Source organism: Callospermophilus lateralis, chromosome 16 (genome assembly GCF_048772815.1).
Source record: "Callospermophilus lateralis isolate mCalLat2 chromosome 16, mCalLat2.hap1, whole genome shotgun sequence".
In the NCBI taxonomy this organism is placed as follows: Eukaryota; Metazoa; Chordata; class Mammalia; order Rodentia; family Sciuridae; genus Callospermophilus; species Callospermophilus lateralis.
Window position 1 is genome coordinate 78,939,698 of NC_135320.1, and position 285,993 is coordinate 79,225,690.

The 285,993-nt window shown below is 49.7% G+C and overlaps 1 protein-coding gene and 1 long non-coding RNA gene across 2 annotated transcripts; both read left to right on the forward strand.

The window, feature by feature from the left end:
- Positions 1 to 477: 477 nt before the first annotated feature.
- On the forward strand, positions 478 to 5,318 carry Myc (MYC proto-oncogene, bHLH transcription factor). The gene is made up of 3 exons (XM_076835737.2): positions 478 to 1,009; positions 2,641 to 3,409; positions 4,482 to 5,318. The coding sequence occupies exons 2-3, from the start codon at positions 2,653 to 2,655 to the stop codon at positions 5,042 to 5,044; spliced, it is 1,320 nt and encodes a 439-aa protein (XP_076691852.1). The 5' UTR covers positions 478 to 1,009; positions 2,641 to 2,652; the 3' UTR covers positions 5,045 to 5,318.
- A 43,249-nt stretch (positions 5,319 to 48,567) lies between these two features.
- LOC143382296 (uncharacterized) lies at positions 48,568 to 180,264 on the forward strand. The gene is made up of 3 exons (XR_013088955.2): positions 48,568 to 48,654; positions 107,545 to 107,858; positions 180,172 to 180,264. It is a non-coding gene; the product is annotated as an uncharacterized LOC143382296 (long non-coding RNA).
- The last annotated feature ends 105,729 nt before the right edge of the window (positions 180,265 to 285,993 follow it).

Below are 285,993 nucleotides of genomic sequence, written 5' to 3' on the forward strand. Positions count from 1 at the left end.
TAAGACTTATTTTCAAAATGCTGCTCTTTCCCCAGCCTTAGGGAGGCGCCCGGCCGCCCAAGACGTGCGTGGCGCGGCCGTGGGTACATGGTGTATTCTCAGTGTTGAGGGCAGCTGTTCCACCTGTGTTAATTGGAACACTCAGGACGAGAATGCAGTTTGTCAGAGTACTGCGCCAGAGGAGCAGCAGAGAAAGGGAAAGGATTTAAACAGGAGCAAAAGAAAATGGTAGGCGCGCGCAGTTAATTCATGCTGCGCCCTTATACTGTTTACATCCGATAGCTGGAGTGCTGGGCTGCGGGGCTGAGTCTCCTCCCCTTCCCTCACTCGACAGTGCCCCTCCCAGGTTCCCAAAGCCGAGGGCGGGGGAGAAAGAAAAAAAAAGATTCCGTCGAATCCCCGCCCACCAGCCCTTTATAATACGAGGGTCTGCGCGCCCGAGGACCCCTGAGCTGTTCTTCTCCCGGCCGCCAACATCGCCGCGCCCCGGCGGCCGCCTCTTGGCTCCCCTCCTGCCTAGAGAAGGGCAGGGCTTCTCAGAGGCTTGGCGGGAAAAAGAAGCGAGGGGGAGGGATCGCGCGTAACAGCAGTATAAAAGTCGTTTTCGGGGCTTTATCTCACTCGCTGTAGTAATTCCAGCGAGAGACAGAGGGAGTGAGCGGGCGAACCCGTGAGGGTGGAAGAACCGAGCAGAGCCGCGCTCCGGGCGTCCTGGGAAGGGAAACCCGGAGTGAAAGGAGGCTTCGTCTTCTGACCAGCCGCCCCCACCCCAGCCCTCCCGCGGAGCCCCACCAGGGGTCCGCAACCGCGAAACTTTGCCCTTTGCTGCGGGCGGACACTTTGCACTGGAACTTAAAATACCCGATCGAGGACGCGACTCTCCGGAGCGGGGAGGCTATACTGCCTATTTGGGGACACTTTTCCCCGCCTTTACCCAGGACCCGCTCCTCTGAAAGCGCTCCTGGCTGCCGTTTGAAGGCTGGATTTCCTTCGGGTAGTTGAAAACCCGGTAAGCACCAGATCTATTTGTCTTTTAATTTATTTTCTATACAGCTTTGGGGTTGCGATGAGTACGATTGCCCAAGTCTGGGTGTCTTTTCTCCCATTCCTGTGCTACTGACACTTTTCTTCGAGTAGTTGGGGTAGGTCAGGGTGGGGTGGGGGTTAATGAGGATCGGGGTACAGTGACTTGTCGAGATGTGAGGGGAAAGGAAAAGGGAAAACGGTGCATTTTGAAACTATGCTTTGGAGATTTTTTTTTTACTATGTATGTTGACGCTAACCCCTGCCGGTTGGATATTCTATTCCTGTCTTATTGCATTAATTGCTGCTTGGGGTTTGCTTTGGGGTTTTTTTCTTTGGAGTGCCCCGGTTCGTGTTAGTCGAAACGCCTTTATATCCTGAGCTCTTTGGAGTATGTATCATAGATTGCGTGTTAAAGAGAGAGCTCCGCAACCACTGACTTTTCCCAGTCTCGGAGAGGACATTTAAATTTCGGCTTACAGCATTTTTGACAGGCGAAGCCGACTCTGTGCTGCATTGGGACTGCCGGTGGATCCCCACGGCGATTCCAACTCGCCCCCGCTCTTTTTAAGAAGTTGGCGTTTGGCTTTGAAAAATAATAATAATTGTGAAATTTAAAACCTGATCAAATACCTGGTCTCCAGAGGTGTTAGGACTCAGTATTGGGGAGGCGCCGGGTGGGAAAAGGGAGTCTGGGTCAGGGATGTGCCCAGTTCGTTGGTGGGGGTAGGGGACACCAGGGAGAATTTGCGCACTCAGCCTTGACTCCCCCACCGCCGTCCGCGGGTGTCCTGGCGTCCCTGAGATGCGAAGGGAAGACTAGGAGCCGGGCTCTGGGCTGATCCAAGAACAGCTGCTATCCTCGGTGGGGTGGGGTGGGGTAAGACGCCGGCTCCGGGCGCGGAATCGCTGCGGGGTCTCTGGCGCAGTTGCGTCGCCTTACTGAGTGTTGAAGGGAGGCGCCCCTGTTATTATTTAACACCCCCTCTTATTTACGAGGGGGTGGGGAAATGTTGTTAAAGCCCGAGGCTGAGCTCGCTACTCCAGCCGGAGAGAGAAAAGAAAGCCGGCAGAGGAAGGAAGGGGGGCGCGCTGGGGGCGGGTTGGAGGCGGCGGAGAGGGCGGCGGCGCCGGCGGGGTAGGAACGCGGCAAGGCGCGAGTGGGGCCGAGCGGGCGGCGCGGACTGGCCCGGCGCAGGAGGGGGCCGCTCCAGTCAAGGCGCCTCTCGCCTTCTCCTTCAGGTGGCGCAAAACTTTGCGCCTTCGCTTTTGGCAGATTGTATTCCCCACCGCCACCTCCCGCTGCCTCTTTAAGGAGGCCAAGGCCGATTTCGATTCCTTGGGCGGCTGCGGAGCCCATTCCCGGGCTTCGCCCTCCCGACTTCAATGAGGCGGGGACTCGGAGGGCGCTATGCAGCGGGGTCGCCGGGGGCGAGTACAGATAGTAGGGGATCGCCCGAAGGCAGTAAAAGGTTGTCTGATCCCCTCTGGCCCCTTCTGAGGATTGCGCTCTAGAGGGGAGTGGTTCGGCACCGTGGTGCGTGCTGCGCGGGTTTTCAGCACCAACACCAGCCCCTCGACTCAAGACTGCCCCCCTTTGTGTCCCCCTTTCAACAGGCTGCTGCGACGATGCCCCTCAACGTCAGCTTTGCCAACAGGAACTATGACCTCGACTACGACTCGGTGCAGCCGTATTTCTACTGCGACGAAGAGGAGAACTTCTACCAGCAGCAGCAGCAGAGCGAGCTGCAGCCACCGGCGCCCAGCGAAGATATCTGGAAGAAATTCGAGCTGCTGCCCACCCCACCCCTGTCCCCGAGCCGCCGCTCCGGGCTCTGCTCGCCTCCGTATGTTACGGTCGCGTCTTTCTCCCCCCCGGGAGACGACGATGGTGGCGGCGGCAGCTTCTCCACAGCCGACCAGCTGGAGATGGTGACCGAGCTGTTGGGAGGAGATATGGTGAACCAGAGCTTCATCTGCGACCCGGACGACGAGACCTTCATTAAAAACATCATCATCCAGGACTGTATGTGGAGCGGCTTCTCAGCTGCTGCTAAGCTGGTCTCGGAGAAGCTGGCCTCCTACCAGGCTGCGCGCAAAGACAGCGGCTGCCCGAGCCCCGCCCGCGGGCACAGCGGCTGCTCCTCCTCCAGCCTCTACCTACAGGACCTGAGTGCCGCCGCGTCCGAGTGCATCGACCCCTCGGTGGTCTTCCCCTACCCTCTCAACGACAGCAGCTCGCCCAAGCCCTGCGCCTCGCCCGACTCCACCGCCTTCTCTCCATCCTCGGACTCTCTGCTCTCCTCCACGGAGTCCTCCCCGCGGGCCAGCCCCGAGCCCCTAGTGCTCCACGAGGAGACACCGCCTACCACTAGCAGCGACTCTGGTAAGCTGGACCCCTCCAGGCCAGTTTAAGGGAGACAGGGTGTGACCTGGCATCTTTTCCTGGTCTCATGGGCAGCTAACTAAACTAGCCACTTTGTCAGCCCTGCCTTTCTTTTTTTTTTTTTTTTATTTATTTTTTTTCTTATTTTGGGAAGGAGATATGGTAGATCTTGGAGCTGCAGTCTCTGTTTCCCTCCCATCCCATCCCCCTGGACCGCCCTTCGCCTTCCTCTCCCACCCCTCAGGAATTTCATTTGAGTTTTTAAACCTTCTGGCTTATCTTGCAACTCAATCCACTCCCTCTTACCACTCTTAAGCATTTTAATTGCCCTAAGGGGGGTGTGAATGAGGATAAGAGAGAGTTGATCTCTGGGAAGGTGAATGAATTGCCTCCCTCTTCTCTTCCCCTAACTTCCGAGAAATGGTTGGAATTTAATGGGCTAGGCATCTACAAAACTGCAGAGAGGCAGTGACAGGCAGGACAGCCTCCTGCCTGAGCGCCAGGAGCTAGTGAAAGTGCCTTAAGAGTAGATGGGCTAAGGAGCTGGCCTTATTCCAGCCTGTTTTGAACACTTGAAAGCAAATCCTTGCCAAAATTGGACTTCTTTTTTTCCTTTCCCCACCCACAGGACTTTTGGCAAAGCTAAAAGATTTTTTTTTTCTTTTTGCACTTCCAGTAAAATAGGGAGTTGCTAAAATCATACCAAGAGATTTGCAGCTATCATTCGCAACACCTGAAGGGTTCTTAGTAAAGTCCCCAAAAAAGAGGAGGTGCTTGGGAATGCAGTTGAATTGGGTGTGCCCAAAGCCTCATTAAGTCTTAGGTAAGAATTGGCATCAATGCCATATCCTGGTGAATTGTAATTTTCTTGCCTGTGCCATAACCCCAGCTGTGCTCCTCCCTTTGAAACTCCTCCTTTCTGGGAGGAGGAGAGGAGATAGCTAGGAGATAAGAGTCCTTTCTAATCTATGAATGCTTTGTATTTATATGACACTATTTTAATCTTTATCATTAATTGGTTCAAGGAAACATTGCTAACCCAGTGATAATCTATTTCCTTTCTTTCTTAAAGAGGAAGAACAAGAGGATGAGGAAGAAATTGATGTCGTCTCTGTGGAAAAGAGACAGCCTTCTGCCAGAAGGTCAGAATCGGTGTCACCCCCAGCAGGAAGCCACAGCAAACCTCCTCACAGCCCACTGGTCCTGAAGAGGTGCCACGTCTCCACACACCAGCACAATTACGCAGCACCCCCCTCCACTAGGAAGGACTGTCCTGCTGCCAAGAGGGCTAAGTTGGACAGTGGCAGAGTCCTGAAACAGATCAGCAACAACCGCAAATGTGCCAGCCCCAGGTCCTCAGACACGGAGGAGAATGACAAGAGGCGGACACACAACGTCTTGGAACGCCAGAGGAGAAATGAGCTGAAACGGAGCTTTTTTGCCCTGCGTGACCAGATCCCAGAGTTGGAAAACAACGAAAAGGCCCCCAAGGTAATAATCCTTAAAAAAGCCACAGCATACATCCTGTCTGTCCAAGCAGAAGAGCAAAAGCTGATTTCAGAAAAGGACTTGTTGAGGAAGCGGCGAGAACAGTTAAAACAGAAACTTGAACAGCTGCGGAACTCTTGTGCATAAGTTGACCTGTTGGAGGGAGGAACTGGAATCTCCTAAATTCTCACTCCTTACTAAGGGAAAGCAAGAAAAAGGTTCCTTCTGACTGAACTGCAGCAACCCATTACCATAAAATATGAACTTACTTCAAATGCATGTTCAAAGTGCAACCTCACAACCTTGGCTGGGTCTTAGGACTGTAAGGTTTAGCCATAAACTGCCTCAAATAGGACTTTGGGCATAAAAGAACTTTTTTTATGCTTGCTATCTTGTTTTTTTGTTGTTGTTGTTGTTTTTTTTCTTTAAACAGATTTGTATTTAAGAATTGTTTTTAAAAAAAAATCTTAAAAGTTTACCCAATTTTCATGTGTAAATATGGTATCAAATGTAAATAACTTTAATAAAACGTTTATAGCAGTTACACAAGATTTCAAGCATCGTATTATAAACCATAATTTTTTTTATTTAAGTACATTTTCCTTTTTAAAGTTGATTTTTTTCTATTGTTTTTAGAAAAAAAATAAAATAACTGGCAAATATATAAGTTGTGCCAAATGTTAAGTTGTGTTTTGTTTCTTTTCTCCCCTCCCACCCCCACTTATTTTCATCAATTACAAATTAACAGAATCTTACCTTAAAAGGGCAGGCTTACCAGCAATTTGGAGGCTGAGACAGGAGGATCCCAAGTTTGCAGCCAGCCTCAGCAACTTTAGCAAGAACTGTCTCAAAAAAATAAAAAGAACTGGGGATGCAGCTCAGCAGTTAAGTGCTTCCCCCCCCCCCCAAGTTAAATTCCCAGTACCCTTTTTCTCCAAAGATGAGAAAAGTCACTCTAAGGAAAGCAAGGGTTTTATTTTGGGGCTGGGAGCCTTAAGGGCTTCTTCTCAGGGTTATGAGATGCTGCCTGGAGACAATGGATAGTTAGGAAAGGGCAAAAGGCAGGTCAGAAGGTTAGGGGTAGGGAAAGGGGATGCAGGGTGTTCAAGGTAACACTTAAGTGTTAAGTATACAGAGAGGGAGGACTGGGGGTTGGGAGGACCATAAAGGAACTTCCTTCGGTTTGGTTAACTCTAGCCATTTCCCTGGTCACTTAGCCAGGGACTCTACCCAAGGAGGAAGGGCAGGAGCCATCTTTTGCACCTTACCTACTGCTCCAGGTGCCAGCCCCTCCTTAACATGGGCTATTTATGCCTCTGGAGTTCTGGAAGGAATGTTAGTATTAATATTAAAAATAGGGAAATATAAGAGCTTGAGGGTTATGTAAATTGTCTGTGACAAAAAGCAGAATGGAGTCCATTAAACTTTTGGCTTATCACCATGCCTTGGCTCATCTTAACATCTGAAGTCCTCAGCTCAAGAATGCTGCTGTTTGGGGGCCTGACAGACTGACACAGTGATGTCAGTCAGTGCTAGACTCTTTTGTGCTAGGTACTCTCAAGCATTCAGCTTAGAACTCCACAGCAACCCCACCAAGGAGGGACTTGGGTTTTTTTCCAGTTTCAGAGTGGGAAACAGGCACAGGACTCAATCATGTGCCCAAGAGATTGAAACCAGGCCAACTACTAAACCTGCCCTAGATGGTCTCTGAACTGGCCTGTCGGTCAACAAACTAGCCATTCATGAGAATGGGTATTAGTCCAGCGGAATACCCATGTTAAGTTTCAATATTTAGATTTGGACAGGACAGCAGTTTCCTTGTTTATTTATCTTGCTTTGCTTTTTTTTTTTTTTTAATCTGTTTAATTTCTCTTTTCACATGGAAAAGCCTACAGCTTGCTCACCCCTACCTTAGGCATTTGTTACATCAGTTTCACTGCTTGCTTCTGGGAGGAAGCCAGTTTGGAAACGCTACTGTTCTGATCATAAAATAAAACATACTTAGCCTCTGTCATGTGAGTCATTATTTTAGAAACTGCAAGCTCTCCTTCCTTCCAGCCGCTTTCACACACTCATGACACATGCTCATCATTACTCCATAAGAAGGCACTTCTGAATAGATGTCTTATTAATTATAAGCTTCTGAAAACCCACGGCCCAAACCAGAAACTAGAACAGTGACTATAGAGAAAGGAAGTGCCTTCGCTGTTCTAATTACCTCATTGTCTCAGACCCAGAGAAGGTCTTCAGCTCCCTGGACTATCTTTGGAATTTTAATCCATTACCATCCGTAAATCAATAAATAATTACTGTCTTTGACCCCTAGAATAAACTGTTCAAGCCCTTAATGTCTTGTTCTTGATCTTTCCTTTGGGTACTTAGTCCCAACCTCAGCTTCAAACTGCCACACCCTATATCCTAAATTCAAAGGAAAATACAATCCACAGACGTTGAAGAGTTCAAAGTGTTAAAAAAGCGGGGGCGCTCTTAAACGGTTCTCTCTCTGCCTCTCTCTCTGCCCTTTTGTGGCCCAGGGCTGGAGTGCAGTCCTGCTGTGACTCACCTGGGAACTGGGAAGGTGTTAGGTTGAATCACTAAGTCCAGGCAAGCCAAAGGAATAGGAGAGTGCTCCTCATTAGGAAAACAACTCCCCATTCCAAATGATCAGGAAACAACTTAAGGATGCCGAACTTGGCTGTGGGAATGGATGGGAACGATTCCAACCTCCCTCCCATTAGGCCACCTCTCAGCTTTACCATTGTCGGTCCCAGAATGGTCTGAAAACAGGACAGATGCCAACTTCTTTCCAGAAAATCAGGCAGATCTTGACCACAACACTTATTGTCCCTCTGAGCTAATCCAGAGAGTCCCAGGAGCCTAAGGCCATTGTGCAATCTGTTTTGTAGATAATGATCTCAATGATCAGATTTGGGATGGAAGGGAGGAGCTTGTAGTTTGTTCAGGAATATACAAGATATAAGCTAGCCAGGCGCTGTGGCACACATCTGTGATCTCAGAGGCTCCAGAGGCTGGGACAGGAGAGTCGCAAGTTCAAAGGCAGCCTCAGCAGTTTAGCAAAGCTCTAAGCAATCTGTGAGACCCTGTCTCTAAATAAAATCTAAAAAAAGAAAGGGGCTGGGAATATGGCTCAGTGGTTAAGCGTGCCTCCACCCCCCAATTCAATCTCTGGTATTAAAAAAAAGAAGGAGGAGGAGGAATAAATCAATACTGATTGTCTTTTACCCAAGACACTTTGGAAACAAGGGCTCCCCTAGGGAATTCCTGGGATGATTTTGTTTAAAAAGGAAGGAAGTGTTATTCTATGCTGCCATTTGGAAACAACAAAGGAATCAACATTATAAAAACAATCAATCAAACTTTATAATGAACAAAAGTTTTCACAATCCCAGAGTAATACTTAGACTGCTCAAAGCTTGGACATGTTAAGTAAAGTTTTCTGCTGATGTTTAAAACAAAGAAACTCTGGCACAAAACTTGGGAAAGGGGACCAAAAAATGTCACATTAAGAGTTTTTCTGTGGTTTGTTTGCTATAACCTGTGATTAGCTCAATTATTTTTTAGCATACATGCTGAGGACCCACTGAAGCATTTCCTCCCAACAATAATCTTTAGGCTGGAAGTGCTGGAGGAAGTCCCTAAGTCCTAACTAGGAATTCACCACACAGTACAAAAACCTTTTCCTGCCAGGCTTGGTGGCACATGCCTGTAATCCTAGTCACTCAGGATCCTGGGGCAGGAAGATCACAAGTTCAAAACCAGTCTCCGCAATTTAGTGAAACCCTGTCTCAAAATAAAAAGGGCTAGAGATGTAGCTCAGTGGTTAAACACCCCTGGGTTCAATCCCCAGTACCAAAAGAAAAAAGAAAAGAAAAGAAAAACTCCTCCTTTTTAAAAAATAAAACCAGGGCCAAAAATGTAGCTTAATCGTAGAGCATTTACTTGGCATGTTTGAGGCCCTGGATTCTGTCTTCTATACTACAAATAAATAAATTAAATACAACTAAAAAGACTATCACTCACCACCATAGCCATAGCATTAGCCCTGGGTTGTTCTGTCTCCTGGTGGGAGTTTTGAAAAACTGAAAATTTAAAGAAAACACCCAGGGATTCAGGCTTTGCCAAACCGGCTAGAGGTGACTCTAAACAACTGTGAGTGGATTTCACTTTTAATTTTATCTCATTCAATATTAGTATATGCTGAGCACTCCAGGAAGAAGAGTGGAGGGAACAAGTGTTAATGGCATGTAAATATTTCCAGGCTGAAAGGAATGTTCTTTGTTTTTAAACAATGCCTGGGAGCTGGGCCATCACCCCAACACTTTCTTCCAATTATCGCCTCATCACCCCATTACCAGGCAAACTCTGGAGTGCACTGGGGTCTGTAGGTGGGGGAGGGGAGAGTACAGAGGACACACATACTTTCTGCCTTACCCTCCTTCTCCCAGACCCCCAGAGCAGCCTAGCTCCCCCTAGCTAGTAATAGTTGATTGGGACAATACCTAACATTTAGACAACCAAATAACTGGCCTAAAGTCACAACCATAATAGTAGTTAATGTTTACTGTATGCTAAACACTTTAAGTGCATAATTTTATTTCTTCCCCAACACAACTCTTAGAAGGGAAATTCTTTTTTATTTTTTTAGCCCAAGAATGCTTTACCACTGAGCTACATCCTCAGATATAGATATAGATATATAGATATAGATATAGATATAGATATAGTGTGTGTGTATGTGTACCAGGAATTGAATCCAAGGGTAATTAACCACTGAACCACATCCCTACACTTTTCATTTGTTTATTTATTTGTTTTCATTCAAGCCTGATCCCGTTAAGTTGCTGAAGCTAGCTTTGAACTTTCCGTTTTCCCACCTCGGCTTCCTGAGCCATGTGATTACAGATGCGCATGACAGTGCCATTATAGAAAATTCTATTTCTAAAGTTCATTTTACAAATGAGAAGCCTGAAACTTTGAGAGGTTAAGTAATTTGCCTGAGTCACTGAACTGACAAATAGGAAAAGTAGGAGTTATTCCTTTAGTTGTAAATATGTATTAAGCTCCTACTGTGTGCTCACACTGTCCTAGGAGTAGGAACAGATATTGAGATAAACAAGATAGAAAAGATTCTGAGCCAGGCACTTATGGACTAGCGGAGAACAAAGATAACAGGTATTTGAATATTCTCTCTCTCTCTCTCTCTCTCTCTCTCTCTCTCTCTCTTCCTTTGTAGCACTAGGAATCAAACCCAAGTCTTCATGCATGCTGGGTGCATGTTCTACCACTGAGCTCCATCACCAGCCCAAGACTGAGTCATTTTACCAACACTAGACAATTGCTATTTAGCAGCGGGGGTTGGGGGTTAAAGCACTGGGAGCTGGAGCCCCCACTTCCTGAGAAATGAATCAAGAACAGAGTCTAGGAAGTACTAAAAGAGGAGCCACAGGAGAAGATATCCTCAGCAGGATGGAGGGAAGCTAGAGAGGATGGAACCCACCTGGGGAGGAAGCTCCTCTGCTAGAGCCATGTCAAAGGTGGCGAGTGTGCAGTAGGACAGCCAGGAGCTCCACTGGGCTTGGCAAGACCCAGGCTCTCCTGGGACCCACCTGTTCCCCCTACCCACAAAACAAGGTCAAGGAGGGTCTCTTACATTCCCTTATCTAATCCACCACCTGTAACAGCTGCCCAGCATACCCCAACACCCTGCCCTCTTGCAACACTTTCTCCTGGAGCTCCCAAAAATGCAGACATATAATCTAAATTAGAATCTCAAGAGATGGAAACTGTGCTTCAATAAACCCTGGAGAGCTTGGTGAAGCTTCAGAACCTCTGTCTCCTCCACCACTGAAACCCCAGCCAACTTTCCAGATTACAGATTCTGCTCAAAACCCTTCAGAGGGCTCCAGCTGTTCCTCCCGTCCAAAGCCATCCTCCAATCCCCTGTGCCCAAGGCACTCTTCCCTGCTACTGGCCCATCCACCAACCAGGCTCCCATAGCTGACCATATTCACTTTCTACTGTTTTTCGACCAATCCCAGAGTTTCCAAGGAGGACCAACATTGCCTATGATAACATTCCTTGCTCTTTATTTAACATTTTTTTGGGGGGGGTACCAACGGTTGAACTCAAGGGCACTCAACCACTGAGCCACATCCCCAGCTTTATTTTGTATTTCATTTAGAGACAGGATCTCACTGAGTTGCTTAGCGCCTCACTTTTTGCTGAGGCTGGCTTTGAACTCATGATCCTCCTGTCTCAGCCTCCCAAGCCACTGGGATAACAGGTGTGTGACACCAGCCGGGCACTCCTTGCTCTTTATGACAATCAACTCTTGGAAAAATAAAAACTTCATCGTCTTGTTCAACAATGGATTGTCAGTGCCCACATCAAAGTCCGGCATCTAATAGTGACTTAGGAATGCTTTGGTGAATAGCTCAGTGAAGAGCCATTTGGTGATGTGATGGCATGAAATGTCAGCAGGAGGGGAAGTGGAAGCCAAGTTTCCATGCCACCTTTTCAAGAAGCTTAACCAGAGCCCAGTGGCTTGGCATCCTGGGGGGTGGAGGAGGAAGAAGCTTAGCCGAGAAGGTAAGAAGGAGATGGATGCGTCAAGTGCAGGCAAAAATCAAGAAATTTAATTTGTTTTGCTTAAATAGATTTTTATTTATTTATTGGGATTATACTGGGGATTGATGCCAGGGGTGCTGTACCTCTGAACTGCACCTTAGTCCTTTCACTGTTTTGTAGAGACAGAGCTTGCTAAATTGCTAGGGCTGGACTTGAACCTGCTGTCTTCCTGCTCAGCCTCTTGGAATTCCAGGTGTGCGCCACATCTGGGCAGATTTTCTTTTTTTTTTTTATTTTACTTTATTAGGCAGAAAAGATAATTCATTTCCACACAGTGGGACAGAACTGAAAAAGGAAGAACTGAAGACCCAAGTGAAAGAGAGATGCAGCCAGATGTAGCCTGATCTGATGTAGCAGCCAGATATGGGCATCTCCCGGGCAGCTTCTATCTCCTTCCTCAGGGGTTCTGTGCCCGGCTCTGTGTCTGATGGAGGTGGGAAGGAATGTGTTCAGCACTCCAGGGAAGGGACCTTGTAGGTGGTGCCTTCCCAGGCCAGGCTGCCCTCTTGCCCTCTCCTGGACCTTGTTCACAGGGCATGTTGATCTAGGAGGGAAAATCACCTGTTTACTTCTCTTTCTCCCTGCTAGACCCCTCAAGGACAAGGTGCGGATCTTTTCTTTCATCATTGTGCCCTGAAAACCATGCACAATGTTGAACATACACAATTCTGTGGAAGAAGTGAAAGAAGCATAAGCAAATGAATAAATGTATACTTAAGATTCTGCCTCCTGCTGGACATGCACACCTATCATCCCAGTTACTCTAGAGGCTGAAGCAGAAGGATCATAAGATGGAGGACAGCCCCAGCAATTTAGCAAGACCTTATCTCAATGTAAAATTTTTAAAAAGGACTGGCGAATGTAGCTCAGTGGTAGAGCACCCCTAGCATGCCAGGGCCTTGAGTTCAATCTCTAGTACTGTGCCACAGTCTGGCTGGGCACAAATCACAAGCCACTCAAGCAGGAACAAACTTTATTTCCGAACTCCACCAGCACACTCCACACACGCTCCCCGGGAACTCTCCCAGCTCTACACCAGGCTCTCGCCTACCCTCTCCCCCGTAAGAACTCAACCAGAACTCCAAAGAACCCAACCAAAACTCCAAAGAACCAGGCGCGGAGCCGCCCTATTGCTGGACAGTAAAGGTTTATATACAATTGAATATACCGCTTAACATAACCATCATCATCTCAATGGCTTGCTGGTGTCACCTCTCAACCACTCCCTTCTGGCAAAATGCCATGCATCATCCCAACTCAGCTGTGGCCCTCAACAGTACTGAAAAAAAAAATCTATCCTAAGCTGTCAATCTTTTTTTTTTTAACCTCATTTAATCCTTTGCTCTGCACTCAGCTCTTGCCAAATCTCTTCTCTCTTTGGTGTCTACCTAATTTATTCCTGGCATCAGAAGCCTCAACAACAATTTTAATCAGGGACTCTAGGTTTCAAGGGGCAGAAACTCAGCTCAAACTGGCAAAATCAAAAGGAAGGAAGGAAGGAAGGAAGGAAGGAAGGAAGGAAGGAAGGAAGGAAGGAAGGAAGGAATTATGTAACTGAAAAAGCAGGGGTGAGTCAATCCAGGGGTTTAAATAAGAACTGCAGCATTCTCTCTATAGCTTCATCTCAGACAGCGTCTTCCCACCTGGGGCCAAGAAGGGCCCTAAAAGTTCCTCTAAAATGAAATCCTCTCCTTCCCTCCCTATGCAAAAGCTCAGAAAGGATTCTCACTGGTCTCCTGGAGTCACGTGTCCACCCTAAGACCCCACTGATCAGCCTGATTTCCAGCTCCACTTCTGTGCTTGAGTTAGGACCATGTGATTGACAACCCATCAGGTAGGGAGACCTTTTCCAAAGGGAAAAGGTGTGCACTCAAAAAGAACAGATGTTGGTGGGGAGTGATGTTGCAGGCTTGTAAACACAGTCACCAGGGAGGCTGAGACAGGAGGACAGAAAGTTGGAGGTCAGCCAGGGTAACTTAGACCCTGTCTCAAAAACTTTTAAAGGATGGGGCCTGGGTAGCTCAGTGAGGTGATATACAGTACCCTTGGTTTCAGTTCCCAGTAGCACAAACATAAAAGAAAGAAAGGGAAAAGGAAGAACAGATGTTCACTATTTTGTATTCTTTGGGTAATTGAGGCTCTAAGCTCCTGAGAGCCACATGGAAGAGCCCGGATGTTTTAAAAAATTTCTCCAGAATCATCTGAAAACAATTTTTTTGTTGTTGTTTTGTTTTGTTTTAGAATTGAACCCAGGGACGCTTCACCACTGAGCCACATCCCCAGCTCTTTTTAATTTTTATTTTGAGACAGGGTCTCACTAAGTTGCTTAGGGCCTCACTAAATTGCTGAGGCTGGATTTGAACCTGTGATTCTCCTGCCTCAGCCTCCCAAGTGGCGGAGATTACAGGCGAGTGCCACTGCGTCCAGCTTGTCAGACCTTTTTGTAAAACACAGATTCCAAGTCCAGCTTAGAGTTATTCAATCAGAGTATGCAGAGAGGTGAGGCCTGGGATCCTGTACTTTGTGAAGTTTCAGGAGTGGGACAAACAAATAGGTTCGGAAACAAATGAAGGCATGCGGCTTCTGAAGGTCTGCATTGCGTACTGGCTGTGCCCCCAACTCGCTGCACAATCCAGAGCAAACTTGATGCTCTGAGCCTGACTCTGCTGATCTGCAGGGAGAACGCAGTGTGCAGGAGAGCCAGAGGAATGCAGACGCCATATCTCTGCTGGGCTTTGGAGAGCATTAAATGAGATAAGAACTGGTCCAGCAGAGGTTCAGTAAATGAGAGAATTGTCCCTCTTCTCTCCCCTCCTCCTCCATTTTTGTGCATCATCCAGGCCTCTACATACTGCTCCTAAAGGCCTCTCTGCTCCATCCCCATGTCTCCCTGCCCACTGTCAACACCCTCTTTCCACCCACAGATACCACAGATACCTTTTTCCTGGGGATTTATAGGCTTCCTGCTTCTCTCATCTGGTTGCCTCAAAGGCCCAGGAATGGTCTTAAAAAGATAACTCATCAGACCCCTCCCTGATTATTTAGAGAATTTAGTGGCCATCCTTGATCTGACTGTAAAACACAAATATCTTCCTACTTGGGGGTGGGATGCCCTGACTCATCTCCTGCCACATCAGCCCCTCTGATCTTGGTTACCAACTCATTGAGGCGATTTCTGATTTTCCTGAAACACTAGGCATGCTCTGCCCTTGGATCTGGTTCTTGCTCTTCCCTCGGCCTGAGTGCCGTTCGTTCGTGGCCCTCCACCCCAACTCCTGACCCTCCAGGTCTCATTTTGAATGTGACCTCTTCGTGGAAGCCCTCCCTGATCCCTGCTTGCCTGCTTCCCCTTTCAAAACAGCTGGGGAGCAGTGGCCCCCAGGGAAGCCTTCTCATTTACCAGTCCTTTACCTGTTGTATTTTATTTCACAAGGCCCTGTAAGATGACCACACTCACTTCCTTGTTGTCACACTGCAGAATGCTGAGATTTGGTCAGCAGATGCCTTTCTCAAGGTCAGATAGCCAGGCAGAGTCAGCAGGAATTGGCTCTTTCTCATTCCTCGTCACCGGCTCCTCTACTTCCTGTGGCTTCTTGGCTACCACACCATATTGAAATTGACCGCTTCCTCCTCTTGCCTCGGCATTGGAATTGGGCTACTTGCTTCCGTGTGGGGACATCCCCGGCGCTTAGCACACACTGGGCACATAGAAGGGGCTCGAGTATTGTTGAATAAATGCAGTCAGTGTGTTCTCATACCGAGATCCATGGCATGGAAGGCTGCTAATGAGTGTGTGTCCAAAGGAGTGTGCACCTACGGTGTTGCTCCAGGGTTAAACTGCAGAACATGTGACACACACAGGAACAATCATAGCCTTAGTGTTTTAAGTGACTCCCTGGAGAAGATACAGTCTTCCTGAACTTTCTCCGTTGTTTCAAGACCTCAGATCTTCTGAGACAGGATTTGTTTCCTTGTCATCCTGGAACGCAGAATGATCTCCTAAAACTAGGGGCAATTTGCCTGGCAAATTAGGCTAGTTCCCAGTTCCACACCAATTCTTGTCCCCACACACAGACTGCCCCAGTCAGCAAATATCTATTGGGTACTTCCTACAAACAAAGGAGGCACCAGTGTGGAAGAACCAGATTCAACCATGTGGTTGAGAAAAGGGACATTGAACAAGTGTTTCCTCAAATATTTAACTGAATAAATTCAAGGGAATAAATTAGAATAAAGAAGTACAGTGCTGTTGGGGAGTCAGTCTGGGGGTTCCGGGAAAATTTTCCACCCAGATCTGGAGGATGAGTGTGGGTTAGACAACCACCTATTCTGAGACCTAGTTCTCGGAGAAAGGGCGACCTACTCAGGGAACCCAGAGCCAACTAGAAGAGAAGGAAAAGAAAGTACAAAGGAATCTTCACCTCTGGGTGAGGCCCATGGGTAGGCCCCTAGCCAGATCACCCAGGGCATGATACAGGGATTTGGACTATCACCTAAAGCCAGCCACAGAGTGGGGAGGTCCACATCACTCCACCATGATTGTCTGGGTCTGTGGCCATGGCAGCGCCATCCCCTAGCTGTGTGCCATGAACAAGGGTGAAGTCACGGTGCTTAGGCCAGGACCCTGGACTTTCTGCTCTAATGAGTACTTGTCTGTAAACCGGGTCAGTAACACACCAGGTAATCTTAAATACTAAGGTCATTTAACTGGAAACGTAACAACAATAATAAAAATAATAGCACTTTGATCCAGTGTTTTCTACGTGCCTAGTACTAGGCAAAGCACTTTAATACTTTTTCTCATTGACTCTTCATGACAACCTATGAACAAGGAGCTAGGATTTTGCCCATTTGGGGTTTCCTCTTGGTTTTGTTTTGTGGTACCAAGGTTTGAACCCAGGGTCCCTCTACCACTGAGACACATCCGCACCCCTTTTTTAGTTTTTATTTTGAGACAGGGTTTTTCCAAGTTGCTTCAGGCCTCGCTAAACTGCTGAGGCTGGCCTTGAACTTTCTGTCCTCCCACCTTAGCCTCCAGAGTTGCTGAAATGACAGGAGTGCCCCATCTCGCCCAGCCAGCCTAATATTTTTTAGAGCCGCCTGAAGTGCCTTGAATTTTTCACAAGGCACCCTGTGTGACACTGGGAGGCTGCCGGAGGAGAGGGAGCAAACACCTTCCTTGAGCCAGGGCCTAAGGGCACCTCAGTGTGGGAAAGGCAGAGCCGGTAGACAAACACCAGGTCTCTGTGCCTCAACCCTCAGCTATCACCCCATTGCCCAGTCCGCTGGGGATCCTGAGGTGGCTTCTCCAGGAGCCTGGCAGACCCCTCTCTGTGTTCAACAGCCCAGACTGTCACTTCCCTTACCTCACAGATTTCCCTGCAGAAGCACAGTCCCGTCAGGAATGCCTCTGCCCGGCCCCTCACCAGCATCTGCCATTCAGAAGCCAGTGTGTTTACTTCCCCCTTCTTCTCCACAGGGATGGGAGGTTTGGGAGGCTAACCCCCCCACACCCCGGGAAATGGGCCATCCGAGCAGTGGGAACAGTCATGGGCTGGAGCCCACTCTGACTGGAGAGACCTCTAATGTCACACAGAGGAACCCATTTTACAGATAAAAGGGCGGAGGTCCCCACAGGCCACACAGGGAGCACACAGGCCTCTGGCAGCAGGCTGGGACCGTCCCTCGTGCCACTTTCAAGGGTACCTAGGGTCCTCTTCTTTGATAACGCCCCACCTCCTTTTGGCGTTCCCTCTTGCTCTATGTGGGTGGGCTTTGCAGGTTCACGGGTACCTTGGCCTCCTCTTGCCAAGGAGATGGCCACAGCAGACCACCTAGATTCTCAGTCTCAGGATTTTGAATCCTAATCTCCCAAAGAGAGTGCAGTGGGGCCAGCACATCCCTTCTGGTGTCCTTTGACATAGTTGGTGTCGGGTAATTTCAAATTTGATAAGTTAAAGATAAAAGCCAAGTCCCAACATTTTAAAAATACTTTTAGTTGTAGATGGGCACAACACCTTTATTTTATTTCTGTATTTTTATGTGGTGCTGAGGATCAAACCCAGTGCCTCCCACATGCTAGGCAAGTGCTCTGCCACTGAGCCCCAGCCCCAGCGCAGTCCCGATGTTTTAAAAATACAAAGCAGTCCAGCCATGAGAACAAAATGCTGTGAGCAGGTCTGCATTTGCCTGGGCAAACAGGGGCATCTGATCTCACAGGGGAGGAAACTTAGGCTCAGGCAGATGAAGACCAAAGAGCAAAAAAAAATGTTGTATGATAGGTATTAGAACCCTGAAGGAAATAGCGGAGATACCCAATAGTGTCATATGACTCTTCCGACAGCCCCTGGTCTTCCAATCTTTCAAATCCCTGATCAAAATTCAGCTCTTCCCGATTAATCTCAGTCAACTCTGCACCCTTGAAGCCTCTGATAGAAGACTTGTGCTGCTCTGTATTAGTTTTCTCTTGATTCTAAAGTGTGTGTGTGTGTGTGTGTGTGAGTTGTGTGTGTTGTGTGTGTGTGTGTGAGTTGTGTGTGTTGTGTGTGTGTGTGTGTGTGTGTGTGTGTACGTGCACGTATACAGTCTGTTTTGCATGGGTCTGTGTTGCTATGATTTGGATCTGAAATGTCACCCAAAAGCTCTATGTTGAAGGCTTGGTCTCCAGGGCAGCAGAGTTCAGAGGCAGGACTGGATCGTGAGGCCTCTGAACACATGAATAGCTTCCCCCATTGATGAACATTGGGAGGTGGTGGAAACTTCAGGTGATGGGACCTGGTTGGAGGAAGTAGACCACTGAGGGGAGGTAAGCCGGGGTATATTTGGTCCCTGGTCCCTTCTCCTCTTGCTCTGCCTTTGCTCCCCAGCTGCCTTGAGGTGAGCAGCTTGGCTCCATCACAAGTTTCTCTTCGTGATGTTCTGCCTCAGCACAGGCTTAGGACAACACAGCCAAGTCACTGTGGACTACGACTTCTGAAACCATGAGCCAAAATAAATGTCTCCTTCTTTAAGTTGATTTTCTTGGGTATTCTGTCACAATGATGGAAAACTAACTGACACATGTCTTAACTGAGACTTAGCCTCAAGTACCACAGAACTCTGCAAAGCAAGGGCCCGTACCCAATCTTCTGTGAATACAGTGCCTTACCAAGTGAGGAGTGTCTCTGTTCTGTTTTTCTCTTACTCTGGTATATTGGTTTTCCAGGGATGTTATAAAAAAATTACCCCCAACTGGGTGGCTTATAACAACAGAAGTTCGTTCCCACAGTTCTGGAGACTAGAAGTCTGAAATCAAGATGTCACCAGGGCTGGGTATGGTGGTGCATGCCTGTAATCCCCGCAGCTTGGGAGGCTGAGGCAGGAGGATCATGAGTTCAAAGCCAGCCTCAACAAAACCAAGGTGCTAAGCAACTCAGTGAGACCCTGTCTCTAAGTAAAATATAAAACAGGGCTGGGGCTGGGGCTCAGTGGTTGAGTGCCCCTGAGTCCAATTCCCAATACTCAAAAAAAAAAAAAAAGATGTTCCCCTGAAGGCTCCAGAGGAGGGTCCTTCCCTGCCTCTTCTGGCTTCTGGTAGGTGCTGGCAACTCTTGGCCTTCCTTGGTTTCTAGCAGCATTTACTTGAATCTCTGCCTCTGCCTGCACATGGCCTCTTTCTTAGGTCCCTTCCTTTTGTTATAAGGACACCAGACACTGGACTCAGGATCCACTCAGATCTTGTGCGACCTCCTTTGAATTAATTATATCGGCAAAGACCCTCTTTTCAAACCCAGTCCCATTCTGAGGTTCCCGAGGGAGGAGACCTGGGGAGGACACCATCCAGTCCTGTCCAGGTACGTAAGAGCCCCAGACTTCGTAGCTCAGGTCAACTCCGTCCAAGAGGCTAACCGGGGAATACCCCCAGGAGACACGCAACAATCCAGGTTGGACCTGCTCACAAGGGTAGCTTGGGAGGGGGAGGTCCATCCCTGGAAGCCATTTTTCTTCTGCCACAGCCTCTGAGCAGCCAACCACGCCCAAGCCCCCTCAGTCCTTTTTTCTGACGAGTCTTTGTCTTCGAACTCCCCGGCCACCTTCTCCTCCTTCCTCCCTCCTGGCAGCCACACGCGGCTGGGCTGCAGGCCCTTCAGGAGGCTGGGAGTGTGCAGACTCTAACACCCCACAGGTGCGTAATGTCCTCCTCTCTTTAGATTTCCTACCCCCATCCAAAGGTTTCTGTGCTCTGTTTCTAAGGCACCAGGTCATCAGGATCCCCTCAAAAGCCGAACTGTGTTCTCAGCTTTCACTCCAACATCTCAACACGCACCCATCGGAGTCGTCTCAAGTCCCGAGTGAGAACTTCCTCATGGTCAGCCCAGCCACGGCCTTCCTCTTTTTTTTTTTTTTTTTTTTTAGTTTCTGGATGCAAGGTCACTTTTTCTGATGAAAAAGTGAAAACATGTTGTCACTTAAAGAGTTTCGCTCTGTGCCACTGTGTCAAAGGCACACATTACACCATTCATTCTTTACATGATCCTCTTAGTGCAGATGACAAGACCAAGATCTTGAGCAACTGCATAGTTTGTTCAAGGCCATGTGTCTACTTTAAGACGGACTTGGAATTTGAACCTAGGTCCATCGTAGATCCCAGCGTGCATTCCTGTCATGATGAGATGGGGTTATGAGAGCGACCTTGAGAGTATTATTCCTTCAAAGAACTTCCCAGACAAGCATGCCCAGAACATGCAAGATCACCGGAGCCAAACTTGGTGGCGCACTCCTGTCATCCCAGCAACTTGGGAGAGTGAGGCAGGAGGATCCCAAGTTTGAGGTCAGAACTGAGCAGCTTAATGAGACCCTGTCTCAAAATAGAAACTACAAAGGACTAGAGAGGTAGCTCAGTGGTACAGCATCCCTGGTTTCAATCTCCACTGCTGGGGGTGGGGTGGGGCATTTTGTTTATGTGAACTCGCATCTTCTTTAAGGAGCTAAGCCCAATAGATTCTTCACATTTCCCTTCTCTCTGGAGTCAGTTAAGTGGAATTGGGACTGCTGCTCCCTAAAAACATCTCCTTGGAATGGGTCTTTCTCACAGCAGCTGCTTTGGGCTTAAGGGAGCAATAATCTAAGCCCTAAAACAAAAACTGCTCCAAATTGCAAAATGTTCCTTGTTGGCAGATTTCCATTAAGCTTGATTCAGCAAGTTTGGTGCAGAGACAATTACAATCCATCCTGAAGTCAGGATGCACAGCCTGTCTTAGGGACACCCCAATCGCGGTAAACGTCTGCAGTTCCATGAATAAGCCCATTCTCGGCTGCTGCCTCTTCACACCTGCAGCTCCCTCAGCCCAACCCCTCTCCCCAAACCCAACCATTGGACGGTTTCTTCAAGGTGCCACAGTACTGAGGAAGACGTCAGACCATCCTTCTCGCCCCTAGAGGAGTCCTGATCTGGGCCCGGGATGGTTCACCATCAGAGAAGTGGAGGTGAGAGCAGGAGGTTGGTAAACCTGGGCCTTGCCCCAATTCTTCTAGTTCAAATTCTCCAGGGTGGAGCCTCAGAAAACCGGATGTTAACATGTTCTCCAGGTACTTGGGAAGATCCCAGGCTGAGCTTCCCAGAATTGAGGCATTGCTTCATTTTCACAATTTTTGAAATTAACAAACAACTTTGTGGTGCTTATCACGTCCTAGGCACTGTATACATGACACCTGCTCAGCTCATGCAGTGCTCCCACAAAACCCTAGTGAGAGCTGGGGATATAGCTCAGTTGGTAGAGTGCTTGCCTTGCATGCATAAGGCCCTGGGTTCAATCCTCAGCACCACAAAAAAAAAAAAAAAAAAAAAAAAAAAAAAAAATCCTAGTGAGGTAGAAACTATTATCCCTATTTCAGATGAAGAAAATGAGGCACAGAGAAGATACGAATTTATCTGAGATCACCTATCAAGTAAGAGGCAGAGCTGGCTCCAAATGGCCCCCTACATTCTCCTATTCTTTACATGTGGGAATTTCTTCCTTTAAATCATCTCACCTTCAACACTTGTACATATGTATTTTAATTTAATGCAAAAACGTATGAGGGCAGAGACTTTTAGCTGTTTGCTGACTGAGGAATAACCAGGGGCTAGAATAATGCCAGGCAGAGTTGTGGCCTCTAAGTATATGTCAAATGAATGAATCAATGAAAGAAACCTTTAACGTGGAGCTGAGGTACTGTTATATTTTCCCCCAATCATCACTAAAAATACAAGGACAAGCCAGGTGCAGTGGTGCACACCTGTAATCCCAGCAATGCAGGAGGCTGAGGCAGGAGGATTGAAAGTTCAAGGCCCTAAGCAACTTAGTGGCACCTTGTCTCAAAAAATAGAAAATACTGAGGATGTAGCTCAGTGGTAGAAAGCCCCTGGGTTCAATCCCCAGCGCACGCGCACAATTATCACTATTAAAAAGTCTGTATTGGAGGGATGGGGTTGTGGCTCAGCAGTAGAGCACTCTAGCATGTGTGAGGGCCTGGGTTCAATCTTCAGCACCACACAAAAATAAATAAATACAATAAAGGTATTGTGTCCAACTACAATTTAAAAAAATAAATAAAAATAAGTATTTTTTAAAAAATGGGACTGGGGCTGTGGCTCAGTGGTAGAGCGCTTGCCTTGCCTGTGCGAGGCACTGGGTTTAATTCTCAGCACCACATACAAATAAATAAATAAAGGTCCATCAACAACTAATGAAATATTTAAATAAAAGAAAAAAAAAAAGTCTGTGTAGAGCTGGGGATGGAGCCCAGTAGTAAAAGGTCTGTATAGCACCCAAAATTGTTGTGTCTTACTCCCTCCTCATCTACACCCCAGCTTGGGATGCCCTGGGCTAGAATTTAACGCTGTCATTGCACTGACCATAGTTCATATGACTTCCTTACCAAGACTGCAAGTTCCCAAGAATAGGAATTGTATTTATTCTTCTCTTCCTGTGCTGAGGACAAAGACCCTGTATGCCTTTCTTCATTCTTGCCACAGTAAACTGGTCTTAGGTTGGATTGTTCCTTTAAGTCTTTCTGAACGGAGGTGATAGGATTTAATGGATGGCAGAGAATAATGAGGCTCAATTGGCCTGGACTGGAGTCTCCCCAGAGGAGAACTTTCAGGTTTGAGCTGTTGGGCATCAGGGCTCTTGAACTCTCCGCCCAGCTCATGCTTCATGACCCTTGGTTTGAACTGATGGCTGTTCTGAAGCGGTAAATGTCTCGCAGAGAAAGACCATGTCCTTCTCATTGCCCACCAATGGATCTTCAAACCTGGCACATAAAAGATGTTCAATAAAAATAAATGAAGGGGGGACTGCGGCTGTGGCTCAGCGGTAGAGCGCTTGCCTAGCACGTGCCAGGCGCTGGGTTCCATCCTCAGCACCACATAAAAATAAATAAATACATAAAATAAAGGTATTGTGTCCAACTGTAACTAAAAAATACACAAAATAAATAAACTAATAAATGTGGGTTGCCGGTTACGGTGGTGTGGGTCTGCAGTCCCACTTACTTGGGAGACTGAGAAAGGAGGATTGCCTGAGCCCAGGAGTTCAAACCCAGTCTGCGCGACTTAGGGAGACCCTATCTGGAAAAAAAAAAAAAAAAATGACTTTTTTTTCAAATGTAGGTTAAATGAATAAATAAGGACACTAAATGTGTTCTACTGAGAAAAGTACAACATGCCTTCTCACTCATTTTTTTCTCTTACTAGTTTCTTGTAGCTAAGATATGTCCATAAATATGTCTTGGTGGAGGCCATTTATTTGGAAAAGTTGACATGGAGTTGTAGGAGAAAAGCATTTTACCTAGCTGGAAAAATGATAATTAGCTACACAAAAGAAGACAGATAATGGGTACTGCCAAGGGAAAGATTATGTGTCCATCCCAAACACATACCCAAACACATACCAGGAACTTCACTGGGGGTCCCTAGTATGTTGCAGACTCTGGGACCCGTAAAACAGTCTCAGCAGCAGGCATAAACTCCAGCTAATTATTCAGAACACTGGTTGGCCTTGGAAGGAGATGCCCATGAGAGTTTCACAAGCTAACAGCAGGGAGGCAGGCAGGAAGGAAATCAGGGGTAATTAAACCTTGTTTCCTGGGTACACAGCAGCCAACCCCAAAGCACACAGGAAAGATACAGGGCAGAAGCTGCCAAGAGCTGGGCAGCAGAAAGCACAGAGGAGTGGAGTCCAGAGGCACCCAGGGCCCATCTCTGTTTGCCTAGAAAACCTGCTTCCAGAGAATGTCCTGGTTAATTGATAGGAGAGAGAGGCTCCTGGGTAAAATAAAAAAGAAGGGTGAGAGTCACACATTGGTTCAGTAGATGGAGTAAATGATATGTCTCAACCTGAGACTCTCAAAAGAGTGGCAAGTATGTCCAACAGCATTTATCCAACAGCTTTGCCAGTTTCATTATATTAAAAAAGAGTCAACAGTGGCTCCTGCCTGTAATCCCAGTGACTTGGGAGGGGGAGATAGAAGGATTGCACGTTCAAGGCCACCCTCAGCAACTTAGCAAGGCTCTGTCTCAAAATAAAAATTAGAAAGGACTGGGTGTGCTAATGTAAAATAAATAAATAAACACATTTAATAAAAAAAATACATAAGAAGAAAAAAAAAAGAAAGAAAGAAAAGACTGGGTATGTTGTTCAGTGGTAAAGCACTCCTGGGTTTAAGACCAAAGGAAAAAATACCTCTGTATCTCCATAGCTCTATCTCTATCTTTGTCTCTGTCTCTATCTCTATCACTACCTCTGGCCTGCACAGAATCACAGAGGGTCAAGAGAGAGGAAGGAAGAGGGGAAAGACATAGAAGAAGAAATGAGCTGGATGTAGTGGCACCCATCTCCAGTCCCAGCAATTTAGAAGGCTAAGACAGGAGGATTGAAAGTCAGAGGCCAACCTCAGCAACTGAGTGAGGGCCTGTCTCAAAACAAAATAATAAAATGGGCTGGTGGCAAACTCTGGGACCTGTAAAGCAGGTGATGTAGCTCAGTGAGAGAATGCCTCTGCTTTTCAATCACCATTATCAAAACAACAACAATGAAGGTGTTGTGACTGTTTATTACCAGCCAGGCCAGACACGGTCATGTGTATTATTAAATACTAAATGAAATGCACCCAGTGGGTTAGCTTTACTACTGTCTGGTTACCAGGTGCTATTACATACGAGAACACACAGGCAGGTGGCCCAAGTGAAAATGGACTGTGTCCATCATGGTAAGCAGTTTCAACAATAGGCCCCATGGTCCTTACTTCCTGCAGTGCACACTCTGTGAAAGCCCTGCCCCGGAGTGTGGAGTAGACCTGGTGATTCACCAACAGATTACAAAAGGTGAAAGTGATGGATGTTCCTTCTGGGGCTGGATTACAAATACTGAGGCTGCCATCTTACTTTCCTACATTGTCCATGTAGCACTCACCCTGGGGAGATCTAGGGGCGCACGCAGTTTACATAGGATGCTTCTAAGACATGACTCATCTCGGGGCCTAGCTGACATATCGGGGGTTACATTGTAAAGTGATCCATGTGGCAAGGAACCGACATTCCCTCCAATATCAGCAAGGACCTGAGGCCCTATCAGAAGACATGTAAGTGTCCCTGAGAGGGATTCCCTTCCTGCTCAGCCCTGAGATATCTCAGCTTTGACCCGTACCTTGATTGTAGCTTTTAGAGAGCCCATGAACAAGAGGACCAGCTAAGATGATCCCAGGTTTCTTGCCCACAGATACAGAGATGATAAATGATCCTTGTTTCTGCAGTGTGGCTGGGGTGGGGAATTGTTACAAAGCAATCGATAACCAATATGCTCATTTTAAAAATCACTCCACAGGGGCTGGGGTGGAGCTCAGTGGTAGAGCGCTTAAGTGAGGCCCTGGGTTCCTTCCCCAGCACCACACACACCCCCCACCACGCACACACAAAACAACTCCATAGAGACAATCACTAGTTCTGGTCACTGAATATCTCCAGTTCTTACTCCTAGGAACACGGTACAGTTAACTTCCTGGCACCTTTAATTAGGCATGGCCTTCTCACTTCCTTTGACCAGTGAATGTGAGTATGGTAGTGAGATTTGACCCAGAGGTTTTCAGATCTAATATACAGGTCACTTTGGACATGTCCCTTTTTTCCTGTCGGCCCTCCTGGAAGCATGGAGCTGGACCCTCCTCATCTGGATGGAAAGACTCAGCTAACCAAGAGGGGCACCCACTCAGTACGGACTAAACTTTTGCTCCGGGCCGTTGCTGAGGTTGCTGAGGTTCCGGGGTTTTGGGTGCAGCATCACCTCCCCCACCTTCAGTGATAGAAACCGCAGTGTCTGATAATTATAATTTACCTCAAACTTCAGTTAATCAACAGACCACGGTGTCATTTGTCCTCCTGTGTTATTAACAATTTTTGCACCTAAACCAAAATTATCCTTTGGTCACATGTTTGCACCTGGTAGGGATATCTGTCAGTATCACCAATTCAGCATGATCACTTTTATAAGAATTCCTGAGAGAAACTTTTCTTCTTAGTGTCAAGACTGGGTATCTTTTTGGACTCAGAGCTTGAAAACATTGTTTATTTACGAAATACTTTTTTGGAGGGAGGGAGGGGGGACTGGGGATTGAACCATTCAGCCATATCCCCAGCTTTTTTTTTTTTTTTTTTTTTTTTGAGACAGGGTCTCACTAAGTGGCTTAGGGCCTTGCTAAGTTACTGAAGCTCACCTTGAACTTGTGATCCTTCTGCCTCAGACTCCTGAGCCACTGGGATTACAGATGGCCCTCATATCCATTTTTATATGAAGGAAGAAAATTAAAATAGAAGCAGACCAATGGATAGAACAAGGTCAAGCTCTAAAACATTTAGAAAACATTTGGGTTTCAATCGCAGTTTGACTACTTTCTAGCTGTGTGACCTTGCAATAATTATGGGGTCTCAGTTTCTACCTTTTTAGAAGTGGGGGTAGCTTTACTAATAACTCCCTTTGAAACTTTGTGTCAAGGGTTATCATGGGGAAAGTGCTTAGCCCTTAATAAGAGTTCTTACCAAATTTTAGTTCCTTCCTTCCTTAACCCCAAATCCCTTGAGCAGCTCTTTGCTCTTGAACTTGCTCAATCATGTTCCTGGGTAAACTCAGAAATATCGCCTGCTGAGGAAATGGATTTCAGCTGCATCAGGAGAAATGCATGCAGAAGGAAGGCAGCAATAGGGGCTGGAGGAGGGGGAATCACGGCTTCTTGGTGCTCACTATGGAGTCAACACCCTGAAGCTCCTGCTTGATGGGAGGAGAGGGGAGGGATTGGGGCGGTGGGCGCTGCAATGTGCTGCTGGCTTCCTGGAGAAACACCTGGTTAGTGAGGTCCTGGGAAGCAGACCAAGGATTACACCAAGTGACTATCGATCCCTTTTTAACTTTGTGACAGGGACTTGGTAAGTTACTGAGTCTGGCCTGGAACTTGATCTGTTCCTACTTCAGCCTTTCCAGTGGTTGGGATCACAGGTATGTGCCACCGCACCCCACTGCCAGTTACTTTTAAAAAACATCCATATGTGCAAGAAGTAGAGCAGAGCTTTTCACCCTGAGCACCACAAACAGGGGGACCCGAGGCTGTTTGGTTGTGGGGGCGGATCTGTGTATGTTAGGATGTTTCCATCCATCTCTGCCCGCTGCCCACCAGATGCCTCAACCCTACCTCCACCTCAGGTCATGACAATCAGAACTGCCTCCAGATATTGTTTATACTCCATGGAAGACAAATCCCCCCACCTCATCACCCTCTGTGAAAGCCACCTGTGCAGAGCAACACAGCATCCTGACATCCGGGTTTATTAAGTACCCACAAAGAGCCCAGGAAGACAAAAGTGCTTATCACACAGACTCACCCCTCCAGTTACTCATGGTTCCTGCTGCACATAATTGTCCTGAAGTGTGGCTGGCACAATAACAGAGATGCCAGCCAGGAGCCAGGTGCCCCTGGTCCCATACCTTGGGGGAGTGTCCAGCTCTGCTGAGAGGAGAGAGTGAGGGGATCACTTGGGGGATGATTCAGCGAAGCCTTGGCCCCAAACCACTGACCGCCCTCCCTGAAGAGGCTCCATACCAACTTTCCACCAGCTCCTCTTTGCAGCACTCGGTGTCCCTCATAGCAATGCCTGTAACTTATAAATGGTTGTTTTTATCCTCTTATGATTTGGTGTGTCTGCCTCCTTCTCTAGATGGTCAGCTAGGGACAAGGGCTGTTTTTGTCTTGTCAACCCTAGAATTCCTGGGTCCTATTCCTGGGTCCTGGCAGGAGGTAGAGCCTAAATCACAGATTCAATAACTGTTCTGAGAAGGAAGGAAACTAGGAAGAAGGGAGGGATGGAGAGAGAGGGGGGAGGAAGGAAGAAAAGAAGGAAGGAGAGAAAACTAGAGATTCCCCAGGCAGCTGTGACGGGAAGAGCATTATGGGCCAGGAATAGTGTGCGCCAAGGCCCAGAGAGGTCAAGACGACTGGCTTTATAATTTGCAGGGCTCCTTGTTCATATACATTATTAAGAATTTCAAGACCGCTATGTCAGAGCTTTAAACGGAATGTAGGCCTTTTGAGTGGGCAGTCCTGTGTCACTGCGCAGGCACAGCGGGGGACGCCCTCCCTGGAGACAGGTGCCCCCCGGCCTGCAGCCCCGGAGCTTGCCTCTCAGTCTGCACGTTGGGTCCCCTGGACCTCAGGCAACCACACCATGTTCTCACACAGCAGAAACCAGTCTCCCAGGAGCAGAGAGTCCATCGGAGTGTGTTCTTCCAAATTCCATGTTGACATTAAGAAATAGTGCAGGACGAGGTCGGTGGGCACAGGTCCTACCCAGCGTTGTTCGGTGAGATCTCAGGATGCTCACCAGCCCCGAACAAAGCCGCGGGTGTGCAGCGCTCTGGATCAGTGCCCGCTAGCTGCAGGCCGAGTGGACCGCGCTGCTCCTAATGAGGCTCCTTCCCAGTCCAGTCAGCCCTCCTCTACGGTGTGTGCCTGGGGAACTGGACAATTTGTTATCAGCCCACACTATGAGTGAATGCTCTCGAGGCTGGCCCTGGTCAGACCTATCATTTATAGGCTTTCTTGGGGAATAACCTTAATTAGGACTTAGATGATCTGTTTGACTTGCCGTTGTGATTACCTCAGTCTTTTGCTTAAATGCATCTAAAAGACACCTGTACTTGGGCAGTTTATGAAGGAAAATTCTGGCTTGCAATAAATAACCTTGCATGGGACTGGAGGGCATGTGAGCGTGTGTGTATGTGAGTGCATGTGTGTGTTGGTGCACATAAACATCCCCTCTCAGGAGATTTTCACCTACATGAATATGAAAAGAACAATCTCTTCAACCTAGAAAAATCTGATAATCTAAGAACCATTGGGAATGACCTTTTCCTATATCCTGGTTTCTAGGACTTTCTTCAGAAATGGAAAGGAAAAGGGGCCGGGGGCAGCTCATTTTCTGGGCATTTTCCATCAGGTTAGTTTCTTTCATGTACATGAGGTCATAAATTTCACGGAGAACCTGGGAGATGGACACCCTGATAGTGCATTGATGAGTCAACTTTCTTGGACTACAGGATGCGCAGAGAGCTGATTAAACATTATTTCTGGGTGTGTCGCTGAGGGTGTTTCTGGAGAAGATTAGCATTTGAATTGGTAGACTGAGCTAAGCAGATCCCTCTCTGATGTGGGTGGACAGCCTCTGGCCCGTTCAGAGCCTGGTGAACAGGAAGGTGGGTTCTCTCCCTCCTCTGATCACTGGCTCAGTGCCCCTGATCCTCAGGCCTTCATTCTGGGACTGGAACCTATACAATAGCTCTCAGGCTCCCAGGATTTGGGCTCACCATCTACTTTCCTAGGTCTCTGGCTTGTAGGAAGCAGCTCCTGGAACTCCTCAGCCTGCACACTCTCCCAAGCCCATCCCTCCGTCTCTAGCAGTCAGACTCTTGCTTCTGTTTCTCTGGAAAACTCTAATATAGATGCTAATGCACTAACTTTACACACTAGGAAACTGGGACTTTGCGGTTTTGATGATACCCTCAACTCTAACACCACATCAGGATTATAATCTTGGACTCTGAACTAAACCCATGAATTTTCTATGAACCCACCCTGCTTCTCAAAGGGAGTAAAAGGATGATGGAAGAGAAATGGAGGGTTATTTTCCTTTCCTTGGGGATTAAAAAGCTCATTTACAGCTGCCCTAGGGACTGTTAGAGTAAGGAAGAGGATTATAGGGAGGGAGAAGGGAGGGCAAGAGAGAGGGAGGGTGGGTATGATCAAAGCATTATATATGCATGTATGGAAATGTCAGTAAAACCCACTAATCCATATAATTAATATGGGTTAATAATATATATATATATATATATATATATATATATTTTTTTTTTTTTTTTTTTTTTTTTTTTTTTTTTTTTTTAATTATCCCATGGCTTGGGAACTGGCTTAGACTCAATACCCTACTTGCTGGCACTTAATCCTAACTTCCTCCACCTGTTGGACCTCTGAGAGTCAGAAGGGCATCAGGTAGGCATTGAGGCTACTATATTCCATGGTAATACAAAATCTGAAAGTCCGAACTCACACGGACGCCACCCACACGGCTCCTCCAGGAACACCAAAAACACCAACCGGAACTCCCTCCACCAGAACTTCACCAACCAACTCCAACTCTCCAGGAATCCCCGGGAGAGCTCAATGGAACTCAAAGGGAACTCCGAGAGTATCCAGAGTATCAGGTGCCTAGGCAGCAGGAGCCGCCCTATTGCCGGACAGCTGGGGTCTATATACAACTGAATACACAGCCTGTTTCAATCCAGCATCATCCAGTCACAGACTGGTCCCCACAGACTGGTCCCCACCTCTTGCAGCAGTCTATGGATTGAGTCTACATGATCCTCCAGTTCTGGACACACTAATCACTCTGTCTACTTTTGCTCTTTGATTTTCAAATGACAAGAAGCAAAGTCAGCTATCTCCCCTCCCCACCTCCAGCTCAGAGGAAGGAATAAGAAGACAGGGGTCTGGCCGGAGCCAGTGAGAGTCATTTGCTCTTCCCTGCCCCCCTTCTTCTGGGTGTCTTGCAACATGCCTTAGGACTTGCTATAGCTGAACAGCAACTAGACAGCAAGTCCCAAAATGGGGGTTGGAGTGCCAGCTCTCTCATGTATCTGCTGTGGGACAGAGAAGTCACTTAAGTTCTCTAAATCTCAGCTAGGCATGGGGGCACACACCTGCAATCTCAGCCGCTCCAGAGTCTGAGGCGGGAGAATCACAAGTTCAAAGAGAGCCTCAGGGAATTAGCAAGGCCCTAAGCAATTTAGCAAGATCCTGTCTCAAAATTAAAATTTAAAAGGACTGAGGATGTGGCACAGTGGTTAAATGCTCAGTGGTTAATCCCCCCCCCCCACCACCAATAAATAAATAAATAAATAAACAAATACATACAAAGTTCTTTAAGTCTCACTTTTCTCATCCATAAAATGAAAAATAATATTCAAACCTTTTTCATGCTTTTGATGAAGAAATTCTGGAATAGTTGGATACATCTGTATCCTAACCTACCCAGGATCTTGAGATAGAAGGGTTGCAAGTTTGAGGCCAGTCTGGGCAACTTAGTGAGAGCTGTCTCAAAATTAAAAAAAAAAAAAAAAAAAAAAAAAAAGAGCTGGGATGAAGCTCAGTGGTAGAGTGCCTATCATGCAGGGGACCAAGGTTCAATCCCCTGCATCCTGACCACACTCACAAAAAAGGCCAGAGATATAGCAGTGGTAGAGCTCCTGGGTTCAATCCCTGGTACCTAAACTGGTACCTAAAACAACAATAGAATAATACATGTGATACTAGAGACTAGGGGAACATTGAAAAATATGATGCTCTCTCTGCTCTTTGTGTTGTTTTGAGCTTAGTGCATGTTGTATTTCATTGTGAACTTTTGTCACTTATTATAAATTTGCAATAATTTTTACATGTTGTCACCTGGTTTTCAAAGATTTTTTTTTTTTTTTGTAGCGGCAATTGAACTCAAGGGCACTTGACCACTGAGCCACATCCCCAGCCCTGTTTTGTATTTTATTTAGAGACAGAATTGCCGCAGTCTGGCTGGGCACAAATCAGGACCCACTCAAGCAGGAACAAACTTTATTTCCGAACTCACACGGATGCCACCCACGTGGCCCTTCCAGGAACACCAAAAACACCAACCGGAACTCCCTCCACCAGAACTTCACCAACCAACTCGAACTCTCCAGGAATCCCCGGAGAGCTCAATGGAACTCAAAGGGAACTCCGAGAGTATCCAGAGAGTATCAGGTGCCTAGGCAGCAGGAGCCGCCCTATTGCCGGACAGCTGGGGTCTAATATACAACTGAATACACAGCCTGTTTCAATCCAGCATCATCCAGTCACAGCAATTATACACAGTTTAACTTAATTATCATCATCTTAATGGCTCCCTGGTGTCACCTCTCAACCATTACTTCTGGCAAAATGCCAGGGGCCATTCCAACTGTGGCTCTCAACTCAGAATCTCACTGAGTTGCTTAGAACCTTGATTTTGCTGAGGCTGGCTTTGAACTCACGATCTTCTTGCCTCAGCCTCCCTAGCCACTGGGATTATAGGTGTGCACCACCATGCCTGGTTCATAGGAACATTTTCAATGTCAGCATAATATTTACCCAGCCATTTCCATTTCAAAGAAAGATTTTTAAGGTCTTTCACAATTTTTAATGTTATATATCACATATGATACTGGATTTTTCCATAAGATTAGTACTCAGGATTGATGTTATCAGTCCATGGACACCATGAGTTCAGGATTCTTTTTATTGATGCGTAAAGTTTAGGTCTCTTTTCCCCTCCTGTGAGGTTTATACTTTTTAATATCAGGGATCATGTGTTATTCTCAGTAGGCAGTGGTGTGTGACAGTAAAGGCCATAGATTTTAGAACCAGACAAGGCTGAATTTGGATTCTGCCTTTGATATTGGGAAATCCACCATTCTCTACAATAGCATAGGAATATCTACATGTATACATTGAGATTCACATCGGCTATGTATTGCTGCATTACAAATCATCCTAAAATCAAATGCCTTAAAACAACAAAAATCATCTATTTGACTTACGTATTGGCAATGTGGACAGCACTCCACAGGGACAGCTCATCTCTGCTCCAGTGCAGAGTGTGTACTTAGGCAGATTGGGGGGTCCACTTTCAAGATGGTGCACTCACGTGGTTGCTGAGTGGGGTGGAACCAGCTGTCGGTTGGGAACTCTGATGGGATTGTGTGCGGGAGGCTTCCATCTTCTCCACATGAGTTTTGCCATGAGTTCCTGGGTTTCCTCAAGCATGGTGGCTTAGTTCCAAGGGTGAGTATCCCAAGAGCTCCAGGTAGCAGATGTGCTGCCTTTAATGATCTGGCCCCCAAAGTCACACAGTATACCACCTCCATTGCAGTCATATGCCCACCTAGAGTCAAGGAGAGTCCACTTCTTGATGGAAGAAATGCCAAACCATACTACAAAAAGAGTTGATTGTATGGGGGATTTCCTTGTGGCCATTTTGAGTAAGTACAAATTTGCCACACAGAGTTGTAAGAATTTAAAAAGGAAACGGATCATATGTGTCTATATGCCCAACAGAGTAAATACCTCCCAGTAGGTACTTAATCCACAGGCATGGGCATGGAACCAAGGAGGTTAAAATCCCAGGAGAAGCCTTCAACAGGTGTTCAGAGGTTAAGTGGTTTGCTGATGGCTCATTTTTCTTTCTTTCTTTCTTTCTTTCTTTCTTTCTTTCTTTCTTTCTTTCTTTCTTTCTTTCTTTCTTTCCTTTTGTGATGCTGGGGATTGAACTCAGGGCCTTGTGCATGCAAGGCAGGCACTCTACCAACTACGATATATCCCCAGCCCTCTAATGGCTCATTTTGATGCTATCTGAATCATCCCTTTGCTCTCCACACAAGAATAATGAAGAATGTGTCTGTGCTGACATTTTGCTTTCTCAATTGCTCTCCTCTTACACCGGTTTGTAACCCACGTATTTGGTCAATCGTGAAAACTGCCAGAGACCAGCAACACTGTGTGGCATTGTTTAGTCACATCCCATTTGTCCCATGGGTGGGTCTTTCAAATCCACCCTGCACGGCTTGGCCCTAACACAGTGGATCTGCAGTATGTGAAAGAGCATGGCCATGATAAGACAGGATGTGAACCTGACCTGTTGTCATTTGAATGGGAAGTTTTGGCATGGAATGTTCCTGAACCACTCTGAATCAACTGCAGAGAAGCCAATCATGAAATAGAACTTGCTTCTGCCCTACTAGGTTGAAGCTGGAAAGAATCATCAAAAGGAGCCCAGGGACAAGATGGCACTTTTCCAAGGTCATTGAGCAAGTTGATGTCAGAGTCATGGATTAGAGAAGGTTTCTCAACCTCAGCACTGCTGATGTTTTGTGCCAAACATTTCTTTACAATGGAGAGCTGTCCTGTGCACTGCAGTTCCAAAGCACCTGTGGCCTCTGCCCACCAAATGCCAATAGCATCACCCTCTGATTTGTGAAAACCAAAAATACCTCCAGACACTGCCAAATGTTCCCTGGGAGATAATCACCCAGAAAGAGTCACTAGGCTAAAATTCAGATCTTCCAGTTGCCTGTGAAATCTATTTAGCTAAAACATCATTTCAAAAGATGTCAAGGTGATATGTAAAGACTAAATTTAGGGGCTGAATTAGTAGGTATTTTACTATGGAAAAAACCCACAACAAGAATAAATCTGGGTTTCAGAACATTTTACAAGAAGCCAGGCTTGGTGGCACACACCTGTAATCTCAGTTACTCCATAGGATGAGGCAGGAAGATTGCAAGTTCAAGGTCAGCCTGTGCAGTTTAGTGAGACCCTGTCTCAAAAAAAAGTAGATAATAGGCCTGATTTCTTCATAAAGTCACAATATAAAAGGAAGGAAATAGAGAAGGTAGAGATAATCCTTACAGATCAAAAGAGACTCATGGCCTTATCTTCGATTGGGTCTAGTTCTAGAAAAACAAAACTATAAAAGATATTTGAGGGAAAGTTGAAAAAATGTGAATATGCCATGATTGCTTAAATTTGTAAATGTGCACATGGTATTGTGGTTAAGAGAAAGTCTTTGTTTTGGGTAGATGCATGGGGTAAAGAGAATTACATGTGTAACTTACTGTGGGATACTCAGCCATAAAAAGTAAGCAAAAATGGCAAAATGTTACATATTTATGAACCTACATGACAGATGTATACATGACAGATTCTTAATTATTTTCTTCTATATATACATATATATTTTAATTGGAGACAGGATCTCTTTAAATAGCTCAGGCTGGTCTTAAACTTGTCATCCTCCTGCCTCAGTCTCCCAAGGCACTGGGATTATAAATATGTGCCACCAAGCCTTAAATTCTCAAGTTCCTGTTGAATTCAGGGGCACTCAACCACTGAGCTACATCCTCAGCCCTATTTTGTATTTTATTTAGAGACAGGGGCTCACTGAGTTGCCTAGCGCCTCGCTTTTGCTGAGGCTGCCTTTGGACTCACAATTCTCCTGCCTCAGCCTCCTAAACCATAGGGATTATAGGTGTGCACCACTGTACTTGCCTCTTCTGTGTCTTTGAAAATGCTATTAAAATGATTTGAAAAATAAAGGGAAAAAATTGATGTTTCCTGAAAGCACAAAGATGTTCCTTGCAGCATTGTGTCTAATTAAAAAAAAAAAAATTAAAAATCAGAGGCAGCCTAATTATTCATCCCTAGTAACTACATATGACAGTCTAGATGATATGGCATATTATGCAATATTTGCCAAAAGGAAGGCTCAACTTGCTGACATCCCCACCCTGCTCACAAAAGTGAAAACACCCTGGATCAACAATGACTGTCAGAGCCTCCCTTTCTCAGGGACGTCCATGGCTCATTGACTGCATCTCACAATGGTAACCAGCACCTTGCAGGTTCTGAGCAATCCAGCATGAAAGCCTAAAAGATGGAGATCTAAGTCCAGGAATGGAAATGCAGCTGGACATGCAGCCTCCTTCATTTTCTTAAAACTTACTCTGTACTTTCAGCTCCCATTTCACTGGGATGATAGGAATTCCACCTCAGACAAGTTGGCATTTCCCCTTTCTCAGTAATTGTGGCTAATTCCTGCAGGGGGATTGGGGTGGAACCATCTGAAATGGTCAGTATTTTTCACCTTCAGAACTGTTAGCTTGTGCCTGGCATGGTGGCACATGCCCTTAATCCTAGCAGCTCAGGAGGCTGAGGCAGGAAAACCACAAGTATGAGGCCTACCTCAATAACTTAGCCAGACCCTGTCTCAAAATTAAAAAAAATAAAAATAAAAAAGAAATGTGGATATGGCTCAGTGGACAAGCACTGAGTTCAGTCCCCAATACCAACCACCCAAAACGTCAATTTCATGTAGTCACCCTAAAGCATTGGATCATGTTCATTTGAATGGATTTGGAGAGAAGAATGGGGAGAGGGAAAAATGAGATGGATCTAAGGGTCCTATATGAATGGCTTCCCAAACTGTGTATGTGTATGTGCACAGACAAGCTGCCAGCTTGTAAAAAGGACTTTATAATAATATGATAAAATCAAACATATGGAACAAGGCTGTACATACATTTTCCTGTTTTTGTACCTGTGTGTGTGTATTTTTTATGTCAGGAAAATATAATTCAAATGGATACAATGGCTGCTTTTGGAGAGCAGGGATCTGTAGTGGGTGAAGGGCATGCTGCTTACATTAGCCCTTTGTTTTCTTTCTTTCTTTTCTTTTTTCTTTTTTTTTTTTTTTTGGTACTAGAGATTGAACCCATGAGTGCTTTACCACTGAGCCACATCCCCAACCCTTTTCAATATTTTATTTAGAGTCAGGGTCTCAGTAGGTTGCTTAGGACCTCACTAAATTGCTGAGGCTGACTTTGAACTCCCAGTTCTTCGGCCTCAGCCTCCTGAGCCACTGGGATTGCATGTATTAATACACAGGTATGTGTATATTAATACATACGTGCCTGGATTATTGCTTCATTCTTAATGTCCAGAACCATACCTGGCACAGGGTACATGCTCAATACATATTTTCTGAACAACTACAAAGAAGGAAAGAAGTCAATTTCTCACCTTTGTTCTCACTGTTTTGACATCTTGCTGAGTCTCAGTGCTAAATAAGCCCACAGACTTTGAGGCTATTAGAACTTTTAAAAGGATTTGAGTCAACTTGTGCAGTTCTCCCATTTCACTGATGAGAAACTGAGATACAAAGGGACAAGTGTCTAATTCAGCAACACAGGAGGAGTAGAAAGCAGAAGTCCCCCTTCCTGGTACATTTAAGCACAGCGGCTGTCTTTAGAATATGTCATTTTCTCAGGAGCCAGGAAATTCCATGTCAATTTAAAAGCAATCAACTTCTTTGTGTTTGGCCAATGACAGATGGGCACATGGTTCTGTTTGCTGTAGATAAACTGAACTAATCGAGACATCAAAGACTTAGTACCTGATAGGCCAGTCCAACCAGCTTAGGATGCTCAAGGTTAATGTCAATGCATTAAAACAGTGATAAACTAACCCCATTAATCTTGGCCATTTGTAAGGAAATACTTTGGTTTGGGCAAACCTGTGCTTCTGGTTCAGAACTGACAATTGCTCAATCTGGTCCATACCAGGGGAAAGAGCTCAGAAAATCTTTTATACCCCTGGGTGAACTGTAAGGCTGCGTGAAACGGGACTTCATCCTCTGGTTACAGCTGGAAATAGCTAACATTATACGTGGTACATAGTAGACTCTCAAAATATGTCAGCGTCTTTTCAATTAAAAAAAAAAAAAACTTTTAAAAAATGCTTTGCCCCATTTTCCTTACAATGTGGTGGTTATAATTCTAGGAAAGGAGCTAAGTGACCCTGAGCTAACCACTGAAGCTTTTGGTGCCTCAGTTTCCTCTGCTATTAAGTGGGGTTAATAATAGTGTCCATCTCACCCGTTGTTATGAGAATTCACTGGGGTAACCCACAGAAAGCCCTTAGAAAAGTGCCTGCACATCACAAGCTCTGCATAAGCTTTGCTCTCCTTTCTTCCTCGGTTGGCCTGTTCCTTTTCTCAACCGAGGACCTACTTTGAGTTCTAAGCTCTGTGTCAGTCTGGGTAACCTAGTGAGACCCTGTCTCAAAGTAAAAAATAACAAGGGGCTGGGGATGTAGCTCAGTGGTAGAGTGCCCCTTGATTTAATCCCTAGTAATGAAAACAAACAAACAGAAACAAAAAATGATAAGTAAAATTGGACATTAGTTAAAGTAGTGAAAATGAATGTCATTCAGTAACTACTGACAGTAGAGAAAGAGCTGGGGTGACCAGGTATTTTTAAGTGAGAAAGGGAAGTAGGAAGGAGAAATAAGTACAGGGGAGGGAAAATAACAAAAGCAGAAACTGGAGAGGGGTTGGCCCATGTACCTGAGACAGGGACGGGGACGCAGGGGCCCTGTCTTCAAGTCCTGGCTGGAATAACAGCAAATTCTTTTGATAGCCCTGAGTTTTCTCAGTAGGTTCCTAAGGTGTCCAGGGTCATGCTGGGCATGTGGGGTTGTCCTGGGATTGTGCTGCTAGAAACTATGTTAGTGTTATGGTTTGGTTCTGGAATGTCCCCCAAAAGCTTGTGTGTTAAAGGCTTGGTCCCCAGCACAGTGATATTCAGAGGTGGGGCTTTGGGGAAGTGAGTGGGTCACAGGACTGAGCACTGTGACCTCATCAGGGCATCAATTAATTTGATGGATTAAAATTTGAATGAATGCTGGGAGGAGGTGAAAACCGTAAGCAGGTGAAGCCTGGTTAGAGGAAGTAGATCATTAGGGGAGTGCCCTTGGGGACTGTATCTTGTCTCTGGTCCCTTCCCCCTCCTCCTCCCCCCACCCATTCCTGCCTGTCAGGAGCTGAACTACTCTCCTCTGCCCACCCTTTTGCCATGTTGTTCTGCTCCATCTCAGGACAATGGAGCCAGACCAGCATGGACTGAATCTCTGAAACTGTGAACCAAAATCAATCTTTCCTCCTCTAAGTTGGAACCCTCTTATTATATAGATACATTGCTCTTGTCAGGTATTTTGGTCACAGCAATGAAAAGTGGACTATGCTTGTTTGAGTTTTTGGAGGCTAAAACTGAGGTCCAGTGAGAGGACTCAGAAGAGCCTTGCTAGAGATGGGTCAAGGACAGATTCTGTGTCATTTCCTCTATCAGGTTTGTTCCATTAGTTTACAAATAAAACCCAGGAAACACTAACACAGATGGGTATAAGCCAAGAGGTTAAGTACTGACAACTCTTAACCAATGTTTATTAGGCGCTTCCTGTGTACCAAATGCTTATCACACACATACAACCACAAAACGTCATTCAGTCTTCTGTACCACCCTGTGAATTAGATGCTGCTTTTACCACTTTTAACATATGTAAATACAAGCAAATCAAGGATCTGCCTGGTTAATAACTGATTTATGGTCATGTGTCTGGAAGGACAAAAGAAGCAGATCGAAACCAGATTATTTTGGCTCCAAATTCAGTGTTGTGACCACACGGCATTGATCTCCTGTGTTCAGCAAATTTGAAAAGACAGCATGGTGCCAGGAAACCTGGTTTGACCTAAAAGCCAAGTACAGAGCCCTAGAACACGGGAAAAGATCCTACTTCTCCAGGGACCCTGCCTTAGAGACCACTGAGCCTTGACATATGGGTGCATAAAGTGTAGAGGAAAGGTAGGTAGGCGGTGACCCCCATAATCAGGACCAGGCAAGCAGTCAGAGAAACTTGATGGGAACTGGAACCTGTGCGTAAAAGGGTCTGGTTAATATTTAACCATGAGTAAGTATAGATTCCCACAAGATCATTCATCAACTTTTCTTAACTGTGCTCATTGGAATGCCCCTAATTTTTCCAAAAGCAGAAGAGCAATGCCTGTGCATTGAGATGGGCTGAGACCCAGCGGACAGGTAAGGGACAGGAGCACAAGCAGAAAGTGATCTAGTGCCCTGGAGATGTGCACAGTGTGGGAAGGAGACACTGGGGGGACAGAAACTAATTTTAGTCTTGACTGAGACTATAACTAGCTGTGTGGCGTTGGGCAGGCTAATTTCACTCCCAACAGCCTATGTGCAGGCAGAGGGCTGGGCTGGGGACTTCCTGATGTCTTTTTTAGCTCTGGCAGCCTGGTCATTGGCAGTAGTTCATTTAGGCCAGGTTTCAAGGAGGCAGATCTCTATTAGGTGCTCTGTCTCCTCTGGCAGTGAAAGCAATTATAATGTGTAGCCTTTCTTATGCAAAAGTGCTGCGACTCACCCAGAATCCCTGCAGTGAGAGCTAGCAATGATCTTCACCTTGGGATCCTCCTATTACATACATAAAGAAACAGGACAGAGGCACAAAGAGGGGAAGTCATTTTATTAGAGACCCACAATTCTGCATCAAGAATGCTATTTTCGGTGTCTGTTTATTTTGGTACTGGAGATTGAACCCAAGGGCACTTTACCACTTAAATCCAACCCCAACTCTTTTTATTTTATTTTTTTGTTGTGAGACAGGGTCTTATTAAGTTGCTTAGGGTCTTCCTAAGTTTCTGAGGCTGGCCTCAAAGCTCCCAAATTGCTGGGATTATAGGTATGCGCCACCACATCTGGCAAAAGTCATTTTTGATAATGAGCAGGGAACTTATTCCATCAGCCTGCTGCCTAGGTACTGGAGGAGGAGTAGAAGGACAGTTAATAGACACTTGCAATGGGTGTCAGATCCCACCTTAGGTTCTATATTTTCTTTACGAATTTTTAGCAAGTTTTATTAAGTTCCTGCTAGAACATGGATGTTGGCTGCATCTTCACATTACAGCTGCAATGAAAAGGCCTAGAATGAGCTGTTCTGATGATATCAAGCCTCTGAATGAATGTTCCTGGCCTCCAGACCACTAGTTAAAGAGAAATATATTCCATGTTTTTTAAGACCACATTTAGGAGATTTTTGTTGTTGTTGTTGTTACCTACAGCCAAAAGGGTAATCACCATCTCAAGCAACATAAAAAATATTGTTTGTTTGTTTCATAAAAAGTATAGAAATGATCTTTTCCTTTTTCTTGCATTCAGGCTCATTTCAGTAGTCCCAGCAGCTCTCCTATAGTCTTCCTCTTACATGATACTGGCTAGAATTGGATCAGTCAGTCCACACCTGAGCTGATCGCTAGCAAGTGAAATGGAATTACAGACTAGGCTGAGCCTGATTCCCAGGAGGAACAGATTTGGGGAAACAGAAGTGATCATAAGATAGATACTGATATTTTGAATATTTAAAAAGGAATAAATCACAAATTGCAGAATGGGTAGGAAAGAGCTTATTGAAATTAAAGCCTATTTATTAAACCCCTCGATATAAACAAAAGGAAAATATAAGTAAGACACCAGGGAGAAATACTCACAATTTATAACAATTATATGGCAAGTGAAGTGTTAATATTCCACAAATCACTTCTGAGAATTTGCCCTAAGGACATAGGCAAAGATCTAGTCACAAAGATGTTTGTAGTAGTCCTATGTTTAATAATGAAAATTTGCAAACAAGATGAATTTCACTAATAAGGTCCTGCTTAAGTAAAATAAGATACAGACTCAAAGTGGCATGCCACAGGCCCATTAAAAACTAATGTTGCAAGAATATATGTGCTGTCATGGGGAGATGATTGTGATGTATTATTAAGTGACAAAAGCAGAATATAAATAATGTATATGGTTTGGTTCTATTTGCCTAAAGGAAAATGGTGTGTGTGTGTGTGTGTGTGTGTGTGTGTGTGTGTGTATATAAGTATCCAGAAGGGATTAGCTAGAAGAGTAGATATTCCAGAATAAACAATGTCTATTTCTGGTGGGTGGTATATTTTTTATTTTTCATTTTCACTGCTTTCAAGCAAAAATAATAAATAAAGGAATTTTAGTGTGGGAACAAATACCAAAAAGTGAAAGAACACCTCAACAGATGGACTTAAGAAAAATATGTTCATAAAAAATGAACAATGAGGGGCTTGGGATGTTGCTCAAGTGGTAGCACGCTGGCCTGGCATGCGTGAAGCACTGGGTTCGATCCTCAGTACCACATAAAAATAAAATAAAGGCATTGTGTCCATCTTAGAAAAACTAAAAAAAAAAAAAAAAAAAAAAAAAGAGCAAAAAGCCCCAAACAAATGTATGGGTATTCGTTCTTGTTAATAAACCAACATGCAATTGAAACAGGGAGAGGGCTGGGCACATAGCTCAGTGGTAGAGTGTTGCCTAGCATGCACAAGGTCCAGAGTTCCATGTCCAGCACTGCAAAAAAAGAAAGAAAACTGAAACACTTCTTTTCTTTTTCCTCCTCTATCATTGTACTGGACTAGTTTCCCCTTATGAAAGGAGCGTACCTTGATTGGGAGTGAAGGGGACTATGTAAGCTCACAGATAACCTTTCTGAAAAAGAATGTGAGGCCCTGGGCTTGATCCCTAGCAACACACACACACACACACACACACACACACACACACACACATACACACGCTCATTTTCTCAGGAGGCTGAAGCAGGAGGATGACAAGTTCAAGGCAGCCTGGGCAGTGTAGTGAAATCCTGTCTCAAAACTACAACCAGAAACCAACCAACCAAAACTTGAACACTTTGGAGGGTTCCTCAACAAATAAAATATTGAATTGCTATCCATTCCAGCAATGCCACTGCTGAGTAAATACCCAAAAGACTGAAAGCAAGGTCTTGAGGAGGTATACGTATGCTCACGTTCACAGCAGCATTGTTCGTAATAGCCAGAGGTGGAGGCAGCCTGAATGTCCACGGATGGGTGAATGGATAAACAAACATAGTATATATGCACAAAGGAGTCTCATGCAAATTGAAATAAGAAAGAAATTCTGACACATGTAGCAATATGGATAAACCTTATGTTAAGTGCAATTAACCAGTCACAGAAAACCAAATACTAAACAATTCCACTCATGTAAGCTACATAGAGCAGTCAAATTCAGAGATAGAAAGGCGGGCTGGGGATGGAGCTCAGATGGTAGAGTGTTTGCCTCTCATGCACGAGGCCCTGGGTTCAGTCTCCAGCAACACACACACACACAAAGAAAGATAGAATGGTGTCTGTCCAGGGCTGGGTGGAGGAGGGGAGAATAGGGACTTTTGATGGGTACAAAGTTTCAGTTTTTCAAGATAAAAAGAGAATTCTGTTTGTTTTTTTTTTTCCTAGAAATTGAACCCACGGGTGTTCTACCATGAAGCTACATCTCCAGCACTTTTTATTTTTTTGTTTTGAGAAAAGATCTTGCCACATTGCTGATGCTGGCCTCAAGCTTACAATCCTCCTGCCTCAGCCTCCCAAGTCACTGGAATTACAGGTGTAAGAGTTTTGTAGATGAAAAGAGTTTTGTAGATGGAGTGATGATGGTTTTCACATCAATGTGAATGCAGTAAATATCACTGAGTTTAAATGGCATTTAAATTTGCAAATTTTATGTTGTGTATATTTTAATATAATTAAACAAATAAATGGGGGAAAAATCTGAGATTTAAGTTCCCCATCCAGGGTTACATGGTGGCAACTGGATTCAAAAGAAGGTCCATCTGACATCAAACTGGACCTCTTTCAGAAACCCTGCATTGGGAGGTTAAAGATGATTGGGGGGTTCAGAAAGTGTTAATTCATTGAGAGCTGCCTGTCTTGTCCCCACTGCCTGAACTTCAGCGAGGCCTGGCTTCATTTCATCTCTGGGGACAGCTCTGCTCTGGAGCACACAGTGGACTGGCTATCAAGTGCTGGTTCTGCTACTTGCTGTTGTTCGACCTTAGTCAAGACTTCTCAGGGCCTCAGCTTGCCTGTGTGATGTGATACCTGGGGGTTATGACAGTCTTTGCTTGAGGGCTGTTCAGAGAAGGCTGGGAAGGTGGAGGAGGGCAGGGCTGGAGGAAGGAGATGCTGCCTGGAGAGCATTTGATGTGCTCTTGGAAGAAGAGACTGGGGCTCAGCCACTGAAGACAGAGCCCCAAAGAAGGATATTCTAAGAGTAAAGAAAAACTCAATGAAATAGGACAGTTAGATTCCAAGTGGTTAGGTTGGGAAGAGAGAGAAACCTGCCTCTTCCTAGGGTAAACCTAGGGAGACTATTGAGAGACCTTCAATGGGATGAGAACTGAATTCAGAGGAAGTAGCTCGCTTGTTGCGGAATCCAGAGGGAAGAGATGAAGTTTATGTCAAGTAATGCCTGTGAGCAGAAAGAAAATGGGTGGGTGAATCATGGACCTGGTCACTGGATAGACATTGAGAGGAGGGGGGATCTGTCATGACGACTCCTAGGGCATGTGAGGTCAGCCAGAAAGGACAGGGTAAACTTCATAGATGTCATGCAGACATTGGAATACAGGCAATGCCTTCCTCTTTCTGCTGGGTAAATGTTCACTCCTCGGGGTTTGGTCCTTGTCTCACTGCAGATACACTCCCTCCCTACAGCAATGCCACTGCTGAGTAAATACCCAAAAGACTGAAAGCAAGGTGCATCTACCAGGATTTTACATGTTGATGGCTGCTAAATGTTACTGTCTTCAACTGAAACTCCTTCCATGAGACAGGACACCTATAGCTTGCTAGCTCCTTAACCTCAACTAGTCCACCATCAAGGACATCCTAGACCCTGCCTATATCAGCACTTTCTCCTTCTGTTTCCCATCCACATGACCAGTATCCCCAACCCTCAGTTGCTTAAACCTGAAACCCAGCCATCAGCCTTGATCTGTCCCTCTCTTCCTCTGGTGGGTTTACATAGTGGGTCTGTTCTCCTGAATGTTCTTTGTGTCCAACCCTTCTCTACCTCACCCAGGTGAGCCCTACTCCAGACTATGGCCACCTCCTGACTGGACTTAGCTTCCTGTCGTGTCCTATTGAAATCCACTCCCTGCATGATAACCAGTGTGCTCTTTCTAAGGAGCAGGGCAACTCCGTCTCAGCCTGTTCATAGGTCTTCTGTGGCTGCCTCCTTTCTTCTGGATAAAGGGGCCAAAAGCATGGAATTCAAGGCCTCTCAGGAGTCTTGCTTGACCTCTTCTGTGCTGTCTAACCTTTTCCAATAGTGATTTTGTGTTCCCATCATCCCTAGCTGTCAAGCTCCACATGGACACATACTGTCGCCTTTGGTCAGCTGTTCCCACTCCTTCTGTCAAAGTAGTAAACTCCAATCTAATTTTCTAAGTTTCAGCTCAGATCCTACCTCTCCTGGGGAACCTTTTCAGCCTTTGCCAAGTGCTTCTCTGAGTCCCTACCACTGAGGACACTAGCCCTCTCCTCCTGCTCTCATGAGATCCAGGATGTCCACTGATTGACTGATTCACTCACTCCCACACTCACTCGTGGGCTCTGTATGTGTGGGAGCTGATGCTGGAAATACAATGGCTAGCTCAAAACTGTGGTTCCTGACCCCAGAGAAGATGATGACTGTGACTGTTGGCCTGACTGACCCAATGAGCCTTTGTTGAATGACTGATGACCTTGTTCTGCTGGGCCTCCCAGGCCTTTGCTCTTGCTGTTCCTTCTTCCTGGAACTCTCTCTCTAGTCTCCTTTTCTGGGTCGGATTATCTAGAATCTGATGGCTTCTGGCTCATCCTTCTCTAGTTCTTCCCCTGAATTTACTGTCTCACTAGCATTGATCACTATGGAAATGGTCTTGCCCATTCACTTACAAGTCTGTGCTTCTCACTAGAATGCAGTCTCCCAGGAGCAGGGACCTTGCTTGTTTTACAGCGCACAGAGTCCTGGGGACTAGCCCAAAGCCTGTCCCAAATAAGGAGTTCAATCATGTTTGATAAAGGAATGGATAGAGTTTTTAGAAGAGGAAGCAGATAAAGAGAAGAGAGGGACTGGTACTGAGCTTGAAAGTATTGAATTATAGACCCAATAACAACAACCGAGGGAATTACAGTTAATGGGATGCAGAGTAGAAGTTGAAGGACAATAACACAACAAATAGAGGAGATAAAATAAAGGGAGGGGGGAAAGTGTGCTAAAGTTACAGCCAGAGTTGCCTGCTCTCTAAAATGGCAAGCCAACACATGAAGCACCACTCCTGCAGTTTTTTTTTTTTTTAATTTATATTTTGGTTGTAGTTGGACAACTTATTTTATTTAATTATTTTTATGTGGTGCTGAGGATTGAACCCAGGGCCTCCCACGTACTAGGTGAGCATTCTACAGCTGAGCCACAATCCCAGCCCTAAAGACTATTTCTACTTTTTTTTTTTTGTGGTGCTGGGGATTGAACCCAGGGTCTTGTGCATGCAAGGCAAGCACTCTACCAACTGAGCTAGATCCCCAGCCCTCCTGCAGTCATTTTTTGCTTTTTCATCTTTACTTTTCAGAACCTTTGTAGGATTATTTAGGGAAGAAAAGTATATATCATCTGGGTAAAGATGTTTAAAATTTAACAATTGTTTGGCTTCATGTTGGTCGACTTTTCTTCTATTAAGAAAAATTAAGTGGTAGAGTGCTTGCCTAGCATGTGTGACCCACACCCCTCCCCCACCTTAGGGGAGATCCCCAGCAACAACAACAACAACAACAACAAAAAACGAAAACAAAAACAAACATACCAAAACCCCAGAAAATTAAAGACTTTAAATTAAAAATAGCAACTATGGGTAAATGACATTGCAAAATAATTTTATTACATTGTAAAATACATTTATTTTTTTCTATTGATCTGTCAACCCTACATCCATTCATGTATCAATGTCTATATCTACCTCTGTCTAGAAAGATGTCTAGGATTTATTAACATTCATGAGTTATTTCTGACTAGTAAAATTTATTTTTTATGTATTTTTCCCTATTGTTTAATTTTTTTCCTTTTTTTTTTTTAAATACAATGCACATATGTATTGCATCCCTTTGGCAAGAAGAAAAATGACTTAAAATTGGAAGCAGATATAGCAAAATATTTGTTCTGGGTGTAGGGATATTAAAATATTTTCTTCTGTGAATTTTTTACTGGAGGGCTGGGGATGTGGCTCAGCAGTAGAGTGCTGGCCTAGCATTGTTCGAGGCCCTGGGTTCCATCCTCAGCACCACATAAAAATAAATAAATAAAATAAAAAGGTATTGTGTGCAACTACAACTAAAAAATAAATATTAAAAAATATTTTTTTTTACTGAAAAAAAATATTTATATTTTTTAAAAAGGAACTTTTAAAAAGAAGAAGAAGAAGAAGAAAAGAATATACAATTAATGTAACAAAGACCCAGACAAAGCAGTCAAGGTCAAGGTCAAAGTTGAATGAGTCTCCGAGAAGACGTGTTTTTGAGTCAAGAGGGCTTTTCTGCGCAATGATCCAGAAGTACCAAGGGCTTAGCGTCTGCGGACATCCATCGGGGAGCCTAGTTGAGTCTGTCATTGGAAACTGGACCTCTCAGGAGGAGGTTAGTTCCCTAAGGTCTTGGTTCCTAGAAAAAGTTTAAGCTGTGAAAGCAATCCGTTCTGTTTCTCCAGACTCAGAGGTTTGTGATCATCTTCTCTCACTATGTTGGAAGGTAGAGGCCAACTGTAATTCTGAGACCTGTCCAGCCCCTTTGCAAGGAGCTGAAACAAAGCAGGTGCTCCGTGATTCTACATAAAGATGAGAAACAGGCGGTACAGGGCCCTCAGCTGAAGGCTGCTCTTCTCCTTTAAGAGAGAAGTATTCGCTTCGCAAAGATGCTGTTGGAAGAGGAGCAACTGAATCCGGCACCGAGGGACGGTGGAGACAAGACCCGATGGGGCGCTCAAAATGACAGTGGATGTAGTGTACTGGGCGGAGAAGAGAGGGGCCACCTTCTTTTTCATAATCCTGAGAGCATCTGTGGCCCGTGTCTTCTTTCTATAGGGTCTGTGTCGGTCTCATCTTTCACACCTCCGCGCATCTCAGCAGGCGGCCTGGCTCCGCGTCAGTGCGCATAAAGGTCGAACCAAACGGAGGTAGCTTCTCGCGTGTGTCTAGTATTGCATTTTTATGGAGAAAACGAGACACTCGCCTCCCAGGTGGGAGGCCACTGCCCTTCCTTTGGAGGATTATTGGGCATTCAAGGAGCTAGTTTAATACAGTGTGGGTCTGCCTGGAGTGGAGGGGGAGTCACGGAGACAGCTGGACTTTTGCACAGATTTGCAATTTAGGCCCCCGGGAGAGTGGCAGACGTCTGAGGAGGCGGGAAGATGTGTGTGTCCCTCTCACCAGGTCCACAGATGCTGGGTGGTACCCATTCAGACCACTGGAGATGGAGCTGACCCGGGGGTCTTCTGTGGGAACTGCATCATTTCAGAGCATCTTGATCCTTGTAATTCACTGAACTCTATTTCCCCATCTGCAAAGTGGGAGGACTCCTTGCCTCCAGAACGCTGGGGGAGGGGGGTGGTGGGGAGGCGGGCATAGAGGAACTGCGGGAAGCTCAACACGCACGCTAGCTGGCATCACCGCTGCGTGCTTGTGGGCTGCGGGGAGGGTGGTGAGACTGCGCCAGCGCCGCCAGGACCCCCAACATAGAGCGGAGCTCGCTCTCCCCCGCGCCATCTGGGCCCTCGGCAATCGCGGTGTCCCAGGCCCGCCCCGCCTCGTGCGCGGCCCTCCCTGGCTTGGTGCCCAGCACTGCCCAGGCAGCGGACAGAGGGGCGCATGGGACAGCGGCCTGGGGCGGGGGATTGCCGGGCACGCGGGGATCCGGGACGCACGCGGAGGACCCGGAGGCGCGCTCTTCCCCCTCCCCCGCGGCCGGGAGCTCGAGCCGCCGTGACGTCACGGGCCACCCGCCAGCCCCTAGCTCCGCCGGGCAGAGCGCGTGCGGCCGCCGAGCACATGGGCCCACGGGCCGGGCGGGCTGGGGGCGACCGGGAAGAGGAGGAGCAGTCAGGAGCCGCGAGCAAGGATGGACACCCGTACCTCCCGGAGCCCCCCAGTGGATTTTCACGCGGAAAGGATGTTGGCGGTCCTGGTGACCCGTGGGACAAGGCTGGATCCACCCTCCAGTAAGTTCCAATTTGTCCTTTGCGTTTCTGGAAACTCGAGCCTTGCTTGGCATTGCGGGTAGGGATGCGCAGTGAGTAGTTGAATGGAGGAAAGGGGCTTTCGGATTCCTGTGTGTGTGTATTAACCGTGCACTTTCCTCATCCCGGGACCCAAGACTGGCAGCGAGTTTGGGCGTGGGGAGGGGGAGGGGAGACGTGACACCGAGTGGCTCGTGCCTAGAGGTAATTCTGGATTTATGCACTTGATCAAAGGCGTATTACCTAATCTCTAAAAATAGACCCCTCTCCAGCAGCACAGATTTGGGGCCGCTGATGTGGTTTGGAGGCCCCATTTGCAAAACTAGAGGTCTGTGAACTGTATGATGCTCCCTCCATCCTTTGACCGGTCCTCCCTCCCACTCCCAGACACCCCCTCAGGGCTGAGTGAAGGTGATTTCGAAAACTCAGTAACTGTGTTTTGAAACTTTCTCTGCATTTGCACTGGCCTTCCTGGGTGTGCTGGGTGCCCTGGCACTCTCCTCATGGTCATTCTTTATGGATGGGTTGTTGATTTGATTAGGTTTGCCTTCCCTTGGCTCCTGTGCTCTTGTTTGTGTCAGTGTTTGTGGTCTGCTGTAGACTTTCAGGAAGAGCAGCCATGAAGCTGCATGTGCCTGGCCTGTGGATATGTATTTGCAGGAGTGGAATATTCTGTTAAGAGTTCTGACTTCAGGACATTCTACATTCACTTGTGAGGAGTAGGGACAGGATAGTGTTTTTTTTTTTTTTTTGTGTGTGTGTGTTTCTTTTCCAAGCTTGTATTCTCCAAGTCCCCTCTCACCGACTCCGACACTGTCAATCCCACTAGGGGAGACCCTGGAGAAGCTTGTTTGTGTGGTGGGTGGGTGGGGGCCCTGAGGACGCAGGGACTGTATCTGCTGAACCATGTTATAGGATGTTGCAGGCCTATTTTGCATATGGGCAGTGGCAAGTCGAGGCTTGTTCAGTTGCCACAGTCCTGTGGTCACAGTTAGTCTTTCTGAAGCTCTAATCAGCCGAGAAGGAGTTGCATCGATCCTCCAACCCGACTGGGACTTACTGAAAGATTTATCAGGGGAAAAGCCTTCGTGAAAGCTGAAGAAGGACCAACAGAATCCATTCCTAGGGAAAACCTAGCTCTCTCCACTATTTGAAATGAGTTACATCTTGGAGGTGAGAATGTGCCTCGTGGTGTGGGGTGCTGGCAGGAGGACCCAAAGAATTCCACTTATGGGTCTGGTGACAGAAAGGCTGGGTGGGACCATGGTGGGCTGTAGTGCTGGATCAGCTGACCTGGAGGTGACTTGTTATGTGATTGCATTGATTTTTGTCTTTTTTTTTTTTTTTTCTTGGTTAAGAGTGGATTCTTGTTGCTTTACCTGCCTTAAGTGCAGAATTTTACGTAAGCTGGCTCTCTTGAAAAGTAGAAGTAATCATCTTTTTTTGATTGATTTTCCTCTCTCACCTCCCCATCCCCCCCCCACCCCATTTCTATAGCTGTAGCTTTGCAGGGCAGGAAAGAGGGAGTTTTTTTCTAGGTTCTCAAGTATCTGGTTTGTATGATTGCTGGACTAAAAACCTGGTGAACTGTCACCGTCTGCATCAAATCATTCCTTGGTTCTTGAGTTTAGTTTTTTCTTCTCCCTGCATGGCAGGCCGGCAGGCAGGCAGCCATACTAGCTGAGTTCGGCAGTGTTGTGTTTACCATGCCCAGGGCCTCTGCCTGCCCAAGAAGGACACTGTCCTTGGACAGCTCAGCAAAGGAATCTCCTGGACCATAGACACCCTCCTTTCTTCCTCTGTGACAGTAGCCCTGAGTTTGCTCAGACCAAGGGCAGATGGTGATGGTTTTCCTGGGGAAGCCGAGAACCTGTACTGGGTGCTGGTTCTTTGGAGGTGGTGCGGGCCTGCTAATGGTTGTACTTCCCTGTGCTGTAGATGCTATGGGGCTTTTTCTTTTGTATTTCCAGTCCTCGTGGTTATGAACATGATATTCTTTTTTTTTTTTTAATATTTATTTTTTATTTTTTTTTAAGTGGACACAATATCTTTATTTCATTTTTATGTGGTGCTGAGAATCGAACCCAGTGCCTCATTTTATTTCATTTTTATGTGGTGCTGAGAATCGAACCCAGTGCACTTGAGCCACATTCCCCAGCCCAACATGATATTCTCTATGTCTTTTCCCTGATGCCAGTTTGTGATCTCATTAAGAGGCTCGACCTTCCCTGTCTATACCCTATGTCTGTCATGGGACCCTGACCCGAAGAGGGAGCCAAGCAACAATCTGAAATAAGATTAGCTACTGAAGAGTCCCGTTGACAGTCACATCTACATATTTTCTAGGAAAAAAATCTCAGAAATTCCAGGCCTTATGCACACTGCTGAGTGAGCTCTTTAGTTGGAGCCTCCTCTGTTTCTTTTGTTTTTCTGGCACCAAATAATCGAAATAACTACAAAGAGTAATAAGAAGAATTAATAATAACAACAATAGTAGCACAGGTGGTGACTGAAATCGTTGATCATGTGTAGCCCTCTCTTCACATTTACTTTCCCCATAACCTCACAAGGCACTTATAAATAAAATAAAATGTCCAGCAATGACCGAGTTCTTTTGGTAGGCCAGACTTGAATCTAAATGCTTTACAAATATTCTCACTTAATCTCCCAGTAATCCTGTAAGATATTATTATTATTATTTTAAATATTTTTAGTTGTAGATGGACACAACACCTTTTATTTATTTATTTGGTGCTGAGATTCAAACCCAGGGCCTCACACGTGCTAGGCAAGCACTGTACCACTGAGCCACAACCCCAGCCCAAGATAGGATGATTATTATTTCGAATGGCTCAGGGGTTGAGTGTTGCCCCAGGCCACATGGCCAGGTATCTATGGAGCTGATTTGAACAGGACCACGTGACTCCCAGGCCCATTCTCAGAAGCCAGAGGATGGTGAATTTTTAAAAAAAAATATCTTTATTTTGTTTACTTATTTTTATATGGTGCTGAGGATTGAATCCAGTGCCTCATATGTGCGAGGCAGGCGCTCTCCCACTGAGCCACAATCCTAGTTCGAGGATGGTGAATTTAAGAACAGAGGATGTTAATTGGCCTTGAGCAGGGTGTCAGAACCTGTCCACCTGGATTGGGCATAGGTGGAAACCTTAGCCCCTTGCATGAAGAAGATACCATTTGCTCGTTCTTACTGTCAGTTTGTGGAGCAGGCTGAGCTGAGACAGAGGGGCCAAGAGGTCTTGAGTGATCTACAGTGCTGGGAGAGTCCTGTGCTGTGGTGTAGAAGGGGCCCTTTGGGGCCTGGGCAGGAGCCTTGTGTGGATAGAGGTCAGAAGCCTCAGTCTTAGTGCAAAATCTATGATCATTTGCAAAAGACTACATCCAGACGTTCTGCTTGGCTTCATGACCAAAACCCTTCAAGGACTGTTTTCAGAATTTAATTACTATCATCTCTCACAGCAGATGGGAGATAGAGCTCTTTTGCCGTGATTACTACTCCCATTTGCAAACTGTTCTGAGCATCCACCTGTAAACTGGGGGTGTTTATGTCCTATAGAGAGACCCTTGGTGGCCCTCCCCAAGCCCTGTCATTAAGAACAAAAAGAGTAGCAAGGTGTGGTGGCGCCCTCCTGAAGTCTCAGCTACTCCTGAGAATGAGGTGGGAGGATCCTTTGAGCCCAGGAGTCAAGATCAACCTGGGGGGGCTGGGGATGTGGCTCAAGCGGTAGCACACTCGTCCGGCATGCGTGCGGCCCAGGTTCGATCCTCAGCACCACATACAAACAAAGATGCTGTGTCCGCCGAGAACTAAAAAATAAAAATATTAAAATTCTCTCTCTCTCTCTCTCTCTCTCTCTCTCTTAAAAAAAAAAAAAAAAAAAGATCAACCTGGGAACATAGTGGTACCCTGTCTCAAAAACAAAAAATAGAACGACAAGAATGGTTCATAAGGCAAGACTTAAATATATGATGCCAAAATGGTCTCATTCTTTTTTGTGTGTGTGTGAGTGCACACGTGCACACGTGCACACGGGCTCTGGGGATCAAACCCAGGGTATGGTAAGTGGTCTACCCCTGAGCCACACCTGTAAGCCATGATGTCATTCATCTTTTTTTTTTTGGCTCCCGGGATTGAACCCAGAGGTGCTTAATCACTGAGCCATATTCCCAGCCCTTTATTAATATCTTATTTAGAGTCTCCCTGATTTGCTTAGGGCCTCTCTAAGTTGCCGAGGCTGGCTCTGAACTCCTGATTCTCCTGCCTCAGCCTCCCGAGCTGCTAGGATTACAGGCGTGTGCCACCGCACCTGGCTCATTTTTTAATTATAGGATTCTGAGTTGTTCTTTTTGCCTCTCATTTATTTATTTATTTTGAGGTTGGGGTGGGGTTGAAGTGTTGATTTTTGTTTACCTGCCTCTTTTTGGTCACTGACCCTGAACTTGAGGACAGGGGCACCTGGTGCCTCCATAGCTGTGGTGTCTGTTGAATCAGGTAGCTGCCAAGATCTGCTTCACCTTCAAAGAAACAAACAGCCCGTGTGTCCACTGTCATTGTCTTTTTAGGTGTGAAACAGCTGACATGGTGGGAAGTTGGGGCTTGCCGGCAGGGAAAGAAAAAGAAAGAGGAAAGCCGAGGGACTGAGTATGGACCCAGGTTACTTATGAGCAAACTTCCCCTGGGTCTCCTGGCTGTAAAATGGGGCTGATAAAGCAGCCACTTCACAGGCTGCTCTGAGGAGGAAATCAGTGGTAAGCAGAAGGCAATCAGCAGAGGGCCTGGGGCGTACCCAGCACTCAGTAAAAGTGAGCAAATATTATTACTGCCACAATTATTGAGTTTCATTGCTTCCTGTGGCTTCATAAAGCAATGGTTTCTGAACCAGTCTTAATGTACAAAGGTAATGTTCTGGACATAAAACATAGATCATGAGATGGCAGTGACTTCCCCAGAATTCTTTGCATGTATCAGAAAGAAGCCCTGGCCGATAGAAGCTAGGAAGGGAAGAAGGCCAGTCCGCTGCAGGAGTGGGTCTCAGGAAGCACAGGAATCAGAGGGCACATCCAGCTGCCCTTGCACATCGCCCACACTCCCCGTCCCTCCATTTCCTCAGCTGCTGAACAGGGAGGACAGTAGTTACCCTTTCCCAGGGATGGTGTCCAGCACTTAGCACAGAGGCGGCTAGCCCCCGAGGAAGGCATAAAACCAATTGCTATTGATTATTATTTTTTAGGGCTCTCATTTTCCTGGTGAATTAGCCCAGACATTTGCTGCTCCATTCATGATGGATCCATCCATTCATTCATTTACTGAGCACTTGCCGTCTGGGAAGCCCTGTTCTAGCTGATGGAGATGCAGCAGGAGCAAAGAGACAAAATTCTCTGCTCTTCTGTAGCTTCCGCTGTCATGGAGGGTACAGAGCGGGTACAGACAGTGTGGTCTTCTGAGTCAAGGACAGATGGAATGAGTGTGGGCAAAACTAGACCAGCGTCAGTGCAAGATCAGCCTGGCCCTGCTGTGCTACTGGTGCCTGGCACAGAACACGGCCCGTGGTGGTTACCGTGGTAGTGGTAGTTACTAAGCTCATCGTCATTATTAGTTTTCTTTGGTGGCTGCCTTGTGAAATGACAACCTTCCTTTCTCCCATTTCTCAAGTTTTATGTTTCTCCACAGCTTTTACCTTCCTGGAGAGACCCTACATATTGTTTGTCTTTTCCCTCTACATGGCAAGTTCTGACAGGTGGAGGACCACCAGCCTCTTATTCATCCTTTCTCATGATTTCAACTTATAGATTTTGTGTGTCTGTCCTGTACCAGCATCATTCTAGGTGCTGCGGATGCAGAAAGGAAGGTCGAAGGACAGACTTCAATGTTAGTAGAACTTAACGTCGTAGCTGGGTCAGGTGGGTGAGGAATAGTAGACATAATAAATACAGACATCCACGGTGTATTGGAGGGCCGTGAGTTCTATGGGGACAAGCAGAGCCAGGTGACATCTGGAGGGCTGGCGTGGGGTGCAGGCTTAGGTTAGCTAGTCAGGGTCAGCAACATTGAGAAGCTGACGCTGGAGCTGTCCGGGAGGAGTTAGTCTGCAGTAGGGTGTTTTGGGCCCCAAGACAGAGGCCCAGGGCAGGAGTGGGCCTGTGAGATGCAGGAACAGCACAAAGAGTGAGTGAGAGGGGTGTGGGGGGAGCAGGTGGGCAGTCTTAGGAGCACTGCATGCTGAGAGCGACCTCAGAGAAAGGTTGTAAAGCTTTTGTCTTTCACTGGGTTACATGGAGATCCACTGGAGGGGTTTAAGCAGAAAAGTGAGGTGATCTGATTTAGCGTTTAAAATCATCAGTCTGGCTGCTGTGTCGAGAGGAAACTGAATCAGGGTTTGAAGTCAGTGCACCCCGGATCCAGTGTGCTGCAGGTGCTTGGTCCAGGCTGGAGGCAGGAGGTGTGGCCATGCCATGGGCTTCTGGACCCCTCACTCCAGTGTCCTCAGCACCTGTCCAGTGCTGTCCAGCATGGTAGCCACTAGCCTTATGTAGCCGTGGAATACTTGAAATGAACTCGAGATGTGCTGTAGGTGTTAAATATACATCAGATTTTGAAGTCGTCGTACAAAAAAAAAAAAGAAAGAAAGAAACATTTCATTAATCCTTTCTATTATTATTTTCATTAATCCTTTAAAACGCTGGTTATATATTGAAGTGACAATGTTTTGGATAAATTGGGATAAATATAGTATATTAGGAAAGTTAATTCCTCCTATACCTTTAACCCTATTTATTATGGCTGATAGGAAATCTCAGTATCATCCAAATCATGTGCTTGGATGATATTTCCACTGGTCAGCACTGCTCTGGTGTCACTCCTGGGGCCTAGTGGGTGCTTGGTGAGTTGCATGAGTGAGAACCAGGCAAAGGGGATTCTGCAGTAAGACACCATCTCTGTCTTCAGGAAGCTTCCAGGATGAGAGAGGGCAGATGGCTGATGCCTGCTGGAAAGCGGAAGGTGGGTTGGAGGGACCATGGCCAGTTGTGTCTGCTGTTGCTGGAAGCCTCGCCTAGGGCAGGGTGGATGACAGACCTCTTGTCTCAGCAGGGTGTTGGTGACAGTATGCAGCTCCCAGGCCCCAGTGTCCTGGAGAGGAAGGCAGGGTGGGCTGGGGCAGGCTGCCCTTGGAGCAATAACTGACTGGGTCCAGTCAGCTGAGTACTTTTCAAGGATTCTGAGCAAGGAGAGTGGGGAAAGGTGTCTTAGGCTTGTGGAAGGTGGATTTCAGGAAGATAACCTGAGTTGGGGATTCCCGTCCCATGGTGGACACAACTGTAAGTAGGGAAATAAATAAATAGATTTATTCATATACAGAAGAACATACATACATATATATATATTTCTATTTTAAATTGGTGCATTATAATTATATATAATACTGGGATACACTGATATTTGTACGTGACTAGGGAAATTTAAATGATATTTCCTCAAATGAAATCTGAACCTTAAGAATCCAAAGGAATAACCTATTAAAAAATGTTATTTCTGGAGTGGGTCTGTGGATCCGTGGTAAGTGCTTGCCTAACATTTGTGAGGCTCTGAATTGAATACCAAGTTTTTTTTTTTTTTTTTTTGCGGGGCCGGGGACAGTACTGGGAATTAAACCCAAGGGTACTTTACCACTAAGCTAGATCCCAGCCTTTTCAAATCTTATTTTAAGAGAGGGTCTGGCTAAGTTGCTGAAGCTGACCTCATTCTTGTGATCCTCCTGCCTCAGTCTTCCTAGTAGGTGGGATTACAGGTGTGCACCACCATGTCTAGTTTTTTTTTTTTAAACAGTATCATGATGTGCATGTTGGTGTCTTGATTTTTTCCATTGCTGTACTGCTAGGTCATACCTATTTCTGAGTATTATAAATGAACAAAACATTTATAATATTATAATATCACAATAAATGTTATAGTATTATAAATATTATAAATGGCCCCTAGTAATATTATAATATTATAAATGTTACATATAATATTATAAATATTATGTATTATAAATATATATTATAATATTATGATAAATATGTCATATGATAAATGTTTTGTCCATGCCATTTTTATTGAGCAAATAATATTTCTATTCTGTGACTGTTTTCTTGTTGACGTCATTCCTTTGATTTGGATGCCTAGCTCCCCAATAGATTGTTTACCTAGACCAAGTTTTCTATTTTTTATTTTTTCCTAAATCTCCAATCTTAGGATTTTCAAATCATAGCATCTTAATATTTGTAAGGTTTCAGGTAGGTATGTGGTCACGAGGTTTGCACAGCCACATTTGCTGTTCTCTGGTGAGATGCAGAGCTTGTTGCTGTCTGTGACCCGCTGATGTCCCCTTTGCATGCCCTACGGTACATGCTAGCCACATGTTGGCATCTATTGCAAGCCCTTATTCAGCAGAGGTTTGTGGACCACCTGTCCGGGGTCAAGCGTTGTGCTGGGCCTGGGCTGTTCAGTGGTGAGAGTAGATGTAGAGCCGCTACTTGAGGGACTTACTGGTGGGGAGACAAGCGAGCAAATCCATTTACAAAAAGAGCCTCATTGTAGAGAATATTGAATTGACAGAGAGAGATGGTTCACATGGGAGAGGGCCTTATCACTGAAATCCTGGGTGAGGACCTGGTGTTTGTGTGACACGTAAAGACCAGGAGGGGTTAACCAGGGCAGAACCAACAGGAAGGGCAAGATTGAATAGGTCTATATGCTCAAGAAAAAAGCTCATCTAAGCAACAAAAACCAGAATGGCAGGAAATCCAAATAAAAGACTCACATTTGCAACATATGTAACATTATAAAGCGCTGACATCCACAGTGAGTGAAGAGTTCCCCAATGTCAGTGACAAAGCGACAGACAGCCTCCTAGCAAAGAGGGCAAAAGATATGAAAGAGCAGCTCCCAGAAGAAGAACGCAAAATGGAAACTAAATGTGAAAAGGTTCCGGATTTTGCTAGTTAAGTAGCTTTACTGAGGTAGGATCTAAGATGAAAATTTAGTCTTTTTTTGTGTACGGTGCTGTTTTGATAAAATGCAGAGAGCTGTGTCACGTCATCACCACCCTGAGATATAGAACTCTTCCATCACCCCCAGATTCCCTCCTGTCCTGTGGCTTGCGGGCCCCTTGCCTTCTTATGAAGGCGTTGGCTTTTCAAATGTGCAGGCCTCTGAGTTGATCTCCTCCCTTGGCACATGCATTTGAGATTCTTTCACGTGGTTGTTTCCATCAGGGGTGTGGCATGGTGTGTTGGAGAAGTGGAATTTTGTGATCTGCATGTACCATGTGTCTATCCTCCCTTTGAAGGGTCTTTGGGTTGTCTTCAGAGCTACATGCTTCAGGTTTTAAAATGTGCCAGAATTAGGAAGTGCTGGTGGTCACCTGAGCAGTCAGGATTCTCCAGCTCAGCTAGGAAACAAGTTGGCAGCATGTCATAAAATTGGAAGCGCATGTGCAGCCTCACGCCCTGATAAATTTGCAGAGCCCTTGTTCATGCTATGTGTTATTTAATGATGTGAGCCTTTTTTTGAGGAGCAGGGCAGGGGTACTGGGGATTGAATACATGGTGTTTTACCACCGACTGAGCTACATCCCCAGACCTATTTATTTATTTATTTTTTGAGACAGGGTCTCATTAAGTTGCAGAGTCTTTCTGCTAAATTGCTTGGGCTGGCCTTGAACTTGCAGTCCTCCTGCCTCAGCTTCTCAAGTGGCTGGGATCACAGGCATGCATATATATAAAATTGACAAATATTTTACTTACTTTTGGGGTACATGTGGTATTTCAACACATGTGTACATGTAATGTTCAAATCAGAGTAAGCATATCTGTTTCTTCAAACATTTATCATTTCTTTGGGGGTGAAATAATTTATCTAGCTTTTTTGAAACACGTAGCACATTATTGTTGTCTGTAGTCATACCTACTATGCAATATAATACCAGAAATTATTCCCCCTCTCTAATTGTAACTCAGGCACATGCCCTCCTCATCTCTTAGTGCTTTTTAAAAGGTTAATATAGACACCTATACACATCGCTTAAACATTTGTCAAATATGTAGAAAGGGAGCCGGGCGTGGTGGTACATGGTATAATCCCAGCTATTTGAGAGGCTGAGGCAGGAAAATCACAAGCTTGAGGCTAGTGGTAGAGACCCCTGGGTTTAGTCCACCCCTGAAAAACAAAAATAAAAATAAAATCAGTTTGAGGAGGGCTCCATCAGCCTGTGTGAAGGCCCTGGGGGCAGGAAAAACTGGGCAGTATTCCGTGGCAAGAGGCTGGTGTAGCAGGAGTAGCGTGGCCTGGGACCTGGTCTTAGAAGGCCTTATAGGCTCTTCTGAGTCTTTGGGGGCTGCTCAGGGGTGTGGGCCTGATTTGATTGGTCAGTTTGATGGGTAGATAATGAATTAGACAGTCAAAGGGGGCTGCCCCCTGTTAGAAGCAATTTGGGGAGAGAGCAGAAGCCTGCTCTTGAATTGGAGACGGAGGGAAGAGGATGAATTCAATATTCCTTTTGGAGGTAGGAAGGATTTTTGCATCGTGGGCCTGCTGAGGTAGCCAGGAGCCTTCCAAACCTGCAGGGGCACTTGGACTTTATCCCACAGGCTTTATCCTATCCATAAAAACCCCTGCTAAGGCAGGGTTTGAGCCAGGGCAGGGGAGAGATGGGAGTGGGTCACATCTCTCTCCCTGTGATGTAACCAGCCTGGCGCTCAACAGTCTAGTTAATGTGGCTGAGAGTAGTTGCCCTCTTGCTGGCTACTTGATTTTTCACATTTTCAAAAGGAAATAGGAAAAGGAAGAGGTCCTCGGTGTGGAAAGTCCCTTGGAATTTATGGGAGAGAGACTTGGAAGGCAGAGGTCCCTTCCGGCATTCATTTATAGTGACAGGGTTTGTTCCATAGCTCCAGTCCCCTGAAGTCATGACTCATGCAACTGGGGCAGGCAACAGCTTTGGGATCTGGATCTCCAAGCCAGTCCTCTCAGTTCCAGATTTTAAAAGAAAAAGATCATCTCTGCATGTGACACATCACTTTTTACAAAACAGATGACAGCATCGGGTCCATAAAACGCCAGCGGAAGGCCAGACTGTCTGAGCTGGACAGACTGGTTTATGGCCAGAGGATGCAGCTGGTGAGGACAGACCTCTCACAGGACTGCCTTCCCCTCAGAGCACCTGGAGGTGATGGCCTCTCATAAGCCTGCCCTCCCAGGGGTCTCCAGCTGGACCTGGTTGAGGGCTGTCACCGCCTGTGCTCTGTGCAAAGTCCCCGGCTGGCCTGAGTCCTCTTCTGTTTTCGTCTGGTGCCTGGAGGTTCCAAGGCAGTATCTCTTCCCTATTGTGACTCTGGACATTCCACACATGCTTTCCCCATTAGAAACACATTTCCTGCACATTCATTCCCTTTAAAAGCAAAAGCAAAGGGTTTTAAAAAAATAGGAGTGGAGATGGAAAGGGAGACAGTATTTCAGTAATGGTGCCATATAGACACTGGCCCGGCAGCCACCACTTAAGTGAGGTTTTCGGTTATCTCTGAGAGACTCCTGCCACCCTTGGCCATGACTGTGCACCCAGGGCACATCCAGTCCAGTAGTGGGAGATGCCCCACTGACGCCAGAGCCCCCCCTTCTGAGCACCAGCTCCTTTGTGTGGCAGGTCCTGGCAGGAACATCCTCCTGTCCCGGAGGAGCCTCACAGGAGTGTGAGCTTTCCAACTGGCAGACAGGATCCTGAAGCTCAGGCACTTAAAAGCTTTGAGCGACTTCCCATCATTAGTCCAGAGCCTGCTGCTTGGGGCCCGTGCACAGAGCACTGAATGGTGCTGTCAGTAGTGGGGCTGGGATAGGAATCCAGTCCTCGCCGGCCTTGGAGACTGAGCGCCTTGGCCCTGTGGGCAAGTAAGGCTGTCAGGTAGAGCCTGCTGGCCAGTGTGGGCATGATTAATTTAGAAGGTTTGGAACAATGTGGTTCTTCCAGAGGATTCGTGTCTGCAAATTCTTTTCCAAGATTCTCTTCGGACAACGTCAGAGAATCAGCCAGCCAGGCCAATGGAATCAATCCCTTCCTCCACTTCCTCTCCTAAGGAGCTTCTGCTTACACTTTATGACTCCACTGAGGGCTCACCTCCTCCAGGAAGGACTCCCAGGGGGCTTCTGAGAGCAGCCGCTTCAGGTGTCCTGCCTAAGTTATTGTACGTCATACCTATAATATCAGGTTGCTGCAGTGGGTTCCTGGCAGGGGCTGCAAACTCAGCTGTTTAGAGGGAGGAGTAGATTATATATAAATACATCAGGTGTGCTCCAAGCATCCTGTGCAGTAGGAAATGTGTAAGAACAGCTGGCTGCTAATTACAGCTCCCTCCTCCCAGCCTCCCCAAGCCAAAAAGCAGATCCAATGTTGCCAGAATGTCCTTTTTTTTTTTTTTTTTGGTACTGGGGATTGAACTCCGGGGTACTCAACCACCAAGCCATATATATCCTCAGCCCTATTTTGTATTTTATTTAGAGACAGGTTCTCACTGAGATGCTTTGAGTTTCGCTTTTGCTGAGGCTGGTTTTGAACTCGCAATCCTCCTGCCTCAGCCTCCCAAGCCACTGGGATTACAGGCGTGTACCACCACTTGGCCAGAGTGTCCATTTTTAAAAGAGAAGTCCAGGTTACCCTGGTTTCAGTCCTGAACATGGTGTGGGGGAGTGATTAAAAAGTTGGGGGAAGGGACCTTTTTAAATATAAAATTTCTTGATTTCAGGAGTTTTCAATTCATATTTTTAAGGAACCCTCCTATGCCAAAGGAAACACTTGTGGGCCAGATGGGGGCCAGCAGTTTACAACCCCTGGTTGTTATCTGTCTCCCTCTTTCATGAGCAGCTCCCAACATGACAGCCCCTCCTGCCTGAACCTAGGCTCCTGGCAGCAAGCCACCCAAATGGTGGCTTCTCCCCCCTGAAGTGGCCCTGAGAGAGCACCCCCACGGTGTGAATGTATTTCCCTTACAACTCTTTTCTATCATGTCACTCTGTGTTGCTCTTCAGTTTCTTCTGTGCTTTAGCAATAGGCTCTGTGTTTCTGGATAAGTCCACATCTTTAAGGTTCTAGATAACGCTATTCTTCTCCATTCCCTCTACATGTTGACTCTTTTTTTGGGGGGTGATGAAGGTGGGAAGAGGAAGCATATCCTGCTGGTTAGCATGGGTCTCCATAATATGTGGGTCTGTGTTACTAAGCAGCCATGGTTTCCGGCCAACCCACTGACTTTTGCCCTCTGAACTGGGTTGCCATTCATCAGGGGAACAGGCATGATTTTCTGATTTCTCTTCATCTGCTGTGAGGGATCACAGCAAAATTTAAGAAACAAACCAGTCAGCTACTATGCCAAGAAGAGCCCTATCTCATTTCATTTGGCTTCTCCCATCTTGTGCTCTTTCCCAGGGTGCGGGTGAGGTCGGAATTCCATCAGGCCTTGGCTGGGGACATAGGCTCCACGTGGGTGCGTGCCAGAAGTCAGGGGAAGACAAAGAGGAACTGTAGATTGCATAAGTGGAAGTCTTTGGCTTTGGGAGAGGCAGAGGAAGCGAAGAGCAGAAGGTGGTAATGCATGAACGCAGCCACCATCCAGGGCCACGCTTTTTACTATTGAAGGTTTGGAACGATGTGATTCTTCTAGAGGGGTATTGCTAAGAAACTCTTGGCAAGTTTGAAGAACTTTTCCTGTTTCAATTCATGTGAATATGAATTCCAGATTGAGTATCACTATCTGAAGTGCCTGGGGCCAGAATTGTTTCGGATTTCAGATTTTGGATTATTACATGTATGCAATAAGAAGTTTTGGGCACAGGAACCAAGTCTGAACATGAAATTGATTTTGTCTCACATACATCTCATATTCACAGCCCAAAGGTAGTTTGATACACAATTCTTGAGTAATTTTGTGCATGAAACATTGTTTCCTGGTATGGAATTTCTTTACTGTGGTGTCATGTTGCTGCTCCAAGGGTCTGAGTTTGGAGCATTTTTGGTTTTAGATTTTGGGATTGCAGTTGATCAACACGTATTATCCAGTTACACATGGAAACTATGGGTGAACCAGCTCAATTCGGTCACCCGCTGTTTACTGAGTTCCTCGCAAGTTCCTCGCAAGCAGAATGAACAGGCCTGCAGCTGCCCCCTTGAGAACTCAAAGGTCCCTCTGAGCCCCTCCCCACCAGGTTACTGCATTTCCCTCTGGTCTGTAAATGGCCACAAGAGCAGAGTGACATAGGGGTCCTCAGAGGTGGACAGGGCAGTACCAGGGCACAGGAAGGAAGCAGCTCATGACAAGGGAAGGCTTTAGAGAGGTGGGGACTTAAGAAGGTATTCTGTATAATAGAATGGCTGAGATCGGTGGTCTGGTGGCTGCTAGGGGAGGTGTCTTGAGACAGGGTCTGTAGACAGGGCTGGTGGGGCAGGATGCAGGAGGAGATGAGGGGCAGGGGTCCCTGATTCTTCTCTGCATGCATGCGTGTCCTGCATCTGGTTGTGAGGACTGGCCCGGTGCTTCACCTGCACTGCTTTGGTTACTGCTCGCACTGTAGGCAGAACTGCTCTTAATCCCATTTTGCAGATGGGACATACTGAGGCTTAGAGAGGTTAACTGACTTGCCCGAGTTCACACAGTCCTGAAAGGGTATAGCTGAACCCAGGTCACAGTGCAAAGACTGAGTTTGGAACTGATTTGTTGAATCCGAGTCCGGAGCCTCAGTTATCCAGGTATATGGTCCTTTGCCCTAGGTCAGGGTTTCTTGATTTGCTCCCCTATTTCCCTTTCTTACCCACTGCCACACCCCAAAAAAGGCAATGCAGTTTTGACTTTGGCTTGAAATGTTGATATCATTATCCCAAGTCTCTAGTTCTAAATCTCTGGATAGATTGAGAAAAAAATTCAATTTATAGTTATGCTAAGTGCTGTGAATTACAGCACAGGACTTAGAAGTTCTTTGTCTTTGTTTTGATGTTCCATACTCCTTTTTAAATTCATAAATAGAAATCCAAACTCTGGCTCTAAGACTGGGGCAACGGGGATGAGCAGACTCACGGGAAGTCTGTGGTGGACAGACTTCCCAGGTCTCTGGCCTGTTCCTCCTGCCTTCCTCCTTGCTGCCTGTGCTTTCTGAGCAGGAGAAACAGTGCACATTTCACTCGGGGTCCAGGTCACACTGTCCGTGGCCCCCCATGCCCAGCTCTGATTGGGCAGTGTGGCTGAAGGTGAGGAGGGCCTTGGCCTTCTTGCATGGTCCCTGCCCCGGCTGCTTCTGCTCCTCAGACTGTAATGACAGACCTGGTTTGAACCTCAGCTCTGTGGACCTTCAGATCCCTGTGCCTCAGTTTCTCCCGTGCCATGGGAATAAGGCTTCCTGCTCTGGGGACACAGAAATAAGTGAGTAAATACCGAAAGCCATGTCTTCAGAGCCATGGTCCTGACCAGGTCATGGTGTGCTCCTAACTGCCCCTTTCCCTGCGGTGTCAGCCTGGACATTCCTGGAGACTCAGATGGTGACAGGGTCACAATGGACCCCTTATCCTTCATTAAGTTCTCACAGCAGTAGAACATCTTGGTAAACTCTAGTCCCATTGAGTCACCCCTGCCCAGAATCACCCTGTGGCTCCTCAGGACAAGGCTGCACCTGCACCATGAGCTTCGTGACCCTCTAGCCATGCCCCTTGTCCCTCTGCTCCAGCCACATCACTCTGCTGCCAGGCCCAGCTCGCCCCACATCTGCCTGCCCCGCTCCCCTGGAGCCTCTTCATGGCTTTGCCTCCCTGCTGAACAGGGCTGCAGTCTGATATTCTGTTGAGTTACTTATCTGGCCTAGGATCTGCCCCCCAGGAGATTATAAGCCCTTGGGCAGAGGCTTTTGTCTACCCTGCTGCCTGCTGGATGCCTGGTGCCAACCCAGGGTTCATTTGCCCCTCAAGTGGGTGGAAAGAGCCTTTGCATTCCAGTCAGTAGCAGACTTGGGGATTAGGGGTCACTCTCCAGGGTTGCTGCCCACAAAAATCAATGGCTCCTGCTGTGTTTGAAGGTTCCCCCTAAACTCATGGTGAAATTTAACCCCCACCCTGAGAGGATAAGAGGGTGGAAACTTAATCCACCATGGCCTCAGGAGGTGGGCCTTCTGAAGATAAAGTTAAATGAAGCCTGGAGGGTGGGTCTCTCTGTGGGGCTGTGGCTTTATAAGGGTGGGGGAGAGCTGGGCGTGGTGGCCCACCCTGTAATTCCAGCAACCTGAGAAGTTCAGGGCCAGCCTCAGCAATTTAGCAAGGCACCATCTCAAAATAAATGATTAAAAAAAGAAGAGCTGGAGATGGAGCTCAGTGATGGGTTCAATTCCCAGTTAAAAAAAAAAAAAAAAAAAGGGAGAGACCTAAGCCAACTGCTCAGTTTCTCTCACCATGTGACACGCCCTCTGCCACCTCAGGATTTTGCAAAGTCCCCACCAGCAAGAAGGACCTTACCAGATGCAGCCACCTGATCTTGAATTTTCAGCTTTCATAACCATGAGGAGAAAACATCCTTTTTCCTTATAAATTGACTCAGTTGGAGGTGTTCAGTTAGAACCACATGTCACCTCTAAGGTAGCTGGCAAACATCTTCAGTGTGACGGAATTGGGCAGTGCATTTTGTGTAGCTTCACAGCGTGCATGTTACATATATTTTTGATACTTACAGGAGAATAGATGCCATGAGGCATGCTCATAAATACCTGGAACCTTCCATCCTACTGAGAACAGGTTGCAACTGCCGAGGGTCCCCTAGAACCACTTCTCTTTCCAGGGCCCAGAGACAGACCCTGAGAGTGCTCCTGCTGGAGCCCTGGAGCCCTGGGTGTGTAAGGATCCCTTAGCTCTGAGCTAGAGCTGAGACAGAGAGGGGCAGTGAGTCCCAGAAGGTCAGCCAGTGGTAGCAGTCCAGTGACTTTCTCCTCAAGGTGGGCCCAGGAGGCCAGGCGGGCTCCCGGTGCAGCGAGACAACTCTCTTCCTAGGTGAGCTTTCCCCACCGCCACTCCTCCAGCTTCCCATTTTATCCAAGTAACTAAGCCTGCAGGGCCTCTCCTTCAGGGGAGCTGTGTTTGCCTGATACCCCCAGCCAGGATAAGCCTTTCAGGAACTGATAACCTAATTGCAGCTGAATAGAAGGGGCTCAATAGGGGCCCCACCCGCCTCCCCAGACCTTCCTGAGTACTTACATAGTTGCTTAGTTCCTGTGTAGGCTGCCTGACATTCCACACTTGAGGCCCAAATTAGGGGAGGAGGGATCAGGCAAGTCTCTCTTCCAGAAGAGAGACGTACGTGACTCATCAGCAAATAAGGTTTTTTCTTTTCAGTACTGAAGATTGAAGCCAGGGCCTCATGCATGCTGTGCAAATGCTCTAGCGCTAAGCTGTACCCCCAGACCTTTTTCTTATTTTTTATTTTGAGATAGGGTATCACTGAATTGCTTAGGATCTCAGTAAGTTGCTGAGGTGGCCTAAACTTGCTCTCCTCCTGCCTCAGCCGCCCAGATGGCTGGGATTACAGGTTCCTGGCCACCAGCAAGATTTATTCACTTCTTTATTGCATCACACCTAGAGTCTGAGCTTTTTAAAACCTGGGCCTCTGTCCGGGAAACTGAATCATCCTGATGGCGAGAGAAACAACAAAACTACTTGTTGTCCACAGGCAAGGGGCTGTGTGTGGACCTGGAGCATCATGGGTGAAGTGCTGGCTTGTAGCTACCCTGTGGATTTGAGTTCTCCTTTTGTGCTGCAAAGCTCTGAGATTTTCTTGGGCAAGTTATTTACCCATCTGTGTTTCAGTTCCTTTATTTAAAAACTACTAGATACTTGAACAGAGGGGACAGAGTGAGATTCAGAGCTGTGAGCACCTCCCTCGCAGCCCCGGGCTCCACAAGCGCTGGTTGCTAAGGTCCAGCCTACCCCTGTGCCCTTGGACCTGCCCACTGGGTCTGTATCAGGCACAGTGGGGCTTGGTTAATCTGTGCTGACCAGGGGCATTTAGTGCCCCACAGTTTGCAAAGCCCATGCATGGTGCTTCCCTTTTGCCCTTCCCAGCAGTGGAGTTGGGGACAAGGGCTTGAGCCCATTCTGCAGAATGTTGCCCATGGCTTCCCTCCTCCTGGACCTTGACTTCTCACCTGTGAACTCATGTTACCACACACATAAGGGACAGGGTTGTTCCCTGGCTCTGTTCTAGCACACTGCGTCTGTACTTAATCTGTATGTTTCATCCTTCCGCCAATCTGGGCAGTTGATATTGATTTCCCCGCTTTACAGATGGGGACTAGAGGCAGAGAGGGGTGACTTTCCAAGATGAAGAGGTGCAGCAGGGCCAGAGCCAGCATTTGAAGCCAGGCAGCCTAACTCAGGCCTGTGTGTCTTCCTGGTGTGCTCCACTGCCTGGAGGCCATCTCTAGGTTCCAGGTGGCTGGACTGGGGTAGCACTGTGGAAGTGCCCAGGACATCAGATAAGTTTTTTGGTGGTCTTTGCTGGGGGGTTCAGAAGCTTAGTGCAGCCAGGGAAGAATCCCAAGGTGAGATGAAGTGCGGACATGGGACTGGAAGGTGGGTGGCCCTTGTTCTTACACATAGGTCATATTGGGTCCCCTCTGGCAGCTCCAAGGATCATCTACATTCTTTCATCCTCTGAAATGTCACTGGATTGAGTATGGGTCTAAGGGTGGGGCTGATATTTAGGCCTTGAAACTCTTTGCCTTTTATAGAGATGTTCCTGGTGTGGGTCGCTTGCGTGGGCTCTGCACTGTGACCCCAGCTTGGTCTACTTGGGGCCGAGTCTGAGTTTGGAAGGTAAGTTCACGACCCGTTGTCCATGCTCCATCACCTCCAACCCCTCATGGGGAAGGGGTACCTCTGGGCTGGTTGGGGCTTTGGTCCTTTGGTGTGGGGGAGCAGACTGGCAAGGAGGCTCATTCCATTTCCCTTAGTAGGCCATGGGCCACGGCAAACACACCCTCCCAGTCCAGAACCCGAGATCCGTGGAGCTGCACACTCCTTTGGCAGCATCGACAGTGGTTTTTCTTTGCTGCAGTAATAAATTATGCTTTTTAAGGATGAGGATGTCACCCAGCTGTTGAGTGGTTTCAACTTCCAGATGTTCCTCTGGAAACAGAGGGGTGCATGATGGAATCACTTTAAAAGTTGAGGCACAAGAAGATTTCATTAACTTTTTGAACCAGGAGTGCTTAACCACGGAGCCACATCCCCAGTTCTTTTTATATTTCTTATTTAGAGACAGGGTCTTGCTAAGTTACTTAGCAAGAGTCAGGGCCTTGGTAAGTTGCTGAGGCTGCCTTGAACTTGCAATCCTCCTGCCTCAGCCTCCTGAGCCACTGGGATTACAGGTGTGTGCCACCGTGTCTAGGAGCTTTCAGTGACTTTACTGCCATCCCCAGGGGAGGAAGCCCATGCATTTTTCATTGTTCCTGTTGAATCTTCACCTTCCAAGTGCCATGTGCCCTGTGCCCACTCTGCAGCCCCTCCCAGCTTCTCTGCACAGGCCCTACAATGGGAACAGCCCACACCTCAAGCTGGCCTCCATCTGGCCGGCCTCAGGCTCTTGTGCCAGCCCCTGGCCGTGGTGGCCTGCCAGCCCCCTGCCAGTGACTTTGCATCAACGGGGACTTCCTAAACATGAGGTATGAGAGAGGGCGGTGAGCGGGCCGTAGGGAGCTCCTTCTGCTCTTGGTGTGTTAATTCTGGTTCTAATTCCTTTAAAAGAAAATTAGGTTTCTAGTGAAAATAATACCTGCACTACGTCCCCACCTTTTTTTGTTTGCTTTAGGTTTTGTGTTGGGACTGGATCTTGCTGACTTCTGAGGCTGGCCTCAACCTCAGTCCTGCCTCAGCTTCTCATGGCCCTGGGATCACAGGGTGTAGCACCACGCCTGGCTGCTAGGTTAATTCTGGAAGTTGGAGAAGTCTCTGTGGCCTCTCCACGGCGGTCACTGCACATCTACGCAGTGGACTCTTGGCCACGTGCCCGTTCTCTCCAGCCTTCCCTTTGTTCTGGCTTTTCTAACCGCCCGCACCTTCCTTGAAGTCCTATAATTTCTTGAGTATGACAGTCCCCTCTTTTCCAAGGTTTTGCTTTCTGTGGTTTCAGTTATCCATGGTCAGCTGTGGCCCGACAGTCTTAAAGGGGAAACTCCAGAAGTCATCAATTCCTAAGTTTTCAGTTGCTTGCTCTTCTGAGTAGTGCAGTGAAACCTTGCCCGTCTCTTCCTCGGGCTCCTGGGACGTGAATCCTTCCTCTGTGCAGCATATCCTTGCTGTATGTGCTTCCCGCCCTTTAGTTGCTTCCCCGTGTGGGTTTATCAGATTGACTGCCCTTCGTTTACTTAATGATAGCCTTGAAGTTCAAGAGCAGTGGAGCTGGCCATTTAGGGCATTCCGAAGAGTAGCCATAAAGTGCTTCCTTTAGATGAAAAGGCAAAAATTATTGGCTTAAAAAGAAAAGAAAAAGCTGGGCACATCTTGGGAGGCCGAGGCAGGAGGATCACAAGTTCAGAGCCAGCCTCACCAAAATCAAAACTAAAAGGGGCTGGGGATGTGGCTCAGTGGTTCATTGCCCTTTAGCTCAGTGGTGGAGCACTTGCCCAGCGCGTGCAAGGCCCTGGGTTCAGTTGCCAGCACCAGAAAAACAAAAAACCAAACAAGTTTGCACGCTGACATCGCGGAGATCCCGGGGTGAGTTTTTGTTGTTAATTTCCTACTGTTTCTAATTTTTAAATTAAACAGGATCACGGGTATGTATGGAAACACGTGTGCATAGGGTTCGGTGCTCTTCAAGGTTTCAGGCATCCACTGCAGGTTTTGGAATGAGTCCCCCAGGACGACTCTAGGTGGTCTTGAGCTCTCGGTTCCCTCAAGGCCCTCTGCCCAGCCCCTCAGGTAACCCGGGGGCCTCTAGACCCTGCTCCCCTGCTCTGATGGCTGTCGTCCGGCTCAGTGTAGACGGATTCTAGGACTGGTTTCTGGTCCTCACTGCTCTTCTGGGCTGGAGCCCCTTCCTGCCGGGTCTTCTATCAGTCTTTTTCTAGGTTTGCTCTCTGATTTTGCTGGATCGTGCACTTTGTTAGGATCATCATCTGAAAATGACAAGAAAGCTAAGTGGACGCTTCCCCTGGTCTCAGATGTTACTTGTTGCTCATTTCATCCAGTGGCACAGGTCATCATTTTTATTTCTTTTTCAAATAATACTTAAATGTCTCAGGATGTGTGTGTGTGTGTGTGTGTGTGTGTGTGTGTATCCTCACGAGGGTGTGTGTGTGTGTGCGTGCACACTTTCCATCTTTCAGATTTTCTTTTTTTTAGGATAGGTTGCTACAGCTGGAATTACCAGGGTGACAGTTCTAGAGATCTTCAGGCCCTTAATGCATGTGGTTTAGTTATGTTCCCATTTAGTTGTGTCAAGTTCAGTGACAAGGCATCTCCAGCATTCTTCTTCCGTGGAGTTGCTTTCTGGTGAACTTGAGCCTCTGAGTCCAGGGAGAAGTGGCATTGCTGAGGTGAAGGAGACGACTCTTCAGGGTTTGTCACTGCTTCTCAGTATGCTTTTGGCTTTGGGAGCAGTTTCACAGGAGCCTAGAAAGATTTTACCTTGAGGTTTGCTGTGGCTGAGTGGAAGGAATCCTGTCCCGAGGCAGTCTCACCCGGGAAAACTTCGGAAAGTTGCTTGGCTTCTGTTTGCCTTGTGCTCTCAGGTGTGAAAGAGTGGATGACAGTGGCCACTTTAGGGTGGGTGGAGGGTGAAGTGAAATCATGTAAATCTGACTGCTAAGGGTGATATTCCATTTCAGGATGTGTTAATGGAAGTCAGAAGTATGGGTCTTGGATATAGAATCAAAGGGCTTGGCTTCTGCCTCTGATGCTTTTTCTAACTGGATATTTGCACTGGTAAGCTTTCCGTCACTGAAACAGAATGCCAGAGATAGGAACTTGAAAAGAGAAAAGGTTGATTTTGGTTCATGGTTTTAGAGATTTCATTCCATGACTGATGAACCTTGTTGGTTTTGAGCCCGTGGGGAGGTAGCACATCATGGAGAGAGTATGGAGGAAAGCTGCTCACCTCATAGTGGCCAGGAAGCTGGAGAGACAGAAAGAAAGGAAGAGCCCAGGGGCCCTTTAAGGGCACATCCACAAGGACCTAAAACCTCCCAGTAGGCCGCCTGTTAAGGTTCCCCCACCTTCCAGGAGGGCCATGCTGATGACCAAGCCTTTGACGCCTGGACCCTGGGGACCACACACTACAGCGGTGTTCCTGGCAGAGTCCCAGAGACCTAGGTGATATGGCTTGCAGCGCTTCCCAGCCACGTTCCTGTTCCCTAACATGATGAGCAGGAGAAGAGTGCGTCTATATCCTGTTTCTCAACCCTTTACCAGCGATATGATTTTGGGTAAATTGCTTTGTCCCGTCCGGCAGGACACATCAATGTCCGGCAGGACACATCAACGTGGGCAGAGAACTTAGATGGGGAGGAATGAAGGGACAAGAGACAGAGAGATGACAGCAAGACAGGAGTCTGATCAAGCTGCAAACTTTTATTGTTCACACAGGGGTATTTATATGCTGGGGATGGGGAAGCTCTCTAATCAGCAATTGCTGGATGTGGGTGGTAAAACTGCCAGGTGCAAGATGTCTGATGATCCTGATAAAGATGTCTGATGATCCTGATAACCATGGGATGTTCCAGGGAGGTAGGTAGCTGCAGGATGCCTCCTGGGCAGGATGTCTCCCAGGGGGATGTCAGGCTAACCTTTGAAGGAGAATTTCCTTCTAGTCTCCGACATTGCTTCTCCTCTTGTCCTGATTTTTGTTTTCTGCAAAGTGGGAATAATAGGGATTGCCCCTAATTCCTAAGAATGAATAGCCCCTAATTCCTAAGAGAACTGTGCAGGTTACACAAGGCGGTGCCTGGAACTTGCTTGGCCTGGTGCCAGACCCTGGCTGGTTCTCAGCAAAGGCCAGTTATCCCTGTTGGACACAGCAGACCCAGTGATTCCCTCCACTACATCCTGGCAACCTGCGCTTTTGCTTCATCAGCTGCTGGCTTCTGGCCTCTGGCTGGGCGGGTTCATAGTTTGGAATCTTTACAGACAGGGGGGACCCGTCCAAGCCTGTCATTCGATGGATGACAAAGTTAGTCTCCAGATGGCAAGTGACTATTTTGGAGTCTCCTAACCATTCCCATTTGTGAATATGTATGTGCAAGCACACGCGCACACGTGCACACACACACACACACAAGCATACATGCACAGGCTGGCTCTGGGGGGGTTCACCAAGAGAGTGCTTGCTTCTGAGGACAGGGGCCTCTGGGGGGCCGGAAGCTGACCTTCCCCGGGTGTCTCTGCATCCAGTTGTGGCCCTGACCCTGTGTACCTTTGAGTTCTTCAGTTATAAGAATCAAGTTCTCAGAAGTCCACCAGGTAGTGAAAAGCCTTGGAGTGCCCTCCTGCTTCTTAATGCAGGCACAGAAACCCTAAGAGGATTCCAAACCTGGTGGTTTTATAGCTGTCCATCTGAGCCCCCTGATGTGCAGCCAGAGTCCTGGACATCCATCCTTGGCTCCTGGGCAGCTGACCACCCACTGTTCTGTTCTGGGGTGGCCTGGGTGGGGGAACTGTGGGCCTGACCCAGAGTCCTGAGGCTGGAGGCCTGGGCCACCCCCTGACTGCTCCTTTCCGGCCAGGGACTCCTCATGCACAAGGCAGTGTCTGGGCAGCTCCCTGTCCTCCTGTGAACCAGGGCCTCTCCCAGGAATTTCAGGGCCGCCCTGCAGCCGGGGCTGAGCTGCTCCCCCAGGCTCTATGTGCCGAGTTGGCAGCTCCCTAGAAACATTTCCTCCCCCTTCTTTCTGACACATGGGGTGGATTCCCTGTTCCATCCCTGCCCATGAGTGTCAGGGGTCATGTGAGTTGAGTCCTGCAAGAGCATTGTGCTTGGTGACCCTGACGGGACAGGGAAGAAAGGCTGAAATCCATCTTTCTCTCAAAGCTTTTGATCTTGATTCTGGTGCAAAGCCCCATCCCTCATTTCTCCCAGCCCATTGTCACATCTGGCGACTGGGCTGTTAGGGCCCAGTTACTGCCTTTTGGAGGCCATCTAGTTCAATTGTAAGTTGTTTTTTTTTTTTTTTTAGCTCAGTGACCACTTCAGGAAACATAAAAGTGTTTATGGGACCCCCTTTTGTTTCTCCATTCAAAATGGAAAGAGGCATGTTGAGCCACCGCGGGGGCCGGTGGGGGTGTATCTTCTTACCCCTGGGATGTCCAGCCTTTTGGACCGAAGGCTGTGGGTGTTCTGAAGCCGGCTTCCGCCTCTTCATGCTCATCAAGAGCTTCTTACTATTCATCGAACTCCTTGTTCCCAGGTGAGGGAAGCTGAGGCCCGGAGTGGACATGGAACACATGTGGGAGAGGCTCTGTGAAGTGGGCTTCGGGTGAGTGAGACACTGTTACCCCAAAACAACAACAACAACAACAACAGTCATCATGACGAGAGGGTGGCTGCTGCCAAGTGTGGGTCTGTGTCCCGGCTGCCTTGGGAAGGCCCAGTGGCCTCTCCTCTCTTCCTGAGGGCAGCACAGGCCCTGTGGCCTTTGTCTTCCTCCTTGGCTCCAGATGTTTTAGAAATTTAAATGATAAAGCAAACAAGCCCTTTAGAAGCTTTAGAAGACTTGCGTGAAACCTCTCCAGGGTGGTTTTGGGAACCAGTGGAGGCCGGGGTTCCTTTTAAGCACTGGCAGAGAGGGACATTGAGGAGACTGCGTCGCAGAGTGAATGGCTGCATTCATCCCATGAAGCTCAGCGGATGAGCCGGAAGATGATGCCCGTCCTCCCGGGCTCACCCTTTTATGTATGTGCTTGTGACCAATTTGTCTTCCCTCAAAATGGAGAGCTGACAAGATGGGCTATTTTTTTCCTGTTAAAAATAATCACACGCCATTCCAAGTTCCGCGCCTCAACCAGTTAAAGCTTTTTGGATCTTTTGCCCAGAATGTCTTCACAAGGTAAGCTTGTTTGTGTAGGAGCCCAGTGTCATAATGATGACTCAGGCCAGGGACTACAAAGGACTCTGTGATGAGCAAAAAAATAATTATTGCATGTATTGTATATAATAAAACCTTTAATATGTATATTAAAAACATGTCTCTGTATATTAGATGGGTGGTCCCAGCAACAAAAATGTACAATGCAGCTGCAGAAGGAAGCCTTCCTCCATTGCTTTAAAGTGTGCTCTTAAAGCGATTGGTAGCTGGTTCCTTTCTCCTTGGTAACCAGAGCTTCCCAGAAACCCTTTCCAACAGAAGAGCTGCCAACGCCTTGTAAGCAGGAAGAGCTTCCAGGTGTTGCTTCTCAGGCCTTGCTTTAAAATTTTTATTTTTATTTTTATTGAACATCAGTTCTATTAAAAAAAAATAGTGGCTGCTTAGTTCTTATCAAGAACTTGCTTTTTGGAGTCCAGTGAGGTTTGAATCTCTGCTGTGGGCCACGTATCAGCTTTGTGAACTTGAGCAGGGGACATCTCTTCTCTGAGGCTTAGTGTCCCATCTGTAAAGTTAGAACAAGCATTCTGTCTTTGTGGGGTGTGGGCATGGACTGGGGAGAGTGTTTATAAAACGTGTGATAGTGTCCTAGGGCTGCCATTGTAAATAGCTACAAAGTGGGTGGCTTTCAATAGTGGACGTTTAGCAGGGCATGACGGCACACACCTGTAATCCCAGGGACTCCAGAGGCTGAGGCAGGAGGATCACAAGTTCCAGGCTAGCCTGGACGGCTTGGTGAGATGTTCAGCAACTTAGTGAGACTCATTTTCTCCCTGTCCTAAAGATTTATTCTCTCACAGTTCTAGAGCTAGAAGTCCAAACTCAGGGTGTCATGAGGGCCACGTTCTGAGGGCTCTCCTTGCTCTGGTGGTGGCTGGCCACCTTTTGTGCTCCTGGGCCGGAAGCTGCATGGCTGTAGTTTCTGCCTCCATCATGGTCTGACCTCTCCCCATGGGTGGGAGTCTCATCTCTTCTTCCTATAAGGGTGCTAGTTGTTGGATCAGGGCCCACCCTGATCTAGCGTAACCTCATCGGAACTGTTTATCTCTGTGAGGAACCTATTTCCAAATATGGTCACCTTCTGAGGTTCTGGTTAGACATGAATTTTGCAGAGAGTTCATTTGACCCCAGTGTCGAGGCCTAATGGATAACATCCTAGCCCATGCCAGCATTTGACATTTTTATAATTGTCACTTGCTAGAGGCATGGATAGACATTTCTCAGGTAGGATGGGAGCAAGCCACTTATTTGGGGAACAGAAGGAGGGCCAGATGGAGAAGTGGAGTTGTAGGTTGTGGTGGGGCAGTGGTTGGAGAGGAGCTTGCTGTGTGGAGGGTGACAGTGGAGGGGGGCAGCATGCTGGTTGTTACTAGGGAGAGGGGTGGTAACCTGGCAAGTGGAGAGACAATGGTAGATTTAAGTGTTTTGGGGTGGGGTGCCTGGAAGGCCTTGCTCATGAGCTGGATTTGGAGAGTGAGAAGAGTGAATCAAAGATGACCCCATGCTTGGCTTCAAAGACTGGGTGACTTGAATGGAGGTGGAAGGATGGGGAATAGAAAGTTCTGCTGGAAAATGGTAGGCAATCAGCAAGAGGCTTTTGGAATGACGTATGAGCATTCATTCTCTGAAAATGGCCGTGAAGGAGTCTGTTGCAAGAAGAGGTGGGGGTCACACACACTGTTGGATGAGGTGAGAGAATTCACATACCGCGTTGACTCGGTCCAAGATGGTTTGACATCCATGGAGTTATTTAATGAATCATGGTGTCCGCTGACATTCTGGAACACAAATACAAACCATCTTGAGCAGAACCTGCCCCTCTGCTCTCTCTGTAGGAGGGCCATGGGCAACAGGATCGTGTTTGCTTGTTGGCTCACTTGGCTGCTTTGGGCCCTGGTCTTTCCTGGTCACTGTACTTGATGGGGGTTCCTCCGGTTGAGGAGAGGTGGCATGCTCTGGGGTCTGGGAGGGCAAGTCTGACCCCAGGCTTGTGAAGTGAATTGGGCTTTTATGGCCTTTGCACAGGAAGTTCTGGCTCAATTACCTGCTGTGTGCACACAATCCCTTGGGGGAATAATAAATGGGATGGTACTCCCAATGGCTGCTGAAGGATTCAGCTGGATTCCGCAGGTCAGCTTTGGTCAACAAGCAGGCATTCCGTAATCCTCTCTGCCTTGCACAGTCCTGCCTGGGGACTCTGAGGCATTGTCTGCGTTCCTGTCATGGAATTGCTAATGAGGCTGGTTGGACAGTGACTGTAGGGACGCACCACTCCCTCTGCTGTCCACTCCAGCTCCACCTTTGGGGTAACACCATCCTCTCTCCTTTTCGTATGGTGCTGGAGAGAGGACCCAGAGCCCTGTGCAAGCACTCTACCTTGGAGCTGCATCCCCAGGCCTGTGTCCCTCCTGCTCAGCCCAGTCCCCTCCTGTCTGTGCTAGCCCGGCCTGAGCTAGCCCAGCTGGGCAAAAGGATTTTGACCAAATGGACAAGTTATTTTCCAGAAACCACCTTGTGCATCTCAGGATCTTGGCTTTGGGCTTTGGCTCTGCCTGGCCCTAGAGGTATATGAAGCTGAGCCCTGAGGGCCAACACGTGTATCCAACTCATTTATCAGCCTCTAGTCCAGTGATTCTGAAATTTTAACTGACAGCAGCATCACCTAGAGATCCTGTTGAAACCCCCCACCCCTACCCCCAGGGGTGAGGGTGAGGCCTGAGGATTGGATCTCTAATAGCTCACAGTGACTCTGGAGTTAAGGACCTTGAAATAAAAGGTTGGAATTTGAATGCAGATAATGAGACAGGCCAAGATGCACAAGAAGACCCCAGATCAGTCCTGAGGTAGTGGAGTCCCTCACCGAGGCTCAGCTGAGGAGGGTCTAGAGGAGGGACCATGGACAGAGGTGGGGAGGTGAAGGGGCCAACATGGGAGCCGGTGGGGGCAGGCAGTGTGGCTGGAGCTAGGGAGGATGGTCCTCCCGTCAGGGCGGAAGTGTGGAAGGAGCTGGCCCTGCCGCAGGGAAGGTGCCCCCAAGTCCTACTTTTGAACTCTTCCTCATCGGCCCTCTGACCTCCTGGTGTCTCCCATGGACTGCACTCTCCCATGGACAGCAGCCAGTTCTGGGGCCTGCAGGCTTCTGCTCTCTGGGTACTGAGTGGACAGTGGGCTGAAGGTGGGGCACAGGGTAGCTGGAGAGTAACCCAGAGTTAGGAGAGGAGTGAGCCAGGGAGGGGAGGCTGGGAGGGGAGGCCACACCACACAGGGCCTTCTGCTTTATTAGGAGGGAGTGTGCAGCCAGTGGGAGGCTAGAACAGGCCTGTTTAAATAGGGCTCTGCTATCCGGAGAACCTGCCTCCATGGTGGGTGTGGGCAGGTCCCCTTCTCTCCCCTCCTCCAGGCCCCAGAGCCTGACTTGGGGAGGAAAAGGCCCTTTCCAGCCCCTCCCCGAGCCTCCATGAGCTGTCTGCCTGATCACACGGAGGACCGGCCAGCCCTGAAAGACAGGGAGGGAAAGGAGCATCTGCCTCCAGAGAGGAGAGTCTAGAAGACTTGAGAACCATGTTTTGATCAGAGCATTTAGCTCTTGACCCCGTGGAGAGCTTCTGCGGGCTGTCCCCAGAGACTGGCCAGTCCCATTAGGATCTCTGAAAGCTGTGATGTTGTGTGGGATGCTGGGAGACAGGCTCAGGGGGGCCAAGGGTGTGGTCTAGTCATGCTGGCCATCTTGGTGGACTTGCCACTGTCATGGCTGTGCTCCTGCAGAACAGGATGCCCAGATGCTCTCTTGTCTGGTTGGGTTCTCTGGGGAGGGGGCACCCAACTGGCTTTGCCCATGCAGGAAGCTGGTCCAGCCCAGCCAGGGAATGAAAGGTGGGTGGTGGAGTGTGTGCTCAGGGCAAGCTGTGGCCGAGTCTCTTGGTGAACTGGTCCCCGTGGTGTGCCCAGGAGAGGCCCACATGCCCACCGTTTGTTAGGCAGGGGTGGGCTCAAATGTTGTACAGTCCCAGCAGGTTCTGCTGCTGGGTCCCAGGTGACCGAGTCACCCAGAAACCCCTTGCAGACAGAAGTCCTTTGTCACTTTTTTTTTTTTTTTTTTTACCCCTGAGCTGGGTCTGGGATGGATGATTTGGGACACAGGGCCTGACATCTTTGAACCTCAGTCTCTATACTTGTCACATGAGGACAATGTACAGAAAGTCATGGATTTATGATCTTTAACATTTTAAGAGCTTCGGAATTTAAGATGGTGCAAAACCCATGCACACTCAGTGGAAACCATATCTGAGCTGTGAGCCCTTTCCTGGGCCAGCGATAAGCAACACAGTCCTCTGGTTGGGGCTGGGCGTCCATCAGGAGCTGAACTCTGGTGGTCCATAGGTGGGGGGTTGGATGCACTTTGACTTTTTTCAGCTTGTGAGGGTTACTGGATGGAAGCCCATTGTTAATGGAGATGGATCTGTACATCAAAGGGCCCTTGGGAGCAAGGGGGAGAGGTTCTGGGCCCGGGCCTGACACAGTCCTGCTCAGTAAATTCTCCTCCAGCTCAGGACCGGGTCTTCATGTACCTGTCATGGCAGGAAGGAAGGGGCGGCAGGTGCTACTGTCCTCATCCCATAGGAAGGCAGATTAGACCTGGAGACGCTAAGGAAACACTGAGACTGAGGTGGGTCCCCTGGTGGAGTCCAGGTCTTGGCTCGGGCCTCCTGATCCCAGAGGTTGTATACCTGTATTTCTAATTTCAAAGGCACATTAGTGCATTTTAAGTTGTTATCATTTTTAAATTGTTCTATCACTTATTTATATTTGTTATTTATTCATTTTTGATTTATCTTTTGCCAAGTTTTGATTATTTACCTATTTAGTTAAGGTGTGTGGCCCTCTAAACTATTATGAAAGCGGTGTATTATCAATTCCTGTTATTTTATGCTTTCCCCAATTACCTTTGTGTGTGTGTGTGTGTGTGTGTGTGTGTGTGTGTGGGTGGTGCTGGGGATTGAACCCAGGGCCCGTGCAAGGCAAGCACTCTACCAGCTGAGCGGTATCCCCAGCTCCCCGGATTACCTTTCTATTGATTTTGAATTTCCAAGACAAAACTAAAGATCTGTTTTGCTCTTTGATGGGAGCCTAGTCTGCAGAAGGGACAGGCAGGGCCCTGCCTACCACCCGGGGTCGGCCTAGGGGGAAATCAGGTTTGTCCCAGCAGAGATGTGCCACGGGCCAGGTCTTCATAAGCCAGGCAGCTCTCAGGAGGTCCTCACCGTTTTCTGTGAGGTCCTTTGCTGTTCTGGGCAGATATGGTATGAGGTGCTGAGGTGGAATTTGGGACAGATTCCCTAAGAGAAGCCCCTGTCTTTTCAGACAGTGGCTGCCGGACCTGTGCCCTGGGAAGCTGCTGCCCACCTGCCTAGCAGGGGCTCTGGGTATTCTTCGCGGTTCCTTGGGGACCCTCCTGACCTCTGGAATAAGGACATCTAGGGTTATGAAAGGACCCCACTGGCACTGCTTAGCTGTGAATGGGAGAGCCACCCAGGGAAGGCAGGCCCTGTGTCCCCTCCTGATGCTGTGGCGGAGGACTTGTGGAGGGGCAGAGCTGAGGCTCTGGGCAGCAGCAGGCTCTGAGCACCTGTGCTTGTGGTTGTGCGTCTGCTCACCTGGCTCGCTTCCCTCCTCCGCCTTGCCCAGGGGCCTCCAGTGCCTCCACAGCCCGCACAACTCTCTTGCAACCTTCTGATCCTCAGCTTCTCAGTGATACCTCCAGGAAGGCCTCCCGACCTCCAGCTTCTCTGAACGGGGCCTTTCTCATGGCCTTGCATCTGGTTATATGTCTTATCCACGGACTTAACTTCTTGGGGATGAACCTGGGTGTTCTGTGCTTGTCGCGGGCTGGGACAGTACCTGGAACCCAGCAGGTGCTTCTGCTGGGGGGTCACCTAAGTAATAAGACCCAGAGCTCTTCTGGAAACTGGCAGGAGCATAATTAATGCATCACGTCAGCTATGCAGATGAACTGGTGTTTTGGGGGAGAGTCTCAGTAGACTTGATATATGTAGAGTGGGGTGTTCTGCCTGCCCCCAACCACAAGGCCTCCTGAGGATTTGTGTGTGAAAAGGTTTCAAAGTAGACGTCTCTCTGGCTCCGCGGTTTTCTCTCTGAGCAGAACTCCTAGGAGTGGTCCCTCCTGTTTGTCGCAGTGTCCCCTTCCCATCCAGCCTGCATTTTGAAAAGCCAGGTCCCCAGTGGGGCTGCGGGGCTCCAGTCAGTCTTGGGACGCAGGGTGGTCCTTTATCAGCCTTTCCAGGTGCACATTCCCCATCCACGCAGGGTCGCACAGGGAGCTCTTCAGAGCAGTGACGAACAAGTGGTCATAAGAGCAAACACAGCAACTGGTCTCCCAGTGTCAGTGGCTACAGAGAACGGACACAGAGGGGCATTTCCTCTCTGCTTGCACCATGGACCCGGGTCCTTGGCTGGGCTTCAAGGCTGTGGCGGGCAACTGTGCTGCCCTTGGCTTCCCTCTGCTGTGCGGGGCTCCTTCCCTCTCGGAGGCTCTGGTTGTGTCTAAAACTTTCCTTCAACACTGTAGCACAGCTGGGCTTTCCTTTCCCTTTTTCTTACCCTTGCATCCCTACTGTGTGCTCCCTCAGGCTCCCCTTTCACACGGGCTTTCTCCTGGATGGTCAGCTCTGTGAGGACTGGAGCCCGAGTCATGTGTGCCCAGGTAGCAACATGCAAAAGCACTTGTGTGTGTGCGTAGAGGGAGGGATGCCCAAGAAACCAGTGCAAGCGGCGACTCGTGCACATGGGTGAGGGACAGCAGGAGGGGGGAGACAGTGGGCATAGGAGGGGCAAGGAGCCTGGAGAGGAAGGCCACAGAGGTGAAAGGCCAGTTCTCATCCCATCACACCAAGGGTGCATGCTGTCAGCACACCACGAACAAATCCCAGTTAAGTATCCCCGTGAGATACTTGAGCAGTGAGGAGGTGAGGAGGCAAAGTGATTCCCCTGGTTCCAGCCTGCTTGGGTTTGAATCCTGCTGTGTGATCTGGAGGGTGACATTGATCTCTCTGGGCCTCAGCTCTCTCATCTGTAAAACAGGGAATCTTAACCTACTTCATAAGGTCGAGGTTTTAAGTGAGTTACCGTAAGTCAGGTGAATAGTGCGATTTGGGGCCTATGCTGTCAGGATTAAGGGGGTAAAGCCCTCTTATCTGCTATGGCTGATCACTGAGCCAATGCTCTCTCTTCCCTCTCCTCATCCACGCGGCAGCCCAGCACCCGGGTTCTGGCCACTTGTAACCATGTCTTCGGATGACTTGGCTGACCCTTTAGGTGGTGGAATCTATGAGGGGCTTGGTCCTCTGTGCCTGTGGAGGGAGGGTGGGTCTTGTGGGACCTGGGCTGCAGGTGAGGAGGCAAGGTGTGACTCCTCAAAGAACTCACAGCAGCACTGGAGAGGAAAGCCCTGCCCAGTGGGAGGCCCGGGAAAGGGAGGCCCTCAGGGTTTCCGGAAGGCTGCCTGGAGGAGGTGGACTGTGGGGGCCAACGGGGCTCTGGGCTCTGCTGGTCGGAGGGCAGAGAGTTCCACAGGGGGTTAGCTTGACACTGAGTGCAGGGACCGGGTGTGACTGACCTCTAAGCTGGTGGGGTGTCACCGAAAGCTCAGTGATGACAATCCAATAATGAGGGCACGATTTTGAGAAAAAAAGGAAAAAGAAGTTTTATTGCTTTCCTAGCCAAGGAGGAAAACACAGAGGGCTCCTCTCCCAGAGGCCGTGATTCCGGCCATCAGGGGAACAGGGGGTTTTAAAGGGGGGAATCAAAGGCTGCCCTCCCTGTGTTCTGTGTCCAGAGTTGTGATCCACCTGTTAATTTAGGAGGTGGTCACTTCTGAGATCTTCTGGTGCCATCCCCAAATCTGAATAACCCTGTTCCTGTGGTGGGCGTGTGCTCAGGGACCGAGGACCCTGCCTAGGATGGGGAAGAAAGGTGAGATTAGGAAGGGGAGGGAGACAGAGAAAGAAGAGAAAGAAGCGTCTGTTTCAAAAATAAGACGCGGTGGCCGAGCAGCAAGGGCTAAAGTGGACCTCTGTTGGGGGCGGGGGTTGGGAAGAGCAGCAGGATGCTATTTAGGTCTGTGAACATCACACAGAGCACTTTACGCCACAGTCCCCATTGTCCCCCAGGGCTGTGCCCGGCCCTGCCCTTGGCCGTCCTGCACTTTTCTTCCTGGGTTCCCTCTCTTCCTCCCCAGAAGCCAGTGCGCAGCAGCCTGGCAGGGAGGCCGGCTGGTATCCAGGCCATTTCCTGCCCCCAGGGGCCGCCCACCCTGTCCGATCCTGCTGCCTTCCTTGCCCTCCACCCTCGCAGGCATGACCTCACCCACAGCCGGGAAGCCGGGCTCGGTTTCCCGCCTGCTGTTTACCCTGGCGCAGCAACAGGTCCCTCACTTGGCACTACTGGAATGCCAGGCGCGTGAGTCGCCCTCAGTGGGCACAGGCGGGCGGGCGGGGGGGGGCATTCCTCCTGACTGAGTCTCCTGGCACCGGACCCCCTGCTTCTGGAGGCAGGCAGGCGCTTGGCACAGGGGTGCTGAGTCATCTCCCGGTAGTCCAGCTGGCCTCTGAGTCACTGTGCAACCCTGGCCTCAACAGTGAGCCCTTTGTGGGACCCTGGTGGGCTTTCTTGCTTCTAGAAGCATTTAAAGGGGATACACTGGCATTTGAACCTCTTTGCTGCCAGCCACCCTTGAGGTGTCTTGCTCCCTGATCCCTCTCCAGGTCTGTGCCTGGGCTCCAGGATTCACCCCCATCTACCTTTTGAATAAAAAGTTCAGTTCAGGGAGGAAGCCAGGGTGGTGACCGAGCCTGCAGAGGCAGGAGCGAACTGGGCAAGATCTCTGCTGTCACAGGAGCTGCCGGCAAATCTCTTTCCTATTTTGTGAGCATCTTGAGAACCCAGCCCTGTTCCCAGAGGAGCAGGTGCAAGAATAACCTCTGTATATGGCATCCTGCAACCCCCCTGAGCAGGCACTGATGCATTCATTCCTTCCTGACCCAAAGACTTCACACCATCTTCTACCCAATTCATGGTTGAAGAAACTGAGGATCTAGTAGAAGATACTGACTCGGAGTCACAGAGCTGGACAGCAGCTTTCTGGAATTTGACTGTGATCCCTCTGACTCAGTTTACTATTTTAACCTTCCCCCAATTCAAGTTTGTCTCCCCCCCCCTCTTTTTTTTTGAGTGGCTGCTGAAATCTTCCCTGAGGACAGCAGCTGTCCTACAGGAAGATGGCTATTAAGGGAAGACAAAAGTGTCATTAGGAGACTGCTGGCATTGTGGATTGAGCTGCCTCCTGAGCCCCGAGGCCTTCTGTGGTGAGGGACCTCAGTGCAGGGTTGCAGAGAGAGCTGCTGGGGGCCTTGGCAGTGAGAACCGGAGGCTTTGTCTTGGGTGGGGGTTGGGTAGGTGGGATTAAGGCCATTCTTTGTCCCTGAGGGGGAAGCTGTGTTGGATTTGTTTCTACTGTCCTTGGTGGTCTCACATATCAGAGGAGCTTGGGCTAGATCAGTGTTTCTAAAGCCCAGTCCCTTCCCTTCCTCCCTTCCGGGGAGGGGCATCTGCTTAAGGCTTAGAGCTGGTACCTGCCTCTGTAATGACCTCCCCAGGCCAGCTTTCCTGGTCAAGCCCTGAGAAGCTGTGAGGCCTTCTGGGCTTTTCAGTGCGTGTGGAGGGGAGAGGAGTCAGGAGGAGGGGCTACTGCTCAGAGCTGAATGGACGGGAGGACAGGGATTTGTTGGACCTGTGTTCAAAGAAAACAGTTGTCCTTTGAATTAACCTCTAACCTGAAGCTGGTCACTAAGTAAGTGCCAACGAGACCTCAGGTTACCTTCTGTGGAGGTTGCACCCATGAGATGGAGAGAGGTCATAGAAATGGACACTTTTCGAGGTTGGGCATTTTGAATATTAGTGAAAATTTGACCGGTGTGGGAATAGTTTGATTTTGATGGATGCTTTGGAGTCTGTTTTTTGGTAAAGGAATGATGGTGATACCAGGGTTTCTGGGACTGTGGTTGGCATATGGAAGGTGGCCAATACGATAGTTTTGAATGAAGTCTAATGTAGAGCAAGTCTATGTCCTTGAGCTTTACCTGGCTCCTTTCTCTAGTGACTTCACCCCAAAATTCTTTTTTTGGGGGATACCGGGGATTGATTCAGGGTCACTTGACCACTGAGCCACATCCCCAGCCCTATTTCATATTTTACTTAGAGACAGGGACCCACTGAGTTGCTCAGCACCTTGCCATTGCTGAGGCTGGCTTTAAACTTGCGATGCTCCTGTCTCAGCCTCCCGAGCCACGGGGATGACAGGCGTGTGCTACTGCATCCAGCCTGAAAATTCGTTTTTAATGGCACTTTTAAATGAGAGAAAAACTTGAGCTTGTTGGTAGCTGACTGCCTCATCTGGGGCCATCTCCGAGGAGGGCTTGGCTGCTCCAGCCTGACTGTACCCTGTGTCACTGGAACACAGCGAACCAGGAGCTTCTCACCTTGTTAGGCAGGAGAAGAAAAAACAGGAGCAACCCACCTGGTGCCCACCTGCTGCCAGGCATGATGGTACCCAGTCTGGATTAAGGAGCAGTGTGTCACGAGCACCTTGCTTGTGGTCACCCAGTGGCCCAGGCAGAAGGTGTCTTTTGAGTTTGTTGTCTCCCTTCTCCCTTGGACTGCAGTATAGGAGAAGCTGTGAGGCTGGGATAGAAATATCCATTGCCAGTTCCCAGACTCTTGGTGCAGATGTGAGTCCCAATGAGATCTTGGCTGCCCTGGTTCTGTTGAAGTCCGTGTGGGCTCTCTCCGAATGAGCCAATCGTTATGAAGAGTCAGAGGTGGGCTTTTGAGTCCCCTGGAGTTGCCTCTTGGGCCTGCTGATGAGTTAACCTTCCCTGGCTCAGTTTTCTTGCCTGTAAAATGCAGACAACACCTTGTAGGTCAAAGTTGGTGAGATTCTCATGCACGCAGCAGTCTGGTACCCTGGAGGCCGTTGGCAATCATTTGTTCCTTTGTCTCTACAAGTAGAGAGGCTGAGTCACAAGTCCTGAGGGAGATTGCTTTCTCTGTCCTCCTTAAAAGTGTCATCTGGCCCTCCATAAGCTTGTATTATCTGGGTGTGGTACGCCCCAGGAGTAATGCCGCTGTACAAGCTGATTGGTGACATAAACCCCTGGGAACACCTCCGTTCACACTGGGAACACACCTGGCTCGGAGCTGCCCTTGGTGCCCAGAACTGGGGATGCTCCAGGGCTGCAGGGAAGGGCATGCGAATCTGGGCGGGGCCACTTCCTGGAACCGCAAGGTTGCTCTGGGAAGGGACTTGGCCCTGGGCAGCCTCAGCAAGACAGGAGCTGGTTTGGCGCTGGATGCCAGGCTGTAGGACTGCCTTCCAGCTGTGGGCGCCGGGGTGCCGTATGGGAACGGAACGGGCGACTCTCCTGCCCACCGCTACCAGAACAAAAATCTCCCTGAAGGAACCTTCAGAACCAGGGAGAGGGCTGTGAACTCCAGACCAGCACCTTTAGGGAAAAGGACCGAGGGAGTTTAGGAGCGGGGCAAGCACTGCCACCTCAGCGGACCCACAGGGCGTCACACAAAGAGCTGGACAACACACATGATGAGCTCTCTGTCCTGTCCAGCTGACCGCTTTCCCAGACGGCCGTTTCCCTCCTCCTGTGTGACCTTCTCACCCGCAGGGAAGCTTCTTGCATGGTGTCCTTCACCTTGAAACACACACACCAGTGCCCTTGGGTGCCCCACAGGCAGGATGTGACACCTTGGGATGTCACTGTGGATGTGCCACCCAGCCTTCCTTCTCGTCCCTCAGCTGCTGTTGTGTTCTTGGGAAGCTCTTCCTTCTTCCCAGTGATTTCCCTTTAAGATTTCATGGTCACCATCCTACCGCTGTCCTGGGGCACTCTGCTGGAGATGTGGCTGTCCTGGGGCACTCTGCTGGAGATGTGGCTGTCGGGAGCCAGCTGGTCCCCTCTGACAGCTCCTTTTCTGGTATGAAGCCAGGCATAAAATTGAGTCACTTTAGCGCAGTCTGGTGGGTGCTGGAATCGACATACCGACGGGCACACGGGCCCACGTGGAGGGCAGCAAGGGGTCAGCTTGGGTGGCCTGGGGACAGTTTTTTAGGGAAATTGCCTGAACTGAGTCCAGAGGCTGAATTGGTTTCTTGGAGCCAGAGCAAGGAGACAGAGGCTCCCAAGAGGATCTTGGGACGTGTTCATAAAGCAGAGAGGCTGGTGGGCCTGGCGGGAGGCCCCACCTGCAGATGCTGGTTAAATCATCGTCACCTTGTCAACTCAGTGGCCCGTACTTAGTGTGGTCGTCTTTGGCTGTCCTTCCAGGAGTGCTTCCTTTGAACCTGTGCCCTTGTCCAGGGTCCTAGTCTGATGGGGTCAGCAGTCAGGGCTCAGGACGTGTAGAGGGTCACCCCTTGGTTGGGAGTTCTGGCTGTTTCCCTTCAGCCTTAGGCCCATCGTTGTTCAGGTCACTCACAAAATTAAGGGGGATCTTAACAGGGAGATGAATTTTTTTTTTTTTTTTTTGGCAGAAACAGAAAACACAGGCAAGTGGAAATTCAGCAGTGCGCAGCCCCGTGCTGGTGGTAGCAGCCGAGTGCTTTGCTCTCTTGCTTCCCGGGGCTTTTGAGTTGATTTTTTTAACTTAATGTTCTATCGTGACCTTCTCCTGGTGTCATTGGAAGCTTAAACACTTGTTTTGAGTGTCTTTACCATATTCTGTTGTGTACCCGCCCAGGAAAGTGCTGCAGAGCTGGTTTTTGCTCCTCTGTGAAATGGGGTAAGAACCTCTCCTGGGGGGCTGCTGTGAGGGGAGGGCAGGGAGGCCCTGCCTGGAGCCTCCTAGGATGGCCAGGTGCAGGGTGATGGCCAGCTGCTGCTGGTCACTGTTGTCATCTTCCTTGCAGTGGCTACAGCAGGATCCTTTTCTTGGCAGAGTGCCCCCCCCCCCCCAAACAGGAACTTGATGGTCTGCTTTATTCAGTCAGATTTATTTTGAGGCTATTTCACCAGTAGCCACTTTAGACAGTGCGGGGGTGGGGGGGGGTGGGGGGGTAGGTGCGGACCTGGGAGCCACCTCCTGAAGTTGGAGATTCTAATTAAAGCAAAATTCTTAAGGCAGGAAGGGACCCAATCATTGGCAGACCCAGCACAAGAGACACCCGCAGGCAAACAGCCACAGCTAAGACTTGAAGAAGCACAACCCAACCAGTATCTGGTTATAAACTTAGGGTGACTTTTCTGCCATTCAAGGTGTGGCTGGCCAGCTCTTCCTGTTTATCACCTGTTTGTGTTTTGTAACACAACCCGGGGGTCATTTCCTATGGAGCTCTTAACAACTTTTTCCCCCTCATTGATTTGTAAGATCCTGATTAACTTTGGAATTTTGCGGATGTTGGGGAGAGGGCAGCCCAGGAGTCCTCTTTGTTAGGCGTGCTGTTGCAGGATTGAGGTTCCATTTCCATGGGGGACATTTTTTTTTTTTTTTTTTAACAATTCTGGATCTGTGGGAGCAAAACCATGTTTTGCAAGTGAATGCCAGGACCTGCCCCATCCCCTGGGAAGCTGTCACTTTTAAATGTTTCTCTGGTGAGTCGCATTTGCACAGTTGCTCTCTTCCTCATAAACACACACACACACACACACACACACACACACACACACGCATAATCCCGCAAACTTCCAGTCAGTGTAAATATCACCTGAATAGTCAGGCAGTCAGATCCCTAAATTAGCTTTGGAGGAGCCCCCTTCTTCAGTATTCCGACTTGGAGAAGTGATTTGAGAGCAGATCACGCTGCGTTTATAGTGTGGAATGGATCAACATCCAGCGATGTTTAGCAGCTGAAACCCAGAGTGGTGCAGTGTCCTGCCTGTGGTCACTCTGATTGAATGTGGCGGATCCCACACTTGACCTGATGTTGGGCCTGGGCTCTGGTGGTGGGGGAGGGGAAGGTGCGGGGCTGGTACCCTTAGCACCTGGGTCAGGGCTTTGCTTTAGCGTCTAGGTGAGTAGACACCGGCCACCTTACTGGGTGGCAGGGCCTTGCTCCTGTGGCCTTGGCCATTGGTCATTTTGAGTTAATGAGAATGGGGTGATATCCAGGGGGAGGTTGGGACTGTCTTCCAGGTGGGGGCCCAGTGACTGCTGCTGCATTCTCTGATGGGGCATACCTGGGCAGCATGGCTTCCCTGGGCCTGCCTTTGCCAAGCCAAGGGACGACATCAGCAAAAAGCTCTGGTTCACCAGCTCCAGGTCCTGCCCTGCTGGCAGGAGGAGCACAGGTATCTGGTGGCTGGAGAGAAAGTCCACAGTGCTGGTCAGGTAACATCAGTGTGGGTTGGAATGCTTGGTTCCTGGGTGGACGAGGGCAGAGGAGGCCTCCTGGTGGATAGGAGAGGCCTGCTGGCTAGAATCCACGTGCCACCAGTCCCCTGCTGTGTGAGTTTGGACATGCTATTCACTTCTGGGAGCTGTAGATTCTTTTTTTTTTTTTTTTTTAATTTTTCAACATTTATTTTTTAGTTGTAGTTTGACATAATACCTTTATTTTATTTATTTATATGTGGTGCTAAGGAACCCAGAGCCTCGCACGTGCTAGGCGAGCATTTTACAGCTTTACAGCTGAGCCACAACCCAGCACGCCCCCGACCCTGCCTTAGCTTCTTGACTGTCAAATGGAACTCATGAAGCCTGCTCTCCGAGTTTGTGGGCAGAGTCCTGGGACTGACTGCCTCTTCCTGGCCTGGCAAGGTGTCAGGGGATATTGGTTTCTTTCACAGCTGACCTAGGCTGGATGCAGCAGAAGATTTCTAATATTGGGAAGTCCTCGTGGAGGCAGTAAGATCTGAGATGCAGATCCTCCTGTCCACCAGAGCACCAGATATGGGTCCCAGAGGCACCCCTGGGCTGGGAGGGACCCCCCAGAGACTTAGTACACAAGCCCAGAACCACACTGAGTACTCGGTCCATGTGGGGCAGTGGAGCCTGCTGACTTGAAGACCAGGTTTGTGTCCATTCTATAGGGATTGGTGACCCAGGCTTCATCCTGACGTGGGCATCTGGTCACTGTACCCCAGTTTGGGTGAGAATCCTTAGGATTAGGAGGGAGTTAGAACCCTCTGGAGTGACTGGATCAGGGTGAGTACCAGTCCGGCAGGGTAGGTTCCAGTCTGGGGGCTGTGCAGATACTAAACAGCAGTTCATAGACATTGGACTGTATGTGGGTGTCATTGGCAGAATATTCCTTGGCAGGCCCTCTTCCTGGGCCTGGCAAGGTGCTAGTGAATGCAACCTTCCTGGAGGAGCCCCTGAAGGTCGCTCCTGAACACCTCTGTGTGGGTACAGATGACACTGGCCACTCAGGCTACACAGGCACTACGCTCTGTGCTGCTGACTGCACCATCCCGGCGCCCTGGGCCATTTTAAAATAGGAGGCACATAGTGACTGTGCAAATACAATGTGCATATGTGTGGCCTTGGAGTCACGGTAGGGTGACATTAAACATCTCTTTCAACCCAAGCCAGTCAGCTCACCCATTTTCATCCCCTGGCCCCGGGTGTGTGGGCTGCTCACCTGATGGTGACTGAGGATCAACACCCTTGATCCTGCTCACAGATGCCTGCAGCCTTCCTCAGTCTTGTTCACCTACAGTGCTAGGACTGACTGGCCTGGTCGCTGCCTGGGCTTGTTTTTGTCCTTGGCCAAGGTCAAGTTGTGCAGAAGGAGGAAGGGGTCTCAGGTAGCCAGCCTGCCTGCTGACCTTTTTTTTTTTTTGTGCAAACTGGACTCACCCACTCCTCTACTTGGAAATTCCTCCCCAGGAAGAGGAGGGAGGTGCCAGGAATTTTGTGGGGGGCCTTGTCTGTGATGTGATGTGCACATTCCTCTGCGGTAGCCTGGGGTCTGCCAGCATGTGACACCTGGCTGGAATGACAATGAGGGAGGATGCTCTGCAGGCCCGCCCCCTCCCCTCCCAGGATGCTCTGCTGATCCTGCACTTGCTTCCTGCATTTCCATCCTGTCTCCCTTCCTCTCCCACAAAGCTGGGCTATTGGGATGGTAATGCCCTCTGGTTAGCCCTGGCCCCACAAGAAAAATGGACCTCTGGGACTGTCCTTGAGGATGTGCAGACTCATTTTTTATGCAGATATGTTGGAGGCTGCTGTAGAGACTTGATGAGCTGGGGAGAGAGAGACCTGGAAACTAAGGTCCTCTGACATGTCACCCTTTATGGTCCACCCATCCCCTCTCCCCCTAACAAAATCACCCTGTGCTGGATCTCTGGAGGCATTATGTTTATGCCTCTCTGGTCCCCTCTGTTCTGTTCCCCCAATTTTTTCCTTGGCTTTTACAATGACTTTTTTTTCTCATTCTAAAGTAATACATTTTGTTTAATAAAGAATTATATAGCACTAATATCAACGAGGCAACTGTTCTAAACCCTTTGCAAATATTAACTCATTAATTCCAAGCAGCCCAGTATGCCTGCTGGTACTGAGACAGAGAGGTCAGGATGCTTTTCCAGAGGTCACACAGCAGATTCCTGGTAAAGCCCATGCTGCCCAGCTTAGAGTCTCTGGCAGGCTGTCCTCCCGGAAGAGAAGACAGAAAGTTTGCTCTAGCACCCAGACACTAAAGCTCTGCGTATTTACAGTATCTGATGTGTAGTTATGTAGCTATATGGACAGCGTTTCGTCTTACAGCTGTATGATAGTTTATTTTATCAATGCCTTATCATCTGAATGAGTAATGCATTTTTCATGGTCCTGAATATATGATTTTGTATCATTTCTTCTCTGAGCATATTTATCTTTACTTTTGAATGTTAAAGAAACTTTAAGAATGACTTCAAATTTCTAAAGCATGCCCACAGGCCCACTGCGCTCTTCATGCACACTTTGGTACACAGGAGTTGCTTCTGCGGGACTGAAGTCAGTAATCTACAGCTCAGCACTGTGTTGATGGCAAGATGGTATTGACCAGGGACTGGGGGCTGGTTCAGTTATTGAGTCCACAGGATTATAATTGCATATTCCTTTTTTTTTCCCTTGGTACTGGGGATTGAACTCAGGGATGTATTATTATTATTATTATTATTATTATTATTGAGACAGGATCTCACTAACTTGCAGAGTGACTTCAAACTTCCAATCTTCCTGCCTCAGCCTCTCAAACTGTTGGGATTACAGGGATGCGCCCTGACACCCAGCTTTATATTATCATGCATTAAGCAGTCATAAGGAAATCATGACTCAGCATTTTTATTTCCTATTATTCAATGGCAAAATGATAATAATACTATCAGGTAGTATTATTTATGGTACTGGGGATTAAACCCAGGCCTTGTGCATATCACCAAGAACTCCACCACAAAGCTGCATCCCCAGCTCGGGTATTACTTACTTACATCTCATTATTCAACATTAAGCTCTGTAGTATTTGGCTGATAAAACAGATGGACAAATAAGATGCTAGACAACACCAACCATTTTCCATTGGGCTCTTTCCTTCTGGTTTTCCTGAGAGCTTCAGGACCCGGCTGGTTTTACCATGACCTGTGACTTCATGACCTGCGAGTTGAATTCCTCCCAGTTCCTGTCTGTGGAACCTCAGAAGATGGCATGGCTTGGACTCAGGGCTTTTGCAGATGGACTTACTTAAGATGAAGTCCTGCTGGATTAGGGTGGGTCCTGAGGCCAGGTGACTGGTGTCATACAGAGACCCAGGGAAGAGGCCAGGTGACTGTGGGGACAGAGCTGGGCACCACGTAGTGACAAACCAAGAAACTCCAAGGATTGTGAGGAGCCACTGGAGGCTGGGGAGAGGCAGGGAAGGCTCTTCCTTAGAGAAGGCACTTTGAATTTGGACTTCTGGGCTCCAGAGTTGGGGGGAATACTCTTCGGCCGTTGTAAGGCGCCCACCTTGTAGCAGTTAGTTATGATGGCCCTAGGAACTAAGCCGTCAATGCAGGAGGAAACTCCTTTTGCAGGGGTGGAGGTGGGAGGGGGTAGATGAGGGAGTAGGGGGCGCCTGCCCTTTACGCATGGGCACTCAGTAAATATTTCCGAATGAGGGAGGGTTGACATGTGCTGTGGAACTGGGCATTTCAGTTTGCATTCCCTGCCGCACCGCTGGTCCTCCTCCTCCCCCTCCTCCCCCTCCTCTCCTCCTCCCCTTCCTCCCCCTCCTCTCCCTCCTCCCCCTCCTCCCCCTCCTCCCCCTCCTCCCCCTCCTCCCCCTCCTCCCCCTCCTCCCCCTCCTCTCCCTCCTCCCCCTCCTCCCCCTCCTCCCCCTCCTCCCCCTCCTCCCCCTCCTCTCCCTCCTCCCCCTCCTCTCCCTCCTCCCCCTCCTCTCCCTCCTCCCCCTCCTCCCCCTCTTCCCCTCCCCCTCCCCCTCCTCCTAATTCAAAATGCCAAATTGCTTCGTGGTGGCCGTTACACCTTCATGGCCTCATCTAATTCTGATTATTTCCCAGAGGTCCCACCTCCAAGTGGCACTGACGTGTGTACTTGGAGATTGAGTTTTCAGCACGTGAACTTTTGGGGACACATTGAAATCATAGCAATATGAAAACCTTGATGATGAAATAGTACATACACTGCCGTCTTGCCACTCCTGTTCCAGGTCTTATTTGCTGGTCTAGGCCCTCAGGTGGGAGAATTGTGGGGGAGCTGAATATAGCTGAACAGGATTCCTGTGTCACAGGTTAGGAAATCTGGTCTCAGAGAGATCCTTTTGGTTCTGTGGCCATTCTCAAAGGATGGAGGTGGAGGGGTGGAGGTGGAGGGGTGGAGGGTCAGGGGACCGGAGGAACTGTACTCCCTCCCTTGCTGCATGCTTATCTCTTCCCTTCCTGGCTCCTAAGTCAGGTTGGTGGGGGTAGGGCCAGGTATATTCAGGTGAGGTCAGGCACCTGGATGTAGCTGGCTAAAGCTGTGTTTGCTATTCTGGGTGCTGGGGGCTGGACTCTAGGTGCAGCTTGGCTGCCCTCAGCATGGGGTGGGACCTCTGTTGTGAAGGGGAATGCTGAGAATACACCTCTTTGGTGCTTTTTGACTTACAACGGGAACTGACAACATCTGCTGCCCCAGAGAATATCTGCAAATTTTAGCACCAGGTACTGATTGAAAAACAAAAATCCAAAGTGTGTGAAGTTTCTTTTCTGATGTTATTAAAAATATATGCTCATTAAAAATAACTTGAAACCCTACAGAAATGTAGAAAGATAAAGGTGACCTTTCCATATGCCATCCCTATCTGTTGGCAAGGAATTTTAAGAGAAGGGGTCAGAAGACTGGCTTGGAAACTTAGCCTGACCACAGCTGTTTTTTTCAGGTCTCTGGGACAAGGTTGGGATCCTGCCACCATCCAGGATGTCACAGGGTTACCAGAGCTTTGATGAAACTATGTCCTTTGTGGACTCTACACATTCTTTGTCCTCACTCTTACCCTTTGCTTTCAATCTTCTAGGAATCTAGATGCAGGAGAGCAGAGGGGCTGGGGAAGCCTGGCCCTGACCCCCCACTTCTTCTCTGTCCTGGAGTCCTGCCTGAGTTAGGGGAGGACACTGAGCAGCAACGCATCAGGCCTGGGGTGCCTGAGGCTTGTCCCAGGTCCTGCCTCCAGCGGGAGGTCGTATGTCCTCTGGAGGGTTTCAGAGAAAGTCTGGGCAGGCTCAGACTGTCTGTGAGCAAGGGTTCCTGCGACAGAGGCCTGGCCTACTTCACCGGGCTCACCGTTCAGCACACACTGGGCTGGCATCTTGGGGTAAAACGATGCATTTCTCATCCTTCTCTTATTTGGAACATGAATGGAAAGAAGCCTCCATGAGTGCAGGGAATAGCTTTCTCCTTCAGGCGCGAGAAATCCCAGTGGTTAGCATTCACGTTCCCTGGAGGGGCTTGGGCTGGTGGTAATAGAGCTAAAGCCTACTGAGCATGATCTGTGTGGGAGGGACCCACTGCTCACTTAAGCAGACCATCCTCCCTGCAGCCCTTATCTGCAGGGGACTCCATCCAAGCCCCTCAGCTGATTCCTGAAATTCTGGCTTTATTAAACCTTTATTAAACATCTGATGAGGTTTAATTTATTAAGTACAATAAGAGATTAACAGAAATAACTAATAATGAAATAGAACAACCATGACAGCATAGTATAAAAAGGTTGTTTGAAGTTTATGAAATTTTCAATTTTTAATTTTTCTGTAGTAGTAGGGACTCAGCCTCCTACATGCTAGGCCAGCACTCTACCACTGATCTACACCCCGAGGCTATTAATTGTTTATTTCTGGAATTTTCTATTCCATATTTTTAGATTGTGGTTGACCAGGGGTCACTAAGATCCTGGAAAGTGAGATGATGGATGACTCAGGGTAATTGCAGATTTCTCAGGAGAGTGTGAAATGTAGAAATGGCGAACAGCCTTCCTGGTATACACAGTAGTGGAGAAGGATGCAGATCTGCTCCCGAGGGTCCTGAGCCGGGCCCCACGGGGGTGGGGGGGGGCCCTGTGCCTGCAGAATCTTCTGCAGGGCTCTGCTTCACTCCCTCCCGGATCACTGACAGAGCTCAGTCTGCCTTTCCTCTGGGATATTTTGCCATCTTTTCACTAGACACGGTCTCCATCCTCCTGGCCCCGCACAAAGGCGACCACATGGTGGGTTTGCAGCTGTGTCCAGTGGATGGACGCCAGCTGTTAACATTCTCTGAGCACAAGGGGCTGCCTCGAGCTGCACATCTGGGAGATGGGGCATCTAAGGCGTGGTGGCTGACCACTTAGCTTCAAAATGGAGGGAGCTGTGGCCAGGGCCCTTCCCACCTTGGCATGTGCTGCGGGTCCTGCCCCCTCTGAGTCTGCTCTGGGGCCTGAGTGCTCACAGTGGAGGAAGGAGGTCCTGAGAAGCGTCTGGTCACTGTGCCCAGCTGTCTGTGGAGGGTGGAGAGAACGCTGCGTGCTGAGTTGGAGCTCCCTCTCTCACCACCCCACCCAGGACAGTGGAAGTCTTCGTCCCTCCTTCACCAGCTCGGATCTGTGAGGCCGCCTGCTCCGTGGGCCCAGCCGGGGGGAGACATGGGAATCCTGTCCCTCCCTCCTTCTCTTTGCCCCACACTTTTGACTTCTGATTACAGAAGCAGTGCTGTATCCGTTGGACACCTTCCCAAGCTGGCCTCCGTGTCTGCACCTGTGCAGTGGTCATCCTCAAAGACAGAGGACTGAGACGTGGCCAAATTAGCAAGTAGCATGCGCTCAGTCATTTCTTTGCCGTTTCTTTTTCCCATTTCCTTCCTCTCCTTTAAGCCGCTCTGCATTTCCACAGTTTATGGCATGTTCTTATCCTTCGGGACAAACAGGCATCCCTGCTGCTTCCAAAGGTGGGTGGGGACCAAGGGAGGCCCTAATGTCAGGAGGCAGCCCTGGCCCTGGGCGGAATGGTGCTCAGTGGGACAGCTGTGGCCCCTGGTGCTCACCCTCAGGTCTGTGTACAGAGGCATCTGCTCCCTGAGCAGTTAACCCTCCCAGGGCTTTGCCCGTGAGCTGTGTGCCTCCCCCTCAGGGTGGGGGAGGGCCTGCAGAGCAGATACCCAGGTCCACTGCTGCGCTGGCCCTCAGGGGTCAGCTTTGCAGCAAGGCCACAGGGATTCTTGGGGACGCTCAGGTTTGAGCCCCACTGGCCCCAGGATAAGACTGGGAGAAGCTGTTTATGAAGAGTGCTGACCCTTCCATCCAAAGGTCCCTGGGAAGTAGGGAGTGATTTGCACACACCCCTGTGGGGTGTGTGAGCACGCATGCACACACGCTGTCACAGTTGGCTTGCCATGAATGCTGCAGTGCCACCAGTTCCCACGGAGCTCTGGGGAGCTCCAGTTCCCCACAGTGGGGCCTGTTTTCTGGAGTGCTTTTCTGGCAGTGAGTTTAATGCAGTGAATTTGAATTTCTCCTGCCTATTTTAGTTTTTTGGTACTGGGGATTGAACCCAGGGGCACTTTACCCTCAGCTCTTTTTAATTTTGTCTTTTCTTTTTTTTTAGTTTGAGACAGAGTCTCACTAAGTTGCTTAGGGCCTCACTAAATTGCTGAGGCTGGACTCGAACGTGTGATCCTCCTGCCTCAGCCGCCTGAGCCACTGGTATTGCAGGCGTGCATCATATGCCCAGCTATCCTGTGTATTTAAAAAAAAATTTGATTTCCCCCTTGTCTTCCCTTCCCCCAGATCAGGTTAGTGTTGCGGGCTCTCTTCCCTGTCTCACCAAGTTGACGTGGGCCACTGAGGGCAGGCGGGGGAGAGGGAGCACTGGGCTCCCCAGATTGCTGGCTGGAAGCTTTAAACAGCCCCCTGCCTCATGGGGGACGGGTGCCAGCAAAGCAGCTGCCTGTCATTTGGGGGTTTGTGCCAGCCTTCCTCCTGCCCCAGGCCACTGGGAGTCTGTGGGCAAGGTTGATTGTTGCTAAAGTTTACTTGGTGAAATGTGCCTATGTGACTTCAGGTAAAAGGGCCTGTTTCCGTGACAGTGCCCTCCAGAGTCAGCATTGTGACCTCCCCGGAAGCTAGCTGATCCAAGTTTTAAAGAAGAGGGGGGACAAAGGTGGTGACTGTGGAATGTATGGAGCTCAGATTCAGCAAGGCGCCGCTGCCTGCTGAGGAAGGCCAGCTCCCAGCCCCTGAGCAGGATACTCAGGAAGAGCCCTGCATTCTAGAGAGGCTGGGGGAGGGGGCTGGTGGTCAGTGGTTCTGCTTCAGGTCCAGGGGCAAGGGTCCCATCCTCCCCATGCCGCCAGTTCTATAATTTGGGGATCTGAGACCTGTCTGTGAAATTGTGAGCCTTCCCAGGATGAAAGGGGGAATTTAAGGGACCTCTTCTGAGACTGGTGTTTCAGGAATGCCGTTTCCGTTTCCTTCTGTCCCCCTTATTTTGAGCACTAGTTCCTCCCTTTGCCCTCACCCCTACCTGGAAAGTCTTTCACCTCTTTCCCACTTACCTGTCTCTCTGACTATGTGGCCTGTCCAAGAAAACAACTCCAAACGGGGTACAGAGCTTCTCGGAAGCCAGTGTGGCTATCTCTCATAAGCCTGTTTCTTTTTTCTTCTTTTATTTTGAGACGGGGTCTTGCTAAGTTGCTGAGGCTGGCTTCCAATTTGTGACCCTTCTGCCTCAGCCTTCTGCTGAGTAGCTGGGATTATAGGCACATGCCGCCGTGTCCTATTTGGGCCTATTTTTTTAAAATGAGATTTTACATTCTTGGCAGGTAGAGAGACCAGTGTGAGCGCTTGGGTCTCCACCAAGATTGCTTTCTGGAACAAAATGCATACCTTAGACTGTGTTTTGGATCTTCCAGGGTAGATCCTGCTGTGAGGCACTGTCTCCCTAAGCCATGGTCTGTTAGTTCAGTGTCTTGACACCTTGTCCCTTTGTGCCTGGGGAGTTGGCCTTTGCCGACCTTTCCCTGAGGGATGTCATGGGCGAAGGCAAACCCCACTTAAAAAAGCTCTGAAGGTTTGAATTGCGGAAGAAAAGTATTCCCAGCTTTTCTCAGCCATTTCAGTATCTTAATCACCTTCAAAGTTAATGCTAGAGGAAAGTGAAAGCCCACTGGCTGGATGGACCCCCTTATGGAGGACCTACTGTGTGCAAGGGCTTTATGGAGCTTACCTCTGTTCTTCCCCCTCACTCAGATCCATTCTGCAGACAGGGCTGTGGAGTCAGAGCCTTTGTGAGCCTCAGGGCTGACAGTCTGGCCCTGGTGTGTCGGCCCCTAAAGTGCTGTTCCTTATCGGAAGTGACATCCCTTCTTTAGCCTTTTCTCCTCTGTCCCTTCCCTTCTCTCCTGGCCCCCTCAGGGGCCTCAGTCCTGCTGGATCTGTAGGTGAGCTTGAGAGGAGAGCCCGGATCCTACCTGGATGCTGCCCACAGGTGTCTCTGAGAAGGATGCACGTCTGTGTTGTGGGGGCTGAGGTGGGAGGAGTGGTCAAGGGTCAACTTCCTGGAGATTCCAGTCCCCAAGCCTGCTGGGAATGATGTCGTGGTCCAGGCCACAGCTGGGTACACTGTGCACTCTGATGAGGAGCCAGTCTGGGTGATATGAGGGGACGATGGGGGAAAGAGCAGGACTCCTTACCTGTTGGTGGCCTGTTGGGCCATTCAGGTCAGTTCTGGCATTGACGTGGCCAATACCTCTATCGCCTCTGTTCCTGCTTTTCCAGCAGCTAAGCTCCTGCCCCCTCTTCTCTTTCTTCCAGAAGCTTCTTAACCTATCTTTTACCACCAGTCTTTCCCACCACATAATCCGTCTAAGGCAAGGCTGACGAGTGGCGAAGCCCACAGTTTCCAGAGGCAGAGTGCCTGGCTGCTACCCCGCTGTCTCTTACTACCTGATGACTTGGTCCGCTGGCTGGCTGGCTGTGCCCCAGCATTCTCGAAGGTCCGTGAGGTTCCACCTTGCACCTAGGGGTGGTTCCCGGAATCAGCACACCCACACTGCTTTTGGGCTGAGCACTCTGGAGATGTGGTCACTGCCTCCTCTGCTGGGCTCCGGGTCACACCACCTCTGGCTGACAGTGCCCCGGCCCCTGCCGGGTTAAGGAGCCACTCCTCCCTAGGCATTGTGTGCCGACCCACCTGTCTCAGTTTGCTTCTTCCTGCACATCTGCGGGTCTCACCTGGTGACAGTAAGCACGTCACTGCTTTTCTGCACCTTGCTTCAGCTCTTCACCGAGGAAATTGAGCTTGACTGTCGCCAAGCTTCAGTGCATGCTGATGTGCTGGGGCCTCTCTTCTCCTCCTCTCTTCAGCTCCCTCCCACCTGCCTTGGCAACTGGATGTCGCCACTTATACTTTTTTTTTGCAGGCACGCATTGTCTTCATGTTTGCTCTCTGGGTTTCTCAGAACAGCCTGCAAGTCCCACGGTGGTCAGGACCATGGTTTTCTTGTCGACATTCTTCCCAGCCCCCATCAGGGAGCCAGTCTGGATGATATGAGGGGACGATGGGGGGAAAGAGCAGGATGTTCATCAGGGGTGGATATCACCACTTCTCAACATGCAGCTGTGATCAATGGCTCACCACCCAGCATCACCTGCTGGGCACTTGTTGAGCCTGAGCCCTGTACAGGAGGTGCCCAGGCTCCTGGGAGCTGGCAGACTGGATGCCAGTGCTTTCAAAGAACGGCTCGGAGCCGTGGACTTTGCAGTTGTAAACAGATTCCCTTACGTAAGGCAGGGGAAGGTGCTGGCAGTAGAAGGCTGGTCACCCTCAGTGTAGGGTGCAGTGTGGGGACCTCACGCCTTTAGTCATATGAGGGAGTGGGACTGGGTTTGGCTTACATGTCTCAGGGGACTGAGCTGCCGAGGGTGACATTGGCACTGCTAATTTTGAGCCACCCTGGGGTGGGGGCACTCTCTTGCACAGATAACCCCAGATGACACAGGGTTTCCCTCCCCCTCCCCCTCCCCCTCCTTCTCCTTCTCCTTCTCCTTCTCATTCTTCTTCTTCGATTGAACCCAGGGCCTTGTGCATGCTAGGCAAGCACTCTTGCAACTGAGATACACCTCTTCTTCTTTTTTATTGAATGATTTCAAGGAGAATAAAAGATGTGCCTGAGGCCACACAGCTTGACCCAGCCTGGGGATTCACACCTTGGTTTATTGGTGCCCAAGCCCGGCCTCATCCCCAGCCCTGAACAGGTGGGAGTGAGGGGAGCCAGGGCTGGAAGGGCTGGGGACTCTGGAGCTGGTCAGCATCCGAGCACATGTTAGGAGGGGAATGGAAAGCAGCTAAGGTGGGGACTGGCATCAGGGAACAGCTGCTGCTTTCTCTGGGAACACAGAAAGTTCCTTCATTTATCTTCCCAGGTGAGTGCCCGCTTTCGGGGTACCAGCAACTAAAGTGACCATGGCCTCTGCCCTACTTGGAGAGGGTGGAGGAAACACCTTTGTGGTGCCAGTTACAAAGAATTCTCACCTCACTGACAGAGAGAGAGAGAGAGAGAGAGAGAGAGAGAGAGAGAGAGACTGAATTTCTGTGTTCCTCTCAAATTCATGTTTTGGATTCTAATCCATGAATTGATATTATTTTCAGGTAGGGCCTTTGGGAGGAGATAAGGTCATAAGAAGAGATTCCTCATGAATGGGATTAGTGCCCTTGGAAGAGGCCCAGAGAGCTCCCTTGCTCATTCTGCAACCTGAGGATGCAGAGAGAAGACGGAAGCGGCACTCTCCAGTCACCCTGCCTGTGGTCTGTGTGATAGTCAGCTTTTCATTGCTGTGACCAAAACAACTTACAAAGACAACTTAAAGGGAGAAAATTTATTTTGACTCATGAGTTCATGGGTTTTAGTCCATGATCATTTGACCCCATTGCTCTGGGCCCAAGGTGAGGCAGAACATCATGGTGGAAGGATTTGGTGAAGGAAAGCATAGCAACCAGGAAGAGAGAGAGAGAGAGAGAGAGAGAGAGGGAGGGAGGGAGAGAGAGCGCACGCCAGCACTGTGAGCCCTTACGGACTCCATTGCTTACCTCCCAGAACTGCTTTCCTCCTGGGGCTGCCATGGACACCCTGCGGCTGCATCTTGGAGGTGTTACTATCAACATCTGCAGACCCAGGCTGGAAATTAAAAGCATCAAGACAGATGTTTGTGCAAGAGAGGGAAAGAGCAACACACACACACACACACACACACACACACACACACACACACGGGATGACACAAAGCCACACAACACACACTGACCTGGCCTGTGGCTCCCACCGCAAGCCGTGTTCCCCTCCCGACCTTGGTGCCGGCGCTGTGTCCCCTGCCTTTCTGCAGGCCGCACCTTGCCCACACACCATTTGCTGGCCTGTGCCAACCCTGGAGACTTGCAGTATTTAGTTCCTAAAGCATCCATTCGTCTCCCCCGTATTTAGGGGGAGTCGACGGACAAAGAAGCTCTGTTGGCATCGGGTAGGAAAGAGAAGCCGTCTGTTTTTCATTTTTCTTCCAGATGGCCACTCCAAGGGGTCAGCTGGGGGAAATACTGGTAGGGAGGGTCAAGAAGGAAGTGACAAATTTGGGTCTGACAGTCTAGGAGGCAGAGGAGAGAGGCTTAGGCTGGAGAATGGGTCTGGGGGCCACGTTTTCTTGTGGGGAAATTCTGTGTCAGAAGCCAGAGTCTTCCCCTCTGGTCCTCCAGGCAGGGGCAGCTGGGGACAGTGGGGTGTGAGAAGCCCGTGCAGCAGGGAATCCTGGACGCTGCAGATTTCCCAGCTGGAGGGCATTTCTCAATGTCTTTCTACTTCCACAAACACCCTTTCATAGGAGGAACTTTAAAAAAAAAAAATGTGAACTACCTTTTTATAGAAGTAAAGTGCACACACAAAGGTGGCCAAGTCATATGTCACAGATAGCTTGATAAATGTCCACCTCCTGAACTTGCACGGGAAGCCAGCGCTTGGATGAACACGTGACCCAGCATTTCCGAAGCCCCTCCTGAGTCTTGCAGACATTCAGGATGACCTTGTTCTGACACCTAACGCCAGATAGTATATACACAGATAGTTGTATATACCTAATATAAATAACACCCTCACACACTCCTTGGTGTCTGCCTTCTTTCACCCAAAATGACATTTGTGACATGTATCCATAGGTTAAGTGCACTGGCCGGTCTTTTTTTTTTTTTTTTCTTTTTATATCAGGGATTGAACCCAGGGGGGCTCTCAACCACTGAGCTACATCTCAGCCCTTTTTTAAAAAATATCATACTGGCCAGGCACAAAGTGGTGCATGCTTGTAACCCCAGCAGCTTGGGAGGCTGAGGCAGGAGGATTGTGAGTTCAAAGCCAGCCTCAGCAATTTAGTGAGACCCTAAGAAACTCAGCAAGACCCTGTCTATAAATAAAATATAAAAGGGGCTGGGGATGTGGCTCTGTGGGTAAGCGTCCCTGGGTTCAACTCCTGTATGCCTTCTCCCCCCCCCAAAAAAAATTTTATTTAGAGACAGGGTCTCTCTGAGTTGCTTAGGACCTCACTGAATTGCTGAGGGCTGCGGCTGGCTTTGAACTCGCCATCCTCCTGGCTTCAGCCTCCCAAGATGCTGGGATTACACACTGAGCCACCGCGCCTGGCTGGCCAGTCATTCTGTTGCTCATTAGGTGGTACCGTCTTCTGTCCACAGAAAGAGTCCCTCCTGTTTGGCGGTTGGGAATGGCACTCTGAGCACCTCCGTCTTGTCTTTTGGGTGTCACATGCACATGTTTGTGTGTTTGTCCCGAGGACTGGGGCCGTTGGGTCACAGGGATGCATACATTTCATGTTTGGGGGTCCCAGTGTGGTTTTGTCCTTCCTCAGATTGTCTGTCCACCAGCAGGTATGACTTCCTGCTCCAGATGGCCTCGTCTGTCTTTCCTGCTTTAGGCAGTCCCTTCTAGAAAGAATAAATGACTGGAAAGGAATCCCGTAGCCGGTGAGCAGAAGAGAGGAGGAAATGCTCCCTGTGAGAACAGCGGTGGTTCAGAGGGTCTCACAAATCCAGGTGAACCAGACCTGGGAGGGCACATTCTTGCAGGTGGAGAGTGTGTGCTGCGGCTGCTCATGTGAGCCTCTGTGCCGCCCCTGCCCTTGGCCAGGGACCACCACTTGGCTGCAGTAATACCCAACAGACCATGTAATAACTCTTCCTCAGGTGACAGAGCTTTAATGGACCCGACCCCAACAAAATAAACCTGGCTTCAGACTTGCCTGGGGGCCTCCATAAATATTTAACAGTGTCCCCCGTTACCTCCCCTGCCGCAGCCAAGGCCGGCACCATATATCACAGCTCTCCTTCCTGCTGGACGGGGCCCCTCCCAGCTGATTGGCCTCCAGTCCTGACCTTCACAGGACTCCTGGCCTCTCCTGACTGCTTTGCTGTGCTGCTGGTTCTCAGTGGAGCTTGTAGGGACTGAGAAGTGGGAGAGGAGCCACTATGATGGTTCTGGGGGACTGCCTTGGACTTGGGGGTAGCTTTTTCCATTTGATGCATGGATGATAGCCAGAATTGAGCGCTTTTTGGGGGGGGGCGGTCGTGTACTGGGGATTGAACTCAGGGGCACTCAACCACACCCCCAGCCCTATTTTGTATTTTATTTAGAGACAGGGTCTCACTGAATTGCTTAGCACCTTGCCATTGCTGAGGCTGGCTTTGAACTCACGATCCTCCTGCCTCATACTTCTGAGCTGCTGGGATTACAGATGTCCACCATTGTGCCCAGCTTAGAATTGAGCTCTTAATGTGTGCTCAGCAATCCGTTAAATGCTTGATGCTGATTATTTGAGGCCAACCTGCCTTAGTCCGTCTGGACTGCCATCACAAAATACCTTTGACTGGAAGCTTTAAACAACAGAAATGTATTTCTCCTGGTGCTGGAGACTGGGAAGTCTGAGATCAAGGCTCAGGCAGATTTGGTGTCTGGTTAGGGCCTGTTTCCTGGTTCATAGGTGGTACCTTCTTGCTTGTCTTCACATGGTAGAAGGGGCAAGGAGGCCCCTTGGGCCCCTCCTGGATGAACACTTAGTCCATCCTAAGGCCTCCACCCCCAAGACCTGATCACCTCTGAAAGACCCTGTGCCCAATACCTACCTTGGGAGATGGGATTTCAGTATATGAGTTCTGGATGGACACCATTCAGATCATAGAACAGCCTCACAGGAGGACTCTAGGTGCATGTTTTTACTGCTATTTGCAGAGAAGGAAAATCTAAGGTCAAAGACATTTTCCCAGAACCCGGGCACAGTGGTGCATGCCCGAAATCCCAGATGCTTGGGAGGCTGAAGGAGGAGGATCGCAAGTTCCTCAGCAAAATAACAGGACCCTGCGTCAAACTAAAAATAATAATAACAAAAAAAAGGGGGGGGGCTGGGGAAGGGCTGGGGATAAGACTCAGTGTCAGAGTGCTTGCCTAGCATGTGTGAGGCCCTGGGTTCAAACTCAAGTAGTGGCGGAGAAGAAAAAAAGAAAGAAAAAGAAAAAAGTGTTCCTCAGAGTAACTTAGCCAGTGCATTTGGCAGTCTAACTTCAAACCATGATATTTTACTGCTGTGCTTTACTTTCTCTTCTTTTATAGGGGTTTTTACTTAGACACCTGAGCTTCCTTTTGTATCCATTTTTCCCTGGGCTCTCATGCTGCCAGGTGGATTGAGGATGTCCCTGAAGAGTGCGTGTTGGGTGCAGGTGTGACTCTTAGCTCTTTGTCCGTCTCTTCCCAAGACTTTTCAGTCACTGGTTTCCTGCAGCTTGTCCCCGGCACCTTCACGGGGTCTGTCTGTGTTTCTTGTGTGGGATTCACGGAGACCCTGGCATCTGTAAATCCATGTCTTTTATTGAGATGGTGCCTGCCATTTTTTCCCTTCAGCTATCAATCCTGCTCCTTCTCTTTCATCTTTTCTTTTGGACTAAAGTTACCCGTCTGTGAGGCCTTCTGATGTTGGGCAAAGGCCCTCTCCAGTTTCTTCATAATGTTTCTTCTGTTTTCTAGACTGAACAATTTCTGTTGATCTCTTTTCAAATTCATTAGCGCCCCACCCCCGAATCTGCTGTTGAATGAATTTAGGGAATTGATTTTGGGTTTTTTTTTCCCCCAATTCCCATTTTTTTTTTTTTAAGTTTTCCTGTTGAGACTTCCTGTTATTTCATTCACTAAGAATATATTTTCCTTTAAGTTCTTCAGCATAGTTATAATAGTTACTAACTCCAGCAACTGGGCACCTTGAGGACGTGACCACAATCATCTGTTTTTCCTGAATGGGTCAGATTTCCTCTTTGGTCATTTGTTGTACTGAGCTCTTTTAATCGTGGTGGACCCTGTGGATGAGAGGCTGTAGGGTTGAGTTCCACTCTGTTCCTCTGAAGAGCACTGCGTTTTTGTTTCTGTGAGCAGTAAACTTAGTGGCTTCAAACTGTGCCTCTTACATGGGCAACAGTGAAAATCTCTGTTCAGTTCTTTGGGCTCAGGGGTCACTCAGTGGTACTGGGAACATGTATACACTCTTAATTGGGGCTATCCTCTTCTGGATTTTTCTTTTCCAGGATTTCACCTCTCATTTTCAGCTATTGTGAAAATGAAAAAAAATCTTGGTCTCTCTCTCTGTCCTGATTCTTAAATTCAGCAAAACTAAGTTTTAGCTCCCAGTATGGACTGACCTGGGCCTGACCTCAGGCTAAAAATGACCAAAAGGAGGACATCAAGGAAGTGCTGATCCATATAGTGGGCCTCCTGCTGCATTTGGTCATCTGGTGCCTTTAGTGAGGTTTCTTTGTGTTCCTGCCCTCCCATCTCTCCTCCCTCCCTCACTTCTCTTCCCCTCTCTGTCTCTGATCTCTGCCTATCTCTTTACTCCGTCTCTCTCTCTCTCCTCCCGGTTTTCTTTTCTTTTTTTTTTTTTTTGCAAAAAATATTTTGTACAGAGTTTATAGTTATTATCCACAGGAGCGCTTGTCCAACAGGAGTTACTTGACCACTGCCAAATGCAGAACTTTCTAGAAACGGTGCCTCATTTAATAAGAGAGGGTATAGCTCAGAATGGAGAAAACACACTTAGGAGTCAGAGCCAACTAGGATGCAGAACCCGACTCTGCCTCTTAAAGCCTGAGGCTTGGGAGTGTGGTCTGTTCCGCAGGTGAACACATGGGCCCCCACACGCCATGGCAGTTGACATGAATAAAATAACGTGTGCTGAGCACCTAGTCCTGGGCGTCTCCCAGAATGTCCTCGTTAATTGGTGGCCACTGCTGACCCTGAGGAGACCCACAACCCTGGTGTAACCCTGTGTGGTAGGTGCTTTTTTCACCTGCACAGGTGAGGGTATCAGGGTACCCAGGTGTTGTGAGGGGTGGTGGGTATGTGGAAGAGAACCTTCCTTGCTGTTTCCTTGGTGCTTGCTTTATTGACTGAGCAAGTGTGTGTGGTGGTGGGGGGTCAGGTCGGTGGATCTGAGGTAGCTGGCTTGATTTCCATTTGGAGAATGGGCGGCTTTTCATCTTCCAAGGATGCTTAAAACGGGATGAGTGCCCTTCTGGTGCAGGTGCTGCGGGAGGCAGAGAAACAGCCCCCCAGATGTCCTAATCTCTTTAATCTGTGAGTACATTACATTACATGGCAAAAAGGACTTTGCAGATGCCATCAAGGCTGGGGACCTTGAGATAGAGGGGTTATCTTGGATCATCTGAGTGAGCCCAGCATAGTCACATGGGTCCTGAAATGTGGAAGAGGGAGGCAGGAAAAGAGCCTGACAGCAGAGCAGGGGCAGAGAGGGGCCCGGGCTGGATTTGCAGATGTAGACGGAAGCTGTGAGCCCAGACATACCTGCAACCTCTGGGAACTAGAAAAAGCGAGGGAACAGATCCGCTCAGAGCCCCAGAAAGGAACAGCGCCTTGTTCTGCCTGGGTTTTTGCTCAGTTGAGACCCATGCCAGACGGCTGACCTCCAGAACTGAAAGAGAACACAGCTGGGCTGTTCTGAACTGCTAAGTTTATGAAGATTTGTTTTGGTGGCCGTGGTTGCTGTTGATTGAGGTGGAGTCATGGTCAGGTTCATGGGCCTTTGAGCAGACGCCTGGCTTCTAACCTGTGTGACCTTGGGGAAGCTGCTCAACTTCTGGGCTTCAAATTTCTCATGTCAAAAACTGAAAAATAAGGGTCTATAACGCATAGCTGCTGTGGTTCTGAGATGAAAAGAGGATTCGTTACATGTGAAATGCCTGGAAGTGAGTTTGGGTTGTAGCCTCTCGGGGGGTGGCAACCCTCAAGACACCTTGGATCCGTGGATCAGAGCTCAGACTTGGGAGGCAGTCTGGCTCCAGAGTCAGGCCCCCTCTTACCAGTGTGAAGTAGTCCTTGTGCTCCAAAATTCAGGAGTTGAGGGGATCTTACAGGATGTGGGACCAGCTCTTCTTGCAGGGTGGCTAATAGATGCTCTGTGAGGGGCAGTGAGTGCTTCGTTGGTGGCGGGGGAATACTGAGCCTTAGGGCTGGGCATTGTGGACCCCCTTTTTCTGCCTGTGGGGTAGTTTGAGGATGCTGGTGTACGGCCTCACCTAGAGCTGGAACAGTACTTGGAACCTCACAGGTGCTGCAGGATTGCTGAGTGAATGAGCAAGAAAGGAACAGGCCTCAGGCCCTGCCCTGAAGAAGCTCACAGTGCAGGACAAGGTCTGGAGCCACGCCAGGGTTTTGTGGTTGTCTTTCAAGAGAAACAAAACAACTACTTCCCACCAGCTGACCCTCAGCCTCTCAGCTCACTGCTGGGACCTTGCAGCCCTGCAGGGAGCCCAGGCCTGGTGCCAGGCCTGGCTTTGCTGTGGCTCTAAGCCAGACACCTAACTCTCTCTGCTTTTATGCAAAATAGATGCACCTCAGCTCCACCCTCCTCCCAGGGCAATTCTGAGGACCCCCCAGCAGTTGGAAGGCCCCTATTGGAGGGGGTCCTCGGTGCATTTTGGGAAGCAACACTCAACCACCAGCCCCAGGTACTCCTGACCTCCCTGGGCTTGGGTGCCAGAGTTATGGGAAGTTGTTTTTTGTGAGTTCCTCTCTGAGAATGTCAGGGTCAATCATGAGGAGGGAGGGGTGCCGTTCTGGATCGGTGAGTGTGACAAGATTGTTGTTCCTTCCTCCTGTCCCAGGCCTGATCTTCGGACCAGAAGGAGGTTAAAAAACATGCTGCTCAACACAGCTGTGCTGCCAGTTGCAAGGAGCCTCATTCTAGATCTTTCCTGAGCCTGATGGATTTACAGTGATGTCCAAATCTCCTGGGGAATAAGGAGACCACTGGTGGAAGCTCGCCCTGGAATTACACACACCTGGCACATTTTAGGATGGTACAAGGGATTTTAAGGAAGACCCTGGCGGAGGGCTCCGCGGTTTCTTCCAGCCTGAATGCCTTCAGGGGATGCACAGAGGACCCCAGCTGCCAGCTCCCTCTGGCTCCCTCTGAAACGTAAGTCCCCATCTCCTCCCTGTGAAGCATCTCTTGCATATTCTGTCCAGTGCGCTTGGGGCTTTAGGCGCGGCTGTCCTAGCTAGTGGTGGCTGTCCTAGGTCTGACGTGCCTGGTCCTCAGAAGGAGCTGGTATTTCATGAGCTCATCATCTATGAGTCTGGCATGGTGCTGGGAGCCTGGGACAGACAGATGCAAATTGAAAGGTCCTTCCTGGGAGCTGCCCCTGTGCCTTGTGCTGACGTGTGCTGTCCTGCCTGTCACCCTTCACTGATCTTCCTGGTTCTTGTATCAAAGTCTTCCGGGGTGTATGTGCCTTGAAGGCCAGGGTCTCTGGAGCATGTCCGTGTCTTTAAAACATCGTCACACGCCGGTCACACCGTCCTAAATTCTGTAGAAAGGATGAAGGAAGACATGATGGTTAGTGAATTAGGACACCTGAGGTTCAGTGGGGAAGATGTGCCTGGGGGGATGGTTGTCTAGCTCCAAGCAGACAGCTGGAAACAACGTAAGTCCGCGTGGCTGATGCTGAGAGAGTCGGATGTCCGCAGGCGCCTGTCCTGAGTGTCAGCCTCCAGCATGTGCATCCTGTGTAATTCGGGGCAAGTGGCTGCTGGGTTCCTTTCCCTGTTCTCTTCAGTGGGGGCGAAAGATCATCCTGCTTGACAGGGTCAGTGTTGAGGATCACAAAATAGACAGTGGTGTCAGGGACACGTTGGACCCTCTGCACAGGGTCTGGACAGTGCTGAGGCTTGGGGATGGTAGGTGTCACTTGGTCCTTGAAGGTCACTCTGAGCAGAGCCAGGTAGGCAGTGTTAGACTTTGAACTGAGCACTACCAGTTGGCATGGACAGCTGATGACAGGTCACAGTTCCTGGAACCTGTGAGTAGGTCAAGTGGCAGGTCATTGGTAGGCAAGGGAAGAGAGCCTCATGCCAGCTGGAGGGAGTGGACAGCCGCACTGGCCAGCATAGGCCTACTTGTGCCTCTGCAGCTGACAGGCAGGATTGGCCTCTCAGGTCTGTTGGTGGCTTAGGACGTTGGTAGCTCCAATATGTGTTGGCCTTAGTGCTGGGCTTCCTGAAGGACAGGTCAGTTCCCATAAGCACTCAGGTCACCTGGGGCCACCAGGGATTTGACTACCCGGAAGGCACTTGGGTAGGGCTTGGGGTCTGGTAGCGGTAGGCTTCCTGATTGCGTCCTGCCAGTGGACCTTCCTAGACAGGCTGTCCTCACCTCCTCGTGTGGTAGAGTCCTGGCTCTCACATGCTGCTCCTACCCACGGCTCCTGGATGCACAACATCTGTGCAAGTGACTGGATTCGATACATACAGCTAGTGCTCTCTGAGGCAAGGAACCAGGCTCTGGCTCCATCTGGGACACAGGAGACTGCTTGCATTAGCAAGATGGCAGCCCTGCTGCGGGTTGCTTTCAGCTTTCCTGAGAAGGACTGAGGGAAGGACGTCCTCCTTTGCAGCATCTGCATAGTTTAGCCCCACAGTCCAACCAGGCGGGCTGACTGGGAGCCTACCTTGTGGTCGGGAGCCTTGAGGCTGTTCGGCTCCTTGCTTAAGGGTATTTTTTCAGGAGAAGGCAGAGCAGGAGACCAAGGACTCCCTGGTGTTTTATCCAAACCTTCAGCCACTCCAGCTGAAGGGCTAGGACTTCTCCAGAAGAGTGTGTAGAGCCAGCACTTCCTGCTGTGGAATGCTTGCTGGGTCCTTAGAACTGGGTGTCTTTCTTGTCCCTCAGGAGGCATGGACGAGTGCTGGTCCCCAGGAGATATCAGAGTCAGGATGTAGGACGTGCCCTTGGGGACACCAGGGCTTACCACCTAATGTGATGGGTGTTGTGCTGCTGTGGCTGGCCAGGGAGGGGGCTGCCGAGGATCTGGGGAGACTTTCAAGGCTGGGAGATTCCGCTGGGTCAGCAGTGGTGAGCAGAGCTATCCTGGATGGGGGGATCTCTGCCAGGAAGGTGAGCGTGGGAGTGGAGGTGCCTCATGGACCATCTCCTGCTTTCTGCCTTCCCGGGCCTTCTCTCCCCAACCCTTCCATGGCGGCCCTGTGGTCGCTGTGCCTTGCTTATCACATGGCCCATGGCTCTGTTTTTCTCCTTTTATCAGTTACTTCCTAGAACAACACCACCGTGGTGGTCTGGGTTATCGCCTGCTCCCCACGGTAGGGTGAGTGTGGGCTCGGGGACCAGAAGGCACACAACGGTTATAGACAAGACTCCCCCGGTGTCTGTGAGGAGGCTGCTCCCCGTGGATGTGAGTCTGGCAGCAAGTCACATTTGTTAAGCCAGGATCTGTGCAGGGGTCATGGCAAACATGGTTCCATGCAGACCTCAAAACAGAGCTGCTGGTTAGGTGGTGTCTTTGTGATCTGTTTACTGCTGGAGTCACTGGGCACACAGAGTCAAGGCCAGAGAGTGTCCCCAGGGACGACGGGAAGCATTTGAACACAGTTCTGTCTGACTACAAAGCCATGGGACCTGGACCTGAGAGGCACAACCTCTTATTGCTTGTTGGGGGGCCTCCCATCCCACCCTGTGACTGTGACCTTGGATAGATGACCTCTCTTCTCTGACCCTTGGTACCCTCATTGGAAGGGAACTGAATAGTTTCTCTTCTAAGTTGGGACCCTTGGGGTTGTCAAAGGGGCCTTATCACACTTACGGTGGGTGACAGGTGTGACACGGGGAAACCAGACATGGCCATCAGGACAGCACCACGTTTAGTGGCCGCAGGACTCACCAGTTAGATGGCAGGTCCTGCAGCTGGTGTTCCCATGGCTGCTGGGTCTGGTGTTGATGCTGCCTGTGCCCAAAGCAGCTCCCGCGGTTCTCCATTCACGCTTGCGCAGTTCGCATCTCTGCTCGGAGCCCACGAGCTTGTTGGCTGGTCCCATCTGAGCTGCTTGACAGGATGTCTGTCTTGCTGAGCCCCGATATCTCAGACTGTGCTTTTCCTCAATGGGTCCCCGTGGTGATTGACAGCCCATGCTCTAGTCCTTAGGGCTGCCCTCCTGCCCATGTGGACCCTCAGCTGCTGTTGTCACAGATGGCTCAGTGCCCTCCTGTTTTCCCACAGCGTCCACTCTTCTGGGGTTTCAGTGACCAGCTTAGGGCCGATTCAGAGCTGCTGTATGAACACCTGGAAGGAGCCTGCTTGACCTCCCAATCTGGTGAGGTGGATGAGACCCTTCTGCTTACCTTTGAAGAAACCCAGGTTCAGAGACATTCAAAGCTGTCATGGTCGTCCCCAGAGAGCTCAGAAGCTGTGCGTGCACATGGACACGTCAGCCTTCTGCCCCTGCTTGGCCAGAGTTTCTTGGTGGGCTGATGAGGTGTGAAGGTGCTTTTAGTGGACAGGTAAGCTTCTGTTAAACAAAATAATTGTTTTATATTGTTTTGATAAGTTCAGGAAAAAAATCCCACAAATGCCTCTGATTTTGCAGATATCACTGCTTAGGATGAAGATATTTAAGAAAGAATATCTTCATCTTTGTAAAAATGCTACGTAACAAAAGTGGCCTCCGCCTTCCTGAAGAGGACTCAATTTGAAGCCCAGGTCCTTGATTGGATTCTGCTCTGTTGGCCAGGTGACCCCTGCCATGTCATGGGGGCAGGGTCTGTGAGTCTGTGACATGGGTAACTCTATGTCCTGCTCAGGTCAGCTGAGACTTTAGTTCATTGTGATTTTGCCTAAATCTGGAAGATTTGTGATGAAGTGACTGTACGTACCCCTTGGTCTAAAGCTAAATTAAGGACCACAAGAATCCCAGAGCATTAGTGCTTTATAATCCCCTAATTCTGTTGGCTGCAGCTACTGATCTTGGCCCTGCCTAGTCTACATAATGATCAAGCACCCATATTTCCCCATCAACCTCTGTCATGTTCTCTGAGGTTGAATTATGACAGTAAATATCACCCCTGTGCAGTCAGTGGGTGACATTGTCAATACTTTTCTTTCATTCATTTCTCCTTAATACATAGAGGATGATTTTACCTCTGCCATGAGTTTATTGTGAGAGTTAGAGAAGGGTATACGTGCAAGGACTCAATTCAGTGTCTGACGTATAATATGCACTGAAGAAATATTAGCTATTTTTAAGTAAAAAGCTAAAGTGCAATTAGAAGATCAAAACAGACAGGCACAGAGAAACAAAAAATAGTGGAGATGATTGAGGCACTAAAATTTAATGTTAAGTTTTTTATCTCTGAACTTGCTAGTTGGCATGTGCTGAGTAGGTGATATTTATGTCTAAATTAAGGATTGGCAAACAATTCCTATGGGGCTGGGGAGTAAATGTCTTTGGCTTTCAGAACCTAGGTGATATGTAAATTAGTGGGTGTGGCCTCGGTAAGCTGTGGGTGGTCCTTGGTCTAAAGGAAGGGGCCTGTTTGCTTTTGAGAGACAGGAAGTTCTTCTGGATCATAAACATTGAAAAAAAGTTTATTGCAAGTTGTGAATTTACATGAGACTGGTCAAGCAGATTATGGACAGCGCTTTCTCGAGGTTTTATAGGAAATTTAGCAGAAGGCCTTCCCATGGCGCGTTCACTGAGCACACGTTTATTGAAGGTGTCCTACGCTCTGACATTGACAGATAATAAAATCTACAGGCGTTGCATTTTAGCAGGAGGTGCAACAATGGCAAGGGGTGATCTCAGTGATGCCATCGGGGACTGTTTTCAGTGCTGGGCGAACTGTCTCCTTCCAGAATTACACTCTGGTCTCAGTGGTCATTTGGGATTTGGGTCCTACAGACCTGGATCAGGCATGGTCATTTAGCAACCTGCCATTGGAGGGGCTGTGTCAAAGAGGTCCTTGCCCTCTTGGACATCCACCTGTAACTGTTGGAGGATAGAGCCAAATCACTCAGGATTTGGAACTTGGCTGTTTTATAGCTGTGTGGCCTTACTAAGTTCCTTCACCTCTCTGACCTTCATTTGGTTCATCTGTAGATGGGACACCTTCAGATCTCTCTCTAGTTCATACCCAGCACTGGCCAACCAGCATTTGCTCTGTGTTAGCTCTTTCTCCAGGGGCCCAGGGGGCTGCTGGCCTCACCATGGGAGCCACCTCCTGGCTTTCTCCTTGAAGGCAGGTGGGGGGTGAGAATCACAGCCCCCTCCTCCTGATTCTTCAGTGTAAGAAAGCTTGAGAAAACAGAGGCCTGTGGAATTCCAGAGTTAATGGCGGGAGCCACTGCAGTGGGGTCTCTGTTTGACCTCCCTGGTCACCCCCCAGAGAGTTTGGAGGCAGTGGAAGGTCTGTAATCACTGCAGGAAAGCAGTCTCACACTCTGAAGCCAGACCCTGACCTTGACCCCTGGAAGTCTCAGGAGGGTGGGTGTGTTGGGCCTCTGCCCTACAGGCTGCCTACAGGCTAACCTGAGCTGCGCTGGGCAGGACGTTTTGGGAGAAGAAAAGCGCGTTTGCTGGAGTCTGAACATGGTTCTCAGCTGCGCCTGGGAGGGGCAGAGTGAGGGGCTATGAGAAGTTGAAGGGTGACCTAGTTACCCTAAAAGACAGGAGAAAACATTTTGTTATTCTGATGTGAAGACCCCCGTGAAGTGTTCAGCCAGGAGCACTGGGGAGGGAACAGAGGCAGAATTGTCTGCTGACACTGTCTCAGGACACATCCTCTGACGGTGGCTCATGGCATCTTCAGGGACAAGGCGTTTGCAGGCTACAGCTGGGCAGCGGAGCACCCTGTTATGATGTTGGGGACCAGACTGGGGCTGTCATCCGTGGGCCACATGGGGTTGGGCTCATGTCAGACAGGTGAGCCAAGTGTGGCCCTTTCCTGCCGCAGTGGGACTCGGAGTGGCTGTGGTGAGCCTGTGAGGAGCTTGGTGGCCCTGGCTGGGCGTGGGTGTGCCTGTCAACCTGCTGGCTGTCTCACCTCCTGCCCTGCCAGAAAGTGGATTATTTCCAGTGGTGGAGGGTGAGGGGTGGGCTGGGGGCTTCTTCCCCCTCTTTTGTCCGACTGTTGGCTGCTTGCTGGGGCCGGGTGTCTTTCCCTCCGTCTCTCCACCTGCCACTGTCCGGCACTGCTGGGGGTTCTTCCTTCCAGGACGTGTTGTGACCAGCGCTGGGGACGCTGAGGTGCTCCGTCCCAGCCCTGTGTTCTCTCCGTCTGTCTTCCACTGTCTTTCAGAAAGCCTTTTTGTGTTCCGGAATCTGCTGTAGATTTGGGACAGTTTCTCTGCCTAATGTGAATTGTCTAGCTCTGAAACACAAGTGTCACTGAACCAATGCCCTGTCCCCACCCCCAGGATTGGCACCTGCTTGGGATGTGGCTTGCTTGCTTTGAATGGGGAAAAAAAAAGAGAAATGGCATTGTCTTAGACATAGGGACACTTACAGTTGGGTGAGCAGGACTTTTCTGGCCTTGGCAGTGGAAGTCCTGTATTCTGGGAGCCCCTCAGTCCTAGGCGTCAGGGTGGTGGCTCACCCTACCTGTGCTGAGGTGGCACCCTGAGCTCCCGCCTTTGGACAGCTCGCGGGCCCTCCTGTATTTACTTGGCGGCTTCAGACTGTGCGTGGCCTTGATCAGTGGGGGCCACTCCAAGCCCAGGTCCTGTGTCCTGTTGAAGCCAGATTTAAAGTCAGGTAGTCAGTGTAGTTAGGTAAATCAGGTCTAATATGGAGTGAAATCTAAAATGGAGGCCATGCTGAGAATGATTCCAGGAAACGCAGGACAACTCATGGAAGTCCGGAAAAGGCCCTAGGCCAAAGTCCACCCCAAAGGAATGTTAATGAACAGCCCCAGCAGATTTGAAGATAGCCCATCCCAAAGAAGTGTTAATGAAGTCCTTCCTGCTCAGACTACTTCTTTGGCCCACCTGGGTCCCACCCCTCGGGCCTCCAACCTACATTCCATCACCAAAACTATAAAAAGGGGAAACAACCGCACTTCCACGGATTCCACCTCTTGGGTCCCCTTCTTCCTCCGGGAGAAGTCTTTTCTACTGTCCTTTAATAAACTTCTAATTTCTACTCTGACCTTGCCTCGGCGTGCTTCTCTGGTGTTATTCTTCCACATTGGGGAAGCAAGAACTCGTCACCGGTCAACAGCCGTATCACTGTCCTCCGGGAGTTGACAGCTCGGCTTGGTGTGAGTGGGGCATGTCAGTTCTCACCTTTCCACGGTGTGTGTCTGTCTCTGGTCTTTTTGGCCCCTTAAAGGACCCCCTTGGTAGACAGTTCCTGAGTTGGCACCCCAGTCGCCAGGTGGCAAGCTTAGGATCTCATCAGTTAGGAGGACGCAGCTCACACTGGCCAAGGGCTGGTGCGCAGGGCCTGGCCAGCTTTGGCAGTTCTGGGGTAGGTGTGTGCCCCCATTTCACTGCTGAGAGACTGAGGCCAGGAAGGGAGGTGGCCCTTTTGGTTCATCCAGGGTAGGTAGGATGGCGATCTATGTCAACAGGATCTATTTTCAACAGGGTCCCTCTATTTTGACTTGCATAGTCCCACTATGCAAGTATGTGGGACTATGCAAATCAAAACACAGGGCCCCTTGTTGAAAAATGACTTAAGATTTCTATACAGCGTCTATGCTAGCTGGGGCCCTTCTGAGCCAGGGCCCTGTGTGCCAGGACTGGGGAGCAGGCCTCGCATCCCTTCCCTGGCCCCATCCTTCTGGGCTTATGCTATGTTGCGTGTATCTGCAGAACCCAGGCACTTCTCATGGGTGCCTGGCTTCCTGTCCTTCCCCAGAGTCACACATAGGCGCTTGGGCATATGTTTAGGGGTCTGACTGGGCCAACTTCATTAGGTGGTTTAAGGAACTCATGCTGTTATGGGAGGTAGAGGGCTAGGGTGGTGCTTAAGTATGTCGCCTCCTCCTGCTTTATCCTCTTTTTTTTTTTGTGTGTGTGTGTGGTACTAGGGATTGAACCCAGGACCTTGTGCATTCAAGGCAAGCACTCTACCCACTGAGCTAGATCCCCAGCCCATCTCCTCCTGCTTTATCACCCTGGCAGATGACAACAGCTTGGGCCCTTTCACCTGCTCTTTGGTGTGCTGAGCTTCACTATCTTTGCTGGGGGCTGATTGGTTTTAGAGATGTGGACCACCTGTGTGTTATCCAGGGGTGACATCCATGGAGCCCCACCTGGAGAAGAGACTTGTCCCCTAGTGCCTGTCTTTGGGGTTCTGGAGTGCCGACAGTTCTTTTTTTGTACACCTTTTATTCCTTCCGACACACCTGTAAGGTTTGCACATTCATCGGTCATCTCTCCATTCAACCAGTGTCCACTGAGCACCTGTTAAGGGCAGGGCTGAGACATCGAGGACCCTTGGGCTCCGTTAAGTTCACGTATTTGCTGTCTTCTGACATTTCGCATGGCTTCATCTCATTTAATTGCGGTTGCAGTCCTGCCAGGTTGCTTCTGTTACCCATGGAGGTCCAGTCTCCCACTGTAGATTTACCCAACCTAGTCTGAGTCTTCTCTGTCACATGCAGCCAGGTACAGTGGTTTCAGGGGATCTAATTGGGCCCACCTGATTTGAATCCTGGCTCTACCATTGGTGAATGTGGCTTCAGGCACGTTGTCTGACTCGTCTTGACCTCTCGTTTCCCTTTCTGTAACATAAGGTTCTAATCTTTCCTCCGTGTGGGAAGGTTTTGAGGTTTAAATGAGATACATTTAGCACTGCACCGAACACGTACCAAGGGTGCCCTGAAGCCTGGTCGTCGTTCTGACCACCACTTCACAGGGGACCCTACAGCTGTTGAGAGAGGATCAGGACCTTGCTGACTGTCATGCGGTTGGTTTTCAGCAGCTCTTGGGAACACCTGGGCCAGTCTTCCTCCAGACGGAGCAGCTTTCCCCACTCTGCTTTCATGACCAGCCCCTGATGGCTCCCTGGGTTACATTCTTGTTCCTGTAGGTTCCTTTGTCCTTGTTGGTAATCTGAGGGAATCTTGAGAGCCCAAGCAAGACAAGAGACCGGGGGGGAGGGGGGGGGGAGGGGATCTTGGTTGCCATTTGCAGACTTAATTATAGCATTCCTGGGGTTTCATCTGCTCTCTAGTTAGCACCAGAATAAATCCTCCAAATGGCTGGGAAGGTTCCAGTTGACACTGCATTTTGAGTTGGATGGCACCAGCATTCTGCATCTTCCTGAGGATGATAAATGTTTAGAGAGCAACATTGTGGTAGAGGGGCAAATTGGGAGGAAGTCTGGCGTAGGCCCAGCAGATTGTGCCCCTTTGGTGTGACGAGTGGGTGAGAAATGGCTTTCAGGACACCTCTGATGTCCTTGGAGGGGGTGGGCTCTGTTCTGGGGACTAGAGAGGCCTGTCACCTCTGCGGTCTGATGTTTGAGCCTGGTTTTGATCAATTCTGTCAAATGTCAGGATCTTGAACTTAGTAATGGCTGGGGATGTTGAAAGGCAGGCATCAATAGCTGGGTTCTTATGTGAGTTTTTCCTACTCACATTTTTTTTTTTTTGTCTTGGGGACTGAATCCAGGGGAGCTTTACCACTGAGATACATCCCCAACCCTTTTCATTTTTTATTTTGAGATGGCGGGGGGGTCTCAGTAAATGGCCCAGGTTGGCCTCAAACTTGTGATTGTCCTTCCTCAGCCTCCCCAGTCACTGGGATTATAGGTACACCACCACATCTGGTTAGATTCCAAACCCCCCCCCCCTTTTTTTTGCATCCCTGGGGATCAAACCTAAGGTCTCATGCATTCTAGGCAGGCGTTCTACCATTGAGCTACATCTCCCGCGAGTCTTTGGCTTTACTGCATACCCATTATGTGCTCGGATCTAAGTGATTCTTCCAGCAACCCCAAGGGGTGAATGCCTCGTGGTCTTCATGTGGCAGGGTTTGACAGGCTGAGAGAGGGTCAGGACTCAGCTGGCATCCCACCCTCCCCTGGGCCTCCTGGACACAGGCTTCCCACCCCAGAAGTCTCAATGTTCAGTGACCTCAGTGTGGGGCCTCTGGCTCCATAAGGACAGCGGGAGCCCTTGACCTGCAGGAGGCTCTTGTGCCTGAAGGATGTTCCAGGAACCTGCTGTTTACAGTCCCGGTTCTCCTGCAGGGTCTCCGGAAGCCATAGCCAGCCGCCGGCCAGCACTCTGGAGGATGACAGGAAGTTATACCGCAGCTCTATTGGCCTGCAGGGTGGACACTGAAAGGGGGTGTGGCAGGCAGTGGGGTGGAAAGGAAGAACCTACTCCAAACAGCTCAGAGGATTATGGATGGACTCCTGGCGTTTTACTCGGTGCTTTACAGGAGCAGATTGGACCAGGAAGCCCGGGCTGCGGTGATCATGGGACATATTCGTATTTTCCATCGGGTCACCACCATCTTAAAGGACCCTGTTTTCTAGGTGTCACCTGGTGATTGTGGATTCGGGTTTTCTGAGCCAAGTATTTCATGGGCAGTGGGAGGAGGGAGCGGCTGGGCTGAGGGAGGGGACAGAGCGGGTGTTGTCTGACCAAAAGGAAAAGTGCTCCTTACCCACCAGCTTCCTCCCCCATCTGTGCGCAGGGCCCCTCTGGGGACCTTCCTTGTCTGGTGTTGAGGTCCCTCGCCTTGCAGTGACTAAGGAGGAAATTCCTTTAGGGTTATACCGCGGCTGTTCTTCCTCCGCAGCCTCCTCTGTCTCGGTTTTGTGACTGCTGCCTCATCTTTTTGGAATCTTCCTTTCCTTTTCTTCATTTGGTGCTAGATCAAGGCCGAGCTGTGCTGCGACTCCACCATAGAAACCGCAGTTCTGCTCCACGGGCAGTCACGTTGGGCGTCCTGATTGGAAGATGCTCGGCTGCTGGGACGTGGACCCCCGTTGCTTGTTCCCGCATTGGCACCATCTGCCCTTGCACATTGGATTCGTAATGCCCAGCGGGACTCGTGGTTAAATGTTCCCATCGTCTGGGACCCTGAGGTGGGACCTGTTAGGACTGTTGGAGACGCTCCTTGCTGTGGCTGGAGTGGGGCAGGGGGCCACTGTCACAGCCGCCAGGCAGCTGCTGATGTTGGCAGAGGCAGGAGCTGAGGCCCCCCTCTCCTGTGAAGCTTTCTGACTCCGTTTCCCTCTCCCTGTCTTCCGTCCGTCTTGACCTTGAACCAGCTGCAGGGTCTGCAGAGCCCCCTCTGACTTCCCTCACAGTTAGTTGCTCTGTCCTCTCAGCTCAGGGACACTTTGACCTTTTTTGATCCAGGTGGCTCCTGCCATTCTGTGTCTCCTTGGGGAGCCCCTGAGCATTTCTGGCCAAAGCACCCTGTTCGGGTCCACCTTGTATTTCAGATCCCTTAATTGGAGGTCGGTTCATGTTTGCTGATGGACCAAGAGACCTGGTTGAGGCTTTTAAAAATTAAAGGGGCCGGGGTCAGGCAGACCACTGTCTTGCTGTTGCCTGCTGGTTGCCTTGGGAGCCTCCGAGGTGTGAAGGGCTGGCCGCCTGCTGTGTTCTGGGCAGTTACTGGAAAGCAGGGCCTGCCTCTCCTCCAGTCGGTGGAAGGAGAGGAAGACCGTCTGAAAGTGTTTCACGGGCTCCTCTCAGAGACAGCAGCCTGGGTTTGAATCCGTGGCTTCATGTGACCCCAGAAGGGCTACCTCTAAGTGGCAGTTTTCCCAGCTGCAGAACGGCAGAAGCAGGGTGCTGCAGGACCACAGAGGGAGAGGAAGACCGTTTTCTGATGGAGGGCGGGTCCCAAGGCGCTGGGCCTGGGGTGCTGGGGAGGGTCTCTGCACGTCTCCTCTCTTACCTGCTGGGCTGTGGCTGGAAGAGCCCTTAGTAGCGTCCCCTGCAGTGGGTCAATAGGAGGACGAGGAGTGATGGTGGGAGCAGCCGGCTGTTACGGGATGGGGTCGTGGGGAAGTGATGCTTTGGAAGCCTGTTTCTGTCCCTGAACTGATGGACTAGCTTTGGAGAGCAGTGTGTCACCTTGGCCCCTCTGAGCTCTGATGACCTCATCTGCAGACTGGGGGACAGAATCTCTGCTTTGAGGGGGGCACTGTGAAATCCTGACCGGAATGATTGCTCCTCTAGGAAGCTGACAAAGAAGGCTGGTTTCCTTCCTGCTTTTCTTAATGGTCTTTTGCCGGTAAATCTCTGTCCAATGTGACAATACATGAAGCTCTCACCAGTCAGATCTGCTAAATTAAATGGCTTCCTGATCATGATAATTAGATTAGTAAGTAATAATCACAGCTGACATTTATCTAGTGCTTATTAACTCTTGGGCCATTCAAATTAGGCCTCATCTGTTATGTGATTTAATTCCTGTAACAATCCTAGGAGGAATAGAGCTATAATTAGCCCCATTTTATAAATGAGAAAAAAAAAATGGAGGCTCAGAGAGGTTAACTATAGTCTCTGAGGTCGCACAGCTAACACTGAGCTGGCATTCCAGTTATAACAGGTTGGCTCGAGAGCTTGTGCTGCCGTTAACCACTGTGCTGGCCTGCCAGTCTTGGTGATCCTGTGTGGTAAAGGAAAATAGAAATCATTGCTAGGCAGTCCCTGCACTGGAATGTTGGTGGGCCGAGCCTCTATGATGGTAGGAGCTTGGGAAAGGGAGGGAGAAGGGCTTGGCTTCAGTTCTCCAGAGTCTCTCAGTTCCAGAGCCTGTGCTCAAAGTCTGGACTGGGCTGGACCCACAGACACCCTCTCCTCTCCCTGCTCTGGACCCTGCAGAGGTGCAGAGGAAGCCGGGGAGTTCAGACTCCCAGAACTGGGTGCCCTGCTGCCTGCGTCTTTGAGTAACTTCTCGTTCACAGCCAGTCTCTGTTCTGCACCTTGGATTCCTGGACCGGGTCAGTTGAGTGGATTCAGGTGGGTCTGTTGGCACTTGCCTGGAGTCACCAGGGGTAAGCATGCTCCTGAGCACTGTGTCTCTGACCTGCAGAACACAAGGGGCCGCTGGTCCCCAGCTCCCATCCGCTAACCTGACTGACTTTGCAAAGGGCCACCCTGGGACCTGGGACCCTGCATAACTGAAGCTGAGTGGTTTGGCCCTGCAGGGTGGACTGGGGTGCCTGGTCTCTCTGCCAGCCCTGTTTTCATGAGCTCAGGAGGTCAAGGAGCTTTTTCAAAACCCAACCGTTGAGCTGGAGCTCAGCCCCCCATGTGTGTAACAGTGTGCCCTCCTTACATGCCACTGAACCCCCCTCTGCTTTTTGGGGTGCTGCTTAGGAATGTTGGGGGTTTCTGTCACGGGCTTGGGTTGGTGCTGTGTGTGACATCCTGGCTCCTTTTGGCCTCAGACTCTTTATCTTGGTTGTTGGTGGGGGATCGACAGAAAGAGCTCCTTGTGTCCCATAAACTGTTTTAACGAACCTCACCGCAGGTCCTTGGGTGGGGCTGGTTGGTCCTGGATAAAGAATGGGTGCGGTTCAAAGTGGGGGAGTTGGTGCATGGGGCTGGGGGCCGCAGGCTTTTGGTGGAGCCCTGGGTCTGAGTGGCCTTAGTGAGGTGAGCCTTTGGGTCCATCTCTCCACGTCTTGGCAGGCACAGTGGACCCCTGTTAGAAATAACGAGGAGTTGCAAGACACCAAACACGTGCTGGAAGTGGGTGGGCAAGGCAGACCTTTGCTTCTGCCAGAAGTGTGGGCTGTGGAACCCCGCTAGCCAGCGCACCTGGGCCGGCAGTCCACCTGTGTATCTACCTACCTGACGCAGCACTCCCATGGCCTTGATTGGAGGACTCAGGGGTACCATCTATGCGATTGGGTCATTTTAAAATTGGGGCCAGCAAAGGGGAAGGTCTACAATTAAAAATGGCTACAATTGGTTCCAACTAAGGCTGAAAACTATATTCTGCAAATGGACCCCCAGATCTTCTATTTCTCACCGCCCCCCTGCCCCCAGCCCATGCATTCTGGAGCATGCCTCCCTAGCACTTGGTTCACAGTGCTGAAATCTGTACCAACAGAGCACTTAGAAGAGAGACATTTCTTGGAAAGTTCCAGAACACCAGCTGGGTGAATTTTTGAGCACTTCCCAAGTATCTCCTCCGTGGTCTGCGTGTTCATTCATGCAGTGCACACAACAGCCCTCCATGATCTCTGCTGTTATCACCTCTCCATTTTGCAGTGGAGGAAACTGAGGCTCAGAGAAGGAACCTGCTGGAGGTCCCTCAGCAAGTGAGTGGCTGCACACTGGGCTTGCACAGGGCAGAGCTGCAGATGTGAGCCGTGAAGCACGCTGTGCAGCCCCGCCTGGAAGTCCTTTCCTCTCTTGCTGCTTTGAGAATCAATTATTCTCTGTACCCTGGAGCCTTGTCTTCTGCTGGTTTGGCATGACTGGTTTCCTAGTGACCTTGTCAGTTGTGAACCCCTCAGGGTCGGGGACAGCATCCTCCCAGGGTCTGCTCCCAGCACCTGGCAATCACACTAGGGTCCCCTCTTCACCTGGCCCAATCCAGGGAGTCAGGCAAGATTGCTTGGAGTGTCCTGCTGATGCTGTCCATGTGCGACCGCAAGTGTGTAGTGAAGGGGTTTTGATGGGGAAGGGGCAGCTAAGCGGAGGCCTGGGGGAATGCTGCAGGTTGGGCAGGCCCAGGCTGCCCATGGGTGGTCTGCAGGCCCTGCAGGTGTTGGCAGACCCTGCCAGGTAAAGCCTCCAGCTCAGAGCGCTTCCTCTGGCCCAGCCTGCTCCCTGCTGTGCCCATTTCCTCCTCACTGTCTGCTGGGGAAAATGGAAAACAGCTGGCCAGAGTCCTTGACACCACCTAGCAGGCACTCTAAGAAGGGCTCAGTGGAATTAAGTCCACAACAGTCTTTCCTCCGCTCCACATGCTGTGTCCCTGGCGACCTCCAGTGTCTCCAGAGGCTTCTATGAGGGATGGCTGGGGTGCACAGGGGCTGTCATCCACTGTGTGCAGTTCCCTGCAGTCCAGGGGTCTTTAGGTGACCCTGCCTCTCTGTGGCTCCTGTTAACACCAGATGAACAGACTTGAGACAGCATTTGGGTCTGTGATACCGTGGCTCAAAATGATAGTGGCAAACAGCAAACAGACAGGATTTAAAAGTAGGCAAACAACTTGAGTACACACTTCTTCAGAGAAGGTAAATCTGCCCAGTATCATTGGTCATAGGGAGATGTGAATTAAACCATGAGACAGACGTGTGTTCTGTATATGCATTTGGATGGCTGTTATTAAAAAAACAAACAAACAAACAAACAAACAAAAAAAACAACCAGCAGTGACAAGCAAGTATTGGTGAGGATGTGGAGAAATTGGAGTCCTTCTCATGGTTGGTGGGAATGCAAGATGGCGCAGCCTTCATGGAATGCAGTTTGCTGGTTCCTCAGAGAGTAAATAGAAAATCATCTTCTGACCCAGCGATTCTGCTTCTAGGTGTGCATTGAAAATGTATGTCCAGACAGAAGCTTGGGCACGGTGTCCAGAGCACTATTCCCCACAGCCTGGAGGTGGGAACAGCCCCACTGCCCTTTATGGGTGGAATATTAGAAATAATGAGGAGCTGCAAGAAACCAAACACGGGCTGGGAAGTGGGTGGGCAGGCAGACCTTTGCCTCTGCAGAAGGGGGTGCTGGGGAGCTGGGCTAGCGAGTGCACCTGTGCGGGCAGTCCCAGGGTCTGTACACCTAACAGTGCTGCTTCACCCTGATTGGAGGACTCAGGGGTACATTCTACGTGGTTGGCTAACTTTAAAATGGGGATGGGCAAAGGGGAAGGGCTGCAATTAAAAATTAAATTCATTAAATTAACAGGCTGAATACTATATTCTGAAGATGGACCACCTTCATTCTCCCTGGAGGAATGGGTAAACATTGTTCAGCCATAAAAGAGAGAGAGGTGCTGACACAGGCTGCAGCATGGATGAACCTCAAACACTGTGCCGGGTGAGAGAAGCCAGACCCGGTTCACATGCGTGATTCCATTTCCATGAGACTTCCAGAATTGGCAGATCTGCAGAGATGAAAAGCAGATTGGTGGTTGCCGGGGAGGGGAGAAGTGCATGCTCCACGGCTACAGGTTTTATTTTGGGTGGTGAAGGTGTTCAGGAGTAGCAGAGGTGTTGCTTGCACCACATTGAAGATGTGCTAGATGCTGCTGAATCACATACTTTAAAATGGTCAAGTTTGCATCACTTGAATTTCAGCTCAATCAAAGCAACCAGCGGTGGCATCAGAGGTGAAAGGGGAAGTGTGGAGCATTTGCTTCACACGGGACTGTCTGGCACTTAATCCTGCCGGATGTTACAGAGATGGAATGGGTACCCCTTGAGCCACATTTTATGGAGGAGGAAGTCAAGGCTGGGGCAGCCCACAGTGGGGAGGCTCAGGTGGGTCTGCTGCTCTGCCAACTGCTCTCCAGCTCTCAGCACACATGTCCTGGGCTTGGTTTTGCTTTGCTTTGGGTTCCTGACTTGTGCTGGGGGCTGTGCTGGGCACCATGGGTGCATCCCCTGGTCCCCCAAGCTCCATTCTACAAACTTTTGTGCAACTTCCACATTTCTAAGTCCTCTGCAATCTGGCCCACCCAGGCCACTGGGTCGGTAGACCCTCATGTCCTGTTCACAGGAGGAAAAGATTTGTAGCTGAGAGAGAAGAGGGTTTTTGTTACTGTCCTGCCACTGGAGAAGAGATGTCTCCCACGCAGGGCCCAAAGGTGGAAAGGAATTTCAACATCCAATAGTCAGTGACACAGTCAGAGGTTTATTTAGGGAAGTAGGTACACATTAGAGGGAGAATGGGGCAATCAGGGGATACACCTTTGGGATAGGGCAAGGAATATGCTGGGGGCCATCTCCAGAGTGGGAGGCAGCAGCCCACTGGTGTGGGGCATTAATACTTTTAGAGGGGTGGATGGTGTTGGACTAGAGGTGGAGCCAGGGTGGAGCTGCATAAGGTTGCCAGTTTGTCCTGTGCTTGCAAATTGCCCTGGGGGAGTGTGGGTGGGTCTCTGTTACAAGGGTATGGATCAAGAGCATGGGCCAAGGGCATGTTGCTCAGGAGTTGGAATTTTCATGGGTGCTTTTTGCATTTCAGTTGTTTATGGGCACTTCCTTCATCACTCAGTGTTTCTCTCTTTATTCCCACATTCCTATCTCAGGTGTAGGGTGTGCTCATGGGTGAATCTCCCCAAACCACAGTACCTTAGTTTTCTCAAATGTATGGTGGGTGAGCATGAGAACACTCATCTGGGGTCTTCCCTGGGGTGGTTGTAAAGTTTAAATGTATCAGCATCTGGGAGAATGTGTGGACACTGGAGAAGCACCACACAGATGTGACTGATGGGCACGGTCACCACAATCGGATGTTCCTTCCTGGAATCAAGTTCAAGCTTCTTGCATACTCTGCAGAGAGCAGATCCCCACACAGGCCTAGCCCATGGCCTGTGTCTGTGGTCAGTAATGATGTGCTGCGTGAACCGGTGGGCAAGTGAGTAGTAGAGTGTGCAAGTGTGTAGGAGCTGACTGTGGGCTCTGGCAGGGATTTAGACTTAGTTGGTTATCAGGAAACAGCTGTGGACTGATTTGTCTGTCTTCTCCATCACCAAGCAGGAGATGGGCAGTTTCATTCAGGTCTCTGGATATCCAGTGCTTTTCTGCTGCTAGAAGGAGTCATTGCAGGAAGCTAGAGAAGACCTGATGCTCAGCGTGGTTCCCTGGGTGAGGTGTGTGATCCAGGGCCAAAGCAGGGTACTGGCTTTCCTGGTGGGAAGCTGTGGGTTGCAGTAAGTTGGGCCTATAAAGACAGGAGATAGGCATTCCTTCTCCCTGGGCCTGGCTTCCTCTGGCTGCCATGGAAATCTTAGGAGGGCTTAGTAGCAGCCTCAGGGTTGCAGGTCAGAGCAGGCTGTCTGTGCACAGCTGGGGGAGTGCGGCTCTCTGATTTTGCTAGTGGAGGGTGTTGTCACAAGGCTGTGCGAAGGCCTTGGTGTTACTGTGGGTTCTCTCACCTTCAGTCCTGTGACAGTGGACAGGGCAGCTTGTGCTGGAGTCCTAGTTAATCTCAATCTACAAAATAAAGGCTGGGGTGAGACTTACAGGCTCTCTCGTGCTCCTTTTGGCCCCAGAGTCCCCTGCTTCTGGCATGTTTGACAGCCCTTAATTGCCATCCTGCTCAGTCTCTTTTTTCCCTTTTCAGCCTGAATCTACATTCATTTGTCTACCTGTCTATTCACACATACACCCATACATTCACCTGTCCATCCATCTGCCCACCCAGCCACCCACCTACCCACTTATCTGTCCATCCATCCATCCATCCATCCATCCTTCCATCCTTCCATCCTTCCATCCTTCCATCCTTCCACCCGTCCACTCGTCCACCCCCTCATCCCTCCATCCACCCGCATGCCCACTCATCCACCTATTCTTCCACTCCCTCTCATTTACTAACTAGCAGACTGGGCCTCATGCTCCATCCTAGAGACACAGAGAAGATGAAAACAGACCCTGGTCTAAAGAGCTCACAGCCATGAGTGGGATATAGATATTGGAATTACACAAGAAGGACAATCCGATGTGACAAGTACTGTCATTCAGAAAGGTGCAGGCTGCAACCTCTTGGGACCTCTTGAGGACACAGCCTAGCTTCTGCGAGGACTCTAGGACAGGCATGTCTTCATGCAGGGGAACAGTGTCATGACCTCAGGAGACGCCTTTGAGCCACAGGAATCTGGAATGTGGAGCTCTCAATTATCAGTTTTGCCGGAGAAAGAGAGAGAAAGAAGGAAGAAATAGAGCAGCCGGTCGGCCCTCCTGCACATTTAGTTTGCGGTCCCAACCCTCTGTTTCCTGGAGCTGCAGACTATGTGTGGGAGGTGAGTGGCTTGACAGTCCTGTGCTCCTGCAGTTGGCACTGGGAATGGCATCCACTGGCAGAGCCTGCCATGTGCATGGTGACTGCCGGCCTAGACAGACCCCTTCTCTGTCCTGTTAGCCAGTGTCCGGTGGCCAAGGGCAGAGTGAAGCCTGTATCTCTGCCAGCCCAGAGCACTGGAGTGAGCACCATGATTCTCAGGGTAAGGCTGGCATGAGCCCCTCAACTCCATCCCCCACAAGGGAGAGACAGACAAACCACCATTTCTAATAAGCAGCCTCTGCTTGCCCTGTAGCAGATAAAGGCTGTGTGCAGGAGTGGGTCTTTTGGGGTTTTCCTGACGCAAGCACTGACATCTGTGGGGAGATGGGTGCCCTCCACAGCAGTGTTGCCCACCGATGCTCTAAGAGCCTGGCGGCCTTTGGCATGGTGACTGGTACCCCTGCAATCGACTTGTACCCATGGCAGAGTTGAGAGGAAATGGTGGAGGCTGTGGATGGAGGGATGGAGACAGAGGAGGCCAGTCTGGCTTTCCTGGTGGAGGGGTGTCCCGCGGGCCATAGAGAGGTGACAGCGGAGCTCGTGCCAGCTGCCTGCAGGTGCTGGCTTCCCCAGGAACTCGCTGAGCGAGCGTAGGGGGTCACCTATCCCTCCTCATCCTCACGTCACTGTCGTCACTTCGGTGGGAATAATGGATAACATCACCACCCACAGCTCTGCCTTTCAGCTTGTCTTGTGTGCTGCCTGGAGCAGATGGGTCCTCAGGAATGTTCTTTGGCTTCTACTGTAATTGATGATCTTGACCTCTTGTGTCACAGATACTAGGGGACAGGGGTGGGGGACTTGTGTTATTCACCTGAATGTGCCTGTGTGTAGTTGGCCTTCCTGGCAGATGGCTTGGTGAAGAAGGTCGGGCCAGCCAGGCGGCCCCTCCGGGAATGTGGAGCGCGGTGTAAAGGAACCGGGTCAGGTTGGGTTCCTGCAGTGGCTGACTCTCCCGTGGGCATGCGTGACGCAGTGAGCCAATGCTGAAGACGCCGCTGGTTCTGGGAGTCCCTGCTGCAGTCTCTTTCAACCACCTCCAGGTAATTCTCAGCCCGTTTGTAAGAGGCAGCAGCTCAGGAGGCCCTGGAACACTTCTGCTACTGGTCCTAGCTCCCCGGGAAGGTGGTGTGGTGCTCCCGGTGTTCTTGGTTCTCCTGAGTCCAAGGCGCTTTCTTGCAGCCATGGGTTTGGAGCCTTGGGGCCTCTTGGCAACCACGACAGCTCTCAGACTGGCAAGTTCAGTGTGTCCGTCTCCCTCTCTTGTGATGGGATTGCGTGTGAGGTACTGGACTCTAGGCAGCCCCTACCTTGAAAGCACAGGGCGGAGAAGCCAGAGCTGGCTTGTTTGTTTGTTTTATTTGTTGGTTCTGGGGATTGGACCTGGGGTGCTCTACCACTGAGCCACATCCCCAGCTCTTTTTATTTTTTTATTTTGAGCTGGTGCCTCTGTAAGTTGCTGAGGCTGACTTTGAACTCGTGATCCTCCTACCTCCATGTCATAAGTTGCTGGGAGTACAGGCATGTGCCACTGGGCCAGACTTTGTGTAGTTTTTAACGTCACCTGCCATCACCCTTCAGGTGGCATCCGGGCTGCGGGGGAGCTCATGGGTCCTAGTTGGTATCTGTCACAGGCAGAGGAGCCTTGAGTTCCCCGGATTCCTGTTTGGTATTGACTTTCGGGAGGCAAGATGATTTCCGCCAGCACAGGGAGGGGATGCAGGGAACAGCCACCTCCTGCTCTTCACCCTCCGAGTCTTCTGCTCAGGGACGCGGTGCCGCTTTGTCTGGGCTTCAGGAGGGGGGCTTTGCAGACTGAGCGCTTCTCCCTCCTTTGGGGGAGTGTGTCCCCCCCCCCGTCACACATGTCCTCTCCTGCGAGTAGGGTCTGCCGGAGCGCTCGTGCCCGCGGCTCCGGTGGCCGCTATGGCATGGGGCAGCAGAAAGGATGCTGTACCCTGAGCCGGGAGACAGTTCCGTCTCATTTCTGTGCTGCCTGGAAGAGCCGCTGACTTCTCAGCAGGGCTCCCCCTTCTCACGTCCTCGCCTCTGGTCCACCGTCCAACAACGTGGGCATCCTGGGGTCCTCGGGATGGTTGGGAGCCCTCCCCTGTGGGCCCACTGTCCCACGTTCAGCCTTCCTCCCCTGTCTGCCAGCAGGTTGGGGACTCCCTGAATCTCAGCCCATTTGTAGGGGGCAGCAGCACGCAGGCCACCTTGCTGGCCAGTCACTGAATAGGAAGACACCTCCACGGCCACCCCAGGCCCTCAGCAGCAGTCCATGTTCCTACTACCCAGAAACTGTGGGGTCCTTTATATGTGTGTTCCTGCAGACAGCGGCTGGCTGCCCAGGGAAGCCCAGTTCACCACCTGGTGGAAACACACACTCATAAACTCAGTGCTCAGGTCAACCCACCCACCCCTGAGATGCTCATTTGCTGATTGCCAGAAATTGTAAATATCCATCATTTCACAGCAAGAATAACACAGACTCGTAAATGACCTCCATTTGGCTCACTTGCTGGATTAACCCATGCTGCAAATTAAGGGAACAAGCTCACCAAAGACTCTGGGCTGGTGGGCTACTCAGAAACCCAACTTTCTAGATTCAAAGCTTTGTTCTGCTTCTTACTATGTGAGTGACCTTATACCAGTTAATTAACCTCTCTGTGCCTCTATGCTTCATTTATAGAATCCAACTAATACTAACAGCTGATTTCTAAGGTGATTAAGAGCCACTAAACAAATTAATACACGTGGATGCTTTGAACAGCGTTTCGCGAGACACAGTAGGCGCTTGTTAAATGTTAACTACTGATATCGGTGTGCCTGGAAAACTTTTTTTTCCCATCAGTTAATTTGTGTGCTTGCCAAAAGTTAGTTGTATTTGCAATTAAATATTATGGAAATTGATGAAAATTGAGTTTACTTAGAGTCATTCCATGAAAACTAAGTTTAGTGCTTTAGGAAGAACAGATAATGTTAATTTGTACAAAAAAGTTTTCACTAAATTACTTAGAGGCAGAACAGCAGTAAAAAAAAAAAAAAAAAAAAAAAAAGTATAACATTGTAAAACTCTAAAGAGTCTGTATTCCAGATGCTTTTCAGGCAGCTCAGTTTCGCACTATTACAAAGAAGTAGAGATCAGAAACTAGATGTCAACGTGTTTTTGTTTGTTTGTTTGCTTTTGTTTTTTGCAAGAAAGGCAATTTGCAGCCTCAATAAATGGACCCAAGAAGATTGGTTGATACCTGTGCAGCCATAATAAAGTGTTTTGGTATTGACGCTTTTTATGGTTGTCTGCTATTTAAATGAAATGACGGTGGTGAATTGGGTGTCCTCTGCAGGACAGGTCATCTGTTAGAAGATGCACATATGATGCCTTCTGCAGGGTTCCTGGGGTAGGCAGAGGGCTGGGAGTGGCTGCCTGCTCCCCAGGAACCTGCCTCCTGCATGCCTGCACTGATCTGGACACAGCCCGTGGGGCTGGGGGCAAAGCTGACACTTATGATGCCCTGAGGGGGCCTTGTGTCCTAGTTGGGGGAAGTATACTGTAAATAGGCTACAGGACTCCAATGTCCAGAGTGATGTGCTCACCCTCTAGGGAGAGAGAAGTAGAAGAGACCCCAGAGACAGAACCAGACCAGTTAACAGCAGAGGAGCAGGGAAGATGGTGGATCGTGGCAAGTCAGAAGAAAATGATTTAAAAGTCACAGATACATACAGCCAGGTGTGGTGGTGCACGCCTCTAATCCCAGCTACTTGACAGGCTGAGGCAGGAGGATCACAAGTTCAAGGTCACCCTAGGGAATTTAGTGAGACCCTGTCTCAAAATAAAAAAAAAAAAAAAAAAAAAGGGCTGAGGGTAGAGCTTAGTGGTGGAGCTCTTGCTTCACGCACATATGGCCCTGGGTCAATAAAGGAAAGGAATAATACAGGCACAGAAACCAAGAGTGGTCTTGGGGACAAGTAGTGAAGCCTTGAAATGTGTCTTGCAGAATGAGCCTTTTTAAATGATGGAGAAGGGAGGCAAAGACGAGTTCTATCTTTTGAGAAAAATGGGTGCTAAGAAAACTTTAGGGGGTAAGAGTCATCCTTGCAAAAACGGTGCTGAAAATGTAGTCTAAAATCATGACTTCAAACTTAAGCTGTAATTTTATGGCTTACATGTATTTTACGCTATAGGTACTTCTATTGTTACTTTGTAAGTCTAAAGACACCATCTTTATAATTCTCTGTTTCTGTTTTCAGGATGGAGGCACCCTAAGGAGGGCTTGGGTACAGTGGGGTCACTGGGGTTGGCCGTTTGTTTTTTCTAGACAAAGTGTCCACCCCCATGACACAAAGACCCACTGCTTACCCTGAGTATCTGGACCTTATTTTCCGTGGCTTCAGGTCTGGTGGCGTAGCTCCTGGAGTGACACCTGTTTTCTGTCCCTGCCACACAGCTTCTGTCCTGCTGTTCCATCTGCCTAGGTTTCTCTTTCCCCCTTATCTGTACCTCTCTATGCCCCACCCTGACCTGTCACTGCACTTGTAGGGACTGTGGGGAGGGGGTATGCAGATCTGGGAAAACTACTACCTGACCCAGGTGGTGATAAGATCCTGGTGTCCCAGAGGGGTCATGGAGGTCACAGAGCTCCGGGAAGCAGTATTGACCAAGTCCCCACCAGGCCCTTTGCCAGCCGCGTGGAGAACCCTGACCCGTTTTTGGGGCTGTCCTTTATCGGGAGTCAGAAGAGCACTTGCCCACGCTGTCTGGCCTGATCCTATTACGTACCTCCTTTTTGTCTCAGGCTATCTTAATCTCACTTGGTGATTAGGCCATGAAGAGGACAGAGTGACCATAATTGTCCAGGGTGACAGCCCAGTGAGGTTTAGAGCTGAGAGTCCCCTCTGGGTCTTCGTCATAAGAGTGACATCATGCTCCATGCCTGAAAGTACCCTCTAGTTTGAATCTTGAGCAACTGTGAATGGCAGGTGGGCCACTTGGGGGGAAATTGAGTCCAAGCAGGTCAATGTCACAGTTGTTAAGTGACAAAGCTGGGATGTGAGGCCACAATCAGGGTTCCAACAGTGAGTATCCTCACGTCCTGGCATGGCCTATGCTCAGACATGGACCAGGCCAGTTCTGGGGGTGTCTCTGGTCTCTGTGTACCCCTTGCTGTCCTGTATGGGCCCCCCCTTTCTGGGTGGGATCCCTTTGGCACCCCCATGAAGGATGCCACCACCAGGACCTTCCCTATCTTTGGAACTGCTCTTGGCACATTCGGAGCCAGCAGCCCCTGTGGGTTTAGTGTCCAGGGCTATTTAGCCTCAAACCATGGGAGGTGGGGAGAGGCTATTAAGCACAGGAGCCTCTCCCCGCCTGGGCACGTGGAGAAGGAGGACAGCCCCCCAGAAGACAAGGAGAGGGACAGGCGAGAGGGCAAGGGCCTGTCCTGGGAACCCTAGGCCTCCCGGTGTGCTCCTCCATGCTGTGTGATCAGCTGTCACTTAAGCTGTCCCTGCACCGGGCTTCCCAAGTGCAGATTGAACATTAAACAAACAGTGACTGCTCTATAAATATTTAACTCCCACTGTTTAGGAATCGCTCTGAGCAGGAGACAGAATAGGAGTTGCTGGCTGCCAGCCCCGTGGCCCCTCTGTTCGGGCGTTGGGTATTGCAAGTCCGGGTTTTGGGGGGGTGGTGGGCAGTAGCACTTCTCTTCCCCTTTCTGGGGAAACATGTGTTGGGGCCGCTCAGGCTGTCCTGGAACCACCTCACCTGGCCGGGTGCTGTGTTGTCACTCGTTGGCAAGATTGCCAGCCTGTTTCTGACTCTTTCTTCTGAAGGTAGCTGCTCTATTGAGACGCGGTTCACATACCCTGCGACTCACCCATCTAAAGTGTACTGTGCGACATTTTTAACGTCTTCATGGAGCTGTGAAACCACCACAATCAATTTTGGAACATTTTTATCACCTCAAAAGAAAAATGCTGATCTGTTAGCATCACCTCGTCTTCCGCCCAGTTCCCAAGGAAGGTCATTAGTCTACTTCCTGTCCCTGGGGACGTATCTATGCTGGACGTGGCGTGTAAAAGGAATCACGTCCTGTGGACTTTTGTGACTGGCTTCTTTGGGTTAGCATGGCACTTTTCAAGTTTGTCGTGTAGTGTCTCTCGCTCCTTAATTCCTGTGACTGACTGACGTCCTGTTATACGGAAATATCACATTCTGTTCATCTGTCCGTCTCCCGATGGACCTTTGGGGACCACAGAACTCTCATTGAGAAATCAAGATGTGGCTGGTTGAGTATGATCACGCGATTAAGGTACAACTCGACTTCATGAAGGAAAGCCTTTGATATTTGGGAAGAGATCTAGAAAGTTATATGTAAGCACATGTTGGATGTTGTGTTCAGTGGACAGACCATTAATTTCATTTACACTAATTGTATGCTGGGCACTGCAGTAAGCCTTCTGCTAGTTCAACAGCATGTGATGCTATGATCTCATGAGAAGATTTATCATGGATATTTCTGTGGCTTTGGCAGGTGAGGGAATAAGAGGGTGTTCTTAAGCCACTTTGGTTTCAGATGTTGACTGTCCCTGGCAGAGAGGAGAGGGAAGAGGTGGGCTCTCCCAAGTACCACTCTTCTCTCCACCTTCCACGGGCTGCTGGCCTCCTCCTGGCTGTCTTCTCCTGGGTTGTGCTAGTCCAGACCTGCACGTCCCTCCAGGTCCAGGTGTCCCCAGAACTCAGGGGAGATGCTGATGGCTCCAGGCGGGTTTTGGCTTGGGGGGCAGAGTCAGCAGGAGAGGTTAAGAACTCAGCTGGTATCGCATCTCATAGTTGTTTAATGTGACTCATGGTAGGGGATACTGCCTGAGGCCTGCGCTACCCCTCTGCCTGACCCGCATGGTCACCTCCAGCTGCCCTAAGTTCCCCTTCTCTGGAGAGAAGCCTCACTCAGGAGGTTGCTAACCACGGTCCAAGCCCCCGCTGCCCCCCCACTTCAAAGTGGGACCAGCTCCTCATTGCCCTCCCTGGGCTGGTTCCGTGGCAGTCCCTTCCTTTCTCCAGAGGACACTCCCCAGCACATCCCCTTCTTAGACGTCTCCAGGCTGCCCCACCTCAGACCCTTCCTGGGTCCCCTTGGATGCTCTCTCTGTCTCAGAGACCGCCACCCGCTTGCTCTTTCTCTACTCCTGTCCTGGAGCCTAGGAGCTTCCTGGGTTGGCCTTCTGGGCATTTTGTCCCATTGGTTTTGATCTCCACGTCTTCCAGGGTGAGGCCCACCAGGGGGTCTGCAGCCTGGGAAAACCACTGGCCTTGGTGCTAAATGACCTGGGTTCAAGTACGGCTCTGCCCCTCAGAAGCCAGGAGGTGACTAGCAATGGCTTCTATCTAGGACTTGTCTCCTAAAAAGTGACCCGTGGCTTCTCTGCCTCTGCACTGCACCGTCGTGAGCATCAGGAATAGCTCGGGTTGTTGATGCAGCCCGAGGACCAGCACAAGTCCATGCCTTGCGCACACAGGGGCCGGCGAGACCCCCAAAAGGACTCCTGGACACCCTCTCCCACTCAGGCCCTCAGCCACAGCAGCCAGTGACTGTCCTCTGTCCAGGCCCTTTCTGGGCTCTGCTCTCATTGTCTTTCTGCAGTATGGGGGATGAAACTGTACAGGCACTCTACCCCTGAGCTGTACCCCCAGCCTCTCTTTAAAAAAATTGCTAAGTTGCAGAGTCTGGCCTAGAACTTGGGCTCTTCCTACCTCAGTTTCTGGAGTCTTCTGGGTTGCAGGACTGCCCCCCACCCCACCCCCACCCCCGCTCATTATTTTCTTTTATGTCGTACCTTTCTCTCTGACCTGTCAAAAGTGGCCTTCAGGCCACGTTCAAATGCCTCTTCCTCTGTGAAGCCCTCCGGGAGCCACTTGGGTGGGATTGATGCTGTCAGGATTCACCCTGTAGAGGCTCTGGGGCCTGCCTTTACTGCTCTGCGGACGCCACACATGTGGGCAAGTGTGCAGCGTGTGATGCAGCGGACAGTGTGTCCTAGGCCTGTGTGGCCCTCCCTCGCTGGCTGAGCGAGGGGTGAGCGAATGCCAGCACACGCATTCAGTAGGCACACACGTCAGCCCCTGGCTATGGTTAGGCACCGTGGTTGATGGGTGGGGGATGCTGTCACCACTCTGGCTGCTTTGTAAGGGGGTGTAGGGACCATCCCCTGCTCACAACTGACGGATTCCTTACTTGAGCAAATCTTAGGTTCTGGAAGCTTCTCCCAGCCCATCTGTGTATTTTCTTAGGAAATCCAGTAGCAAAAAGCCGCTGCTGAGTCAGTTTGGCAAAGACACCCTCTGCCCTGATAGCAGATCACCCTCAGTATCTGATGGGGTTCCTTGTCCTCTGCCTGTCCCCAGTGATCTCCGATCTCCACCTTCCTCCGGTGATGTCTGATCGGCTATCTTAAGGAAGAATCCCATTAGGTCAGTTTAGCCAGAATTCTTCTGATGTTTCCTCTTTGGAATTTTCTTCTCTCTCTCTCTCTCTCTCTCTCTCTCTCTTTTTTTTTTTTTTTTTTTTTGGTCCTGGGGTTTGAACCCAGGGACATTTTACCACTGAGCTATATCCCCAGCTCCTTTGTACTTTTTGTTTTGAGAGCCTTGCTGCATTGCCCATGCTGGCCTTGAACTTGCGATCCTCCTGCTGCAACCTCCCTATAGCTGGGATTACAGGCGCGCGCCACCACACCTGGCTGTCGGGAGCTTTGTGTGCTCGGCCTGCTCCCTGGCTGTCAGTCTCCCTGGCCTGCTGTGTACAGGGTTGAGGCCAGGTTCTCCCCCTTGGCAAAATCCCATTGCGGGGGCTCCCCACCTATCACAGGGTCCTGAATACCATCTTCACTGGGCTTCGGTGACTTCACTGCCTCCATCTCCTCCTGACGGAGCTTGCATCCAGGGAGATGAATTGAAAGGGGGACAAAAAGGACGATTGTTGTCCCCCCCACCAATTGGGACCTAGGCTCAATTTGGAGGTTGGATCAAGCAGCAGTTGACTCTGTTAACCACCAGGGTCCCACCCCATCAGGAGGGACAAGCCAGTTACTTCACCCTTCATCTCTCCCCAGCCTTGCCTCTGCGTCTGGCCCGCCTTCTCCTCCCTTTGAAGGGACACAGAGCTGCTCACAGCCTGGCCGGCTGCGGTGGCCGTGGAGAGGGGCCGAGAATAAGCTTGTGTCCAAGGCAGCCCTCCAAATGCAGCAGGGCTGGGCTGACCTTTAAATAGACGGGCTCTGGGCCACTCAGTTCCTGGAAGTTTGAAGAAAGTCGGCCTTTCAAGGGAGGCGACGTCCAGCCTCAGGAGAGATCCCTGAGTCTGCGAAGGCCATAATTTACTGCTGCCTTTGCGCTGGGCGATATGTGGCCGTGCGGCTGGTGGAGCCAGCGTGCCAGGGTTAGGAGGGGAAAATCCTCAAGCATTTTAATAGACCCCTACTTAGAAGCAAGATAAACATGTGTATTGTACTTTGGGACACGGGCAGGGGTGGGGGAGTGGGAGCGACCTGGCATCGCATGAAAGGCCTTTTTAAGCCCGACTCTGAGGGTTTTCTTTTTCTTTTTTATTTGTAAGCAGAGCTGGCGAGAGCCGCTGATGCCAGGCTCCACTCTGCTGCCGTGGCTCCCCAGACGGCAGACGGCTCGGTCCCTCCCAAAGCCATAAACGACCCTCCACCAGCCTCCATGGCCTGGCCCAGTAAGGCAGACAGCTCAGGTTGTCCCCAGGTTGACTGAGATGGCTTACTTTCTTCCAGGAAGCCTTCCCCCTGACTGAAAGGGCCTGTGGTAGGGTGGAGCGGGGAGAGGGGACTGTTTGTGGAGAGGCACAATGTGAATATAGTCGGGAGGAAATAGCAGGCAAACTCCAATGCAGGGACCACTCTGTAACACCCAGAAGTGTCAAGGTCAAGAGAGCTGAAGGAAGACCGGGGGACGCTCCAGACAGGAGGCTGAAGGGACGTGACTGCTGGGTGCAGGCTGAAGTCCGGATGTTGTCAAAACTTGGATGGGGAGGAAGAGTTTGATGTGAGCTATCTACTAAGGTCAGTGCCCTGATTTCACTGTGGAACGTGGTCCCAAGCGGCAATGTCCTTGCTTTAGGAAGTGCACACACGGTATTCTGAGGCAGTGGGGCATGGTGGCACATGTGTGAAATCCCAGCAACTCAGGAGGCTAAGGCAGGAGGATGGTAAGTTGGAGGCCAGCCTCAGCAACTTAGCAAGATGCTGTCATAAAAATAAACTAACAAATAAATGAATAGGTCTGGAATCGTACCTCAGTGGTAGAGCACCCCTGGGTTCAGTCCCTAGTATCCCCACTGCCCCCCCCCCCCAAATAAGTATTCTGGGCTAAGGAGCTATCTGGTCAGCCAGTTTCTCCTACGTGGCATCGGGACAAGGATTTGCCTGTACTCCCTCTTCTACAAGCCTGAATTTCACAGATAAAGCCATAATAATGAAAGCTCAGCTAACTAACAGAGGGAGAAAACCCCTTCGTGAAGGGAAGCCCTTTAAGTTCACTCAGAGTCTGACTTTGGCTGGAGAACTTAGTCCTCTGTGCCTCAGTCTCGGCGCCCTCACCTTTTCCTTTGGTGGTGCTGGGATTGCGGAGCAGTGCGGACTCCACAGAGACCCCCTGGCAGCACGTCCCTGTGCCTTAACTGTGCCATTCGAGGCTGTGACTGAAAGAGTCGGTCAGGATGAGTGAGTTTCAAGATTCTGTTACGTGGCTCGTGTCTTTCCCGCAGGAACCTAGCCTGGCTGATGTCCACACCGTCGTCTTCTAGCTGCTTCTGGGGAGGGTCCTTGGCTGTTTTCGTGCCCAGGATGCTGGGGAAGGAGCTGCCCCGCCTCTCCTTGCACAGCCACTAGTGGACTCCCCGTGTTTTACTTTCCACTTTGTGGAGACTCTGTTGAAGGCTGTCTTGTGTAAGGTGATCTGAGCACTTGGTGTCAAGGACCCCAGAACATCCCAGGTAACCCTGGGACCGGGGAGCAGGGGCCACCCTGCTTTGTGGAGAGGGCAGCTAAGGCACAGAGCAGGTGAACGTCTTGCCCAAATTACACACCTGGAATATGGTGGGCTCTGCTGACAGCCTGTCCCCGGGGCTAGGGCCTAACCACTGAGCAGCACTGCCACCCAACGGATAGGAGCTGAAGGAACAGGGCACCGAGCCAAATGGAACCTCCCTCCGCCACCCTAATAAAGCCAGTGTTTACGCAGACTGGAGGTGCTCATCCGATGTGTGTGCCAATCCCCAAATACGGCCATGGCAGAAAGTGAGAGGGTGCCTGTTATGTAAGGCCCTGCATGGTCCCCAGACAATGCCACTTCCTCGCCTGGCCATGTGTAACTGCACAACACCAGTGACTCATTTCCTCTGGAAAACTTTGGCAGGGCTGCTTTGCCCGTTTCCTGCTCCCGCCACACAGATTCCCGGGAACACCGTCTCGGAAGGACTGGCCTTGGGCTGTGGTCCGTCTGGGGCTGTGGGTGGGCAGGGATGCTACGAACAGGGCCTGCATCTCACTAGAGTGGCACACACTCTCAGCCCACCTGCCCGGTGCCAGCACTCAGGTATGGTGTAGGAGATCCTGGTGGGGGAATCCTGAACCGGCAGCTTGCGTTTCTGCCTCTCCCCATCCTAATGCACGTGCGTGAGCTATAGGTATGCTTCAGGCTTTACTTCTTTCCTCTCCTCCTTGCTCCTGGCAGAGGGGAAACAGCAGCCCTGGGACATCTGAGATGCATTATCTTGAAAGGATGTGAACCATGTAGGTTACTTCAAACATTTTGTGCTACTATAACAGAATACCTGAGACTAGGTTGTTTATAAAGAACAGAAATTCATTTCTGGAGGTTAGCAAGTTGAAAGGCCAGGGCCAGCATCTGGTGAGGGCCTTCTTGCTGCATCATAACATGGTGGAAGGCAACCCAATACAAGAGAGGGAGAGGGGAGAGAGGAGAGAGGGCCCAGCTCACTTTTATAAGAGACCACTTCTGAGAACGAACATAGTCCCAGATAGTGACTTGCTTTCTTGTCACTCATTCACCTCTTAAAGGTGCTACCTCTCAACATGTTTCTTAGAATTCAGTTTTAACACAGGGACCTTGGGGAGCAGAATGCATGCAAGAACTACTGCCTTTCTTCCCTGCCAGTCTTAGAAGATGAACGTTTAAGAGAATCAACCCTGTTTGCTCCTTTCTCTGGAAGGAGAGCCAGGCATCCCTGGTCTCCTGATTCATTCTATGCAACTTAGCTGTTTGTGGGCATAGCCACTTCCGACGGAGAGCAAGCTTAGCTTTGCCATACACACCCAAGGCACCTTTTCTCATTGCCAATTTTAAAAAAATCAGGCATTCATATTTTTATCTCAGGAAATAGACATGGAGGTAGATAGTCACATATCTGCATACACACTCAAACTTGTAGGCGGAGCTGCGCCGGTACCCGTACCCCCAGTGCGTGTGGAGTGTTGTGCCAGGTCCTCTCTATGTTTAATTTTTCTCTTCATTAGCCATAATGGTTGTCAGGAATTGGGGATTTTTCTATCATGATTTGCACCTTAATTAGCCATTTTCTTCATGGGTTATTTTAACTTATCCTTCCAGCAACCCTGGAGAGTGGCAGCATTGTTCCCCGTCTATCGATGGGGTGTCGCTACTAGGTTTAAAGTGCCTTCATGGGTGTGCGCAGCACTGTCCCGGGTTTAGCCAGAGGCCCGTTCCTGGGGTGTGACCACCCGCCAAGCCAACAGAGAGTGGCTTTCATGTTTGCAAAGGACAGAGAAGCTTCACTCTCTGGTTAGGCACTTCTTCAATAGGGATGACTCCATTCCATTCTTCTTTTTTTTTTTTTTTTTCCTATGCATGTTCAGTTATTTAACAAAAATTTGTTGGCACTGAGGGTGTCGCTCAGTGGTAGAGCATTTTCCTAGCGGACACGGGGTTCTGGGTTTGATCTCAGCATTGTGGGAAAAAATCTGAGCACCTCCTTTGCCCCAGCCACCTGTTTTGGCAAAGGGGAAACAGGGCAGCCTCATCCGGGTCTTTATGAAGTCCGTGGTGGTGGCTGCCGCGGAGACTGGGCCACTTGAGGCCTTCTTCCCAGGGAGGGTCTGGGCCGTGGATGGAAGGAAGCTGATCTCTAGTTCTTGGACCGAGCCTGGCGAAAGATGGAGGGAGCAGAGATGGCCACCTTTTATTCAGAGTAACCCAGAGTGGTGTCAGAGGAAGACACCCAAGATGGACATGTTTCTCCTGGCTCTGGGCTGGGAATTCCGGCCTGACACCCCCATTCCGTATGCACCGTTTACAAGCACCCCCAAAGATATTCAGTGGGACTGTGACTTGTTTCTTGGGGTAAGGGTCTGCCTTGGGTGATTTGGGAAGGATGAGGAGCCGCTCAGTTCCTGATGGTGACTGGTCAGCTGTTGATTGGAGACCCTGGGGCTGGGGTGGAGTTGAGAATTATTGATAATGGCCTATACATTCTCCACTTGAGTTCTTTCCGGGATCAGACAAGGTTGGGATAAATACAACTGGAGACTGCTGTTTAACAGCTCCACCAGGAAGCTCTAGTATCCAGCCAGGCCCTCTTTAGTTTTTCCTTCTTGTATACTTCTCTTCTCCTGGAAGCGAGAGTGCAGCATTATCCACAGACTGGCTGGCTCCATGCAGCTGTGGGACCTGAGGTCTTTCTCGTCTGCCTTTCCTTCTGAAGGTTCACCTGTTCCTCTTTGGAAAGGTCAGCTCCGACGGTCTCTGTGCATGTGTCCCTCTCCAAGTGCCCTCCCAGCAGACGACATTCCTAGGGTCTGCCATGTGCCAGATGCTGAGGTGGGCGGTTCCGTTCACCAACTTGAAGTCAACACGGAGCAGATGGTGTTCTGATCACGCCTGGCGTGGAAGAGGAAGTGAAGTTTCAGAGATGAAGTGCTTTGTCCCAGGTGGCACAGCTGGTAAATATCAGATTCACACACAGACCCAAGAATCTGGCTCTCAGCACAGGGGCAGGCGAGGGTGCATGTCCCAGGGACACAAAGTGTGGACTGGCGGGGGGCGGGGGTGCAGCCAGGGGCGGTGCTGTGCCTTGCTCAGCTGGTTTATTACCTGTAAAATGGGACAGTGATCGTATCACCCCGAGAGCCCCTGTGAACACAGCAGAGGCAGGGTGCAGGCTGGAGTGTGGAGCGGTGTCTGTTCGGTGTGAGTGCTTGCTCCCACAGTCCTGGCCACTGCGCCTGTCCTGGTTTGGGTGGTTTTGACCAAGTGCTGGGTGACTAACTGGTAGCTTAATGCTTCTGAAAGGTATTGATGGGACTGGTGGGCCCAGGGTGCCCGTGGCTGCCAGGGTGGTAGGGGTGTGTGTGGGGGAGTGGCCTTGCCCAGGTGCCCAGGAGCAAAGTCCCCTTTCTGAGCCCGAGCACCACGCCCTGTCAGCTGCCCTTGTTTTGTGTTGACAGTTTCTTTCTCAGAAAGGAGGAAGGTGATGCTGGCTGTGGCTTCTGGCTTCCTATGGCTGCCCTGATGCTGGCCCGCCACGCTCTGAGCCTGACTTGTTGGATCCATGCAGCCTGGCCTTGGAGGCGCTGCTCCGTTCCCCCAGCGTCCCTCCCCCAGGGCAGAACTGCAGCCCACAGGACAGTCTTCTTCCTGTCCTGCACCCAGCCAGTGGCCTGCTTGCTCATGAGCACCTGTGGGAGGGAACCTCACCCTGAATGCGGGCTGAGGACAAGACCTGAAGGACTAGGCTGGGCCCCACTTCTGCAGGCCCAACAGCTTCCTTCTGGACGCCCTCATGCCTGTGGGTGGGTTCTCCAGGAGAGGTGGACCCGGATAGCTCCTCATGCATTTGTTTACGCTCAGTCCCTGGGAGAACTTTGCACAGATGGGGATCAGGAAAACGTACCCTTGTCCAGCTCGCTGCCCCCAGGTTAGGTTCAGACTCAGCCACCACCTACCCAGTCCTGCGTCATCCATGTGGGGATTATGCTGAGTCACCGGGCTCAGCTCCTTTGCGCCCACTTTTCTTCCACAAGTAAACTGCACCCACTTGGAGAGCAGGGACCAAGTCTTAAGTTCAAGTCACGAGGCCCTTGACTGCGCTGTTCAAGTCAATCTTTGTGATCTCTGGGCAAGGTCATCAGTACCCTGGGTTCACAGAGGTCAAACTCAAGCCTCTGAGAGGAAAGACACCTTTTAGTCTCAGGGCGAAAGGGGTAGAGCTGGGATGTGAACTCTGGGGTCTCCATCACACCAAATCATGACCTTTCCCATGTCCTGTCGCGTTTGTAGCCCGGGTGAGCACAGCACAGCATCCTCTCCCCTGGGTCTTTTAAAGCAGTGTCTCTTTCCCCAGACCGAAGCCAACTGTAAATGCCTGGCCAGTGACCTTGTCGCTTAGCCTCCCTGGCCTGTGATCCAGAAGCAGAGCTGTGGAGAAAGGCTGTGTATTTGCACAGGGTGGTTCGGGGTGGAGTCCAGTTTTCTGCCTTGGTCCTTCACATGGGTCATTTACCAGGGGTGGGGAGAAGATGATGATTCCGTCACCTGGGAGGGACATTGGAAATCTCAGTGCTCTCCCGGGAAATCTGTGGCCATGTAGATGCCAGGCCACTAAGAAGCTTCTGTCCTGAGAAGGAGAGAGCCAAATCACACTGTGTTTCCGTTTAGCCAAAGACGAAAACAGCATCCCTGGCACATCCCCTGAGGGAGCTGCTCAAAAACGATAACGGGAGGCTCGGAGGAGCTGGGGTCTGAATGAGAGCCGTGCCTGGGTGATGTCCTGTGGCTCTACAAATACATATATTCGAAAGCTCCCAGCAAGAGCTCACTCAGAAGGTCCCTTTGGGGTTCTGACATTTTGTTCTTCAGAGTGTGTAGAGAAGAATGACACCTTTAAAAAGGAGTGCCGTTTGTTTGCAGAGCTGCGAAACCAGGATACATAGAAGAGAAAGATTTAAGTTTCCCTGGACACAAGGGAAATTTCCAGACTCTTTTTGCAAATGTCCAAGATTGCGCTTATCGCACTTTTGTTGCTTTGCCCCAGGATCCACAGGTGGTCGGTCGCAGGTGTATGGTCTTTTTTTTTGTTTTGAATCCAGGGGTGCTCTACCACTGAACTATATCCACAGCCTTTTTTTTTTTTTTTTTTTTTTTTTTAAGTTGTAGACAGACACAATACATTTATTTATATATTTGTTTATTTATTTATTTCTATGTGGTGCCAGGTATTGAACGCAGTGCCTCATGCATGCTAGGCAAGTGCTCTACCACTGAACCACGACCCTGGCCCCCACAGTCCTTTTTATTATTTTTGTTTTGAGATAAGGTCTTGCTAGTTGCAGAGGCTGGCCTCAAACTTGCCAACCTTCTGCCTCAGCCTCCTGAGTCGCTGGGATCACAGGCATGCACCACCATGCAGCCGACACATGGGTTCCGTTAGGAGGTGGTGTTGGTGTGCGGTTGACGGCACCTCAGTCCCCCCAGAGTGTGCTTCTCTTGGGGATCCCCATGGATCAGCGCCTCTGGGAGGTGGACAGGCAGGCATGGTGCCCATTTCAGAGACTGGGGAAACTGAGGTGGGAGGGGCTGAGCAATGTGGGACTGCGATGCCAGGGAGCCCCTCTCCCTTTGTGGTGCTTTCTCTGTCTGTGAAGTCAGGTGGGTGCTGTGGCTCAGGGTCTCACCTCATCTCTCCAGAACAAGCCTTTATTAATTACCGAGGGGGAAAGATGGGCGTCTTTTCCAGCTGCTCGGTGATTCTCCTCCCTCCTCACTTAGCCGCCGTTCACCCAGGGTCCCCATGCCCAGGGCTAGGCTGGGGCTCCACACCCCCATATGGGGTGGGTGAGGCACATGTGCTTCATGGATGGAGGCCTGAGACTGCAGAAGGAGCCCAGGTTGACAGGATGTGGCCTTGTGGGCAGAGGCCTTGATAAAGGCCCTATTAGGAGGAGTCAAAGCCAGGCGTGGTCCCCCGGACCTGGGGCCCCGGGACGCGCTGTGCCCTCTGAGGCCCGTCTTGGATTCCCAGAGCACCTGCACTCCTGGCTGTTGCTCCCACTGGCGACCACCCTTCAGGAGCTGTCCCTGTGCTGCCTGGGTGTCCTTGGCACATAGTCATCCTTGTGGTCCAGGTCAGTTAGTGGGGCTGAGATTTGGAGGGAACTGGCGGGGCCCCGGGCCATGTGTTAATAGGAGACTGTGGAGCGGCTGGAGGCCGGGTCTGGGGTCTGCGTGCTCTCCACACACTTCCCGGGTCCTCAGGGGTCCAGCAGAGGCTTCCTTCTCCTAAGCCGGGGTTACCTGCCTGCTGGGCCCCTGTGCTTCAGTTTCTGGTCCTGCCATTGCATACTACTCTTCTTTTTAGCAATTTTAATTGTTTGCAACAGTAGCCATGTGGACAGTTCCCCTCCTAGGATGGTTTGGCTCACAATTTTTTGACTTGACTTTGGTGTGAAGGCGGTGGGTGTCCAGTAGACACTGTACTTTGACTTTCGGTATTTCCTGGGGCTGGTGACATGTGGTACCACTCTTTTGCAGTGCCTAATGGTGGGGTCAAGGTAAGTGGGCTGGGCACGGTGACGGCAGGCCAGGCTAAGCTATAGTGCTCGGTAGTTTAGGTGTGTCACATACACTTTAGGGTGCTGCAGTCTGTGTTTGGGGTATCTGGACGTAAACCCTCTGTAGGCCAAGGGCCATCGGGGTTTAAAAACAAGTCCTGCTGTGGTGGAGGTGCTCCGGAGCTCAGCCTCTGTGTTCCAGGGACCTTTATTTGGAATTGCTCCACGATAGCATGGAACAGTATCAGGCCTAGGAGCCACCAGGTCCTGGCTGTGCATCTGTGGGCTGTGCGATCTCAGTGTCATCCTCCATCTCCTTGTCTGTGTCACAGGTGTGGGATGAATGCTTTTTATCCAGTGTATTAGTTTTCCCTGGTCCCATAGCACATTACTGCAGGTTAACCCATACACAACCCAAATAGATCATCCTACAGTCTGTAGAGCAGTGTCCCTGCATGGGTCTCACTGGGCAGAAGTTGAGGTGTCTGTAGGCTCGTGATGATTTGGATATGAGGAGTCCCCCCAAAGCTCCTGTGTGAATGCAGGGATATTCAGAGGTGCAAGGACTGAGTTGTGAGAGCTGTGACCTAGTCTGTCCGTCCTACTTTGAATGGACTGGCTGGGTGCTGAGTGTGGTCAGGTGGTGTGTGACTGGGGGAGATGGGTCACTGGGGTGTGCCCTACAAGGGAGCATCTTCCCTGTGGCCCTGTCCCCCTTCTCTCCCTCTGCTTCCTGACCCCACCATGAGGCCAGCAGCTTGTCCTTGCTGGGTATTCCCCTGTGATGCTCTGCCTCACCTCTGGCCAGAGCAGTGGACATGGCTGCCTGTGGACCGAGACCTCTGAAACCACGAGTCACAGCAGTGCATAGGCGACCGACTCAGGTCCTGTCCCTCCTGGAGACTCTGGTGATGGCCTGTTTCCTTCCCTGGTCTCGGCACCTCTGCAGAGAAGGTTCACTGACATTGTTCTAGGGGTGGAAACGTGCTGGATTTAGCTAGCTTGTTGTTCTGCTTGGTCCTTGTGGGTGTGCCTTTGCAAGTCATCGTCACTGTCTTGGTATTACATTATTTATGTGGCATCCTCACATCTTGTCTCTCACCAGTCCTGGCTTCTGGTTTTGAGATGCACGGTCTTGCCCACCATTCTCAGGCTATAAGCTGCCCTCTGGCCTGGAAGAATGCCCCACCCCAGTGTCAAGTCCCAAGTCTAGTCCCAGTCCAGAACAGCCTGACCCTGGAACAAGGGTACGAGTAGGACATTTCCCCTCTGAGAAGCGGACTGTCCTCTAGGGACTGTCCTGCCTTGACTTCATCGGGGCCTTTTGCCCTTTGAATCAGGCCTGCAGGGGAAGGCCCAGCAAGGACATGTTTAAAGTCAGGGACGTGACTCCCTTCCCAAGGACATCCTGAGGCTCAGACCCTCTGGCCCAGAGATTTTTGGGGGCCTGAATAGATGATCCTACAGTGTGTGTGTGTGTGTGTGTGTGTGTGTGTGTGTGTGTGTGTGTGTGAGTGTGTGGTCCAGTGTCCCCAGCTCTGTAGGTTTCTACTCCTGGCTGTGTTTGGGCTGGAAAGTGACACTTTGACCTGACAGATGCCCCTTCCAGATGGGAGGTGTCATCTCCACCCGGAGTGTAGAGGGGATGTGAGACTCTTCATGGCTTGCCTCAAGTGTCAGAGCTGGCATGTGGACCGCTGGGTTTGTGTGCCCCTTGCACTAAGGGAAGGAGGTCAGTGCAGTTCTGTGCTCGGCTCACACCACCTCCTCTCAGCACTTTGTCCTCTCCTGCTGGGAGGGACTGCACAGCCGTGTGAGGGGCAGTTCACATTTTTGTACATTGAAGCTGATGTCACTCATCTTCTCCCCTGTGACCCATAATGGCCCCTGAGGCTGCCATGGGGGCGAGCTGACCCATTGTACAGTGGCTGAAACGGAGGCCCAGGATTGCACAGGTCCGCATCCTAGTGACCAGAATGATTCTGGGGTCCCCAGGTGACTGAATCGAAGGTGGCTGGCCAGTAGAGCTGGGTTCAAATTCGGACTCATCCTGAGTGGTGCCTTATGTCACTCCAGGTATTGGAGCCTCCAGTGCCAGCATCTTTCAGCAGAGAAGACAGGACTAAAGCCTGCCACAAAGCTAGGTAGCTGCTCTTCCCCTCTGGGTACCCTCTAGGTGGTGGCTGTTCTGGGGTGACCCTGACGGAGTCCAACAGTGAGAGGTGCAAGCTGCCCGTTTAACGGGGGTATCATTCCCTAGGATCGGTGGATAAGACACCAGCTGAGTGCCACCTCTGCCAAGGGCCTCATTTCCAAGTTCAGTGACCACCTTTCCAGGTGTCCTTCTTCCTCGAGCCTCCGTCCTCGTGTTCTGAAACGACGGAAAGGACTCTGTGGGGCTTTGGGCCTTGGGGACCTGGGAATATCACCTGGACCATCTGGTGACTGGCTCCGTGATGTGCCCGCTGGGGAGAAGACACTCCACTCTTGGGTTCACAGTGGCCCTGTCTCCGGCACCAGCCCCTCATCTAGCGTGAGGTCTGACACCTGGGAGGTGAGTTTTGTGAGAGGACATGTTTCTCCAGCAGCCCTGCCTTCATTTCATGGTGCGATCTCAACCCAGCCCTCGTTTCTGGTGAAGCTCTTGTAAGACTGTGGGTCTGTTAGCTACGAAAACGAGTTAAGCCTAATGAAGATTGATTGGATCCTAGGCATCAGGATGAGGTCTGCGGAGACGTGCAGGGTCCCTAGTAGAGCTTCTCAGTCTTGCACTCTTTGACATTTTGGACCAGATCATTTGCTGTTGGTGCCGTTCTGTGCCCTGGACTTCTACCCCCGGCAGCTGTCTGTAGCTCCGCCAGCATCAACCTGCACTGCCCAGTTATGGCGCCCAGAGATCCCAGCATTGATGGCTGTTCCCTGGTTGGAGGTGCAGGGTGCAAATCCTCCCTTCTGGGGGGCCATTGTTGCACATGTCCACGTGTGCCTCCCCTTCCTGGTGGGGTTGGCCCAAGCTCTTCCGCAGAGCTTTCTTCCTGAAGGCAGCCTGATGGGTCATTGGCTTAGGGGAAAGAAGAGGGGGTCAGGTGTTGAAAGTGGACTTTGTGTTACCAGCTTATGATGACCCTTCTTCTGTCTTGGGCTGTGGGACCTTGAGCATGTTACTTGACACCCAAACAAAAATTAACCCATGTCCTCCAGGATGTGCACGTGGCGAACAAGGTGGTCCAGTGCTTCCCTGTCCATCAGCCCCAGTATGCCGATGGCGTGGCACCTCTGACTGGTAGCACACAGCACCCTGAGGAAGGCCATTCTGGGCTCTTGTGAAGCTTCCTCTGACCGCTGTTGTGTTTAACTGTGTGAGGGGATCTGAGCTGGGGAGGCCCTCACCCCTCCTACAGCCAGTGTGGCCTAGAGACTGACCATGAGTTGTGCTCTGTGTCTGCCACCCTGAGCCTTGCTGGGTTTTGTAATCTCATATGTTTGTCTGTAGCATGGGGACCACAGAGCACTGGCTTCATAGGGATCTGGGCTAGGGACTGTCCTCCCTTGACTGTGCTAGGGGCTGGGAGGGGGCCGTGGGTCTCCGGGGCTGAGCCCCCTGCCGGGGTCCTCCTTAGTTTGAGTCTCTCTGTCATAGTTGTCCCGAGTGGGATGACCTGAGCTCCATTCTGGAGGTTCAGGTACAAAGGCAGGCAGGCAGCTCATCCCTCAGCCGCTGAGCCTGGGAGGCGGGAGTCCTGGCCATATGGCCGGCAGGAGGCCTCTCTGGTAACAGCCAGCCAGGCTCCTTTGAAGTGGTTTTAGACCAATTTGGTAACTTGATTTGGAAAGTGGTATTGATGACTCTGAGGGCACAGGCCTCTCATTAGCTGCTGTCTGGCTCGGCAAATTGGTTTAAGTGGGATGAAATCGGCTCCTCCCTCCGTGGGCTCTGGCTGAGGGCCAGGCCCTTTGTCAGGGAACCTCTCTGGGCAAAGGACCTTGAACAGCTTTCTGGGGAGCCTGGCGCTCTTCCTCCTGTGAGTTCTCTTTCCCCCAGGGGCCAGCAGTTGGCTGATAAAACGTCTACAGGAACTGGAGTGGCTGAGTGTGTGTTGGGGCCAGTGGGTCAGGAGAGATGGATGGTGACATGATTCCGGCCGGGCTGTCTGTCCTGTTAGAGATTCTGTGCATGGTGTCCTCCTGTCCTCCTTCTTTTGCTCACAACTTGAGCTCTGCTGGAGACCTTCCCTGGACGTGTGTGTGTGGGGTTCTTCGGGGTGTAAACCCCGAGGTGGGTGACATTGCTGTCTCTGTGGCTCTGGACATCCTCCCCTTGACAATCTGCTTTCTAGAGCAGCTGAGCTAGCTTACGCGGCCACTCACTGTGCCCAAGAGCCCCTCTCTCCCGTGTCCCCACCCACGTCGGACACATCATGGCCAGTCCAGTGGGTGACATGGGCAGCCTTCCTGGTTGCCAAGGGCTGGGCCTCCTGTCACCTATACTCAAGTGCCAATGCAGTACCTCACTGGCAGCTTGTTAGGGCTTGGATCTGGAGAGTCCCCGCAAAGCTCCTGTGCTGGAGGCTTGGTCCCCAGTGCAGCTACCTCCAGGGTGGGCCTAGGGGAGGTGACTGGGTCACGCTGGCTGTATGGCTTACCTCTGTTGGGCTGCTGGCGGGTGGTGGGAGCTGTAGGCAGGAGTTGGAGGAAGTAGGTCACTGGGGCTGTGTCCCCCGCACCTTCCTCACTCTCTGACTCTTTGCTGCCTGACTGACTTGAGGTGAGTGGCTTTCCTCCTCCATATGTCTCTGCCATGATGTGCTGCTGTCTTGCTGCAGGCCTAAAAGCAACTGAGTAAAGTGACCCCTGACTGAACCTGACTCAGAAATTTGGGAGCCAAAATAAACCTTTCTTCCCTTCAGTTAATTTTCTCAGGCACTTTGTCACAGTGAAGGACAGCAGACCAGCACATAGCTTGAATCCTCATAGCCCTCTGACTGCCGGGGAAAATAGATATGCAGGCCTTGCCCGTTGAGTATCTGAGCTGCTTCCTTTTTCCAGGTCACTGTTGCTGCCAATGAGTGTCACTATGGGACCCGCCACTAGGCTCTTTTCTCGATACTTAGGACAGAGTTCTCTGGGGAATATTATACCTTTGTTCCCATTTGTTCCCATTTGGCTTCAGCAGACCAACGTTTTCTTATATTCAGTTCAGGATGGAGAGCAAAAGGCCTGGGTTTCTTGTGCTGTCCCTTGTCAGTTATGTGGTTCAGGGAGACGCCCAGAGCTTTCTGGGATGCATTCTGCTTGTCTATGGTAAGAAACCAGAGCTTACCACTGCCACAGGGGACTGGAACAGAGAGAGGCCGTAGTGCCTGTGGGTGTCTAAGGAAGCACTGGATTCTGGCAGGGCATTACTTGGGGCAGGGCTGGCTGGGATGCTGTTACATACCAAATTGCTGCCTGTCTGTCTGGTACAAGTGACACGTGCGTAGGGGAGAACTCTCAGGGATTGGCCTCTGTTCTCTGTTATTCACCCAAACTAGTCACGTAATTGTTATGCATCAGTCATTCAAAATAATTGTACTGGGAACCTCACATCGCAGACACTGTGCAAGGTGCCAGGGATGTAGTACCAGCAAAACCAACCTGGCTCTGCCCTTGTGGGGTGCAGAGTCGAGTGGGAGGTGGGGGAGAGGGGTCAAGCACTTGTAGGAAGGTGATCCCAGCGAATGCTGAGAAGGCATCTTCAGTCTCGTGGGTGTTTCTGGGTAACTTGTCACCCGCTATAGAAAGGAAAGGTGGTCCTCTTTGTTGCTTTTGTAATTGTCCTCTGCCTATGAGAAAGTGCTTGATCTCCATGAAGAGGAGAGAGACCAGGAAGGGAGGATGGCAGTGCTGTGGAACAGGAATACAGAGAGAAGCTCCCCTTTATGGAGCGTTTACTGTGGGCTGGATCCTCTGATAAGAGCTTGGTACAAACCCGGAGGGAATGTTGTTACTGCCATGTTCCCAACAAGGAAACTGGGTACAGAGTCATGATCTGTCTTCAGGGCCTGTGCCCAGGCACCACGGTCTGGGAACAGTGCCTTCCTTTAATCTTAAGACACCTGTTGTGGCTCCCACATTGCAGGACTTTCTAGGATCCCAGAAAGTCGGTCCCAGTTCTTCTCTACCAGTACTGGGCAGCTGGCCTTGAACCTAAGGTCCTGTCTCCCTTCTTCCTGCTATCTTGACTTTCTTTTTGATTCCTTTCCCCCATTTTCCTCTCTGAGGCAGGTCCTGGTGATGATTCTGTTCCTCCGTACAATGCTTGTTAACATTTATCGGAGACTTAGTTTCCACGGTGTCCTTATAGACGGAGGCCCGCAGTCCCTTTTCCATGACGTGCCTCTTCTCCATGATCAGAGGTGGTTCTCATTGAACCATTTAACCCTGGAGCTCCTGCAGCAGGTTCTGGAGCTGAGCATCCCCAGGTGTGTCTTGATGAAATCATGCACGTCTGGCTCTCGGTGTCTCTCCTCTTATTCTGTAGCACGTAGGGAAAGTATTGGGTAAGGTGGCCAACGGAGCTGGTGAGAGCAGGGAGGTCATTATGGCTCCCCAGAGGTTGACCAGGGCAGTTGGGGCAGTGGTGCGCTGCGCAGTCCCTTGTCCTGGGACGCTCGCGTCTAACCTGCCCTTTCTGACTGTCCTGCAGCTCTTTTTTCCTGTCCTTCCCTGCTCAGCTCAGAGCCGGGCACACAGGGAGCCTGCAGGTGTCTACAGGGCCTCCGTTCCCTTGGGTCTACGGTGCGTGTAGCAGTCGCTGCTGGGCTGGGTAGTGAGCACAGTGGGGCGGGCACAGCCTCGCCCAGGCCTGCTTCTGATGAGCTCGGATCTCCGCAGCAGGCTTCTTCTTGACTCTCTACCATGGCAGAGGCTGTTGGTAGAAATACTGACAAAGGGAACGGGCACGGTCTGGTGACCCATTTCCCAAGCCCCTATGTTCTCTTATCCCTATGGAACCCGGGCCTTGTGCAGGCTGTGGGACATCCTCCATGTCACTTTCATTCTCTTGGGAAGCTGTCACTAAGTGATGGACACAGGGTTGGTGTGTCATCTTCCTGCAGGGGAGGTGTCTCGAGCTCTGGCTCGGGCCCAGCAGTGTTCTGCCTCGGATGTGGGGGTGGACCCAGACTCGGGGGTCCTGTCTGGTTTCTTGGAGAAGGCCTGCATTCGCCACCAGTTGTAGCTCAGGGTGGGTAGAACGGCAGAGCCTAGGTCTCCTTCAGACTTGAGTTCTGATCTTCATTCTCTCTGCTATGTCCACTCCAGACCAGGAGAGCTCAGGAGGGCATAGTGACGGCCGTGGGTTGAATTGTGTCCCCCCAAAAGCGTACGTTAAAGTCCTATCCCCCATGCCTCAGCGCGTGACTGGATTACAAACGGGGTCTTTAAAGAGCTGATCATTGAGGTCACCAGGATGGCCCCTGCCCCATCTGACTGGTGTCCTTACAAGGAGATAATAGTGGGACACACACGCTCCGCGGGAGGGCCACTTGAAGACCTGGGAAGACGGCCATTGCCAGGGCGAGGAGAAGACCTCAGAAGCCAGCCTGCCTCACGCTGGCTGCCACCATCCAGCTCCAGAACAGAGCATACAGATCTCTGTGGCGGAAACCACCTGGTTTGTGGTGATTGGTCATGGCAGCCCCTCCAGAGGAACCCAGTGCCCCTGAGCAGGTCACTCCCCCTTCCTGTGAGCCTCCCCTCCTCTGCGGTGATAAGGGCACTGGACTGTGTGCTTCTGGCCGTGGGAAGAGCTGGCGGAGCAGCCTGCACTGCTGAGGCTCCCTGGGCGCACTCTACGCCCTCTCCGGGTCTGAGGACGCGGCATCCCCTTAGGGACCCTGGGGCCTGGGCAGCAGGCATTATTGTTCTCATTTCATAGAAGAGGGAAATGGGGCACAGAGCTGTTGGTTGACTTGCTTGCTATTACTCAGCAAAGAATGGTCAGTCGGTACCTGGACCTTGGTGTTTGGTCCCTGCAGGTGACTACTGCAGATGCTCCCAGCCTCGCCCAGGGACACCCTGAAGGGAGGGGCCCTGGGACCCGATCTTCCTACTTCTGCGTTGAATGTGTGGAATGTCTGGGCACCAGGAGCAGGTGTGTGTGTGTGTGTGTGTGTGTGTGTGTGTGTGTGTGTGTCTGTCTGTCTGTCTGTCTTGTATCTCCTCTCTTCTCCCTTCTGTTTTGGTTTGTCTCAGCCACTCCTGCACTGTTACTGGCCACCAAGCTCCTCTTCCTCTTGTCCTCTCCCGACTCTTCCCTGGTCTTCATTGACTCTGGCTCCTGTCCCACAACAGCCTGGCACCCGGGCTTGCCGTGTGAGCCCAGCACCTCACACGGCGGAAGCAGCCGATGGTGGACGGTGGTAAATGCCACGCACCTGCGGCCCTTCTCTGCTCCCCAGCTGTCCCGTCCTTCTCCCTGTTTGCAGTTTCCAGGGCCCTGGAGTCTCGGCCTCTTTTACGAAGCATCTCTCATGGTTGACTGGTGAGTGTCAGGCCCCAGGGACAGAGAGGCCCTGCGGCACTGGCTCTGCAGTTACGCAGACCTTACAGTAAAAACGCATCGCTCTGAACTGGGGCCAGCTGAGGCATCGGCCCAAGCCAGTCCCTCCTGGGCGTCAGGATCCCACCGCCTTAGTCACTGGCTAGAGAGCCTCCTGTTCTGAGCCGAGGCTGTTCCGCCTCCCTGGTGGCCCAGGTTCCTGGATTCCCCTCCCACCTAAGTAATTAGATCTCTCACTGACGGAGCGCTCCCTCAGTGTCAGGGGCTGTGCTGAGCCCCTCACAGGCATCTTTTCATTGAATCTTGGTAAAGCTGTGGAGCAGGTCATCTTCTACTCTGTCTCTACTAATGAGGACGCCGGCTTAGCAGCCCGGGTGCTACAGTGCCAAGCAGCTCACCTTTCTGGGTGCCACATGCGCCAAGCCCCTGGGTTAACTACTCATAACCCTGGGGTCACATGCTGTTCTTTTTGACCCTTTTCGCATGTGGGGAGCCTGAGACCTGGGCGTTCCTGGGTTGCTGGGCTTGAGTGTGCCATCTGCCTGTCGAACTCTTAGCCACAAAGCTGTAGTGTCACATGGGAACGCATGACCACTGCTCCACACTGTCTACCCATGAAGCTAGGGGTGGCAATTTCCTATTTTCTCAAATGGTCACCAGGGCAGGGGCTGGGATCGCCAGGCACAGACAGCAGATTGACTTAATGGGCCTTTGGGAGAACTGACCTCAGGGTGGGAGGAGATACTCGTCGTCCCTTAGGGTGAGGGACAGATCATGAGAACTAGAGATGGATCTGGGAGGAGCTGACCTTTACTCAAGAGACCCCGGGTCTGGGTATCCCTTTTCACACACCCAAGACTCGGGCTGCAATCAGGTCTCCTGGCCAAGTCCCCTGCGGTGGGCTCCCTGGTATCACAGTCCTTCCTCTCCCCTGTCCTCCACACTGACCCAGGAAGCAGCCTGCCCAGGAGGCTGGGGAGAGGACGGCTGAGCCCCGCCTGCTCAGCACTTCTGCACAGCATCACGGACATTAGCTCAGTCCATTGAGCAATCACGTGGGAATCCAAGCCCCTGCTGCACTCAGGGGGAACTGGGGCTTCCTGAGAGAGGGGAGGAACTGGCCCGGTACTTCCACCCGACTCCTCTGCCAGTAATCCCAGAGCAAAGGACAGAAATGCCCACGAGAGTGTCCCTGTTACCCCAGCCTGGCAGGTGGAGTTGGTGCAGCCTTAGAATAATCCAAAGGGAGCCTCTCTGCAGAGTGGGCTGACATCTAAGGGACACAGGCAGATCACAGTCTTAAGAGGAGAGCTGAAGGAGCCCCTAGGAGGAAGAACCAAGAGGCTCGTGACAAAGGGGGAGGCCACAATGACACAGCCCCCGGCCCTCCACGGCACGCGTCCAGTCTGTGCGGGAACCTCAGCTGTCCTTGCGTTGGTCCTGGTGTGGCCCTTCCACGAAGAGCTGTTGGTCCATCTCCAGACCTGGATGCACACGTGGAAGCAGCAAGGATATGGATTCCCCTCCCAGCTAAATGATTAGAGCTCTCACTGACTGAGCATGCCCTCAGCGTGCTCAGCACCTACAGGCTTCTTCTCATTGAATCTTGATAAAGGTGCATCTGGGAGGAGCTGAGGAATAAGCACAGGCAGACCCTGAAACCTTCACACTATCACTTGGTACCTTAGGAAAACAAAACCTGAATTCCTTTAATGTTCTTGTAGAAGACATATTTCTTTTAAAAACTAATTTCCTTCTGCGACGCCTGGCTCGTGATGGATCAGATGAAGACACAGACCATGGTCTTGGCCGCTCAAAGCTCAGAGAGGCTGCCCTGGCCTCAGCCCATCCAGGGCAGCGGGGAGCCTGCAGTTTCGCGGTCTCAGCAGAGTTGCAGGAACCTGTTAACCTGTCTTAGAAGCTAATAAAAAAGTCTCAGTGAGATCATGTCTGTTAAAGCCCTTTGAGCTCCCAGAGTATTAACAGTGCCATCATTGCTTACTCAGCAGAATTGTCCCCAGGGATGTGCAGCCCTATCCTTCCTTCCTTCTGGCCCCCCCTGGTTTCCTTAGGCGATTTATTTGGCACTTCCTTTGTAGCCTGAAGACCTGCTTTTCTTCTTCTTCTTCTTCTTTCTTTTCAACACTCTCCAAGAATGAATCGGCACATTTTTTTACACTTACTTTGTGCTGGCTTTGTTTCTATATGAACTCCTTCAAGACTTAGAGTCATTCTGTGAAGCAAAAGACGATGTGCATCCCCGTTGTCAGATGAAGCAACTGAGGCTCAGATGGAGGAGCTCGGGAGGTCACAGGGTCGGAGCACACGCTGTGCTTGCTCCTGCATCGGATTCTTTGCTGCAATTCCACCTGCGTTTTCTAGACTTTTCTCTTCAGTGAGCAGTAGCTTCTCTGCGCTTCCTCCATGGGAGGAGGAGAAGGCCTGCCTGGAATATGGCCATGAACTAATGGTGATGGCATGTTATTAATTTTTGCTGTGAAGGCTGGGCCAGACCAATTCTGTCCTTTTTGAGTCATTGTGGAGAATCTTGGCCTTGATGGGCTGGGAGTCTCCCCACCACAGTCCTTGTGGGGAGGAGGGGACTTTGGACACTGTGCATGGCATGAGTGAATAGATGGGCCTGAAATCGGAGACACCGGGCTGTCTTTGCCCCAGAACCTGACCCAACCCCAGCTCTCCTCTATCAGCAGCTATCAAGCTGTTCAGATTCCTTGGCTTTAGAGATGGGTGGAAGAAGAGATGATAATCTCCAACATTTTTTTTGAGTATTTAGTATGTGCCAACCATTTCCAGAAGCTACTCTAATGTCTGATATGGCAGCAACAGCCTTGCCTGAATTTCTTCCAAATTCACCATGAGGTCAGCAAAACAGGTAATTTGCTCTACTTTTAAAGCTCAAGCTCAAAATGGCAGAATTGAGGCGGCAACCCACAACTCCTGAGACCAAAGGCAGAGAGATATCACTTTCTTCCTGCTCGAAAGAAATCTGTTGTGAGTTCGTCTTATGTGGACTTTCTAGATGATTGGCACTTGTTTTTTTTTTTTTTTGCTACAGCCCTAAGCGCCCCGGCATGTCGTTTCTCCTTCCCCAACAACACTTCAGCGTAGAAAATGCTGGTGGCAGGTGGGCTGTAGGATTTAGAGAAAATACTTGCAAAACTTCAAATATTAATAATTTTGACTAACTCTTAGTTACTAGGGCACACCACAAACACATGCAAAACAGAACAACAGAAAACATGGTATTTTGTCATTTCTTGGCAAGGACTTGCCTCTAGGGGTCAAGCTGACCCTCGGTTGCTCTTAGCCCTCTTTGTGGACCTCAGGATATTTCCTGAGAATCGCTCTTGAAAGTGAGAGAGGCCTGGCCTGCCAATGCCTATATCTTAACTAGTCCAGATGATTTTGATGAAATGAAGTCTGGGTGTGGTTATGAGCTGGCTGTAACTAGGCTCAGGCCCACAGTCCCCCTCCAAAATAGGAGCACCCTGCCTTGTACAGTGGAGCGAGTGCGCCCAGGGAGCTGCAGTAGGGCACACGAGGTAACCAGTTTTGGGATAAGGACTCCAACCTCTGTCTGAGTCCCCTGATTCCTTCATTGGGCCCACCGTTGCTGAGCTGCTGCTCTGTGGTTGGCATTTGGCTTGGTCCTGGGTGCCAAGGGCTGAGTCTGCACCCCAGGCCAGGGAATTCTCCTCCGGGCCCTCCATCCCTTATCAAAATGTTTGGACGAACCGTGCTGGGGACTTAGGAAGTTCTGATTTTAGCAGGACAACTGAGTGAGTGGACCTGTCATACCTGTGCTCTGGTGGAACCGTATCCTTCCAGGCCCAGATGTCTTGTATTGAAGCCCTAACCCTTGCTACCTCAAAATGCCTCTGGATTTGGAGAGGCGATGAAGTTAACCAGGAGCCACTGGAGTAGGCCCTAGTTCAGCTGGACTGGTGTCTTTGTCAGGAGAGGAGATGTGGCCTCAGAGACACCAAGGAGGCGTGTGCACAGAGGCAATACCTTGCGAGGACACAGCGAGAAGGTGGCCCTGGGCATGCCACGGAGAGAGGCCCCTGAAGCAACCTGCAACACCTTGATCTTGGACTTCCAGCCTCCAGCAGGATAAGGCAGTAAATTCCTATAGTTCAGGCCACCCCACCTCTGGAACTCTATAAGTGACATAAATGAAACCCATAAACAGCCACCAGCTAATTCAAGCCAAAGCTCCAATTTACTGAAAACTCTGGCCCCGAGAGCTTAGATTTGGAAGTTATGCACCGGAGTCCTAGCATTTTTTTCTGTTTTGTAGATAAAATGCCGAACTCATAAAGAGGTGGAGAAACTTGCCCCCAGGTGCCCAGTCTGTTGTGCAAGTGCTGGGTTTGAACTTGGTTATCAGGCTCCCAGGCTGTGAATGGACCCATCCTTGACCGAGGTGGTTGGGTGTGTGTCCTCCCAGCCCATGGCATGTCACAGTGGTGCACGAGAAGAGTGCCTGGGACCCTGGAGTGGGGCAGAGCCCTGGCTTTGACCCCAACAGGCAACTGCCCCAGGCTGATCCCTCTTGCTTGTCCCCGAGAAGGATGGTGTGAGCCAAGCTGGTGGGACCGTGGCCGTGGGGGGCCCTCCCTGCTTCCACCCAGCACCTTCAAAGGTCATCCCTGGGCTGGCCCGGAGGGAGCATGAGCCACGTGTTCGCTCAGGACAGCGCTTACCCTGTCTCCACACTGTGCAGGGGGCTGTGGCAGGGAAGGGTTGGCCTCTGCTCTTCTGTGGTCTCTGGTAGAGGAAGCCACACGCCTTCAGCTTTAATTGCTGAGTAAGTCCCCCTTTCTCAGTAAAGATGGAAAACAGCCTGCTGCAAATCTGAGCCAGAGCCCCCTTTACTAGAAGCTTGTTTTTGTTTATTCATTTGGCTTTTTTTTTTTGTCTTTGCTTTTAATCAGTAGGTTTTTTTTTTTTTTTTTATTTGTTTTTGTTTTGTCGCAGTGTTAGGGATTCAGCCTGCAAGGCAGGTGCTCTACCCCTGAGCTTCATCCCCAGCAGCTATTGGGTTTTGGAGTGGCCACTCCATGGCCTCGCTCTCTTGATGGGCATGATTTTTATGGTAGTCCTCACCAACGTTATTGCTTTTATGCTTCTCCATAGAAATGACCTGTCACCACTTGCCTAGCTTTTATGGGGTTTTCATATTTCCCAAGGAAGTTTCCAAGCTCTGGGGTCCTTGGCCTCTGCTATTATTGCCAACCCTGTTCTGTAAATGTGGACACTGAGGGTCAGAGATGCCAAGTAACTTCCCCAAGGTTACACAGCTCGTGACATGAACTCCTCTTCACGCCCAGATTTCAGGGTGGTTTAAACGTGTTTTCTGCAGGCTGCGGATCGTGCTCTCCATTCTGTAGGTGAAGAGGCTGAGGCTTGGAGCAGTGACTTGCTTTGAGCCACACAGCCTGGTCCTTCCTGTGGCTTGCCTGGAGGCTGGCGGCAGGCATTGTGTGACCCTGAGGTGACATGCACAGGTGTGTACGGGCAGCCCGCTTTGCAGGCAGGATGTGGGCTGTTGTTCCCAGGTGCCTGTTCCTGTTCCATGGGATGAGGCCCCAGGGCAGGGGACAGACTGTGTGATTTGGGGACAGTTGTATTTTCAGGTCTTGGCCCTGGTGTGTAATTCCCTGGCATCAAAATCCAGCCGAGTCTTCGAAGCTGAGTACCCTCCAGGAAGGGGTGGGGGCAGGCAAATGGGAGACAGGGGGGTGGATGGCGGCGGAGAGTGAGGTGTTCAACAGGCACATGGGGAAGGGCTGGACCAGCCAGGTTGGTCGGTCTAAGGGTCAGGGAGGTGTTAATTCATTCATTTAAATAATGTAATTATTGAGCACCTATAACAGCAGCCTTAGAAAGCTTTATGCTTTCTGTTTCATTTGATCCATCTTTTGAGGAGACAGAACAGGTTAAAGATGGGTTTTCCAAATGAGGCTCAGAATGGGAAAGTGAGGTGCCAGAGGCCACACAGATGGGAGGCAGAATTTGACCTCAGGATTTAGGATTCCCAGTCTCAAGTTCAAAGGGTGTCATGGCACCTGCCATCCAGGGTCATGGCGGTGTGCCTTCTGTTGTTCACGAGTGCATTCTGCTGCCCCGAACGCCACTGTGGCTGTGACAACCACATCCCTGTGGTCCTGGGACCTTCGTGCCAGGCCCAGTTCTGAGTCACATTATGTCCTTTATGGCATGGAATCCTCATGAGGCCGCAGGAGGTGGGTTCTGTGGAGACAGGGAATTTCTCCAGTCAGTTGTCCATGGTGCAGAACCTCACAGGTGTCTGGATCCTCATCTTCTGTTGTTTTCAAGGCTGGAATTCAGTGGGGTAAGCCCAGGCCAGGGGCCACCTGTGTGCCCTTCAGAGTGGAAGGGTGGGAGGGGGACCCGGGGCATGTCCCCCGTGCTTAGCCACACAGTGTATCTCACCAGGTTAATCGATGGCTGTTTATCAGTCCCGATTGCTTCCTTTCCCCACATCTGTGCATTCAGTGGGCTTTACAAGGCCACTCCTGTTTTCCAGAGAGTGTCAGAGGGTGGGCAGGAAGGAAGAGACCCTGGGCACCCTCGGGAGCTCTCACTGCAGACTCCTTCAGGACGGGGCAAGACGCAGGCATGTTCTGGACGCTGCTCAGGCTGTCCCATGGTTGGCTGTTGGTGGCTCAGTGCCTGGGGTTCAAGGAGGCCAAGAAGTAGCTGGAAGGGCAGAGGGTGAGGGCCTAGAACTGCAGCCCCCCAGGGTTTCATGCCAGGCCCTGGCAGCCACCAGCCCAGCACGCAGAGACCCCTGCAGAATTCTCCTTGGGCTGATCTCCACCCTGGGATCAGGGACCTGCATTCACTAATTGTCCCCCGACTTAAGGGTATCAGCCCTGGCCCCTGTCCTCCCCCACATGCACTGAGTGGTTCTCGGAAGGTCTGTCATCTGCAGAGCAAACCAGGATAAGGCAATTCCTGGAAATGTCCCCGATTTCTTTCTGATTAAGTCTCACCCTCTTGCTAGAATGGATCAACCAAGGCAGATAGGGTGGCCATTTGGTAGGCCCAGCCCACCTCCTATTACTCAGGTTCCAAGGTGGAGGGCCGAGAGCCCCTGCAGGTAGACTGGAGCCAGCTCTTGGGCCTTGGAGGCCCAGCACTGTCTCCCATTGGCCTCCCTGAGTCTGGCCTCCTGGAGGGCTGGAGATAGGAGACACCCTTCCTGGAAAGAGCAGCTGGGGGACATTGCTGATAAGGCCGTGTGGGCGTGCCCAGAGCCAAAAGGGCTTGCCAAAGAGGTCATTTAGGAATCTAGGAATCCACCTTCCTTGAGGTGGGTGCTGCAGATAACAATGCTTTTGAAGTTCCGTTGTGGGAGATAGGATCTTTGTGGCAGAGCCTGTCACCAGGGAGCCATCTGGATGGACGACCCTGATAGGAAGATGGACAGGCTGAAGATAGGGACAGCACTTATCACTGAATGCCTCTGCAGGGCTGGCTCTGAGGCACTTCCTTCCTGTTAGCCCTTTTCTGGAGTCTGTCTCCACTTTGCAGATGCAGAAACTGAGGCCTAGGTCACCATTTTGTAAGTTTTATTTTTAAAAAAATGTCCCCGAAGAGGACACTGTTTTAACTTACAGGAGTTTAACCGAGCACATGCCGTAGGCTGGCTCAGTGTTGCATCCCGGGAGGACAGAAATGAGTAGGATGCTCCTTTTTTCTTCCCCGTAGGGAATTTGGGTCTCTTGCTTGGGGGAGGGAATTTAGAAGAATCAGGTAATCAGTTTAGCCAAGGTCCGAGTGCTGTGGTGGGGATGGGGAACACTGTCCGCATACATTGGGCCCTACTGCGTGGACTTGGGTTGCTCAGGGGAGGAAGGAGTTGGATCAGGGAAGAGGCAGGGGGAGGCAGGAGAGGTGAGCAGAGACCAGATGCTGGACACTGAACACAGGACAGCTGCTCCTGTTCCATCCTGCACCAGATCCTTGGGGTGGGTGCCGCACTCACGGTGCGTTTCTAGCGTCAGCGACATGGAGGACTGAGGAGCTGGAGAAGGCTGGGTATGTTTGTTTAGGTACTGGGGATTGGACCCAAGAGGTGCTTTACTACTGAGTCACATCCCCAGCACTTTTTTGGTTTTGAGACAGAGTCCAAGCTGGCCTCAAACTTGTAATCCTCCTGTCTCAGCCTCCTGAGTTGCTGGCATTACAGGTGGGCACCACCACGCCTGGCCTGTGCTTATGTTCTTAGGGAGCAGGACTGAGAAGTCCAGCCTTCTTAGGGCTGGGCCTGCGTCTTCTCACTCCCAGGTTGAGCTTTCTTCCTGTCTAATGGGAACACCCCTCCATTTTAGCATCCCCGTTTTTCAGAGGAGCGGGTGGGGATTTTGAGATGGGTAGTTTTGCCTCATCCCCCTGGGGTGCTTGGGAAGGGCAGTGGAGGTGTTTGGGACAGGACCCTGAAGGGCTGTGTGCTTCATGTGGGCAGGAGTAGGGTATGCACGTTGGGTCCCCAGTGTCCAGTATCTGGGTGACATGTGGCAATTGCTTGGTGTGTGAGTGAGGGCCATATTGGACAGCATTTGATATTTAATTCCTGCTCCTCTCACCTCTTCCTGTCTTTTCTATGGAAAACTGGGGCATAGAAGTTTCTAGAAGTATGAGCCCAAGGGGATTTAGTACCCTTAGATTATTTTATTTTCACACAAGACAGTTGCCACCTGTTTAAAGCAGCTTAAGTTGCAAATATTAAAACCAGCATTGCACCCTCTGCCCTGAGTTCTGGACACCCTTGGCAAAGTTTGCTCAGCACATATCAAGCTCTGTGCTGGGCACTATTTTCAGCCCGTGAGACAATAGGGAATGATCTGTGGAGGGGGGAGCTGGCTCAGGGAGGCATGGGGTCCTCTGTCCTGCCGGGCCTCTGGTCTGGGCACCTTGGAACACCATCCTGACAATTCCCTGCTCTGCTCTTGACCCCCAGTTCGTTCATGTCAACTGATCAGTTGGATTAAAAATATCTTCAGAGTCTATTTCCAGTTCTGGGTTAGTTCTCACCTGGTGACTCTGGCTGGGGGCTGGGTGTCCTGTAGGGATGTCCCTCCCTTGGGGGACTCATCGCAGAGGAGGAGCGAGCCCAGCCTGCTAAGGTGCACTGAGATGCAAGGAGCCCTGTGACAAGAATGAGCTCAGAAGGCCACAAGGATGAGCAGGGGGTGGGACAAACAGAGGCATCTCAGCTGGTCCTGAGGTGGCAGCACCTGCCCACAGCCCTGTCCTCCAGACTTGAGGTGGCCCATCCCCCACAACAGAATGCCAGTGGCTCATTCCTTCATGTGTTGGAGATGGTGCCTGTTGTGGGGCAGGCGCCTTCTTGGCCCTGAGGTTACAGTAGCTTGTAACCCCAGCCATTAATGGGACCAGAGCTGGTGACCTCTGTCCCCAGAGAGGCACCTGTTCAGCACCAGGCTTCCTCCTGGGGCCGCAGGCGAAGGCTCCCTGTTATTTTACTGGAGCTGCTGTAAAAAATGACGCCCCACGTGGCTTCCAACAGCAGAAGTGTGTCCTCGTCCAGCCTGGAGGATGGCGAGGCCCTGCCTCCCCTGAGGGCAGCAGGGTAAGAAACTCCCTCACCTCCTGCAGCCCCTGGAGCCTCTGGTGCTCCTAGCTTCTGGCTGCCCCGCTGAGGCCTGCCTCCTCCTCCACTGCCTTCTCTGGGCCTGTCCCTCCTTCTCCTCTCTTACGAGGGCTCCTGTCATTGGACTTAGGACGTCTAATCCAGGGCCACTCGTCTTGAGTTCTTTAACTCAGTCACATCTGCAAAAACTCTTTTCTCAAAAAAGGCCACTGCATTCGTTCCATGGAGTGTCGTTGGGGTGGACACCCTTCAGCCCGCAGCAGGGCCGGCATTCCTGGGGAAGGTCGGGCTCCCTGGCCTCTTCTCCGGTTTTCCAATTTGTTCTTTTTTTTTTTTTTTTTTCTTTTCCTTTTTTTAAACCTAGACAATTAAATATAATTTTTTGGATATGATTTCACTTTCACATGAGTGTAAGTCACAAAAATAGCACCAGGGTTCTCCCACAGGATTTTACCCAAGTTCACCAGTTCCAACCTTTTGCCCCTAAGTAGGTGAAAGGCGCCCGTGTCCTTCAGGCTGAGAGGTGGGTACGCTGTGAAGCCCTGCCCTCCCCCAGCCCAGCGGCCCACGGGTTACTCCTGGGGCTGGACACTTGTTTCGTCCCTAAGGCAGCTGGTCTGCCCAGGTTCAGTGGTGGCATTGGTGTTACCCCATTGGATAGTAAGAAGAGCGTCTGTTCCTGAGAAGGTGACACTGACCTGGCAAAGTCACAGCAAGGGTGAAGTCGCAGTGTGCTCACCCCACTCTGAGCCAGGAGCCACCCTGGGCCCTGTCCACTTCTCCCTTCTCTCTGATGTTCCAGCTGCAGGCTCCTGTCACCCAGTGAAGGTGGCTTGGAGAAGGTGGCTCCCTGCCCGCTGCACTTTGGTCCGTTTCTGCCCCACCCCCAGGCGCTGGCCCAGAAGCCTTTGGCTGCTGCATCTGTTTCTGCCCCATTCATCTTCCTGGGCGTCCTGTTGAGGGCTTCCCAGCACCAGGCCTTCAGTGTGGCGAAGGGCCTCATGCGGTCACCTGGAACTTGCAGAGAGGGGTCACCAAGGAGAGGGATGATGAATCTGGGGTGCTTCCCCAAAGAAGTGACAGCTGCTGTGGGTTAGAAGGCCACCTTGGGGACATCACTCAGGTGAAACAGGTAGGGAAAACGTGTGAGCCGCACCTGGAGTGGGTACAGAGCAGGGCCAGGCAGGTGAGCCGACTGCTCGGGTGACCCGGGACGGTGGTGCTTCAAGCTCTGAAGAACTTCTGTTGTACCCTCCTGAGGTTGCGGACCTACTGTGAGGGGAAGAGGCAGGGGTTACTGGATTGCCATCCAGAAAGCTCACGCTGAGTTCAGGCAGAGTCACAAGGGGAAACCAGGGAGAGAGAGTGTCATATGGCGGAGACTGTGTTCAGGGCACAGGTGGGGACGGTAGGTGGGACAGGTGGGGAGGGTAGGTGGCTGGGTCTGAGTTAAGTTGCATTTTATTATTAGGAGTCCCACTAAGTGCCAGTAGGTCAGCGTAGCTGCTGCTGTCATGATGAGAGGGAAGGGTGGTGACGACGTGTAAGAGAAAACCAAGTGACAGGCCTGTGTGGCATCCCTTCATAGTCCTAAAGGCTGTGGGAAGGGGCAGGGACAGTACCCTACCTCGATGACATGGAGGGGGATGCAGAGGTGCTCAGAGGTGACGTGAAGCGCATGGAGTTAACACGCCGGGGAAGTGGCAGAGCTGCTCTGGGGCCCGAGTCTGGGGGCTCCATGCCAGGGTCCCGCTCTTAACTTCTGAGCACCGGCCTGTTTCTCTCCTGTGCAGGAGTTTTCCACGTCAGTCTAGGAAGTAAGCATTTGTCGAGGCCCAGGTTGGCCGCGGGGATCGTCCCTCTTCTCGGCAGCCGGGGCAGGCCTTGGGAGCAGCGTGGAGCTTGCTGTGGTGTGGCAGTTTTCTCTAACCTGCCCTGCTGGACGTCACCCCCCGGCCGTGTGGGGCTGGTGAACACCAGAAGTGGGGCTGTCGTGACTGAGGGATTGCAGTTTTACTGGGAATTAATTTTAATGGGTGGAAATTTCAACAGCCCCTTGGCCAGTGGCTGCCCCACATAGTTCTGGAGTTCTGGGGCCACCTGATATACTTGGCTTTCCATGTTGTCCCACTAGAGAGCCTGGTTCTGAGCCCAGTTAAGGGCCAACTGGGCTTCTGCTGGCTTCTGGGTGGAGCTCAAGACGGTCTCTGCTCATTATCCTTTCTGGCTCTGGGTTCTGTTGCAGGTGGACGTGCATCAGCTTCAGGCGCTTGTGGAATGTTCGAAGGACCTTTGTGGATGTCCCTTGCTTGCTGGGTTGCCCTCCCATCCTGCAGGTATGCAGAGGGAGCACCTGCTGGTGGGATATCTTTACTCTCCCTGGGGTTTGTTCAGACCCCGTCCCTCTGTTACAGTGGAAAGAGCTGTGGCTGGGGTGCCCGCTGCTGAGCTAGGCCCTGAGCTGCAGACCCCTTACTCCTAGAAGGGAAGCCCCCCAGGAGTCCCTGATGCTCAGCTCTGAGAGATCTTGATGGCAGAGCGGCCTTTTGGATAATGAATGTTTGTTTCTGGAGATTCCTGGGACACATACCCAGGCTGATTGCAGGTTGGGTGTGTTTTACAGGAACGAGTGTCCACCCGCTGATCACAAGTGGTCAGGTCAGAAGGTCAGGGCCTCTGCTTGAACTGAAAGCCAGACCTAGAACCTCCTGTTGAAACAGGAATGAGGTAGGCGATGAACTGGGGAGAAGGGGAGGTTGGCTCTGGAGAGCTTGGAGAAGCGGGTAGAGGGAGGGCATAACCTGGATGGGGTCACTGAAGTCCGAGTCCTCATCTGCCGAGTGCCCCAGATCCCCACCCCAGCCCCAGGAGTGGGTACAAGTAGGCTTGTGAAATGCTGTTGGCCGAAGGAAACAAAAATGGCAGAGGCCAGTGTCAGGCAGCCCTGAGGACACTGGGGTGCGGATTCTGGGCGGGACTGCGAGGTCTGTAAGCACTCCTGCCCAGCAGTGGCTCAAGGCTTGGGCCAGCTGTGAGGCCACTTTAGGAAGGCTCACCCTGTGTCCCTGGTAGCTCTTCAGCAAGGGACAGCTTAATGGGCAGTGCTTCCCCCGGTCATAAAGAGGGAAGGGTAAAGTATTTCAGGTATTTGAAGACTCTTTAATCTTGGCTTCATTCATGCAGATAAGGAGAGGTGCTCATGGTGGTTCTAGAACTTGCCCAAGGCAGATTTGTTGAAAAGTATTCCATCACACACAAGCTTCATATGTACATGGGAAAGTCCCTCTGGTCAGTTTACCTCTTTTGACATTTATTGAGTGCTTGTAGTATGCACGGGGCTGCTTGGAGCGTGCACTTTGGATCTGAAATTCCTGGAATCCCGTGGCTTGGGTGTTGCTTCCTCTTGGGTCCCTGTTCTTGGTTCATGGTGGTGCCCAGCTGCCAGCGGCATGCAGGAGGAGTGGAGTTCAAGGATGGCTCTGGAAGGACCGCTGGCTCGTTCCACAAGCGCATTGCGCTGAGTTTTCCAAATGGCAGCCTGGGGAAGTTCTGGATCTGTCAGAGACGAGTGGGAGATCTTGCAAACACCTGGGGTTACACAGATGTCTTTTCTCAGGGACACGTGCCTGCCTGACCTTTTAGGAACAGGGTGTGTACTCACTAACAGTTGCATGGTTGGGATCTCTGTCATCAAGATGACGCTGGCCTGGGGTTGTAGCCTAGTGGCAGAGCGCTTTCCTAGCATGCACAGGCCCCTCATCTGCTCAGACCACCAGAGAGTCACTGTGCCTTTTCTGCACTAGAGCTGGGAAAGGCAGGGCATCTGGCCTCAACCTCCCTGGACGCCTGCTGCTTGGGGCTCTGCAGATTGCTCAGCAGTCGCTGCTGCACTCCATCCTGTAGGGGCTGTGGCAAGACCTGGAAACTGTGCATTGCACCAGGCTTTGCCTGTCATTGTCACTGCCATGTTGGTCAGTGCTTCCCACTGGCCTCTGTGGTAGGTCGCTCCAGGTGGCCCACTTGACTGCTTTGCAGGAAGTTGCTGGACTGAGCAGCAGGGCAGGATTTGGGGAGCCAATCACCACTGGCCAGATTCTCCAAGATTGCTGAATTGTTCCAAAAAGAGCTCTTGAACCGTAGCCTCCGTCCATTAGGGAAGACCTCTGCCCCGTGCTGTCTTGGGAACATGAAGGAGAAATTGCTGGTTGCTTTGCCCAATGTACTCCAGCCCAGTGGCGCAGTGGGGTCAGCTATAAGGAGGAGCCATGCCAGGGGCCCAGAGAACCAGCTGATTGTGGGAAGGACAGGAGCATCGGAGCCTCTGGAAGCTTCCAGATGACCCTGATGCCAGCCAGGGTTGAACCTTACTTGGCCATTTGATTGGGCACCCTCCCTGGCCACCTGTGTACATGTGGTTCATGAAGACACGGGAGACAAACCAGTCAGGACATCAGGGTAATGGAGACAGGGAAAGAGGTCACTGTTGCCCGCCGGGCTTAATCCTCACGCCTCACGCCTGCTGCAGGAGGAGGGTTCTGAACTGGCCCTGTTTTATGGATGTCAAACTAAGGACACAGGGTCTGCTCAGAGGCAAAAGACTGACAGTATTGGTGTCAGGATAAGCTAAGGTCCCTGAGGTTGCAGAGCGCTGGCCCTTAATCTGGCTGTCCCTGATTGTAGTGTCGTTGTTAGGGTTCCTGTCCACGCTGGAATTCTACCCAGGTTCCAAATGAAAGGAAAATAAAGTTCCTCAAATCATGTGCAGAAGCTGACCTGAGTTACCTTTTTGAAAAACACTTAGTTTAGGAAACTCAGATTTAAATCATCTGTAGGCCTCTCCATAGGGCTTTAGTATTAGGAGTCGGACATTTGAATGCACACAGATCTGGGTTCAACCCCAAGGGCATCCTGGGGAGGAGGAAAAGGACTGAATCGCTCTAAACTGGGACAAATGGATGCTGGGGGGTGGGGTGCCCAGAGGCTTCTTCCCCCAACTCGTGCCTACATTCTCCATTCTCTGCCTAGAGATCACGATTCTTTGACTCAATCCTCAAAAGCCTCCCAAGTTGATCTTTTCTCATAGCCTGAGTTCTGTGTCTAGTGCCCCAGGGCTCTGTCCCAGCTCTTGTCCATACCTTATTGCAGTTTTACCAGTAAAATGTCACCACCCTGGTTGCTGTCACATATTGCACCAACAGCATTGTCGTTGCCAAGAATGGAATTGGAGAAGACAAAATCAATAAGCAGCCCCCGTGACTAATCACGATGCTTCAGATATCCAATATGCTCCATCCATACACTGAACAGAGAATTTACACAGGCATAGGTATAGGGGGGACTAATCTGTAGCCATTTTTTTATCCGATGTTATAAACATTTATCTATTTTATTAAAACACCTTGTAAATTATCATTTTTTAAAGCATATGTAATGGTTCTTTGATAAATCATTCAAGCCAGTCCTGTTGTTGAAAATTAAAGTTTCTAATAAATTTCTGTTACACGTAAGGGTTACATAGTAACATTGCTGTTACTGTGAACATCTTTGTGCACATGCCTTTGATGGAAAATCCTTCTGACAGATTCTTAGCAGAAGGATCATTGAGTCAAAGGGTATGGCTTTATGATTCCAGATCCTTATTACCAAATTACTTTCCAACAGGATTGTTTATGCTTCCTCTGTTAGCACGTGGACATGTCACTTTCGCTACAGTGGCATCAACACTGGGTGTTATGAGCTCAGAAAACCCAGTGGTGCAGAATGGTCCCTTGTTGGGTTGTACCTTTTCCCCTTAGTGAGTTTGTGTTCTTTTTTCCATCTCCTTGTTTACCACTCTCTTTGGGAGTGCTAACTTTGGCTGCTTCTTGAACCAAGTTGGTTACTTTCCATGTAGACTCCTTCAAGTTGAGCCAGTTACACTGCAGCCTTCACTTAAAACCAGTGAATTTCAAAATTGAGCCTTTGTGTGGAAGTCGATTAGCACATTGGCTCCCCTTGGAAGGCTGGGACTCAAACAGCCGCGCCTCACATCCACGAGTTCTGCATGAATTCACTGGACGGACTCGGGGTTTTTATGACTTTTAAACTTCACACTTTTACCCTTAGGATTTTCTTATGAGCAAGGTAGGGTTTTTCTTTAGAAATAACTTTGAGACACACCTCCCTTCAATTATTTTTGGGCTTCCTAACTCAACAACAACAACAAAAAAAGAAGAAAAGTCCCTGTGTGTTCCTGTTAAGTCTCTTTATTTGTGGGTTGCTTGCATTTCTAGATAGCTTTCTCTGATTTTCTCTTGCTACCTCACACACCACATCCTGTGGGGCTGAGGCTTCTCCAGCACCTTGTATCTCTGCTGACTGCTGTACCGTACCTGTGGCTGGAGCCTTCCTCCCCAGGAAGGCTGAGGCTACTTGGAAGAGGCCGGGCTGGATTTTAAAGAGCCAGTGTGTGTGCTTGGATGAGTAGAAATACCCATATTCAGCTGAGCAGGAATCATAGGATGGGAATTGGAATTTCAGAGTTACAGAATCTTAGGGCTTATGTATTTATTGGTGGCATTGGGGATTGAACCTGGGGTCTTTACATGCTAGGCAAGTGCTCTACCACTGAGCTACGTGTCCAGCCCAGAATCTCAGCATTTGCAGAACCTCAAAGGTCACCTCTTCCATCCTTCTTCAGAGCAGGACTCCCCTCTATAGCATTCTGGTGTGATTGCTGTTGCCTGCACCCCTTCCAAGAAATTTATGTCTTTCTTATTGAATAAAACCATGTTCCAACAGGCTGAATTCCCTTTATATATGCTATATACTATCTCTCTGTGTGTGTGTGTGTGTGTGTGTGTGTGTGTGTGTGTATGTGTGTATTAAATGATGCCTAGTTGACAGGATGGGAGGGAAAGCAAAAGGGGCACTGGAACGCCCTGCATCATGCAGGTCTTTCTGTGAACACACGGCTCTCTCTGCAGGGTGCTTTCAGGTCCAGCTGTCTCAAGTAGACTCCCTGAGCCTCAGTTTGCCCATCCTGGGACAAAAAGGCTGCGTGTCAGAGCTGGTGACTAAGTGATAGCACCCCCGCCCCAGGGCCCTGCACGGGGGAGGTGGAGATCCAGGCCTGATGAGCGATTCCCCTTGCTGATCTTCTCTCCGATGCTCAGGCTTCCTTCCTTTGCCTGGGCTGATTCCTCGGGTGATAGTTGACCTGGGGTCACTCGAGAGCACTTGCACTTGAGAGAAGTCATTTCTTTTTTTCTTCTCTCCTTTCTACTCTGGGAGAAGTCAGGAAACTGCTCAGGGGGCACTACTTTGGGGGCAGATGGAGACCCACAGGTGACTTGGAACAAGACAGGATAGTCCCCTGGGAGCTGTGATTTCTAGACAAGGAAGGGGCTGTCCTGCTCTTAGTGCCCCCCCTTCTCAGTCCTGGCATTTGTTAACCTGAGGTTCCCCTTTCTGACCCTGGGAGCCCTGAAGCTGTAGCCCTCAGGGACCCTGGGCTGGTTCCCGGTCCAGCCAGCCTGGATGTGGGAGGGGTCAGTCTTCCTGTGCCTGGGGTTGGCCTCCACTGGACATCTCCTTTACTCTTCCACAGGCTTTAGCGACGAGGCCTTGTAATCTTTGGGACGCCAAGTCCCCCTCCTTGGCGCTCCGGCACTGTAGGCCTCTCCCTGTGATTACCAACTGCAGTGTGAGCCTCGGGGCCTCCAGCTTCAGCGTCCCTGTCCTCGCCTGTGAATTGCCATATGGGTTCAGAAAAGTTTTTGGGTTTTTTTTTTTTTGCTTTTTTGAGCCTTCAGCGTTTTCTTTAGAAAAATGAAAGGCTGAGACTCAGAGCTTTGGTGCTTTCTTAAGCCCTCTACCTGCTCTGGCAACTGAAATCTTAGGCGCCAGCCTTGTCCAAATAATTAACTTAAAGGAAAGCTGCTAAGCCAGGTGCACACCTGTAATCCCATCGACTTGGGAGGCTGAAGCAGGAGGTTGGCAAGTTTGAGGCCAGCGTTAAGCAACTTAGTGAGACCCTGTGTCAAAGTAAAAAGTCAAGAGAACTGGGGAGGGAGCTCAGTGGTAAAGCCCCCCGGGTTCAATCCCCAGTATTCCCCCCCCCCGCCCCCCACCCCAAAAAAGAGGAGAGCGGCTTTGGTCAAGATGAGTGGCTGTTCTCCTGCTGTCCCCACCTCATCTACATCAAGTCCTCAGAACTGACCTGCAGGAGAATTGCCTGGACCCAGGGGATTTGTGAGCACAGTTGGGAGGCAGCACAAGGCCGTGAACCAGGGATCTAAGACCAGCATCTGCTTAGTGACCACTGACTGTGTCCACTGCTTCACACAGGCTCTGTGTTTCCTGGGGTGCTCCAGGAGCTCCGTATCCTTCACCTTGTGTCTCAGAAAAGGCCCCAGGCTCAGGGAGGTGCTGGGCCCTGTGTACCTGGGGCTGTGCAGGAAGGAAGTGGTGGAGCCCATCCCAGCGCAGGTAGCTCTCAACACAGCCGCCTGCTTGCTCTCTGAGCTTTACTGCCTCCCTGCGACGTGGGACTCCATCCTCCATGGCCCAGCATTTTGAGGTGGCTTCAGCGTAGGGACCTGTGATAACAGGCCAGAGGCCCTGGTGTTTTCTAGAACACACCACAGCACTTCCTAATGTGCCTCCGTGAAGTCACTGGTTCCGTGATGTCTCGGGTCCAGTCCACCCCTCCCTCCCGCCGTCCTCAGCCCTCTCATTTGCACTCACCGCTGGCCTCATCCCTTCTCCCCTCAACACTCCCATCTCCTTCTCCAGGCTTCACCATCGGCAGTGAGCTCCCGGGACCCCTGAAGGAGCCTAGCCTCGGGGTCTTGTCACTCTAGGAGGGAGACAGAGGCCAGATCCAGGTTTCCCCTGGCCCAGGTCTGCCCCTGCGGCTGCTTCTCAGCATGGAGGCTCTAGCCCCCAGCTGCTTTAAGAGAGTGACAGAGCTGGGGAGAGAAGCCCTGTGGACAACCCAAGGACGGCTTGTTCAAGAAGTCTCCCTTCAGTTCTGAAGCACGGGCTAGCAGCTGTCACCCATCACCCGGGTCCCAGGAGCGTGATGGCTTCTTATCACTATAGGATTAAGTCTGCAAGCTGCAGGGATGTGTCTTAGTACCTTCTGTCAGCTGTCTCCACTGGTAAAGGCAGTCGGAATCCACATTCACAGTGATAGATGTTACAGGGACAGACTGTCCCCTTCCCGTGCCCCTCTGGGCTGTCACAGTGGTGAGGTGGTGTTTACCTGGTAGCTCATGAACAGAGCCAGGACTCAGCTTGCTAATGCCAGTGCTTTTCCTGTAGGTTCGCTCCTTTCTTTCAGGCTGCAGGACACAGGCTGCCGATTTCTTCCAGGGAGTTCTCCATGAGTACCTTTGTCATCACCTTCATCGCTAGCGGTACCTGAGAATCATGGTGAATTACTGATTAAATGCACACTAAATCATCCTTGCCCTCCACTTATTGGGTAGCAGCTTCAGAAGTGGCTTTCATGTTCAGCAGCCGTAAGCGTCCATCATCCGTTTGTCCATCCGTTCATCTAATCTCTCAAGAAGCTTTGCCAGCCATCAGGCTTGTACAGGGTGTTGGGCAAAGATAAAGAAATGGGTGTCCACTCAACCACCTGGACGCAGCCACATGTTAAAACCAGCGTGAGTGTTTGCACGCTCTCGGTGGCTCTCACTGATCACGGTTGTGAACCCGGCTTCAGCATCCTGGTCAACATGGTGCTCCAGGGAAGCAGCTCGCACCTAGGTCTTCATCCTGGTGCCACAGGACCTGAGCACAGACCGTAGGAACCTTCTGGGTGCATGTTGGGTTCCCTGGGCAGCAGTTGTGGAGATGTAGACTAGTGAGCAGAGTTTATCATGGGGTGCCTTTGGGATCAACAGCGGTGTGACCAGGAGGATGAATCCAGGATGAGACAGAGGGAGAGGTCAAGCTGTGACGGCGTTACAACAATGGACAGTCCTACAGGCACCCAGGAAAGAGAACAACCTTTGAGAGTGGCCCCAAATCAGGGTGAGGTTTATCTGTCACTGCTTGTAGCCTTGCTTGGAAGGATAATCTACCTTGACCTGAAGTAATGATATCCAGTTGGCCTCTCGAGAGGACCGGCAGCTGAGCATCATCTTCCTGCGCTTCCACCCATTGCCTCGAGTGATGGCCACATGGATATGTAGGTGCTTTGTTCCCATTTTGTCCTCTGTACCCAGCATGTGAGAAGCACTCAGTGTATTGTGGAAGGGAATTATCTAAGCTTCGTAGGAAGCAGCAAATATTTACTGTTTTGGCAGTGGTTTATTTTGATCCTGTTACACATTGGGCACCAGTGCTGTTCCTTCAGAGTTTACAATCTAGGGGTTTTGAGGTGGGCGGTGGTTCAATCTGGCTTCCTGGAAGACTCGACCTTCATTCTGGGGGTGTGACTTCCTGGACTGTGGGCTCTGGGCCAACTTTGGGCCCAGTGCATCCTTGGCTCTCTAGAAGATGGCTTATTGAGAACGGAGAGTTGAATGGGTCTGGGATGTTTTCTCAGGGAGGGGAATCTCCATGGAACCCACCGGTTGGTGCACCTGTCCACCGTGGGAAATTCCCTGCCGAACTTAGGTTCACTGGTGTTTTAACTCCCAGTAGCCTGGAACTTCCCCTGGGGTCCCGTTCTCAGTGATTTTACATCACTTGAGTAATTAGAGAATGGAACCAAGTGGAAACACATACGCGCACGCACACACACACACACACACACACATACACACGTACACACACATATATATTTTTTCTTTCTGTGAGTCACCAAAAACTACAGTATATACAAAACCACTTAGATTTTTTTCCCTGTATGCAAATAAGCTGTCATTACAGTTCAGGAAGTAGAGACTCTGAACAGCGAGAATGAGATGAGATCAGTAAATTCTAGATATGAAAGAGGCATAGAGATTGCCTGATCCAGCCTCCTTCCTGTGCAGGAAGCCCCTGGTGGGGACTGGGCCAAGGCTGGGTGCCAGGAGAGAGGCGCAGGGTGTGCGGCTCTGTTCCCGACGCCCTGGGCTCCCCGGGAGCAGGAGGAAGGTCCCGGGACATGGTGGTTGTGTTTATCTGCACAAGTCACCCAGGTGATCAGAGAGGCTTTTACTGAAAGCAGTGGCTTTGATGTTCTAGGTGACAAGACCCAAGCATGCTGGCAGGAAGGGAGGTTTTTGGGGTTGGAGAAATGAAACTATTTACTTTGGGTGGTGACTTAATCACTTGACACCCCTACCTACGGTGGGAGGATGTTTGTGAGGGAAAGTTGAATGCAAGAGTAGGTACATAAAGGAAAGTCTGAGATGGTCGAGGAGGTGACCCTGCCTCCACGGCTCAGGGAAAACCTCCCGTCACAGCAGCCTTCCAGTCTCTTTGCTCCCACGCCCCCAGGTCCTGGTTTCAGTGGTGAGAGTCACATGGCACTTGATGGTTCCAGAGCATCTCGCCTCCTGCAGCCCCCACAGGAGACAGTGCTGCGGGGCGCTGCTGCCTGACTCCCCATACAGCCCCCCAGGCCACTTGGCTTGGAAACCAGTGGTCTCCAGCTCCGGACCCTCTTCCACGGGGCCTTGGTGGACCTCCCTGTCACTCCTGGGGGAGGCGCAGGCTTCCAGAGCCTGGTGGCTGGGGCTCAACTTTCTCCCTCTCCTACCACCCTTTCTCCTCTGCGGACACCGTGGGCACCTTTCCTGGCCATTCTTGCCCTCGTTTCTTGAGCTGTCAGATGGGGTTGGGAAGAACCTTGTCTGCTTCCTGTGTTGTCGGGAAGCACCAGCCCGCTTCCTGGCAGGTGCACTGTCGGAGTCGGTAGCTGGGGTCAGGGTTAGTGGGGGCCAGCTCCCCTCCATGGGTTTCGCAGCAGAGCTGGGATTTCGGACACACACAGACTTGGCCTTAGCCACGCCTGATCCCCTGTGTCGCTGCTGCTCCTGAGTCTGTAGTCCTTCTAGACCCTCTGTCCTCACCAAGTAGGAGGGTGTTCACTGAGTGACAGCTGGTGCCAGAGCACAGCAGAGCACAGAACAGGCACACATGGTAACTGCAGTCATTTATTGTTTGGGGTTCAAACAAAACAAAATAATTGTTTTTTTTTTAAGTAGAAAATAAATTTTGCTATTAGAAGGAATTAATTAAAATACATTTTGAAAAAGTGGTCTTATTCTTTTGCTGAAATTGGAATACGCCTCTTAGCACGTTTCCTCTTGCTATCATGGAACACCTGAGATGCTGATTTGGAAAGCAGTTCATTTGGGCTCACTGTTCTGGAGGCCAGGAAGTCCCAGATTGTCAGCTGCCTCATTCTGCTTCATAACATGGCAGAAGTCAGAAGGACAAGACAGCAGGTGCGGAAGAGGCAGAATACCAAACAATATGCTATTTTAATAACTAGTCGAGTCCCATGAAAGCAAGCAAGAACTCACTCATCCATGAGAAATAACCCAGGCCTAAGGAAGGCATGCGTGCCTTTGAACAACTTGCAGCCCCACCTCCCACTATGACGGTCACTTTGACATGAGCTTCAGTGGGGACAGACTACTTTCAGATCACAGCAGTAAGTCATCACAAGACACAAAATCCAACAGGGAGAAGCACTTCAGTGAAGCCTCCTGCCTGTGTCCCCAGATTCCTGTCTCCCAGATGACCTGGCTGTCACCAGTTTATTGGGTCTTCCAAAGATAGTCTGTGTATTGTTGAAAAGATGGATGTCAGTGACTGTGTCTACTAACAGTATTGAGCACCTGCTGTGTACAGTACTGTGCTCATGCATAGAGGGCAGAGAGACATGGGCTGGGGCCCCTACAGTCCACCCTTGGGTTTCAGGGTCGAGTCTCTGAGGCAGAGGAATGCTGGTCTTGCTGCTGTGCTGACCTGAAGTACCCACCTTCCCACTGCCTGTGGAATCCCTGTTTGGCAACCTGGGTTCAGATGCCAGCTCACCCATGTACCCGGCTGCCTGATGGGAAGACTGTGTCCTGTTTGTTTCTGTTGGTCCTGTGAAAAACTGCTCCTGGGCCACATTAATGACAGCAATGATCCACTCTCCTTTGTTTTCCTTGGTGGGACGAAGTGGTGGTTCAGTTGGATTTCAGTTTTATCTTTGGTAATTTTCTACACCGTGAATTGCAACGTTTGTAAGTAGGTAACATGGGTTATGCTAGAAAGATCTTTATTTTTTGCTTGCATGAGCAAGGTTAGTTCTCAGCTCCCTAGACCTGTGCCTCTCCTTGTCTTTAACCTTTGATCATCTTTTATTCTGATGACTTCATTCAAACTAGCAGAAAAAAAAAAAAATCACAAGGGTGATACAAAGAACTGCTGTATACCCAGATTCACCAATTGTTAGCTTACACTGCAAAAACTCTCCCCTCTCTCCCCTATTTGAATAAGGTGCAACCATGACCTTTTATCCCTAAATATTCAGGAGGCATTTCTGAAGAACAAGGGATTCTCTTATGTAACCGCCGTGTGATTGTCAGACTCAGGAAATGTAGCATTGCTGCAACTGAATTATCTAATGCACGGACCAGTTTCATCCGGCATCCTGAGGTCCTGTTGGACTACTTCTTCCTGATTTCGAGTCCCTTGTCCATGGCAGCCGTATCTCTTCACCTTGCCTTTAGCCTGCAGCATCTCCTTGGCGGTTCCCCACTTGACCTTGTTGCAGAGGCCTGGCCAGTCGTTTGGAAGAATGCCCCTGGTTTGGGTTAGGACCTTCGTACTTGAAAGCTCATGTTGCACCACTTGTTCAACTGTGTCTCCTATATCCTTGGTGGTCCCCTCCCCTGTGGCTATCAGTGACTATGTCCATCCATCCATCACGGTGCAACCCTGATCTGGGAAGGTAGCCACTCTATGCCTGATTACAGGCAAGGACCAGAGAGGTTGTTAAGTTGACTGCCCTTGGTGACACAGCAACCTGGTGGGGACTAGCTCTGGCCTGGCAGCCGGTACCTGTTGGAGTCTGGTGAGCACGGGAGCCGGGCTGGCTGACCTCTGGGAGACGTCTGGCCACATCTGGGTTTGTGTCACTTTCTGAGGCTTCCTTCAGGGCAGTGACATATTCCCAGGCTGGCCTGTACTCAGAAGCTTCCGGGGCAAAGTGGTCTCACCCTCTGCCATCCAGAGCTACTGTAGGGGCCACAGTCCATCCCATGGTCTACTTGCAGTGGGCAGATGGGGTTTGGCTGATTTTGAGGTCAAAATTGTGTGCCAGTCTTATTTCGTGGCTGGCTTTCTCCCGCTGTCCAGGTGGCTGAGGGTCCCGGCCTGGGGGGCAGCTAGTCCTGGCTGCAATCTGTGTGTCCAGTTGGCTCCACTACCTGGGCCACACGTAGGTGGTGTTCAAGGTTCCTGCCCCAGAGGCGAGGCTGCTTGGCTGCAGCAGTGGGTGCAGCCTGGGTGCTGTGTCTCACCTGTGCTGTGGGTGCTGCTTTTCTTCTCTTTTGACCTTTTCCTGGTCCTAGGGATTGAACCCAGGGGTGCTTTACCACTGAGCTACATCCTGGGCCCTTTATTATTTGGAGACAGGGTCTTGCTAAATTGCTGAGGGTCTGAGTTGCTGAGGCTGGCCTCTAACCTGTGATCCTCTTGGCCCAGCCTCCTTAGTCACTGGTATTACAGGTGAGCTCCACTGTGGTGATTCGGGCCCTGCCTCCCCTCTGGGTGGAGAAGGGAAGAAAATACAACCCTGACTTCTGGCTTATGAGAGGAATAGAGGACCTGGGACTGGTGACACAGTGGGAATTCTGCTGGCAAACCTCGAAGCAGAATGGCTAAGGGGTTGGGGTCTTGCTACTTCTCTGCCTCTTGTGTCCTGGGGGTCTTGGGGGGCCTAGATCTTCCTGTCATAGTGGCTCAGGTTCCTTCGACAGCAGAGTATGCTGGATCCCTGCAGGGCTCTTGCAATCCTGGAGACATCAGGGAAACCTTGTGAGCATCCTTAGAGGGCCCACGACTTGTTGGAACAGGTCACCTGCAGAGTCCTTTGTCAACCCAGAGCGAGTGAATTTCCTGTCCTTGAGCACCGTGTTGAGGGGAGATGGCGGAGGCCTGGGTGGCCGCCCCCCAGGCCTAGGCCCTGGCTCATGGTACACTTTGGCCCTCTCCCTGTTCCCCGTTCTTCTGCCGGGCTCCCCAGACTTCTGAGCGGGTTCCCCCATAGCCGCCCGGTGCTGCACCACTCTCCTGCCCCTGGTTTGTCTTGTGTGGAAGTGACCCTACTGCTGTCCAGGTTCAGAGTATAGACAGGATGGGGACCTTCCCATTTTGTACCAGGCTCTAGACCCCCCAGCTACCCCAGGCCTCTCTCCCTGTGCCTGCAGCCCCTAGGAGAAACTTAAAAATGAGCCCCTAGTTTCCCTGAACATCGCTCCTTGCGTGTGGTGAACACGTTAATGAAGAACATTCATCAGTCCGGCTGCCTTGGAGAGAGGTTCTTTTTCCTGCAGGAGCCAGTGCTCTGTGTTATCACTGTCCCCACAGCTCGTGCTGATGGGGGTGGGGGCAGCTGGCAAACCAATGGTTCACCTGCATATTCTGCTAGGGGTCCCGCAGCCTCCTTAACCGGCCTCAGTGTTAGTTTCCGTTTTGTTAAAATGAGAATGTACCTGTGTCCTGACCCCCGCAGGATAACTGTGGGGGTTCAGTGGGGTTCCCATGGGACGGTCCTGAGCGGAGCATCCTTGGCAGGTTGTGCTGGTGGGTCACGTGTAGGTGGTGGTCAAGGTTCCTGCCCCAGAGGCGAGACTCTGGGTCGTGATGAAGGCACCTCCTCGGGTCCCCTCTAGTTTACAGAGCCACTCCTTCCTGGACTGTCCAGTGTCGCCCACGGCACAGCGGGAGGTGGGCAGTGCTGCAGTCCATCCCATTTCACAGATGGATGAACTGGGAAGTGAGGGCCACAGCCTGGCTGCAGCTGGGGACCTTTGCCCCAGCCCTGGTCTCTTCTGGACTCTCCTTGCCTCACGTAGTCTCCCCAGCCCCAGGGGCTGAGTCCCTGCGCCGAGTGAGTCACCCATGAGCTGGGAAAAGGGGAGACTTTATTTTTCTTCTTAGGAGTCATCTAAGCAGTGAAGTCTCAGGCCTCCGTTTAAGTGACAATAAGAGGTGCATGTCTAAGTGCTTTTAATTTTCTCCTCTGCAGAGATTCTCAAGGCTAGAAACAAGTCTTCGGAACAACCATCTGAGGCCCCTAAAAGACCTTTGGAGCAGGAGGGGTGGGTGCCAGCCCAGGAGGTCTGATAAGAGTCACTGTCAGCCAGGAAGTCGTGCTGCTGTCCTTTCTGGGCAACCAAGAGAGTGTGTCTTGACAGCAAGGCAAAAGGTGCTTTCCTTGCCTAAGTGCCCGGGGAGCCCGGGTGGGCGCATGCTGTGGGTGCAGGGGTTACGGGGCTGGTGTCTGAGTGTGCGGCGGCCAATAGTGCTTTCCCTATGGGGGGAGTCCACCCTGCACTGCAGAGAACTGGACTCCGTGTGCTGGGCGGGTTGACCAGCACTTCTACAGGAGGAGGCGGGGACTGTGCCGAGCTGCTGCAGGCCGGTCTGGGGTGCTGACCCCCCAGGGGAGAATGTTGCCTCAAAGCAACGAACATGGCCATGCCCTTCCCAGGAGGAGAGAGGGGGATTCATCGTGGCTTGGGAAACATAAGCAAGCTGCCCACTGCTCCCACCTGTGGGGCAGAGAGATTCGGCCAGCTGTTCCTAGAACTGAAGGCAAATCCCCCTCCAGAACTTTCCAGTGTCCTCTGTGCTGAGTCTGTGCCGACAGCCCCATCCCTTTAACCATGTCACTGCCAACATGTTGGGTTGCTTTAGGGACGGAGGAGGGGGGTCACCCCGCTGTGAATGTGATTGTAAATGTACAATGTGGCTTTCTGTGGAGTCCACACTGGAGCATCACTGTCCTCGAAGGACAGAGCCGGTATGTGCCCGAGCCCCCAGACAAGCACCAGGCCAGGTCTGGGTAGCCGAGGAGGGTCTTCCTGAGCCAGGAGGCCAGGGGCCTCCATGCTCCTTCCTGCAAGGTCCCATCCTTCTGGCCACCCCATGGAGCCCTCTCAGTGATCAGTTAAGATAGCAATCTCTGATGACACTACAATTTTTTGTTCCCTGAGTAAGTAGTGCATGTTGACCACAGATCACATGCTAGATGATTGTGTGGAGCTTAGATAAAATTTATGACAAAGTTAATCTGATGCAGCTGCCTGGCTCACACAATCTCCACCATCTACGGGATGAGCCGGGCCTCCAAGGACGAGCCATTCCCAGCATGAAGTTATTGGGTTGTGTCTTGCTCCTCTCCACTCATAATTCTTGCTATCAGATGACTGAAAAGCTGTGGTAGGAAGGGAGACAGGATTGATGGGCAGGGACTTGGGAGTCAGGAGGACCAAGTGCCAGTTCTGGCTGGGCTGCTTGTGTGCTTTCTGAAACGGGGATATTGGATCCCATCTCGAGAGGTATAGAAGGCATCTCATAGGACTTGGCACATAATAGTTGCTAAATAAATGTCTCTTTTAGGGGGTTGCTTTTCATTTGGCATATAGTGAATATGAAGTTTTAATTTTATAATTGAATGAATCATCTTTTTATCAAATCCATTCAAGAGAAACATTGATATTAATAATTCTCTTTTTCTTATGTATTTCTAGAATCTGGCTATACCTAGGATCTAAGTTCTTTTCATCTGAGAAAATGCATCTCTATTCAGCCCCTCGGGACTTCCCTGAAGGAAAGATGGGATATTTGAGGTAAGGGATGTTCTCCTGACATCGGAATTGGTGGTCTCAGCAACAGAATGTGGGGTGTGGCGGATGGATGTGGCGGTATAAGGGCTCCCACTGACACCCAGGTGTGAGGGGTCTCCCGCCTGGAGCAGCGAGTCCCCTCTACCCTGTCTGTGCCTGTTTCAAGCTCCCACGACACCCAGGTGGGAGGGGTCTCTTGGTTCCTGTGCTGCCCTCGAAGGCCAGGAAGCCTGTGTCCTGCAGCTGCACCGTGTCCTGGTCCTTGCTTTGCCCACAGTCCTGTGCCTAGGTGGCTCCCCCTGTGCCCAGGCTGCTCTCCCGGTACCCAGGGAGCTGAGGCCAGGGCTTCGGCAGACCTCAGTCTTCCCACTTGGACTCTTGCCTTACCTTGGGCAAATCACTCAGCCTGGCTGAGCTCCAGATTCTGCATCTGGAGGCGAGTGACGGTATCAGTGCCTACTTCATGAGATCGCTGTGAGTGTCCCATGAGGGTGGACACCCAGAGCCTAGCAGACGGCCTTCGAGGAGGAGGAAGAGCTCTGGGATGAAAGAGGTATTGATTTGTTCCTTTGATGTGCCAGACCATGTGCTCTCTGCCCTTCACCACCCCGCAGTCAGCCTGGGAGCTGGCTTGTGAATTCCCTTTGGGGCTGTGTGCAGCCCTTGTCCCAAGCAAAGCTGATGAGTCCCTGCACTCAACTGCAATGGGCAGCTTAAGATACAGCTCCAGCCGGGCGCAGTGGCACAGGCCTGTGATCCCGGCAGCCCCGGAGCCTGAGGCAGGAGGATCGCAAGTTCAGAGCCAGCCTCAGCAATAGCGAGGCGCTAAGCAACTCAGTGAGACCCTGTCTCTAAATAAAATACAAAATAGGCCTGGGGATGTGGCTCAGCGGTCAAGGGCCCCTGAGTTCAATCCCCAGTGCCAAAAAACCCCCAAGATATTGGAAAGAATAAATAGCCTGGTGAAATAGAAACGGTGTGATCCCACCACCAATTGGAAAGATGTGCAGGGAGGGAGAGGAGGTGAGAGAGTGGCGGTGGTGAGAGGGCTCTGGGAAGTGAGCGCAGACAGGTGACTGCAGAGAGCTGCACAATGTGGTGTCCCTTGCAGCCTCCTTCCACGCACTTACGGACCTGGTCTGCCCCGATGTTCAGCATTCCCGGGACATGCAGAGGTGGAGCCAGCGAGGCTTTGTCCTTCAGTCAGGTGAGGGAGATGGGCAGCACGTGGGGTATGTGCATAGTCACCCCTCGGTGTTTGCAGGGGAATTGTTCCAGGTTCAAGGATGCTCTGGAGTACTATTTGCCTACAATCCATGCCCATCCTCCGGTGTACTTCAGATCATCTCTAGACCGCGTATTATAGATAATGCCGTGTAAGTAGCTGTCACGCTGCATCGTCTGGGGAACAATGACAGTGTCTTTACCGTTCAGTAGAGATACACATTTTCCCCCAAGTGTTTTCCGTCTGCTGTTGGTTGAATCTGCAGATGCAGAACCCGCGGATGCTCTAGAGGGCTGGGTGTGCATGGGAGGCAGGGAGGGCCCATCTCTGCACAGGGAGGCCTTCAGGAGGCTGCTGCCCCATGCCCTTGAAGGGTGCCCGAGTGGGCCTCCCGGGAGCCCAGCTGCTGAGTGGGGATGAAGCTGCCTTCCGTCGGCGGGAGTGCAGGCGCCTGCGTGTTCCCACAGCCGTTCATCTTCATTTCATGATCGATTCCCACGATCATGAAATGGGGGAGGAGGCTCATCTGCAGTGTGTACAGCCGAGGTCCTTCCTGCTCACGTCACGGGCCTTGCTCGGCTCCAGCAGTCCTGGAGGGGGGGTGTCTCAGGAGCCTTGCTCCTGTCCAGCTGGGGGCTTGGGGAGCAGGAGTGTCCTTTTCTGAGGGTCTTCATCCCCGGCTGCACCTGCAGGGCTGTTCCGGAATGGGAGGAGAGGGCAGGGGACTCCAGGCACCGGGCAGAGGAAGGGCCATGAGGCAGCTGTGTCACCCGCCTTCTGTGAGCAGAGAGGCAGGGCCAGGCCGTCCGAGGGTGAAAGGAGAGCAGCTGCTGGGAGCAGGGGGACAGGGCAGCCGGGTGCTGGGATTCCCGAGCAGGTCCTGGAAAGGGCCCCACATTGGCTCGCGGGCTTGTGGCTCTGCCTGTGGCCCCCCCATACGGGGAGCCTGTCTGCTGCACCCCACTGAGATGTCACTTACCTGGGCGCCACGCCAACAGGAGGTGGTCACCCCTTCCTCTGCAGGAGCCTGGACTGTGTTCTGTCCCTACCGTGGAATAGAGGTTCAGGAACACACTGGGTTGTCCCCCGACTCGGCCTCCCCTCCCCATGTAACCCTGGCACGTTCTTCGTGGCTCTCCAGACCTTTCTTTCTCAGCTGCAAAGTGACCTGTGCCTGCTTGGGGTGCCAGGAGGATGGCAGAAATGCTCAGTGAGTGGGGGTCCTTGACTTGCTTCTCCTTCCTGCCCCTGACCTGTCAGGTCCCGGCGTCCTCAGCCTGCTCTCTCTCCCCGTGGCCCTCCTTGGACGGCAGCAGGATGCTCTTCCCTGTTGGTTGGTGCTGTGCTTGGAGTCTCTCCCCCAGAAGTTCATGTGTCGGAGCCTCAAGTCTGTTACGCCCAGCGCTGGGAGAAGAGGCCCCGTGGGGGTGTTTGGGTCAGCAGGGTGGAAACCTCATGGATTGCTGGATTCGGTTTTTTTTTTTTTTTTTGGTGGAATGGCTTGGTTATCATGAGAGGCAGCCCCCTAGTTCCTCTTCTGAGTGCAGCCACTTGCCCTTCTGCCATGAGGCCCTCATCAGAAGCTGATCAGACACAGCTCCTGATTTTGTGCTTTCCAGCCTCCAGAACTGTAAGCTCAGATGAACCTTTTTTCTTTTAAAGTGTCCAGCCTTGGGTACTCTGTTATAGCAACAGAAAACAGGTGAAGACAATGGACTACTTTGCTTTGGACATCCCCTGCCCCCTTGCTCTTTGGGGCTCCTCTCCTGGCCTTGTCTGCCGTGATGGCTTCTCTTGTTTCCCTGCCTGTATCCCCGCCCTGGCCCCCTCTGGCCCTGGTGAGAGAGCATCAGGTCATTCCTGCCCTCCTCTCTGTGGACAGGAGCCAGCTCTGGTTTTTAGCTACCAGGGCGTGTGTAAAGGTGACTTCCTTTATTCAGTTTTCACAGCAATAAAAGAACTCCTGGCCCACTCACAACTCCACACTTGAAACAGAAACGTCTTTTCACACCACCTCGGTATTGGCCCATTTCTCTATTACTGTTTCTTGTGGTTTCATATTGAGGTTTCTGATGCATTGCGTTTGACCTGAAGTTTATTTTTAGTAGTGAAGACAGAGTTCAGCTAATGTCACAACACGAGGGCAAATGCAGAGGAGGCATTCATAAATCTAGGGGAAAATGTGCCTAATTTTATTTCTTCTGGTAATGTCTGTCCCCCAGCACACACCTCCCTGATGCCTGCTCTGCCCCTGCAGAGGTAGGGAGCCATGTCTGGGCCGACCCCTGACAACAGGTGTTCCTGGGTCTCTTTCAGTCCAGCTGTCCAACGGCTGGCCACACTGACAAATACCCCCCAGAGCCATGGCTGTGGTGGTCATCAGTACCCTTATCGTTAGAGTAAAGGCCAGGCTGTGGCATCCTCATTTTGTATATCTCCCCAGAGGGATTCATTCCTTCTTCAGAAGCAGCTGGGGATTTCTGTGATCACCAGCTCTTCTTCCTGGATGGGACATGTCTATGGGAAAGCTCTGGGTCCTGTCTAGCTCTCTCCAGCCTTTAGCCTCGTGACAGGTGCATAGGACATGCTCAGGAACAGTTTTCCTGGGTTGACTGAATTTCAGCACACTGACTTTGGCCTGGAGAGTTAAGGAGATGCAGAAGCCCTCCTCCTTCAAGGGCTGGCAAGTCTCCGAGAGACACAGGGAGCCCTGCCATTTGCTGAGGACTTGATAAAGTTTTCTCCTTTCCTTTATTGCCCAGGTGTTTATTTTTTATTGCACACATATTTGCTGAGACCCCGTGACGCAGGTCTATCATCCCAGCAACACAAGAGGCTGAGAGGCAGGAGGATGGTAGGTTACTTAGTGAGGTGACTTAGTGAGGCCCTAAGCAACTTAGCAAGACCCTGTCTCAAAATAAAAAGTGAAAAGGGCTGGGGTGGAGCTCAGTGTTAAAGCTTCCCTGGGTTCAATTCCTGGTTTTAAAAAAAACATCACCCTCACACCAGGGGAGACACAGTGTATCTAGACACCTGGGTTTAATGTCGGTCTCAGCCCACAGGCTGCAGGGCCCATTCACGATCTTGGCTCCAAAGCCACCCTTTCAGCATGGAGCCCCAGGGGACCCCTTTCATCCTCACCACCCCAGCTCTGCCGTAAGGAGCCCATGCCTGGTAAACGGGAGCCGTTCCTGTTCTCATCCTCCCTGACTTGACGTTTCCCTACGCTGAGCTCAATGCATTGTGGCTATTCTTTGTCTCTTCCTTGCTTAGACATCAGTTTTACTGAGCGCGGCTGTATTTATAGCATGAGACTCCTGGGACTGGGGACAGTCCTAGACTCCAGGTCTTGGGCCCCAGGGGCTGCCTCCCTTTTGAGATGTAGGCATTTATCCACTTCTTGGTTCCTTTCTTCAATTGTCTGTGCACTTTGTCAGCCAGTCCTGAGATATGCTAAGCAGGGAATTCTACCAGATAGCACTGGACTCCACTGATAAGCCACTGTCCTTACCCCGGTGGTGCTGCGGGTGCTGGTGGTGGTGCTGGTACTAGTAGTGATGACGGTGATGGTGCAGGTGAGGCTCCCAGGGGCAACAGCAAAGATCATAAGCGCTCAGGTGCCTTACGCACGGTCCCAGGCGCTGTGCGTGCATTGCCTCGTTTAGTTGTCACAGCTTAGGGGGAAGTGGAGGTCGTTGGGTAACGTCTCCAAGATGAAGGAATCTTCTCAAGGAATGTACGGCTCGTGAGATTGAAGAGGTATTGGTGCTCTGGGCTTTTGTACAATTTCAAATTCCATCTTTTTTTTTTTTAAACTTCAGGCCAATGAGAGGACCTCTGGCTCTACTGACGGAAGTGCGGCCCCTTGCGCGACCACCATTCTGGGTCTCTGCCTTCTCCCGCAGCAGACGCCTCCCCTCCCAGCAGGGTCTCCACCTCCGGCTCATTCCTCTCCACTGCTCCCCCTTCCCCTTTCTGTCCCCTTGGGATGCAGGTTTATCTGAGGAACAGACACAGGTTCACCATCTGGTGGGTTATGAGAGCCACCTCTGCTTGCGGCTTACCCATCCTGGGGCTGGGAAGAAGGCTCTTGGCCCCTCTGAGCCTCCTTTCCTCCTTTGCAGAGTAGACTGTTCTGAGGACCAGATGATGTTACCGTCTGTGACCCTGCAAGACCCAGAACATGCTCCACCGGGGGGGGGGGGGGGGGGGGGGGCGTGGCGATGAAGCGGGCTCTGAGTGTGTAACCTGAGCGCCGTCGACTGTCCCTGAAAGCCGAGCACTGGGAGCCTCTGCTGTGCCCTGAGCTTCACCATCCCACATGTGCGCAGCCCGTTTTCCAGCGTGATAAAATCCTTAGGGTTTAATGGGAACCGACCGAGACCAGAGACCATGGGAACAGAAACCTGAGGCAACATCCCGGGTGCCATATTGCTTTATCTGCACCCCCACTTCCACCTCACACGGACCATCATGAACTTTTTGAAAATAAACCTCCATATGCATTTTAAAAACAAACTTTACTTTGAGGAGAGGTTTAGGTGTGTGGAATTGTAAAGGTGGTTCCAGAACTTCCTGGACGTCCTGCACCAGTGTTCTGTACTGTTAGCCTGCTGCTAATAAACCAGCGTTGACACATTCTGAGAGCTGAAGTTCATGCTTTTTTTTTTTTTTTGAGATTCCTGTAGTTTTTACCTACTTCTCCTTATGTTCCTGGGTGTCTGCTGGGATCTCTCGGGACATTTAGTCATGTGCCTCCTTAGGGTCCTCTGGCCTGTAGCAGTTTCTCAGATGCTCCGTGTTTTGGGTGACCTTAACAGTTTTGCCTAAGACCTCTTTTGAAATTTGATTTGTTTCTTGGTACTAGACTGAGGCTGTGTGATGGGAGGTACACCAAAGGTAAAGAATGATTGTAGCAGGGTATGGTGGTGCATGCCTGTAATCCCAGTGACTTGGGAGGCTGAGGCAGGAGAATCACAAGTTCAATGCCAACCTCAGCAATGGTGAGGTGCTAAGCAACTCAGTGAGACCCTGTCTCTAAATAAAATACAAAATAGGGCTGAGGATGTTGCTCAGTGGTTGAGTGCCCCTGAGTTCAATCCCAGGTACAAAAATATATATATATATACCTTTGATCACTTGGTTGAGGTAGGGTTTAGCAGGTTTCCTCACTATTAAGATGATCCTTGTGTCTGTTTTTTACTCTCCTTCGCATATTTTAGTTTTTGGACGGGAGTCACTACGTATAGCCAATGTGTAAGGAGTGGGGATTCACTGGGTGCTGTGGTGCACACCTGTAATGCCAGTGACTCAGGAGGCTGAGGCAGGAGGATCTCAAGTTCCAGGCCAGCCTCAGCATCTTATCAAGATCCCTGGCAACTTAGTGAGACACTGTCTCAAAATAAAAAGGATTGAGCATGTAGCCCAATGGTAAAGCACCCTAGGTTCAATCCCCAATATGTACCCCCTGCAAGAAAAAGAGGGAGTGGGGGTTTATGCTCCCCCATCTTTATGGGGAAAGTATCTACATAGACTTTTTGGAATTTTTTTACGTGGGAGATTTGTCCCATTTCTCTCAATTATTTATTATTACTGCTAGGGACTCACATGTTTATTTTTTCTTTAAAGTTTATAATGGTTATAATTTCATTTAGCTTTATTTCATTGCTCAAAGTTTTCCAGCTTTGTCTCTTGGAACCTCTTTCAGTTAAGCCCTGTGTTCCCTTGACATACCTTCTCATTGTGCATCTGTGTACATTTGTTTTGAATATGTCCATATTTTCTGGCACTACAAGATCCCTGGACTTATCTTGTATATTTGCTTAGAATCATTAATTTCTCCCAATAATCCTGGTTCATTTTATTGGAAAATGGTATTAGAAACCAAAACCCGGGTGCTCGTCTGCTTGTTGCTGCCAGGTGTCATTTGTCTTGACCACCTCAGCTGGCAGATGTGGAGTGGATGCTGAGATGTGTCCGTGCCCACAGGAGTGAGTATTTCTGTGGTGCCCATCTATGTGGACATTAAGCCCACTCCCAGGTCACGCCAAGGCCCCGTCCTCACCTGTCCCCACGCTTCAGCAGAGTTCTTGCTTTTGCCTGCCTTGGTTGGCCAGGAAATGCAATGAGTGGAGAGGTCAGAAAGGCCACCTTGGGGCACAGAGCAGTGGGCTGAGGACATTAGACTTTTCCCTGTTGACAGTGCGGCCTCCCTGAATAGCGGTCAAGAGGAGTGGGACACCTGAGACGAAGACTCTGGGATGCGTGCTGCCCGGAATGTTCACAAGCTGGGCTGTGGTCACACTCACGGGCCTCCCTGCTCATGCCCCTCTCTTGGCTGCCTGGCCCCCTGCCACAGCCTTTCCTATTGCCCCTGCCCTCCCTCTATACGATCCGCCCCCTTTCCTGCTCCCCAGCCTCACAGCTGCCTTCCTAGAGCCCGGGGCGCTCCACACAGCAGGATGGAGTTGACACCTGGCACGCAGCCCCTCACCCTGTGTCCTTAGCCAGGGGTTTCAAACTCATTGTCCCCCGGGGCCGGGAGGGCAACAGGTAAGTGCTGTGGTGCACAGGAGGACTTGAGGGGCCCCAGAGGGACAGAAATTCAGGAGCCCTGTCCCATGTGCCGCCCTGGCTACAGGCTTATCCTCTCACCTGCTCAGAGTGGTCAGGCCCTTGCCCATCACTCCAGGTCTGTGCCTGACAAGTTGGTCAGCAATGTTTGGCCACTGTTCCTGTGCATGCCCAGCATGAGGGGGAGAGTGGCCATCTGTGGACAGTGACTGTGTCCCTGAAGGACTGCAGGCCTGGGTAGCCAGTTCTGCTGGTTCAAAGGCAGATGGGAAGCTGAGGATTGGGGGCCTCACCCCTTCCTCTTTGCCTTCTGCCCGGAGTGCCACCCCAGCCCTGTCTCTGCCCTGACGGCACTGCCCAGGAGCAACAGTCGCTCTGGTTTATAGGGCTGTCATTGCACCCTCCTGAGCAGCCGCACGGTGCTGCTCTCAGAGATAACCCCCAGCTAGGGCTTTGCAGGCTCCCGTCCCCATTCTCAGTTCTGATAACCCCACCCCCGCCTCCCATTCTAAAGGGTGTATCTGCAACTACTGCTTCTGCCATGCCTTCCCCTGGCCCCCCTTTAGCATTTTCGGGCCCAGTTCATGGTTCATTCTTGGCCTGAAATTTTGGCTAAGACAGCCAGTGGCTTCCTCTTCCCTCCTGAGCCCTGGAGAACACACATCGTGCGTCTGGACTTCCTTCCCTGCCTCCTTGGCTCACTTGAGCATGGAGAGGTTTTCCAACTTATTGCTGGGAGGCTCAGCTGCTGCCACCCCTGCTGCCCCCCTGCAGTCCCCCTGCACCCCCCATGCCAGGAAGCCCTGTTTCCCGAGCTCAGAGCGTCATGCTGCCGTCCCACAGCCGGGGGTTCTCCAGCAGCCCCCACTTCCACAACCTGTTGTGCACAGAGGTGTTGCTTTGGGTTTTCCACCATGAACTACAGTCCCCAGGGTGGGCCGGACTCCTTGTGTCTGCAGGGGCGGGCAGCCGTGCATGGTGGTAACAGGTCAGAATAGCCCAGGGCACTGCTGACAGAGGAAGCGAGGCAACCTGGGGAGAAGGCGTGGGCCCGTGCTTCTTGGGGGGTTTCCTCTGCACCAGGGCCTGCTGCTCTAGGGCTCCCAGCCAGTCAACTGACACTGTGACCTTTCAGACTCCCCGAGGCCCCAGCAGGCCTTGTTAATAGGGCTGCGCGTGCAGAACCGCCTGCTTTACCTTCAGCCACTCCTGGAGCTTGTGGAGAAGACGTTTCTTTGTCCATGTCGTCACCCTTTCTCCTTTCTTCTTTTGTGTGGGCTGCCGTAATGAAATATCACGGACTGCTGGGCTGACCAGCAACAGAAACTGACTTCTCCCAGTTCCAGAGGCTGGAGGTGTCCGGCAGGGCCTGCTTTCTGGTGCATTCAGAGTTAGGTCCTGCCCTAGTGGGCGTGGTGAGGGAGGGTCCCGGGGCTCCCTTTGTAATGGCACTGATCCCATTCAAGAGGACTCACTGTCATAACTTGCCGCATCCCTAAGTCCCCACCTTCAAATGCCATCACCTTGTGGGTTAGGAGTTCAACATATGGACTTTAGATCATTGGAGCACCCTCCCCTGTCCCCATATCACTGGACTGAATTCACCTTCCTGAGAGCCACAACCTTTGTGTCACTCTAAAAAATGAAACTTTATGTTTCTCAGGGTGAAATTCAGCTTCTTATAACATGATATTCTTTGAGAATTCTCATTGATCGTGACCATTATGATGATCCCCTGTATACAGAACTGGTCTTTTTACTTGTAATGATTTTCTTATGTGGCTTTACACCTTACTCTTTCTTATCCAGGGGGTGTGAGTACTTATTGGGGGTTAGTATTAGTCTCCTGGGGCTGCTGTAACAAACAGTACATGTCAGTTTGCTCAGAACCACAGAGGAGGAGTATTCTCCCATGGCCATGTGGGCTGGAGGTCTGGGTGAAGGTGAAGGGGAAGGTGGCAGCAGGACTGCATTCCTGCAGAAGCCATGGGCCTTTCCTTATCCACTGTCACCTCATCTTACTTTGTTTCAAATAGGGTCACAATTACAGGTACTGGGAGACATGGTTAGCCCCTAATAGGGTCTGAGAAGAAACTGTTGTAACTTCCGTGTTTCTTTTTTAAAACAAGTCTTTGTTTCTTATGTCTTTTTAATAATACAGGTGTTTGAGTGTATACATTTTAAGTAAATAATTATAATGATTTTGGAGGCTTTGAGCTATGAGAACCCACTCAGAAGGAAACACTTGGGCCTCTGGTCTGGCTCCTTGCTCCAGCCCAAGGCGTCTGGTGTGGGTTGGGCTGAGTGTGGGTGGGGGAAGTGGTACTTCCGTGCCCTGCTGGCTGCAGAGAGGAGTGTGTGTGTATGTGTGTGTGTGTGTGTGTGTGTGTGCGTGCGCGCTGTGTTGGACCACCTCTTTGGCAGGACCTTTCCAAGGTTAGGATGTGTGCACCCTTTGGTCCCGAAGTCCCAAGAATGAGTCTGTCCACTGGGAATTGTGAGGGACCTTTCCATTGACACTCGGTCCACACCATGGTCCAGTAGCAGAACCTCAAGGACAGCCAGATCCATCAACAGCATCCCACTCAACAGTCACCAAAGTTCCAGCGACGCTGCATCCCCCTGGCTGCCTCGCTCAGAGGGTGCAGAGCGGGTCTGGGCCATCTCTGAGGATGTTCACTCTCTCCACTTGGTGACGGTGTGCCCTGTGTGGTTGCTCCTGTCTCTGTCGGTGCCTGTTGGGAGATACCTTAGAACTGTATAAATATCTCTGTGTTTCATTCTTTGACTGAGCTCATTTTCATACCCATTGAGAATCCATGATGGAAGCGCTGGTCACCCTGGTGTTTGCTGAACAGTGAGTTTCTCTTTCCCTCATCTCTTCTTTCTTTCTTTATCAGTTAGAATTCTGTTGTAAGGAAGCATTTTCTTTTCCATTAAAAAGAATCAATTATTTATATTAGTGTGGACTCAGGGATTCTTATTTGATCGATTTCAGTCCATGGCCAGAATTCTTCTGATGCTTGGAGTTTGCTGGTTTGGCTAATTAGTGTGCCCTTGGAGCTGGGTTCTGTGTCCTGGGTCCTGGCAGCTCCCCACTGGGTTGGGAGCTGTGCCTTGGGCTTGTCCAGGGCTCATCCTCCTCTCTGCCTGCTCCAGCCCTAGACTCAGCCGTGGCTTTGGAGGGGTTCTTGTTAGAAGTCGGTAACCTGGATTTAATAAGAAAGAAATACCAGGCAAACCCCAATTGAGGGACATCCAAATAACTGCTCAGAAGAAAGAGTGACTGAGAAACAATTTCAGATTAAGATAGACAAAGGACGTGGCGAGACAGGGCAACGTAGGGCCCTGGGTCTGATTCTGCTTTGGAAAAAGTCATTCATGGTAGAGTTCAAATGAGGTCTCTTGAGGAAGCAGTCGTATTGTTCAAAAGATAATTTCCTGATGCAATGTAGTAATTGTACTGTGGTCTTGTAAGATGTTGATGTCCGAGGAGTCACAGGCTTTATAGGAATTCTCTGTATTTTATAAATTCTTAATTTTGTAAGAGTTTGTGTGAGATTATCTTAAAATGAAACGTAAAAAGATGACCCAATACAGTGAGTCAGATTTTTGTAGTAACATGAAATACTATCCATCATCAATTAATTGAAAAAGATAAATCAGCACTGTTTGTACCGAATTGGCCCATTTTTGTGAAACTAGAGCAGCATAGTACACATGCATATTTATCTGCATGTGGGAGAAATTCTAAGAAGGGTTTGTATTTCCTGTCAGCAGACATTTCTGGGAACTGTGATTGGAAGGCGTGAGACAGTAGAGACTTTTACTTTTTGATTATTTTTTAAAACAAAGAGCATGTGCTAATATGGCAGTGGGAAAGTCCTCCGATGGTGGGTTGGTGAATGGGTGTGCTTCTGCCCAGGAGAGCTGGCCTGGCGCCTTCAGGCCCAGCTTGCCCTCAGGGCTCTCCTCCACACGGGTGCCATTATGGAGGAAATATTTAATAGTCTTCTTTCAGTATCTCTTTCAGGCCCTCCCTGTTAAGTTGCACCCACAGGGGAAACGTCCCTCCAATGGTAAACTTTTGGTTTGGTTTCAGGGCAGACCCTTCTTGATTTGCCAAGTGACAATCCCTTTTGCTCTGTTAGGAGCAACGATTCATTCTCATTCGATGGTGCTGGGCATCTCAGCCCAGTTAACCAGCATGGTTCCTCCTAGGAATTTCCATTGATCACCAGGCTTTTGTGGTTAAACTGACATCTCCCTTAGGTGGGTTTATTCTGTGGACAGGTTTGGTTTCAGGTGGGCCCTTCTTGTCTGACAAGCAAGGAGCAAAATAGAAGTAATGGCTCTTAGTGGGGGCCTCCTGTGTGCCTTGAGCTATTGTAACCTGCTACTTGGTGACATTCTTACCAGAGAGGAAACTGATGCTAAAAGCCTTGTCCTGGAGACCCTGGGGTGTCCAATGAGTCAGATCCCGAAAGAATTGCCACCTGCTCTTGCGGATCCTCGCTTCTTCTAGGGCTTGCTCTTTGGAATGGTTTTGGTGGCTCCCCTCAGTATTCTGGGCTGCTTCTTTAACCTGCTTGTCTCCTGGCTTCCCCTGCCTAGCAGGGCATCTCCGTGGATGGAGCCCAGCAGTGACCGAATATAAGGAATCCATGTTTGTCTTTGTCAAACTCCACAGTGCCAGGCACCGCCTCCTGGTTTCTCTCCACGGGGGCTGCAGGTGCTCTGTGGGTGGCCTGAAATGCAGAGCCAGGCCTGTCCAGGAAGCGGAAGCTAAGGGGGCTCAACATTCTCTGCTCATTTCAGGGCTTATTTGGGTTTATAAGCTCCAGCAGTAGGTTTGTGCCAGCTCCTGAACTCGGACACGCTGATTCTCCCCTAGAATTGGGGCCATTTGTTCCCAGATGTGGTAAATACATGGTTGCACCCACTGGAATCCCGTGACCATTATATCAGTGACATTATCAAGCCAAGTATGGAGAATCCAGATATTAAGCTGCACAGCTCAAAAGCATATACGACACATTAGATAGCATCTGTTTAATTCATCACAAAAACATCTTCAGGGGATAAAGAGGAAATGGAGGGAAATCCGTTTTTTGATGGAAATAATAGTCATCATCTTACAACTCTGGTAAAATAAATGATAAGATATGATAAAAATTTATTTTGACTACAGTCAATAAAGCATCACATAACAAAGTGTCTCTCCTTTTAAAAATATTTGCTCCACCAGGGGCCTTTTCTGTCTTGCCTAAGAAAGGTGCCATCAGAGAGGAAGTATTTACCACTTTGCTCTTGTCTCTTTCAGGACCTCCCTATTAAGTTGCACCATCAGGCAAATAGTCCTTGAATGGAAAACTTTTTGTCTGAAGACATTAAAGACATGCAGATGTTATTAAATGGACCTTTTCCCAGAGCTGTAATTTTTTTTAAATGATTTTTTAAAATAATGGTACAACTTTAGACCTTGAAAAGCACATTGAAGCATCTTCTACCATTTGGTAAACCCAATAAAAGTGATAATAATAAGGATATGCATATCCTTATGTGCCCTCCTGTGACTGGGACAATGTAAACATAAATGTAAACAGGCAAAGAGCCCTATGGTCAGTCCCTGTCCCAGTGTTTGAAGTGACCAATGGGAGGGCCACATGGTAGCTAAAATGAAATGCTACTTCTGCTTGAGTGAAAAATACACACATATCTTTCTGGGTATTTTGGCACCCAATCTTTCTAACTTATTGATAAGATTCTAATATAGCAGGGCTTGGTGTAATCCCAGCAATTGGGGAGGCTGAGGCAGGAGAATTGCAAGTTCGAGGCCCGACTCAGCAACTTAGATGCTTTCTCAAAATAAAATGGGCTGGGGATGTAAATCATGCCAGCACCCCCTCACCCCCTGCCCCCTGCAAAAAAATTGATTCTGACTTTGGAAATCATAGGAAATAGATACCCATAAGAATTATATAGTTCAGAAAGACATGATTTCAGAAAGTCAGCTGGTAAAGATAAGTATTTCCATGGCTGAGCAGCAAGAATCTTTTGTAAAGTGTTGAACAGATTGACAGGAACCCAAAAACAGAAGTTGCAGTTCTGCTGACCTGAGGCCTGTGCAGTTGCTTTCCAGTGTTCCAGCAGACGCTTCCCGGGACTTACTGTTCACTAAGCCTCCACGTGACCAATGCGCACCTTGAACTATGTCCCATCTCATTCTGCTTCCACTGCCATGGCTTTGGGCAACTGGTTTTACTGAACGTAACAGTTGTTCCCATGGCTACGGGAGTGCAATTTTAGGAGAATACTTGTCTGATTGTTGCATCCTGTTAAAGCTCCTTGGTGCTTTTATCTTATGAACTGTAAAAGCTCTCTATTTTTTAATCCCACTTCCTGTCAATGCTAGGGCCACACTTGCTGAATTGCTCTCGAGACTGGCTGCAACTTTGGATAGCCAGCTTCTTCCTCACCAAATTCAAATTTTTCAAGACTTAACTTGACATGAAGACCTGGGACTTTGGTGGTGAGTCATCCTCAAAAGGCCAGTCTGGCCTCCGCTTACTCTCTTTTCTGCATACGAGTAGTGTCACCCGTGGCTTTGATGGCTGGAGTCTCCAGGACCATCGATGGCTCTCCTTAACTGTCAGCACGTGGGCCTCTGACACTTAGGAAAGACATGTGGCTACTCTTCAGCAAGTACTAATTATTGTCTTCAAATGATGCACGTAGACAGGGAGGGGTCCTGGCTTTTACTTGTTCTCTAGGCTATTGTCCTTTGGCTTGTGCTGAGCTGGGCACAGGGGTGGGGGTGGGGGTGGGTGAGGTCTCGCATTGACCCATCCTGCCTTGAACCTTACTCACTAGATCTCACTCCCTTTAGCAGAAGACAAGTTCCAGTTTCACAAAGCCTGATGTGTTTGCCTCTGTGTGCATTGTGACACAGCACCTGGTCCAGAGAGGACAGGCCAGCTTCACTTCTCTGTGCCTCGGTCTCTACATCCGCCTTTGCAAAATTGAGACCCTAATATTAGTTCTTATAAGGCTGTTGTGAACATGAACTTGGGATTGCACCTGGCTGGCACATGTTGGGGGTTCATAAAATTCCTTACTTACCTGAAGATTAAGCGATCATTACCTTGGGTTTAGGAAAAGTGTGTGTGTGTGTGTGTGTGTGTGTGTGTGTGTGTGTGTTTGTGTGTGGAGTATGATTCATTCAGTCCCTGTGCTCAGCCCAGTTTCAGCAGCATATTCTAGACTCTGAATTGATGTTGGAGTCCCACAGATGAGAGAACCTTCTAGAAGTGTTGGCCATCCTCTGGAAAATATGGAGTTGTACATGAGCATATGTTTTGCTATGAATAGGGACTCAAGGGTTCTTAGGTCCTTAAAACATGAATGGATCTCTGAAATAACCATGTCTTATCTCTCGTTCAACCCTGGCTTTGCAAGGTGAGGGCTTGTGTCTTTTTTGCATCTACACCTCCCAGGGATCAGGTCCCTGCCTGGCACACCAGTGCATAGGGATACACAGGGCATGGCTGTGGTTTTTCTCTGGGAGCTTGTCCTCCTCTCTAAACAGCAGGTGAGCCAACATTTTGAAGCTGTCCATCAGCCCTCAAAGTCTGGGATCTTCTGACAGGTGCCAAAATGGATCCCTGTGTTGGAGCTGCCCGGGAAAGTCATGACTTTTGTGACATTCTCTGACTCTCAGCATTGCTAGAAGCTGACTAATTTTGAGCGGGGAAGTGAGGGTTTGGAAATGCCCCTGTCTGCACATCTGGCTTCCTGGTCAAATCAAATAGTTATTTCTGATAAGTTCTCTGGCTTCTATGAAGCTGCCTGGCCGCGTCTGGCTGTGGGTGGTGCTGACGATGAACTCCACAGAGAACTCAGACTGGAAGGCAGGGATAGGAGCCGAGTGGGTGGTGAGGATGGGCTTTCTAGCCCATTTCAAAGTAAAAAGAAGGTTTTGCAAGCAGTTAGCAATGACTGCTACCACATTTTCCCCCCATTTCCATTGAAAATGAAGTTCTACGTGGACACAAGTGACCAAGAAACAGGGATTCAGGCAGGACATCTAATGACATGTGCAACTTAGTGATTTCTAGAGTGCTTTATTCTTTTCAGAGTATTTCCCCTAGAGCTCTTCTTCCAGACTCTGAGCATTTAAGCTTTACAATGTCAGCAGCTGAGTATTCTAGAAAGATCATAGACTTTCAAAACTTTCCAAGAAACTGGTGGGAATCAACTGTTTCTAGTGGTATACGGTCATTTGATTTACCAGTTTTTTAAAAAAAATATTTTTTAGTTGTGATTGACACACAATACTTTTATTTATTTATTTATATGTGGTGCTGAGGATCAAACCCAGGGTGTTGCACGTGTGAGGTGAGCGCTCTACCGCTGAGCCACAACCCCAGCCCCATTTAATTTACCATTTTGAGTGGTTTCTTCTTCCAATAAAGAAAAAAAAAAAAAAACCAAAACAAAACATGGATTGCTTAGTTAGAATAATTCTAGGTGCTGTAACTAATAAACCTCAATATTTCAGGTGCCTAAAAGATGACATTCTCATGCCACTTCCACTCTGGGTGTTCTTGGTTTGTAGGTGGCTCTTCTTCCATGCCATTCTGCCATCCCTAGGATCTTGAAGTCCATCCTGCTGGCAGAGCGGGGAGCAACAATGGAAAGTCATGACCACTTCTTTAAAAAAATTATTTTACCTTGGATATAAGAACATAAAAGTGGTTTAGGTCTAGGGGGTTTGAGGTGATGTTTTGATACATGTATGCATTTGCTTAATGTTTAAATTGCAGTAAACATCTCTATCTTTATCATTTCTTTATAATACAAGCACTTAAAATTCTTTCTTCTAGTATATGGTAGGTTATCACTTTCTGTAGTCATTGAACTGTACAGGAGCACCCTAGAAATGCCTGCAAGAGCATCCCAGGACTGCCTGCTCCTATCTAATGGTAACTGCATGTTAATCAGCCTCCTCTTCTCCCTCCCCCCTCTTCCCTCCAGCCTCTGGTAACCACCATTCTAGTCTCAACTTCTATGGGATCAACCTTTTTTAGATTCTATTTAATAAGTATTTGTCTTTCTGTGCCTGGTTTATTTCAGTTACCATAATGACCTTCAGTTTTATCCATGTCATCACAAGTAACAGGATCCCTTCATTTTTTTTTAAAGAGAGGGAGAGAGAGAGAGAGAGAGAGAGAGAGAGAGTTTTTTAATATTTATTTTTTAGTTTTCAGTGGATACAACATCTTTATTTTATTTTTATGTGGTGCTGAGGATCGAACCCAGTGCCCTGCGCATGCCAGGCAAGCGTGCTACCGCTTGAGCCACATCCCTAGCCCATGTCTTCATTTTTTAATGATCGAGTGTGATTCTATTGTGTGTGCACCTCATTTTCTTTATTTATTCATCATTTAATGGACACTTAGGTTGCTTCCATTTCTTGACTATTGCAAATAGGGCTGCGATAATCATAGGTGTACAGATACCTCTTTGACATACTGATTTCATTTCCTTTGGATATGTACCCAGTGCTGGGATTGCTGAAATATGGTTATAGTTGTTCTATTTTTAATTTTTTGAGAAACTGTCAGTCATAATGGCTTTTCTAATTTGCATTTACACCAACGGTGTGCAGGGGTCCCCCTTTTTCCACATCTTTGCCAGCACTTGTTATCTTTTGTTTGTAATAATAGCTGTACTTACTAGAGGAAGGTGATATCATTGTGATTTTGATTCTCATTTCCCTGATGATGAGTGATATTGAACATTTTTTCATATACTGTTGGCTGTTTATATGTCTTCTTTTGACAAATGTCTGTTTAAGTCTGTTGCCTATTTTTTGTATTGGATACTTTGAGGGATTTATTTGTCCTTATACACTCTGGATATTAACCGCTTGTCAGATGTGTAGTTTACAAACATTTTCTCTGGTTTTGTAGATGATGAGTGTTTTCTTTGTTTGCAGAAGCTTTTTAGTTTGATATAATCCCATTTGTCTGTGTGTTTTTACTTCTTGTGCTTTGAGCATCTCGTTGAAAATATTCTTGCCCATTTCAAAGTTCTGAAGCATTTTCTCTAGGTTTTCTTTGGATAGTTTTAGGTCTTGCATTCAGGTCTTTATCCATTTGTTAAAAAAAAAAAGTATCTGTTGGCTGTAGATGTGAGGATTTACTTCTAGGCTGTTTGTTCTTATTAATTTTTCTTTTTTTGTGTGGTGCTGGGGATAGAACCCAGGGCCTTGTGCATGCGAGGCATGTACCTACCAACTGAGCCCCTTTTAAAAAATTTTTTAAATCTTTAATTTTTTTTGTTCTTTTTAGTTACCCATGACAGTAGAATGTATTTTGACAGATTGTACATACATAAAGTATAACTTGTTCTACTTAGGACCCACTCTTGTGGTTGTATATGATGAGGAGTTACCCTGGTCGTGTATTCAAATGCAAGGCTAGGAAAGTTGTTAATGAATTAATTCTGTCTTTCCTATTCCACTTCCCACTCCCTTTTCTATGTTTCCCTTTGTCTAATCCAATGGATTTCTATTATTCCCCTCCCTAACCACCCTTGTTTTAGATTAGCATCTATAAATCAGAGAGAACATTCGGTCTTTGGTTTTTTGGGATTAGCTTATTTCACTTAGCATGATATTTTCCAGTTCTATCCATTTACCAGTAAATTAGGCTCTCTGCTCAGTTCCACTGGTCTGAGCATCTGTTTGCCTCAATACTGTGCCATTTTGATTATTATAACTTTGTAATGTAGTTGGTTCTTTTTGCTGAAGACAGCTTTGGCTATTTAGATTTTTTTCTGGTGTCTCCATATAAATTTCAGAATTACTTTTTCAAGTTCTGTGAAGCAAGTCATTGGTACCTTGATAGGGATTGCATTGGGTCTATAGATTGCTTTGGGTAGTAGAGACATTTTAATAATACTGACTCCATGAGTGTGGAACATCTTTCCATTTTTTGGTGATTGTCTTCAGTTTCTTTCATTAATGGATTATAATTTTTAATTGTAGAGATCTTTTACAACTTTGGTTAAATTTATTCCCAAGTATTTTTTTTTTTTTTGTAGATATGGTAAAAGGGATTGCTTTTTAAATTTCTACTTCAGATAACTTGTTCTACATGTATATAAAATCTACTGATTTTATATGTTAATTTTGTATCCCAAAATTTTGTTTATTAGTTCTAGATTTTTTTTTTTTTTTTTTTTACTGTAGTCTTTGGGTTTTGTATGTATAAGATTATTTTTTCTGTAAGTAGTGACAATCTGACTTTCTTGTTTCCAGTTTGGTTGAATTTACTTTTCTTTCTTTCTTTGTGTCTTTCATTGGTGATGCCGGGGATCCAACCCAGCATCCCTTGCACTTGCCCCTGAGCTCCATCCCAGCCGTGAATGGCATTTCCATTTCTCTTGCCTGATGCTCTGGCTAGGATTTCTACTGCTCCAGAACTACACTGAATTAAAGTGATGACAGTAGGCATCTTTATCTTGTTCTAAATCTTAGAAAGCTTTGGCTTTCTCCATTCACTATTATGTTGGCTGTTGGCCTACTATCTATGGCCTTTATACTGTTGGGGGATATGCCCTCTATGCCCAGTTTGCTCAGAGTTTTTATCATGAAGTGATGTTGAATTTTATCAGATGCTTTTTATGCATTAATTGAGATGATCATGTGGATTTTGTCCTTTAATCTGTCGATAGGGTGTATCACATTTGTTGAGACTTATATCCCTGGGGTAAATCCTACTTGATCGTGGTGAACAGTCTTTTTCTTGTGCTGTGGGATTCAGTATTTGTTGAGGATTTTTGCATCTGTGCTCATCAGGGATATTGACCTGCAGTTTTGTTGTGTCCTTGTCTAGTTGTGTCCTTGTCTAGTACAGTATCAGGGTAATGCTGGCCTTGTAAAATGAATTTGGAAGAATTCTCTCTTCTTTAATGTTTTGAGATAATTTAGGAATAATTAACATTAGTGTTTTAAATGTTTGATAAGACTCAGTATTGAAGCCGTCTGGTTTTAGTCTTTTCTTTGATGAGAGTCTTTTTGTTATGTGTTCAATCCCATTATTAGTCTGCCCATGATCGTGTTTCTTCCTAATTCAATCTTCGGAAGGTGAATGTGTGTGAAGGTGAAGGTGAAGGAGTTTTTCCATTTCTTCTGTATTATCAGATTTGTTGGCACATAGGTGTTCATACCAACTTCTTAAATATTTTGCTCTGGATCTGGTGTACAGTCACTTCACTTCCCGGAATTCAGCTCTAGAAGAGCTCTAGAAGGCAGACATTGACCATTCTCTGCCATAACACATTGCTTTAGAGTTGGATACAAGTCAGGGAAGTTGGGTGGGCTATGAATACACCCTAGGGTGGTGCATGCCACAGACACAGGCGTTTGTTATTTATGGATTTTTCACCTACTCTTTCCTACTATAGCTTCAGATAGTTATTAATGTTTGTGACCATATATTTTTTATTTATAACCTAATCTGTAAAATTCCTAAATTGACATCATGTTTGCCATTTGGGGATGGGATTAGGGAGAGTTCAATCTTTTTTTTTTTTACTGGAGTTATTACAGGGCTTTGCCAAAAATTGTTGATTGATAATTTTATGATGGGTCTTCCTGGGCTGTGTAACTTCTTATTTTACTTTTTTAAATGTTTCTACTTAGAACTAAGCAGAATCTGAAAGAGGGTTTTGGTTCAATGCAGGGGCGGGGATATTGGTGAATGAGCGTGTTTGAGCACAGGGGACAGTTTTCTGAAGACCGAAAGCGGGGGCCTCTCCCTTGGCGGTTTTCCTCCAAATCCTATCAGCATTTGCGATGTTTGCTGGGGGCCAGGAGCCGAGTGCTCACCTGTCTTAGCTCACAGAGTCCTTTCAGCAACACTGGTCATCTTCCTTCTCCAGAAGAGGACCTTGAGGCCACAGAGGTCAGGAGGATCCGAGACCAGGCAGTGGGCGGAAGCGTGGAGCCACCGCCAGCTGTGTATGCCCTCTGGCCTCACCCTGAGGTTTCCGAAGGGTGATGTGCTTCATTCCCGACTCTCTCATGGGTGTTCGAGATATAGATGTGAGTCATAGTCCGGGTCCCCGGGGGCCTCAGGGTTTAGGAGGGGCTATAGTGGAGGTAAGATAGATTTTGAAAGTGTCTATAGTTGGCTCTCATTATTAACCATTATTAGTTTTGTCCTAACAAAGCTTCTGTGAACATTGAATCAGCCACAAAATCATTGACCCAGAAGAAATACAGGGTTCTGTTCCTGGACGCTCTGGCCACAACATTTTTGTCAACCTATCTATCCATCCATTATCTTGTTTCATGTGTCTGTCAATATTTTTTTCCTTCTTCTTCCAGGGATTGAACCCAGGGCCGTCTACGTGCTAGGCAAATGCTGTACCACTGAGATACAGATCCCAGCTCTTTATATTGTATCTGGAGGCAGGATCTCACGGAGTTGACCTTGAACTTGTGATTCTCCTGCCTCAGCCTCCCAGGTCTCTGGGATTACAGGCGTGTACCACCGTGCCCAGCTCTATGTGTCTGTGTAAAGACACCTTCTTCAGTATATACTGTTGAGTCATTAACATCCAACTTATGGCCAAAAGCAGAGGAATTCATGCCTGAATGAAGCTCCTCCAGTGTGTGTTTTCTTTCTAAGGCACATTGCAGCCACTCGGCTTAGCATTTCTGTATGACACTTGGGAACCATCAAAAGGCACAATAATGGAAGAAAAAGAGGTGACACGAAATCGACCATGGGGACTTGGTAAAGCGTATGACCTGAAACCGGAAATAGAGTATCGCTTTTCGTTTGGCCTTGGCTGGGGATACGTATGTCTGGAGACTCATAATTTGCACTGCTCTGCAAATGAAGAGGAATGACCGCGAAAACCCCAAGAATTTTGATTTGGAGATTACAAATAAATCTTAACTAGTAAGCAAGTTTGCAAATATAGAATCCACAAATAAGGAGAATTGACTGTACCTTACAATCAACTGAACTAGAACACTGTCCCAGGAGAGGCAAATCTGCAGAAGGATTCATGCAGAGGTTTCTAGAGCAGGCGATGCCTTCAACCAGGGTTTGATTGACTTTCTCTGACAAGGGCCAGAGCGAGAATATTTTAGGCTTTGCCAGCCACACAGTCTCTGTGGCAAGCTATTCAACTCTGCTTTTGTAGCACAAAAGTAGCCATGGATGATGCAGAACAAATGGGCATGGCTCTGTGCCAATAAAGCTTTATGTTTGCATACTGACATTTGAATTTCACATAATTTTCACGTCACAAAATAATCTTTCTCTTCTGATTTTTTTGTTCCAACTATTTTAAAATGTAAAAGCCATTCTTAGCTCATGGGCCAAACAAAAGCATATGGTGGCCAGATTTGGACTGAAGGGTGGGGTTTGCCAAGTCCAGCCTTAGGCGCTCTTAGGTAGGGAATGTGCACTAATTAAGGAAGTACTAGTTTAGGAAGACACTGAGGATAAGGTTAAAACACCTCCTGAAATCCCATGACCCATGGATTTGTGAACTAATGACACATAAATAATTCCGCATAGGCACATCTGCCACATGGGGTCATTCCTGTAGTCCTGTAATTCATTTACCCCCTGTGATTATGTGATTGTGTTGAAATCTGCCTGCTTCAAGGATAGATCATCATCATATGTAATGGCCAACCATGGCTAGACCATGCCTTACGCTGCAGTCCTTGCTTTTATCCCGTAGCTTGTCAGGAAGGATCCAGGATAATTTTCCCATGCACTCACCCCGGGCTGGTGCAGAAAGGCAAAGATGAAGCACACCAGACCGTGCCTTAAGACACTTAGGATTGAATAAGTCACACGGGCTACATGCATGACAGGGCTACTGTGGCCAGAGTCATGGCTTCCCTGGTCAGAGTTCCAGAGCCGTGCAGGTTTGGAAGTGCAGAGGGGCTGCTGTCTCAGTGCAGGTGCAGCGAGTTCTCTGGCTTTCCTGGGTCAGCAGCTCTCTTCTTGGAGTCAATGACCAGGGAGGGCGTCAGAAGGGGCCCCTGAGGTCATCTCGGGCTGTCATCAACCCACGTGAGGGCAGTGGAGGGCAGCGGAGAATGGATGAGATGAGATGAACCATGGAGGAATAGATGAGTAGGTTTTTTTTTTTTTCCTGACATTCTTTATTGATGATGATAGTTGTACATACTGGTGGGATTTGTCGTTACCTAGCTGTTCATGCAGATAATATAGCAGTGTAATTTGGCCACTATCACTGCCCAGCACTTCCCCTCCATCTCCCACCCCCTGGCCCCTTTCCTCTGCTGATCTCCCTTTGATTTTCATGAAATCTGCTCCGCTCTCCCTGTTCCTTTTCCTCTCTAGCTATCACAGAGGAGAGAAAACATGTGTCCTTTGACCTTCTGAATTTGACTTATTTCGTTTAACATGATGATCTCTAGTTCCATCCATTTTCCTGCAAATTATGTAATTTCATTCTTTTTTTATGTGGAATAGAACTCCTTTGTGTATATGTACCACGTTTTCTTTCCATTCATCCACTGATGGATACCTAGCCTGGTTCCAGAGTTTGGCTACTGTGAATTGCTTTGCTATAAACATGGGTCTGAGTGCGTCACTGTAGTATGGTGTCTTCAGGATAAATACTGAGGAGTGGTACAGCTGGCTCACATTTTGGTTCCATGCCTTGTATTTTGAGGAACCTTCATATTGATGTCCATAGTGGTCATCTGAGTCTACAATTTCACTAAAAGTGTAAAAATGTCCTTTTTCCTCCATATCCTCTCCAGCATTTATTATCATTCATAGTAATTCTTAGTAACTGCCTTCTGACTAGTGTGACCTGAACCCTTGGTGTAGTTTTCATTTGCAGTTCATGGATTATTAAGGAGGTTGAACATTTTTTCATGGATTTATTGGTCATTTGCATTTCTTCTTTTGAGAAGTGTCTGTTTAATTTGCCCACTTATTAATTGAGTTATTTGATTTTTTTGGTGTAAAGTGTTCTAAGTTCTTTATGTATTCTAGATATGAATCCTCTGTCAGAAGAGTAAAGATCATCCTTTATTCTGTTCGTTCTAGATGTGTAGGTTTGGGCAATACTAAGAATGCTCCTATCTGGTTCAGGAGCCGTTCAGAATTGCAGCGTTCACACAGCAAACTCCGTTAGCTGCCTCTTCCTAATTTTTAAACACAGATAGATAGGACTTGGACACCACCTGCCTCCCTCAGCTTGTCATCTGTCAGACCAGGGCCCTGTCTCTGGGGCTTTCAGTATCCCTGAATCAGAGATCACGCTGCGTGTGCCTGAACCACAGGTCACATTCCACTCCCGTATTTTTCAGAATCAGTGGTATCCTAGCACAGCTCGCCCTCTGCACTCCAGTGTTTGTAACGATCTGAAAATAGGCAGATCCGTCTCAGAGATCCTTTCCAGGGTCCTGTTGTACACAAGCTCAAAGACGTTGACCTCAGTCATGTTTATAACTGAACAAGTCAGGATTAGCTTTAATCTTTGGGCTCAGGGAAGAGGCAGAGGCTCTGTACACATGTAAAAAGTCCATTTTTTAGTCATTTAAATGTGAAAACAATGGTTTAAGATGGCTACATTACAGGGGGAAGGCATAGGATGCGAATTGTCCAAATGGTATGAAGACAGGAAAAGGAAGGGAAAAGATGCCGTAAGATGTCAGATCTTATCAACCACAGGTCAGTGGACACGTCTCGATTAGCTGCTCTGTGTCAGGCACCCAGGATAGAAGTCAGCAGAGGGTCCCTCAAGGAAATGGGCCGCTGCCTCTGTTTTTACCATGAGTTCCCTGAAACCCTGATCTGAGCTGACCCTGTCTTCACCCCACGAAACGGCATCTTCGTTCCACAGAGCTTCGCCATGTGGGACGCCTGCCCATCGCTAGAAGCAGCAACATTCTGCATGCTCATCACCCTGAGCGGTCACAGCAAGGGAGTCCTGGAGAAATGCCAAGGGGGAGCTAACCAAGTGTTCCACATGGAAAAACCTTTGCTCCAGGTGCCCGCAGTGAAGCAGTGGGCACCTTGTTGGGGACCTCAGCTCTGCACCAGGATGAGAAGGTTCCAGTTGAGCAAGCCTCACATCCTCAGGACAGGCTGCTAGGGCTCTGTCTGGAGCCCGCAGGCTCCTCCCTGCCTCCTCCCCCACTTAAAATTCCCTGGATCTGACCTCAGGAGGGACGGGCTGGCTCTGGAGAAGCTCTCCTTGTTCCTGGACAATCCAGTCTAATGCATAATGATTATAGCAGAGGTCCGTGGCTTAGTCTGCATCTGCGGACGGTCCTTCCCTGAGGAGGCGGGCCCAGCCTTGAGAGAACTTGGCTGTGCAGCTGGCCCGGGCTGCCCAGTTCCCAGCAGTGTGGTCAGCGATGAGCTGCCCCTGGTTGCACAGCATTTCCAGTTCATGTGCACATCAGTGCTGCTGTCTCCCGACCAGCTGGAGGCAGGCTCAGAGTTCAGGGTGCTGCAGCCGCCTCCCAACTTGAGAGCCTTGGAAGGGGGGCCATACAGCACGCGGGTGGTCCTTTTATGTCTTTTTAAAAAAATATATGAATGATAGTGGAAATCATTAAAAATTGCTATAATCATAATTTTAAAAACTAATAACATGAAGAAGGGAGCGGGTTCAGTACCAGTTTGAAGCCCACCTGCCCCTTTTCGAGATGATCCCTATCACTGGGTTGGTAATTCATGCAAACCTATTGGTGTACTTTATGCCTTTCAGGAGAAGGAAGAGCCCTGGGTTGGGGGCTGTTGATTTTTATGGTGAAATTCCAACATGATGGATTTGAGGCTAACAAAGTTTTAAAGCACAGTTTGCGAGATTCTTAAATATTTCACAGTTGGCTTTGCCACGCCTGTACAAGCCCACGGATTTTTGTTTGTTTGTTTTCTCCTTTTGAGGGGGAATTGAAAACCTATTGTATTGGCCAGCATTCCATTTCCGTCTCTTTATGTCACGGGCATCTTCCAGACCAGCACACGCACTCCCACTCGGCTCTTTTTCCTCCTAGGATGGGGTTTCCATAAGGGCACACCATGTCGTTTCTGGAACATTCTTGGGAGGGAAGAATCTGTCCACCAGGAAAGGGAAGGATGGCCTTGCTCTTGGCATTGATGGGCCTGGCTCCTGAGTGCTGTCCACATCTGGCTTTTCCTTCGAGTTCGGCTTCTGGTCTCTTCTAAACATGTTCTCCTAACAACCCGTGGCCCCGGCAAGTCTGCTGTGCCTCTCCCCTTGGTTCCTGATCATGTCCAGTTCCATGAGAGAATCTCCTGTTTCTGGTGGGAAACTTTATTCTCCAGGTTCCCTCCCAGTCCACTTCTCAGTGATTCCTTAGGACCTGGGCGTGCCTCCTGTAGAAGAGCCACACACCATATTAGCTGTTGGGCGAGGTACGTCGTTTCTTGTCGAGAAGCAGAGAAGCTCTGGAAGGCACAGTGGGCCCTGAAGATGCCCACCCCAACCCTAGAGCTATACCTGTGTTTTGTTCCTTTACACAGCAAAAGGGACTTTGCACATGTCTTTAAGGTTACTAATTTGTTGGCCCTTAATAAGGAGATCATCCTAAATTAACTACGAGGCCCATTGTAAGCACTTTTTCCAATGGATCGGAGAGTCTTCTGGAAGAAAGAGTCAGAGAGACTCAAGGTGGAGGTGGATTCCATGGGCCACGCTTGCTCTGCAGTGCGGGCCCACCAACAGACAGACAGACAGAAAAGAAACAGGGCCTTCAGCCCACAGCAACAGGAACTGGGGAGTGGATTCTCCAGAGCCTCCCCAAAGGAGAGACGCCAGCTGAGCCAACCCACGTGCTCTGGCCTACAGAACTGCGAGGTGGTCATGCGTGGGTTGCTTTAAACCAACCACTCGGTGGTAAGTTGTTAGAGCAGTTGTAGGAAACTGATACAGGATCCTAGTGAGTGCTTGCTCCCTCCCAGGGGACACTCACGTCACCTGCCCAGGGCTCCTTTTCCTATGTCCCAGCCCAGCTTCCCCTGGAACTCAGAAAGAGCAGGTTCCCCCATCTTCCAAACATCATCTCCCCGGCTCCCCAATGGTTGCTACTGGGTGGATTTTGTTCTCCACCAGGTGGACTTCACTCTCTATTTCAGACCCTCTGGGGAATTTTGGCGGCTTCTTCAGGGGTCTCCCACCTCCCTGACTCCCTCTTGCCTGCCAGATGCCAGCTCCCAAGGGCAGGGTTGCTCACTCCCAGCTGTGGGCAGGTGTGGTCTTCCTATTCCCTGCGTGGGATCCAGTGGGAACCCTCGGTCCAGAATCCCAGCCTTTAGTTGAGGAGACAGCGGGCGTCTCTCCTGACTGCCCGGGCCTCTGGCTGGTGCACTGACATCATCCTTCATTGTCCTTTGATGCCCTCACCCTCCCTGGCCCACGTCTGTCTGTTCCTTCAGCCCAAAGCCCTCTGCTCATGTGCCATGGCGTCCTGCAGTCCTTCATGGGACCCCAGAGGTGCCGCGGATAAGATGTACCATCCCACACACTGGCCCCAAGGGCCCTGAGGACGGCTCACCACCCTCCCAGCCACGCAGAGTGCCACGGACACGCTGATCTGTGTCAGGTGTGTCACATGCCAATCAAGGGACATCCAGAATGAAAGAGCAGGGCAACCAGACCATGAAGGCCCCTTCACCATATTAGGCACAGGGCTGATGCTTGCTCATTAAAATAACTCTCAAAAGCGTATTTAGGAGATTCCTTTTGCCCTATTTTAAAATGGATGCCTCTAAGGACTTGAAAAAAAAAAAAAATCTCAGTATTTTTAGCACATTTTTCCTGTAACCATTTCTGTTTGTAGGAGCTGCTTACCCTGAGTTCAAAGATGGTGTACACATTGGCAAATAACATTTGGCTCTATTTGACAGAGGACTGCTATTCTGTGACTAAAAGCTAGCACATAATGAACACCTGTGATCACCATTGATTGGCCCTTTTAGTCCTTATGACAATGCTGTGGGGTTGGGACTCTTGGCATGGCGGAAGAAATTGGGGAGCTGAGTGGTTAAGTGATTCATTTAAGGTTGAACAGCTCATTTGTAGTACAGCCCGATTTCAAACTCAGGCAGTTTGTCTCTGAAGGCTGTAACCACATGCCCCGCTCCACCCCCCCCCCCCAAGCTGTATGCCTTTCCTCCATGGCTACCATTTTGGTTCACTCATCAAAGGTAGGAAAATCCTGTGTTTCTGGGGGAAAGTCATGGTCATTAACATGGTCGCTGCAGTTGTTGAATACTGTCCCTCACCCCTCCTGGGGCACAGGGCTGTGGGGTGTGGGAGCCCTTTCCTTCCTTCTCGTGCTGGGTAGCCTAGGCACTGGGGGCTACTGGCAGGAAGGATGAGGCTCTCTCATGGATGTGTCCCAAGCAAAATGACCAAGTCCAGAGTCACTGTCTCACTAGGCCTGGTGGACTTCCAGCCAGGGCCTTCCTCTCAGGCTTATGTTCCCTCCTTCCACAAGGATGCACCTGCCTGGCCCCCGTTCCCAGGCTGAAGGCTGACCTGAGGGTTCACCTTGAGATCCCGGGTGGGCCTGAGTCAGAAATTACGGGATTTTGGTTACAGTTTTAGTTTTGGCCTGTGAGTCTTCCGTTGGTGACTTGGTATCCTCAGTTGTGACAGAGGCTCATTTTCTTCTATTTATTTTCTCTGAGTGGGGAACCCTGGAGTCGGAGGGGAAAATCTCTCTCTGCATTACATCCTAGGGAAGCTGGCCAAGCCGTCTGTCCCGAGGCCTCTGGCTGGAGGCCCACTGTCCTCGGAAGGAAGCCATGTCCACAGTGAGCACGATGCAGAGGAAGGGCCAGCGGAGGCCCTGGGCCTGATGGCCATAGGCAGGCCTTCCCTGCCCTGGAATGTGCCTTAGAAAACACTGTGTCCTTGGCCCTGAACTCTCCTCTGCCGGGAAGCAGGCTACTTCCCATTCCGGATCCCCCCAGGCAGTACTTTAATAATGACTCGGGAAGTTCCTTTTCCTTCATAAAGATGGTCATTGACTTTTTCAGCCTGGGTCTCCACTTTTTCTTCGAATCCCCAAGGGCTTTGATATGAGAAGTTCAAATACAGGGCTGGGCCTCAGACTGTCTGTGGCGCTCTGAGCAAGCTCCTCAACCTCTCTGAGAAGCCTCCAGTCACTTACCAGAAGGGGAGGGAGTTGTCCCAGCACATGCTGTGGACGGAGGACGGCTTGTTCCTTACCTGAGTTCCCACGAGGCCTGGAGGACAGCGCCCTTGCTCTCCCGTCAGCCCCACAGCTCCGCAGACTAGGAGGGGTTACCAGGGCCGTGCACTCCTGATCCAGGAAAGCCAGGGCATTTGGGGTGGGAAGAGGGTGGAGTCTTAGTTTGACCTTTGCCCTGGTTTACGGAGCTTGGACATGGAGGGAAGGTCGCACTCCTTCCTGTGGAGCATCTTGTCCACACCACCATCCCAGGTAGGGCTGCTGGTCAGTGCGAGCTGTTACTCTCAGCTCTTTGCCTCCATTCTGAATTGGGTAAGGAGGGCTTTGGGTGGTCAGACTTGTGCTGGCTCTCACCAGGGCCAGGTGGGCATTTCCCTGGCCGTCCATCACTCAGAATGCCCCAAAGAATTCCCTAGCAGGAGCCAAAGCTGATGTCAAGTTCATGGTGTTGGTGTTCAGGGTATTGCTGCCTCTCCTTTTTGACTCTTCTGTAATGGCAGTGGCACAGGCCTTAGTGCTGACCAAAGAGCCAGAGGTCAAGGAAGTGCTGAGCACACGGAGGCCTTGGGTTCAATCCCCAGGACTAAGCTTGGGGCAGGGGATCCCCCAAAATCAAAAACAAAAACCCGCGTATAAATTCTAACTCAGACACTGGCTTCTGTTGACTTGTTTTCCAGTAACATAATTGTATGGACCCTCCCTTTTTCCATCTGTGAAATGCGGTGAGTTGGTTGTAGGAATGGGCCAGTTCTTCCTTCACCCCTTCCTGCACCTTCTGTGGGGTCTGGTGGTGTGGCTGACTGTCTAATGTGCTGTCAACAGACACATTGCCAGCTGAGCCTTGGAAAAGTGTCTCTGTTTCCAGGGGTGAGCCTCTGCCGTCACCAAGGAAGGGATGTTTCTGGGACAGCCCTTTGGTTGCAGGGGAGGGATGGCTGGCCCAGGAAATGGGACCAGGGTGCTTGCTCTGTCTGATCATGCTAGTTGAGACCAGCCCAGACCAACTGGCATCCAGCCAACCCTAGACCTCTGAGCCAGCCAGAAATAGCCACCCAGGCTGCCTGTCTGGCCCCCACCATGTTCACCCAGACACCTGGAGCATGCTGGCCTGGGGGCGCTTCCCAATCTCCTTCACTCACAGGGAGGAGCTGCTCTCCCGAGGCTCCAGGAGGAAGAGGAAGAGATTCACTCAGAGGCATCAAAGGAGCAGACAGCTCACAGCTAAGGAGGTGGCCGAGTGAAGGTTTAGGTCCAGGCCGCCTGACCTAAAGCACAGCCTCTTGTAACCCCACGAGGCACAGAGGCAGGCATCCAGCCAAACGCAGCATGTCACCCAGGAAGGAATCTCACCTGACGAAGGAAGTGCTGCCCAGAGCTACCCAGTGGTCAGCGTGACCAGGTTACTTGACACTCCTTCTAGCAAGCTTTGTGTGCTGTTAAGTCCTCCACGGGTCAGTGGTCATCACTGAAATGCCTGGATGAGCTTCCCATGTCGGCTTTCAGCTCCTGGGTGTCCATCCATGTGAGTGTGTTAAAGACGAACCTCCCCACACAAGAGCCCGTGTCCTCTCACGCAGCCTTCACAGAAGCCGGGCAGAGTCCGGGGAAAGCGTGTGTCAGGAGGCAGTGCCAAGGCTGGCCGGCTGTGGGGTGACGTGTCCAGACCACCTCTCCAAGCAACGGAGAAGGAAAGCCCCCCTTCTGGCCACCTGGCTCTGAGCTGCCCTTCCTCTGGCCTGCCAGCCCAGAGGGAGCAACGGGGCTGGTGCCAGGGAGGTTCTCGAGCTTCCGTTCTTGCAGGCACTGGCTGGACAGGAGTCCTGCTTGGCCAACAGCCCTGGGCACCTGCCACTCTTGTGTGTTTGCTTGGCAGGTCAGAGGGAGGAAGCAGGATGCCTTCCGTGGGATCTGAGTGTTCCGGGCCAGCTGCTGGGGAGGGGAGGCCCTTTCTCTGAGGACGTAAGTCTTGCCCTCTCTGTACCTTCCTCCCTCGAATACCTGGCAGGCAGGTTGTAATCCCACCACCACCTGCTGTAAACCTGGAGGAGGGGCTGGTTGACGTGCTCAGAACAAACACTGGCAAGTGCCTCACTCAGAGCTCCGCACAGACACCTTCCGGCCAAGGGACAGAGGCCCCCTGGCACAGCCCAGCGCCCTTCTCCAAATGCTTCCAGACCTTTGGGTCACATCAAGAGTATTTGCCAGAATTCTTGAGAGCCTATGCTATCTGCTTTTGATGTGAAGAAATGATTTTAAGTCACCCAGGATTTCCACATGGCTCCCCTCCTGCTAGAACCAGGCAAGAGACGGCTTCCAGGGCTATTTCTAATAAAGAGGGGATTTCCTCCTTGGTAGACAGAGTGTGGTAGGACGAAGGTTTCCAGAGCTTTCTGGTCAGCCGAGCACGCTCACCTGCTTTAGAATCGTCTGCACCAGGTGCATGGGGGCATTCTGAGGGGACAGGTGGGACAACGGAGGCCAGAGCCTTTCAAGTACGGGAAGCACCAGAGCAGAGGGAGCCCAGGTCTCTGTTCTCGAAATCCAGCCTTCCTGTGGGTTCTCTCTTCTGTAGCAGTGGACACTCAGTGTGGTTCTCCTCTCTGGGAAGAACCTCAGGCCTCAGAGGCAGGGGCCAGGCTGTAATGGAAGAGCCAAGCTCTCAGGGCCCTGGACCTGCTTGCGGGTCATCTCTGAAGCCTCAATGACTCCCGCCTCTCTGTCGCGGGCTCTTGACACAATGGCAGTGCTCCCCTTGAGTGGACTCTGAATGAGCCAGTCCCTGTGCTAGCAGGGCACCCCCTGTGACCTCCAGAATGCAGATGTCTTATCACACACGATGGTGGCTCCCTTGGGAGTCCACAGGATGCAGTTAGAAGAGAGTTTGGCAGCAGCCCTAGGTTGGGAGCCCACCTCCACCTACCAGTGTGCCTGTGTGCTCGAGGTGTGCCTCTCACCTTTAGTGGACACAAGGTCAGGGGGTGAAGTCACATGTCCATGGTCTCAGTTGGTGATGGGCTCAGGAGGGGACCCCGGGCACTTGGTCCAACTCCTGTGCCCTGGGACAGGACTTGCCCTCTTCATCCCTGAGTGACCCTGGAGTCCCACCTGCCTGGACTGGGGGAGACGCCATCCTGGGCACCCGTGAGGCAGACTCCCAGCTGGGCCCTTGGTGCTGCAGGGTCTGGCTCATGGTGGGCCCGAGTTGGGAGACGTGGGCAGGTTCTTGGAAGGCACAGACGCCTCCCAAGACCCTTGAACCCCTCACAGGTGGGGCGGGGCTTGCTCTCTGCTGGCCACCAGCTGCCAGGCCTTCCTGGGTTGGAGGCCCACCTGTGGCCTGCTGCTGGCCTGCTGCTCCTCTCGTGGGCGGGCGCAGGCTGCCCTGCTGACTGCACCTTGCTGCTCCCCCAGCCCTTCCTCTGCTGCCTCCCGCTTCCCGCCCTCCATCCCGCCATGGGCTCCCGCCAGCTCAGCTCACAACGGCCTCCTTTTGTGGAGCCATCTCAGTTTCAGGCAGACCTGTCCAGCCCGGTCCCCCAGCCTGCTTCACACACCCCTTTGAAGCCGTGACAGGCAGCCGGCCAAGCTGGCTGAGTGTACAAGGCGGGGTGCTGGTGCCAGAGCCCTGGCAGCCGCTTCCCGCCTTGCTGGCTCCTGGGATCTGGCTGCTCCCAGGCCCATTCACAGGGGGACAGAAATGCCCGGATGTTCAGGCCATCCAGCGCTGCAGGCTGAGGCTGTTCCCACAGGCCTGAGAAAGACCCCATTTCCCACACAGGGAAGCCCTCTGCTCTCTCCCAGGCCACGCAGCCCACAGCCCCCGTCCCCCCAGAGGAGCCCCTGCAGAGGAGCCACCTGGCTGGGTGCTGAGCTCTCTGAAGGACGGAGCACAGGCTTCGGCTTCACACTGTATTGACCACTTGGCTCCTTCTGCCATCTCTAGCTGTGGGACACTGCTGTGTCCCTCAGCTTTCTCTTTTGTAAGTAGGAGAACACAGCTCCTAGGTCACGGGTGTCCCTTATATAAGGGCTGAGGAAGCTGAGGGTCAGCATACTGTGAATCCCATCAGTAGATGCTTCGAGAATGTTGTTACTCTCATTGCCGAGGGGCATCTGGGGCCAGGAGGAGCAGGAGGTGGCACATGAGCCCAGCTTAGCCTCATCCCTGGGCCACCTGGGTGCCGGCCACTGTTTCCAGTTACAGAGCCAGGTGAGAAGGAGTGGTCTTTCATCCTGCTTTTTGATTTTTTGGAAAGTGATGCATGTTGAGTGTATAATGTAGGAAATTCAGGTAAACAAAGGGAAATTAAAAACTACTTGTTATTCTACTGACACATCTAGCCAGAGCTACACAGATGCACACACACACCTACACTAGAGTGCACAATTTATAAATTCTTCCTCTCTCCCTCTCTCTCTATATAATATATTTGTTTATGTGTTTATTACCATACTGACGTATTATGCACACACATAATGCATTTTGTGTGCATTTAAGTTCATATTACATCCATCTTATATATGCATTGTTGCATATACCTATGTTTGAAAAACATAAAGGATGGGATCCTGTGGTTATAATAACCAGCTTTTGCCATTTAACCTAAGATGAACTTTTTTTCCTGTTAAATTTCTCTTCAGGGAGAATTCAGAGGCCATGTGGCATGTCATAATGGGAACGTGCCACACCCATTTTGCAGATGACAAAATCAAGGCACTGAGAAGCAGCACAAGATCCTGAGATTACGCTGCCATCACCTGTGCAGGTGACCTTCTCCATGCAGGTCTCTGTGGTTGCTGCAGGCAGATTCAGCACGAATCCAAGTCCCTTGAGGACAGGGCTGAGTCTGCGGCTCACAGTTCTCCTGGTTGTCTCCCTGCAGGGCTGAGAGAGGGCCTCCTGTCAATCGTGAAGAACGGGGCGAGTAGCTAGTCCTCTACCTCTTGGTCCATTCCTTGCTCAAGCCCGCGATGGCACTGGACATACGGCCTCCTCACTAGCCTGGGTACCCCTCAAAGCTCAGAGATGTCACCTTCTCTTTGAATCCCTCGACCCTGGCCCGGGGCTGCTCTGAACTGTGGGAGCCGAGGTCTGGCAGCTCTGGATTCCAGCAGTGCCTCCCACCAAGCCTCTCATCCCCTGTGAGTTAAGCTCCCAGGACCCGTGGTGTTCCAGTGATCTGCCCACCACCGTGGGTCCAGAGGGACTGGGAGGTTGGCCCCGGCCTGTCACCGTGGGGTTGGCACACCTGGGCTCTTCCGGGACGGCTCTCACGGCTGAGGGTTATGTGACACCTGGAGCGGTTGTGGGCCGGGCCCCTCCTCCTGGTGAGTCTGGGCTGGATGGCGGGTGGCGGGTGGCGGGTGGCTGGCAGGGAGGGCCCCTTGGCACTGCTGCTCCTCCATATCGGCTGCCAGCGGGGCCTTTGATGAGCCCGGGGACGCCCGCACAGCCGAGGGCTCCAGGGAACACGATAGCTGCAGGAGGAGGCACAGAGGGAATGAAGCGGCCCAGGAACTGCCCCGGGCTCCTCAGCCTGTCTCCGGGTCCCAGATGTGGGATGGGGGAGGGCTCAGGGCACATCCTGGGCCCTGCGAGGGCTGGCAGGGTGCACAGGCCTCCTGGGAGCTCAGGGGAAGGCAGGGCCCTGCACACTCCGAGCTTCTGCTCTCTCTCATGCTCAGTGGACACGTGGAGTCCAAACCCACTAGGTCCTGGGAGGGTTAGATGAGTGGACGTGTGTACAGTGCCTGCGGTGGGTGTCTAATAACAGTAACAGCAGTAGCTAATAATGACTAAGCATTTATTACATGCCATACACTGTTTCAATTGCTTTCTATGCATTAACTCATTTCATCTTCATAATGAGGTCGTTCTGACCATTATTTCTGTTTTCTAAATGAGGAGACTGAAGCTCAGAGATTTCCTCAGGGTCGCACAGCTCAACCAAAGCCCATCCAGAAGTGAAGTCTGGCTCACAGTCTGCTTCCCAGTCTGCTTGTGAAGCACAGGCACATCACCACTTTGCTACCTCTTTCTCCCCCTCCTCTTTTGAGCATTATGTTTTCTGTGTATTCTGAAGGTGATGATAGTCACCATGGCGGTGGTGGTGACGGTCACGTTGAATGGCTATCTGTTTCTTGCTGGAATTTCAAATTCATTTCATAGGTGGTCCTCAGACCAGGCTGGGAGCAGGGAGTCATTTTAAAGTCTGAAGAAACTGGGCCTTAAAATGTGGCCATGCTGTCAGATCTGATTGTCAGATCAGGGGAGGGTCCATGGTACAGGGGCTCTTGAGGCCCACAGAGCTGTGTCTGGGTCTCTGGGTCCCGACTGTGTAGCCATTTGTTGCTGCAGGGTCCTCTGAAGCTATAGCAGGGTGGGGGGGGGAGAACCCCACTCCTGCTGCCTTCAGGACAGTGGCCCTGTCCCTCCCTGTCTGGACAACCCCGCAGTGGCCGTGGGCCTCTCGTGAGCATGGTGGAACCCCAGCCTCACTCAGTGCACACAGAATCAGTGGCCCCGGAAGGTCTATTTTATTCTTTCCCTCAATCCACAGACGTTTTATCAGGTGTACCAGTTATTAATTGCCCCAGTCATACCAGGTAGCTAACGACAGGATCCAGGTGGCTTCTGATGGTCAATGTGCACCATCCATCCACCTGGGGCCTGGCCACGTGGCCCTGCTGATGAGGGTGTCCTCCGACCACACCTAGGGCGGGGCAGCTGCCTGGGTGATCCAGGTTAGTTGGCTGGAAGGGGTTCCTCATCTCCTGTCTACCTGTCTTTCGTCTCCTGGCAGGCTCCCAGGAGAATGTCCTTCTCATAGTGGGAGAAGGGGACAAGAAGAAGAGCTTGGGTATGGCATGGAGCCTGGCCTCCACAGACTTCTGCAGGATGATTGTCTATGGACGGCCCATTGGCCCGGGCATCACAGAGCCCGAGGGCAGCCTGCAGGGAGAGGGAAGGAATTGGGCCCCGTTTGCCGTGGACCACAGACGAGGACATCTCAAGTTTCCCCCAGACGTCTCTGAGCTTTGCTGTCATTCTTACTTTAAAATAATTCCCCCATTAGAAAGAGAAAGGAGACTCTCAGGCAGCTAGCAGGGACAGGGAGCCAGGACGTAGGGAGGTCAGCAGTGTGCCCTCCTGGGCTCTGTAGGACTGAGCCTGTCTGACTGAGAGGCGGCTTGGCCAGCCTGTTTCCTGGGTACCTGAGTGTGTGAGAGAGCCCCACCTGCGCCCAGGTTGCATGAGCGGGAAACTCCTCACTGCTTTGCCGCCCAGTACCGCATGGGGGCTGGAGGCCACAGCATCAGAAGCTGTGAGACACAATGATGGTGACATCTTCTTGCACGGCTTGTAGAGTATTGCTTTCCCAAACATTTCCCTCTGAAGCATGGCTGGAGCGTAGCAGGGGATTCCTCTGGAAAGCCTGGGAGTCTTCAGAGCAGAGTCGTCTGAGATGGCAGTGTCCAGGAGAAACGAGGCCCGAGAGCCACAGATGAGCTCCAGCATGCAGGCTGGGGCCTGCCAGGTAAGAGGGTCCAGGCTCAAGGACTAAAACTGAGCTAGGACTCGGCTTGTTGAACCTGGCCTCCAAGGAAGCCCTTGGTCCTTGCAAGATTGGAACCATGTCTCCTCCTCTGCCTCCCTTCACCATGGTGGAGCCCCAAGGAGAGTAAATGCCCAGTGAGTCTTTGACTCACCTCTTGGGGGCCACGCCCAGGAACACGGTTCTTCACTCGCTTGTCCAGGGCCCTCTGCACTCTCTGTCTTGTTTTCCCAGGTCAAGATGATGCAGCTAGAGGTGCTGCTTCTAGGGTGGGCAGAGGTGGGAGGTTGGGCAGCCTCTGCTTGGCCGGCCCACTGCCCAGCCCCGCTGAGCTGGGAGCTAGAAGATGGCTTCACAGGCACCTCTTGTGACCTGACCTTTGACCTGATCCAGGCAAAGGGTAGAGCCTTGAATAGAGGAGGGAGAAACCAGGTGTCCCCTTCCTCCCCCTTTCTTTCTCCACTGAGGGCTTACTCTTTGCCAAACTCCAGCCCAGCTATTGACTTTTTTCCCAGTAAATGTAAGATTGACAAGGAGGACGCCCTTCCCTCCACACAGCCTGACATTCCCTTCCTCCCAGAAATCCCCTGTTCCAGCTCATGCACCTAGTGAATGAGCCCATTTCCCAGAAGCCTCCTTACACTGCCCCCGTCCCCCAGTTGCCGACCGTCTGTCGGGATCACCACGTCTCCAGGGCTTTGATCTGGTCCAGTTCCCATTACTGGACTCTTCAGTCCCGTCAGGGTCAGCTGAGCCCCTCAAAGGCAGCGTTGTGGCTTCTTTTATTTACCTTTATGACCGGCGGGCCCCACTACGGTGCCAATGCAATCCCCAAACTTGTGTACGCAGGATGGATAAACGCACATGTGAGTGGGGATACCCTCAGGCACAGAGAGCCTGGGCTGCAGGCTGCAGGCTGATAGCTAGAGCGCCTGGCTCTGCTTCAAGGTCCGAGGCCCACACCCACCATTAACCCCTGCACTTAGCATATGTGTGTGAAAGTGAAAGGGCCCAGCCTTAGAGTTCCACAGACTCAGGTTTGAGTTCTTACTCGGCCCCTTCCCCTCTGGTGAAGTTAAGTTACTTTACTACTGTTCTGTGCCCAGTTTTCCCAAGTGTAAAAATGAACACAGAGACATTTGCTTCTTCTGAATTGTTGGAGAGTGGAGATGTGACATTTGCAGAGTCCTGGCATGAGCAGTAGTTGATACAGTGATCATCTTCTCGGAAGAGACACTGCTCTTACTCTCTGGGTGGGTGGGCAATGGAGGCTCTCGTGACAAGGATGTGGGTGTCCCCAGGCTTTTCTTCTGCCTGATTTTGTTTACTCTTATAGGAAAAGCGCCTTCAGTAGGACATAGCAATAAGGCTGAGGACTTCTCCAGCCCTGCCTAGAGTCCCAGGAAATCTGCAGGCCACAGGCCACCTGCTGCTGGCTGGCCCACTGTGTAGGCTGAGATAGCTTTGAGAACACGCAGGGAGAGGAAAACAAACACATTACTCACGGGGGACTCCCATCCATGAGCCAGTGAGCTGCCGAGACCTCGTGACTCGTGAGGGTTCCTAGTAAAGACAACATATTGGTACTGAAGACTCTGTTCCTACCTTTCTTCCTTCCTCCTGTGTCTTGGACACCTACCGTGGGGCAGGCACCTTGCTAATTTCTGGGGATAAGAAGAGGAGGAAAATGTGGTGCAGAGGACAGACCAATTAGCACATGTGAGATGGCCATATCCTAATCAGCCAAAGGACTCTGTGGATGGGATTAAGTGGGGAGAGCATGCTGGATTGTCCAGGGGGGGGCCTGTGTGACTGCAAGTGTCCTTAGAAGAGAAAGCAGAGGTGGCATGCCAAGGAGGAGAGGTTGGAGTGTTGTGCTGGGAGCTGAGGAGTGCAGGCAGCCTCTAGCAGAGAAGGAGGCAGGGCTGGGGTGTCCTTTGGAGCCTCCAGAAGGAACCGGCCCCCTGATTCTATAGCTTCCTAATACTTATTTTGGACCCCTGACTTCAGAACGGTGAGGGAATAAATTCATGCTTTTTGCTGCCATATTTGTAAGCATTTGTTACAGCAGCAAAAAGATACTAATGCAGTGTTATCACTGCAGTTTTATGTGATGTACATGGACCCAGGTTTTCCCTCATGGCAATGGAGTCCAAATGGGTCACTGGTTCCAAGATCGATCCCCTGAGTCCCCATGCTTGGGTTCGACTTGTACTATTTAAGTGGTTTTTCCTAGTATGACTCAAAGCCCCACGGTCATCTGCCTTTGGTAAAATAAGGTTCCTGCTCATTTCCATCTCATGGTGACTGTGAGGACTGAACCATGAAATGCCATGGAGGCCCAGGTGCCCAGAACCTCCTCTCTGTCCCTTTCCTGGGTGTCCCCATCAGTGGGACAGCACTGGCCTCAGGGAACCTCTCAGCAGGACACTGAAGTGCAGCGGACACTGTGGACGTCTGCAGACTGGGCTTCTGGATTGAGTGGACTGGGAGCTTCAGAATTTCTTCCCAATAGTCACTTGTTCTGCACCCTCCTTGGTGCTGGGTGCTGTCGTGCCCAGGGACTCCTGTTTCCCCTCCAGAAGCTTCTCGTGAGCATATTTAAGTATGCCCACGTCTGTGTAGTAAGCACCTGCCTTTCTCCTGCCCTGTGCCAGCCAGGCACGTGGCATGGGCACCGTAGGAGGACCTGCCACAGGGCTCCCACATCTGAGTCTGGCTAGCAAGGCTCCTGAGACGGTTAGGCAGCTCATGGAGGACAGTCCAGCAAGGGCCACTGGAGAAGCCCAGGTATCCTCGGGCCCCAGGCTTCTCCAGAGACAGCTGTTCCGGTTCCTCTTACAAGATTCACTTCCAACCTGGGTTTGGGCTTCTTCTCTGGGACATTAGGGAAGGAGGCTGATGGCTTAGAAGCTACTGGGATTTGTTCTTGGTTCTTGTTGGGACTGTCACTCCGTAACTGTTGCCTGGGCCCCTCTCCTTCAAAATGGTCAGCTACTGCCACAGCCTATGTCCAGAAGGAGGGGCCCCAGGCAGTGGGGGGAGGCAGGGCTGCACACAACCCAGCATTTTTAGAGCTCTGGCACTGTGCCTGGTGCCCTAGGGCCCTGTGCGGTCACCACCCCTGTGACAGGTAGGTCACGGTGCCCTTCTCACAGTCTGCGCTCGTGCCTGTCTGTTGGTTGGTTACTGGCCTAGCCGATCCTCTCTTTAATTCTGCACACACATCCAGAGGAGAGCAGGCATTATCACCATTATCACACGTGGGGAAACTGAGGAACAGAGAGACGGACGTGCCTTGGGTCCTAGGGTAAGGAAGTCGTGAGCCCAGATGGGAGTCTGAAGCTGATGGTCTTTGCTTCTCACAGATTTCCGGAGCAGTAGGAGGCTTGCTTTGGTGTACTGCAGGGCTTTCTCTTCCCCAGCTGAAAATACCTTTGTTATTGTGTTATGGTGGCCTGTTTGCATTCCTGGGGCCATGTCAGCAGAAGGTTCCGGGAGTGAGGGGGCAGCCTTGAAGCTTCTGGGCTGGAAGAAGAGTCCCTCTAGAGCAAGGACCCGAGTGCATTTTTTGCACAAATACAAGCTGGGCCAGGCACACCCACAGACGTCCTGGGTTCTCTGTTGCATATTCAGGAGGCCCAGGAGGCCCTGAAGCTCATGCCTCAGTAGGACTGGAGCCCCTCAGGTGCATGCGCTGTTCCCTCTTGGTAAAAGTACGTGCACACACGGACAGCTTCCGGGAGCAGCACTGAGGATTTCAAGTTATTTTGTCAGCAAGGGAAGAAGGGGAGAGGGGTTTTCTTGCTTTATCCCCTTCATGCCATGGCCACATGGTTGTAAGAACCAAGAGTCCTCTCTGCCCTCATGGAGGCTGCTGGGTCCTGCATTCGGCTTGCTTTGTGCAGTCTGGCAGGAAGTGAACTGGGTTTGGGGTGGGAAGACTTGACTTTGAAATTGTCACTCCCCTCTAACTCACTGGGTGACTCTGAGCCTAGTTTCTTCAACTGGAACATGTAATAATGGAACCTACTTTTCTGCATTTTTGTGGTTAGAATGAATTGTGGATGTGAGAGCTTCCAGAACTAGCTGCTCCCTGCCTTTCTCAGCCAAGAGGCCCCCAAATCTCTGGGACTCAAGAGAGCGCTCCAGATGCCCTGACTCCTGCTGGATGCAGAACGGATGAGCAGGAGAGACACCCTACACAGGGGTTTCTTAGATGGTCCATTTGAAAAGGCTCTGCTGAGAACAGGCCAGGTGATGCCGGTTAACTTAGAGTGCCCCACCGTGTTCCCCATCTTACGAATCAGTTGATGCACTGATTATTCACAGGGCCTTCACTTAGTGCTTACGGGGTCTACCACTGCACATCAACCTAGGTGGCTGGCCTCACCAGGACTCTGGGACATCTGACCATGGTCCTTAGTGTCATGAGGAGCGGAAAAGGCAGGTCATCCCGAGGATGAAGGGAGCCTCGTTACTTTTTAAAGAGGGGGAAGTAGTAGAGGGAAGCTGGCTGGTTGTCCCTTCCCCTTTCTTCCAAAGGCCCTGTCAAGGTGTTGGAGCCTGTGGCCACACACTGGGGACTTGAGACAACAGAAGTAGAGCTTCTTACAGTTCTGGAGGCTGGAGTTTGCAATCATGGAGCCCGTAGGGCGATGCTCGCTCTGAAGTCTTCGGGGGACCCGCCTTCCCTGCTTCATCGATGCTGGCTGTCTTTGGGACTTTTCTCCATGTTACGGACTGAAAGTTTGTGTTCCTTTCAAGTTCATATATTGAAGCCCTAACTCTCAATGTGACTATATTTGAAAATAGGGCCTTTAAGGAGATAATGAGAGTGAAACAAAGTCAGGATATATTACCTTATAAGATGATGTACGGAGAGTTACCCTCCCCCAAGTGCATGAAGAAGGTCACGTGGACACAAACCAAGGTGGGATTCTGCAATCCAGGAAGAGGGTCCCCACCAGAAACTGAATCAGCTGGAACCCTAGTCTTGAACTTCCCATTCTCCAGAACTGTGTCGAAATAGATGTTGTCGAAGCCGCCCAGTCTGGGCCACTTGGCTTCTGGCAGCCTCAGCCCTCTCTCTGCCTCTGCATGCCTCTGAGTCCCTGTACCTCTCTCTTCCCCGCATACATCAGTCACTGGGTAAGAACCACCTTTTGACCTTGTCTTAACTGGATTCCATCTGCAAAACCTCATTTCCAAATAAGGGCATAGGCACAGGTACCTGGGGCTAAGAGTTCGGCATATCTTTTTGGGAGACACAATTTAACCTAGAGCAGAGCCCAAGGCACAAAGAATTCCCGGGTTTCTCTTACTTATCAGGATGGTTTGGAGAAGGCTGTGTTGCTTGTGCGTACAGATGGGGCTTTCAGTCCCATATGGACCTGGACAGGCCTTCCCCCTCAGTGTCCCTGTTGATTCTGCAATGGCATTCACTCATGCCCTCAAAAATCACACATGGGGCACCGACTCTGAGCCTAGGGCTGTGTTCGGCTCTGGAATGGAAAGGGTAAAGGGCCTTTTTCTTCACAGGGTCGACGGTCTGCCGTAAAGGTGAGAGGCAGATCAGGAGGACAGTTGGTCCATCATCACTACTTCTCAGGAAGAGCCAAGCTGGGTCCTCGAAGGAGAAATCTCAGCTTCTTTCCAGAGAGGGCCCTCCCCCGAGCTGCTGCACGGGGAGCAGCCATCATGGGAAGGGGGAAGAAAGGTGTCCCTCGGGAGCAGGGTCTCCTTTGCCTTGCAGAGGGGACGAGCCTGGCTCTGCAAAGAGCAAGCCAGGAGGCCAGGAGGAGGGAGCGTGGGGAGGGAGAAGGGAGCAGCTCGTGGTCAGAGAGGAGGGCAGGGCCAGTCACAGGAGGGAGTCCACTTTTTTTTTTTAAGTTTATATTTTTTGTGCCACACTGAGAGGTATTGATGAGACTTGATGGTTGAGTCAGGAGTGGAAAGTTACAATACATATTGGCAAGGATGTGGGGAAAGGGTCTACTCCTATACGTTGCTGGTGTGGTGGGACTGCAAACTGGTGCAACCACTCTGGAAAGCAGTATGGAGATCCCTCAGAAAACTAGCAATGGAACCACCATTTGACCCACTCCCTGGTTAATACCCAAAGGACTTAAGATCAGCATACTACAGTGACACAGCCACATCAATGTTTATAGCAGCTCAATTCACAATAGCTAAGCTATGGAACCAACCTAGGTGCCTTCGACGGATGAATGGATAAAGAAAACGTGACACATAGACACATTGGAATAGTACTTAGCCATAAAGAAGAATGGCTTTATGACTTTTGCCAATAAATGGATGGAGCTGGAGACTACCATTCTAAGTGAAATAATCTAATCCCCCAAAAGCAAAGGTAGAACATCCTCTCTGATACATGGATAGTAACACATACCATGGGGAAGGGTGAGGAGGAGAAAAATAAAGTTCATTGGATTAGACAAAGGGGAAAGAAAGGAAGGGAGGGAGAGGGGAACAGGAAAGACAGTGGAATGAGTTGGACATAACTTTCCTGTTTATATGTGAATACATGATCAGGGTAACGCCACATCATGTAGAACCACAAGAATGGGATCCTAATTAGAATAAATTATATTCCATGCATGTACAATATGTCCATCTGCTCTACTGTCATATATATCTAAAAGAATAAATAAAATTTAAAAAGAGGAGTGGAGGCCGTCCTCCCCCACACCTTGTGGACTCCGTTATTTCTCACCTCTGTGGACTGCACAGCTTCAGACCTTGGCCCTGCTGACATTTGGGTCTGGGTACTTCTTTGTGGTGGGACTGCCCTGTCCAATGCAGGATTTTCCTGAGCACCCCTGGCCTCTACCCATTTCCCCTGGTGCTCCTGCCTCTTGTCCCCACTGGTGTAGACCCGCGGTGCCCAACATTTGCATCACCAGAAATCCCTCATATTGGTTCTCCCTCCCTGCGAGGGAGTTTTTCAACTAAATAAATTTCCTTTGTCAGATATTTATTTCCTTCCCTATCTAAACATACCTTCCAGTTGAGGTTTCTAACCTGGGTCACTGGGCTGAGCTGATATAACTGGCCAGTGACATGTAAAGAAGTTGACGTTTTTGGGTGACAATTGCACCTTTATTGGAAAGAAAGACTCAATTTCTGGTAGAGTCCTTGACGGAGGGAAAAGCAGCCTGGGGACCCCCGAGGAGGAGTGCTGGGGTCCAGATTGTGGTCACCAGTTTGAACTTCCATTTCATTGTTGAAATAAAAAACATGGATGGAATGTCATAGAAAGCTCCTTTGCGTTCCCCAAGATCTCCCCACTCGGGCACGAGTAGCATTATTATCAACTCGAATTATTCAGTGGATGTCCCCCGCCTGGCACTTCCCTGGGTGGGAGGGTGCTGCATGGGGTAGCAGCGAGCCCTCTGCCCATGGGGGCCTGCAGTCACCTGGGGAGGCGGAGGTGTAAGAGGGTGCTTTCCTGCATGGCTAAGTGCTGAGGGGAAGTGCTGGGCATTAACTGGCACACCCAGTGGTGGTCTCTGGTGTAACAGGGTTCAGTAAATCCTGCAAATGGTCAGGTCTCCAGCCCTGCCCGCCCTCACTTGGACCCTTTCAGGATTAATCCCCGTTTTCCCTTGCAGGGCCCGGTTCCCGCAAACCATCTCCTTGGGGACAAAATCCTTTTTCTTATGAAAAGCATGCTGCAGTTGGCCATGTCCTGCTAACAGGAGGCGATTCTGAGAAGTGCTGCAGCCCAGTCTCATCAGGCTCAGCGAGCAGAGGCCCTGTGGGGACCTTGAACCTGTCTGTTGACAAAGTGCAGTGCAGGGGGCTGGGCAGGCCCTGCGAAGCCAACAGAATGTTCTGCTGCAGGAAAGATGGTAGCGCCTCTCCCTCCTCGCATGTCTTCAGCCAGGGCCTTTGAACACACAGGGGACCTGGTGCCTTTCTCTTTGTGCTCAGGTCCTGCCTGAGGGAGAAACAGGAGGGCAGGAGGAGGGAGGGGTTGGCTCCCTTTGCCCACTGTCCTGCTCAGCACCTGTGCCCACCTCTTGCCACTGGCCATCCAACGCCCCTTTCTCCTTTCTGCTTTGTTCCCCGGATTCCTCTGACCGTTGGTGTGTGAAATCGAAGCTGCTTGGCAGGGCACCTGCTCGGGTTCCTGCCTCTCCTTCCTCCCTCCTCCCTCCTCTCACCTTTCCTTACCTGGCTGCCGGCTACTTTATCTCTATTTCAGTACAATTCAGAGAACAATCTACACCACCAGCCTTTGGGAATCTTCCAAAGACAATATCTCATCCTGTCCCTCCTCACCTTCCCATGCCCGCCTGCCTCTCATTGTCCTCAGGTTAATGTCCTGGAGTCTTCCTGGTCATTTCTGGGCTTATAGGACCCTAAGTGGGCACTGTAAATGTCCTATCTGGGCACTGAGAGGTGGGCAGCATCCCCAGGGGGCAGGGAATTCCAGCTCCAAGATCAGCAGAAGCTTTTCAGCAGGCTGAATGTGGTGGGGGTGGAGCAGCTGAACCCGTCAGGAGGCTGCCAGGTAGCCCAGCCTGTGCAGAGGACACTCTGAGAAGTGACCAGATTCCAAATGTATCTGGCAGGTGGAATTTGCTGTTTGATGGGACGCATGCAGGCCAGAGGAAGATATTTTTTATCTTGTGCAACTAGAGACTCAAGTTTCCACTTGGGATCAGTGAGATAGGGGAATGTCCATTTTGTTTTGTGGGTCGAGTGCATCGGTCACCTTTGAGATGTTGGGAAGTCGTGTTAAGTGGAAGTGCATGATGAGGACAAGCGGGTCACCTGGACTAGGCCAAGGTACCCAGACACTGGCTCAAACACCAGCTTAGGTATTGTTGTGAAGGTATTTTTCTCAATGAGGTTACTACTTAAGTCAGTAGATTAAGCAAAGGTCATTACCCTTCATAATGTGGGTGGGCCTCATCCCATCAGTCGCAGGCTTTGAGAGAAAAACACTGAGGTCTCCTGAGACAGCAGAGAGAGGGGACCTTTTCCCTGGAGCTGCAACATCGGCCCTTTCCTGGGTCGCATTTGCTGACCCGCAGTTTGGCAGACTCTGGGCTTGTCAGCCCCCAGAGTCCGTTCACCTCTTCCTCAGTACTCCATCACCCCACAATGCACACACGCTGTTGGTTCTTTTGTTCTGGAAAATCCTGATACTGGAATAAAGAAATGAACTGAACATCCAGAATTTATTTGGAAGGGAACGTATTTGGATTCACACTTGGGATCTGTTTTATTTGAGCCTTGAGGCTGGGTGTGACCTCATGTGCCAGACACCCGCCATTACCCAATGGGCCTCTTGTGAACACCAGAGCCGTCTGTCTTTGGGGTGGGAGTTTGGGAAGTGATCCTGACAGGGCCACCCATTTCTTTATCGGATGCTTTTCATTTCCGGTGTGGTAGCCCTTCCAGTCCATCAGGCAGCAAGAGGACATCCTGCAGTTCCTTCTTCTGTGTCAGAAATGGATTGTTCCGGCATCCTCCTTCCAGGCACTTTTCAGTTCCCCTAACCTCCAGCCTCTCGAAGCCATTTGGAGTCTCTGGGTTCTGAGCAATCCCATCTATTAAAACATGTGCAGCTTCCTTACTGGCAAGTGCTGGTAAAAATAGTTCTGCTGCCCCCAGGGGACAGGGTCATTTGAACTTAGTGACTTGAAAAACACTCGGTGTGAATAATGCAAAGCGCAGGGCCGCCCGTGATGGACTCCCTGGCCCTCTTTGTTCCTTGTTTTCTTTGTGAGGCAGAATGTCTAACCCATATTTTCCAAGAACTGTGGAGGTGGGTTGCTGGGGACAATTGATTTTTAGAGAAGCATTGTTCATCTGGATGTCGAAACCCTGAGGAAAGCATAACATGGAGCAACAGTCGTCCTGACAACCAGGCTCGGGCTAATTATGGTCACAGTGTTGCAATGTGTTTGGGCCATCACGTGGGGCAGGTTGAGGATCCCTTATCCCAGATGCTTGGGATTTTGAATTTTTTTTTTTTTTTTTTTTTTAGATTTTGGAATATTTGCCTATACATAATGAAATATCTTGGGAATGGGACCGAGTTTGAATACAGAATTCATTTATGTTTCCTATGCACTTAGCCTCAAGGTAATTTCAAATTTTTTTGTTTTTCTTTAATATACTGGAGATTATACCTAGGGGCACGTTAGCATTGAACTACATCCCTAAGATCTTTTATTAAATTTCTTTTTTATTCTGAGATAGGGTCTTGCTAATTTGCTGAGGGTGTCATGAATTTTGCTGAGGCTGGCCTGGAACTTGTGATCCTCCTGTCTTACCCTCCCAAGTCACTAGGATTACAGGGTGCATACAGTATTTTTTTTTTTTTTTAATAACTTGGTGCAGTCCATGGTGTTACATTTTCCATTGGTGGAATCATGATGGTCCTCCACAAATTTTGGATTTGGGGTCATTTGGGATTGGGGATTTGGGGATGGCGGATGCCTGACCTGTGAAAGAGCATTGCTTCTCCCTGAGCTGGATTTTGCTCTGCATCCTGGGTGACACCCAGGGCCTTTCTCTAGTCCAAGGTCAAATGCATCACCTGCTTTCCTAGGCTGTGGTTGGTTCTGAGAAGGAAGGGGGCAACTTGGTGGACTGAAGGGACACAGGTCTTTGTGTGAGGAACTCTGAGTTCTGGTTCTGGCTCTGCCCCTGGCTGGTGGGGGGAGCTGGAGAAAGTCTGACTCCTCTGAGCAGCAATATCTCCATCTGTGAGGAGTTTGGCAAGGTGACTGCTGGGGGTGGGACTTTGGGCAGTGAGGGATGCGTGTCCCAGAGGAAGGAGCTGGGACTCCTGTGACACTGGCTGCTATAGGGTGGGCATGAGGGGCTCCAGAGATGCCAAATTAATCTGGATTTTGTAACATAATGAAGTGTCTTGGATTTTAGATGCAATCTATGAATTCAAGCATAAATTAAAACCCTGTGGGTGGGACCTGCAGCCAAATAAAGCCCCAGGTGTTCAGAGGTGCGGTGTTTATGAATACCTCCTCACGGTTATCACAGGCCAGGGCCAGGAGGCAAGCGAGACACTTTTGATTTATGATGTTTTGAAATCAGAACAAGTATTTTCAAGGAGCTGGGAAAGCAAGCCAGACTGGATGCTGTAGCCTAGGTACCCAGAGAGAGGGCGTGGCCGTCCTTTCCTTGCTGGTAGGAATGTGCACCTGACCAGGGACAGGGCGGTGCATCTCCTGGGATCTGACCAATCCCTGGCTCTGTTTGTGGCTCGTGGACTCCCTGATTCAAAGCCAGAGGGAAGCAAATGATCGACATCTTCCTTTTCTCCCCCATTTCCTCTCCTGGAGGTGTGTGTGTGGATGCCCACGTGCCCCCCTTCTTTTAAACTGCTGCCTAGAGTTCCATGGAGTCACCCCCCCCCCAACCTTTCTCTTAATGCCTGTTTTCTTTTATCCATTTTCCTCTTTTATTTCTGCCTCTGGTTTCATGCCGAAGGGTGGTAGGATCTGTGCTTCTGCTGGCTCCGCACTGCTCTTCTTCCTCCCTTCCCTTCCTCCTTCCCTCCCTCCACTCATCAGCTCTAGCTCACCGTCCAGAATCCTCAGTCCTGCCTCCAGGTGAGATGGCCTGGTGAGAGGTCATCTAGGCAGGTGCCTAGTTTTGTTTAATAAGAATTCCTTGGAACGCAGTAGGTACCTTGAAATTATATGTTGAATGGATGAGTTCTTACTTTAGAGATGACCTCCAGAGGGGCAAAGTAACCAACTCAAGGTCACCCAGCTACTAGAAGGCAAATCTAGGCCTGGAGCCCCTGTTCTAGTCTAAATCATTACTGTCTTCCCGTGGGAAACAAAGTAAAGCCCAGCATAGGGTGTGCAACCCATAGGGACTCAGCTAAAGTAAAATGGAAGTAACAATGCTTACAGCACCCATCCCCGCCCCCCAACATCGGGTCTGGCTAATCCAGCTTGAGTTTCTGTCTCTCATACATGGAGCACACACCCTTGGCCTCGGTGGGACAAGGAGCATTTGAGGTGTCCAGCACAAACACCAAGCATGCAGCCTGGTGCATACACAGTTGACCATCAAGGACTGGAGGCCGTTTGCTTTCTGTTTGTTTCTCTTATTGTTTTGCCCAACACAAGCACACTGTGTTGTATTTAATGTCACTTGTTTGCCTTCCTTATCTTTGTCCCTCCTGCGGGGTGCGACTGAGCCTTATTCATCTCAGCATCCCCACCTCCTAACACAATCCTTGGTATGCAGTTGACACACACTGATTGTGAGGCCCATGAGTGAATGGAGAAGGAGCAAACAAACAGGCTCGTGGTGGTTTGCCGGGCCACTCTGGCCACTTGCCTGAGGTCTTATCCCCTCTTGTCAGATTCAGGTCTAGGACAACAGTACCGTTGTTCCATTGTTCCCAGATAATCGTCCCCTGTCTGAGCGATTCTGCGGGGCCACCCTTAGACACACCCAAGCACTGCCCTATCGCTGGCCCCACATGGAGCCCTGGCAGGTGCCCACACAGCCTGCCCTGAGGGGAGCTTGCGAGTGGACAGCGCTGCTCCTTAATTCCTCCCTCCCCATGTAGAACTGTGTGTGAGGAGGCACTGTCTGTCCTGAGCTGTTCATGGCTGGTGCCTTAGGGACACATTCAGTAGCCCTCTGTCTCCCTCTTGAGTGGGACAGTGAAGGCCTCTTCCCTCCTGGCTTCATGGACACCTTGTCCAGGGAGTCCATTCTCATTTCTGTTTACCACAAGAGAAAATGAGGCTCGAAACTGTGACTCCTAGGTCACAGTCACATATGTTCCTGAGAGAGCCCAGCCTGGAACCAGCCGTCCACCCCAGTGCTTCTGACCACTAAGTGACCCTCGTGGCTGAATTTGTCGGTCTTCTGTACAGGACCTTTTTCAAAGGGATGCAAATTTCATGATCCAGGACATTTTCAAGTCTGTTAGCATCTTCTGACTTCTGGGCTTCCTGGGGGATGTGACAAGTGTGGTTTAAGGAACTAAAGTGGCTTCAGGGATTGTCCAGCTCATCGATGGAGGGTTTCTCCTCTGCTGTGTTTCCATCTCCAGACAAAATTGACCCTTCACATAGGTTGTTCTCAAACTAAGGCTGAGTGTTGAAATCACCTGGGGGATTTGGAAGTCCTATTGCTGGTACCCTACTCCCAAAGAATCGGATTCTGTCTGAAATGGAGCTGGGCACTGGTTGTTTTTGTTTGGTTTGTTTTGTTTGATTCTGTGGCTTGAGCCCAGAGGCACTCTGCCACGAAGCTACATCACCAGTCCACCGCATCCCCAGACCCCAAAGCAGGATCTCACTAAATTGCCCAGAGCCTGGTCATGGGGACTTATGACATCTCCCCAGGGGATCCTACTAGGCAGCATCCCTGTCTTGGACCTCCCTGTTATAGAGGTTTGGGGAACCAAGATGAAACCGGCAGTCCCCGAGCCCTATTTGACATGGTAGTTCCATCCCTCCTGGAGCAGACCTCAGCGGAGGCCCACTCAGGTTGGCTCAGACACACAGCAGTTCATATTTCAGAAGAAATGACAGGGCTGAAAGAGGAAGCTCAGCTGACAAGGGAGACGGGGCCAACCTCCCTGGCTGTCATGGGCTGTGCCCCTACTTGTGCCAGGCTCTGTCCTAAGCACCGTACAGATGTTACCTCATCCAGTTCACAGTCCACAAAATAGCTCTAAGAGGCCTCTGCACACATCGTTCCCATGTCACAGATGACAAAACTATACATGGGGTCTATAAATACCTTGTTTAAGGTGGTGGTGACAGAACTGGGATCTGAAGGCTGGTTGCTTGGCTCTGGAGGCCATTATTAGACCCTACATCTGTGGCCTTTCGGGATGATCCTCATACCATACTCTACAGTTTCCCACTTGGCTGAGAATCTTCCTCACCCGCTTATCTTCCATGGTGACTCTGAAGCATGGTTCTAATCTGACACCCTGCTTCCTAGGAGCCTGTGTTCCTTCTTATTGCATCTGGAGGGGGAAAGTCAAATACCCTGATATAGCAGGGGAGGGATACCCTTACGGCCTGTCCACTGGCCAGCCACTTTTCACTGTCCGTGGCACACATGTTGTTCATAATGCATGAAACTCCCTTCCCGTTCTCTGCCTGGAGAAATCCTATTCTTCAATACCTAGCTCAAATATCCACTTCTCTGTCCTGCCTGGCGGAGTGAGCAGTGCCTTCCTATGTGTGCTCTGAACGCTTGGTCCCCCATGTGTGATTAAGAACACACTTTTTCTCCATCTCCCCTAGCAACCATGGGCTCCTCAAGGAGTGGAGCTCTGCTTTACTCACACTTGCTGGTCCCTCAGTGTCCACCACCCAGTGCTCTGTGGATGGCCTCCGCTCACATGTGGGCTGTCTTCCTTTAGGATCTGCTTGGTTCTAGACATAGAGATGCACTCTATCTTTCTTCTGCCCTTCTACAGGTTTTCTAGTGGTGACAGTGCTCTCCTCCAAGGGGCACAATTGACACTTGCTGTGCTCTACTGGGGTGCGTGATAGTTTTTGATGACTCCTGGGCTCCTGGGGACATTTTCCTCTCTTCAACCTTGCATATCTCAGGGCCCAGAAGAAGAAGAAAACCAAGTGGCTCTGGGGACGGCCTGTGTGAGGAGAGCTTGGTGTCTTACTTAGTGTTCAAATGGGTTCTGGGCTGAGACATGGCAGGCTAGAGGAGTCAGGGGCAGGAGAAGGGGTTTCATGGCCACTAGAAGAGAAACTTTTTTTTTTTTTTTTTCTCATGTGCTTTTGTGGACATGGCAGTAGTTGCTCACCCAGTGGTAGGGCCCTCTTAGGAGAGCCCACCAGGATCTGAACAGGGTGGACACACGTCCCATGCTGCAGAGCCAGCAGCATGAAAGGGGACAGTATAGAGACTTAGCTATTATTCAGGAGAGGAATGCAGGAACAGTTAAGTTTAAAAGATGTTCAGTAAAGAATGTGATCCCACAGAAACACAGGCACAAGTACAGAGTGATGTAAATTGGATCTTCATGTCAAAAGTATTTAAAATAGAAAAAAAATATCTATTGGATGTTCATTAATTTGGGATTTGTTGATTAAATTGAGATATCAATAAGTTGAACGACAATACCCATTAAAAAGAAAGTTTAGAGAGATAAGTATATGAGGCAATACATTAATCAGCTCTGTTTCACCTTCCACAAGGCATACCCACTTCAAAACACCATGTCATATGACATAAATATATATACCTTTTACTCGTTTATTTAAAAATAAATTCATTTTAGAATAATCAATGACTTTATGAACTGATAGTGAACAAAGTTATATTAACTACCAAAAAGCAATATCAACCTTAATTATTGATTAAAAAATAAACAAAAAGCAAAAAAATAACGGGTATTGAATAGCAGCGTGTGCTGCTGTCTTAATGGCTGCATCCTAACACAGCACCCCTCACCAGATCGGCTCCTCAGATTCCAAAGGCACAAGGGCACTTACCACGCTGTTTTCCCTGCCTCTTTAGAAACCTGTAGGTCAATCCCAGGAGACAGCACTGCATAAAGACAGGTCCTGGGCTGTCTGTCATGTACAGGAGTGTGGCCCGGGCCAAGCTCCAGAGAAGGTGCAGAGTAGACTTTCTATCATCACTCGTGAATGCAAAAAAAAAAAAAAAAAGAATCAATGACCAGTGGGGACAGTTTTCTTTCCACAGTTCCTTTTGCCTCCTATTCCTTGAACACATGAGGCTGGAGTCTAAACCTAGAGGCCCCTCCTCCCTCTTCTGGATCTTGTCCCTGGCCTCTCCCATGAGAATCAGTGCTCGGCAAGCTACCTCATCATCCCCAGGCTACAGAGAAGTGAGGATCGGGGAAGAGGCTTGAAATGGACCTTTGAGATTACAGAGTGTAGCTGACGTTGTCAGTTAAGTCAGGCAGATCTGACTTAATTGATTAACTTAATTGTTGGAGCTGAGCTGCCCAGAAGCTGAGATCCCCATCTGACAGGGTGCTGGTGACTCAGATCTGTGGGGGCTTGTGTTGGCACTCCAGCCTGGCTGCCCGTGTGACCTTGGCCTGGTTACTTAACCTTGCTGAATCTCAATTTCCGGATCTGAAAAGGAAGGCTCAACCTACTTCTCAGGAGGATAGAGTGAGACTAAAATGTGATGACGTAGGAGGAAGTGCCTCTGAGCAAGGAGGAAGGTGGAAGTGCTTTTTGAGTAGGAAGCAGAGTGAGAAGCCCCCTTGTTCTCGGGTGCCCCGTCCTTCCCAGGAAAAATCCCAGTGCCCAGTCAGAAGAGGTTATAATGTGGCTCTCCCTCCTTTATTCAGTGCGTCTCTGGGCCTCCCAGGGTTTTCCGTTTAAGCAAATAAATTATCCTGCTCTATGGGCTCTGCGTTATGTTGCCGGCCATATGTTTGAGCTTGATAGAGATTCCTATCGGCTGGGTAATATTACCCAGCAAGGGGTGACATTTCTTATCAGAGGCCCTGTGGAATCAGAGATAGGAGCGCTTTCTTTTCACTGGCCATCAGGCCTCTTTGTGCAGGGTGCAGGGTTGGCAGCAAGGGGTTGGGGGTAGGCAGCTTGGGTCTCGGTGACATCAGCTGGCCTTCATCTCTTTAGTCAGCCACTCCCCAAAGCCTATCTGGTTGGACGTGGGCCAGTTAAAGATTTTTGTTTTGAAAGCACTCGATAGAGATAGAGCAGGGGACAGTGACTGAGGATGGGAGGAGGGAACTTTGCCTCTTTGCCCCCCACTTCTAGGGCCAGGCGGGTGGTCCCCTGCTGCAGAGTCGAGCCCTGGAAGTTCTGGGCTGGGGATCGGCTGAGGCCGTGGTACCCACCAGGGGCTGTGCTGTTGGAGAGTCAGAGTGCTGGGGAGCCTCCACATGCTCCTCCAAGCCCACTCCCTCCTCTCCCCCTTGCTCTGTGCCCGGGAGACCACTGTGTAGATGTACCCACAGGATAAACGCCCCATGGGGTCCCATCCCTTGCCTTTGGGGAGGAACCGCCAGGATGGGAACGCAAGAAGGGAGTGGAGTCAGGCTGTCTTCTTCCTCCACCACCCCGGGGTCCCTCACTGATTCAGGTAAGGTCTCCTGGGCAGGTATAGGGATAATGATGAAGTCCCTCGTCTCTCTTTGTCTGGGATAGTCTTTATCTTTCCTTCTTTTCTGAAAGTCAGATTTGACATTTTACATGTTTTTACTTATCCTAGAGGTGTCCACGGGTTGGGCCTCTCTGGACCTTGGTCTCTTGATCTGTAGTATGGGAGTGACGTCATTTTTTTTTTTTTTTCATGTCCTTTACTTGCTTTTGGAGTGCGAACACCAGCCCCTGGGCTTTTCATTTGCTCTGAGATTTTGGAAGAAGGGTCCTTACGGGGCACACGAGGGTGAGTCTGAAGCCAGAGCTCACTGCAGACAGACAGCTCCAGGGCAGAGGAGATCAGAGGCAACCACACCATTTGGGGCTGTAACCCCTGGGTAGATCCATGTGCAGGGCTCTATCCTTTCCGATTTTGGGGAAGTCCTGCCCTGCCCAGCCTCACTCACAAGTAATGATCTCCCTGTCATCAGAAAGGGAAGGAGAAGTGGTTTTCTCCCGCTGCGGGCCATTCCAGTCAGCAGCCCCTGCTTCCTTCCCGGTGGCTTCCTTCCTCGTGGCCCACATCTCAGTTTCCTTCCGTTCCTCTTCCTCCTCCCCATCTCGGGTCCTCCTGCCTCACGGAGTCTCCTTGTCTGTCACCTGCCTTCCTAATGACCGAGTCCAAATTCTGAAAGCACAGCTTTGACCGTGTCTCTCTCCATCCCAGACACAGCCAGTAGCTCCTGTCACCTCCAGGATTGAGGTCAGACCTCTAAGCATGGCATTGTCGGCCCACCCAGCCTCACTCCACTGTGAATCCAGCCGATGGCCTTTGAGCTTCTGATGTCCCCTGTCCGTCCTGGTCAGAGGCTTCACCTCTTGCCTTTTATGCCTCCTGGACTTGTGCACTTGGAGCCCATCATCTCTTCTCCTTTGGGTGTCTGAGAAGTCCAGGGACCCTGACTGAGGGCGCCCTGGGGCTCAGACCCCTGCCCCACTAGGTGCTGGCTGTGCATGTGAGCAGCTCACTTCACTTCTCCTTCTATCTTGGGTTACAGTTCGCATCACTTTCAGCCTTTGTGTGTGCTTGAAGCCAGGTAAGTCAGCCTCTTGTAGGCAGCTGTAGTTGGATATTGTTTTTACTTATCCATTCACCTACTCTATATTTGGAGAATTTAATTAATTTACAGTTAAATTAGTTATTGACAGATAAGGTCTTACTATTTCAGTTTTGTCATTTTCTAGACAGAAAATGCTTTGTAGTGTCTTTTTTTTTTCTGTTTTCTTTTGTGATATCTCTTGGTGGTATACTTTGATTTTTTTCTCTTTATTTGTAAAATATATATATTTTTAAAACTACGGGCTTATTCTTTGTGGTTTCCATGGAGATTACATAGAATATTTTATAAAAGTATATTTTAAGCTGATGACAACTTAACTTAGACCACATACAGAGACTCTAACTTCCCTTTCATCAGTATTTTATGTTATGGATATCACAGTTCATACATTTATATCTATTAACAAATTATTGTATGTATGGTTGTTTTTAATAATTTTGTCATTCAATTTTTATACTAGAGTTAAAAAGTGATCTATGCACCACAATTATAGCATAAGAGCATTCTCAATTTGACCATATTCTTATTTAATTCACAGTGAATTTTCTATTTCACATGTTTTCATGTTGGTAGTTAGCATCCTTTTATTTCAATGTGAAGAATTCCCTGTGAAAGCATTTCTTATGAGGTGGGTATAGAAATGATGAAGTCCCTCGTCTTTCTTTGTCTGGGATAGTCTTTATCTCCTCTTCTTTTCTGAAAGTCAGATTTGTCAGGTATGATATTCTTGATTGGCAGATTTTTCTTTCAGCTTTTTGAATATGTCATCCCACTCTTTCCTAATTTGCAAGATTTCTGCTGAGAAATCTATTGAAAGTCTTCTGATGCTTCCCTTGTTTGTGACAAGTCACTTTTCTTTTGCTACTTTCAAAATTTTGTCTTTGACTTTTGAAAAATTGATAATAATGTGTTCTGTTGAAGATCTCTGTATGTACAGTTTGGGGTTCTCTGGTATCAATGCATCTATCTCTGTGTTTATTTCTTTCTCCAGATGTGTTTTCTGTTCTTTTTTTTTTCTTTCTCTCCCCACCCCCTTTAAATAACCTGTTTGGCACTTTCTCCTGGCTTTGCTCCCATAATACATATATTAGTCTACTTGGTGGTGGACCAAAAGTCCAATAGACTTTTTCCACTCTTCATTCTTTTTTTCATTTTGTTCTTCTAAGTAATTTCAAACGACCTGTCTTTAGCCTTGTTGATTCTTTTTTTCCAGTTAAGCAAGCCTGCTATGGAAGTTCCCTGTGTAATTTTTTAGTTCAGTCATTGTGTCTCAGTGCCAGAATTTCTGTTTGGTTCTTTTGTATGGTTTCTGCCTCTGAGTTGAACTTTCAATTTTGTTCACTTATTGTTTTCCTGATTTTGTTTGGCTGTCTGTCTTCTCATGTAATTTGCTGAGCTTCTGTAAGACAAACATTTTGAATTATTTGCCAGGCAGTTCATAGATCCTCACTTCCTGAGGACTGGTCACTCATACTTTACTTTGATACTGTAGGGGTGCATGTGTCCTGACTATGCATAATTCTGAAGCCTTGTATTGGTGTCAGTGCATTTGAAGAAGTGTGGACTCTTAGATTCTATTTGGATGGGCTTTGGTAGAGCAAGTCAATTACTAATCAACCCATCCAGAAATCAGATGGCTGGTGAAGTCTGTGGGTGGGTTTACTGTTGGAGAACTGGTATCTGGGGAAGTGGGACTAGGGGCCTGGATAGGCTTGAGGCTTGGGTCTGTGTGGCCACGTCTGGTTTCTGGGTCAATGGAAGGTAAGTGAAAGCCTGAATCCATGACCACAGCCTGGGTTTTGGGCCCTTGGGGACCCATCTGAAATGGTAGTCCCCTGGGGTGGGCCTGTTGACTGTTTCTGTGGGGTAGACCTGGAGCCTAGGTTTTGGGGGACTGGCCTAGCTCTAGGGTTCACTGGGGTGGGCCTGGTGCTGGAGTCTGAAGGGAAGTCAGTGCTCATTTCCTTTCCTTCCTCCATAGGGACGCTTCTCTCTCCACCCTGCGCTGAGCTGGCTTGGGGGAAGGTTGACGTGGGAGATGTGAAACTGTCCTTCCTGTCCTCTTAAAATACATCTTTTCTCATTTCTGCACTCTACACAGATCCTGTATCCTCTCACCTGGATCCTTAGCTCTTGTAAAGGTATTTTTACGTATGAACGGTGGTTCAAATAGATGTTTCTAGGAGGGAGGCACACTGGAATTTCCTCTTCTGCCATCTTGCTGATGTCATTTCTTCCTTCTTGCCATGATTTACAATGATGCATGCATTTGTTTGCGTTTCACATCTCTCCTCCTCCACTAGATTTGAACCTTGTAAAAGCAAGGGTCAAGTCAATTTGGTCTACCGCACTCAATGAAAACCACTGCTGTTACCACACAGACTCTATGCTGGGTACCAGTCTAGATTCTTCATTTTACCAGATCATTTTATCCTAAGACTTAATTGAGGTATAGATTCTCTTAGTGCATTTATTTTATAGATGAAGAAACTACAGCATAGACAAGGTAATTAATGTGTACCAGCTCTCCCGTCTAGATGGTACATGGTAAAACCAGGATTCAAAACCTCATGTTAGCTCCAGGGTCTTCATTCATAACCATCCTGCCAGGGTTTCCTAATGTTTCCTTCTAGTGACCACCCCTGTGGTGGTGCTTGGTGTTAAGGTCTGTAAACAAGTCAAGATGGCGCCTGAGTGGTTTGTGAAGTAACGCCAGCGAGCCATTAAGTGTGGAGATTCCTGATTGGTTGACTGCTGTATCTAGTTTATGTTAATTAAGATAAGCTGTGTGGAATGTATATATACCTCTCCTGTCCTACAATAAAGGGCTCCCACTCCTGCTGTGTCAATCTACACAAGTTCCTCGTCACCCCCCCCCCCCCCCCCCGGTTATTTTGCTGCAGCCAGACAGTGGCACTTGGAAAATGGGTGGCCCATGAATCAAAGGACCACTGTCCCATTTCTGGAGGAAGTCCTCATTATACTTTATGCATGGGGTATAGAGTTGGCAGCATGGTAAAGCAGAAGGGATATGGAATCCAGTGTGCCTGGGTTGAAATCTGGGATCGCCTGTTCACTAACTGGGTGACTGAGCAGACCACTTAATTTCATTGGCCCCTGGTTTTCTTAGGTCAAAATGAGAGCAATGCTATTTATTTTTCATTAAGAAGGGAAACTCAGTGAACCGATATGTTATAGTGTGTGCCCAGAAGAGTGTGATCTGCCCTCTTGGAGATGTTCTCATTTTTAAGTCAGATCACATTACATTTTTCAGATAAAACTAACTGGAAGGGAGGAGATGTGTGGGAGGGGATGACTGTCACTTAGGTTGACGGGGAGAAGGGACGAGGCTCAGTTGGTGCAGGACACAGAGGGGACGCACCCATCTTTCTGCTCAGTTTAGTCTGTCATTACCCTAAGTTGGAGTTGCTGCTACTTCCTTTGCAGGGCCAAATGTTTGGGGCTTTTTGTGACTCACCCACTCAGGCCGCATGACTGAAGGCCCCCCAGTTGCTCTCAGCTCTGTGAGTGTTCCATGTCCCCAGTTGCTGACTGCTTTCTTATGGCGAAGTTCTGCTCTCTCCTTGTAAGCCCTGAGACAGGCCCGGAGTCCTTGGTTTGCCTTTATGACCATTTCCAGGAAATCTACGCTAGGCACCCTGCTTTAAAATCTCTCTGGAATGTTCAGTGCCGAGCCTGCTCACTCTGACCCTCCTTCCTTCTTGCACCTGCTCTCCAGTGCTCAGGAATGGTCCTGTCTCACCCTTGCTTCCGTTCTCCCACAGTATGTGCGTAGAGTTTTCTTCTGGACTTTTCTTCACCTTTACCTTCACCTTGCCTGGCCTCTAATAAACTGCATCTAGTTCTCAAAGGAACAGAAATGTTGGTGTCTTAGGAACTGGCCTGCCCTGCAGCAGATTCAGTCCCTGAAGACAGGGGAGAAGGACATTTGGCCTCGTGACAGCCACGCACAGCTGACTCATCCTGGATGCTGGACTTGCTGGCACATCATCCCCGGAAAGTCACGATCCTTCTTGGCCCCAGGCCTGGACAAGACATGGGGCCTTGTGGATGAGAGGAGCGGCTCCAGGTGGCTATGTTTTTAGCCCTAAGCGCTGCACCTTGCCTAGGGACCATGATGCTCAGTGTCATGGAAATTTGGCTCCACTAATTAGTTGATGTAAGTCCTTAACCAGGATTGTAAGGTAGGACTCTTGGGTTGGCAATCCTGGCTGCTTTATTTATCAACAGTGTGATTGTGGGTTTCTATTTGATTTTGCAGCCCTGGGAATTGAACCCAGGGCTTCACACTTGCTAGGCAAGAGCTCTGCCTCCGAGCAACACCTTCAACCCTCCAACAGTGTGAGTGCAGATGAGATTTTAATGACTCTCTCTTGATTTCCTCATATGTAAAATGGCATGGTGTCAGAAGTGCTTATCTGTAGGAGATTAAACGATGGGTTCCAGTTCTTCACTTCTCCATTGTAGAAGTGTACATTCAGACCTTTGCTGAGATGTCAATGTGGGAAGACTGTGCTTTTTTTACCTCTGGACTTTGGATTTCTTTGGTCCATGGGAAGTTGCTGGTCTCATGGTCCAAGTAGATCATGGAAGGCATGGAAGCTCTCTAACTGTATTTTTCATTGGGATGCCTGTGGAAGCTTCTGGTTCAGAGAGGATGGCAGGATTGGAGCAGCTTCAGAACTAATGCCCAGCACCCAGCCAATTCCCAGTGCTGTGCAATCAAAAGACCCCGCTAAATCAGCCAACCCCTAGTTGACCAGCAGATGGGAGAGGGAGAAAGAAATGCTTATCACTGCATGCCACCAAGTTTAGGGGTATGCAGTTATATAGTATTTTTGTAGCCATAGTGAATTAAAACACCACCTTGTAGGATTTTCAGAAGTTCCTGAGTTGGTTCCTGTATTAGTTTCCTATTGCTGCTATAACAAATTACAGCAAATTGAGTGACTTAAATTCAATATACTAATTTAATATAAAATTTAATATAAATTTAAAATCTTCCAGATCCATAGGTGAGAAGCTGGACATGGGTTTCAGGGTGTAAGGCCAGGGGACGTGGGCTGCGCTCCTCCTGGAGGCTCCAGGGCACCATCTGCTTTCCTGCTTTTTCAGCTTCTGGAGGTGGCACACACGCCTTGTCTCATGCATGGCCCTTCCTCCCCTGTCCTCACAGTCAGCAGTGCAACCTCTCTCTTCCTCCACAGTGACATCTTCTCTGACTGGTTCTTCTGCTTTCCCTTTCCATTGCTTCAGGGCCCTCCTGATGGCGTTTGTGCCCACAGAAACAATCCTCAGTAGCCTCCTTACTTTAAGGTCGGTAGATTCATCCCTTTACCTCCATCTGCAACCTTAGTTCCCCTTTGACTTGTGACCTAACGTATTCATGGGACTCAGGGACTGGGATGTGGACATCTTCTGGTGGCCATTATTTTGCCCACTGTAGGCATGATAGGCATTTAGAGCAGTTCCTCACATGCACAGAATGTTCTATCTGTTGGGGTTACTGTACATGTTTTTATTCAGGAGGCAAAAATAAGATGGTGTCTGCCTGATGCCCACACAGGCTCTCGGAAGGGCTGTATTTTGTATTAATTTCCTGATGCTGCTCTAAGAAATGATCACATAGACAGTGGCTTAAGACATAAATTTATTAGGTTAGCAGTTTGACAGGAGGGTGGAAACAGGTTCCATCCCTTGTCCCTAGATGGACTGTGGGCAGTTGGCTTATGAGATGGGAGGGAGCCATTTAAGTTCCCTTAGGTGGATTTGGAGCAGAGCAGAGAGTCTTGAGGTTGATAATAAAGCTCCAGATTGTCATAAAGGGTCTCCTATTGTTCCCACTGTCCCTTGGCAGATATAGTGGCGCCAGCCCAGCAGACAGGCTGAGCCACCAGGGGAGGGCTGGGGTGAGGATAGGTCAGGATGGCCAGCTCCTATGTCCCTGTGCCTGACTGGTCCCATCCTAGACTCCTGCAGGGCCCTGAATATAACAGATCACAGGGGAAAAGAAGCTCCCTGGCATGGTTGACACCAACTGGAAGGAAACAGCTGGCATTCGTGGGGGCAAGAGAACAAAATCCAGAGAGAGCAATAACCTCTTGTCGGTCTGCATTCTGCTTTGAGCAGCTGCCCGGTGACTGTGGAGTAGTGCAGAGGAGGAAGGAAGATGTGCTTTCCAGAAGCACTAGATTAGCATTCCCTGGATGAGAACAGGGCAGATGTAACAGGAGACCCAGGGGCTTGGGGTTCTCAGGAGATTGAGGTTCCATCAACGACCTACTGTGTTGCCCCCAGAAAGCAGATGCTGCACCTCTGGACTCTGGAGCCCCAGGCCATGTACTGCACCTGCCACTAAGCAGCAGCGTGATCTCAGGCAAGTTTCTTATCTCCGCCAGGCCTCAGGTTCCTCGTCAGGAGAATGGGATTACGTTAGCACTCGAGTAGAGCTTGTAAGGGGAGTAGCTGAACTAGGTGGGGGAATCACAAAAAGCACCCAGCATTTGGCCCCCAGCTGCGCCCTCTTCCCTCATGGGCTAGTTCCTGTTCCTAAAATCAAACTGGAATGCACTCTGTCCCCACACAGCCATGTTCTCAGAGCAGTGCTGAGCTCAGGGCCAGGGTCCTTTACAGATGCTCAGTCTCACTTAATTGTCCCACATCCCTGGGACAGACCAGGTGTCCTCGCCCACCTTTTCCTAGCTGAGCTGGGTCTGCCAGCCTCCCATAGCCCTTCCTTTTCATGAGGAGCGGATTCACCGAGGAACAGCTCTGGGTGCTTTGTTAGTTCCCTGAGGCCTCCCACGAGGACAGGAGAGGACAGGAGCAGCTGCCACTCATTGAGCACCTGCGCTGAGTGGTAATGTGCCATCGTTACCACCCTGCTGTGAAGACACTGTTATCCCCCAACTAGGAGACTGCATTTGCTCACAGAAGAGCACACGAGCTGGGTTCAAGCTCAGCCGGAACACGTTTCTTTCTGTTGCACCAGAGGCCAGATACATCAGGGTTGTTCCCAAAGCTTGAGGTCCTAAAGACTTCTCTTTAAGGACTCTGAACAAAATTTTGCAGACAAATTTTATACAATTTAAAATGAACAGCTTGATTGGGTATGGTGGTCCAGGCCTGTAATCCCAGCAACTTGGGAGGTTTACTCAAGAAGATTGCAAATTGAAGGTCAGCCTGGGCAACTTAGCCAGAAGCTGTCTCCAAATAAAATAAAATAAAAATAAAAAGGACTGGAGATGTCGCTCAGTGGTGGAGCACTCTGGTTCAATCCCTAGAACTGGAAGAATAAATGCAGCTTGTCATTGGGGTTACAAACAAGTACCAGGAAGTCAAGAGCTGTCCTGGCGCTGGCTGTGTTGGGAGGTACATGAAAAGTCACACGCCCCCTCCCAAGGCATGGTGACCTGGAATCCCACCGCCCACTGCCTTCCTCTGTTCCGTCTTTTAGCTCATAAACATGTTTTCTCCCCTGTACTTTGGCATTCATCAGGATTTAAATTCCAGGTTGTCAGCCCTTGTAGGAAGGGGTTCAGATCTCGGCATTAAATCCCCTCTATTAGGTGTGCAGGGCCTTGTCATTTGCAGAATGATTAGTTCATCCTCACAGCTCCCTTGAGAGGTTACCTGCATTGCAGATGAGGAAAATCACTGGCCTGGCTTTAAGTGCAAACATCTCCTGGATACCAGGAAGCCTTCTATTCAACTGCTCATTAGCTCTGTGTGCGTGTGCGTGTGTGTGTGTGTGTGTGTGCGTGTGTGTGTGTGTGTGTGCACGTGCACACACACACCTGTAATCCAAGGCTGTATTCAGACTAAGGGAAGAGACCATGCCCTGTGTAAGCTGAATTTCCCCTCCGCAAACATCCTAGGACGTCTGTACCATGAGTGAACTGATAGAGACTCATCTGCCCTGATTCTCCAGTTCAGAACTTGGTCCCTAGCTTGTGATGGTTCTTTCCAAAGGATATATAATTTACTATCTACAAGTAGTAATATTATTTATATGTAATAATTTATTTACTATTTATAAGGAGTAATCCTGATTTACCAGTCAGATCACATTGGGAGTATTGGCCTCCTGTCTGGGAACGAGTTTTACTATTTTACTTATTAAAAAGCAGTAGGTATCTCCCAGAAAAAGCTAAAAATGTTTGTTATCACTGAGCAGAAACTCATGAAATGAGCGGATGTGTATGTGGGTGTGTTTACCTACTGATTTATCTTCATCAGAGTATGGTAGCACACACATTAGTGTGTAAATGGCTTTTTTTCTGAATACAGGACAAGGACATTTCCCCACCAGCATCTGTGTTTCTGCTGCACCACCATGTGACCACTTGGGCCTCCAGCCTCACCACTCTTCAGGTGTAAGTGGCAAAATCCCCTGAGTTTTTCGCAGTGTCTGAGGATGAATTCGGCGTTGGCACTATTGAACGCAGTGCTTCAGTGAAGGTGCTCACAGCCAAATCCTTGTGGATACATTTTTCTATCTCCCTGGACTCTATTCCCATATATCACAATGGCTGAATCATGGGCTATTTTGGCCTTTGAGGTTGTCAATTTCCCCTTCAGGAAGTTTGGACCAGGGTCTCCTTCTGTCACCAGGACAGAGGTGGCTGTGCCCTTGGGCTCTCTGCAGCAGGTTCTAGCCTCGTTTAGCCTCGTTTCTTTGGCACTTGGATGGCACCAGGCACACACTGTTCCAGCCCACTGTCCCTTCTTGAGAGGACACCTCTCCCTGCTCCCGTAGCAGCCTCGTTCCTCCTTCTAGCCCTTGCCCACTCCCTGCCTTGTGCAACTCACGGGCTAGAATGGATTTTACCTTTCTAACTAGTGAGGGGGGAAATCAAAAGAAAGATAATATTTTGTGACACATTAAAGTTATACAGAATGGAAATGGGAATTTCGGTGTCCATAAATAAAATGTTCTTAGGACAGAGCAGGTCCTTTTTGTTTTTTCTTTTAAAATTTCTTTCTTTTTTTTTTATTGGTTTTCAAAACATTACAAAGCTCTTGACATATCATATTTCACATTTTGATTCAAGTGGGTTATGAACTCCCATTTTTACCCCGTATACAAATTGCAGAATCACATCGGTTACATATCCACGTTTTTACATATTGCCACACTAGTGACTGTTGTATTCTGTTATCTTTCCTATCCTCTACTATCCCCCCTCCCCTTCCCTCCCCTCCCATCTTCTCTCTCTACCCCATCTACTGTAATTCATTTCTCTCCCTTGATTTTTTTCCCTTTCCCCTCACATCCTCTTATATGTAATTTTGTATAACCATGAGGGTCTCCTTCCATTTCTATGCAATTTCCCTTCTCTCTCCCTTTCCCTCCCACCTCTCATCCCTGTTTAATGTTAATCTTTTTCTCATGCTCTTCCTCCCTGCTCTGTTTTTAGTTGTTCTCCTTATATCAAAGAAGACATTTGGCATTTGTTTTTTAGGGATTGGCTAGCTTCACTTAGCATAATCTGCTCTAATGCCATCCATTTTCCTGCAAATTCCATGATTTTGTCATTTTTTAGTGCCGAGTAATACTCCATTGTGTATAAATGCCACATTTTTTAAAATCCATTCATCTATTGAAGGGCATCTAAGTTGGTTCCACAGTCTACCTATTGTGAATTGTGCTGCTATGAACATTGATGTAGCAGTATCCCTCTAGTACGCTCTTTTAAGGTCTTCAGGGAATAGTCCGAGAAGGGCAATAGCTGGGTCAAATGGTGGTTACATTCCCAGCTTTCCCAGGAATCTCCATACTGTTTTCCAAATTGGCCGCACCAATTTGCAGTCCCACCAGCAATGTACAAGTGTACCCTTTTCCCCACATCCTCGCCAGCACTTGTTGTTGTTTGACTTCATAATGACTGCCAATCTTACCGGAGTGAGATGGTATCTTAGGGTGGTTTTGATTTGCATTTCTCTGACTGCTAGAGATGGTGAGCATTTTTTCATGTACTTGTTGATTGATTGTATATCCTCCTCTGAGAAGTGTCTGTTCAGGTCCTTGGCCCATTTGTTGATTGGGTTATTTGTTTTCTTATTGTTTAAATTTTTGAGTTCTTTGTATACTCTGGATATTAGGGCTCTATCTGAAGTGTGAGGAGTAAAGATTTGTTCCCATGATGTAGGCTCCCTATTTACCTCTCTTATTGTTTCTCTTGCTGAGAAAAAACTTTTTAGTTTGAGTAAGTCCCATTTGTTGATTCTTGTTTTTAACTCTTGTTAAGCAGGAAGTGTGAATCAGGCAGTATAGTGATACCAGATTTCAAACTGTACTACAGAGCAATAGTAACAAAAACAGCATGGTACTGGTACCAAAACAGGCGGGTGGACCAATGGTACAGAATAGAGGACACAGAGACCAATCCACACTATTACAACTATCTTATATTTGATAAAGGGGCTAAAAGCGTGCAATGGAGGAAGGATAGCATCTTCAACAAATGGTGCTGGGAAAACTGGAAATCCATATGCAACAAAATGAAACTGAATCCCCTCCTCTCACCATGCACAAAAGTTAACTCAAAATGGATCAAGGACCTTGATATCAAATCAGAGACTCTGCGCCTGATAGAAGAAAAAGTTGGCTCTGATCTACATACTGTGGGGTCGGGCTCCAAATTCCTTAATAGGACGCCCATAGCACAGCAGGCCCTTTTGAATCGTCCTCTGTGGTGGCTTTTACACTACAGTGGCAGAGATGATTGGCCATGGCACAGGCCATATGGCCCATGGTGTCCAAGATGTTTACTATTTGGCCCTTACCAAAATAGTTTGCCTCTAATCCTGTCTAATGCAGGATGTTATTGTCGCCGTCTCCATTTTTACATGGAAAAGTGCGAGACAGAGAAGACAGGAAGTTACCTGAAGTCACACACAGCACGGAAGTGGTGGGACTGGGGCTTGGTTTTCAAAGTGGGGTGCTCTCCATCTTTGGCCTTTGCCGGTGAGGCAGGTGAGTCGGGCGCAGGTGAGGAAGGTGAGTCGGGCGCAGGTGAGGAAGGTGAGTCGGGCGCAGGTGAGGTCCTCTGTCAACCAGCAGTGACTCAGGACTGGGTCTGTTGGTCCTGAACAACCTTGGCCTTTCTTTGTTAATGGGCTTCCACTTCCCCTAGCTCCTAGGATAGCCCAGGGCCAAGTCCACAAGGGCGTTGGCATCTCCTTACAAACACTGCCAAGAGCAGGAGATGGCAGGACGGAGCGGGTGAGGTCATGTTCTTTCTGCTGAATGCCAACCTAAAGATGTGTGTGGATGAGCGAAGGAATCTTGTGGACAGCTCCTGGACTCCAAGGATTCCCACTGCGGGGGGGCAGGGGCCTCTGTGAAAAGCAGCAAATCCCAGAGCCTTGCCACGGGAGAGACCTTCCTCCGGTGCTTCCTGGTGACACAGGGTTCTTGGGCCACAGTTCCAAACACTTCTTCCGTTAAAAATCTACTGCAAGAATGCTGCTGTCTCTCCCCCCCATCCCAACTCTCCCTGCTTTTGTTGATTCTAAATGTTCTTCTAAAATTGCTGTGCTGAGGTATAATTCATATTGTGTCCAATTTACCAATCTCAACACATTTTCATTACCTGAAAAGGAATTCTGTCCCTTTAGCTGTCACCTCCCAGTCTCCGTCTTCCCCAAGTCCAAGGCAAACATCGATTTGCTTTCTGTTGCTATGGAATTGCCCTCCTAGGCCCTGCATATCACCAGAGCCAAACAGTATGTGGTCTTTTGCTACTGGCTTATTTCATGCAGCATAGTGTAAATGTATTAGTACTTCATTCTTTTATTACGCTGGGAATATATTCCATTGTATGCATACCTGCCATTCTATGTGTCCATTCGGCAGCCCATGGACATGGGTTGTTTCCATTTTCTGGAGCATGCTGCTCTGAACGTTCCTGTGCAGGTGATGTCTGGAAGTGTGTGTTCATTTGTCCTGGGAATGCATACCCCTAGGAGTGCAGTTGCTGGATCTTATGGTAACTGCGTAGACCTTTCCAGAAAGTGCCAGACCTCTCCAAAGTGCTACATGATTTCACCTTCCCACTAGAAGCTGCCTGTTCCTGCTTGTTGTCAAGGCTCATCTTTAAACATATTCCATGATTCCATTTGTATGAATCTTTAGAACATGTGTATTAATTGAGGATGCTAGAAATGAGTGTAGTGGCTTCCTATAGGAACAGGGAGAGACAACTGGGACAGGCACAGGCCCTGCGGGGTGAGGGAAATGTTTCGTCTTAGTGGTTTGGTGCATTTGGGTAGATACATTTGTCAAATGAATTGGGCATTTTCCTGTGTATAAATCATGTCTAAACTTTTTTTTTTTTTTTTTTTAAGGGTACAAATGAAAAAACAATTGGGGAGAAAAAAGAAAAACACATGTATTTAAATGGTCTCATAACGTGACTGGCTGCTTATCTTACCACCTTCCATGGACACGGGGCCTGTGCTTGGCAGCCAAGGCCAAGTGTGGAAGGCTTTTTGTTGATGTGATTAACTCTGTCTGGACGGGGAGTGTCGTTAACACCGGGGGAGGCTCTTTCCCACTTTCCCAGCTAGTGGGGTCCCTTGGACAGCTGCTCCCTGATGGGGGGGAGGGGCCCTCAGGTGGTGCTCAAGTCGTATTTCCCTTTGGTTTCAAGGTAAAAGAAAAAAAAAAAAAAGGATTATTTTCTATCAATTGCTACAAAATCTATTCTCCGTTTTCACCTATGAGGAGGAGGAAACCAATTCATTTTCCTAGTGTTTTCCAAGGCCACATCACGCACCAAAACACGGCATTTAGATGGAGCACTTTTGTTATGGCCAAGAAGCAGACGACTGCAAATAGAAAAGAAGCCAAAGATTCCCTCTCCTCCCTTAGAATCTGGGGAGAAAAATGTATGAATGAACATAAATTCCCAGAATTTTTTGACTGGGCAAGCACCACTAATTATTCAAGTTGAAAAAAAAGAATCAGTCTTACCTAATGTTTCATAAAATTGCAAAATGCATCCCCTTATTTTTAGACTTAAAAATGTATTTGGCTAGCCAAAGTTATAGAAGCATAAAATGTCATATTAGGGGGAAGATGCCATTGTATATTTATTTTCTTACTTATTCCTCACGTGTGATTGATTTTTTTCCCAAGATGATTTATTGCTTGTGAATTAAATTGTTTTTTTATTTTTATTTTTTATTTTTTTATATATTGTGGTGGCACTGGGATTGAACTCAGGGCCTCAGGAGTTCTAGAAAAGTTTATTATGTCACTGAACTATACCCCTAGCCCCTCGTGAATTAAATTGTTAAGGATCTGGGTTGTTCTCTAACTGGAGAGATCAATTTGTTCTGTTAGAACCGACGCCTGCCTCACACTCCCCAACCCCATACCTAGAGCTTAGGAACTTCAAGGCAGCCCCACATGAGACCCTGACCATGAACCTTGAGGTTAACCAGGCAAGGGTTTGGTCTTATAGAATCTGGGGCAAGTCACATTTCTTGTCTTTGTCTCAGTTTCCTCGTCAGAAGAATAGGAAACAAAACACTGTCCCTAGGGAATTGATGTAGGAGACATAAATGGGAAAACTCCTGGCGCAGCGCAAAGCTTGGCCCTGTAGAGTAGCTCTCTCCTTCCTTTTCAACCACTCCCTCCCTTTAGCCTGCTGCCTTCCTGGTGCCTTGGAAACCAGCTCTCAGGCTTCTGCTTACCTGGGCTGCAACTCTGATCATTGCAGAAACTTACACAGATGCACGTGACATTTGGGGTGTGTGCATGTGTAGGCACTATATGCGTGCATGTATAATCATGCATAGCCCATGCAAAGTACAGAAAGACAAATATGGCACAATCCGGCTCCCACCTGGAATCTAACAAAACTGATCCGATAGGAGGAGAAAGAAGTTACCAGGCACTGGGGAATTTAGAGTGGGAGGGGCTTTGAGGAGATAGATATTGGTAGGAGAGTACCCAATTTCAGGTAGGCAGGAGAAATAAGTTCAAGAGGCCTATTGTAAAGCATAGTAACTATGGTTAAAAACAGATTGTATTCTTGAAAAATGCTGAGAGTGGATACAAATTGTTGGCACCACAAACATGATAACCATGTGAGGAAACGCATGTTAATTAACTAGCTTTAGTGACTCACCATGTGTATCTACTTCAAAACATCCTTTTGTACACAATGAAGAAGTACAAGTTTCTCTATTACAGTCAGAGGAGATGAAGCACGCCTATAATCTCAGCAACTTGGGAGGCTGGAGGAGGAGGATCTCAAGTTCAAGGTTAGCCTCAGTAACTTAGCAAGACCCTGTTATTAAAACAGAAATAAAATAAAATAAATAAATAAATTAAAAAGGACTGTGGATGTAGCTCAATGGTAAAGTACCTTTGGGTTAAATCCACAGTACCCCACGTTAAACAGACAAACAAACAAATAAATATTGCACAATACCTCCCTCCCACGGGTGAATTTAGGCTGACAGCTCACTGATAGAGCTTGTGTCTATCACTAACCCAAGGTGGAGCTTGTTCCAGCAAACATCTGGGTGTGTCACTATTTATATTCCATCCTTCAGTACTCGTCCCTGGCAGCTGTGGCTCAGCCTTCCAGCAGTTGCCCAATAGAGTGTTGGAAACTTTAACTCTTTTGCATATCACCATCGTGAGGTCCCAGATGACAGTGAGCGGTGTGGTCCAGGGCTGGAGAAGGGACTCGATGGAGCTTGAGCCATGGTTTTGCAAATGTGGTGCCCTGGTAGGACATGAACACATGTGGGCAGAGTGCTTAACCACTGAGCCACATCCCCAGGCCCTTTTATTTTTTATTTAGAGACAGGGTCTCACTAAGTTCCTCTGACTAGCTTTGTACTTGTGATCCTCCTACTCAGCCTCCAGAGCCGCTAGGATTGCAGGCCTGTACCACTGCACCCAGCCCCACCAGGTCTTCTAACTCAGTGGTTCTGGGTTGGCACCTGGCAATCAGCATTTTTACCAAACTTCTTAGAAAGGTCTATCCAGCTAATGAGGCGCTATCAATAGTGTCTGTATTTCAAAGACCCACAAACATAAAAAAAAAAAAACCATAAAAAAAGACCAACAAAATTATTAGTTTAAAATAAACACGAAATTGCAAAGTCGAAACGGCCATGTAGATTGAGAGTTTTCTGTCAACTTGTTCAGTGCAGCTCAACTTTCACAGACACATGGGGGTTATTATTATTATTTTTTTTAAACAGAGAGAGAGAGAGAGAATTTCAATATTTATTTATTTTTTAGTTTTTGGTGGACACAACATCTTTCTTTGTATGTGGTGCTGAGGATAGAACCCGGGCTGCACACATGCCAGGCGAGCGCGCTACCACTTGAGCCACATCCCCAGCCCACATGGGGGTTATTTTGATGTAGGTTAGGGGCCTACATTTCATGTGCTGTTTGGAGGTCCAGGAAAGCTCTCACCAATCCCAAGCCCCAGAAATGCTGCTCTGAGAAATATGGCCCTGGTGACATCTTGTTTCTGCATTTGGAAGGACACTTAGAGATGTCCTTCTTCAGTGCCCAGATGTTACTATCAGGCAAACCAAAACCGAGAAGGAAGTGACTCATCCAAGGTTACACAGCGAATTCTTGAGGAGGCCTGACCAGAGGCAGCACTTACAACCCGTGTCCATGTGCCTGTGTGTGCAAGGGCTGGTTCCATCCTCCAGTCTCTTCATTTCTTTTACTTTGATTTCTCTTCCCTGTATTCCCTGTGTCCTTAGGCCAGTCTGACACCAGTCCAGGATACCTGGAAGTGGGGGAGAAAGATGGCAGGGGTCTCGGGGTGGAAACTGCTAGCCCACAGCAGTTGCATATGACAGAGCAGGCTATAGCTCCCGTGGCTGTGGAGGAGAAGGTGCCGAGACCCTTTAAGCTGAGGCATGAAAAGCTGATTGGTGTCTCAGCAGCCCATTGAGTTCCAACTAGTGCTGGGCATTGGGTGCGCTGGGATGCAGCTGACGAAGCTGACAAAGCCCCTGCCCACAAGAATGTATTCAACGTGTGTTTGCTGATCACCCTTCCATGTGCCCAGCACAGTGAACAAGGCCCGGGTGGTGCTTAGAGACTTGTTTGCAAGACAGGCAATGACAGATGTCAGATCCATAGCTATGAAGCGTTTCAGATGGTGCCGAGTCATGTGATGAAAATCTGAGATAATGAGAAGGGGAGTCTGCTAGTGGAATGAATGGATAGTAAATTCTACATTCTCTGGATGGTGATGTACGCAGGCCATTCATTCTCCTACTTCCTTGTTTGCTCTGACCAATAGTAGCCAATGAGTCATGAGCAGAAGTGATGTGTCATTTCAGAATACTAGTGAGAGACCCTTCAGAGGTCTCTCGCTTTTCAGACCTGCCACCTTGCAGTGCTTGAAGTGGAGAATGCTCCAACAGTCTGGTCTGGCTGGTGCTAACAGAGTGCACAATCTCTGTTTGTGCATAACCCATGATAGACATGTAGACTGAAGGGGTTATTACTCTTTATTTCTTTAAAATTCTGCAATTTGGGGATACATGTTAATGCGTCATAACATTGCCGCTCCTGACTGTTACAATCTGAAAGGCAAATAGCCTGGAACTGTCATGTGGATTGACTGGTAGGGGCTGCCTGGAGCCCTGAATGGGAGAAAAATCTGAGGTCCCATTTGGGCTCTGTAGGATGGATTGGTGACGACTGCAATGCCCACAGGTGGGAGTTGGCAAATCCTCTGCCTGGTTTTCAGGGTCCTCAAAATTCAGGACCTAACACACCCTCCCAGGGGTCTTGGTTATTTTCTTTCTGTTCTGGCCCCAAGAAGGTCTTGTCCCGAGCACGCAGTACCCTTCTCCACTCCAGTAATTCATTACTGATGCCACCACCATCCACCCACCCACATGCCACGGTCATCCTTCACAGGGGCTCTCAGAGGATTTTCCCTTTGCAGCCCACAGTGACCCTGCTGTCCTGAGCCCAGACCACGCAGTGCCTACACTCCATTAATCTTTGACAGTCTTGCTTTGTTTTCTCACACTTCATTCCTCCATGGTTATCGAACATTCCTTGGGTTGAAGTCTTGACTCCCTAACTAGCATGCACACGCAGGGAGTGGCCTTAGTTTTGCAATTCTTCACAGCAGTGTCTTGGTGATAGCAGGCCCTTGAGAAATCCGTTCCAAAGAATTGGCTGGATTGATGGAGTGAGGCTAGGGAGGAGAGGGGAAACAGCGCAGTCATCTAAGGACCCCCCCCCCCCATCTCTGCGCTTGCCCAACCCATTATGCCTCCCACTCTCAGACCAGTCCTTGCCTGAACTGCTGGCCCATCTCAGCATGGAGATCTGCCCTCTGGACAGTGACTCTTGTGCTCTGGGGGTGACTGCTACAGCAGCCAGTGCAGTGCGTGGCTGGGCTAAGCCCTGGGAGAAGGAGCGTGTCAGGGCAAGATGAGACCCAACATGGACTCTGCACTGATGGCCTTCCCAGGGAGCTGACTTAGGATAAGATGAGGGTAAGTGTGAGAATTAGCCCCACAGGAGCCAGAGGAGTGCTCAGTGGAGGTCTCAGCCCACATGAAGTGTGGGGGCTCCAGGGGATCCAGCACTGAAGCCGGGACTGAGCAAGAACCACTAGTGGCCAGCAACAGGTCTGAGAAGTGACATGGACCTCCCACTGGGAGGCAGGAATTCAACCTCATCCTTAGCCCTAAGGGAGGCTCCAGAGTGCTTTTCACTAAACTGACATGTCATAATTGCACATTTATGGGGCAGTGTGACATGGAATAATTGCACATCTAAGAGGCGTAGTGTGATGGTCTGGTATCTGTATGTACTACAGAATGATCAAGTCGGGATATTAGCTTTTCCTTCTCCTTAATCATGTATCCTTTGTTTGTCCTTGGAACCTTCAAACTCCCCCCTTCTGGTTCTTTATGATGCATGTGATAAGCAGTTGTTATCTGTGGTCACCCCATGGCGCAGGACAGTGCCTGACCTTGTTCTCCAGGCCACGGGCCTCCCCTTCTGCATTCGCTTCCTTTCCACTCCTGACACCCCTTATTTTTTCTGTGTGTTTATTCACATTCTTTGAGTTTGCTTACCTTATGTGAAAACCAAAGTAACTACTCCTGTAATAAGTAAATAAATAAATTTTAACTTAAAAAATGGCCTTGGCGTGCCCAAGTCCCAGAGCTCGGGGCCACCCACCCTCGTGCATCCGGGGTCCTGCTGCCTGGGGCTCCGCTCTTCCTCCTGGTGTGGTCACTGTTGTACACACGTGTTCTCAGGGAGGATGGACTTGGGGGAGTTTTAGTTGCGGTTTTTCAGGAGGATATTCCACTTGTTGCTCCTCTATTTTTCCCTCTTTCTCAGGAGGCTTGAGACTGCCCCCCAGTTCTCACAGTCCTGCCCCCCACTCCATCCCTAGGCTGCCTTGAAAAGCATCTCTTTATATGCAGAGACACTTCTTTGGGAAGATGTGCGCATTCGGACAGGTCTCGAGAGGAAAAGAGCACCGCGGTGAGCTCGGGGTTCCTGGGGGTCACAGCACCGCGGTGAGCTCGGGGTTCCTGGGGGTCACGGCACTGCAGCAAGCTCGAGGTTCCTGGGGGTCACAGCACCGCGGTGAGCTCGGGGTCCCTGGGGGTCACAGCACCGCGGTGAGCTCGGGGTCCCTGGGGGTCACAGCACCGCGGTGAGCTCAGGGTCCCTGGGGGTCACGGCAGTGCTCGCCAAAGCAGGACAATGGCAGCGTCTCCCTTAGAATAAAAGGTTTTGCCTTGTGCTGTGAGAATCTGTAGGGAGCCTGGCAGGGGCCTGCATGGCTAGTGGCAGCATAAATAGGTCTTTGGGAACAATTTGTCAGGAGCAGCAAAGCCTCACTTTGACCTTGTCTCCCTGTTGAGGATTCATTCAGAGAGTGGGCAGCTAGACGCCTTTTGGGGTAAAAGGGACCCCAGGAACTCATGCCGTTCCTCTGTCTCTCCCAACTCCTAAAGGACCATGATGGGGAAGAGGGAGCACCTTGAGGAGAGTGGTGACAAGTTGTGATGTGACAGTCCCCAAAGGCACGTGTCCTTCCTGAGATCATGGAAACCTTTTGTACAGAGAGATGCCAGCTCTTCGGAAAATGCAGCGCTTACCCCCATGGGGCTGACAGGAGGGTTGACGGTTTCCTCTTTTGCTCTTTTCTCTTCTGTCTCATCTCTTCTCTTTTTCAGAACCTGCTTTAGTCAGTATGTGTTATTTATTGCCACAGAAGGAAAGAAGGACTCGATACGTGAATGTGCAGGGTCCCATGTGCCCCCTCGGGTGGCATCAGAAGGGGCAGCGCGATCCCCACTGCTCACAGCATCCGCTCTGCAGTGAGGGGCGGGCGGTGGTGCCAGGGTTGGGACCCCAAGAGCTTCACTCAGCGGGTGAGCTGGGAGCCCCCAGCCAAGGCTGGGTGCAAGTACAACTTAGCGAAGGCACTCTCCGTCTCCCACAGGCGTCAGCACCCTCGTTATGGGGCTCTGTGTCCTCCCCATCCCCTCTTTGCCCTTGTCTGGCTGCGCTTGCCCCATGGGTAACGCCGGACCTTATTCTAGAGACAGCCTCTGGGCACTGGGGGCTCCAGTCTCCCACAGGGGATCCCCTCAGAGGCACGCAGCCGTGTGTCAGGACAGCTCTTCATGTCTGCTCTTCACCGAGGGGACCTGCCAGAAGGCCACAGCCAGTGAGAATCATGGAAGCCATCACACCTGGCTTTTCTGTCACTTAATTTGGTTGCATTTTTTTCCCGCTGAATTTCGTGACAGCTTCCTCTCCAGGCATGTCATCATTGGTCCCCGCGGGGCCCGGCTCTTGCTTCCTTATGTTTTTCTTTCTTCGTTTCCCTCCTCTTCGCTCCTCCATGGGCTTCTAGTGCAGTGCATTTGCTCCTTGCCTTGCCTGAGTGCCTAGTCCAGTGCTGCAGGATCAAGGGGCACCGGGCAGCACCACTTGGCTCTGGCAGAGGCCGCGTGGGGCTTGGTGTTACGGAGAGAGTGCGTGAGAGCAGGAGATCCCATGGTGAGGCAAGACAGCCAGGGAGGGGCAGGGATGCTGTGAGCACCATGTTAATCCCTGCTGGAGGGCAGCCTCCCTAATGACCTCCCACTAGGGTCCATCTCTCCAGGGTCTCACCAACCCTCAGCATCACTGCACTGAGCTGGAAACTGAACCCCAAGCTTCCGACACAGGAACCTTTGGGAACACCCTCAAACCATATCCAAACCGGATCAGTCCAGTCCTGGTGCCCTCAGTACAGCTGGTTCACTTGACACAGGACCTGCCCAGTTTACATCTCTGTGCCCCACCATGGACCCCAGGTGATCTCAGCTGGTTTTGTGATGAGCACCTCACACCTGTACCTGCATGGACTGTGAGAGAGTTTCTCTGGCCTGGACCCAGCACTGACGGATGAGTCATAGTGCATGTGCATATTTAATTTCATGAGTGCTACCAGATTGTTTTCCAGAATGACTGTACCAATGTACACTTCCACCAGTCGTGCTTAGGAGTTTCTGTTTCTCTACCCCACTGCCTGCACCTGGTATTAGCAGAGGTATCAGAAAATATGCACTTGCCAGGGCCCTGGGTTTGTTTTTCTGCCGTAGACATCACTTTGCCAAGACAGCATTTTGAGCAAAAAGAAGAATCGGGTAGGAAAAGAGGTCCTTTCTATTTCAAGTCTCTATCTTCTACTAGGGAAGAAGAATTTCCCCAGAAATCCCCAGTAGACTTCCCCTTATGTGTCCTTGGCCAGACTGGGCCAGGTGGCCTCCTGGCCAGCCCCTCTCAGAGGTAATGGGATTGCTGAGGCTGTTTCAGGCTAGGAATGATTCTTCCCTGACCTCAACTTTCTCTTGAGTGCCTTGCTGTCTGCCCCGAACTTGAACAGAGCTGGAATGTTGTGATAAGAAGTCAGCAGTGGTTGACTGGCTCCTCCACAGCCAACAGAGTCTCCTCTGCCAGATTGTCACTTTTGCCACCTTTTGGAGTGCATGCCACCTCTTCTGTACAAGGGATCACCCCGAGGTCCGTGTGATTGGCATCTGCAGAGTTTCAGAAGTGGTGGGTCCACCCCAGCATGCCTGTTGCCTTGGGGATTAATGTGTTTGTGCCACTTTGGAAGCAGCCATGCTTTTTGCTGTGCACATGTCAGAGCCTGTCCCCACTCCCGCTACCCCAGCTTAGGTTCTTGCAGGATCCCCAGAGAGAAGGCACCAGGAGGATTCAAAGGGAAGAGATCTACAGTCCTGGCCTGGTGCCCTGAGTCCAAGACAGGGTGCCAGCTGTGGGCAGGTGGAGAATGCTGGTCAGGGAACGGCACTTCTGCAGGTGGCCGTGTCCCCTTCACCCCAGCCACATGGGTACTGTAGTGGATGCCCTTGTGTTTCTGGCTCACCAAACACACTAAGTTTTAAGTGATGCCTAATAAGTTACTGAGTTCTTACTCTTTGCAGGTGGCCTGGGGAGCTTTTCATTCCTGTGATCTTGTAGAAGTCTCCGGATGGTTCCCCAGAGTGTGTCTGGATCCCAGTCACAGCATGGACTGTAGCCAGACCACCTGCAGAATCCCGCTTTGGACAGCAATGAGCAGAGCAGCGCTGGGTGAGTAATTTGGCTTTTCTGTGCCATGTCTTTCTCATTTGGGCACGCAGAATCATAGCAGCTCATTGGAAGTCCTCTGTGGGCTAATGAACCCAAAGTGCTTAAGAGGGACTCTTGAAAACCATTAGTTAGGTGCTATTTCTCAAAATGCAGGAACCAGGGAGACCCAGAGGTGCCTATTTACTAAAACCTTAGATGGCTCTGAGCAGCAGGGCTGTCTTGTGAACCCCAGAGCTGGGTTCCTTCCAAGCACTGGCTGGGGGCAGGAAGACCTTGGAGTGGAGGGAACATCGCCATCATCCGTCCCCTTGGCAGAAGAGTGGATTCCCAGCTGAAGACTCAGTTATACTTTTCATAGAGTCTCCAGCCATCTACAGTGTAATGCTTCCAGCATTGGAACTTTCTAGAAGGTGTCAGGGGACCATGTAATGCTGGGCCACAGAAGATGGGCATGCACCAGGACAGAGAGGCTCTAGTCTGATTCCTGCTTCCACCACATAGCAGTGTTGAGCTTGTTTCTTGTCGTCATTACCCTCAGGTTTGAGTTATATTTTCTTCTGGAAAGGACTCATGGAGGTCTCCTAAGCCCAGCATGGTCAGGGAGGCTCCTTCCAGAATGTGGGTGCATGAGCCCCCTCAGGTTTCCTTTCTTAGTTCAGTTCCCACCTACACACACTGACACCAAGTCAAGGTGCTGTCCCTCAACTCTGTTGGAGTCATTGGAAGGTGCTAGAAACCAAGGTTTTAGAATCTTCTGGAAGAGAGTTTTCCTTTCTTAATGAAGCTGCATGGTGGGGCAGGCAGTACTGGGGTTTGGAAGGGGTTAGCTGCAGTGTCTATGGGTTTTGGGGAAATAGTTACATGGGACAACCCCTCAGTGTCCTCTCTCTCCACCTGAGCGTTTTCAGACCCAGGCCTGGTGCTGGGTGGGAGAGACTGTTGGCTAATGAATGAACGTCCAAGCCAAGCGATGTGTCTTTAAACAAAACAGATGCTGGCTTCAAGACACAGATTTCCTCGGAGGCCTCTGGAACCTAACTCAGCCGACTTAGTGACTCACCTATTTTTTAATTTTATTTCTTTTATATTTTACGTTTTTGGGTACTGGGGATTGAACCCAGGGGTACTCAACCACTGAGCCACATCCCCAGCCCTTTTTTATATTTTATTTAGAGACAGGGTCTCACTGAGGTGCTTAGTGCCTTGCCAAGTTGCTGAGACCGGCTTTGAACACAAGGTCCTCCTGCCTTAGCCTCCCATTCTGCAGGGATTACAGGCCTGAACCACCATGTCTGGCCTTAATTTTATTTCTTAAATTTGAATGTCTTTGTCTCTCTTCCTCCCGCCCTCCTTCTCATTTCTCCTAGAGAACAGAGCACATTCACAGCCCCCCCCCCCCCCCGCCACAACACACACACCCCTTTCTGCCCCTCTCTCCCGTCACACATCTGACATCTCACCAGAGATTTGGTCACTGCTGAGCTATCTTCATTTAATGTGGCTTTGACAGGATAGTTGGTCTGGAAATTTTATTTTCAATTAAACTTGCTTGTTGAACTGCCTCTGTTTTAAAAGGGTTCCATTAAGGTGGGTCATTATATAGCAGTTGCTACAGGAGGTATTTGTGCTCAATTTCAGCTCTTAGGTAATTCAAATCAAATGCTTTCTATTTTCCTCCCTCGAGCTGTGTGCTACCATCTTTCTCTTACGTTGCAGGCGGTCTGTGAGTTATTTTTAGAAACCCAAATCAAAACAGCAATTTTGGCAGAGGCCAACTCTAGCCCAGCAGAGTGATCCATATATACCGATACAAACAGCCAAAGAAGCCACATCTTTAAAGAGCAACAACACCACCTCCCTATTTGTGGGGTTCAATGTTTGGGAACTGTAAGCTGTCTTTGGTGCTATTATATTCCATTCCAAGCTCTCAACTGATGTTGAAGGCAGTGGAAATTTCTTTAAACTCATGAAAGGTCTCTCCACTTGCGTACTTTGCCAACATCTGTGTTTCAAGATGGCAGCCTTAGGATTTCCTGGGGACCTAGTTTTGGCTTTTGGATCTCCAGTGAAACATGGAGGTCACTTTCTTTATTTTCTTAATCTCCTCTTTTCTTTCCCCAGATTACATGTCCATACCTCATTATGCTTGACTAGCAGGTAAACCTCTTAGAGTTAGAATATAAGTTTTTGGTCAGGGGCTGTACTTCTTATCTTGTTTCATGACAGACACTCCGAGGTGCCCAGCTGGTGAATGAATAGACAGATGAATCATTAAAATTTTATTTCTATTTCCTCTTTTTAAAAAATTGTCAAACTTTTATTGCAAAAAAAAAAAAAATTAAGTGAATGCATTCATCTTGAGGGGAAAAAAAATCTTCCCAAATAAGGCTGAAGTTCTTTCAGCTCACCACCCCCAATCCTGGCATCCTCATTACCTCTGCTTAGGTGATACTTGTTATCATTTGGGGGCACATCTTTGCAGACCTCTCCAGAGCATTTACTTTTGCACACACTGAGGACTGTTGGTAGACTTGTGATAAACAGATTATTCTACAGCTTACCTCTATCACTCAGTGGTCCATCAGAATGCAATCCTCATTAGCCATCTCTTCCTTTTTAGGGGCTGCATTGTCTGATTACATTAGGCAGCTACACCACCTTTGATTTGGACCAAATAAAGTCTTCCTCTGCTTTTCCATTTGTTATATACTTCCACATATCTTCTCATGTGTAGGTTTTGACATATTAGCCGTGTCCCTGTCCTTAACCTCGGGATGTGTGCTGTGCCCTGGGGATGGCATAGCGGTGGAGAGTGAGTGATGGATACAGGATCGGCTCTGCCCACAGCCAGCTGGGTGTTTCTAGGCAGCTCATTTCCTCTCCCTGGACCTTATGTTTCTCATCTGCACAACAGACTTGGAGCCCCTTCAAGCTGTTAGACTCTAAATAGTAGGATTTACGCAGTGTCACCAGGATTGATTAATAGAATGCATTGTTAGTTCTCCTTCCACCGTGTGCTGGGGTAGGAAAAGAGGCAATTCCCAGCTCAGAGCTCTTAGCTGATACACAGAGGACCCCCGATTGGCTAAGAAAGTATTGCCTCTGGATTTCAATCTTCTTTACTATTATTTGGTCATTCAATTTAAATTCATTTTATTTTATTTTAAAAATTTATATTTATTATTATTATTATTTGCTGGGAATTGAACCCAAGGTCTCACACCTGCTAGGCAACCTCTTTACCACGGGAGCCACGTCCCTAGTCTTTGTTTTATTTATTTTGCTTTGTTTGCTTTTTTTATTCTAAGCAAGGTTGGATAGTTATGGGGAAAGAGAGTAGGAACCCTTGAGTTCTGTTCCCAGGTCTGTCTAATTCCAGCTGTGTCTTCTTAGAGAAGTCACTTACCTTCCCCGGGGTTTCACCTGTTAAGATCTCGATTCTCAATTAGCCAGGTATCCACTAAAACAACATGTAAAAGTTGAGAACCACATCCCCACATGCCAGGTTTCGCCTGGCATTTCTGAGCCTCCCGTCCCCTGCAGACAGGTCATCTCCTGCATTGATGAGGTAACCTAAGAGACCCCCAAACCCACGAGATCTTGTTTCACAGGAGAGTTGTGCAGCTGTCCTGGCCCCTGATGACACATGCCGACCTCTTCAGTGGGCTCTGAGAGAGATCCAGAGAAGGCTCTGAGCTCCTATGATTCACAGGTGGGGTTTTCTCCCTACGCCCTGGGGCTGTGTGTGTGGTGGGGCTGAGGCAAAGGGTATTCCCCTGCTTTGTGGCTCAGGACCGCAAGGGTCACAGGATCTGATTCACCTGCCTTGGGTTTCCCTAAGGTTCTCGTCAGGCTTCCCAGGTAGAGCAGGGTTCTGGCCCTTGGCTTGGCGATGTGCTTTGGTCTGGAGTTAACATGGTGCTCTGCAGATGGAAGTTCGGGCTGAGTAGATGTGAGAGTCGTGCTCAGCAGCCTCCAGGGCTGGCTCTCCTGGTCCCTGTGCACTATCAGGTGCTCCAGCCCTGAGCTTTGGCTCCTGGACAGTGCTCTGGTTGAGGCTGCCCGCGTTGAGCAGGTTCCTACAAGAATAAGCCCAGACTCTGAGGTGTTCTTCCGCTTGCTGAGTTCCTCTGTGTTAAGCCCCCCCAGCCTCTGCTTCCTGCCCTGCGGGGTCTTCATTAGATAAAATGACCCTCTGCAATAAGAGCTCGACCTGTTTCTTCCTTCCTTTTCTTATATGGGGGGAAAAAAACCCATCATTTTATAGGCTCTGAATCTGTAAATGAGCATCCGAAAGCCTACCGTGGGTGTTTTCACATTAACCAAAATAAAACCAAAAGGGCAGCACGAGAAATGGGGGGGGGGGAATGTCGTTAACCAGGTAAACATGGTCAATTAATAAAAAATAAGTAATTAAGTAAGTAAAGGGACGGCAGTAACCATCCCAATATTCCCCCATTACCGTCCTCCTTATTTTCCTCAGTTGCCTGCAAATGTGACTTGCATTGTTTAGGTCCCTCCAGAGCGAGGTACATTGTCCCCTGTTCTTGATCCTCCTCCAACCTGTCAATACCATTTTCATTCACAAAGTGGAAACTTTCAGAAATGAGTCAACTTGCCCTGTGAATCATAGGTCCTTGATGTGAAATGCTTGTTGCTGCTGGGGTGAGACGGGGAAAGTCAGAATGAATTCTTTGACCCGAAAAGTCAGTCTAAGTGAACTCTGGACAGGGAGGGTATAAGGGGTGGGATTCCTGCTGTCCTGGGGCTGCGTTGCGGAGGGAAACCCAGGGACTTAGAGTTTGCGCCCGCTGTTGCAGCCCCTTCTGTAGTTTGTGCACCTCTGTATTGTGAGAAATGTCACAGCTTGGGAGACCTCTGATCCTGGGGAGACAGGACTCAAGGTTCTTAAAGACCAGAGTTTCAGTTGGTCTTATGTGCATCTCCAATGAGGGCTTCCACCTAGAAGCTTCTCAGAAGTTGTGGAGGAGGAAGAGATGGTGCTATTGTTGCAAGTTGTCTGGCTTTGCCGCCTGTTCTCCTCTTTTCTGACTTCAGTATGGGATTCATAGACTCCCATACATATACACACACAAATATCAAAGAATATTATAAGAAAGCAGATATGTCAAAAATAGTATGAGAAAGTGAGAAAAATGAAAAGTTATTTATAATCTCATTGCCCTTGGTAACAATAGCAATTATCACCATCAATGTGCTATAGCCCATTTGTGTTATTTTGCAGTCTTTTTTTTAACATAATTATTATCTTGGGATTCTTTTCAATTTTTCCATTTATGTTTTTCTGCCAGCAATGCCCATGCAATTTCACAGCCTTTTCAACTACCATTTTGGAATTTCCTTTATCCATGTGGCTGTGAGTGATGAAATATCCTTCTAGAATGTTGTTATATCTCAAGAGAATTTCAGAAGTGAAATGTTTTTAAGCCATTTATATGCATATATGTATATATAAATACATGCATTCTCATACACACAAATATACTTAATATATATTTAATATTTAATAACTAGTTTAATATATTTAAATGAATGTAGATTTACCAAAAATCTAGTGGAAAGTACCTTTTCCATATTCTATGGCCCCTCCCCCCATATCTCCTGTTATCAGCACCTTGCATTACTGTGGGCCATTTATTACAATTTATGAGCCAATAATGATACATTATGAGTAACTATAGCCCATAGTTTCCATTAGGTCCAGTCCTAGTGTTGTGTAGTTCTGTGAGTTTTCATAAATGCATGGTGCTATAAATCCACCACTATTGGGATCATATAGAGAAGTTTCATTGCTCTAAAATTTTCCTTTGCTGCATCTATTCATCCACTCACCTCTTCACCAAATTTTGGCAACTACTGATCTTCCCGAGGAGCTGGGATTACATACCTGGCTCTGGGCTTTTTACTGTCTCTCTAGTTTGGCCTTTTCTAAAATGTCACATAGTTGGAATCATACAGTACGTTGCCTTTTGTGATTGGTGTCTTTCCCTTAGTGATGTGCATTTAAGGTTGCTCCAGGTCTATTCATGGCTCAATAGCTTGTTTTTAGAGCTAAATAATATACCATGGATGCACCAAGGTTTATTTGTCCATTCACCAACTGAAGATCATTTTGAATGCCTTCAAGTTTTGACAGTGTTGAATTGCTGTGTCACTTTTTGCCTGGATGTAAATTTTCAGTTCATTTGTGTAAATACCAAGGAGTACAGTTGCTGGATCTTAAAAGAATATTTTTGGTTTTGTAAGAAACTGTCAGACTCTTTTCCAAAGTGGCTGTACCATTTTGCTTTGTACCACTGTTTCCAGTGATGTGTCCTCAGCAATTGCACCCTTACCGTAATTCTTCCTCCTACATGCTCAGGCAATCTTAAGCCAGTTATTTTTTTTTTTTTAACATTCTGGGCATCAGATTTCTCACTTGCAAGTCAGTAGTATTTCATATATATGCTCTTGTTTAAAGTGAAAGCAAATTTTGTGTAAATGTAGTGTATTTCCCGGTACCAACTCACCATTAATTTATGTGCACTAAGAAAGAAACAAATGCTTCCATATTAAATGATGTTATGTCCCTGGCTGTAAGACACATCAATTTTGGAGATGTTGAAATTTGAAAAGAAAGATGTATAGCTTAAGATCTTTGATTTGAAGACTGATGAGCCCAAATACCTACTAAAATCCAGGCACAAAACAAACCCTCAAAATCTGAGTTTGTACAGGGTGAACAGAGAGCTTAAAGCAAATGTTCTCTGATATATGGATGCTGATCCATAATGGGGGTAGGGGAGGAATATGGGAGGAATGGAGGAACTTTAGATAGGGCAAAGGGAGGGAGGAGAAGGGAGGGGGCAGAGGAGTAAGGGAGATGGTGAAATTAGATGGACATCATTACCCTAAGTACATGTGTGAAGACAGGAATTGATGTGAATATACTTTATATACAACCAGGATATGAAAAATTTGTGCTCTATGTGTGTAAAATGAATTGTAATGCATTCCGCTGTCATATATAAATAAAAATAATAATAATTAAAAAAAAGAAAACAGTAAAAAAAAAAAAAAGAAAAAGAAGAAGAAAGACAGACTGGGGCTCCTTGGAGTGGGAGTGGAGCCAATGTGACAGCATGTGACAGAGATCTTCTTGTCTAAGTGCGGATCTGGTGAGAGCCAAGGGGCTCAGAGCCGAGTCCAAGGCGAGTCACTGTGTCTGCTCACGGTGCAGACTGGGCAGTGAGTGACTCTCCCCATGCTGTAGCAGTGTCCTCGGCCAGTGATCGACCTTCACCTTTAGCCCCTGCCAAGGGGCTGGGGGACGGTTGCCTGGAGCCACCGATAGTGAAGGCCCAGTGAAGCACTTGGGGATGCTTGACCTTCTGTTGCTCTACTTTATTTCCACTGTCCTCAGAGAAGACACTGTGCTTGATGTCTGTTCTTTGAAAGTTACTGAGAGTAATTCAGTGGCCCTGCATATGGCCTGTCACCGTGAAGGGCACATGCACTTGAAAAGACCATGTCTGTAGGGCCTGGGGCAGAGTTTTCCCTAAATATCCATTGTGAAAAGTCCTCAGCTCAGGGTAGTTGCTGTCCAAGAAAAGCTCGTTCTTTCATTTTTTTGCCTGGATACCCAAATAAACCCATAAGCAGGAGGAGATTCTCATTTTTGCACAGACGAGCAGTTTCTGAGGACGTTGTCATCACCCTTCAGCAGGCCCAGGGGAGGAAGAGGGCCAAGGTCCCTGTGGGTGAGAAGCCACAGCCAGGCCTGGACCCTGGGAGGCTGACCCTCTGACAACCTGTCCTCCTTGGGCCAGAGAGAAAAGACCTAGGGATTTGCTCAAGGGAGGGAGACGGTGCCCCTGAAACCAGGAGAAGCTGCGTGTGGCAGAACTCTCTTCTTTCCCCTCTGAGTTCAGCCAGCCCTTGCTGGAGACCTCTGGCTTTGTCCGTTTAGCCGCTGCTGTACCAGAGCACCACAGGCCAGTGGTGCATAATCAGGAAACATTCATTTCTATAGCCCCCGCAGCTGGGAAGCCCAAATTCAAGAATTGCTCAGTTTCTTGTGAGGGCCGACCTTCTGGCTCACAGATGGCCATCTAATTGGCTGTCCTTACCTGGAGAGGAGGTAAGGGAGCTCCCTGGGTGTCACTAATCCTGTTCACAAGGGCTCCACCCTCATGAGCTAATCACCGCCTCAAGCCAACCCCCCACCTGATGAAATTGAAGGTCAGGATATCAATGTGGGAATTTTAGGGGGACAGGTTTAGTCCATAATACCTGCTCTTTACCGCAGTTCCAGGCTCTGGGATAGAAAAGGACCGCCCTTCCCTTTCAGAGTCTGTATGCCGTGCGGACAACGCACAATTATGTACAGCAGGTCGGGGGTCCTAACTGGGAAAGTGTGACATATTAGAAGAGAATCACTCCTTGTGTCTCCCTCTCCCTTTCTCTGTTATACACATCTCAGCAAACTGCGGGGTTTCCACAAAGAAGCCACGAGTGGGAATAACATGGTTCTAGCCGTACATCTACTGGCAACTTTTAGCAAAAGGTTTTCTTGAAGGGCGAGGAGCATGCCCGCTCCCCGAGGCCTGGTACACCAGGTCCAGAAAGCTTTCGAAAGCTTGCTTTTGTTTTTGTTTTGGCAATCTGGGGAAGCCGTGACCCCTTTTTAGAATAATGCTTTTACAGGGCATATGAGAAGCAGGCTCAGGATCCGGAAGGAACCAGCCATGTCCGGCCCTGACCTACAGAGAGAGGAGGACCTGGAGGCCTAGGGGATAATGGGGAGATATTTTGCAGAAAAGGAGAAAGTCTTCCCTGAGATGGATTCCATACTTATGAGATCTGTAAGAGGCCGGGCGCAGGCTTTCCTCTCAGGTAAGAGTAGGGGACTCCATAAAAGCCTATCCTTGGTGAGCTCATGGTTACTGTTTCTTTTCTCTCCAAAACTCTGTCCCAACTTCCAGAAAATAGACACACTGACCCTTAAATTGTCCCTCTTTGTTTCCCTTGTTCTCTGAGACAAGAGTGATAACAGTGGACATGGTGGGAAGCAAAGTGTTAAAGACTGGCTTTTCTGGGGAAGCGAGAGAGCAAGTCCTGGACTGAAGGATCAGAGGTTTCTTCAGAAGCCTGTGGGGTCACTGTGGGACTTTGAACCTCAGATGGGAGTTCACCAGAGTAGAGCCAAGGAGGATGGGTGATCCGGGACTGCAGCTGAGGAGAGGTCAGAGGTTCAGGGAGGACGCATGACGCACTCTGGGGGCAGCAGCAGCGGCCGGGAGCCTGTGAGATCAGACAGTGCAGCTACTTTGCTTATATTCCCCTTGCTCATTACCCCCTAGGACCTGCAGTCCCCAGTTTACTACGGAGACAAGGGACACTAAGCATAGTTAACCCAAGTTCATCCAGCTGGAGGCCGTAGAGCTACGATCTTATTCCACAGAACCTGGGCTCCCAGGTCCTTGTGCTGTTTTATCCCATGCCACATGCCTACTTGGCCTGGGTGCCCATTCTATGTCCTTTTTAAAGAGCTTGAGGATTTCTGGTGAGTTTCTGATCCTCAGGTTCCTCCTCTGAAAGACGGGGATAATATTTATCACCTTCTCCACAGACATTCTGTTGTTTAAAAAAAATTCTAAAACTTTTACAAAGGGGACTTGGGGTGGCAGATTAGAGGTACCCATACCCACCTGCTTCTCCATGAGTTAGAACCAAAACATCTGGAGAACTGATGCATATGGAGCCGGTGACTGAGAGAATGCAAGAGTCCAGCAGCGGCCAGAGACCTGGGGAAATGCAGAGGCTTTGGATAGTGGGGTCTATGTGGAACAGAGCACCCCAGCACTGCTCACGCAGAGGATGACATAGAGGTGAGAGAGGGGGAGACCCAGGGAGCACCAATCACACAGGAATTCACACCTTGCAGAAGTACAGCCTGAGCAGACGTCTACCTGCAGGCATGTAGGCAACTGGCTCTGGGGCGGTCCTCTGCACTTCCCCACTGTGTTCCAGGTGCTGTACCAGAGGCCATCTCCCAAGGTCAGGCCGAGCCTCCTCCCTGGGAGTCAAAGGTCCTTGCTTGTTCCTCTCTGGGTCCCTGCAGCAGTATTCCTGTGCTGATCCAGGGGGAGGCTGCCTCGAGAGTCAGTGTGGTCCCAGGGCTTCCACCAACCTGCCAAGGGGACAGACAGCCACGCGGAAGGGAATGGAGGTGCTCCCCCTTAAACCGGGGTTCCCGAGGCCAGCGGGAGGCACAGCTCAGAGTCCTGGGGGGTGGAGAGCCGGGCTGCGGCCATCCCAGCACAGACATCGGCCTCTCCCAGCCTCTCCTCACCCTGGAGTGCAGCACAGGAAGTGCAGAAGGCACCTGTGCCAGGCACGTCCCGCACCCCGGGACAGCTTGGTGACACGCTGCCTGCAGTGGGCAACTGCCCGGCTGTGTCCGTGCGCAGCCCGCAACCCAGAGTCGGGGTGTACGGGGCCCCTCCTGCCGCTCAGCAAGCGCCTCGGGGAGAGGGACTCCTCTAATTATAGGACTTCCTATTGCTGGGTTTGGTTTGTATATACTTTCCTTAGTTTGCTTTCTAATATGTATTATATTATTTTTGCTTTTCATCTTTTACCCTTCTCCTGCTTGTCCCCTTTTGTCCTTTAATTTTCTTTTCTTATTTAAAAATCAATTTTTGCTTAATTACGTTTTCTCTTTGTAGTTTAGATTTTCTGTGCCCCTTTTCTGTTGCGTTGGCTGCTGTTTTTATTTGGTTTTTACTTTGGGCCCTTTTATGGCTTGTTTTCTCGGTGGTGGTGGCAGTGGTCCTTTCCTTCTTTCTAAGCAGTATTCGGGATTGGGTCTGACGCTTGGACTAGGTTTGGTGGCTGCTCTGCCACAAAGCCACGCTCCCAGCCCAGCTCTGAGAGATTGCACCTTATTCCATCTGCAAACTGACTTACCCACGCAATCTACGGGACCAGATAGGAAGGACTTGGAAGTCCTGCTCCTGGGCATCAACACCCACAGCAACCATGGAGAGAATAACAGGGGCTGTGGACACCACATGTAAGAGGCACCTCAGCACAGGGGACTTCGTACCCTATCAGAGCCACAGGTTGCTGACTAGATGGGAGGAGAACCCACAGAGGGGACAACTCATATGCTCCGCTGTCTATACCACACCTGTTTGAACTACCAGAGGGGACCCCTCCACCAGGGACCCCCCCACCCCAACACTGTCTTGAGAGACCTATAGAGAAACCAGGGCCCTCAGCTCCAATGCAGTGTTCACTGTGCCCAAACCCACTCATTGCAGTCAAAGAAGCCACAGGGAGAGCAGACTGTGAGGTTGGATTGGAATTAAACCCAATACTACCCAGCCAACCAATGTCCCAGGGCACACCACTGGGAGGAGGCAGCTAAGTAAGAAGGCCTTCACACAGAAGTGGAGGAGAAATCTGTGGTAACTGATGCCCAGATGCATTGTGGAGTCACGGGGACCATGGCAAAACAGGCGCACAGCCCCCATGAGGTTCCTAATGCTCTAGTCACTAACTCCAAAGGATCAAAGTGGATGGAATGAATGCTGGGCAAAGACTTCTAAAGAATGAGTTTAAAAACGCTGGGCAAAGACTTCTAAAGAATGAGTTAAAAAACCTCAGTGAGTTCCAAGAGCATACAGGTAAACATCTGCACCAAGGAAGGAAGACATTGCAGCGTCCAGATGAGCAGGTCCATAAAGAGACAGAGATCTTGAAAAAGAATCACATAGAAATCCTGGGAGTGAAAAGCTCAGTAAGTCAGATGAAAACTTGGGCAGAAGAAAGATAATTGGGGAAAATAAAAAAGGAAAGTGAATCAGGGATTGAAGAATAGACTGAGGAATTATCATATTGAGAGGGTAGTAAAGGAAGAGGAAAGAAAATGAACAGAATGCACCAGATCTCTGGGGTCCCTCTAAAAGATCAAACATACACATAGTTGGAATAGATGAGGGAGAGCAGCTACATCCAGAGGATGCAGAATACACATTATTTTCATCAGCACATGAAACTTTTTCCAAAATAGATCATGTAATAGATGATGAAGCAAGTATCAACAAATCCAAAAAAGTTGACTTAGTTTTTTTCATCTTATCGGATCATAGTAGAATGAAATTGGACATCAACAGCAAGAGGAATTGTACAAGTTATACAAACACATGGATATTGAACAATACCGACTTTTGAACAGTCAGTCAGTCATTGAAGATATGAGAGGGAAATTTAAAAGTTTCTCAAATTAAATGAAAGTAGAAACACAACATACCAGAAACTATGTGATACAGTGAAAGCCATACTAAAAAGAAAACTTATGGTTATGAGTGCCTACATTTAAAAAATGGATCTCAAATAACTTGCTTTTCATCTTTCGCAGTCAAAGAAGCCACTTCACAGTGCACTCTCAGTGTGTCTCAAGGTCTTAGAAAAACATGGACAAAGCAAATCCAAAATCAGTAGAAAGAAAGAATAAAAATCAGAATAGAAATAAATGAAATAGAGGCGAAAAGAATAATACAAATGATCAATGAAACAAAAGGTTGGTTCTTTGAAAAGATAAAAATGACAAACCCTTAGCTAAACTAACCAAAAGCAAGCAAAAAGCAGAAAACTTGGAAAGAAATCACCATTTGACCCAATTATCCCACTCCTCGGCATATACTCAAAGGACTTAAAATCAGCATGCTGCAGTGCCATAACCACATCAATATTTATGGCAGCTCAATTCACAGTAGCAAAGCTATGGAGCCACCCTAGTTTCCCTTTAACAGATGAAAGGATAAAGAGAATGTGGTATATATACATAATGGAAAATTACTCAGCCATAAAGAAGAATGAAATTATGGCATTTGCTGGTAAATGGATGGAACTGAGGACTATCATGCTAAGTGAAATAAAGCAGCCCAATATAACCAAATGCCAAATATTCTCTCTATACAGGTGCTAACAGAATAACTGTGGGGGAGGGAAGAATAGACGTTCACTGGATTAGGCAAATAGGAATGAAGGGAAGGGAAGGAGTATGAATGAACCAAACAGATCTTTCCTATGTTCATATATGAATACACAAACAGTGTAACTCCACAACATGTTCAACCCCAAATACTCCATGTAGGTATAATACATCACATACATTCTACTGTTACATATAACTAAAAAGGGCAAATAAAAATAATTTTTTTTTTAAAAAAGAAGAGCAAGGCATCCCAAGTAATTAAAATGAGAAGTGAAAAGGGGGATATTACAACAGATACCTCTGAAATTCATAGATAGGATCACCATGGAATATTTTGGAAAAAAAATGTATGACAATTAACTTAAAAATCTAGAAGAAATGGAAAATGTCTGGACACATATGACCTGCCACAATTGAAACTAGAGGATACAAGAAAACCTGAACAAATAAATAATAGACAGTGAGATTAAAGCAGTAGTAAAAAGTCTCCCAACAAATAAAAGCCCAGGACTGGACCAATTCACTGCTGGATTTTACCAAATTTTAAGGAAGAACTGATCAAGGTCCTCAAATTATTCTGTAAAATAGAAAGGGAAGGAAATCTTTTAAACTCATTCTACGAAAGCATCACCCTAGTACCAAAATCTGATAAGAGAAGAACAAGAGAGAGAGAGAGAGAGAGAGAGAGAAATAGTATAAAAATCTTCAGTGAAATACATGCAAGTTGAATTCAGCAGCTTATTAAGAATATCATACACCATGATCAACTTGGTTTTATTTCAGGAATGCAAGGGTGGTGCAATGCATACAAATTGATGAATATATTATGGAACATTAATAGAATCAAGGATAAAAATTGCATTATCATCTCAGTAGATGCAGAAAAAGACTGATAAAATTCAATATATCTTCATGATAAAATTCCAGAATAAATTAGGTATAGAAGGATCGTACATCAACATAATGGAGATGGTATGTGACAAACTGACAGCCAGCATTTTACTGAGTTGGGAAAACCTGAAAACATTTTCTCTAGGATCAGCAATAAGACGAGGGTGTACGGTCTTGCCATTTTTATTCAAAATAGTATTTGAAATTTTAGCCAAAGTAATTATGCAAGAGAAAGATATAAAAGGAACACAAATAGGAAAGGAAGGAGTCAAATTATCCCTTCATGGAGTATCCCTACCTGGAGTGTAACTTATCCTAGTTAGAATCCCATTCTTGGGGTTGAACATGCTGTGGAGCTGCACTGTTTGTGTATTCATATGTGAACACAGGAAGGACCTGTCTGGTTATTCCACTGTCTTTCCTATCTTCATCCCCCTCCTTCCCTTCATTCCTCTTTGCCTAATCCCTGTTTGCAGACGATCTGATCCTTTCCCCCCACATTTTAATTGGTGCATTATAGTTGGGCATAAGGATAGAATTGACTGCCACATTGTCCTACCTGCACACAGTACTTAAGAGGACAATATGATCTGGCCAGTCTCACTCCTGCACTTCCCTCTCCCTCCCCACCTCCCATTCCTCGTTCCTTTTCCTCCACCGATCTTCCTTTCCTTACCATGAGATCTGCCCTCACCTTTCTGTATTTATTTTTTCTTCTCTAGCTTCTGCATGTAAGAGAAAAACCCCTGTCCCACCTTCTGAGTTTGACTTATGTCATTTAATATAATGGTTTCTAGTTGCATCCATTTTCCTGCAAATTACACTTTTTTTTGAATGGCTGCATAAAATTCTACTGTGTACATATACCGTGTATTCTTTTTCTATGTATCCACTGAGCTGCACCTAGGCTGGTTCCATAGTTTGGCTATTGTGAACTGTGCTGCTGTAAACATGGGTCAGCATGTGTCACTGCAGTAAGACGACTTTAATTCTTCAGGATAAATACCAAGAAGTGGTATAGCTGGGTCGTATGATGGTTCCATGTTTAGTCTTTTGAGGTTCCTGATTTCCACAGTGGTTGTACTAATTTACAATCCCACCATCAGTGTAATACTCTTACTTTTCATTCACATCCTCGCCAGCACTTATTATTATTTGTATTCTTAATGACTGCCCTTTTGACTGGTGTGAGATAAAAGCTCAGTGTAGTTGTGATTTTCATTTCCCTAATTGTTAGTGATGTTGAACTTTTTTAAACGTATTTGTATTTCTTCTTTGGGGAAATGTTTGTTTGATTCATTTGTCCATTTACTTATTGGGTTATTTGATGTTTTGGTATAAAGTTTTTGAGTTCTTTATATATTATGGATATGAATCCTGTATCAGAAGAGAAGCCAGCAAAGATTTTCTCCTAGTCTGTAGTTTCTCTCATCTCGTTCTTAACTGTTTTCTTCACTGTGCAGAGTGGTTTTTTTTTTTTTTAATTTGATGCTATTCCATCTTAACTCTTAGCTATTTCATGAGCTTTAGGGATCTTATTAAAGTCGTCATTGCCTGGGCATATATGCTGGGGTGTTGACCCTATGTTTTCTTCTAGGAGTTGCATAATTTCTGATCCAATTCCTAGGTCTTTGATCCACTTTGAGTTGGTTTTTGTGTGGGTGAGAGTTGAAAATCTAGTTCATTCTTCCACAGAGGGATAACCAGTTTTGCCTGTGCCATTTGTTTAAAAGGCTATCTTTTCTCCAATGTATGTTTTTGACACTTTTGTCAAAGATCAGATGACTATAGATGGTAGGTTTGTCTCTGTGTCTGCTATTCTGTACTATTGGTCCCTAAAAAGCTCACCAAAAACAAAACAAAACAAAAACAAAACAAAACAAAACAAACAAACAAAAAAAAAAACCTCTTAGAAGTAATAAACAAATTCAGCAAAGTAGCAGGATGCAAAATCAATATGCAAAATTTGTGGATTTTCTATTCTCTAATAATGATGGATTAGGAGAATGAATATTGTTAAAATGGCCATATTACCAAAAAAAAAAAAAAAAAATCTACAGATTCAGTGCAATCCCCACCAAAATACCAATGGCATTCTTTACAAAACTAGAAAACAAATTTCTGAAATTCATGTGGAAGCTCAAAGTAATGCTGAAAGCATCACAACACCTGGTTTGAAAATAGACTACAGAATCATAGTAACAAAAACAGCATGGCCCTGGTATAAAAGCAGACATGTAGACCAATGGAATAGAGTAGAGAACCCATATATTGACCCCCACACCCACAGCTAACTGATTCTTAACAAAGGTCCCAAAATACACCTTGGAGAAAAGACAACCTCGTCAACAATTGGTGCTATATAATTAGATATCTCCCTATAGAAGACTGAAACTACACACTGTGTCTTGCTGTTCACAAGAATCAAGTCAAAACAGATTGAAGACCTCAATGTAAGCCCAGATCTTTGAAACTTCTAGGAGAAAACAAAGGGAAACACTTCAAGGTGGTTGAAAGAAGGGACGGATCCCTCCCTAGGGCTCCAGTAACTTAGGGAATACAGGCAAGATTGACACAGGGGACTACATCAAATTAAAAAGCTGCACAGCAAAGAAACAATCCAGAGTGAAGAGACAGCCCGCAGAATGGGAAAAAGTCCTCGCCAGCTCTTCATGTGCCAGGGGACTAATACCCAGGGAGATAGAAAGAACTCAAGAAAGTCTCCAACAAAGAGCAGGTGCTCCAACAGGAAAGCAGGCAAATGATCGGGACAGAAACTTCTCAAAAGAAGAAGTGACCCAGAAGTCTATGAGAAAATGTCCAAATTCTTTAGCCTTCAGGGAAATGCAAAGCAAAACTACATTGAGATTCCATCTCACCCAAGTCACAACAACTATTACCAAAGAAACAAAAAAAATTGCATATATCGATGATACCAATGAGGGTGTGGGAAACAAAGGAACACTTACACACTGTTGGTGGGAATGTAAATTAGTACAGCCACTACGGAAAACAGTATGGAGAAAAAACCACGAGAATACAATTAACATAGGATCTAGCTATTCTACCCCTGGATATTTACCTGAAGGAAATGAAGTAGAATACAAGGAAATCTCTGCATTCCCAAGTTTACTGTGGCACTGTTCACAATAACCAAGATATGGAACCAACCTAGGTGCCCACTGACAGATACAACCGAAAATCATATCTCTATATAGCAATTATATATATATAGTGCATACGCACATTATATCTATCACATACTTTCTCTCATGCGTGGAAACAAAATAAAACAACAACAACAAAAACAAACCTGAAAGTGGGAGAGGATCTAGTAGGGAAGGGGAAAGCAATGGGGTTGGGGAAACATGATCCCACTGTGATATATGCGTGCATGAAAATGTCACGGTGAAACACATTAATTTGTATAATTGAAATGTGTTGATAATTATAATAAAAAAATCTCCCATGCATACACAGTAATTGTGTATTTTTAGGTGGTCTTTCAGGACCTGCACACAATGTGCAATGGTAGGATCAGGCCGACGGGTTTATCCATCACTCAAACCTGTCATTCCTTCCTTCTGGGAACACTGAAAATCCTCTCTACTGGCTGTTTGGAAACATGCAATTAATGGTTGATAACCGTGGCCTCCCCTCTGTGGCCATAGAACAGTAGAAGTCCTTCCTCTTATCCACCCACCCACTGACTTTTTCTTGATGATTTAACAGATGCTCATAAAGCTCGGAACACACATGCTGGACACCTCGGTGCTCAGCAAACATTAACTGAGAGGATCCTTTGCCCAGCAGGACAGGGCGGAGCCTGGGGTCCCTGGGGCTCCATCACCCCTGTTTACTCCTCCGACTTCCCCTTCCCGCAGGCATTCACCAGCTTGTTTTTCTGGTGCGGAGGTTGCCTTGGGCCAAGCCCAGCATCGCCTCAGCAGCCTGCTGCACCCCTGCCCGGGGACCAGGAGGACAGTGACTCCAGCAGACTTTGTCACTCTGGAAACTCATGACCTTTATTCAGAATCATCTTGCGGTCCCCGCGTCACACAGCCACCTCATTCCCCACTCCTCCCTGCCCCCCCCATGCCCTTTATTTTCTTCTCATCTGGGGAGATTAAGATACTAGAGCTGCATTCCTCCAGGACACTTGCTTTCCCTTTGTCTCTTCTCTTTCCTCCACCTCTTTGTTCTCTGGGTGCTTCTCAGGCACTGGCAGGGTGTACGAAAGGATGTGACCATGTTGAAGACAAAGGGCTGGAGTGTCGACAGCCCACGGTACCATCCTGAATGTGCACTCAGGGCTGAGAAGAACAACTGCTCTGTGTCGTTTCTCCTCAGGATAACGAGAACACCATATGAATATGTAGCTAATATCCCAATAGTCTGTTAGCAATACAACACGTGATAGCGCAGTGCACCATAGCTTCATAGGATCGTAAAGACTGGAGATCCTGCGATGACCCTCAGGAAGAGCTTAGGGCCTGGCCAGCCCGAGCACTCAGCCTGTTTACCTGCTGTCATCAGTACCTGTAGAGAAGCTCAAGGTGTGCTGTTCATTGAGGCTTTGTGGCCTCTGGCTCTTGGTTCTCCATTCACATATTGCCTGAATGAGCTGTGGACGGTGTGTCCAGAGCTTTTACTTGATAATGAATGGCACAGTCAGAGCAGAGGTGGCCTGCCCTTTATTAAAAAAAAACATAACCAGTCCCTGGCCTGGGGAGCAGGAGCAGCAGTGTGTCCTTCCCACTATACAAGGACAGAGTACCTGGGAGAGCAAGAGGGAACTCAGGAAGAGCCTGCTCCTCTCTCTTCCTCCCTCCCTGCCAGCAGTCCCTTTCACAGAGGGCTCTTTTATTTCAGGGCTTACATAGAACCTGACAGACAAGGATGACCGCAGGCCCTGCACAGACCAGTCCTTCAGCAGGGCCCCTTTCTGCCCTCAGGTTTCTCAGTCTGAGGGACTCCCAGGGTTCAGAGTCCGTCAGCTCTGCATCCCACACACAGGGACAGGGCTACCTGAGAGAGGAGCTTTTCCTGCATTTGTTTCCTGCGTTATTTGGAATTGGGCGTCTCCTTTGTGCATTTGTCTTGCTTTGGGGATTGGAACTCGGACGGGACCACAAAGAGGTGCCCATGACCACAGATTAGCTCTGGCTGAGGGGGTGCAGCCCGGGCTGCAGTGGAAGATCTGGATTCTGCTCTGAGAGATGGTACAGGGTTGTGGGAAGAACTGAGGCTTGAGATCCAGGCTGGCACCTGAGCTCTGCCCTCATGAGATCTGGAATGTCCCCTCCCTGCGCCTCTTTTCTTCACCTGGAAAGTACAGTGATGTCCTGAGGAGCGGAGCTGGCAGCGTCCCCACTGACACTCTTGGGGAGAGCAGGGTCCTGTCTTTTTCAGCGCCGAAGCCCCAGAACCTAGAACACTCCTTGGCCTGCCTGAGCACTCAGCAAACACCTCTCTTGGAATGGAGATGAAAGCTTGTGGGGCTCCTGGCACGAGGGAGATGGAACATCAGTCACATTACCATGTCTAGTCTAGATCAGGAACTCACACACTCTGTACGGCCCCCCACCTGGTGTTGTAAATAAAGTTTTATTGGAACACAGCTCTGCCCATTCCTTTACACATTGTCTGTGGTTGCCTTCCTCTCCTCTCGCAGTGGTGGAATAAGATAGTTGAAGAGAGACGTGCGGCCCCGGCCCCTATTACCTAAAATCTATACTGTTGGGTCATTTTGCAGCAAAACTTAAGGACTCCGGCTCTGAATGTCAAGGTTTTCCTGTGTAAGGATGATCACGGATTTCATTTTCCCAGGTAGTATCAGGCATTACAAGTCGGAAACCTGCGGTGAGCCCCAGTTGTGTATTTTCGATATCGTCTCTAAGATATTTAGGGTTCGCTCTAACTGAATGCGCGGTGGCCTGGCTCTCATGTGGATGGAGGTGTTACTTTCATTTCTGTGTAAAAAGAAACTTAACTCACCTGTCGATTCCTGACATATTCACTAGGGACAGACCGCATGTCCTGCAAGAAGTCCAGGGCCAGAGACGCACACAGGAGGTGGCCCACCAGGTACAGCCTGCTTTACAGCCTCAAATAAAGGCTGCTGACAGGGTGCAGGAGGGCATCCACTGTGTGAGCTCGGGATACAGGTTTCCCACTCCCTCCTCCCTCATAATAAACCACGCCATCTCGGATACCTCAGCCTCACTAGACTTGATCTCCAGTCTGTGAGATGGTAACCATGACATCTCCCACGCTGGTGTCTCATGAAGATTAAATAAGATGATGTATCAGGTGTCCAAAACTTAGGATCCACTCGGCAATCTTATGATAAATGGTCTTTATTTGTAGCTTGGGTGAGAGATATTCAAAGATCTTTGCTCGGTGTTGTCACTCTCTCTGATGATCGGCAGCCACAGGTGAGAACCTCTCGGGACCTTGGATTCTGGGCTGGTGAAGGAGACCTTCCTGGAGTGGACATCTTGTGTCAAGTACCCTGAGGTCTGCACCTGAGGGCTTCCCTGTCCCCCGTCCAGCTGAGCAGTGCAGTGGGCTCTGTCCTGCAGCCACGTCACAGTCTGCAGATCTTTTTTCTTTCTTTTCCAGCAGGACAGAACAACAGGCTCCCAGAATCCTACAACAACACAACCAGAGGAGCATTTCAGAGACCACCGAAGGCTGGCGAGTTCCCCGAGGCTAGTGGGTCCCCAAACAGGAGCAGGAGCCCAGCTGGGGGCTGGTTTAGGGGCTTGGCGTGCCCACCAGGACTTCCACATGTAGCACCTGGTTTCTTGGCCTGGTTGATGGCTTTGAGCTGAGCCTGGAGCACGGGGAATGCTTTGTAAATGTCTCTGGAGAGGATGGATGGCGGGTTCCCCGGGGTGAGCACGCTGCCTGCCCCTCAGCCACTCCAGCCCCATGTCCAGTGGTACTAGCAGGTGGGCTGCCATAGAGCAGGAGTTCCTAGTAGGCCCTGCCTGAGTTTATCCAGGACCCCGGCTCCCCGAGTTTCCTTTGGGGTCGCCTGTCTTGCTCCTTTTTGCACATACCCTATATCCCTATGCCAGGGTTCTTCCCCCTGCAAGAACCTTAGACCAGCCCTGCTGCCCCCCGACTGCTGTTGCCCCAGCAAGGACTGGATTCTGGTATGTGGCCTTGGGTCCGGGTGGGGGCATGCACAGGAAGCTCATCCAAAGCCTCTGTTCCCTGTCACACCCAAGCTCTGACTGAGACCTCTTCCATCCCTCGGAAAAGCCCTGGGTTTGGGGATCACAGAGAACAATGCCAGACCAGGGGCAATGCTTGACCTCAGGGCTGGACAGGTGGATGGTGCCTCTGTGATCAGCAGGCCAAGCACAGGGCTGCGGAGGGGGTGAGAATGGAAAGGCAGTGGCCAGGGGACAGGAGGCTTTTTAGATCACCCTTGTGCCCTCCCCACTGGGCGGTCAGGATGGCGGCTAAGCCTGCCTTCTGGTGGTGGCCCCTCCACCCCGGGGTGGATCACTGCGCTCAGGGGAGACAGAGAGGCTGTGTGACCTGGAGCAAGTTGCTTCACACTCTGAGTGTGGTGATGGCTGCCTGGCAGGATCTTCTGTTTGACATAATGTGGCTCCCGGCACATAGCAGGTGCTCAGTAGGAGAATGCCTTGTGCCCGCACCCCTCCCAGGTGCAGCCTTCCCTGCAGAGCAAGCTGGCAGCCTCCAACTGAGCCTGTCCTTGAGACTGTGTTCCCCCTGCCTCCAGGACCCCAGGCCCCCTGGGAGGGCCCTGGCGCCCTGGCCTGTTTCTGCTCTGAATGAAGTGGCATCGTTGCTTGCTAGCATCTGTGAGGGTTGTTGTCTGAAAGCTACCTTTGCCCTTTGCCCCTCCTGTGAGGGCGTCATGACCCTTCTACAGATCGCTCCTGCCCTGAGATGAGGCGACTCACCCAGCGTCACCCAGCTGGCCACTCACCTGGACCCTCTCTGGTCACTGCACATGGTAACACCAGTTCATGCGCTCGTGCCTCCTCAGGTGACACAGAACTGTGTGCTCTTGGCCTTCTGAGGAGGGACGCTTCCAGAGGCACTTCAAGGCAGCCAGGAGGGGTGTCCCAAGGGCCCAAGGCAACATGTGGCACCTTCTAACTCCAAGAGGCCTGCCCAGGGTCACAGTGGGCAGATGGCAACAGAATGCCCACGTGAACCTCCTAGTCCACTCCTCCCTGCTCTGGAAGCTGTCCCTGTCCCCTGGGCTGTCCCTTCACAGGGTCACTGTTCCTCTGGCAGCTGACCAAGGGCTTATCAGACGCATAAATAAAGTGACAGTTACTTCAGTTACTTTCTTTCTCACTACAAAAGTGTTGTAGAGTCACTAGAGAAAATTTAAGTAAATAAAAATAACCAAATTCATCTCCAATAAAATAGAACCAACTTGCATTTTAACATATAATTTCCTAGTACATTTTCTCTCTGTGTGTGTGTGTGTGTGTATGTGTGTGTGTACATATATATGGAGATTTTATTTTAGAGGCTATTTCCCAACTTGCTCTTTTAGTTAAAACTGTTCCATGAGCATATTTTTTTAAAATTTAATATTCTTTGACAATAAACTTTGCTAATGGCTTCTGTTGATTTTTGTCTTCACTGTTGGGTGACTTCCCAGTTTTACCTCAACCCCTGAGCCTGGTGGCTTGGCTCACAGATGGAGGTCCTGGCAGCAGCAAGGAGTAACATCTGGGGTGGCCGACCAGGGATTAGCTGGAGAGTCTGCAGAGTCCTCCGAGTGTCCTCCCTCCGGCCCTTCCTCCTTTCCTCTCCTTCTTAAAAAACCTTGTGTTAATGTTTTACCTCATCACGTAAATGTGAATTTATTTGAAGACTGTCCTGGTGCGTCCTCGGAGTGGCCCCTTGGCATGGTTCTGGGATGTGGTGATGCACGCGGTGGGAGAGGTCTCTGCTCCCCTGAGTGGTCCAGGGAGGACGGAGGTGTAGGGTCACCTGGGTTAGGTCTAACACAAAACCGTGGGTGAGAAGGAGCAGCCGGGGAGCCCCGCTGGGGAGGGCACCGTGTAGCCAAGAGCTGAAGCGAGATGGGGAAGGTGTCCCAGGAGGGCTGAGGCAGGTGCCTTTGCATTTTGCGGTCACTGTGGCTGCTGAGTGAGACGGAGCTGCGGGAAACCGTTGACGGTCTCTGGGCTCGTACGCCGCTCGTGCGCCAGGGGACTGGGGAACTCGGGAAGAGGAGGTTTACTTTGGGAAGCTGGAGGACCCAGGAGACCAAGGTTCCTAGCAAAATGTGACTGAGAAAAAGAAGAAATAGCGTGGGTTCTAGAAAGAGCTCAGAGACATGACCCATCCCCAGAGGATGTCCTTCCCATCTGCAGTGACAGTAACCCACAATTACTCAGAGCTGAGGTCAGAATTCTGAGCCGGCTGCCAGCAGAGGCCCAGTGGAGACCCAGTCTTGCTGGCTTGAACCTTAGAGGAGGCTGAGAGCACAGGGAGGCCCCTTGCCCGAGGCACCGGCTGGAGCTTGGAGGGAAGAGAACAGGCCTGCTTCCCAAGACCCCAGCAGCCGGCAGCCTCTCTGGGGTTCAAGGCAGCGTGAGCTGTGGAGGGCGCATCCTCCTGGGGTGAAAGCGGGTGAATTCCGCTGCCGCACCTCCCGGCTCCCGGGCCATCCGTCTCGCCGTTTCTCCTGTTCCATTCCTGCCCTGGCCTCCAGGCCTGCAGCTTCTTCCTGTCCCCGTGTCCCATCCCCTGCCCTGGCTATTGCGGACTGTTCACCCTGGGTCTTGCTCTTCAGTATGTAGAATCGTGCCCCCCGGAGAGGCTTCAGGCCGTGAATGTGGCCTTATTCTTAGAAATAAGATCTTTGCAGGTATTTCTAAATTCAGGCAAAGTCTCACGGGATTACGGTGGCCCCTAACCCAATAAGTAGGATCCTTATAAGGCCACAGAGAAGGTGACATGAAGAAGGAGGCAGAGGTGGGGGTAGAGGGTCTGCAGGCCAAGGAGCACCAGGGCTGACCAGAGCCACCAGCACCAGGGTGCAGCAGGAAGGGTCCTCCCCGTTGGGATCTGGGGGGACCAGGACCTGGCTCACACTGTGACACCAGGTGTCTAGCCTTCAGAGAGGTAGGAGAAGGCCTTTCTGTGGCACCCAGTTTGTGGCCCTTTGTGACAACAGGCCCCCCACCCCCGGCACTGCTTGCCTTCAGTTCTACCCTGGACTCTGCCTGCCTTACAGGGGCTTTCCTTGCCTCCCAGTCATCGCCGGCCCCAGGTGGCCCATCTTTGGCACCCCTTGCCAACGCCCCGCCCAGCCTTCTTTCTGTAGCTTCTCCTGGAGGAGTGTAAGCCCACTTCCCCTTCCCCACACCCTGCCTGGTTCGCAGAGTGCCCCGCACACGTTGGAGACTAACAAATATTTGTTCAATTAATGCAGGGCTGCCCTAGGAGGATCTTCCAAATGTACTGATCCTCTGTATTTGAATCTGTGGGTCATGAGATCCCCAGTCAGAAGATTGCCTGGGTGCTTCCCCTGGAAATCCTCAAAACGCAATTATTCAAATTGAGCCGTTCACCCCCTGGGACCCGAGACCCGAGTCGTGAAAACCTTTGAGGACTTTCCAAACCAGGGTCCATTCTTACTGTTCAGCATGAATGTTTTCCTGCTAAGGACACGAACCACAAATGAGTGTTGCCGAGTGATAAGCAAGACCTTATATAGAATAAAGGAAAGAGCCCTCCGAAAATGTAAGCGCTTTCACACTGAAGCCTCTCCAACTTCCCCCTTCCTGCCTCCAATCACCAGAACTTCCCAGACTGATTTCCGAGGTCATGATGGATGGTGACCCTATTTCAGACCTCCCCAAATTTGGTTGTATTTTCCCTCCTTGGGTTTCGGACAGAGATGTTGATAAGTGTTCATAAGTGCTCCTAGAATTTACATCTGTGTAGGCTTGGCCTTTGATGGATTCAGAATTGTCTTTTAGTGAGCACTTACTATGCACCAGCTTTTATACCAGGCAGATTTTTAACTTTGTTTTACTTACTCTGTTCCAGAAATTTCAGGGCACTATTAAGCAGTCTCACTTTAGATCCATTTTACTGGTGTAGAAACTGAAGCTCAGAGAGATTAAGTAATTTGCCTAAGGTCATTCAGCCTGCAAGTGCTATAGTCATTTTCAAATCTGGGGCTGTCTGATTTTAAAACCAGTGGTTTTGATTTTGGAGTTTTTTTTTTCTTCACCTCTAAATTTTACAACCCAAAATACCACCCTAGCTAGAAATTGCAAAGGGGCTTTATTATAAGAATGTGGGTTGTACCAGGGACTGCCCTGTGGTTATCCAGCAGCCTGTCAGGAATTTTGACTGTTAGATGCTAGGACCTAGGAACCTTGGCAAGCAACCTGGCCCCTGGTCATCTGCTCCTGGGGCTGCTCTTCGGCGGGTGAGAGGACATGTATCAGAGCCTCTCCAAGGCTCTGTGTCCTCCCCTCTAAAATGATCAAAAATAAGGGTAGACACCTGGCCTCAGGGTCCGGACCCCTTGGGGTGAAGTGAACGGAAACAGTAGCCACGGCTCACTCTCCCCATCTTCCACTGTGCAAAGTGGACTCAAAGTGAGCCGTGCTGTTTCCCCGACCCGCTGTGTGGTCGGGCCTCTCCATGCCCTCAGTCGGTGATGAGGTGGGGAGGTACCAGCCTGTCGGGATTGTCACTCGAGCACACTGGATTTGTATCTGCCCAGCTCCTGGAGCCGTGTAGGGCGCAGAGTAAGGCCACGGGAGAGGTGGGCCTTGCCGTCAGGCGTCTCGTTCTCAGATCAGCCTGAACTTCATGCTGTTACTCGCCTCTTTAAAAAGGGCAAGATTGGTAACTTGGCCGAACAGTGGGCCAGACCTGGAACCCAGGTTGGTTGAACCAGGAAGGGACAGGCTCTTAACATTCAGTTATACTGACCACCAGAAATGAGGTGGCTCTGTGCTTGGGGCTTAATGGTCTGCAGTAGCCATCTTGAAATTATTGATGATAATACTTTATCTTGAATTTATGTTGTGTAAGTCAAGTCCTGCTTCTGCCTCTCCTGATGGGTTCCCTGGGTTCAGTCCCTTTCCCCTGGACCCCTGCCTGCACCTGCCTTTTCTCCTGCTAGGGAGGGACCTGGGCACCTTTGGAGGGTCAAGGCTGGTCTACATTCTCCTGTCCTGGGGTCATGAGCACCTATGAGCAGCGACCCACCCTTACTCCCAACCCCATCAACATCCCTGTGCCGGAAAGAGCAAGACATGGAAAACAAATTTGAAATCACCATGACAGATCCAGACAGATCTCAGGCAGGAAGATCACAAGTTCAAAGCCAGACTCAGCAACTGAGTGAGGGCCTAAGCAACTTAGCAAGACCCTGTCTCTAAATAAAATATTTTTAAAAAGGACTGGGATGTGGCTCACTGGTTATGTGAGAGTGTGTGTGTGTGTGTGTATGTGTGTATGTGTATATATATACACAATATGTATATTAGGAAAAAAGGGAAAAGTTTTGTCTCATTTTTTCTTTTCCTTCAATAAGCATTTTATTTTTTTGCATTGTGTTTTGCTGATTACATAGCCAGCATGAGACCGAAATGACAATTTCTTCCCACCGTCAAACAAACAAAAGTACTTGTTTCAAGTTTAGTAATTCAGTGCAGCCTGTTCTGACTTTTTTGGTGGGTGGTGGGTGGGGTGCTAGGGTTGGAACCCAGGGCCTTGTGCTTGCTGGGCCAGTTCTCTACCACTGAGCTGCGTCCCCAGCCCCTATTCTGATTTTTGATTCATAAGTATAGACAAAGCCTTTGATGAGGACCAGAAAGTTGGCACTCCTCCCACCGCCTGCAAAGGTGTTTTCTCCAAAGCTACCTGGGGCCTTTGTAGGATTTGCATCCAAAATGTGGGCCCTCCGCCACCAGTGGCCTGGTTGCTAGTGGAGGATAGGGAGATCTTATTTTTTCCTTCTTCTGTTGCTGTAAACCTCAGATGTGGTATTCTCTTTAAAAGATGCTCTGAGCAATTACTTTATGCAAATGTGAGCATCTCTGGATGCCTGGCTAGGCCAAAGCCAGGCCCTGGAGGTCTGAAAGGTGGACCCCATGGGCTGGGCAGGGGGCCAGGAGCAAGATCCTGCATGTTGGCCTCAGCAGCTCACCACTCTGCCCTCGGGACTCCTGGCAGACAGCTTTCCTCAGGGTAAGAAATGGGCAGGTCCTAGCCATGCAGGGTGGACGCTGAGAGCCATGGAGTGGGAGAGCTCGTCTGGCCCATTTCACCAGTAATAGGTGAGGCTCCTCGAGGGCAGAGAGCACAGCTCAAGGCCAACCCTGGGCCACTGCAGATACGTGCCTCGTGGGAGGCCTTGACTAGGGCAGGAGATGTCGCCCTCGCTGGGAGCAGCTTCCCCTGCTTCAGTGCAGGCACAGGGTGAGGATGGGACTCCAGAAAGAGTGGAGGCTACAGGAGGCATCCACTAGGAGAGTTCAGGAAGCGGGGAAGAGTCCTAGATGGGAGGCCGGGGGACACTGTCCTGCCTTCCAAGCCTACAGCCTAAGGGCTAGGCCCAGCCTCGTGCCCACAGCTGCCGGGCACCTTGGAACTCGCCCCATGCAGTGTCCTGGGCTGTGGACCCCTGAGGCACCCGCGTGTCTTTGCTGCACCTGTTCTTACCCCTCCCCAAAGACTCCCTCTCCATCCTCCTATCCTGGATCTGCATCTTTGCAAGCTGAGCACCCTCTTCTGGCTCTCGCTTACAGGAGAAAGAAGGGGGTGGGGCACAGCGGCCTTCACCTGGGATTTCGTGGGAGGGTTTCTCCACTCAGCGGGGCTCCCTGTCTAGTGAGGTGTGAGTTTGCACGCTGAACTCCCAACACAATCCGACAATGTTTTACCCGTGCAAACCACTAATAGTGAACGCTGCCTGCGTCCCCCCAAGAGCTTTGGTCCCCTTCTGAGCGATCTACATACAACACCCCTTGTTAATCTTTTATTCAGATACATCTTCCGTACAAGGAAGATCTGAAGTTCACAACTCAGTTTTACACCCGTGTCTCCTCACCCGCAAGCAGGAGTGCCAGACATTTCCATCATGCCAAGACAGTCTCCCTGTGCCCCTTTGCACTCCCCACCTTCACACAGAGGTCCCCGTGGCTCGATTGCTGCCACCGCCATCTTATTTTCTCTGTTCAAGATCTTCTTGGAACCAGAATTGTGTGTATTTTCCACGTCTGGCTTCTTCAGAGTAGCACTTCTGAGGTCCCTCCAGGGTCATGGACGCCAGCAGCCTGTGGCTGCAAAGCATCCTGTCCCCAGGATGCCTCACGCAGCCTGTCCTTTCAGTGCTGCTGGGCATGGTGGCTCTTGTCACTCTGGGGGGTGACGAGCAGGCTGCTTAGAGCTTTCATATACGAGTCTTGTATGGACATTTGTCGTGGGGGAAATACCTAGGAGTGGAATCCTTGGGTCATATATGAAGTGTATTTAGTGTATTCTTAGCCTTATAAGCAACTGCCAAGCTGATTTTCCAAATGTCCGTGTTGATTTTCCACTTCCACTAGGAGGCCGTGGGAGCCCCGGGGCCCCACACCCTCGTCAGCACGTGGTATTGGGGTATTGCCGCATTGCTGTCTCTGGCCATGCTAGTGGGTGCCAAAGGGGATCCCGTTGTGGGTACAAGTGCCTTCCCAGGCCCTGTGCTTTTTCCATGTGCTTATTGGGTCTATCTACTCTTAAGAAGTGTCTACGTCTTTCTGCATTTGGAAGGAGGGTTGTTGGTCTTTTATTTACTGAGTTGTAAGTGCCTCCCCCTCAACATATTCTAGATGCAAGTCTTTGGTCAGACATACATGCTGCCTGCCCACATTTCCTTCCAGCTTCTGCTTGCATTACCCACTTTAGTCTACCAGGAACCCTATAAAGTAAGTGTTATTATCACCCACTTTATTTTACAGAGTCTCAAACTGAAGCACAGAGAGATTCAGTGAAAATCGTTCAAGTTGCACGGCTACCAAGTAGCAGAGGGGACACCCAGGCCTACCTGAGTGTGGCCCAAAGCAGGAGCACACACAAAATCCCAGGGAACTCCCTTCCATCCGAGCTCCCTGCAGCCTGGAGGTGCGTGGCCCGGGCCGGCGCCTGGCCTGGGTTACTCTGGTTCACAGGCGCTCCCTCTGCCTCGTGCATACCAGACCATCCTGGGAAGCAGTCAGCTCTCAGAACCTGGTGTCTCAGGAAGATGCCACGTGGCTTTGGGCTGCTCTGATGAAACACACCATGCGGGTATTTTT

Excerpts from the sequence above, each read along its gene's own strand:
- Myc (XM_076835737.2), top strand. The coding sequence starts at position 2,653 with ATGCCCCTCAACGTCAGCTTTGCCAACAGGAACTATGACCTCGACTAC. Across the intron at positions 3,410-4,481 it reads TACCACTAGCAGCGACTCTG|AGGAAGAACAAGAGGATGAG; the intron begins GTAAGCTGGACC and ends TCTTTCTTAAAG.